Source organism: Dipodomys merriami, unplaced genomic scaffold, assembly GCF_024711535.1.
Source record: "Dipodomys merriami isolate MVZ:Mamm:240054 unplaced genomic scaffold, mDipMer1.0.p SCAF_4, whole genome shotgun sequence".
Taxonomy (NCBI): Eukaryota; Metazoa; Chordata; class Mammalia; order Rodentia; family Heteromyidae; genus Dipodomys; species Dipodomys merriami.
Genome location: NW_027205603.1, coordinates 34,493,425 through 34,781,782, shown reverse-complemented (window position 1 = coordinate 34,781,782; position 288,358 = coordinate 34,493,425). Strand labels below are relative to the sequence as shown.

Below are 288,358 nucleotides of genomic sequence, written 5' to 3'. Positions count from 1 at the left end.
TCTATGACAAGGCAGTGGTCCTACCTACTTTATCAGTTTTAGAGTGAATATGTTCCTTACATGTTAACATCTCAGAAATGGAGATGTGGGTTAATATCCAGTATACACAGGGAACTCAAGAAACTAATCCCTCCCAAACCCAATAAACCAATTACTAAAGAGAGATTTCTCAGAAGAGATCAAAATGGCAAAGAAACATGTGAGGAAATGTTCGCCATCCTTGGTTGTAAAGGAAATGCAAATAAAGACAACCCTGAGATACCACCTTACCCCAGTCAGAATGGCCCACATCCTCAAGTCAGATAATGACAAATACTGGAGGGGATTCAGAGAAAGAGGAACTGGTGGGAATGTGCACTTATACAACCACTTTGGAAAACAGTCTAGAGGGTCCTCAGAAAGCTAAATATTGACTTCCCTTATGACCCAATCATACCACTTCGAGGCATCGACCCTGAACAACAGGAACCAGGATATCACATATATGGCATATATGTGCACATCAGAAGGAAACTAGGAGGAGGACACAGAACTAGAGGGAATCAGGGGAAAACATACAACAGTGGGACCATCAGCTGCACTAGACATTGATCAAAATGAACTAAGCAATTCAATGGCAGCGATGGGAGGGAAGGAACAAGTGGGAAAGAGGGAACAGCTGACACTATGCAAAAGGAAAGGAATGTACATATCACCGATGTGGAAGAAATAACTGTATTGTCAAAGCTCATAGAACTCATAAACTTTATAGACCACAATAGACAATTTGCCCCATGAAAGTTAGAATGTGTTTGTGACTTTAACTAAGCATCACTATCCCACAATATTGTGAAATTTGTGAAACTACGTAATCACTTAATCACAATAAATAATTTGCAAAAAGAAAAAAAAGAAAAGAAAAAGAAATGGAGATGCACTTTAGAACATTGTATAACAGTTCAACTGGCCTGTCCATCTTACAATCAATGTCTTTGTTTTGATGATCTGCAGAAACTGTTGTTCAGTGACTATTTTGGTACAAGTACTTTACTTGTAAAGTGTTTTCTATTGTTTTGACCACAATCTTATATATTTGATATAACATCTCTTAGTAAAGCTGAACATAAAGTTTGAATTAATGAAATGAACTGTTGAAGGCCACATAGTTAGCAAGTAGTAGAATGAAATGATGCAAAGCCATGCTGAAATGTTCCCACTGAATCAAAATCACCAACAAAATATATCCATGGACAATACTGCTCTGGTTGGAAAATGTTCCCCCAAAAGTATGTATTGGACTAGGCCAGGCAGGAAAGTCCTGTGAGACTCTTATCTCCAATTAACCACCCAGAAGTAGAGCTATAGCTCAAGTGGTAGAGTTTTAACCTTGAGCAAAACAGTTCATGGACAATGCCTAGGCTCTGAGTTCAAGCCCCAGGATCAGCATCCCCTAAAATAAAAAGGTTATGTGTTGGAAATATGGTGCCCAATGTAGCAGGGGTTTTGAATGAACCTATGGAAAGTAACTGAATGTTCACCCATTCGTGGATTAACTGGTTGATAAATTATCACATGATTGCCTCTCGCTAGCTCTCTCTAGCATATCTCTGTCCAGCCATGTGGTGCCCTTGCCATGCTATGTTCATCAAGAAGGCCTTCAAAGGGTGCCAGTGCCATGTTCCGATACTTTCCAGCCTCCAGAATCATGAGCTTAATAAACCTTCATTTTTAATATATTTCTGAGTGTATATTACTCAGTTCTAGCAACAGAAAATAGAGGGGGGAATTAACAAAAGAGGAATGAACAGGTACACAGGAGAATCATCACTTGAACTCTCTTAATATGCTGTGTAGACATATAAAGACAGGTCTACGCAGAGGAATTTCAAAAACAATTCTATGGTTGCTATGAAGCCTTGGCCTGTAAATACATCCTCAATAGCAACAGTGGCTCTGCTGATTGAGGATTCACCCAGAACAGAAACTGTGCCAAACGTTCCACCACACTGTCTCATTTGTTGTCTCCATAACACAAAAAGAGTAGATATCATTTTCCTCCTTAGAAACTGTTGCTTAGAGTGCTTAGATTCTTAGAGTACTTAACACAGCACATCTAGCAAGCATGGGAACTGGGATCTATAGCTGTCCAATCTTTTCCTCATGTGGCTCAACTAACAAGGGAGATGATAGGTCTTCCAATGCCCTCTTTCTAGGAGGTCATGGTACTGTTTCCACAAATAACACAGCAGTGATCTGTATACTGTACTTTGTGGTCATGACCTATGATGAGGTGTTTCAAAGTGATCTGGATGTGTCAACTAAAATAAAAAATAAAAAATATCAAAAATAAGCAAATGAAGCCATGTCTGTCAAAAAAAAACTTTGAAATGATTGGCCATTTGACAGGAAAATTAATCTTTCCCAATAAATACATTGTTATTTTTATATCTGTTCTCTTATTTTATGACTATAGCTAACTTAACTGTTTGACGGGGAAATATACCTATTGTATTTTGGGTTTTATGATGAACATTTTTTAAAGAAAGCAATTTGGTTCTTTTTAAGATCCTCAAAAATTAAACATAGGGCAAGGCACCAGTGATTCATGCCTGTAATCCTCACTACTCCAGAGGCTGGGATCTGAGGATCAGGATTTGTAGCCAGCCCAGGTAGAAAAGTCTGTGAGACTCTTATTTCAAATTAACCACCAAAAAGCTATCAAGCTATAGCTCAAGTAGTAGAGTGCCAGCCCCAACCAAAACAAAGGGACAGCACCCAAGTCCTGAGTTCAAGCCCCAGTAAACATAGAAGTAAACATAGGATCTAGAGGTGTAGTTCATCAATAGAACGCCTGCCTTCTAAGCACTGGTCCTGAGTTCAAATCTTAGCACCTCAAAAAAAAAAACTAGAAAAGATGGAATGATCACATGAACCAGCATCTCCACACACTCAAAAGAACTAAAAGCGAAGAATCAGAGCCTCAGATGCTAACATTCACAACAACGTTACATACAACAGCCAAAAGACGGACACCATACAGATGTCCATCAAGGGATGAACAGATTAACAAAATGTGGCACATACATATACTAGAATGTTACTAAGCCCGTGAAAGGAATAAGAGTCTCCAACATGATACAACATAGCAAAACCTAAAGACATTATGTCAAGTGAAACAAGCCAGTCAAAAAAGGCAAACACTGATCATTCCATTTGTATAAGGCACCTAGTTGAGGTAAACTCACAAATATGCAAGAGTAGAGGTCTTTACAAGTTTGAGGAAGATAGACTGAAGAGTTCCTGCTTAATGGCTATAACGTTTCTATTTGAGCTGATGAAAAAGTTCTGGATATGGATGGAGAGCAATACTGTGAGTGTAGTTAATGCCATTGAGCTGTACACAACTTTGCATGTGTGTGTGTGTGTGTGTGTGTGTGTGTGTGTGTGTGTGTGTGTGTGTGTGTGTGTGTTGGCACTGGGGCTTGAACTCAGGACTTGGGAACTGTCCCTTAGCTTTTTTGCTCAAAGTTGTTGTTCTATCACTTGAGCTATAGTTCCACTTATGATTTGTTTTTGGTGATTAATTGGATATGAGTTTCACACATTGGGCTGAATTCAAACCATGATCCTCAGATCTCAGCTTTCTGAGTAGCTAGGATAATAGATGGCACCCAGAAGACTCATAGAAACTTTTATGGCATGGATATTTCACCAAAATTTTAAAAAAATTTTCAGAGAGAAACTGTACTACTAAAAAGGAACACTGTTGAGATCCACCTTAATGTAGAAGTGAGGAATTGGGTTCTAGAAGTACATGCTGGGGAAAACAGGAGAGCACAAGAGGGGAAAACTGTATATTCGAAGAAGAAAGCTGTGGAAAAAAGCAGAGGACAAGAGTTCTGTAGACAATCCTGGGCACACACCCAGTGCATCTCAAAGCAGATGGCAAGTTTGGTCTTGACAGCAAGATATGGCCAAGGGATTCCATGTCATTGAGAAATACGCCATCCATCTCAGGACTCTGGGGAATTACTTTAATAAAAAAAAGAAAGAAAGGAAAGAAAACCCCCACACTAACTCTATCAAATAATACCTCATCCTTCCTTAAACCTAAATAAACATCTGTGCATCCTCCTTTTAATTGCAGTAAGGAAATCGTTGACTAATGAAGTCATTCATTGGCCTTCAGGTGACATTGATGTGACCTAAAATGTTTATTCACATCAGAATCTAGTCCAGTGTTGTGCTGCTCATGATAAATGCATGCTGACGGGCAGTTCGTGAATGGCAGGTGGCATTCTCCAGGTGGGCTTTTTCTCCTCCCGGCAACCCCCACCCCCAAAGTGGGACAGCAAGCCACCAGAAGAGCCAGCTCACAAGTGTCATGCTTGCCTGGTGTTGAAGCCAGCAGCACTCTGATCAGAGGCTTTCCTACTGTTTTTTGAAGAAGAAAAAAAGGAATAAAATACTTCGTGTAGAAGAATCATCCTGTCTCTTGTGGTGTGGGTGTTGTGGGCAGATACCAAGGGAGATCAGATGTGCATGTGTCATCTTGGTATCGTCGTGGAGACTGCAGAAAAGTCTGCATGGTTTCAAGATGCATCAGAAAAGCAAACAAAGGAAAGTATTCTCTGAAAAAGTAGCAAAAGTCCCAACTCAGAATCAGAGGTAGATCTCATTTAATAACTCCAAGCTATTTCCGTCAGCCAGTCAACCAGTGCAATTCTAAGATCCAGCCAACCACCTCAGGCAATCAGGGACTTTTACATACTCTGTGCAGGCAGGTGGCGGCTAAGGGCTAGGCAGGCCATGGCTGTGGAAGTTCACTTGCCATCTGCATGTTCTGCATGTGTGTGTGCGCGCACACACATGTGCCAGTCCTGGGGCTTGAATTCAGGGTCTGGACACTGAATCTTAGTTTTTTCACTCAAGGCTAGCGCTGTACCCTTTGAGCCACAGCTCCACTTATGACTTTTCCTGGGTGGGGGTTGAGTTTAATTGGAGATAAATAAGTCTCATGGACTTTTCCACTTAGGCTGGCTTCCTACCTTGTATCTCAGATCTCAACCTCATGAGTCTCTAGGTTACAGGTATGTGCCACCAATACCTCCATGGTAGCTGCTTCTTAATCCAAAATTTAAAAATCAGAATAAGTGGTTCCTAAGAGTGTATCCATGCAACGTCTTCATTTTGTTCCTGTAACTTAATTGTAAGGATAATAGAGCGTGTAACAATAAAATTCATGAAATAGAAACTTCTGGGTTTTTTTCAGTGCTAGGGATCAAACCTACGGTCTTACTATGCTAAGCAACTGTTCTATCACTGAACTACAAACCCAGCCCCACAAATAAATTTAACAACCCTAATTTCACCACAACAGAAATGATTTAGCTTTCTATTTAAATGTTTCTAATCTTGCAGAATAAATGAGAGTTTACTAGGTCTAAAAGGTATAGCAATACTTTAGCTGATTTTTCTTTTCAGAGAATATATTAATGAATTTGGGTCTTTTCAAGTTTAGATTCTTTTTTTCTTTTTTGTAGGTCATGGAGCTTGAACTTGAGGCCTAGGCACTGTCCTTGAGCTTTTGTGCTCAAGACTAAAACTCTATCACTTTGAACCACAGCTCTACTTCTGGTTTTTTGGTGGTTGGAGATAAGAGTCTCACAGACTTTTCTGCCCTGTCTGGCTTAGAACTGCAGTCCTCAGATCTCAAGCACTTGAGTAGTTTAGGATTACAGACTTGAGTCACCAGCATCTAGATAAATTTAGGTGTTTTTGTTTGTTTGTTTGTTTGTTTGTCGGTTGTGGAGCTTGAACTCTGGGCTGGGTGCTGTCCCTCAGCTCTTCAGCTCAAGGTGAGCACTCTACCACTTGAGCCACAGCACCACTTCTGGTTTTCTAGTGATTTATTGGAGATAAGAGTCTCAGGGACTTTCCTGCCCAGGCTGGCTTTGAACCATGATCCTCAGATCTCAGCCTCCAGAGTAGCTAGGATTACAGACGCGAGCCACCGGTGACCAGCTTAAATTTAGGTTATTATACTTCAATAATTGATCATCTTTGAGGACCTCTTTATGTAATGATGACTCTTGGCCTGTATTAAAGGTATATTTGTGCTGTGGATCTGTTAAACTCCAACACCAGTACCTCAGATTCTGAATCTGGAGCTAGGATCTTTAAAAAGGAGAAGAAGAAGAAGGAGGAGGAGGAGGAGGACGAGGAGGACGAGGAGGACGAGGAGGAGGAGGGGGGAGGGGGCAGGGGAGGGGGAGGAGGAGGAAGAGGTGGAAGAAGAAGAAGAAGAAGGAGGAGGAGGAGGAGGAGGAGGAGGAGGAGGAGGAGGAGGAAGAGGAAGAGGAAGAGGAAGAAGAAGAAGAAGAAGAAGAAGAAGAAGAAGAAGAAGAAGAAGAAGAAGAAGAAGAAGAAGAAGAAAGAAGAAGAAGAAGAAGAAGAAGAAGAAGAAGAAGAAGAAGAAGAAGAAGAAGAAGAAGAAGAAGAAGAAGAAGAAGAAGAAGAAGAAGTGATTAAGCCAAGCGCTGATTACAGGTTCAAGCCTGTAACCCTAGAAACTCAGGGGACTGAGATCTGAGGACAGTTTGAGGACAGCATCAGCAGGAAAGTCTGTGAGATTTTTATCTCCTATTAACCACCAAAAACTGGAAGCAGAGTTGTGGCTCAAGTGGTAGAGTGCTATCCTTAAGCACAAAAGCTCAGGGACAGTGCCCAGGCCCTGAGTTCAAGCTCCGGTCTGGAACAAAAAATAAAAAATATATAGTTAATGATTATATTAAGGTAGGTATAAATGAAATCCTTATGGTGGCTTCAATCCAGTATGGCTGATAGACTCCCAAGAAGAGAAACCTGAGACATAGACCCAGAAACTAAACCATGTGAAAACACAGAAGATGATGGTCTTCTGCACGACAAAGGGAGGCCTTAGAAAATTCAACCCTACTGACACCTTGATCTTGAATTTCCAGCCTTCAGAACTAGAAAAGTAATTTCTGTCATTTAAGCCATCCAGTATGTGGGACTTCTTTATGGTAGGTAAGTCTAGCAAACTAATGCAGTAAGATAGGATCATCTTTCTTGGTAAACTGCACTAACCACACTAGTAAATCATTGACCACCACAGCATGTTGTGACCAAGGCTTTCCATACCATAATACCCAGTAAAACCCACACACTCAACTCACAAGCTGTTTCAATGGGTACAGACCTATTAAATTGAATGTGTTTTGCAGCCATTTTTGCCTTTTGATCCTGTACCAGAACTAGGGTCTCGTAAAGTAACCACATCCTCTACCTTCAGCTACTGCTCCCTTCCTGTCCCCAGCCACACTCACCTAGCTGCTGTGAGAAAGAGCATGGAACACTGGCTGCCTCTGGCCTGACCTGCCCCTTGAGAGCTTCTGAAAAGATCTAGCTAACCATCTATTTGCTCTTCTAAAACAGAGATAAGAACCACCCCTCCCACTCAGCTCCACACACCACAGTTTCTCATAGATTTTGTGAGGAATCGATTGCCAGGGATCAGACCCAGCTCATTTCTACACCTCTACCCATTACTGCCTAGTAGTGCTATTGTTCTACTGTTTGCTTTTATTTTGTTTTGTTTCTGTGCCAGTCTTAGGTCTTGAATTCAGGGCCTGGACACTGTCCCTATGCTTTTTGTGTTCTATCACTGAGTCACAGCTTCATTTCTGGCTTTTTAGTAGTTAATTGGAGGTAAGAGTCTTATAGCCATTTCTTCCCAGGCTTGTCTTCAAACAGTGATCCTCAGATCTCAGCCTCCTGAGTAGCTGGGATTACAGGCATGAGCCACTGGCACCCTGCTACTGTTTGCTTTTGGATAGAGAGCACCAACTTCCCTGTAAGCCAGAGATGCAAAGTGGCAGGTCCTCAGAAGCTCCAGTATGTCGTGGCCAGTGTGACAAAGAATCAATCCGGTTACAAGACACTCAGTTGTGAGTTGGCATAACCAAGAACCATTAAGAGTTGAAAAGGTAAATAATGTACCTTCATCTGTAGCTTTTTTTTAGTTTTTGCTCAATGTCTGTGAAGCTAGCCCTGATTATACTGTTTAGAAATATCAACATGAACATGTTGGATTGAAACCCCTTTGTACAACTACTTAAAATAATAAAATACATAAATAAAATAAACATATCAATACTAGGCATTTTGAAGAATGCAGATGAAGGAACATTAATCAATCACAAGAGCAAGCTGCACTAAGGAGCTCGTGCAAACTGTGCAGCCCAGTACCAGGGATAACCTCTAAGGAGTGGAAAGTAACAGTAAACATTAGGCCAAGGATGCACTGACAAGCATCTGCACATGCACAACACAAGGACTTCTGGTCTACCCACAGCATCAGGCACCTAGCACACTGCCAAAAGGCCCAGCACTTCTAATGGGCATCAGCAACTGACTGCAGTGTTTACAACTTACTTTCTTCTTTTGCCTCAGCCACATTGTTCTTCCCTGTTCTCCTGGGAACCCCTCCATGACCATGGTCACCTCTTTTCACTCTCTATGTTAGCACTTACTTTGCATTGTCTCCACAAGGGAGAGTTCTACCCAGCTGGTTTTGCCCAATGGCACTACTTCTACCTTCCTAGAGAGTGCAATACAGACTTCCCACAGCACTCACTTCCAGGCCAGGACTGATCCAAGGAAGTGAGAACAGGAATAATTGCCAGTCTAAGTCGCCAGACTTAGGACTTAGAAGAATGTTCATTATATTAATTTAGAGATATGATTCTGAGTGTGTGTGTGTGCATACACACACATGCACACTAGTACTAAGTCTTACAGCTGGTGCTCTACCCATTGAGCCACACCATTGCTTCCTTACTCAGAGACTTCATTAACAAGACCAAGGGCCTTTTCAGCTTATTCCTGATGATACTGTAAAGTCCTAATGACCTCATTGGACAGATGATTTCTTTGCCTTAAGATTCTTGCTCATTATCATCTCTTCTGGGAAGCCTCCCCTGATTGCACTGTCTAAAAATATCAACACTAACATGTTGAATTGAAACCCCTTTTTATAACTACTTAAAAATAATAAAAATAAATAAATAAAATATCAATATCAACACTAACTGCTGCTTGGATATATCCCACCCACCATTCTGTTTTGATTTGTTTTAATCTCAGTATTGAACTACTTACCATTTTACTCACTCATCTTACCGTCTGTCTCCCAGAATAAAATATAAATAAGCATAATTATACAGTCATCTCTCAGTATCCTAAGTGGTTGGCTCCAGGACCCCCTAGGGATAACAAAATTTGAGGATACTTAAGTCTGTTATTTAAGGTGGTAGAGTATTTCCATATAATCTACACATGGCACAACCTCTTAAATACTTTAAATTGTCTCTATACTACATGTACATTTCTAGTGTAATGTAAATACTTTGTAGATAGTCATTATACAATAGTGCTCTGTTTGAACTCAGGGCTTCACACTTGCTAGGAAGGCACTCTACCCCTTGAATCGTAACTCCAACCCTATTTGCTGTAGATGATTTTTAGATAAGGTCTGACATTTTGCCCTGGCTGATCTGGCCCTTGACCTTCCTATGTTTCTCAGGTAACTGGAATTATAGGCATAGAAGCTCTCATAGCCGCTTGCCTGTGGCTCACACCTGTAATCCTAGCTACTCAGGAGGCTGAGATCTGAGGATCGAGGTTCAAAGCCAGCCCAGGCAGGAAAGTCTGTGAAACTCTTATCTCCAATAAAACCCCAGAAAACCAAAAGTGGCGCTGTAGCTCAAGTGGTAGAGCGCTAGCCTTGAACTGAAGAGCTGAGGGACAGCGCCCAGGCCCAGAGTTCAGGCCCCAAGAATGACAAAAAATAAAATAAAAGAAGCTCTCATAACATATTGCATTGTTTAGGGAATAATGACAAAAAATCTGTGTGTATTCAATATAAATACAGCATTTTTTCCATCCACAATTAGTTGAATCCACATAAAATAAATAAACCAAGGGCCAGGATCACATCTGCTTTGCTTAAGGCTGCATGCCTTAGAACAGTGCCTAGCAGGTAGTAGAGGCTTACACAGATTTGTTAAATGAATGCATGAATACAAAGCTGAATCTCAAGGATGAACTTAGTAGAACAAGCTAATAAAAGCAGAACCAAGCTAAGTACAGGTTCACACCTGTAATTGCAGGCTCACACCTGTAATTCTAGCAATTCAGGAGGCTGAAATTTGAGATTCAAAGCCAGGCCAGTCAAGAAAGTCTATGAGACTCTTATCTCCAATTAGCCAGCCAAAAAAAAAAAAAAAAAAAAGCCAGAAGCAGAGCTGTAGATCAAGTGGTAGAGTGCTAGCCTTGAGCAAAAGGTCACAGAGAAAGCACCCAGACTCTAAGTTCAAGGCCCAGGACCGCCACAGAAAACAGACAGAACAACTACTGAACTCACATTTTACAATACACAGTCTTCCCCCAGCACCACCAGCCTTCCCCTCTTGGCAGGAAAGAAAAAACTGCTATATCAGCTGGCATCCTAGACAGACCACCAAATACAATTAGGTGCACAAGGACCCAAAGGAGAACAAACACAAGCTGTTTGCGTCTTCTTTGAGAAAGGCTAGGAAAGCAAAGGCAAGTGCAAGGACCCAGGAGAAAACAGAAATGACAGCTGATTCCAGGCTGGTGAATGAAGAAAAACATAAGAGCATGAGGCTATATGAAAATAGGAACAGAGCACTGGGGCACAGGCGTCTACTCCATCCCCAGGGGCTTTCTTTAGCAGCAGATGGAGGAAGGGGAAGATTTGTATCGCTTCCTGCCAAGTCAGGAAGGGAGAGAGAACCTCCACCATCTAAGAGAGTAAACTTCCTAACAGCCTGGGAGACCTTCAACAGTTGTGTAGGGTAGGGTTAGAAAGGGTTTCAATGAGGAGCGAAGGGAGGTGAGGGAGAAGGGATCCTACGCCAGGATCGAGAAGTGAGAGCAAGAGCCCCGATTGGTCAGGTAGAATGTCAGAAGTAACTCAGCACCTCTCTGGAACAAAAGCCACCACATGTGGCGCCAGGACCCCCCAACAAGGAGAGGTTACACTTTGTTTCAGTGATACTCATTCCCAGAAACTGTTGTTGATATCTCCTTTTCCAATACTAGTAAGTATAGGAGGGGAGGGAATATTGTCCCAAATAGCTTCTCTCAGGGTATAAACCCAAGAGCCTTAGAGAAGATGTGACTGGTTCACTACAACACTGTGTGTACAGCACATGGGCAGCAAAGATGGCGCTGGGAGAGAGTAGAGTGGGCAGAACCCAATTTGCCTTCCGATCAGTGCCTAACCAGCCAGTGAAGGCTCAGGTGCTTGATAGGGTGTGACCTTGACAGTGATTGGTTCCTCTTCCTCCCTTGCCATGCCACCAGCCCTTTTTGGCTTTAAAAAGGGTTGCTCTCTGTTAATAAACGAGTTTTCTACCTGCTGGATTTGGCTCCCCGCTGTGGCTGATTGACTCCCGGGCTGAGGGAGGCTGGGGAAGGGAGGCTGGGGAACGGAAGAGCACCGCACTTACCTTTCCTCGGACCCCGTCTGTCTTTCGTGGGACAGACGAAGACCCAACAACTGCGCACTGCACTCATAAACTAGCATGTTGAATTGGAACCCCTTTGTACAACTACTTAAATAAAAGATAAAGTGATAAAATAAACACCACCGTGAGTTTGCACTGTTGTGGGCATGGCCCCCTCCTACACCCAAAACCCTGCCACTGCCGGGTGCCTATAATCCTACCTACTCAGGAGGCTGAGATCTGAGGATCCATTGTTCAAACCCAACCCCAGCAGGAAAGTCCATGAGACTCTTCTCCCCAATTAACCACCAAAAGCCAGAAGTGGAGCTGTGTTGTAAATGGTAGAGTATCTACTACCTTAAAAGCTAAGGACCATTATCCAGGCCCAGAGTTCAAGCCCTAGTAGCAGTGTGCTACACACACACACACACACACACACACACACACACACACACACACACACACACACACACACACACACAACCTGACACTGAGGCTCACAGCTCCTTTCTTGTCAGAAAGTGCCTTGTTAGGAAAATACTCCTGTGGAGTTACTGGAGTACCTGACAATAAACTGAAAATAATAACCTGAAGTTCAGAGATGGGGACCAGGTGATACCCCAAACCACCTAGATCCAGAAGCTGCCAGGCACCTGACTGGGTTCCCTCTGAGAGAGGTAAGCACTCTACCACTGAGCTACAGCCCCAGCTCCAGGCATAGCTTTTACTGAGAGAGACACTGGACTCTTCTCTAGCTGACATGATCAGAAGGGAGGCTGGACTTCCTGGAAGCAGTCCTCTTGGCCTAACCACTGAATTAAAGGTCATCAATATAAGTGAAATGACAGGATGACTGCTTTAGACTCTCCAGCAAACCAGTCGAGTTGGGGGGTGGAGGGGAGGATGGAGAAAACATAAGGAAGGAAATGTTATACAAATGAAGGCTGGGATAGGGTTGCACAGGGATTTATAAGACCAGCGGGCCTCAAAGTGTCCCTGCCAGACTAGCAGCAGCACGTGGGAATTCTAACACGTTGCAAGTTCTCAAGTTAGGGCCTACCCCAGATCTAAAATAAATACAACTAAAAAAAATCAAAATAAACCATAGGCTGGGACAATTCCAGAGTCCCAGGCACCCCGAAGTTTGAGGCCTGCTTAAAAAAAAAAATCACTTTCAATTCTTCTGTGTATCTGCTGGTGGAGTTCCATAATAAAAGGTTAAAAAAATCCATCCTGGTAGGCATTCCTGTTGTTGAGTTGTTTATTTCTTACATCATTTGTCTTCAATTGCTATTTAACTATTGTTTTGATCTTTTCCTGGAACTAGAACAAAAAGCCAGGAAGCAGAAGCCACCAACACTCTCCATGCAGTTTATAAATGTAAACTTCCTGTCAGAGTCACCCTGACCCCGGCTCCTTACCCCTCATACCTGAAAACTGTGCCCGCCAGCCCCCCTCCCTCCCCCCTCCCCACCCCTCGGGAGCCGCTCCGGGTGTCCCCCGGCTAGGCGCGTCACAACGCTGCCCTCTCTCCTGGCCTCCTCTGGATACGCTCAGCGCTTGCCGCTCCCCAGGTCTCCCCCAAAGCCAGTGAGAAACATCCTTCCACTCCCACCGACTTTCCAAAACTGCAGCCAACGAAATGTGGGTCCCCTGATCGTCTCCTCCTGTCCAGAAGTTCTTGAGAAAGAATATGAGAAAGGCAAGGAGGAGAGTCGGTGGTCAAGTCACCGGCCGTCCCCTCCAGACGCCATCATCTCTCTAGGGTAAAAGTGTTGGTGCAAATACGAGACTTGGGGAGAAGTAGGCGGCCGTGGGAGGGGAAGGGTTAAGAGGCTGAGAGGCTGGGACACCTCCCCAGTATCCAGTGCCTCGTCGTCGTCCCCCCCCCCCCCCCGCACCTCCCGTGCGTCAGTCCCACTTGTGTGCTGTAAAACAATCCCTTTGTTTCCTCTTTAAGACATTAGCCTCGGGGGCCATTATAGGAAAGAAAGGTAGCCAGGCTCTTTTATCTGCAAGAATCCATTAAGCGTGGCCTCAGTGCAGCAGGCCGCTCGTTTATGGGCAGCATCTCCAGGGGGCCCCAGGGAGGGAGGGGCTCCTCCCAAGAGAGGACCCTGACGCACCTGTATCCCGTCTCCCCACTTCCCCCTCGGCAACTGGAATGGGGGATGGGGTGTAGAGAATCAGAGCCCCCCACACAGCCAAACAAGAGCTTAAAATAGCTCTGCTGCTGTGGTGTGGAGGGTCTCCCCAAAGCCACCCCTCTCCCCCGTTTCACGTCTTCCTGCCCTTGCAGCCACCTCTTCCTGCGCACCCAAGAAGGAGGGGCAGACTTAGGGTAGAGAAAGGGGAAATGACCCTCCTCCCCTTCGGTTTCCTCCGTTTTACACTCCACTCTGCACGCCCCCCCCCACACACACACACACACCCCGCGGGCTCCGAGTGGTATCCGGGCAGAAGAGGGATGCGCGATTGCGCCGGGTCGACACTAGACGATGCGCACACGTGTGGCGCTGGGTCCGAGGGCGCACGATCACAACGTTCCTTCCCACCACTGTGGTGCTGCGGGACAGCCGGGAGTCTTGCCCCCGCCCCAGGGGACCCGAAGAGAGCTTTTTACCTTTCTTGGAAAGCTGTGATGCAAAATGCTGTCAGAAAAAAGCACTAAGGCACTGGAGGTTTCGTGTGTCTCATCAGAGAGTAATCTAACACCTATTAATTATTCATATCTTCCCCAAGAACCAGACGCCCCAAATGCCCACTCGGCCTTTGCGCTCCGCCTTCTCCAGTCGCCCATTCCAAACAACAAACGCCACCGACAGGCCCAAGGCACAGGCACCAGAAACAGCGGCTTTGAGTTCTGTTCTTTGAGGGCAGAGGCTGGGGGAGGGGAAAGCGAATGGCGCCTGGACGGGGCCTGGGAAGGGCCAGTGTCAGACACGCACGAAGCTTAGGAAGACAGAGTCCCTTTTCCCAACTGCCAACGCTTCGAATTGTTAAGAGGTGTCAGCGAGAACAAGGAAACAAAACAAAACTCGTTAAATTGTGTTGAATCCTGGCCAAACATCGAATATTGGATCTGTGTCTCCCGCTTGAAATCTCTGTGGAATGACCTTCTTTGGATCTTCTCTCGCTCTTTCACCATGAATATAAATATTTTCTCCACTTACCATATGTTACCCAAGCACTGCCACAGACCCCACCGCCACTGCCCTGCTGAGCTCCTTGCAAAAGGAGAGCCGCCCCCCTCTCAGCCGGGAGGGCAGGGGGAGGAGGGAGCAATGTTGTTTAAGGGACAATGTCACTTTCCTCTTCATCAAGATTCTTTGTCAATTGCTGGGGAAATAATTGACCTCAAGCTACTTCAGTCACAACCAATAGAAAAATGGAACGATGATGTGTCCAGCTGTTAAGGGGAGGCAGGCTAGCAGACTGGGGAACAAAGGTGGAAGGGATCGGAGCTGACATGAAAAATATGTAAAGCTTCATGTGAGAATTCTTGGGGAAAGGAAGAATCCCCCCCCCAAAATAAAATAAAATAAAACCCACACTCGAATTGTATTCATTTGTCCTATCTCCAAGCTTTGGCTCCTGAATGTATTCCTTTGGATAGTTTAAAAGAGAAATCCCCAACCAGGAACTACATAGCTGCCATGTTTTGGGGTTTCTGACCCTTTCCTTAACTTAAACAATGGTACTTTCTGCCAACATTTTCTGTTCAAATCACAGCCAGAATCCTTCAGTCCTTGCCTGATTCAGGGTCCCTGGGAATGATTGGAGTTTAATGATTATTGGGGGAGGGGGAGCAATGGGAGTAAAAAGAAGAGAGAAATGGGGGGGCACTAGGTGCAAAAGGGGTCACCAGAACAAAGCCAGGATGACATCCAGCCATCCCCTTTCCTGGTTCCCTCGGAGAGATGATGGTTAAGAGTGATTTGTTAAAACAAATCTCATATTTCAGACCGCAAGATGTCTCATTTATGAGGCTGATCCTGTTCAAGGTTGGACCAATCAGGCAAAAATCAATAAGGACATTTGATGCCACCAATGTGGTAACAAGCAAGAACACTATCAAACAGCAGCTCCACCAGGCCTGAGAAGCAAGCTCTTAGCCTTAACTATGTAGTCTGGCGAACAGAAAAGAAGATTGGGGCATGGGAAGGGGGTGGAATCTAGGATCTAGGGGCTTCAATGTCACACATATTCTCCTTCAGTGTGTGTACAACAAGGCAGGCACGGTGGATGTAAGAGCTGATGAACAGCAAGGTCCCTGACTTCTTTGGGCTTCTCACTGAAAGACAATAGGCAAAGAGTAGTATCAACATGGCATTAACTCCTGTCTCCTGGGAGAATAGCTCTTGGGATTCACAAATGTTATTTTTCAACAGCCTCTATCTTCTCTATAGAATCTGATCCTGGAAAGAAAGCTCATTGGTACACAGAAAAGCAATGATACAGATAACAGTAGAAATTTCTCCAACTGCATAATATATTTTTCTTTGAATATTTTAGAATTTGTGGGCACTCTTACAAGGACCTCAGATAAATGAGATTGTATCCTTTAGAAATGCATATGTTGAAATCTTATCCCTCAGGGTGATGGCATTAGGAGGTTTGGACTTGGGAAGTATTTATGCCAGGAAGAGAGATCACTCATTAGGATTAGGATATCGGTCATGAAGCCTGGAAGCAATCTCCCATCCCTTCTATATGTGATGATGCCACTAGAAGGCTCCATCTATGAATTCTTATGCAGGGCCTCCACAAACACCAACACTACATTATTCTGTTCTGGTTGTTTGAATGCATGAAAGACATTGAGAATATTTCCAAATTTCTCAAACTCCCAGCTCTCTCCTGTCCAAGGTTCAGTAAAGTCAGGTCACAATCAGGTAGCCACTTGGCTTCATTCAGAATGACTTAACTCTAGCTGGTGGAGTGGTTTTTATTTAAAGAAAGAAATTCTCTTTTTTTTTTTTATAAGAAAGAAATTCTTGCTGAAGGAATTCTCTAATTTCAATCATGATTTGGAGCCGTTCATCCCTGTTTAATTTGAAGCTAGAGACATTTTTACTCCTTGAAAAAGGAGCTCTGGACTAGTTTCCTTCTAGCTGGACCTAGAACTTTTCTTCTAAATTTCAAAGATCACTGTGCTTATTAAATTTTCTCTACTACCTCATCACCCCAAGTTAGTCCAATGGATCTAGTAAATGGATTTGCACTGAATATTCCATTTCTCCATGTTCTCTGTCTCTATGTCTTTGTCAGTCTATCTGCCTCTCTATCTCTCTCTGTGCCAGTACTGGGGTATGAATTCCATCTCTTGCTTGGCTCTCTACCACTTGAGCCATAGCTCTACTTCTGGCTTTTTGTTAAGTTCATTGGAGACGACTGTCTCATAGACTTTCTTTCCCAGGCTGGCTTTGAATCAAGACCTTCAGATCTCAGCTTTCTGATTAGTTAGGATTACAGGTATGAGCCAACAATGCCTAGCTCCATGTTGTCTTTCTTTCTTGCTTGCTTGCTTCTTTCTTTCTTTTTATTATTCTTTTTTTTTTCTCCCCCCAGTCATGGAGCTTGAATTCATGGTCTGGCCACTGTCCCTGAGCTTTTTCACTCAAGGCTAGTGCTCTACCACTTTAAGCCACAGCACCATTTCCAATTTTCTGGCGGTTAATTGGAAATAAGAGTCTCACAGACTTTTCTCCCTGGGCTGGCTTCACACCATGTGATGGTCAAATCTCAGCCTCCTCAGCAGCTAAGATTACAGGCATGAGCCACTGGCGCCCTCCATGTTCTCTTTTAGTCTTCTTTGTGAACCCCCTGACACTTGCAAGGTGAGTACACTTACCTCCAAAGTATGGTGAAATCTGGGGCTGTGGTAATTAGTAAGGCAACTTGGGCTCACGAGGATGGACTCCATGGTTTAACTTCATGAGCTGATATTAAGCCTATCTGAGCACTGCATGCCATTGTTCTTGCCTGTAACACATCTATAATTTGGTAGATATCAATTTTTTTAATACATGAACACTGTCATGGCCTCCAAGAAGTTCTAGACACGAGGCAGGAAATTAGAGTAACACATCAATCTATATGAAAACCAAATATTTTGGGGGGTTTTTTGTTTTTGTTTTTGTTTTGTCGTCATAGGTAGGTCTTGAACTCTGGGCCTGAAAGTTGCCCCTAAGCTCTTCAGCTCAAGGCTAGCACTCTACCATTTCAGGCACAATGCCACTTCTGGTTTTCTGGTGGTTAATTGCTGATGAGAGTCTCATGGAGTTTGCTGCCCTGGGTGGCTTTGAACCACAATCCTCAAATCTCAGTCTCCTGAGAAGCTAAGATTACAGGCATGAGTCACCAGTGCCCAGCTGAAAAACCAAATGTTTTTAACGCACGTATCATTCATTCTGAAAATAATTTAGATTTGAATATCTCCTAATGCTACATGTTTGCTGTGCATAAGTGATTATTCTGTTTTTGTGTAATAATACAAATGCCTAGGTAAACAAGCTAAAAAGTAAAAACTAAAATGGATTATGTGTCTATCTGTAGACGGAAGTATTATTAGTGTATGGTTTTTCCTTTATCTCAACTTTCCAAAATGCTATTGAGTGGTTACAACTGCTTTTTAATGGAATAACACATGATCATCCCATACACATGTGTTAATGTTCATCTGTATGAATCACTACCGAAAGAAGTGACTTATGTATATTTCCTGCTCCTTGAGAAAACGGTGACTTGAGCAAGCAGAAAGGAGAAGTAACAAGAGAAAAGGAGCAGTCGCTGCGTGCTTCCCACCATCTGTCAGGCATTTCACAGAGTTATCTCATCTAATTCTCTCTCCTGCTAAAGCAGATATTGCCACTGATTTTTACAGAGCAAGAAACTGAAGCTCTGAGAGCACAGTTATATTTAAATAACCCAAGATTTCACTGCTGAAGGGGCATTCACACTCAGTTTAGAGTGCCCAGTCACTTTCCTCCAGCTCTACAAAAGCCAGGGTAAGAGTAGCACCAAGGGCTTAATAGACTAGACAAGTAAATATCAGCATGCTGTCCTAGCAACTGTGTTGTACTGTACAACTTCCCTATCACATTTGCTCCACATGCTCATGCACACACACACACACACACACACACGCACACACACACACACACACACACACACACACACACACACACACACACACACACACACCTGTCACGGATCCATGGATTAGCAGAGAATGCACTACAAAGTGGGGAGAACAAGTTTTTCCGTGTAGTCCAGAAGAGTTGCTCCACTCCCTGGAGCTTCCTTGGGAGCAACACTCATAAAATCCTCTGTATTCAAACAGAGTTCACTTGGGTGAATTTCTTTTTTTACCAACAAAGATTGCAGACTGCAAGAAAAATAGGTAAAACTCATGGGAATCATCTTTCTTAAATCTGTACCTTGCTTTGCCATGATGACCAAGGTTTCAAACTCATGTCCACATGGATTTTCTCAGGAAACTCAAACTCAACATGTGGAAAAGAAACTCTTAGATGCAGCCATGGTACCCACTATGTTAAAAATGAACTACACAACTTGTGGGCGGAGATAGGAAGGAAAAACTAGGAGACAGTAGGGGAAGGGGTGACATTGTCCAAAAAGAAATGTACTCTTATTAAGTGAAGTATACCAGGCCCAAAGGAACATAGATCCCATGGTTTCCCTTATTTGCAATACCTAGTATATGTCTGAGTCAAGCAGAAACGGTCAGATAAGTTGATGTTAGGCAAAATGAACCCCAAGATAAAGAACTCAAATATTTTTTCTTTCTTGCTATTGTTTCTAACATATTTATAAGATGATTTGTTTGTGGCTTTGTATGTCCCTCCCCCATGGTATAACCCCTGTTTTCACTGTATTTGATGTTGGTATAATTTTTGGAGGGGAAGGGAAAAAACAAATTGTTTAAATAGGGATACAGATGGACCCATTGCAACAATGAGATGTACAAGACGTTATGTGGAAAACGAACTTTACAACTTTGGCATGGCCGGGCAGGGGAGCGTGGAGATGGGAAGGGATGGGAAGGAGAAACAAAGGAGCAAAGGAGGAGGCAATAATGCTTGATAAGAAATGTACTCATTACCTTGCTCATATAATTGTAACGCCTCTGTACGGTATTTTCACAATTAAAAAAAAAAAAGAAGTGTACTCTTTACTTGACTTAGGTACCTGTAACTCTTCTACACACTACCCTTATAATAATAACAATTTAATTTTTTTTAAATATAACCAACATGAAAAAGGATAGGGGTCTGGCACTAGTGGGAGAGTACCTGCCTAGCAAGAAAATGGCCCTAAATTCAAACCCAAGCAGTACCCTCAAAAAAGTAATTTGATTTGAAATATTTTTCCTTGAAAATGTTTTGAATAAAGTATTCTTATTCTTTGTGGCAAAAAAAGGAGGAAAAAATATCCATAAATTATTTTCTCAGAAGTGGCGCTATGGCTCAGTGGTAGAGTGCTCACCTTGAGCTGAAGAGCTGAGGGACAGCGCCCAGGCCCAGAGTTCAAGGCCCACGACTAACAAAAAACAAACAAACAAAAAAAACTCAGAGCTATACATAAATTATTTTCTCAAATGCACAACAATTAGTTTCAGAGATGGGAGTGACAGCATGGTGTTTATTCACGAGAAAGACAGACAAAAAAAGCCAATAAATAAACAGATTCATTATCTCTTTGAAACTCCTGAGCATAAATGGTGTTTAATGAATTGTTTGTTGAAGTAATTTCCTGCTGTGTCTTACAATAAAAATATTTTACTCATTTTCAAAAGAAAGAAAGAAAGAAAGAAAGAAAGAAAGAAAGAAAGAAAGAAAGAAACCCTTCCCTTCCATACTTTACCACCGCATGCTTTCAGACTCACCAAGTATCACTAATTCCCTCCCAGTTGCTTAGATCAGAAATACAGAGAGTATCTTCTTTCCTCTCTTCATCACCTCTATATCCAACTTACCACAAGTCCTGTCAAATACTCCACCAACCCACCTACTTCTCTCCTCTCCCTTGCCCTACTGTAGCTGGCTGGGGCCCATCACCTCCCCTCTTGTCTCACCTCCTCACTGACTTTCCTGCCTCAATTTTGCTCCTCTTCAATAGCCAAATGGAGCCTCTAATACTCAAATCTGATTGGTACACAGGTACAAGTGTGCACATACACACAAATATGTACACATACACACACACACACACACACACACACACACACACGCACGCACAAGCACAAGCAACAGCAGCATTTAAAATCCTCTCATGGCTTTCCTTTGCCTTTTAGGGTAAAATCAAAACCCATGTACCTGGTCCACAGGCTGCACTCACTGTACCCTCTCCAGCTCTGTCTCTCTCAGCATCCTGCTAGTACTCTAACAAAGCTGAACTCTTTCAGTTCTGCAAAAATGTCATGCTTCTGCGCCAAACGACTTCTGTGCCCTCAGCAGGTCCTCTTCCTCCACCTGGCTGACTCTTCCTCTTTTCCCTTGTCTTAGCTTAGATTTTTGACTCTCCTTAAAGCCTTGTCTGATCTCCCAAACTTCAGGTTAAGTGTCCCTAATATGCAGCGCTGAACTTCTGTTCAGACCTGCCATAGCACCTGCACATTTTCACTGTAATTAGTTGTTCTATTAACTATCTCCCTTAGTTGACAACAAACTCCAGGTGGGCAGGGCATTGCTCAATTACATCCCTAGAGATGAGCTCACCATGCATGCTTAGGACACACTGAAGGAATGAGTCGATTCCGAAACCACACTGGTGCTCTTGTGCTCATCACAGCACAGACATGTTAGTGACGCAGTTCTTCTACTCATTTCCATTATAGCTTACACACCTCAAGGATCTGGAACAACTCTGAAAGAAAATGAAAGATACAGCTAAACAACAACAATAATTTACATTCTTACTATTATTATCTGTTCAGTTGAAGTTTCCCCTTCCTTAACACATCCCATTCAGTAGTTTCTACTCTTACTACCATTGACTCATTTCATATTTAGGATCAGGCCTTGCCAAGATCCTCCTAAGTAGGCCTTTGTCAAACTCCCTTGTCTTAACATTAAGCATATGGTGGAGCAGGCTCACACCTATAATCCTAGCTACTCAGAAGGCTGAGATCTGAGGATTGTGGTTCAAAGCCAGCCTGGGCAGTAAAGTCTGTGAGACTTTTTTTTTTTTTTTGGTCAGTCATGGGGTTTGAACTCTGGGCCTGGACACTGTCCCTCAGCTCTTCAGCTCAAGACTGGCGCTTTACCACTTGAGCCACAGCACCACTTCTGGCTTTTTCTGCTTATGTGGTACTGAGGAATTGAACCCAGGGTCTCATGCATGTGAGGCAAGTACTCTACCACTGAGCCACCTTCCCAGTCCCAAGTAGAATTTTTATGTCAGTTATAGTGCTTAAACTCTGGGCCTGGGCTCTGTCCCTGAGCTCTTCAGCTCAAGGCAAGCGCTCTACCACTTGAGCCACAGCGCTTCTTCCATCCATGAGATTCTTATCTTCAATTAACCACCAAAAAATCCAAAGTGGAGCTGTGGCTCAAGTGGTAGCTCAATAGCCTGGAGAAAAATAAAACTCGGGGACAGTACCCCTGAGTTCAAGCCCTCCAAGACAGCGCAATAAAAATAAATAAATAAAAGGAGAAAGAGACTACAGTGTGAGTCAACAATTGGGCGGACAGGAACTCTCCTGGGGAGATCAAGAAGAGCAAAAGAAGATGGAAGTAAAACTTCAAGAAGAAATTGGAGAAGACAGAGAGGCCACCCAGAATACGAATGCAGATGGAGAGGAGAAGTCAGGAAGGTTAGGAAAGCCAAGGAAGGAGTTCAGAAAGAAGCTGGTGTGTGAGAGCCAGTGCTGATTCCCATGCTGGACAACGTATGTTTGAGCCCTTACCTAGCACAATGAACATCTCCAGGAACTCCTCAGTGATCTCACTTAATTCTCATAGTGGCTCTAGGGCACAGGTGCCATTGTATCCTCATTGTACAGACAAGCTGCGGAGGCCCAGAGAAATCAGGTAAGTTGTCAGGATTCTATAGCCAGTCCACAGCAGAACGAGGCTCCATTCCACTGTCTCAGAACCCAGACTTGGATTTGGAGGAACCAAGGACAGGTAGGATGGGTAGAGTTGTGCAGGAAATTAGTTTTCCGTGACTCTAGACAACTTGATTTTTTTTTAAAGAATCATTAGTTTCTACTGTGGAAGAAAGAAAGGTAAAGTTTTAAAAGATGGGAGACGCTGATGCTCTTCTGGGAAGGTAAGGTGAGAAAAGGGAGTTAGAGGTTGTGGGAAAGGCCCTGGCCTTAAGACCTAGGCCTCTTCCCCTGCTCAGCTGCTATCTTGGCCTGGGCAGAATGAGTAGTGGAGGCTTCTCTGAAGTCATTTTCTCCTCTCCCTATCAGGAAATGCAGCCCTAAGATTTGTATTCTAGGTGCTTTTCAACAGGACAAGGAGCCATGAAAGCCATCAGTGTCAGATGGAGATCAGCTCATAACCAACTGCCCAGGGCCACTGTGGAAAAACTCTCTGGCAACCAGAAAGAAGGCAGAGACCCCAAAAGGAGTAGGATGAGGGCAATCCAGATTCCCCATTGTATTACTCTCTGAGGCAAACAGCTCAGAAGTGTCCACTACATCCTGTAAAAAGGAAACTATAAGCTGGGCACCAGTGGCTCATACCTGTAATCATAGCTGCTCAGGAGGATGAGGTCTGAGGATCCTAGTTCAAAGCCAGACTAGGCAGTAAAGTCCATGAGACTCCTGTCTTCAATGAACCACCCAAAAGCCAGAAGTGGAGCTGTGACTCAAGTGGTAGAAGGCTAGCCTTGAATATGAAAGCTCAGAGACAGTGCCAGGCCCTAAGTTCAAGCTCTAGCACTGGTACAGAAAGTGAGTAAAAGAGGAAGGGAGGGAGAGAAGGAGAAACAGAGAGAGAGAGAGAGAGAGAGAGAGAGAGAGAGATTAAGCAAATCTCATTCCCAAACTTGGAAACCTGGGAATAAAGACAGAGGTGTCCTCTCAAAACCCCTCCCAGTCCCTAATTCCTTTTCTTCCTTCTGTCTCAGTATCATTCATCCCTCCACCTCATATTCTACTCAAAGACTAGAAAACCCTTACCCATGAAAAGCCTAGGTTTAAACCCAGGGGTAGTAGCACATATCTATAAATCCCAGTGCTTGGGAGGTAGAGGCAAAAGGATCCAGAGCTTGAGGCCAGTCTGGGCTACATTGTTAGAGCTTGTTTTAAAATAAAATGAAGCAAAGCATAAAAACTAGAGGAGAAAACTAGAAAAGGGAAAAGAGAATGGCTTTCCTCAGGGACTCACTCAGGCAACATACTGCTTCATGAGAGAGAACAGCACATCTGCCAACTCACTTCCAAGGTTCTGGGATGGAGGGCAACAGGGATGATGCGGGAGGGATGTCCAGGCCTCTTGGAAGAAGTATGGAGCAGAACTGGAGGGCTGGGAGTCAGGCCTCTAACTGTATATGTGAGGAGCAGCGAGAAAGGAGGGCACATCAATGAGGAGAAGATTGCTTTTTAAGGTCACAAACCTCAACTGAGGAGCATTTCTAATAGTAGACAGCCTGTCCGCATCATTCTGCCGGCTCCTAGGACAGGCACCTCTACACTTCCCCTCCCCCATCTCCAGTTTTTTTTTTTTTTTCTGGTCCTGGGGCTTGACTCTGAGCCTGAGTATACTGTCCCTGAGCTTTACCACTTGAACTATCGCTCCACTTCCAGCTTTTTATGGTTAGAGATAAGGGCCTCGTAGACTTTTCTGTCCAGGCTAGCTTTGAACCAGAATCCTGTCTCAGCCTCTTAAGTAGCTAGGATCACAGGTGCGAGCCATCGGTGCTCAGCTCCAACATTATATTTTGGCCCCTCTAGCCCATAAATACAGCTGGGTTTAAAGTACAAACAAAGGAGATTTGCAAGTGTTGGCATGGGTTCTGGACTATCAGTAATTTTGTTAACTTCAAGTAGAAGATCCAAGGTGGATACTGGCTGCAGGAAGGGCACAAGAATGTAAATTACAACCCAGGAAAGCACTGAAGAATGAGAAAGTAAAGGAACACTGAGCTTCCCTTGGGTGCCCTCTTCCTCTCAACCCTGACAAAGGACTCATTTCTCTACAAATTGAGCAGCTTCTCCCAGGCTTTGGCCTCCTTAAGTCTCTGCCTGGACTATTCCTTCCACGTGAAAAAACTTCACTGTCTCCTTTGTGTTTGTAAGTCTCAGCCTAAATATCAACTCCTTGGAGAGGCCTTTTCACTGTCTTGTTTTCTTTTCAAAGCAAATATCCCTAATCAACAGTTGTTTATTATATGATTTATTGGATTTGGCACTTCGCTTAATAGTAGAAAGTTTGCCTAGCTTGTATGATAAGATCTATCCCCATCAATTGTAAATAGACAGACAGACAGACAGACAGACAAACAGACAGACAGATAGATAGATAAATGACTTCTTGCTGGGCACTGGTGGCTATAATTGTAGCTATTCAGGAATTTGACATGGAGGATCATTGTTCAAAACCAGCCTGGGCAGGAAAGTCTTTGCAACTCTTATCTTCAATTAACCACCAAAAAAGCCAGAAGTGGAGTTATGGCTTAAGTGGTAGAGTGCTAGCTTTGAGCAGAAAAACTCAGGGACATTGCCCAGGCCCTTAGTTCAAGGCACAGGAGTGGCACATGCATGCATGCGCACACACACACACACACACATTTTTTTTAGCTCAGTCCCACTAAAGTCTGAACCCAACAAGAGCGTAGCCATGAGGTATCTCCCTCTCTCCCCTAACCTGGCCATGGAGGAAACCACCTAGCTCTTACTGAGGCTGCACAAAGTGTGTCAAATTGAATCCACTGAAATGGGAGTGTAAAGGTAGCCAAATGTTTAAAATGCATTGTTGATCAGCCATTAAAATTTAATTACAAATCATTATTTTTGCCCAGTTCTCAAAACAGTCCTTATTGCCCTTCTAATTGGTGCCTTTTTCTTTTCATTTCACAGGATACTACTTTTGGAGTGGTGAGAGTATCTGTAGAGCCTGGTGGTTAAAGGAAACGGATGCTTGAAAAAGACAGAATACCACTAAAAACTGTATTAAACACACAGAACAAGGAAAAACTGCAAAGGAGATAAAGGGCATCTGGAGTGGGTGCCTCTTTTTCTGTGAACCTCTCAGAGGTAGAACCCATTCAGCTGCCCCACCCAGTAGGGAAACCTGCCCTAGCCTCCTTTAACCCCTTCCTGGTCCTCACCTCAGGAAATGCTTCCAAAGATCAGAGGAATTCAAGCACTACTTGCTGACTAGAAGAAAACAGCAAAAGGAAGGCGGAAAGAAAAGATTGATTCCATTGCTGCTCCCCCGCCCCCATCCTTTCTTCTCCCAAAGAGCCCTCTGTTCCGAGAATTAAAGGACTCTGATAGCAGATCACAAATTCAGGACAGAAAAGCTCCAGTATGCAGCAGAGGCCGCATTGTGGGTACCCAGACGTTTGGCACTTTTTTACGTATGAACTTTTGGAGACCATTCATATGAAAGACTATTTGTTCCTGGGCAAACACCAGTAAAGAAGCCTTTAGGGTGGGGGGGGGAAGGGAAAGGGGGGGGGAGTTTTTGTTTTGCATTTTTGCTTTGTAAAAAGGGGGGTGGGTGGGCACAGAGAGACAGAGAGACACTTGCTCAGCTTTTCAGATACAGTTGACTAATTTGTTTACTGTCACTGGCAATTCGTGTTTATAAGTTCCTGTGTCGCTGTGGTAAAAGCAGTGCTATTTTTAAAAAGCTAAAAAACCCACACAAGCTTCCATATTGAGGGTTCTTGTTCCCCTTCCTGCCTTCCTTGCTCCCCACTTTCATTTTACCAGTGCCTACAAATACATAGTGTAAGTAACCAGGAGGCTCTTTTCTTTTGTCTCCCAGAATCTCTTTCAGATTCCCCTCGGAAAGGGCCATCCCTGAACTTGGAAAGCAAACTGGTCAAAGTTCAGTTGAAACTCCGAGGTGTCACGCCCTGATTTACTGCCTTTTAGCAAACCCAAACTCCTGGTTTACTCTAATCCACACCCCAGATTTTTGCTTTTCCTTGTTATGCTGGGGCCATTTCTGAAACCAAGCTAGCAAGATGTTGAATAATGTTCTTTTAAAAGAGGGTGTGTCATAACTAGGTCACTAACTGTGTGACTAATCAGGGTTGCCTGTAACCACAGCGACTGTAGCTTCAACTTGACTTGGTCATTTGTAAACCACAAAATGACCTGGCCATCTGCAGAGGCGGTGGGCTCTGGAGCTGGCAGCTCTTCCCAGGCCTGTCCCCTGTTCCCTGGCAGGAGGAAGGGGAACAGCTTTGCTTGGGGGCCTCAAGGCATCTGCAGCTACCTGAATGGAGCTGATCACATCGAAGCTCTTGGTATTCAAGTATTCAAGTCTTCTCTGACTTCTGCTGCAGAGACTTATAGCAAACACTTGCAACAGTTGCTAGCAGTGTTAGCAACACTGAGTCCAAAAGAAAGAGTAAGTCTAGATTGAATCTCTTTCTAAGAAAAAATAAATAAAAAGAAAAGTAATAAGAAAGAAAACTTCCTTCAACTGGGTTTGGGCCCTTTGTCCTAACATCAAAACATAATAAAATTCATAAACATTTCCCTGATCACAACTAAAGCAACAGAAGAAACTTTCAGGACCTTTGTCCAAGAGTCTCTGAAATGGTGAGGTGCTGATAGCTCACTTGTAATCCTATCTACTAAGGAGGCAGGGACCTGAGGATCACAGTTCCAAGCCACTGCTGCCCCCACCCCCCAACCCCAAAACCCTTTGCCCCAGGAAAGTCCAGGAGCCTCTAATCCCCAATTAACCAAGTTGGTAGAGCATTAGCCTTGAGCACAACACCTCAGGCTGTGAGTTCAAACCCCAGGACTCCCAGGCCCTCCACCCCCACAAAACAAACAAGAAAGTCCTTGTAATGTCCTAAATTAGCACCTAATATAGCCCCCCCCCCCTCCACCACCAGGGGCCATCTGGTGCAAACAGCTGCCTTTAACCTCTTCCCTTCTAGGCCTAGACAATCAGGCTAAACAATCACTTGGGGACTAAGAGTGTTATTTATAAATAAGGGAAATGAATGGTGACAGTGGGTGGCGGGAAGATCTGCTCTTTTCACCCCTTCAACTGCTCTAAGTTAGCCGGGGTACCGCTATGGCATAAGCGACCCCTCTCAGTCCTGCCCAGTTTACTTGTCTCCCCTCATCAATGCCTCCGGGAACGTCGGCTCCCCGCCCCCCTCCTTACATTGACTCAGCACGGTTAACTGCTGGTGTCTTGGGGACAGAAGGTGTTTTCCCTAAAAGGACAGACTGAAGCAATACATGGCAGCAGCAGTGTTTGTGAAATACCAAACCGTATTGGTAAAAACAACATCGTCAATTATGGATCCCTCGAGCCGCCTCCGGCCTGTCACTGTTAAGTCTGTCTCCATGGACATCCATGCCCCAAATGGGCAACACAGTTGTCCAGGTCGGGGGGGGGGGGGGGACTTTGATGTCCCCACCCAGCCAGGCCCCAGATCCCCCGCGGGCAGCAGCCCAGCCAGAGCCGTGCTCGGGCTCAGCCCAGAGGGACGTCGTGCCTCAGCCGGCAGAGCAAGCTAGCCATTGTCTCCTGGGACTTCCATGGGAAACACTCCAAGCTGACCGGGGAGCTCAGGTCCCAGCAAGGCCAGACCCGGACAGGGGGACGCGGAAGAGCACTCAGGGAAGGTGCGCTATCCCCGGGCGCGCACCCCGCGGCCTTCTCGGGGCGGGCAGCGTGGCGGCCCCGGAGGCAGCAGGCGACATCTGTGCAGAAGCGCGGGGGGGGGGGGGGGGCGGGGCTGTCACACGCAGGACTCCCATCTGGACCCGCTTTCCTCCCGTGCCAGAAGCCAGGAGGGAGAAGTCAAGGTTAAACGCTGCGGCGGGCTGCGGGCCCCTCCGCCCGCGGCCCTCTAGGAGCACCACGCCACGCGCGCCCCACCTTGGCTCTTTGTCTTTCCTCCTGAGCAGATGTGCGGTGACCCCGGGAAGAAGCCCCACCCGGCTTAGAAACTGCAACTCTGGTTGGGGCTGCCTCCTCTACCATCAACCCCACCTCTTGCTTTTTGTTTTGTGTTTGTTGGCACCAAGTCAGCCACCCATAAGGTGGGCAAACCCCTCGGTTCATATTTAAATTTGTTTGTGTGCCAGACTGACTGCTGTTACACCCTTTTAGCTGCTGTAACCAGCACCGTAGAAACAATGAATTGCTAAACCAAAGTTACCAAAAAAAAAAAAAAAAGACTCATCTTGCAGATGTTGTCTGCTGAAGGCGACTCCATTGACAACCAAGTAAAGGATCTTTGTGTGTGTGTCTGTGCGCGCGCGCACGGCGCACGGCGCACGCGCGCGTGTGTGCGTGCGTGTGTGTGTGTGTGTGTGTGTGTGTGTGTGTGTGTGTGTGTAGCCAACAGCTTCTCATTTGTTCTTTGCTCATTTGTCTTCAACATGCCTTTTTTTTTTTTAAATGACAGAAGTTCAAAGACCATATTAAAAAAAAAATCAGCAAGCTCATCTTGCAAACCCCAGTCCCAGAAATAAATGGAAGAGATGGGGCTTCTCCTCGGGAGTAAGAGAAAGGGAACTCCAGATCTAGCTCAATTGTATGTGACTCAGGCCCGGGAGAAAATTGTGGGTAAAGGAAATGTGGTGGTTGGGGCGGGGAGGGGGGGTGAGTGGGAGGGGGCGCTTCCTGGATTTCTGCAGCAGGAAGAAACCACCGGTGGAGGCAGGGCAGTTAGGGGAAGGGCGAGGGAGGGCGGGGGTGGGGGGGAGGGGCCCTGGAAGGGAGGGAGCAGGGCCTCCTTGAGGCGAGGGGAGGGGCGGGCTGTGGACGGTGGGAAGCGGGGCTTTCTTTGTTTTGTTGGTGTGGGCTGGGCTGGGCCTGAGCGTGCGGTCAGCTGCCCGTGAGGTAACAGCTGGCACTTGTGTGCGGAAGGCAGCGAGCATTAGCAGCATCATTATTTAGCATTAGAGCATTGCAAAGATAATTAGAAAAGCAGAGGACAGAGGGAATTGAAACCCCAGACCCCTTGGCTTATCAAACTCCCAGGTTACAAGTGTCATTTCAGACAGGATTTGGAGGGCCACTCTCACAGGGCTGCCAGTCTGTGACTTTAAAGAGAACTCCAGGGAGACCTGACAGCTGGAGCCTGGGTTGGAAGGGGGAAGGGGGGGTCTCTATTCCAGGTCTCATCCTGGCCCAGGGGTCAAATTAAGGTCATAGATAAGAGGTCAAAGGTCACAGCTCTCACATTTTCTAATATCTAAAGCAGTTTTTTTTTTTAACCTGGAATACCAACACCATATTTTTAAAATCTGGAATTAAATGAGTGAAATAACAGGGAGCAGGTAGTTTGACCTTCAACTAGCAGCAACAACCCCAGCAGATGATAATTGCTGAGTTCTTTGTGTGTGCCTAACCCTCTAGAGGGATTCTCTCCCTCAATCTTCCTAGTGGTTTTAGGAGGGCAGGGTTATTAGGACCAACTGATGGGAAAAGTGAGGCTTAGGGAGATCTGGGAAAGCAGACACACTCTCCCACTCACACACTCCTCTTTTTCTTTTTCTTTCTTTTTTTTTTTCAGTGCTGGGGCTAAAACTTGCCCCCTACCCTCTGCCTGTGCTATTTGCTGTCTTGCTATCTGTGGACCACATCCTCAAGCTTTTTATTGATCTAAAGAAGACTGGGACCTACTGTGCCTCCAATTTCTCACTGGTGACACAGGAATGTGATTCTGCCCTTTGGCCTGACAGTTGAGGAGACTTCCATAAAAGTGTTAAAACCCAAAGCAGTTATCGGCACCTATACTGAGAATGTGTGGGTTTGGCTTTTCTCTACCCTGAAAGACCTTTTCCTAATGTCTGAGAATTAGAGTAAACACACCAGGCTTCCAAACATACATGTCCTCTATATATCCTTCAATTATTCTCTCTCCTCATTTGGGCCAGAAGTAAATCTTACCAAAGTAAATATAGTGGTTTCTGGAAAACCAGTTGTTATCAAGAAGTACCTTCTTTTATAGATGGGTATACTAGTTTAATTCGTGAAAAATCCTAAACAAATTTGAGCCATTAAAAAGTTTTCATGTAGCCCGTGCAACTAATTATGTGGACAATAATTTAAAAGAGCTCATATTAGCTTTATGTTTGAGTCCTTCCAAACCCAATAAATTCAATCCCAATCTGGTTTTTTTTTTCTATCATTACTCTGGCTGAAATGAAAGAGGTATTGCATTTCAGAAGTACCTGTTGAATTGACACTATCAGACCATAATGTTGAACTTAAGTATTATTGTTATTGTAATTACTTTTTTATGTGCCAGTACTGGGGTTTGACCTTGGGGCCTGGGTGCTGTCCCTTAGTTTTTTCACTCAAGGCTTGTGCTCTACCACTTGAGCCAGAGCTCCTCTTTCAGCTTTTAGCTGGTTAATCAGAAATAAGTCTCACAGATTTTCCTGGCCTGGATGGCTATGAACCTGGGCAGTCTCCTGAGTAATTAGGATTACAGGTTTGAGCTACCAGAGCCTGACAATATTACTTTTTTATGCCTAAAAAAAGCACTGATGTAACTTAGCATGTATTAGGCGTTAGGGTTATTTTACACAAGGCTAACACAATATCCAGGAAGGTCTTTTTTCTTTTTTCTTTTTTTTGGTCATAGGATTTGAACTTTGGGCCTGGGCGCTGTCCCTCAGCTCTTCAGCTTAAGGCTAGCACTCTACCACTTGAGCCACAGCACCACTTCTGGTTTTCTGGTGATTAATTGGAGATAAGAGTTTCAGGGACTTTTCTGCCCAGGCTGGCTTTGAACTGAGATCCTCAGATCTCAGCCTCCAGATCCAAAGTAGCTAGGATTACAGGTGTGAGCCACTGGTGCCTGGCTAGGGAACTTTTTTAAAAGACTAAATGAGGTCAGGTGTTAGCCATGGACAAAGTCTTCTAATGGCTTTCCATGGTACTCAGGAAAATTTCATCTGCTTCCCTTGGGCTACAAGCCAGCACCTCTGTCTACAGCACCTATCTGTACCTGTATCTTATCCATTAACTCCACTAGCTCACATCACTTTTACTCTTAATATTTTGGATGGTGTGTATCATCACCTGCTTGAGCTGGTTCACCTTTAAATATTTATTTATTTATTTTTGTTAGTTGTGGGGCTTGAGCTCAGTGCCTGAGTGCTGTCTCTGAGCTCTTGCTCAAGGCTAGTGCTCTACCACCCGGAGCCACTGCTCCACTTTCAGCTTTTCAGTGGTTAATTGGAGATAAGAGTCTCACAGGGACCTTTCTGCCTGGGCTGGCTTTGAACTGTGATCCTCAGATCTCAGCCTCCTGAGTAGCTAGGAGTATAGGTGTGAGCCACCAGAGCCTGGTTTGGTTCACTTTTAAACATATTTGTACCTCAGAGCCTTCACACGTGTTTTCCCCACCCTCCAACAGCTTTCCTTCCATCCTTCAATTCAATATCTTTTTCTCAAGAGGACCTCCCTATTCACCCTAGTCTTTTCCTTAGCACTGAAAATCATGTAAAATTGCCTGATTTTTTTTAAAAAATTGCTTAGTTGTTCATTTTCCTCCCTGTGCTATACCAGGGATGAGGCTGCGGCATGCCTTCACTGTGTCTTCCTGCTGTAACTTCAATACCTGACACTTCAGGGCCATGCCGTAATATTTGTTAAATTATGAAGTTAGATGATATTTTATCCTACTCTCATATCTGAGGAAACTGAGGCATAGGTTATACAACTAGACCTGAAATGGGCTTGTGACTATCTCCGGCCACTACCATTGATTGGGACTAAAAACTAAAAAAACGAAAACTAAAAACTAAAAGCAAACACATAAGATCACTAAGAAATAATCAAATCAAATTGAATGCTAAAGATGGCTGAAGAAGTGGCTCGGTGGTTTAGTACTTGCCTAGCATGTATGAAGTGGCTTTAATCCCTAGCAATACCACACACACACACACACACACACACACACACACATACACACACACACACACATACACACACACACACACACACACACACACACACTGCAGACAATGAGCTTATATTGTAAATGATTTCAAATTATATCAAGTATTATGTCAAAGCCAGGCGCTGATAGCTTGTGCCTATAATCCTAGCTAGTTAGGAGGCTGAGATCTGAGGATCACAGTTCAAAGTCAGTCCAGGCAATTAATCATCAGAAAACTGGAAGTGGGGTAGTGGCTCAAGTGGTAGAGTACTTGCCTTGAGCTGAAGAGTTCATGGACAGTGCCTAGGCCCAGAGGTCAAGCCCCAGGACTAGCAAAACAAAATTATTATGTCAAATACATCATCAGAGATTGACATATCAGCTTACACACCTAGTCCAGTTACACCTGTTAATATCTGCTATCACTTCAGATTGAGATTCAGTGCTGTGACTTCAGTTCTGATTTATTTATTTATATATTTATTTATTTTAGTTTCAAAGAATTTGAGCATTGAAACTATTATTTTCAACTAGCCTAGTCAGGAGCATTCTATCCATCCAATCATGTCTGCTGTCATCTACGAAATGGACAGAACATGTTTTCATGGTACAAGAGTAGGAGCCAGGCCTAGTTATGACCCCAGTGACTTGCTAGCTACTTTCTAAATCTTTGTATAACTTATAAGCAGCCCTTGCCCAAGGGGAAGGCAAAATTTAAATGTAAAAGGAGGGGTTGTTTATATGCTTAAGCTGCTATAGTGCCTTAAAAAAAATCTGTTTCTCCAGACAGTGAGCCAATGACTTTTTCATCATGGGATACACGTCATGGGTCTTATCTTTGTGCAGCTTGTATGGCTTATAAGGACCTGTAAGTCCTTATAGGGGAAACAGACAGAGTTTTTAGTAAGCCTCAGGACTAGCTTCCTCCAGAGAATTAAATTCATTTCCTTCCGGCAGGAGCCAGAGATGCTCTGTAGAAAAATACAGGAATTGATTCACAAGCACAAAAACCAACAACCCCAGAGTATGGGGGTGGGGGAAGGATTTTCCTGAAATATATGAGTGGCCCTGGTTTCACATGACACTATGTATGGTTTATACCTCACATACCACAGGATGCTGAAAATTGTCATTTCCTGGCCCTCCAATGGTGGTTTTCCAATGAGGAGAGCATTCTGACTAGCCAACATACAAATGTTGCTTTTATTTTTTCTTTGAGTCTTCTTGCTACTGAAAGAAAGCAGACTTTCATTGGTGGAGGGAAGATGAGAAGGTGCACTGCAGAGAACAACTTTAAACTAGCTGGTCTTGGTATCTCTGTGTATTATGAGAATTTTGATGAACAAAACCTTTCCACACAGCTTGGCCTTGACATGAGTTTACAGCGCATGGCTTAGAAGGGAAGCGAGGCAGCCCCTCCCTCTCTATAGGTCTTTTAAGTATAAATACTCAGAGAACATTGATTTCTTTTGGAACTTTGCAATGTACAAACTTGATTGTGACAATCCATAAGAATTATACATATGTTTCTGTCCCTTTTTTATTCTTATTTTTGGTACACAATTATATTTTCAGTAGTTTGCTTAGTTTTTTTGTAATTTGAAGCATACGCACATGCGCACATGTGGTTGTTGGGGGGAGACCTCAATGTGATGTTTATTTGCCACTATACAAGGTGGATGTTCAGTCAGCACAGAAGGCAAAGCTGTCCTTCACTTTGCTTTGGTATCATGGCTATAACCATCATTTATTTTCTTTCATATGGTTGTTAAAATTGTCCATTCTTGGATACCAGCAAGGGCCACTCAGACCTATAAGAAACTATGAGACATGAAGACCCACAGTGCCTGAGATGGAATCAACCGCCTGCAGGAATGATAGACTCTAAAATCTCATCAGTGAATATATGACTTAAAAGAACTTGAGAACCCCAGACCCACAGGGTAATGAGCATACTTTACCTGGAAAACAAGATACCTGTCACCCCTTGACACCTGGCTGATCACAGTGAGTGAATAAAGTAAAACAATATTAAGAAAGGGTAGATCCTTCCAGAACTGAAATAGTATGGGGACTTTAGGAAACTTAGACTCAGGGATTATCAGACACACACATTCTCTCTCTCTCTCTCCCTCCCTCCCTCTCTTCCTCCCCCCCACCTCTTTCTCTTTCTCTCTCTCTCCCCTCCCCCCGTTTCCTCCCCCCTCTCTACTATGGTTAGGGCAAGTAGACAAAGGGATAAAATTATTCTGTACTTTGGCTGTGCCTTCTGAGACTGGAGATGGAATTTGGCTGCTGTTATTCTGTGCTATATGAATGGGCTGGGCTCATGATTCTTAAGTCCATGTCTTGTGGTTTTGGTTAAGCAAGAGGCAGTCAGTCCTAAGCCAGACACCTCCAGGCACCTTAACAACTCATTTCTTGCCTGAAAAGCCCAGAAGCAGACTCAGGTCTCACTTCCTTTGGGAGACCAGCTTGACCAGCCAAGCAACCCCTGGGACATGTCCAGCTTCTCTCTAACTGAAATCAGCTGACCAACAAGCAAACTGAAACAAAACCCCAGCACATAGAAGCCCATAATTCCATTATTTCTGCACAACACCCCATTCCCGAGTCTAACATTAGCACTGGATTTTTAAAATATGACTCATAACTTCCAAAAAGTCAGTCATTTTTCAATACTACCTGAAAACAGACACATCTAAGTCAAACTTTCAAAGAAATTCTCCTCACAGAATAAATGTTTGGGGAAGAGTCTTCCTGAATGGACACAAGTATTTCTAGTAGAGCAAGAATCTGGAATATATTCTAACACAATGAAAGGCAACATCATGCTTATAGTTAAGAAGGATATCTAACTGGGAATAAGATAGCCCCTTGGAGTGAGGATGAAGCAATGCATGATTGAATAGGTGCTGCTCAGAAAGTCCCCCCTGTTTTCTAGTGGTGATACTTGTTTTTCAGTGCTAGGTGGAAAGCCACACATGATATGGCCAAATGACCCGGGGACTCAGATTTGCAGGGAACATCTGGTATGCCTAGCCTGGCCCTTGCCTCAATGTCTTCTTCATCAGCATTGAGTTACTCAGGTGATCCTTCAATTTACCTGAAGCCATTAGACGAATAATGTATAAACCTAGAAGAATTGAGCTCATAACGTGATAAGTAACCAAACTCTGCGAGCCTATTAGAGTAGAAAATTGAAAAGGTTGCAGCCAATTATTAATAACACACATGAACATGAGATGTATAGAGATCGCTTGGACTAGAGGGGACAAATCACTCCTGGAGAAATACTCAGAGCAGAGGATGATAGCCTGGCAGCACAGAGGACAAATCGTGTCAGGAAAGATGTTTGCTGTGGTACAAGTATCTCAAAAGAGTGAGTTAACACAAAACCAAGTTTGTTTTGTTTTGACATTTAGAAAAACAATGATTTTTCACCTTTCTGTCTCATATACAAAGGAAACTTTTTATTTTGAGTTTCAGTTCATCAGTTCAGAATGGAAAGAAAAAAATAAAATGGTTATCTCATCTAAACTACCTACAAGTTTTGATTTTATGAAAAAGAAATCTTTGTACTTCCATTGACAAGGGTCTAGGCTGACAGAGGCAGTGTCACACACCTGTAGTCAAAGCAGCAGAGAAGCTGAGGCAAGAGGATCTCAACCTGGGTTGCATAACAAGACCCTGTCTCCAAAGAAGAGTGCCAAAACTTAGGCAAGACAGCCCAGGACACAAGGTGGAGAATTTAAGGAGGTCTTCATTCTCAATCCCCTGCTGGGGGACAATTGACACCCTGGCTGTAATGACTTCATTAATCCCATGCTAGACTTAGTAATGAAGATGGGGAGGGAAGAAGGCAGAATATAGATAAAATGGAGAATCATATTAATTAAAATCAGTTAAAGGACAATCGGGCAGAAGTTTATGTTATGTCTTAGAATTTAAATGGCAAAGCTCCTAAATCTTATTCCAATGACACTAAGGTAGTCAGGCGCTATTGCATGGCCCTTGCAAGGATGGGCTCTTAGAAACCTTTAGAAGCCTCTCTCCACACTTCCATCTGTGGTTGATGAGGCTGTTTCTTGCTACTATTGAAATCCTTCTGCCACACTCTGCACTCCCTGGACGTGTGGAAGAGTTTAGAAATGTCTTTTTCTTCTTTTTGCCTTGAACATGCTAGGCAAATACTTAAGCTATTCCTTCAGCCTGAACAATACCTTCTTTAACTTTTATTTTCCAAAAATATCTGTGGTCATCTTTTAATCTTGTGTGTGTGTGTGTGTGTGTGTGTGTGTGTGTGTGTGTGTGTGTGTGTGTGTGTGTGTGTGTGTGTGTGTGAACTTTTATGCTCAAGGCTAACACTCTACCACTTACACCACTGCTCCACTTTTAGCTTTTTTGGCAGTTAACTGAAGAGTCTCATGAACTTTCCTGCCGGAGCTGGCTTTGAACTTTGATCTTCAGATCTCAGCCCCATGAGTACCCAGTGCCCACTAATCGTTAACAATACTTACTAAAAGAAATAAGCTTGAGCCGGGCACTGGTGGCTCATGCCTGTAATACTAGCTACTCAGGAGGCTGAGATCTGAGGATCACAGTTCAAAGCCAGCCCAGGCAGGAAAGTCCGTGAGACTCTTAACTCCAATAAACCACTAGAAAACCGGAAGTGGTACTGTGGCTCAAGCAGTAAAGCACTCGCCTTGAGCTCAAGAGCGCAGGGATAGTGCCCAAGCCCAGAGTTCAAGCCCCACGACTGACCAAAAAAAAAAAAAGAAAAGAAAGAAGAAAGAAGCTTGCAATTTGGTCATCTCTTTGCAAGTAATAGCTATCATTGTAAGTATATGGTACACTGCATTATCATCATGTAGTCACAGCTCAGACTCTCAAGCAATGTCACAAGTTTTCAAAATCACCTTTAAACTTGCCTTAGGAAGCTGCTGCCATGGCAAGACGTTCTCCAAAGCCCATCACCTCCAAGTTCTCCACACTGCTAGGCAGATCATGGCTTCAGCGGCAAAACACCAGCCAGGGTGGCTTGTTACACAGGGATCGTGTAAAACCACCTCTTTAGATGCGAAGGGCACTTGTGTGTCAGAGATCTGAGACTTCCTGAGGGAGTGCTAGACTTCTGCTTTCCATCTTTACCTTCTTAGGGTATGATATTTTTCTGAGTAGCATCCAAATACCAACTAAGTATAATCAGCCAAAAAGCAGGTAAATCCATCTGGAAAGTGATGTCTGTGCGGAAAACTAAAGCAAGCATTTGCCAACAGCAATTGTTACAGCAATCCCCCCCCCAAATGGTTCTTTACTACTTCCAGTGTGAGAGTTAAGTAATTGAAAGGTTTGGTTTTTCAAGAAAAACTGTGTGCTAGTCAATGATAAAGCCACTTCCGGTCTGACCACAACAAACCTTATAAAGCAAGCATTTGTGGGAGCTCTGCCCTGGGAAAAGATGCAGCTAAAATCCCCACCATCACAACACAAAGGAAGTGAGGTATTGAGTCTTCAATGTGCTGCAGAAGCACCTTAAGAAAGCAATTCAGTTAGAACCTACTCTGCGTTGACTTCAAATGAGATGAAAACTTGCTATGACGGAGACTATAAGAATGACCTAGAAAACTAAACACCACAGATGGGTGGGCAGTGTGAGGGGTGAAGAGGAATGTGGAAGAAAGAGTGGAAGTTGCTGAAGGCAACTGAATCCACATCTGACATCTGGGAGACTGAAAGAGGAGGGGCAGGGATTGGAGCCAGAACACATTCAGGACAGATCCAAAATACTCTACCAAAGGCATACGACCCTATTATCTACTAGTTCTAGATCTCCTGCTGCCTCAAAATGACAGCAGTCTATTATAATGCTTCAAGATCTGTGTGAGGCTGGGCACTGATGGCTCATGCCTTGTAATCCTAGCTACTTAGAAAACTGAGAGTTGAGGATGGTGGTTTAAAGCCAGCTAGCACAGAAGAGTCCATGAGACTCTTATCTCTAACCACCAGAAAGCTGGAAGTGGCACTGTGGATCAAAGTGGTAGAGCACTAGTCTTGAGCAAAAAATCTCACAGACAGTGACTAGGTCCTGAGTTCAAGCCCCACGTCTTTTCTTTTTCTCTTTCACACACACACACACACACACACACACACACACACACACACACACACACACACACACAAGATCTGTGTTAGATAAATGTGGATTCAAATCCCGACCCTGTCAGCTAGTAGTTATATGTTCCAGAGGGAATTGTTTTGTTCTCTTTGACTCAACTTTTCAAGTGAAGGTGATACTAATGCTACCTATCTCAGAGACTAGACATGGGGCTTCTGAGAATGGTTGGTTGTGCCTGGCCAATGGAAGGCATTCAGGAATATGACCTACAACTGGAATACTCCTCCCATCTTTCCTAACCATACAGTGCCCAGGAGAACTTCTGTGTGCATAGAGTATTGATAGGGCCATCCCCCTTGGGCATCCATCCCAAAACTGCATAAAATGCACAGGTGTCACGTTGATCTTGTAGATGTTTACAGTCAGCAGAAATTAATTCACTACTAGATTTGCTGGTTAACGTAGGCCTCAGGAAGACCTTGAGCAAAAGACGAAAGACTCATTCAGTGTCAGTAAGTGAATTTGAATTTTCACCAAAGTAGAATCTGATTCAAATGAAGTAGCCTGAGATGTCACATTTCTTGCAATGGCCTGCCTTAGTTATCAGGCAGAGGTTGGGAGTCTACTTTCTCCGGGAAAGGTAGTAAGAAATAAGCTTTTCTAAGCACCCTAAATTTATACTAGAAAGAAAGCATTGGGGTTATCTCTGTATCAGCCTTCATTATACACAAACATATAATGTAGTTGCTTGTCTTTGTGATTTCACATTTCTATTAAAGGATGGGTTTTCCCCATGGTGGCCCCATTTATTCTTGTTCTAAAAGAATAAAGAGATATGCTTTGATGATAAGAATATCACAAGTTATTTTGTTCCTGAATACTTGATTAACTGTGGTTTGCCATACTGTGGCTTTGCACCAGCAATTTAGATTCATGAAGTCATCTACTCATCTTTTGGAAAGTAAACTGGTTAAGGGAGTAGGTGCTGGTAATATTCATTGCCTTTTTAAAACAACTCATATTTTTTCATTCTATTACAGTCATAATTAATTTTGTGGCTCAGGTACACAGAGAGATTTAAAGCAGTGTTTATAAAGTGAATTAGCCTCTCCTTCATCTTATTTAGACTTCTCATTGTGAATATACTGGGACTGTAATGGAGAGGCAATTTATGAGAAAGCTCTCCTGTGTCCTTGATTCTAGATCCTCTAGAGGATTTATTATTTCAGTTCTGCTCTTCCTTTGGGGACAAAAGACAGACTGAGTGGCTCTAAGACAACAAATTTGACACTTTTTATTATCTATACTTGCATATTTATTATATAATATAATATACATGCATATATGTTAATCACATATGTATTACATATATATATATATGTATATATTTGAAGCTAGGGATGTAGCTGGAGGGTCAAGCACCTGCACAAATTCTGGGTTTAATCCCCAGCAAGCAAATAAGAATTGTTCTTGTTCTTGCAGGCTCATGTTTTGTATATTGTAGTGAATCTCCATGGTGGGGTGTGGCCAGAGGTATACAGGTTCAGTGTGAATGGGGTTAAAAACAACATCATCCTGGTTCAACATGTGTGAGGTCACTGGTGATAGTATAGTCTGGAGTGGGGCCAGGGAAAACTGTGTCCAGTTCTGTTTCTGCCCCTATCTTTTCCTCAGTCCTGGAAAGGAAATCACATGCTTTCAGACTTTCTCAGCAGTTAAGTTTGAAGGGGTTTGGGAGAGACAAGCTCTAAGGCCTAAGGTCTTCCAGCTATAAAATCCCATGCTTCTAGATACTAATTATAAAATATTCACTTGGCCCTTTCTTATATCAACTTGGCTTTGAGGTTTAAATAGTAAGAATCATATTTATTCATGTTTAAAATTATGGCCTTTTACTTAAGAAACAAAGAACTCCCACTCATCTGGTTGAACCACTACCAAATATCCCCATGCTGCTGATCACATATATGGTATATAACATGTGAGCACCGTTATATATTACAGACTGTGATAGACAATTTGCTCCAGGAAAGTTAGAATGAACTTGTGACTTTAAACGAGCATCATTATTCCACAATACTGTGAATTTCCGGAAATTAAGTAATCACTTAATCACAATCAAAAAAAAAAAAAAAAAGAAGCTTGGGGAAGGGAGGGAGGGAGGGGATGGTAGGGGGAAAACAATGGAGGGGGTAACAATGCTCAAGAGGAAGTGTACTCATTACCTCACTCATGTAACTGTAACCCACTGTATAGTATCTTTACAATAAAAAAATTTAAAAAAATTATGGCCTTTTGTCTACAGGGAGCTGCTACAGCTCAAGTCTTGAATGCTCTCCTAGAGTCTGGTATTTCAAGGGTTGGTCACTATGATAGAGTTATTGGAAGACAGTTGAACTTTGGAAAGTGGGGCCTACTGGGATGTCTTTAAGTCATTGGGGTCATGCCCTTCAAAGACATTATGGATTCCAGCCTCTTCTCTGTCCTTTCCTTCCTGGTCGTGTGGTGAGCAGTTTTGCTCTACTATATGCTCCCACCATCATGTGCTGCCTGCCTCACCTCAGATTTAAAACAATGGAATCAACCAATTGTGGACTGTAGCCTCTGAAGTTATGAGCCAAAATATACCTTTTCTCTTGCTAAGTTTATTGTCTCAGGTATTTTGTTATAATAACAAAAAGCTGACTAACAAAGAAGTCATACCACAATCAACAGATAGTTACTTGAGCTGTACTGTCCAGTATGGTAGCCAACAGTCCCATATGGCTTTATATACTTAAACTTGTTCTGCCATTATCCTAGCCACATTCCAAGTGACACAGGCCAAGTGGAGCTAGTAGCAACTATACAGGACAGCATGGATATAAAATATTTCTATCATTCCAGAAGTATTAAGACATACCAAGGAGAACATTTCTGACTGATTAAAATACAGCCAGTAAAGCATTAGAGCATTCAGTTTTTTTATAACTTATGCCTAAATTATTGCCAGTATTAATTGGTGGTCCTTCCCAAGAGTATTTGGGACTCTCAAATCAATCCTGTCCATCATTAGAGCCATGTTTTACTTTTCATTCTCAAAAGTTCTTACGACTGACATAAACTGCATTAACAGGTCTCTGTCTGGAGACTTTCCACATATAAACCCGTATCTTTCTGAAGTTTCATATCTTTTCTTTCTTGCGTATATGCCTCTATTGGTTTTCCTTGAGGATGAACAGCTAACCTAGCTTTCAGACCTCACAATCTGTTTCCACCCTCCCTTTTTCAGTATGATTTACCCTACTAACTTTGCAAGGTTTTTTTTGTTTTGTTTTTTGGGCTTTTTTTTTTTTTTGGCCGGTCATGGGGCCTAAACTCTGGGCTTGGGTGCTGTCCCTCACCTCTTCACCTCAAGGCTAGTGCACTACCACTCAAGCCATAGCACCACTTCTGGCTGAGGAATCGACCCCAGGGCCTCATGCATGGAAGGCAAGCACTCTAACCACTGAGCCACCTTCCCAACCCTTACCTACTAACTTTGAGCTACTTGAAATTTTCCAATATGCCATCCCTCCCTTCCCACCCTCAGTCAAATGCCTCACTTTTCCTAAATGAGTGCCTACTTAGCCTTCAAGATCCAATACAAGTCTCATTTTTTCTATAATTCTTCTACAACAATCCCAGTTAGAATAAATGATTCCCTCCTCTGTGCTGTCATAGCCTTTGTAAATACTGTTAAGCATATTTTTCATTAGCCCCTAGTTATTTAGATGATGCTTTGCGAAACTTTGTTGTACTGTGTATTTATAAAACGTTTGGACTACCTGTGCTATGGTTTGAATATGGGTTTCTCTTTTAAGAGTCCTTGTGTTGAAAGCTTGGTTTCAGCGTATTGCTTTTAAGAGGTAGTGGGACCTTTAAGAGGAAGGGCTCAATGGAAAGTGATTAGGTCACTGAAGACTCCGCTCTGGAGAAAATTAATGGACTTCTCAGGGGACCGTTGGTATTTCTCGAGAGAAAGTTGTTATAAAAACCAAGCCTGGTCACTCACTAGGATTTGGGTTCCCATCTCACTAGGGGGGGAACCACAGGAAACTCTCTCTGGGATAATGACAGTAGGATTGACTCACCAGTGCCTGTTCCTGTGCCTCCTGACTTAGGCTATGACGTATCATGTGGATCTTCACTGGACAAATTCTGTGGTGTAATTTGGGGGTGTTATTCCTTGGGTTTTCTTTTTTCACCAGCCTAGAAATTCTCTGAAATTTGTGGTATCTTTTTCAAAGCATTTCTCTTCTGCCCAAAATCAAACACGGTAAGTTTCTGATGCTAGTAAGTAAGAATGCTTACAGATGGAGAAATTGGAACCAGCAGTAGTTATAAGAAACAGACTTCATGGTAATGAGGGAAATATGGGATTGGTTATCAGGCCTAGATGGGAGAAATAAAATGCAGGTCTTACAGCAAAGTGGCAAAATTGTTCATCATGAGCCATTGTCCTGAGTGCTCCTTTACGCTTTCCGAGCACCAGAGAGCCCCTGCCAAAACCAGGAGGAAGACCTAAATGTGAGGCGGAGGTTTTTTAGAAGTAGATCACTTAAAGAAAACGCTAATACATGAATTCTTGTCTTAAAGCTTGTCATTAAACTTGGGACCCATAAGAACCCTTATTGATTGCTGCCATAGGCCCAAGGCAATCAAAATCCAAACTCCAAATTAGATCCTACAAGCCAATGAATTCACAGTCTTATTGGATCTCTTATGTAAATGCAGGGCATTGATTAGGAAATAAGAAAAGCCTACAAGTTGGAATAGGGATTTAGAAGAATCTCATGGAATCTGAGTAGTAGGATCTTCTGACTCCCTGAAGTCTTCTCTCCAGGCCATGGAAGTCTACCTTCCATTCTCTACAGCCACTGCTGTCTTGAGAATTCTTTCTCTCATTTGCTTCATCTAAGGAAAGCTCTCTGCACACCCCACACTCACAACATTCTTAGGCCTCTAATTAGCTATAACTAGAGTTAGGTTCCAGAATGTAGAAAAGGCTTGCACACCAAATAAATACTTTGTTTTAGCACAAGTCTGTCCAATACATATGGAGAGATAAGTGGCTTTCTGAAGAGACACCACCAGTTCAGGAACTAAACTCCACTGTAAATTGAGGTAAATTTATCTGATACAGACAGAACTTCTAGAAATTTTGAATTTGGCCATCTGGGAACAGTATTAGTTGTTTATTTATTTTGTTGACTAAAATCTGTCTTCATTGATAGTTCCTGCTGAATGAGTTTGAAATGCCAGACATTAGTTGATAAATTATAATTGAACAAAGACTTGGGAGTTGGAGGGAGAGGAATGCTGGGAGCAGATTTGTCATGGGTGAGTAAATGACACACAGTCTTTTCTTTTTTTTGGTCCAGTTGTGGGGCCTGAACACTGGGCCTGAGTGCTGTCCCTCAGCTCTTCAGCTCAAAGCTAGCGCTCTACCACTTGAGCCACAGCGCCACTTCCAGCTTTTTTCTTTTTTGCTTATGTGGTGCTGAGGAATCTAACCCAGGGCCTCATGCATGCAAGGCCCCATCCCAGCCCCATGACGCACATTCTTTAAAACCTTATCTTGTCTTTAGGTGAGCCCCAGGAAAACATTCCCTTTACCTAAGCATTGGGAAATGCATAGATTAGCTGAGGGCCGATTTTCCTTAATAAATATTATTTAATTATTTTTAAAAACTGAATAACAGTTGCCCTTTTCTGAAAGGTAGATTGCTTGGTACTTTCAGCAATCTCTAAATCTTGGCTACAAGAATACCAGCACAGTCCTCTTGTCAGAGGGGGACTTTGGAGAGTGAGGAAAGAAGTCAACTTTTTTTAGTCTTGTCCCAATAGATTCAGTGGAATCCCAGCCCCTCCTTGAGTGTCAACTCAACAGAGTTGAATCCCCACTCTGTCTCCCCCTTAAAACTGTAGTAAAAACTGCTATGCTAGAAGAGTTCAGTGGAAATCCCTGAAGCACACTCTTTCTGGAAAAATAGTTCATTAAAAAAAAAACAACAACACCTATTTTATATGTTCTCTGGGGGAATTGTAGAGATAAGTTCTTTTTCTGAAGGGTTCAAAGATGTGTTAGCCAACAAGACTTAGCCAAAACTGACTAAGGATGCTCATTGATCAAGGAATTGGGACCAGAAATGGCCATAGGCATGTATTCAGTTATCAATTTTCCCAGCACTGGCTGTCATGATATTTCCCCTAAGTATTTCAGTCAGATAGATCAGACCTTTCAAATGAATTATAACATGGCAAATACTTAGAGTCACTTTGGGACATCTGTATGATAAACTCAATAACACACACTTCTTAGATGAGTACAGCTCCAAAATGTCCCTAGTTACATTTTCTCTTGTTCAAAAAGGATGTGAAAGTGGCTTGGGAAAAAATTATCTAAATTATATAGAAGAGCCTAGATTTGAGGGCTGGGAAGGTGGCTCAGTGGTAGAGCGCTTGCCTTGCATGCTTGAGGCCCTGGGTTCAATTCCTCAGCACCACATAAGCAAAAAAGAAAAAAAGCCGAAAGTGGTGCTGTCAAGCTAGCTTGAGCTGAAGAGCTGAGGGACAGCGCCCAGGCCCAGAGTTCAGGCCCCATGACTGGACCCCCCCCCAAAAAAAAGAGCCTAGATTTGAGTAATTCCACTGACAATATTAAGCAAATAATGTGCAGAGAAGGGAGAGCGCTTTAGTAATACTCAGAATGTTCAAAGAGAAAGAACTGCTTTGTATATACTGCTGTGACTTTAGATATTTTATCATTGATTCAGATTAAAGCTTTCCAATTTTTATTCCTTTAAGTTTTAAAGTGTTGAGCTAAACAAAGCATTCTAAAGAGAAAGGCCCAGCAAGAGGATACATTTAATCATGTTTAATAATTACATCCTTGGGCTGGGAAGGTGGCTCAGTGGTAGAGCGCTTGCCTTGCATGCATGAGGCCCTGGGTTCGATTCCTCAGCACCACATAGCAAAAAGAAAAAAGCCTGAAGTGGCGCTGTCGCTCAAGTGGTAGAGCACTAGCCTTGAGCTGAAGAGCTGAGAGACAGCGCTCAGGCACAGAGTTCAGGCCCCATGACTGGAACCCCCCCCCCAAAAAAAAGAAAAGAAAAAAAAAGAAATTACATCCTTGTAAATTACAATCTTCTCTTTTTGCCTTTATTATAGGTGAACTGAAGTGACATATTTGTAAGTAACCATTACAAACATTTCAAGTGTTATTATACTTAACAAGAAAAGTAGGAATATTTTGAATGAAGGACTCTCCAACTAGGTAATAAAGTTTTTGTATGATTCTGGGAAATATATTTACTATATTACTACGTATTTACTATAAAGCTGGCCTAGGATAAAAATATTAAATATTATTTAAAAACTAAATGAAATATTAAATAATAAGTAATAATAAACATTAACAATATAACAATAAAAGTACTAAAATATTACTATTGAATATAAAAATAGTTCTAGGCTGGGAAGTTGACTCAGTGGTAGAGTGCTTGCCTCGAATACATGAGGCCCTGGGTTTGATTCCTCAGCACCACATAAACAGAAAAAGCCGGATGTGGGTGCTGTGGCTCAAGTGGTAGAGCGCTAGCCTAGCGCTGAAGAGCTGAGGGACATTGCCTAAGCCCAGAGTTCAAGCCCCACGACTGACAAAAAATAACAAAAACAAAACATAGTTCCAATAAAATTGGCATGACCTGTAGGAAATTTGATTATCTACCTAGAAATAAAATAGAATCAACAACAATTAGAAGTAATCAAATTTATCAAGTGGTGGCACTTGCAGGCATGAGGTCCCAAGTACTAATTGCCAGCTACAAAAGAGTTTAGCAACTTTGTCAGTGTGATCAGATCAGCCTACTAAAATAGCAGTCATGTCAGAGAATACCAACAAGAAATTAAAAAGAAGAACCTTAATTCACAGTGGCAACAAAATCAATGAGCTGACCTAGAATCCTACAGTCTTCTGTGGAGAAACCAAAAGGAGATCAATATAGATGTTCGGAAAAATGGGAGATATTTCATGCTCTTAGATGGACATGTACTTAATAGTTTAAGTATGTCGTGTTATTTAAATGAATCTATAGTTCTATTGCAATCATAATCATGAAAAGAAATCAAATTTTTTAGTAATACAAACATATTGCCAAGCATCTAGAAGAATACAACACCTAAATCCATCTTGTAGTTAATAAACAGGATTTCCCACTTATAAACTGTAGTACCACAAGCTATAGTAACAGTGGCTATGATGATGATGGAATATTGGTTCAAGAATGGAAAGCTAGTAGAGTATTACCACACCCAGAGGAACTTAACAGACCCTACAAACCCACATGGAAAGGACAGACATTTTAGTAGCTAGTTATGGGAAAACCCAATTATTCTACTGGAGAAAATAACATTGTATCTTTATGTACAGTAATAGAACTGACATGGTTGGCATCAAACAGATAAAAACCCATATGTGAAAGATAGAACTATCAAGTAAAATCAAAACAAAACACCTAAGATCAAACCTTTCTTTCTGTGATGCTCAGGTTTGAACTTGGGCCTCACACATGCTAGATAAACTCTCCACTAATTGTGCTATATCTAGCCAAGATCTTTCTTTTCTTTCTCCCTTTCTTCCTTCCTTTGTTCCTTCCTTCTTGCCTTCCTCTCTTCCTTCCTTCCTTTCCTTCCTTTTCTTTTCTTTCTTCTTTTTGTTAATTTTTATTTTTGTTAGTACTAGAGCTTGAAGTCAGGGCCTAGATAGCTTTTCTGTTAAAGGTTGGCACTCTACCACTACAGCCACAGCTTTAGTTTTGACTTTTTGGTGGTTAATTGATGCTAAGAGTCTCATGGATGTCCCTGTTTAGGCTGGATTCAAACTGAGATCCTGGGTAATATTGTTGATACAGAAATGTACTCTTTACCTGACTTACATAACTGTAACAGCTCTTGTACATCACCTTTATAATAACAATTTAATTTTTTTAAAAACCTGATCTTCAGATCATAGCCTTCTGAGTAATTTAGGATTACAGGTATGAGAGAGCCACTGGTACCTGGCAATAATTTCTTCACTATAAAATTTTTTTCCAACTAGGAAAATAAACCTATTGAAATAGTTTTAGGAAAGAGAGAGAGAGGTAAGCAAGAGTGAAGGAGGGGATGAGGTTGACTGTGGATGCAGTGAATGCTTGCATGCAAATGTCACAGTGAAATCCCCTTGTACAACTAATGCATACCAAAAACAATTTTTCCCCAGGGTCGGAGGCATGACTCAAGTGATAGAGTGTTTGCTTAGCAAGTGAAAGGCTCTGAGTTCAGTTCACAGCACTGCCAGAAAATAATAAATAAATACAATATACCAAAATAAATGCTAGATCAACAAGATATATTTTGGCATCAACTTAGAGGGAAAACATTTCAGAGATTTTGATGACACTGATGGTGATAATTTTGTCCTCAAGGGTGACAAGTTACATCTTATCACTTTTGGAAGTTGACTTGGGGCTTACATCTGTGCCACACCTCTGAAAATCTTGTTAAGACATTTGGCTAGCAGCAAAAATTCTGCACTTCAGTATGAACATGGTTAACTCAGTGCTCAGAAAGACTCCATCACCTCGTCCTTGTAGGCCCATTGCACAGATGACTGAGTTCTTTAAGCTTCATTTTCATATATACAGCTTATAATTATTCGCTGTTATTTCCCTTTAAATAAAGCCAACAGTAACCAGAAAAGTATGCTTAGCAGAGAGGATTCCCAGCATAAGGCATCATTTATTTTTACTTTATTGTAGATGTGGGCTTGGGGAGGGGGAGAAAATAATTAAATGTGTGCACTTCCTTATAACATGCTATCTCCACTAACTGAACTTATAACCTGACATAAATACATTGCATACTGTAACCTGTTTCTCCTGATTATTAACCTTGAGTGTGGCAACCTATAAATCATCCCCGAAACAGCTGGCGCTCAGCATTGGCCCAAAGGTACATGATTACGATCGTTTTATGTATATCTTGGTATGCAGACATGAAAAATTCATTGAAGAGGTTGGTATTGTAAGACTTATTGTAATGAATTTTCTCAAAAACATAGATCATGCTTAAAATAGGTGTCTGCTTATTATAATGCAGCCATTTATATCTTCCGAAATTACCTTGCCTATAGCTCAGCCATTTTCTTAAAGTCAAACATGATGGTACCTGAACAGATTTACTGCATCATATTGAACTGCTTGGGAGTAGAAATTTGAAGGAATTTTTTTTGGTAGTTTATTGGAGAACAAGAGTCTCTTGGACTCTCCTATCCAAGTTGGTTTTGAACTACAATCCTCAGATCTCAGCCTCCTGAGTAGCTAGGATTAATAGGGATAAGCCACCAGTGCCTGGTATTTTTGTTTTTGTTTTTGTTTTTGTTTTTGCTCTGCAAGGGAATCATGTGGAAAGACACTGCTACACTCCTTAGAGACATATTTTCCAATTATGAACACATAGGGAGATACCCCTAAGTATATGCTTCTTAGAACTCATCAAGTTGGGTCACCACTCCCTACAAAATATAGTTTGTCCTATTTATTAAAAAAATTTATAGAGGAGAAGGATCCATAAATGTCACTACAATCTCCACTGGACAAATGAAACAGCTAGGGGAAGTTGGTGGCTTTCTTTCTCAAAGTCACACAGCTGAAAAGGAGATAGTCCCAGATTTGGACCCATGTCTCAGGTTGGTAACCAGAAAATGACTTTGGTGTGCTTCTTAGGTACAGGTCAGTGTGAACTCCCTGATGGGTGTGGCCTGGTAAAATCCACAATGGCTCATAAAATAGTCTTACAGACATGACAGTCATGATTCATGAAATCATTATCCCCCACCCATCAGCATCTGACTGCGTGTGTGTGTGTATGTGTAAGGACACATACTGAAAGGAAAGCATGGCCTGCAATTGGATGAATAGGATTCAACCCAACTCCATGGAGTCCTTCTTGCTCCCCACAGCATCATGTTGCTTTTTAGTTCACTTGTGGTTTCTTACTTTTTCCCCTTCCGATGTGATTGGCCAGACTTGTAAACTGTAATAGAGATATGAATTCATCAAAGACACTGTTTATTAGTCTGCCATAACAAAGCATGGGGCTTAAACAATAAGAATGTCTTCCCTCACAGTTCTCAGACTGAGATGATATGGAGCTCTTCTGAAGTTACTGCAGTCAGCTTTTGTCCTCTCTCTGCTTCCTTACACTGTCTTCCCTCACCTCAGAGTCCTAATCCCTTCTTGTAAGTTGGACGAGATTGGATTAAGGTCCACCCTCGTGACCTTATTTTACCTAATCACCTTTTTGTGTGTAGGGGTGCTAGCGCTTGAAGTCAGGGCCTGAGTGCTGTCCCTTAGCTAGCTCAAGGCTGGCATTCTACCACTTGACCCACTGGTCTATTTCTATCATTTATTTTTTTTGAGTTTCATCAAAATTTATTAAATCATTGCATAGAATTATCAAAATAAAATCCTTTTGTACAATTAATATTCATTATAAAATCCATAACTATTTACCATGGGAAAGCTTTCCTTTTTCTATTCTTTTCTTTTCTCTTCTTTCTCCCTTCCTTCCTTCCTCCCTCCCTCCCTCCCTCCCTTCCTTCCTTCTACATTCCTCTAAAACCAAGGGTCTTAAATGTAGATATTGAAACAAAGGAGTATACTTGGGTAAAATTATCAAAAGCCTTATTATTTAATAGCTGTTCATAATGGAAATAAGATAGTAAATGGAATTGCTAGAAATAATGACCAAATCCTTCTGATTACAGACCTTTTCTAAAAGTATTATCAAATATCATAAAAAAGACTATCCTCATATGTAAATAAGAGATCCTAACTTCCACCTTTTTGGTGATTAATTGGACATAAGGGTCTCATAGACTTTCCTTCCCAGGCTGGCTTGGAACCTCCATCCTCAGTTCTCAGCTTCCTAAGTAGCTAGGCTTGCAAGCTTGAGCCACTGGTGCCCAACCCTAATTGTCTTTTTAGAGACCTTCATTTCAAATATAGTCACTTTCTGATCACTAGGAGTTAGGACTTAGCACATGAACCAGGTTAGGCCAGGCAGCTTTTTGCTCACAAAGCACAGTGTGCCTTTTTCTGGTGGAAAACCCAAACACCTGACCAGCAACAACTAGGCTTTATCTCTATAGGTGTTTACACTTTCCTTCTTTACCAGGTGGGAGCTGTTAAAACTAGCAAGCTTTTTCACTGAGCTCCTTCAACTAAGCTTTGGGAAGGAGAGGCGGTGACCAACAGGAAACCTCTGGGCCCAGCCTGTCTTCTGTGGTCCAGAGCCCCACCCATAGCCCACCAATGCTCAGCACAACCTCAGCCTGTGCTGTGTTCCTAGAGTTGCTGCTGCAACCTGGTGTCCTGGCATTTAGGAACCAACAGCCTGGCAACAAATAAGAGGTTGGGATTTTGATGTAAAAAGGCAGGAATTCCGATTTCCCAACTGGTAGGCAGTTTCACAGAAAGCACAGCCCCTTGTTTTCCTCCTACAGAGAGAACATAGAGGATGACACTCTTGGCCCATTTTTAGTTTGCTTTGGTTGTCATATTGAAGGGCGAGTCAGAACAAGTGCACAGCCCTGAGCATGCCAGGGGTGGGACCTGGGCGCTGGCTGCCACCTGGCAGGGACAGGCACACCCTAGGCTATCAGGAACTGGTATTAGCTTAGGTTGCAGGGAGACTGTGGGTTTCGTGGCGGGTTTCCAGAAGCCGGCTTGGGTGGAAAGAACTCCTGTTTTCCAGCTTTGTGTGAGAAGGGAGGGTATTAGCCCAAATGAGAGAAATAATTCATTCCACCAAAAACAAATGCACACTCACACAAGCCCTGTGCAGATACAATGGGCCAGCCTTCCCAGTGGTACCGACGCCGCCACCAAGCAGGATGGCGAGCACAATAGTGCACATTGTGTGGATGCTGCATCAGTCTGCTAAGGAACTCCAAGCATGACCTCACTCAGTCTTCAGACAAGGGCTGCAAGCTGCTGCAGCTGGCCCCACATTGGGCAGGGGGTGTGGTAACCGACCATTATCACACAAGGGAGGGAAAGACCCCTGCACAGGATGTGCTGGGTGCCACAGAGCCAGGCATGTCTTCCTCTTCAGAGACTGGCCTACCACCATTTTCCATTCCTGCAGCTAGGTGTTGAAGGCAGTTCTTAATCACTTCCATACCTGACTTCCTTACGACCCTCTCAGAGAGGTCTTGCAGACCCTTTGAGGATCAGATAAAATATAAACAATCCCCCTCCCTCCCCAGCTAGAAAAATACAGACATAATGTGTGTCCAAGTCCAAGGGATTTGGGTGACTCTCACCCCCCTCCTACGAGGCCCTCTGTGAACGTGGGGTAAGGAGCCAGCTTTGAAAGAGGGATTCTCAATGTGCAGACAACTGAGTTCTATAGGGTGATTATGCATCAGCTTATTTATTTTAGTCAAGGCTGATGCTCTACCACTTGAGCTATGTCTCCAAGTCTAATACTGATTTTGATGTAGTAGAAAAGAAGAGAAAATATCAGAGTATTTTAGAGGGAATGAGAATATAATCTGTCAAGGGTTTATCATATTCAAAGGTCCGATGTAAATTGTATCACCCACTAGGGTTTGAGGACCTACCTTGTAGAAACCTCAGGCCCAGCTCTGCTTCTCTGCTTCAGGCTCAAGTCGGTGCTGCTTTTTCAGCTGAGAGCTGCCTGTTTCAGGCCCAGCCTCAGCCCCATTCTTTGGGGGCATTTCTTACTGGCCAGAATATTTCTGTCCTGCTTTCTGAATGGTTTTCGTTTTTGCATTGAAACGACTTTGGAACTCATCAAATGATGATGGTTTTGAAATTGTCATTTATTGAATGCTAAAGGTGAAGAATTTTGTATTCTCATTATTTCTAAGCCTAATACAATACTGCATAGGCAGCATGATTTTTTTAATGTATACATGAAAAAGATGGGGCTCAGAAATGAACCAAAGCACCTGCTCCCTCTGTGTGTGGTAGGAGTTACAGGATTGGTGTCACAATTTGGTAGGAAGACCATATGTTGTTTAGAGTTCAAAGACTTGCCTGCAAGATTCCACTAAGTCAATGGTTCACCTTGATTACTGGACCTAAATTCCTTCAATCTCTAAAGTTACAACTAACTCACTAATTTCAAAGTTGCAAGAATCACTGCAGACAATTCATGCCCAGTGCTGTGAAATTCATAGTGTAGGCAAGTATGTTTGATTTGACTTAATCACCTCAGCCATGTGCTAAATTCCTGCAGAGTAAGGACCTGACTACATTCTTCTTCCAGTTACACATTAAATGTTTGCCAACTGATTGCCAAAAAAGGACAAAAATGATGTCTGTGATTTCATTTTTGTCTAGCTTTGAAGAAAAGTTTTCTTAGTACACAAAAATGCCCAAGCTAGTCATTCCTCAGAGGCTTATTGTAGGAAGGGCCAAAGCAAAAAACTAAAAGTAACAAGTTAATCCATCATACCAGGAAACTAGAACATGTGTCACAGTGGGATGAGGTGGTGAAGACAAAGGGTGGGGGCCAGACTAATGGAGAGAGAAAGGCTGGGCAAATGCAGTCATACCATTACATATAGATAGATAGACAGATCGATGGATTGATAGATAGATTTAGCTCAGTGGAAGAGTACTTGAGTACTTGGCAAGTGCAAGGTCCAGAGTTCAGTCCTCAGCTCTGCCCCCCCCCCAAAAAAAATTAAGAAAATGGGTGGGGTTGGGAGAAATAGAGGAAAACAATGGAAAGGGTAACATTGATCAAGATACAATATACTCATAAACTCCTTGTACAACTAAAGATAACTTAAAAAAACAAAAGAATAAAAGAAGTTAATCCATCAAGCCATCAAGCAAGAGAGTCCAAGTCTAGAAAGAAACCATCATTTGGCAGAGTACTTGCTCTCAGGCCATTACTGTCATCAGGTTTTGGTTTTTTATTTCTGGTCCTGGGTCTTGAATTCAAGGCCCTGGAGCTTTTTTGTTCGAGGCTAGTGCTCTACCACTTGAGGCACACTTCCACTCCTGGCTACTTTTGGTGGTTAATTGGAGATAAAAGTCTCACAGACTTTCCTGCCTGGGCTGGCTTTTGAAGCGTGATCCTCAGATCGCAGCTTCTGAGTTGCTAGGATTATAGGCATGAGCCACCAGTGCTCGGCATGGTCATCAGTTTTTGATCTCTTTCAGAGATGTGCTTAACACATGAGATGTTGATATGTGGGTCATTTCTAAATTTTGTGGGTCACCCCAGTAATGCAGAAGCCTAGATTACCTTTCCTTAAAGCAATTTGAATGAGATCAGGTGCACAGAGCTAAAATGACAAACAGCCAAGGACAACTGATCAAACTACAGGCCCTCTCTTCAGGTCGCTGGGCACACAGTACCTTCTAAATTATTCAACACATTTAGCCACAACTGACAATCAACTGGCTAAGATCAACAGCTATTAAAACAGTACATTTGCCTACATCTTCAAGTTCTGGTGGATTTCAATGCCTTCTTGAGGGCAGGGCCAGGCATCATGTGCTGTATCATCTATGAAGATAAATGTGCCCCTCCCCCCACACTAATTTTCAATCTGTAGGGATGTGTCTACCTTCACCAGGCATTGCAACTAACCCTGCTCCATAAGTACTTTCCATCTTCACATCTTAACACAGTTTCATGCCTTTTCAGTAAAATTGTAAACCGCTTTGGATAGGCCTTATAAGTATTTTGGTCCTTCAATCATCTGAGCTCCAAGTGACCCTTAAGGCTTCTTTTCTTTTTTTTTCTTTTTTTTTTTGGGTCCGGTCGTGGGGCCTGAACTCTGGGCCTGGGCACTGTCCCTCAGCTCTTCAGCTCAAGGCTAGTGCTCTACCACTTGAGCCACAGCGCCACTTCCGGCTTTTTTCTTTTTGCTTATGTGGTGCTGAGGAATTGAACCCAGGGCCTCGAGCATGCAAGGCAAGCGCTCTACCACTGAGCCACCTTCCCAGCCCCTTCTTTTCTTACACCATCATAACAAGTACTTAGGTTCTGTAGAAATGATCCCCAGCAATAGACATACGTACAATTGATAACTGGGTGCTCCTTATGGATAGACACTTTTTGTTTGGAATGGAAAGGGATATCCTTGAGCTTTAGCTCTAGTCCCCCTGTCAATACCCTGTATTCTCATGACCCATGGAATTCTTCTCCCAAAGTGTTCTGAGGATAGAGGGGTGAGCCAAGAGCCTTGCATGATCCTATTACTATTGGATGTTACAAACACACAGGTTCTGTATGAGACAGTTGTTTTCATCTTTACATTTTCACATGGAGAGTGAGAAGGGAGGATATTTTAATGATTTTATGTAACCCTTCAGGCTGAGTCAGTCCAGCGGCTCCTCAAAAGCCAGCCATGGCTGACAGAGCAGAAACGGGGAACCAAGAAACAGGCAGCTTCATCTGGGAGAAACAATGCGTCCACAGCCAGACACAATGGCTGCTCTCATTTTCCAGGAGCTCACAGTAATGTGCAAAGAACCGAGGATCGGCCTTGCAGGGTCCCCGAGCCAGCGGAGAATATTAGCACAGCAGCTACGGATATGCAAATCTATTGTGAGAGCAGCAATGGGCCAGTCCTGTGATTGGGGAGCAAGGAAGGCACACTGTGTACCATCCAGGGGGGCTAGTTTCCATCCTTGCTGGAGCCAGAGGTTCATGCCCTCCAGTATTTTGTCATCTCAGCTTCTTTCAGGTTTTGTCACCTCAACTTCAAGTGGGGGCTGCCTTTAAGGGCATTCAGGTAAGAGATAGCCATGGGTTCTTCACTACCCCAAAATCCACGGGAATATGTTTCAATAACGTGAAATATTGAAAAGACTGCAGATGTTTATTATTAAACAGAATGGATGGTAAGCATACCTGTGGTAATGGATAAAACCATGTGTGTAATCTTGAATATCTTTCAGTCATCATTAGTCACTTCTGTCTTGTAGCATAAAATTCTGAAACTTCTGGTGTATTCTTTAGATCTTACCATCAGTGGTAACTAAAAGGACATTGTAGCTTGATCTGTGTAGTGGTTTTGGTATTTTAAGAGTTAACGCCAGTGGTAACCAATAGCCCATAGCTACCCACTGTTCCCATTAGGAAAATCTAAATTTTCAGTTCTGGCCACCATGTGTGTGTTACTGCTTGGCTTTGGGCAATGAGCCCTGACCCTAGGTAAAGGGGCAGTGGCAACACATGTCTAATTCATTGGGGTGTGGTTGGATTAGCTCACAGGTGCCTATTAACCATCAAAAATGATGAATTCTACAATGATGTTTCCAGAGAAACATGGTGAAACATATTGCACAGGTGAAGTTTTCCATTCTCAAATGCCATGCGCATTCACCTAACTATTAAATGTACAGCACGCTTAGGTTTCAGTCACCCAGCCCACATGGAAGTAGAAGTTTCTAGAACCGAGGCTGACAGTTATAGATGGTTTCAGGTCGCAAAGTGCAGGAACAGGCACTGCAGTATCTGGCTCCTATCACCGTATAGAAATTCTCTTTCGTAGTTTTGCAATTAAACTTTGAGATCAAAAGGTAGAGGCAGGGAAGATGATGGAGGAAGCAAAGGAAGCCACTGAGAGTGATTTCTAATCCTGTCTTGGCACTTCTAGGTGTTGTACATTAGAAATCTATTTTGTTGTCCTTTAGCCATAAGTCAAAGTTTGTCAGGACAAAAGAAGATCTGGTGAGAGAGGAAGGGATGCTATTACAGAAACACTCTGTACACATGGATACCGAATTCTGCTATCTTTTGCTCAAGTGATGAAAATCTCAATTTTTTTTGTAGCAAGGCTCACTGCAAGAATAAATCATATTAAAGGCAAATATGTTAGGTATAAAGATACTTAACTTGTTCTTCCATTTCATTTAAATTATATAGTAAACATTTGATTACAGATATCAAAACTTAAATCCAACTCTACATTGGAAGATCCCAAATGATCCAATTGATCTAGAAGAGCTGGGTCTTCATGGTGCTAGATAAAAAAGACTTAGTCTAAAACATCTGAAAAATAACAATCTTCACTTTTAGCAGAAAGTTCTCAGTCTGGGTGACCTCTACCAAAAAAAGAAAAAAAAAAAAGAAAAAAAAAGAAATTACAGTGACAAAACACTTTACACCAAAGGAGTTTTACATAAGATGAAATTCTAGTAGGTAATATATATATATATATATATATATGTATATATATGCCAGATAGTTTAAGATGTATATAAAACTGTAAATTTTACCTGTGCTAATACATAAAAAGGCTTATTAGAGTCATGTTAAGATCTATTCTTTTACATGCTTGTCAGTAGAAATCACTGTTTAGCCTCTTAAATTTTTTAGATGGCTCTAAAGAAAGACATTTGTTATAAGCATTTTTGTACAATAGACTTCTATTTTAACCACATCTATCAGAAATAATTTCTAAAATCTCATTCTAAAGGCAATACCAAAGTAACTTTCATTTAATTGAAAAATCTTATTTCTACTATCTTTGTAACATTAATCAAAGCATCAAAGTAAATAAAAGCGTGCTAGACATTTTTATCTGTTGGTTTTACTGCTGAGTATACTTTAGTAGTAGTCATCTTAAAGAACTAATTTGAATTATTCACTGAATAAAGTGAAGACCCTCCCTCTAAAATATTCCCCAATCCATCTGTTGGCTCTGCATTTTCAATACCACCTACTACCTACTACCTAAATCCAAGGAGGCAATCTCCCAGCTGGAATTCTTCTCTTTTATAGGCACTGATTTTGTACTGTTGCCATATTGGTCTTAAAAACATAAGCATGATATCCAGCATACAACCTTCCAATGACTTTCTCTAGTGTCGAGGATAAAAGCAAACCTCCCCCCAGGGTATCCAGGCCCTACATGTCCTGGTGTCTGCTTCCCAACTTCGATGTACTTCTATTCACATTGCCTAGAAAAACATTCTCCAGCAGATCTCCATCTGTCCACTGCTCATCACTCCAGTGTAAATGCAATTGTCCCTCCTCAGAGACTATCTTTCTTCATCTCCATATCACATTTGTCTTCTTCATTTTGTCAAAATGTATTTGCAATCTATCAAACATCTTTTCCTAATATTCATTAACACAGTAGTTAAGAGCCTGGGCTTTGGGTTTGCTAGTTATGTGACTTATGTGGATTAAGCTTATCTTTATAAAGACTTCATGTTCACACAAGAGAAATACATGTGAAGCAAAATAAATGCAAACTGGAATGAACTGAGAGTTAAGTTTACCTTAACAAGAGTCCACATCATTCCCACCTCTAATGCAATAGGCTTTCTCTTAATTCCCAGCCTCAAACTTAGATCTAGTTAGAAAAGGGTATTGGGGAAAATGTAAAAATACAGAAACATTAACCATTTCAGATCATGCCTACACAATGATTTTCTTCCAGAGATCCAAGAATGCCCTATTTCAGGAGGACATGGGCAGGCTCTGAAGTCAGGCTGCTTGGGTTCAGACCTTGTTCCTACAGTGATGTTGACTAGTTCCTTGTAATCCCCACACCTCAGAACAGCACTTAGATCACCACACTGGTAGCAATGGCAGCCCTGGCACCTTGGTGCTTCATTTACACTGCACACACATTCAACACAGGTTAAGACCAGATTGAACTGAAAATATGTCATACTTGGGTAAACATCATCTAGTCTCAGTAAGTCATTCATTGAAAGAAGAGAATATCACCTTTTTCAATGTGGAAATCTGAATGGCTTGAAAGCCATGTCAACACATGAATAGCACAGAATGCAGTGGGTGTGAAATCAGTTCCTACTGGCTAGCAATGGGTGCCTTTGCTGTGCAGTTCACCATGGCTCTTCATATTTGACACTAACCGGGGCAGAGTCATTTTGTATTCTCTACTCACAGAGCTTACAGGAAAATTTCCAATAAATAAAGAATTTTAGGAAAAGACCCTTTAATAATGCATTTTATTAAACAGATTCCTCCTACGAAAGTCTTTCAGTTACTTAAATATTTAAATTTCCCAAGTTTTGTGCAGTTCTAGTTTCATTTTCCATGTTCAAAGAATTGCATTTCAGGACATTCTAAGGCACTTCCTTCCAATGCACACTTCAGCAAACTTTCAAAAGATAACAAGATCTACATGAGGGTGGAGGCTCAAAGTGGTTCCTTTCACAATCATAATGGGCATATTTCATCCTGGGATATAAATTAGTCGAACCTCATTGTCTGAAAGTTTTACATTATAACATGTCCGATAGCATGTTGGGTGAGGGGATGGCCTGTGTGTGCTGGGGGAGAATGGAGAGGGAAGCCAAGGCCACAAAACTTTATCTACATCTCCTTTTTTAAAAATTTTTTTAAAGCTGGACTGAAATGTGGCTTTGTGTTTTGTTCAGGTGACACAGAAAGGTGAAAACAGTAGATGGCTTGGCACTCTCACTTGGTTTTTTTTTGCAGACTGGCACTCTAAAACTTGAGCCATGTCTGCACTTCTGGCTTTTTGCTACAAATCAGTCTGTCCTGACTGGCTTTGAACTGCAATCCTCAGATCTCAGCCTCTTGAATATCTAGGATTATAGGCATGGGCCACCAGCACTTACCTAGATCCTAATTCATGTTTTATTCCAAATGCCAAAGATGATTAAGAGATCTACAGTCAGGAGCTTTAGACTGTATGCATTGGGGGAGGGAATGTATATGTGTGCATGTGCGTGTGCATATGTGTGTGGTGTGTGCTTAAGTGGGTCCATTTGAGTTCCACATAGGTTTTTTCCACACACTGGTTTTGGGCATCAAACTCTGGTCTTCATGACATCAGAGCACCTTTCTGTCCCTTTTTGACATTATAGCATTGTGTTTTCTACCCATTATTCAAGGATAAATGACCTAGATATCGTGCCTATAAGAGTCTCATTTTTCTTTTGCCCTTTTGTTCTTCAGTGTACCACATTATCACATGCCGCACACATTTTAAGTATTCCTAGTCTCAGATGCCCTTTTGGAGAGTAATAGATTTTTGTGTGCTTTTCTGTTGCGACATCCAGCATAGAAATATGCCAAGGTAGTTCAAGGTTTCTTTTCCTGACTAGTCTTGAAGACAGTTTAGTGTATTACTAAGAGCTAATCTAGTATGAGTATATATCAAGAAACTGTTCAAAAGCCAAAATGCTGTATCTGCATCTATTGTGAATACAAAAAAATAGAGTGAACACCAGTTCCCCTACATACTACATTCTATAATTACATGTCTGCATATCATGGGTCACTTTTATTAAAAGCATCATTACTACAGTTGGCAGCAATTTACATTTTATCTTACATGATAGCAGTTTTCAAAGAAAAAAAATAAAAGGACATCACAACAAAGAGAAACAATACATTTACAAAGTCATGTCTGTAAACTTCAAGGCTAGTTTAGAGCTGAGGTAATGCTGTTTTAGCTTTGTGGCTAAAGTAACAAAGTCCTTTAATTTAAAAAAGGTACCTGATTCTTACTTCTTTCTCTTTATTTCTTCTTCTATTTATTTTGTTTATACCAGTGCATTACAAGACCACGAGACAATGGAACTGCAGTTCTGTCTGGCAAGAACCCTCCCAGTAGGTTAATTTTTCCAAAGGGACCCTTCACATTCAACAGCTGCCTTCTTATTGCTGCGTCTCTGGACAGAGACGTTCACACTAACGTGGAGATTGTCAGAGTGTATGGATGTGTGTATATGCACAAGTGTGGGAACCCCTATACAGTGAAAAAGGGGAACGAATGAGCAAGTATGATATGTATGGTAAAATTCATCTTGACCTTCACAGCAAAAAAATTAAACGTTAAAATTAAAAAATTAAATATATAACTTCATACTTCCTTTGAGTAGCGCTTCCTTCCATTAGTGCCACTCAGTTACAAATTGCTCTTTATTATAATACCAATGGTACCAAAAGAAAATAAAAAAAAGCAGAGCATTATGTAAGTTCCTTAAAAAGACATGATCACCTCTCAAATTTCATCTCTCCTAGGGATAATAAATAATGCACTGCACAATACTTAATGACCAAGATACCTTTTGACACACCTGTATAACATGACTTGGACTTTTTTTTTCCTTTTTCTTTTTGCTACACTATGTTACAGAACAGCTTATAAAACTAGGTATGAACATTAACTGTGAGTGTAAACAGTAGGACTACCACTTGTCAAAAGTCTTGAACACTTTAACTGGAACTGGTTATTCATCATGTTCATTGTTTTCTATGTCATCCCCCCCATCCAGTGAGTCTAGCTCTTCGCCCTGCACGGTCTCATCTTCTAAGATGGAGGACTCTGCAGTCTTGTCCAGGCTCTCCTCGGCATCACTGCTGTCGAGGTTCCCTCCATCTTTACAGGGGCCTCCCTCGGCCTTGTCAGCAGCCTTTTCTTCAGTGGAGCCCACGGCATTCTGGAGTCCGGCCAATGCTGGGAACCCAGGCAGCGTCAATCCCCCAAGTCCTGGAGGTAGAAACATGGATGGGTAGAAGAGGCCTGGGGCCATGGTGGACAGGAGGAAAGGGTTGAAGGCTAGTGGGTTGGAGGGCAATCCAGCCGGGGCAGTAGCAGCACCAACAGATCCATTCACAGAGTCAGTAGCTGAAACAGCATCTGTGCTTTTCTCAGAGTCTTTGTTCTCGTCCTCATTCTCGTTTCCTTTCTCTTCCACTTTTGAAGTGCCGTCTTCTGGTTCTCCTTGACTAGAAGCAGTAGTGGTGTTTCCAGTAGCAGCTGAGAGGGGGTTGTTCAGCAGCCCGCCCAGTCCAAACACGTTGGGCAGGCCTGCCATTCCTGGCAGCATCAGGGGCAGCACGGCAGCAGGGTTCTTAGCGTCGCCTCCGGCAGTGGCAGCTGTTGCCAGTCCTGGAGGGAAGCCCATGAGGCCTGCCAGCTGGAGAGATTGGAGGTTCTGGAGATTCTGAAGGCTTGTCAGGTCCATTCCAGCAAATAGGCTGTTCACCAACAGAGGGTTGATCCCTGAAGTGGAGGCCACAGCCGCAGCCGCTGCGGCTGCTCGAGCAATTTCACTCTTGGGCCTTCTTCCTCTCCTGCTTGCTCCTTCTCCCCGCACCACAGGTCCAGTGAGAAGACGGTCAAACATTGACTCAGGAACAAATCCCTAGAGTACAGGGAGAGGCAGATAATGGATATACAGGCTGTAGAAGAAAACATTTCAACATAGCCTTTGTGATAACCTGGAAATTAACATTCTTAATAGAAATACACAACTAATTACTGCCATTCTAAAAGCTTAATGTTGAAACTTAGGAAACCAAAAGTTCTGTTTTTTTTAAATCATTATATTACCTTGCTGAATGGCAGAAAAAAAAGTTCAAGGTTACTCCTAGATTGAGGTAAATGTCAAAACAGCTGCATCCATGACTAACTTAAGAAGTAATATATCAAAAAGCAGCTATGACTGGTAATCAGCACATAATATATACATATACTAAACCACCACACTACACATATTAAGTGCATCTAATTTTCATTTATCAATTAAATAGCTTTCAATTTAAAAAAGATTTATATGGCAGAAAAATGATAAAACAGTATAATGAAAGAGCTATATAATAAACATAGAATAGTTTACATAGTTTGTATTTTTTGGATAGTTCAAATGTAAGCAAAATAGAAAAAGGTAACTGGAAAATATAAAAAATGCAATTAAAATTACATTTCAGTATGTACTATAACGAAATATAAAGTTATGCTTACGCCAACACCTGTACACAAATGTTGAGAGCTGCTCTGCTCATCATCTCAAACATATGTAAACAACGCAAGAGGGCCTTCACAGGTAAAGACCCATAGGTGATGGCATATGGAAGCACTGAGCCCTGGGCAGCCAGGGAAAGGAACTAGCTGTGGAGCTGCATTTCCTGTGGAAGAATTCTGACATGATGAGCAAAAGGAGTTGTCTTAGAAGGTTACATATTTCATAACCTTCTTGACAAAAATCTAGGATGTCTCTCATTGGGATAGGGATGGTAAGAAAGGCCAACAAAGAAAATGGAGGAGGGGGAGAAGGGAGTCTGAGCTGGAGAAGGGTTATGGAACTCTATTCTGATGACAGTGTCAGTTCATAAAACTATGTGTTGGCCGGGCATTGGTGGCTCATGCCTGTAGTCCTAGCTACACAGGGGGCTGAGATCTGAGGATCACAGTTCAAAGCCAGCCCGGGCAGGAAAGTCCCTGAGACTCTTATATCCAATAAACCACCAGAAAACGGAAAGTGGCGCTGTGGCTCAAGTGGTAGAGCACTTGCCTTGAGCTGAAGAGCTGAGGGACAGCACCCAGGCCCAGAGTGTCCAAGTCCCCGCAACCACCACCACCACCACCACCACCACCACCACCAACAACAACAAACCCTATGTGTTATGACTGATAGAACTATACACTGAAAGGCCTCAATTTTATTGTACAACTGCAAGAAAAACAATCAGCATTTCAATAAAAACAATAAGCATTAATAAATTTGTCAATTTAAAAAGAAATTAACATTGGGAAAAAATGTGGGTAGAATTGCTATTATTTTCATTTTAAAATAACAGTTAATAACATTAATGATCTCAAGCAGAAGAGATTTCATCCCACAGATGAGCTGTGAAACAGGCTTACCTGGAGTAAGTCCACTTCAAGACTGTATTTTTGTACAATCCTTTTAAATTAGAGCTGACAAATTAATTCACTTCAAATTAATGATGTATTGATGTAAGAAATGATGTATTAATGATGTATGAAATGATGTATTATGTCAATTCTTTTAAGCTAAGAATAATTCACAACTGAATAATTCATGGCCAACAGAAAATAAAAACTCAGGCAAACAGTTGTGCATGGATACCTCTCTTGACAAAAACTGTACTTACAGACTGCTTAACTATATCAGTCCAGTCTGGGGCAACTGCAAATTCAGGATTTTCTTCCAGCCACCTGGGTAGATCCTTCATAGGAGGTGCCATAGCTCCACCCATCTGGGAAGAAGCATTAGATGAATGAGTAAAAATAAAACAAAAACAAAGAAATGCCTCGTCTTGGACAGGTACCAGTGGTTCACATAATAATTACAGAATGAGTCAAAATAAAGCAAACACCCCCAGCCCCCCAGTCTTGGACAGGTACCAGTGGTTCAATCTGTAATTACAGCTACTTAGAGAAAGAAAGCAGGAGAATTGAGGTTTAAGGACCACCAAGGCAAAAAGGAAGAGGGAAAAAAAAAGCAAGACCCCCATCTCAATCATGTTTGTTAGCCTAGTTACATAGAAGGTATAAATATGAGAATCACTGTCTAGGCTGATCCAGGCAAAAACTTTAGTCCCTACTAAAACAGTTTGAGGCATGGTTCAAGTGCACCTGTCTAGCAAGTCTATAGGCTCTGATATAAAACTCTCAGTACCATCAAAAACAACAAAAACCTCAATGCAAAATAAAAACCAGTCTTCCAGTTTTTGCTTTCCTTTCCCATCTTTATATACACACATACATATATTCTCTTAAGAAACAGGATTCTTTTTTCTTTTGGCAATGGTAGAATAAAACACGTTTTCCTGGTTACGGTAAGAAATCCCACAGTATCAAGTCCCTTTTCCAACAACTACTTACCTTCTTCCCATTTCGCTTATTAACAACAGGCACTCTTTCTTCTCCTGTCAAAGTGTTTATATCCAATTTATTAGGATTTCGACATCTATGTCGTTTCTGTTTCGGTTTCTGAAACGAGGAAAACAGCACATCTGCATTCTTCTGCAGAAGAAAAAACAAAATGGTCAAGTTACTTTCAATTATTAAAAGGCTTCAAGAATCATTTCGAAATAATGGAAACCCCATTCTTCTTTGAAAGATTCCCAACTCTAGTCCACCAAAGGAAACAACAAATATAGTAGCCAATAATTTGCACATATTCAAGAACCACATTTTGCCAGGTGCCAGCAGCTCACACCTAGCCACACTAGAGGATGAGGATAACAGCTCAAAGCCAGCCCAGGGCAGAAAAGTCTGAGAAAGTCCATTTCACAAATAATGAACAAAAAGCCAGGCTTTTTTGATCAAGTGGTAGAGCACCAGCTGAACTACCAAGTGTAAAGAAAGCCTAGAGTTCAAACCCTAGTACTGGCACAAAACAAAATAAGGACAACTACAACAACCCCAAAACAACATAAAAACAAACAAACAAACAAAAAAACCTCTACTCAGTAGGCAGAGGCAGGAAAAAAGTGAGGTTTGAGGCCAGCCTGGAACACATAGTTTGGAAAACAAAATTTTATTTACATATATTTACACACACACACACACACACACACACACACACACACACAATTTCTTCAAATGTTTAGCCTAGCCATGGTATTTTTTTTTGGGGGGGGATCACTGGTTATGGGGCTTGAACTCTGTCCCTCAGCTCTTCAGCTCAAGGCTAGCACTCTACCACTTGAGCCACAGTGCCACTTCCGGCTTTTTCTGCTTATATGGTGTTGAGGAATCGAACCCAGTGCCTCATGCATGCAAGGCAAGCGTTCTACCACTGAGCCACCTTCCCAGTCCCATGGTATGTTTTTAAAAGAACATTTTCTTTTCTTTTCTTTTTTATCATGAGGCTTGAACTCAGGGCCTGGGTACTGTACCTTAAGCTTTTTGCTCAAGGCTAGCACTCTACCACTTTTGAGCCACAGCACTATTTCTGGTTTTCTGGTGGTTAATTGAAGATAAGATATCACCCCATTTGTTAGGAAATGGAAAGACTTGGAAAGAATTATATTAAGTGAAGTAAGCCAGGCCTAAAGAAATATAGGTCCTATGGTTTCTGTTATTTGCAATAATTAATATATGTCTAGAACAAGCAGAAAAGCTCAAAAGCTATGTACATATGACCATATAAGATGATGTGAAGCGAAATGAACCCCAGATAGGGGTTACTATTGTTTTTAATGTATTTATAATGTATGATGTGATTTTTTTCCCCTTGGTATGTTCTTCCCCCAAGGTAACCCCTGTTTTTACTGTATTTGATTCTGGTGCCCTGTATCTTGTATATACATATTTCTAATTTGGGGAGGGGAAGGGAAATAACAAAATGCTTAAATAGGGATACAGGATGACCCATTGTAACAATGAGATGTACAAGACACTATGTTGAAAACGAACTTTACAACTTCAGGTGTGGGAGGGGGTTAGGGAGGGAAGGGATGGTAGGGGATAAACAAAGGAGGGGGTAACTATGCTCAATAGGAAATGTACTCATTACCTTACTCATGTAACTGTAACTCCTCTGTATAGTACCTTTACAATTAAAAAATATATATATACATATGTAAAAGTGTTTCATGGACTTTCCTGCCTTGGATGGTTTCAAATCACAACCCTCAGATCTCAGCTTCTTGAGTAGCTAGGATTACAGGTGTGAGCCAGTGGAACCCAGCTTAAAAGAACATTTTCTAATAGTAATTTTACTCCTAGATATTACTTCTATGTTCACTAAAGTTACTATCTATGAAATAAAATTGTGCCCATGAGGAGAGGTAACCTAATAATGTTCATTAAAGTTTAAAAATATCAGTCACATAAATACAGAAAACTGATTTGTTTTGCTAGTTAGCAAGTGATATGTGAACAATTATCTGGAGACACTGTCTAATATTTAATATAAGGATTAAGGGTTAGTAGCGTCAAAAAAAAGTAGCTAATCAGAACTCTGCACAGCAGTTCACACCTGTTATAAGAGGTGTAAATAATAGGACAGCAGTCTGACGCTGGCCTGGACACAGAATTATGGCTGTATTGAAGTATTATTAAAGGAAATTGGTTGAGTTCAAAGCCCAGAAATGCAAAAACAAAAAAAGAAAACCAAAAAACAAAAAATCCCACTAAAAAACAAAACAAAAACAAAAAAACATTCAGCCAAATTAACTGATTAAATCTCTAGCGGAAATAGCTTTATAGGATTCTGGTAGGGCTTTGTCTGGCTAGTCCAGTAATACTGAGATCACCTAGAAAACCAAATTCTTTTAAAGTAGAAATCTTCAAGTAACTGTAAGGCTGACCTTCAGGAGTAGACTGACAGCTAGCTACTTTTATGTAGAAGATACAACAGAAACCAGGAAAATGTTAGGGATCAGGAAACATTGAAAGAACAGCTGTCAGGGAGTTTCCTGGTCAGACAGGAATAAAATACATGAGCCCAGAGAGGGTTCTGCCAATTCTAAACTCAGTAATACTTACTGGTACATAACTTGGCATATCAACAGTGTAAGTAGGATGCAGCTTCAGCCATTCAACCAAGTCCTTGTTTTTAGGTGCATCTTCTCCCACCAGCCTTGTTCCATCTTCAAGATTTACAACAGGAATCCGAGTGTCTGGGTCCAGTTGTCCAGGAGAAGGAATGTTTCTTATTGGTGGGGTTTCTATTTCTTCTTCAAATGCTTTGGTCACCTCAGCATCCTCCTGCAGGAAGTTGACAATGGTTTGAATTCTCAGTCCAAGAATATCTGGACAATCAATGTCCTATCTCAAGAAAATTCTGTCACATCCTAATAAATCTTTTATACAAAAGAGGGGGAAAAACCCTCAAAAATAGCTGGTTTTGTAGTGGCTATTAAATTAGATTGTTCTTTTACACCGTTTTTTTTTTTTTTTTACAACACAGAATTAGTAATTAGATAAAAAATTCAAAATCAAGGTTACTAGGCCTACACCAAGGGGGTTATGTGGTCTAAGCTTGATGTACATACAAGGCAACTCAATCCCTCTTGGGGGATCATTTATAATGTTCCAAAAGCTAGTTTATAAGTAACTTATTGGTACAATTTTGAGGGCATAACAATGCCTATATTAAAGTCTATGTGGCAATAGCAGAAAAGTCTCTGAGACTCTTTATTTCCAGTGAGAAGGTGTGGTTCAAGGTCTCAAGGAGAGGGGGCAGTGTTGAGGAAAAAGCTAAGCAGAGTACAAGGCCCTGAGTTCAAGCCCTGATACCAGTGCACGCACAGACACACACACGCGCGCGCGCGCACAGACACACACACGCGCGCGCGCGCGCACACACACACGCGCGCGCGCGCACACACACACACACACACACAGACATCCTAACTAAAGCCAATATTCCACCATGATTCAGTCATTAAACTCTTTAAACTCCAGTCTTTAATGCAGTTCTTTTTGCCTAGTTCAACATGTCAGTCCTCTACTTAATTCATAACTAGATTTCTATTGTAAGCAGAATGAGTTATGCAGCATCTCTACAATTTGCATCGTGCCTTATTTCTGAATACTTATCAGATGAGGCTGCCTCCCTACTACATTCTGCAGAAAACTATCACCAGACGTGATAGCTTCTCTTTTGTCTCTCTGTTCCAACATCATCTTCAAAAACAACCAAAGGTGTGACTATTTCCAGGTAAGTTTCTTCAATTCTCTTACCCCTGTCTCCCACTGCCCCCATATTCTCCATTTTTCCCTTCCTTTGGGCTCACATTGTACTGTAGCCAGGCTTTATTCATAGTACACATATACAATAATGACATGTCATTAAAATTTATCCTTCCTTACACAAAAATACTTGGAACCAGAAGTCTCTCAGATTTTACATTTTTTCTGAATTTTGAATTATTTGAGTATCTTACATAGTAAGATAGGATGGGAATTGGATTCAATTCTAAACGTGAAATTCATTTGGTTTTATACCTCTACAATTTTTTGATGCATATATTTGGTCAGATATGGTTTTTCTAACTGCAGTGTCATGTTGGCACTTAAAAATTTCAGTGGCTCACATCTATAATTCTAGCTACCCAGAAGACTGAGATTTGAGAATTGAGGTTTGAAGCCAGCCCAGGCAGGAAAGTCAGTGAGACTCTTATCATCAACTAGCCACCAAAAAACTAGAAGTGGAGCTGTTGCTCAAGTTGTAGAGTACTAGCTTTGAATGTAAAAGCTCAGGGACAGTACCCAGGCCCTGAGTTCAAGCCCCAGAATTGGCACTGAAAAGAAGAAAGAAGGAAAGAAGGACAGAGGGAAAGAAAGAAAGAAGGAAAGAAGAAGGAAGGAAAGAAAAAGAAAAATGAAAGAAAAGGAAAAAGAAGGAGAGAAGAGGAAAGAAAATGAATAAAAGAAAGTTTCAGATTCTAGACTACTTTGGACTTTTGAGTTAAGGACATTCAACCTGTGCTTTTTGGTCATCTCATCCTGAATACTGAGCTCTCTAGTGAGAGTGATGTTGTTCCAGGCCTTGTCTTTGAATTCCAGTGCCTGGCACTGAAAACAAGGCCAGCTTACATGATGGTGCTGGAGGCCACCTTAACTCTTTGTTAAGCACTCTTTCCATCAGTTAAGAGAGAGGACTTAAGACTTCAGGATGTGCCCTGCTCCACACCGATGGTATTTACACCATCTCACAACTCACTTTATCTGGATATCAGAATTTTCCTTTTTATTTACTTAGATACACATCAACTTCTACAACACAAATCGGAAATCCTTAAAATTCCAATGTTTTCAGAGTTATCTTTTATAAAGCCTGAAACACACACCTTATGGGTTGAGGAACTGGCTCAAGAGAGTGTTTGTATACTAAGCATGAAGCTCTGGGTTTTATTCCAGTACCGGCACCACCAAAAAAAAATCTTTAATGTGGGTTTCCTAAAGCTTGAGTCTTGGCCTGGGCTTGTTAAATGTAACTTTAGAAAGATACCAGGAAACTCTTGGTGATGGCATAGATAAGTGAAATGAAAGAATCAGCCTCAAATTGAATTGAGGGTGCGTTCTTGCAACAGGAAAATAGCACCTAGGTGGTGTTATTTATTGCTAACACCTGATCCACCTACAAATGTGTTTCATGACACAAATACTAAACAAGTTGCTGATGTTTACAGAGAAAAAAAATTAGCTAACAAAAATCTACGAGATTGATAATCTCAGTGCTGCAGACAGCAAAGCTCAACACTCATTATACAGCTCTGCTTGGTGGCCAGGCCTTTGGAAGTACATTCTAAGTTATGGAAAACATGTTTAGGTCACAGCTGACATGTTACAAAGGGTATCAGATTCTAAAAATAACCCTACAACCAACAACTATAACTATTTTTATGACTTGTGCATTACTAATCAGCTTTGAAAGGTTAACTTTTAATCACTTGGATGCTTATGTTTTACACTCTACTAAGGGGGGAAAATACTGCACTGAACGCTATGCTGTCATTTCTTATTCATGCCCTTTCCTGCCTTCTTTAAGTGCCACGCTTCCTCTGGGCTAAGAAATAAGGAACACACAACAATAGGGATAGAATAAGGAGAAATGTGTTGAACTATCTCCCCTTAATTCCAAATTGTAGTGTGTTCCTATCTGTCCCTCTGCCCACGGAAAGTTTCATGATGTTCCAGCTCATGCAGCTCCATCCACGCAGGTGTCAAAGGAGCGGTGTGAGCTCTAGAATAACCGTAAGGACACACTACGTGTCCTAGAATTCTTTGGGGGTAAAACACTGTCATCAGTGCCCGAGAAGCCACATTTTCTGGACAGCCAAGGTTGTGGCAAATTGGGAAAAAGAATTATCTAATAATATTGAACTCATTCCTTTGAACAATCATAGGGAAAAACCCATTGGCCTACATTTCATTCAAGCCTAAACTAGTAATGATGCAGGTTCAGTTTTTAAGACAACCAATTATTAAGGTTTTTCACATGTGAGCACAAACCTTCAGTCTGAAAATAAACATCTGTACTAATCTAATCAATGTCAAGCCCAAAACATCAATATTTTTAAGGGGAGAAGCTTTTCCACTTCAAGAATTCAGAGATAACAATTCCAGGCTCAGAAAGACGTGTTTTTTGTTTCAGGCTATCGTTCCCAAAACAATCAATACATCAGAACTTGGGAAGAATAAATCCTCAAGCTATACTTGGTTCAGGCTGAGTAATCTGTATTAGGATCAAGACAATTTTCCAGCTCAGAACCATGACACAGTGTTCATTTAATTCTGTTTCTCTGGTGAAAGAAGCTAGTTTTTGTATTACGTTGCCGAGAGGAACACAGCCCCATGTCCTCATCGGTGAGGGGACCTTGACTTCTGGCAAGGGCATATGCAGGAAAAGTGAGTTTTCTAACTTACTGCACTCAACGATGTCCGTTTGTGGCTCATGAAAAGCAGATCAAGGCCCTCCACGTTTTTCCTCCTGCCCCGCCGCCTCTTCATGGGAGGCTCTCCATCTACCAGGGAGCCATTAAGCAGATGCCTTGTGGGTGTGCGAGAAAGGCCTGCTTGGAGCAGTTCCATTTGAGTCTTAAAGGCATCTGATACTGGTGTCGAGACATTAGGCAAGATAAACTTTGAAGTAAGAGATGAAAAATTTGAGGTAGAACTTGTTGCCTCTCGTGAGGCCTTTGATAAATCTACAACTTTTTCTTGTCCATTTTCTGAGACCACCTGAGACTCTCGCAGCTGGGCAACCATCTCCATGAGATTTCGCCTCTTGGCAGCTCTTTCGGCCTCGATTTCAATTTTTCTCCTCCTTCGCCGCCGCTGGCGAGGGATGGAGAGGTTGAGGGCATCTTCCTATTAAAAAAGTCCAACAAAATAGTTGCAATGAGACAAAGTGTATCTGCTACAGGGGCTGGAATTAGAAACAAGGAATAAGAAGCTTAAGGAAATACACATTTACAAATGGTGACTGCAGCTGGGGAAATAGAGACCATCTTACTTATACATAGAACAGCACTGTGAGGAAGGAGGACAGCTTGAGTCTAAGAGTTTGAGATCTACTTGGCAACACAGGGAGACCTCATCTCAAAACAAACAAAGCAAGTTGGACTAGTGAAACACAAACTTCCAAACTGAGATAAGACATAGAAGGCTTTCCTTTAAGTTGGAAAACAAACCGCTCTGACTCACCTTTGACAGCTGAGGAGAAGTGGTAATGTCCTCACCCCCACTAATGCTGGGCTGGCCAACCACAGAGAGCTCAGCGAAGCTCCTCCTCTGCAGAGAACTGTCCACAGCAGTGGGTGTGTGGCCAGGGATGAGGCCCTGAAAATCAAACATCTGGCGCCTATTTACTGGCCATTTGCCTTTCAGCACTGCTTCACAGATGTTGTCTAATCGGTTTATCATTACTCTATCCTGAGGGGAGAAGAAAAGTCACATGAAATTGTAACAAAGACCTGGTTAAAATTATTACACAAATATACCCATCAAGATGCTAAAGAGCACAAAAAGGCTTAAAAAGTCAGTTGGTGGGTAGCGTGGAGAAAAAGAGTGGGCGGGAAAGGAAAACAAAGTAAACAATAAATAAATAAAACTCATGGAAATTACGTTCCAACTATGAACAATGAACATGTGAAAAGTAACTCTCATTCAGGCTCTACTGGTTCAGAAGCATTGGCGAATGTCAGCAGACAACAATGGAGAGAGAGCCTGCGCTTAGCATCTCAACGCTTGGGCCCTCAGATCCACAGGCTGCAGTGCAACATGTCCCAGGAAGGGGGACATCATTAGCGTCACTATTAATAAAGTTCAGCATTATGAAGTGGGCACCGGCCTAGGAACACCTAATGAATGTCAATTTGCATTCCCTACCTATTATCGCTCCAAATTTCATTGAAGCGTGCACATTAAAAATTTCTAATTACAGCTCTTAGACCAAGTTTCCATAGATTAAAAGTGTCTGCTACTATAAACCTTTGGCTGAGTTGAGAAACTCTCTTCTATTCTCAATAAAGATTAGCATAACAGGGAAATGGAAGGGTGATGGGGGGGGGGTCCTCTCTTTAGTAAAAAAATGTAACTTTCTTTCTTAAGCAACACTAACACGGTTAAGACTGGCCTAGAATGAGTAGACTGAAGCCTGATTTTGTGTTGCTTGTTTTAAACCAGTCAGCCTTGTTATGGTGATTGTGATGATGATTACTTCCCCATCCTGAAAAATAGATTCAAATGACACAGGGTCTTATTAAAAAGAGATTTTCATTTGCTTTGGTTCTAGATAACTACATTTGGAATGAGACCATGATGCACTGAAGTAAACAGGTCAAGAGCCCACCCTCTGTCATGTTTAAAAGCTAGCAGATTTTCAAATATGTGAACTTCTCTTAAATCCAAAAATCTTGCTTTAGATTTAAAAAAAGAATAAAATTTAAACACACACTGTAAAAATCCTCAAATTTTGTTTTGTAAAGGATGAGTCCACTGAAATAATCCACAGATTCTACTGGACAACTTGTAACTGACCTAAAAAGCCCAAGGAGTCCAATATAAATAGTATTATTTATTAGTTTTTCTGATTTCTTATCCTATTACAAAAATATTCCTGCTTTTTTTTTTCTTTTTTTCCTGGCTACTCTTTTAGAACATAAAAACAAATCTACAGCCTTCAAACATTCTGCCAATGTATACTTTAAGACTATTTGAAATATCAGTCATACATGGTGGCTCAAGCACATAATCCTTGCTACTTGATATGTAGAAATTGGGGAACCAAGGCTGGAGGCCAGCCCAGGCTTAAGAGCTCACCAGACTCAACCCATGTCTGGGCTCAATGGTTATCTAGTTATTCCCAGCAACTAAGAGAAGTACAAATAGGAGATGGGAGCTCAGGTTGGCCCAAGCATAAAGGGAAACTACCTTGAAAATCACTGAGGAAAAAGGGGAAGAAGGCATGGTTCAGGTGTGCTGACACTTTACCAGCGAGTGCAGAACCCTAAGTTCTGCTCTCAGTACCACAAAACACTATCTCCCTCAACGTGAAAAAAATCAAGCTAGAAAAATTCTCTCCTACACACATACTTGTTCAAAACAAAAAGTACAAACCCCACTAACCTTAGGCCAAAATGAGAAGGCAAATGTTCTTTCGTGAAGGAGCTGTGCTACTGAGGGGTCTCCATCCTCCATGTAGAATCCATCTCGAGTTTCATCCCTAGCAGTGCTCATAGAAGCATTGCTTTCTTCATCGAAATTCTTTCCTCTAGAGACAGCTCCTGCTGAGAAGTAAGTTAATGTGCATTATTCACAACCCGAATATCACTGAAATTGAAGTTCAGAAAGGACACCACTAACAAGATGAATACCAATCAGCTCCATTGTATCAAGCACCTACTATGTAGCTAGAATGGTGCTTTTTTTTCTTTTTTTAAACAAATGTTTGTTGTCTAAAACATGGAGTGGCCCTTTAGTGTAGAGGGCATGGTTTCTACCTTACACATGAAGAAATAGAGGCTGACAGAGGTTCCATCTGGCATCGTGCAAGTAAATCTTCGAGGAGGCTGAGGACCAATCATGTCTCTGACACAAGAGCCTCTGTTCTCTGACACAGGACAAAGGCTAAGGTTTCAGCTGATATAGAAGCTTCTACTATAGCAGGGCAGTACAATGTAGCGCCTTATTTCTACTATGTGCCAATTACAGCCATCTGTGACTTGGAAAGAGAATGGGTTATTTTCAGATTCTACTCTTACCCTTTACTTCTAAAATAAAGTAAATTAAGCACCACTTGCTTTAAAATAATTAATAGTATCTACTCAGGGAACGACTTCTCTCATATCCATTTTTATAAATTTCTGTCACATGATTCCTCCCTCCCCCAGTTTTATTTAGGGTTTGAACTTGGGCCCTTGAGCTTGCCAGGCTGACATCCTAATGCTTGACTCCTAACACAGGACTCCAGTCCTGCTTGTCTCACTTTATGCCCAGGCTGGCTAGCCCTTAACTGAGAGCCTCCAAATTTCACTCTTGAGTAGCTAGAATTACAGGCAGGTGCCAATAGCACATAGAATTTTTAATATACCTGACTAGGAAGCTAACCTCTATACTTAAACCAGAAGTTATTAATGTGTATGTATAGTACTTCTTAAGAGTTTTCATTGTTAGAAATACCATGTTTGGGGGCTGGGAAGGTGGCTCAGTGGTAGAGTGCTTGTCTTGCATGCATGAGGCCCTGGGTTCAATTCCTCAACACCACATAAGCAGATAGAGCCGGAAGTGGTGCTGTGGCTCAAGTGGTAGAGTGCTCGCCTTGAGCTGAAGAGTTGAGGGACAGTGCCTAGGCCCAGAGTTCAGATCCCATGACCCAAAAAAAAGAAATACCATGTTTGCATGCGATAAAGGACAAAAGCACATGTAATCATAACTAGAATGTCCCTTTACAGAATAAAATGGACACTAATTAAAAAAAAAAAAAAGATCTAGAGTTCAAGGTCAGCCCAAGGAAAGATAAACTATTTCACAAACAAGGGCTGGGAGGTGTATGAAGCTCAGGTGGGAGACCGGTTGCCTAGTAAGTATGAAGTCCTGGGTTCAATCCCAAGAACTGCAAAGAAAAGGACAGAAGAGTAGCAGGAGCTTATGGCTCAGCAAACAGTACATCCCTCAGTGAGTCACTGGGAATCAGGAGAGTCCGAGTCCAGGTGGCCAGGTCTTACCTTCAGGCTGGGATGATTCCTCGGACTTATCATCATCCTCTAACTTCTCTTCTTCATCTTCTTCTGAGCCTTTCTCTGAGACGGATTTAGACCCTGGCTCTGCACTGCCATCTGTCCCTTTCAGCTCACTCTTCACAGAGCTGGCCTCAGCCTCACATTCCTGCTTGCTGTCCTTGCCCCCAGTATCGGCTTCTTCTTCCTCTTCTTTCCCCTCGGACCTCTCTTTGGCCATTGAGTTTTCAGACTCCTCTGCTTTGCCTTCACCTTGTTCTGGTACCTTCTCATCGTGACTGTGAGCGGATGAGATGACTGGAGGAATCTGCCCAAAGCCCACAGCCAATGGGTTCAAGGAGGAGAGACTACTTGCCCCTCGGTTTTGAGCAAAGTTCTTATGTGCATCCAAGAAGGACAGCTCGGGGTCATTGAGGATGTGGTAGTCTGTCCGGCTGACCCCATGCTTCGCAGCACCCACCAGCAGGTCCCGGTCATGCCGTCCACACTCCCACCACTCGGGAAGATCCAGGCTGGGCTGGCAGAGCTTCAGCCTCTCTCCTAGCTGTGGGTGATGCAGAACCTGCTCGCGGATCTTCCGCAGCAGCTCAATTCGGTACAGAGTTCTAGAGGCCCGTTCCTCTGTGATAGGCTCAATCAGGGAGGCGAGGTCAGGTGGATCTGTAACATGGAAGCACTTGCATTAACTTGAGAAACTTTCCTATGCTTTCTCACTTCTCACCAACTTGGCCAACTAATACAAAATGTTGTTAATGTACCTACCATCATCTGGCTTGGCAGGCATTCGACAGACTCGCCTGCACATGGCCACAAAGCAGCTGAAGTACTTCTCCAAACTCTCATCAGACTTTTTGTCAAGCCTGGCAAAGGCTCGGAACTGGTTCCAGTCAAATTGCTGTTTCACAGGGTCAAAAATAACCCCAAAGGTGGATACCACTCGGTAAAAATCAGCCTCTTCTCTTCTCGTCCACCTATGAGAAAGAAGAGCTGGGCTTACATCACACTCAAGGATAAAGGCATATATGGCTCATTCTTTCTTTTCCTCTTCCCCTCAGAAAAACAGTTATTTGAGTTGGGCAGACAAGGCCACTGTGATCCAGCGAGCCTTTCTCTGCTGGCCACTATCTTTGTCATGACTGCTGTCTCTGTGGGCAGACAAACGCAGACAGGAGTGAACTGCAAGGGGTGCTGAGTGACTCTTGAGGAAACTCACTTTTGCCGCTTCTCAGATATAATAGCTTCCCTTTCCGCCTCCAGCGCTCTCACTTCCTCCCGGGGCCGCCGTCTCCGCCGGTCAGTCTTCATTAGGGCCTCTTGCCTCATTTGTTGCCTTTTATAGCTGCGCTGATAGGCAGTAATGAGCCGGCGCAGACGCGTAGTCAGGGTTGAAGTGGTAGGCCAGTAAAGTTGGCCTAACTCAGCACTACTCTCACTGTGCTTGCCTGGGGAAGTGGGAGAAATATTTTTGAAATGTGTCGCTGCAATTTTGCAATACACAGGATTTTCCAACAAAACAAGATGACTCATTAGCATCCAAATGACAGTGTGGGAAAGGGCATAGCAGTGCCCTAGTTTTAAAAAAATACATAAGGAATAAAAATATTTGTATGAAACTCAAAGACTCTTTAAAAAATTCTTTAGGGGAAAGAAAATTCATTTATCAGTTGTACATAAACATATTTTATGCATGAACTCTAAGGGTCTCTCCTATAAGGTACTTATAATAAGAATAATCTTGAACATAACAAGTAATCACATAATCTAATGATGTTACATTAGGTAGAGAGTCAATATGCTAAACAAATTGGCAATATTTCAAACAACAAATGCCTGTAAGGGAGGTGGGTATAACAGAACATCTTAAAGATGTTTAAAATTTTCATTAGTGTGAGTATAAAAAGACCTTGAAAGAGTTCTATCAAAGAAATTCAATGTAATAAAAACTCAACGCTAAGAATTAAGGTTATTCACAAGAGATGGATGAGTGAGACAGGAACTTTTAAGACAACACCATCACATATGGAGGTACAAGGCCCCACCACAGGGTCCAGGTCTGTGGGCACACAATCTGCTCTGCTCTAAGAGCTTCTCTGGCACCTCACCTGGGGCATGAATTTCCATGGGCTCTTCCTTATCCTCTGGAGGAGAATTGGCAAATTCCTTGAGCAAAACCATAAACATATATTAATTTGATTTTCAATTTTCTGTATCTTTTTTCTTTTAAAGAAAAAAGCCATTATCTATAAAGTTTAACAAATCTTATAAAGATGCACTATATTTTAGTGTTGCTATAAAAGCCAATATACACAAGTTCTTACATCTATTTCATCCTTGAACGGTGTTCTGGTTGGTTTATATTCTGGGTCTTCATCTTCTCTATCAAATTCTCCACTGTGTTAAAAACAAAACAAAACAGAGTTTATATCACACTGGTAAGTGGAGTGGGTGGGAAAGAGTAAAAATTTGCCTAATACTACTTTTAATTCAGGGTTTGACATCAAAAGCAATGCTTATCAGTATTTACTACAGACAGCCCTGGTGGATTGGGGATGGGATGACACTTGGAAAAGACAAACAAGTTTCAGACTTTTTTAGATAGTGTACTTTGTTCAAACAATCATTATGCTATACAAATAGAACATCCTGGTAAACACTGATTAAGTTCAAATGAGGCACAATATAAAGAGTAGTGCACTGTAAGAACTGCACCCTGCCAATAGATGTGATACTGACATGAAGTTTATTAAAATTTTAAAATGTCCTTCTTACCCATCGCCGCCATCTGCTAGCATGTCTGTTCCTCTTTGCTCGGCAGCTATGGCCTTGGCATCGGGCATACCAACTCGTTCCAGAAAGCACAGTGCAGGGTCAGCTCTCATGGAATTGTACTTCTCATAGCCTGTGCCATGCCCAGCCGCCCACGGAGCACACACAAAGAAACAAAGAAAGGTCCATCACTGTAAAAGTCACAGCACTGCCACAAACACACAAGTTTGTTTTTCAGAAAAGATGATTGCCTTTGTAGAGCTAAACACACCTTATTTTAGTAGGATGTTGTCTAGAATTCTAGGAAAGTTTTTTGGGGGCCAAGGTACACTTCAGGGACAATACCAGAGTTACCAAAAATACAAATAGAACAACTGTAGGATGCCTGGGAGAATTTTCTGACCCTATTTTTCCCAAGATCTAATTTTGCTTGACATTTAAAAGGCTTCATAATGTTCCTTTATGACCTCTGCAGTGGCACTCCAAGTCCACCCTCATCCTTCCCGAACAGCTTCAGTCCTACTGGAACTCGCATGGCTGGCTGAAAAATCCCCGTATACGTAAGGCCAGCGAACCTGTCTTATTAGGTTTAGGATGATGCATGTCAGTAAGATGACACTGTTCCCTCTATGGTTTTCAAACTGCAATTTGCTTTTTGACTGCCCAAGTTGACTAGATGGAAAATGGCAGATCCCAACAGTGCACTGCGGGAAAATGATTCTGAGGCAGCTCACAAAACACGGCTGCAAGTACATAGGCAGAACAGCACAATTCAATTAGGATGTGTACTACAACACACTGCTCCTAACTGCTGTAGAGCCGCAAGCCAAACTGTAATCATGAAAGGTTTTATAAGCCATCATTCTCCCCCTTAGTCAGGCTGGGCTGCTGAGAATACCTCCACGACCTCCAGAGGATTGGGATTATAATCAGGAGTCGCTCACTGTATATATCATGCCAGTTCTGCATCCCCAGCCTTTCAAAGTTAACAAGGCTGCATCCCACTCGGGGGAGCGGCAAGTCCTCAGCACTGACATTTGTGAAATATTGCTTGGAACAAAGCCCAGGAGGCACTTGTACAGATTAATAGCAGAGGTTAAGCCCACCGTCCACTCTGACACCGGCTGGCAGAGTTAGTGAGGAAAGCCGGCTGGAAGCAAAGTTTAGGGAGAGCTATAGCACAACTTGACTATTACCGAAACAAATATGTTTTGGGTTCTATTTACAGCCAAGAAAGAAATGTTTTCTTCTCAAATACTCAACAAACATTCAAAAACAGCATCTGATATTTACAGTTCATATTAGATTTTTAGTACAGAAAAACGGTAGATGCCAAGAGTCCTTTGGAACTATTCTCATTAATATTATGACTTTGGAAAAGAGTATGCAAGGAGTTCTAAATAAAGACAAAGCCATACAGTTGAGATGCATTCAAACAGAAACATCACTTACCATGTTTGAACACTCCAATTAAGAGGGATTTATCTGCTTCCTTATCCCACCAATCTGTAGGAACTTCAGCATGGAAAGGTTCAGGGATCCAAACATCTGCTTCACTAGAAAGGCAGTTGTTTAAACAATATGTAAAAGAAATACTAGTATTAAAAAGGTATTCTAATTCCCAGTAGTGAACACTGTAAATGAATTCCCATTCCCCCTTCCCCATAATAAATATCTAGGCATGGTGGGTGGGGAGGAGCCAGAAAGGTGAGAGAGAGGGCCCAGTTGGGCCACCTTCCACCATGGCTAGAAATGAACTCTATCATGTAGTATCCCATTTAAAGGTCATCTCAAAACACCAACAATCTAGGTAACGCTTTTTTATATCCGTGAACACAAACAGCCTTTTACTGATTCTCATCACATCCCCAAGCTTAGAGGACAAACATATGCATTCAAGATGCAAAGGAGGAGGTGGGCTACTAATAGGTTATGAGGTTTCTGAAACATAGCCATGATGTCTTCTGACTACCTAGATTACCTCAGGGAGGTACAGAACAAATGTGCATTCGCACCAACCTTGAGTCAGCACCCTCTAGGATCTTATCTGCTTGGTCTCCTATCACTTCTTGTCTTAGGTAGTACAGCATGCGGACACGCAGCAGGACCCTGGAGAGGAAGACAGAGGGGGGAAAAGTTCTTAACTTCAGGACTGTTTGCCAACAGTGGCTTTTGGCAGCTGCTGCTGTTCATCCATCATCCTGCCAAGGCTGATTAGCCATGCTGTATGGTAGGCTTGAAGCGTGACAGATGGTGGCACATAATCACCTCTGTGTGGTGCTTTCTGCTGGCTTCCAACAGGCCTGCCTGGCAACGGCTCACGCTGCAGAGAGAGGGCCTGAGCTCAGCCCAGCCCAGGCGCACTTCATTTAGTTCTACCTAGTGCAGCTTGTGAAGTTTAGACACGTACCCTACCACTGCCTCTGAAGTATTGAAGCAAGTTTGTAAACAACTGAGCAGATGGCTTTCAGTAACTGTTCTGCTTCATTATCTCATAAAATTTCCTCAGCTGCTGCCTTAATACCATTTTTGGAAGCACATCAGAAGTTGTAGGAATAAACGAGATATAAAATCTGGTTTTACTACCTTACAATAAACCCTCAATATGGAATGTCAGGTTTTTCAGATTATACAACTTTGCTTCCGATAAAGGAAGATGGTGGTGGGGTGGGTGAAGTGGGAGGTGGGCCCCTCACTCATCTCAGGGAATATTAAGCATTTCTACCCCCTTTCGTTTCTATTACCTAGGAATCTATGTTGTCACTTGGAAAATAGTAATAAAACATTACAAGGTTAAAATGTGTCCACCTCATTAACAGTTATTTCCAAGAAATCCAGCTTTTAAACCTATCTAGGAACCAGATTATCTAGGAATCAGATTTTCAATCCTGCTTGGATTTCCTCAATGACTAAACTATCATTCTTTCAATGGAATCCACCCAATCTATCCCCCAGGTCTCTATCTACTTTGAATCCAGCAGCCCCTGCTAAACAGCCACTGATGTGCACTCAGGGTTATAGCTGATGACTACCATTTTGGTGTGGGTCAATTATTCCAGCACTATTTTCCTAGCCAAATAATCCCATCACTTTCTTGACACTTCACAACCAACGTTATTATGTTTACATACACGCACTCATCCCATCTTCACACAACTGTATTATAAAGTAGGACAAGTTATGATTCCCCTTTTACAAAAGTGGACACTATCCATAATGGAAGTTATATATCTGAGGTCACAGGGTCTCACCTTGGAGTGTTAACCTGGTCTTTTAATTCCATCTCATAATGTCTTTAGGACACAACTATAACAGAATGTCCTTAGAGGCTGTCCTGACCAGACATAAATAGAACAGATATTCTTCCACATGCTTTTTTCCTCCCTATCCAAGTCTACTCATGGCCAACACAATCTTTAGATGAGTTCGATGTGAAAATGAAAATATTCAAATATATACCAAAGTAAACAATCATTTCAGAGAATACCTTTTTATTTTAATTTTTTTTTTTCCTTTTGTTAACTCATGGGATTTAAATGTGACTGTGCCAAACTGAACCAACAAAGGAAAAGCAACACTTTGTTTTTCCTCTGGCTAGAGAAGAATTTGTAAGCCAACTCTAACGTCTAGAAGAAGCCCAGTGAGGGTAGTTCAACTACCCTCCACCTACGATGGATTCCTTCCTATTCTCAGAGAACTAGATACACAGGCAGGCAGCCAAATAATTCCTCTTCCTTTTGGCAGAAGACAACAGATTTCGGCTTTGGGAGCAGTTTCAGTTATATGGAGACTTTCATGAACTAACTGTGAATGTTGCATTTCTTCTCTAGGGAAAAATTCAAATCAATGCCACTGGCAAATAGAGTGTCCCTTGGGGAATATACTATGTCAGCTAGCCACAGAGAGGAGAAAGGATGGCTAGGAGGCAGCCGCTGATCACAAGGTGCTCTCACTCTGTGAGGCAGGCAGATGTGACTGCTAAGGAACCCTCAGGCCTTATCCATATTCCTTCCACTATCCCATTAGTGACTGTTTTCTGGATCACCTCCCAGCCCAGTACCATGCATGGCACTCAATTGCTTTGTTTCTCACCACCTTAAGAGTTTCAGAGAAGTGGCTGTTCATTTTCTAGGATGTTCCTCAATTGTCTCATGTTCTACCTTAACATCAATACCTTCTAGCTTTAGATCTGATGTAATCTCAAGGCATGGTCATCTAAGAAAGGACAATGGGACCAACCATTCCATCTAAGAAATAAGCTGGAAGGCAAAACTGTCTCCTAAAACTGAATGGAAAGGTAGCAGAACTCTAGTGGCTTCTCATACACTACCTAACTAGGAAAGACAGCGAATGGAAGTCTGTAACTCATAGTGCAACTTGAATGGAAAACTACCACCACCACCACACTGATATCCAAGAAAAGGACCTGTTGTTCCCACACTAAACCAGTTGACTTTTGTTTGAATCTGGAATTTAGAAAGCTACAGACCAAAGTTGACATAAACCACAATGACACAGAAGTTTCTTAACAGCTACAAGTGGGGTAGCATTTTAGGAGGAAGAATTATGCCACAACGATAATGAGTTTCTAAAACAACAAAGCATTTTAAGGCATAGGTATAAAAACCCTTGAGAGCTTTACAGGAGCTCCTAGGAGGAGGTGTGATGAACAGAAAACCATGGTGACCAACAAGAGAGCTGCTGGATGAAAGACCTTAGGTAAGTTACTCAGCTTGAGACTTGAGCTTTCCTTGTCCGTTATGAGAGGATAAAAAGAGTACTTCTGTGGACACAGTCACACACCTGTAACCTCAACTACTTGGGAGGCTGAGGTAGGATGATCATTTGAACCCAAGAATTTAAGGCCATCCTGGGCAATAGAGCAAAACATTGTTGGAAAGAAGAAGGGAAGGAAGGGAGAGAAGAAGGAAGGGTCTAGCTCACTGGTAGAATACTTACCTACCAACATATAACCCTGAGTTTCATCTCTAGCATTGACAAAGAGATAAAATTTAAAATGAAATAAATAGCGCTTTTTATCTCAAACAGCTCAAATTGATAATCTATATAAAGCACTCGGCATGCTGCCCATATTGTGTGCTTAGGTTGTTGTCATAATGTTTTAAAAGCTAAACACATATTTATTTTTATCCTGCTTCATCCAACTGAGATCTTACTGCCAACCTCTATTTCACTCACAAGGAGAGTAAATCTGGGAGAAGTGGAGTAACTTTTGCAAGGTCACATCAAGTGGAGGCACGGTTGAGCTGTTCAGTAACATGGCTGTTTGTACTACTAATAATGAAAATCCATTTTGAAACTAAGAAACAAATCAATGCATGTAGATGTTAGCTTAATATGTACATAGTTAATAAATTTAGCTTCAATCCTCAACTCCTTATGATTTCTGGAAATTAAGGTAAAAATAGGATCCAGGCTCATGGGACCCAGAAATGTGCTATGATTAGAGTAAAAATACTATTTCCCCAACCCTACCCTCTTCCACTGGAAGCAGGTGGTTAAAGGCAGAATCTTATAAAACTAACTATAATTCCCTGTCACATACTGGCTAAACATCAGTCATGTGCAATTTCCACAGCAGCATTATTCAGGATAGATGAAGAGGGATTAAAAAGTTTGACACAATGGAATAGTACTTAACTGTCAAAAGGAATCAAATTTGACAATATGTATGTACTTTAAAAACACTACGCTTAATGAAATAAGCTGGACAGAGGAAGCTAAATACCGGTGGTCCCACTTACAAGTTCCTTACAGTGGACAAGATAAGTAGGCTGGTGGTTGCCAGGGTCAGGGCCAGGGCACAGACAGGGAAGGACAAATTAATGATAACAGAGTCCTATGGGGAATGAATGATAAAGGTTTGGGAATAGATATTGGTGATGAATATACAGTATATGTGATTAATATCAAATGTGACTAATGCCATCAAACTGCTCACTTACAAATGGTTAAAACAGTGTGCATATTACACAGTCTCACCACTTAAAAGATAATCACAGAGGTATGCACTCCTGTGACTTGGCAGTATCTATCTAGTTACATTCAGGGCTTCCAACTTGCTAGGTAGGCATTTTAACCACTTGAACCATGACTCCAGCCCTTTGTTGTTTAGTGATTTTTCAGGTAAGTCTTAGGTTTTTCCCAGGGCCAGCCTTGGACCTGGGCCTCTTGAGTGGCTGGGATGACAGGCACATACCACCACTCCTGGCATGGAACCACAATCATCTTAAGCAGCTTGGATTACAGGTGTGAGCCATCATGTACAGCCTAATACTAGTCCTGGCCAAGATTACACTTACATTGACCCCTATAGACATACTTGTTGCAATGGTGCTTCAGGTGCTTCTTGTAGCTGTCCTCTTGGAACAGGGTATCTGGGTTGCAGCTGGTCAGCCAGTCAGCATCTTGCACCACTGGCTGTGTACTCTGGGCTTTCACCTTTTTCCCCTTCCTTCCCCTTGGCACTGGGGCTGACAGACCTAGAAGAACCACTGTCATTATCACTGGAGCCTTTTATACTTCACATCACAGAGTCCAAGGGTAGATAACAAGAGGGATGGTAAGGGACAGGATAGGGACTTACAGGGTTCATTGTAGCGTCTCTTCATCAGAGCATACTGTCAGACTTTCCAGCAACTGTCTGAGACTCAAGTAACAAAGAGCCAGAAGTAAACCTACCAGAATGATTGACCAAGGCTCGAGTTTGTCCATCAGCCGTGGGTGTGATCAGATCCCAGATGAAGCTTTTGATGTTCTCATCTCCTTTGTAATGATTCAGACAGTACACAAGAATGGTTCTGCAGATAGTCTCCACATCTTGCTCAGTGAGTTGACGTTTGTAGCGTCCATGTGATAGGATGTCTGTCCACCGACCCCAGCTGGAAAGTAAATAGCCAGTATGGAGCCTCTAATTGTAGATATAGAGTTTACCTTAACAATCAGGTATCAATGATGAAACATTTGACTCAAAACTAGCAAGGTTTTATATCAGGTGACAAAAAAGCAATCCAGAGTGCAAGAGTTACATATATCTCACAGAGTGGGCCATAAGTTTCCTTCTAAGTGTAAGAGTTGGATGGATATTGCCCACATGACTAGGATGGCTTTCCTGGGCAGATGAAGTCTGGAAACTATATTCTGCTTCCTTCTGCTGAGGTTTACATGTTTTAGTGCTGACCAGCCACCTGACATAGAAGATGATGCAAAATATTTGTGATTACTCCAAATCAAAGATGCAATACCAAGAGTTCTGGCTCTGTCATCCTCCTTGAAGGGATTGCCCAAACTTGGTGGAGAACTGAAAAGCTTTGAAGAGTTTTCTTTTGCACTGGGAGTGACAGACATGAACAAGAAGTCACAGGAAAGATGTTCAGTCAGTTCTTGGGTCCTCACATAGAAAGGCTGGGAGAAAGGACTATGAATAAAGGCAAAGACATAAATGCAGCTGACCCTGACCAGCCATTTCATGTCACAAGCTCAGGCTGTAGTGCTGTGCCATTTCAGCTTGGGCATGTGGAGTACAACCACACAATGAAGATAAGGGGAGGGGGACAGAGGAGCAGGAATGGAGCCACAAGGCCTCAAAAGGGCAGTGCTCATGGTGCACATAGTCCCTCACTGGTGACAATTGAGAGCTTAGCTTGGCAGGTCTTGGCCTCTCCTGAAGCAAGAAGCCAACCCTGCCTTTAACACCTTAGCCTGGTCTCTTCCTAATCCCAGGTGCTCTTATCTCCTGAGAGTTTCTTTCAGTTCCTCAACCAAGGCTGGCCCTTACCTCTGAGTCTATGGACATCCTCCTCTCTCCTCTCCACAAAAGCTCCCTTATACATTGGCAGATTCTTTGCCTATCCAGCCATACACTACACATATTACTTCCTGTGGAATTTATTCTTTTACTTCTCCTAGACCCAGAAGTCAGAGGCTGACATAAAAGCTGTGTCTTGTAGGTGGCATGAAAGATTCTATGATGTCCCACTAGCTGAGTACTTCTCTGTCCTTACCATCCTCACATCTGGCTATTTCTGCTTGCACACCTGCCTGCCTTTCTGGTGTTAAGGGTATCTTAGCCCAGTGCTCAGCACATAGTACTTGTTCAATTCACAATGATAATTGTGGGAAAAAGGGAGGACTTGCCTGCAAGATGGTATGTTTTGAGCATCCTTCTTAGATTACAAATTACAATGCGTTCCCATCTTAAGATTTTCAACCTAAGGTTACCAGTCACTGGCTGAAGCAATGAAACAGGTGCAAAGAGCAAAAGGGATTCTGCCCACACAGAGCAGGCAGGAGAGAATGTCCAGCTTGCACAAACAATAAGCAGTGTTGTCAGAGGTTCTGAGCCATAGGATGGACTTCGGCTGATTTTCGTGTATTCCACAAGTGTTACTCAGCACTCACTGTGTCCACTGGCACAGCTCCATGCACAGATGATACAAGAAAGAGCCCCATCCTCAAGAAACTGCTAAGTGGGAGTTCAGCAAGAGAAGCAGATGATTTAAAAATCATGAAACAACACTGTGTGTGCCACAGGAAGCACAGGCCAGTGGGTGAAGGTGAAGCCTGTGTAGGGTGTGCCCAGAGAGCAGATGTGAAGTCGATTGGTTCTGCGTGTTGGGAACGGTGTGTGTGTTAGGGAGGAGATGACATAGGCTTGGAAGTCAATAGAGACAAAGCATTCTCTCCAAACAGGCCTTAGACTGCCCATGAGAAAGAACAAAAAAGACAGACAAGGAAGGGCCAGCTGGAGAAGTCTGCGTGTCACACAAACACATTTGTCTCTGTTCGGCATTGATAGGGATCCTCTGGAAGAAAGTGTCACAGGCAGGACACCATCACATCAGCAGAAAGACTGCTTTGGTGGCAGTTGCTATTATTTTAATGGAATTTGCCTATGGTCCCACAATCTGTGAGAGAACTCTCATCTACTGATTCAGATATTTTCTGAACACTCTGCCATTCAAAGTACTGTGTGGAAAGCCACAGCAGTTTAGAGATGAATTAGACACAGAGTCATCCTCTTGGAAGCCTGTAGACCAGCAGAAGAAATAATATCACAAAGTTCAAAGGACACTCGTGTTTCAGATGAGTTGAAAGAGTTTACTAAGAGATTATCTTTGGTAATATTTTTATTGCAGAAAAAGATCAGCTATATAAAAATAGCTGCAAAGTTTATGTCAAGGTAAAGTGGGGAAAATTTTTTGTTTGGAATTTGTTCCCAGTTAGTGATAATCTACAAGTAAACTTAGATCCACCACAGCTCCTTAGCATACCCAGTATGTCCACATGGTGACTTCTCCACATCCGGGAGAATTTGAATTTGCCTTCCTCTAACCAAAGGACCCCCCATGGTGCAAAGCTACCAGAAAATTATTTGCGTGGTAGTCACACAGATCCAAACAAACACACGATAAAATTCCACTTCACACGGTTAATTCCACCTTACCCATAGACCAGCAGATTCTTCTCTACTCGGAAACACTCGCTCCGGGCATAGCCCTGTGACTTATCCTGGGGACGCCGTGGCTTGACGCAAGGCTTTTCCTCAGAATCACTTTCCAAGTCTGAAAACTCCATTAGCTCGTCCTCTTTCACTGCACTGTATAGCCTGGTCTGCTTTCTTACTCGTGGAGTGTCAATAACCAGATTGTTCTAACAAAAGAACACATGCAGTGAAACTTCGGGAGGATGACCTGAGTGTGTGAGACAGGTAACTGTCTAACAGAATTTGTCACTTACCCTCCCATTTAAGGCATCAATGTCCAATTCAGCCTTCTTTGCCCACTTTTGCCAGAAATTTGGATCATCCAAAGAAATATCTGTCCTATTTCCAGATGCAACAAAACTGGCCTAGAGGAGAAAAATTATGCATTATTTTAACATGTTTTTCTCAGAGTAAGAATGCAAAGTGACCTTTGTTTATATATCCACTCAGATCTGGGTACTTCTCCACTGGGCCATATGGAAGGGTGGACAAGAGTGAGATAAAAGATTGTTTCTCAGAAAGGTGACTGTTCAGAGATTAAAACAGACCAAGACACAGGTGAACACGGCAATATGATGATAGGTAACAGGTACATATAGATGCAAACAATATACAGAGAAGGGGCCCCTAACTAAGTCAGGTAAGCCGCTGCTGGAAGCTGAGAAGGCTCCTCCTGAATATAATGCTTGCAGCATATTGTATAACACTCATAAAATAGAAAAGCACATGGAAACACTCACTGCAGAGTATGTGCAAAGGCACAAGAGAAGAAAGGGGATTGCATATTCAGGAAGAGCAGCCAAAGGGCAAGCTGGTAAAGGCAAAAGACAGGGCAAGCCGGGCCTTGCATGTGTGGTTAGTAGAGTCTGAACTCATCCTGAGGGAGTCATGAGCTATTTCAAAATAGAAGTCATCTCAAGGTGGACATGATCAGGTCCACAGTCACCTTAAGAGAGGTCATATAAAATGTCTTGGAGCAAAGAGACAGGCCACTGAAGTACTTTAGATTGAAAATAAGAGAATGTAAACATGAAGAAAAGGAAACAGCCTAGAATGACATTATTTAAAAGAAAAAATTCATGGAGATGAAACTTGGATAAGGTGTGAAAGGGGAGGAAGCCAGAAAAGCCTCAGGATCCAACTCTGGCACTTAATGTTGATAGTCAGGTCAACTGACAGGTCCAACTGAGGGTGTGTGTGTGTGTGTGTGTGTGTGTGTGTGTGTGTGTGTGTGTGTGTGTGTGTGTGTGTGTGTGTGTGTGTGTGTGTGTGTGTGTGTGTGTGTGTGTGTGTGTGTGTGTGTGTGTGTGTGTGTGTGTGTGTGTGTGTGTGTGTGTGTGTGTGTGTGTGTGTGTGTGTGTGTGTGTGTGTGTGTGTGTGTGTGTGTGTGTCTGTGTGTGTGTGTGTGTGTGTGTGTGTGTGTGTGTGTGTGTGTGTGTGTGTGTGTACAGTGGAGAATGTGATGAGGAGCTTAGCCTTGTGAATAATGAATTTATAGTACTTGTAGAGCAAGCAAAAAACCTGAAGAGAGGCTGAAAGATAGGAGGAAGGCAGCTTTGGGTCCCAGAACCCAGGAAAGAGCTCTTGCAGACTGGAGCAGCCAGGACAACAAGATATTCACAGCACATACCATGCACAAAAGTTACAAGCGCATAAACATCGGAAAAAAAAGCAAAAACTACAAAACTCATAAAAGAATATAAAGGAGTAAGTCCTTGTGTTCTTGGGCTAGAGAAAAAAAAACACTGAAAGCCCAAGGGATAAAAGAAAAATGGTAGGGCAAATATCATTAAAGGTATATACTTTTTCTGTCTGATGGCACTGAGGCTTAACTATGACCTCGTGCTTGCCAGGCAAGTATTCTGCTACTTGAGCCATTCCCCAGTTCTTTTGTGATCACACACTGAAATCCTGGTACCTCCACTTCTACTTTCCTCATGGCTAGAATTAAAGATGTGCAGCACCATGCCCAGCTTATCTGCTGAAATGGAGATCTTGGAAACTTTGGCCTGGGTTGGCCTCAAACTGTGATCCTTCCCATCTCTACCTCCACAGCATATTATCTAATAGAGGAAAAAAATCCCCAGGTTTCATAAAGAACCCTTAAACTCAATTAAAAGAAGACTAATAACTAAACAGGGATTTGAATAGGTATTTCTCCAGAGATGATATACATCTGGCCAACAAGTACATGAAAAGATGCTCAAATGCTATCAGTGAAATGCAAATAAAGCCAAGAGGTACTACTATACACTCACTGGATGGCTTGACTCAAAAGTCAGATAATAAAAAGTATGGTGAAGATATGGACAAAACCAAGCTCTAAATTACATGGCCAGCGGAAAGGGAATATAGTAGAACCACTTTAGAAAAGTCTGATAGCTTCTTAAAAAATTAAACATGAAAAAAGTTGCAAACTTAGCCTTCACCTAAGAAAAGAAAAAACATGTCCACACAAAACCCAGTACATATGAGTTCATAATAATCTTAGTCATAATAACCCAACAGGAGCCCAGATTTCATTACCAAGCAATGAATAAATAAATAATGCTCATTATCAACTGGTAAGGGTCTTATAGGGTCTTACAATGGAACACTGTTCAGCAATGAAAGGAAACAAATTAATGATACAATCTGTAAAGAACAAATGACTTATAAATCTATATTTCTCTATAGAAAGTACATCACTGGTTTCCAGGGACTGAAGTGAGGGAAGTACTGGAAGAAATATAAAGACTAATGGCTAATGAAACATGAAGGTCTGTCTGAGTAAGTTGTTGGTCCTGGGGCCTGAACATGGGCCTGGGCCCTGTCCCTCAGCTCTTAAGCTCAAGGGAAGCGCTCTACCACTTCCAACTTTTTCCCCCTTATGTGGTGCTGAGGAATCGAACCCAGGGCCTTATGCATGTAAGACAAGCACTCTACCACTGAGCTACCTTTCTAGCCCCTGGTAAGTAAATTTTAATAAAGCGTTTAACATAAACATGTAGAATGGGCCTCAGTGTAGACAGCTGGAACAAAATGTAGAGCCTCTGAGAAGAGGCTCTCAGATGGAAGGTCAGGGATTCAGAGAGTGGTTCAGATTGGGGTGGGGGAAGTGGGAGCTGAAACAGGCAGTGGATACATCTGGAGTAGAATATGCTAGTGTGGATTAGTCATGAAAAAAGGAGTTATGGGGTTGTAGCAGAGGGGAAGACTTGAAAGATCAAAGACTTGAAGACAGGATAGGAATGACTTAATGATTCTTATAGGCTGTTTTAGGAATCAGGATCTGAGGACAGAAGAGGATGATGACAGAAAACTATTTCAGAAGTAGAATAGATGGGGTGATCACAGGTGAAGGGTGGATGGATCACAGGTGAACCAGAGGTGCCTGACACACCTAAGAGAACCCAGTGTATAAACTATATATGGCCAGGGGCTCTCCTAGGAGTTAATAATTCAAAGCAAATGCTAGGCATGCATTTTGTGAGTAGCTTTCCAAGGTGATCTTCATGAACTCTACAATGGCCCTTCAAGAACTCTACCACACTGTGTAGAAAACCCTAGTTCAGGTGGGAGACGGGAGGGAGAAGCTGGAGATGAAAGGGATGGTAGGGGAAAAATAAAGGAGGGTGTAACAATGCTCGATAGGAAATAGACTCATTACTTTGCTCAAGTAACTGTAACCCCTCTGTACAGTATCTTTACAATAATAAAAAATATATATTAAAAAAAAAGAAAACCCTAGTGTCTTCAGATGGACTCTCACCTTAGCAAATGTGGATCCCTTTCCTTCAGACTCAATGGTAATAGTATGAGTCCTCCGTAGGAGAATCTGGTCAATATCTTCTTCACAGAACTTAGATCCTTCATCCTCCTCATCCATGAGTGCGCCATAAGCCCCCTTTCGTAGAAGGTCCTCTATTTCTTTCTTGGAAAGTTGTTGTACCTGTTTTAGAGAAACCTTTTAAACTTTCAACATAATTTAGAATTGAGAGACTACATTTTTCATTTTTTTTAGAGGACTGACATAAAACAAAGGAAAATAGGACAAATATTGACAAATAGCTACAATATCAGATGCTGCTTCATTTCCTATTAGCTATATAAAGGAAGAGCCATAATAAATGAATGGTTTGGACAAGCATCATTTTACCCCATTAGTAGCATTTTCTCTTCCACTCATAGATTGTAGCACAGCTTTATCCAGACCAAGCTTCAAACTAGCCTTGTCAAACATTTCCCTTTCATAGGAATTTCTTGTAATCAGCCTGTAGATTTTCACAGATTTACTTTGTCCTATCCTATGACATCTAGCCTGAGCCTAAAAAAGAAAGAAAGAGAGAAAATTAATGGCTACTGCACGGAATTAATGATTGTGTCCCTTTTAAATTCCTATGTTCAAAGGCTGATCCCAGTGTGGTGGGTGTAGAATTGGGGACTCTGGCAGTCTGTTACAGAGCTCAATCTGACAATTGCTCCCAAAGAAAGACAAGGCTTACCTGTCATTTATAAAACCTTAGGCTCCAATAATTACAAGCATTGTTTATAAAGGAACAAACAAACTAAGAGATTTCATCTTGTATTATTTATCCATGTTATTAATAAACTGATTGCTAGGTTATTTCCTCCAATTTACTGGTTTGACTGGGATTCTCTGTCATAGAATAAAAAAGGCACCAGGAAGATTTCCTTGTATGTTTTACCTGGAGATCATTTTGGGGGTTCCAGTCTGAATCAAAGATGATGCAGGTATCAGCAGCAGTAAGATTAATGCCTAAACCTCCTGCCCTTGTACATAGGAGGAAGACAAACCTATCAGAATCAGGTTTGGAGAATCTGTCAATAGCTGCCTGGCGGAGGTTGCCTCTTACTCGGCCATCAATCCTTTCATATGGGTACCTAAAAAAAGAGACACTAAGCAAGGAGGCCTGACAAACAGCTATAAGATGTTTGTTCCCTTTTTATTTTAAAGTTAGCACTTCCCTAGGAAGGTATTAATAGAACAATATGATTAACAGAAATAATTTCAGATCAGTTTTTTCTAAGTACTTCACACATTTGGCTGAATGCTCAAAGATTAAATTTTATTTTACTTCCTCTTCAGTAAAATAGCGAAACTGTAAAAAAATAGCTGACTCTTAAACAATAAAATAACAAACAATTTAATTTAAAGTAAGAAGACTTTTCCTCCATGAAATGACTGCAATGTGGAAAACTGCCCACAAAGGCATGTGCTGGCCTCACATATGTGGTCCTCACATAAAATAACTACATACAACTAAAAAAGGAGATGTGACTTTTTTTTCTATTCCATGCCTGTTATTATAAATGTAACTTGTAGGTGAACCACTCAGAGCCTGAGCAGGGCCTTTTGCCCGCCTCCCCCCCCCCCCCCCCCCCATTTCCCTGCTTCTTGTTTTGCTACTGTGCTATGGTGGCCTTACCGTCTCTGAATGAGGTAGTCTTCCAGAATGTCCAAGCAGCGCACCATCTGGGAAAAGATAAGCACCCTGTGGCCACCAGCCTTCAGTTTTGGCAACAGCTTGTCAATCAGCACTAGCTTGCCAGCAGCCTGGATCATTGCCTGGAGCTGAAAATCTGGAGACTCTGCATTGTGTGTTTCTTTAAACTCTTCCAAAATTTTCTCTTCAGCACCTGCAGAGATTGGACAGCATAATGTGAATACTGTAAAAGGTTTTTTATTACTAAAAACAATGAATCTGCTTTCAAAACCCACTGCAAATTGTAGGAACCAAATGCTGCACTATTGTTTATGGACAAGAATCTATCCACTAACTCAAAGTTGGGTCTACACAAAATCATGGCTGTATAAAATGGATCAAAGTTTTAAGCACCACACATTGAGCCAGTTAGGGAGAAAACTACATTTTTCAACAAACAAATGTTTGTCGCCTCTAAAACTAAATTTCAACAACAGACTGTCAAGCCAGAAGTAGCAGAAACAAGCCAAGGGCCAGATACCTACGGAAAAACTGGAACCCAGCTTGCTAAAGAAATGAACTGTTTACTTGCTGAATATAAATACAAACAACAAAATCTGTCCTCAAACTCAGAAACAAAAGGAGTCAAGTCCTAACAATTAAAGTGCAAGGGAGGTAGTTTGTGTATCAATAACATCAGAAGGACTATAGAAGGGAGGTTCATTTTCTTTACAGTTTCTTTTTTTTGGGGGGGAGGGTGGAACTCAAATATTATCTTTTCTTACAATCTTTAAATCTTCCATATGTACCCTCACCTAATAATTTTCTAAACTTCCATCTTGAATTATCTAACCGGTAAAAGCTAAAAATGAAAACAGTCTATCCATCCCTCCTTTCCTCACAGTTCCATGCGGATTTGTACTTGTTCAAGATTTGAGAGAGAAGCCTCTTACACTAGAGGGAAGACTCTAAAATGGAGCATTCTTAAGAAACAAGGCCCCTACACTTCCTCCCTACTGCCCAGGCGAGTTAACCAGAATGCTCGGACACTGGTCTCAGCACCTCTGTCTCCTGGGCTCAGGGCAGAGTAGTGCTCAGCCCTCCACCTTCCACTCTGTGGAGGACGTACTTACCTGTCCTTTAGAAAACACAACAAACTCCTATACCTAATGGATCATTTCTCAGCCTAGAATTCTATCAAAAACTATTGGCTTTAAATAGGTGAACTAATAATATACAAGATGGGGATACATAAACTTCACAGGATATTTAACCACATAGCCATTCAGATGGTACTTCTGCAAGGAACACAAGATGTAAGAAAGGTCAAGGTAAGTTCCATTGTAAGAGAGCTTATAAGATGTGCCTTATGACACAGACATATATAGAAATGAGATTTGTTAGTTCTGAATCAAAGAATTCACTGAGGACAGAGTTTTAAAGTCACTTAAGGTTGTTACCGAGTACCAGACAATAAAGCACACTACACCACCTTTCGAAGAATACTGGAAGAACTGTTTAATCGTCCTCCTCTACATGAATCAAAACCTAATATTCAGAATACTTCCAAGTATTGGAAAACAGCAAGGATTTTAAAAAGAAAAGGTAAAGTATACGAGTATTTGTTTAGAGCACTAGCAAGAATATTGTTGAATAAAGCAGAATGTTTATCAAAACATGAAATTTAGAAACTCAGGTTCAAGATGCAGGAGATGGCCCTCAAGAGAGTATATTTAAGGTCCTATACAACATTTGATTGTACTGAGAGTAGGTACTTTTGTATAGCAGATCCTTTCAACTTAGTAACAGATTTTACCCATATGATATTAAGGCAATCATTTTTTGACCACGTGAGGATTATAATTCATAATCAAAATAAAGTGTATTTTAGTAGCTTAAAACAAAGAATATTTCATTTCTCAAAAATGAGATATTCATTTTTGACAAACATGAGATGTTTATATTTGATATAAAACATGGTTGGATCACTTCAGCAAAAATTCTTGCAAAAATATAAATAGTTCAGTCAAATTAGTAGAAAAATCTATTTTCAATGCTATCAATAGTTTCTCATAAATAATAAAAAAGAAAAATATATTCTTTCTTACCTGATGACATAGCTGAATTGATCAATTCATATATATATATATATATATAAATATATAAAATGTATTATGGATAAGCTATATAATATGTAAAAATGTTATTATAAATAATATGTAATATATAACTGATATATATGTAATGTTCTATATATGTAATATATAGAACATGTAGTATATAACTGGGCACCAGTGACTCGTGCCTGTAATTCTAGCTACTCAGGAGGCTGAGATCTGAGGATAATAGTTTAAAGCCAACCTGGGCAGGAAAGTCTATATTATATTTATATATATATGTATGTTTTCATATATATATACACACACAAATATATCTTCATATACATACATGCATATACGTTCATATATATACACTCACACACACAGAACTTGACAATAACAGTGGGCAGTGGAATGTTTTGAGGGATGGGGAGGGGAGAGAGAAAAACAATGATAGAAAAACAATGATGGAGTACAGTAATATTAAATACAGTGTGTCTATATCAAGACGGCTTAAGAAAATTCACTGAAAGCCATTGAATGGAAGGGCAGGGCAACAAGAAAAAAGAGCAATAGGGGGCGTGAATCTGATTAAAGGACAATATATGTATATGTGAAATACACTTGTGAAACCCTTTTGTATAATTAATATATAACACAAAATATAACACAAAAAATGAATTACAGGAACATAAAACAGGCTTTTTGGTTTTTTTTGGAGAGTGAGTACCAATAAGAATGGGAGGATGAATATTGAGGATGAATATGATCTAAACACTCTACATGCATGTATAAAAACAGAAAAATAAAGCAGAAAAAAAAGAATAGTAAGAAAGAAAAAAGGCATTCTTTCTGACCTCTTGAAATATGCTAAACTAATCAACTCAGCTCTTTGTTAAAATTCACTAATAGCCAGCTTATACTAATGCTTATTTAAAATATCAGCAAATGTATGTCCTTTATGATCCTCTTAACATTGTATTTGTTATGATGACAAAGGAAAAACAGTAGGGGAACTGTTGAGGAGGAAGGCAATTTCTAATTTCTGGAGTTAAAAGCTAATTTTTCAAACTTTCTAACTAATGATTTACACTGATGTAAGACTTGTAGACGTAAGAAAATTAATTGGAAGTGGTTATGATAACCCAAATGCTTAGCTAAAGTACAGTTAACACATTTGACAGTGTGTGTCAACTTGAAATAGGGTGTGCTCACTTCCAGTCTCAAGTCTGTGCACATCAACAAACATCAGAGCAGTGACTGCAATATCATCTAACTGTATTAGCCATGAACAAATGATAAAATGTTTTGTTTTTAAAGATTCCTTGAAAAATAAAGCTACTATTTTTTCTTGAAAACACATTCCATCAGGCAAGCCTTATTTCTACTCTTTTGCTCACCATTTTTCTACATTTTATCTATCCCCAATAACAACCAGAGACTTTAGCAAGAAAACAAAGCAAAAACAAAAACAATCAATACTCACTGAGATCATGGGAGGCTAAACATTGTTCTAAACATTTAAATAAAAATACTAAGTTGTACTGGGTGCTGGTGGCTCATGCCTGTAATCCTAGCTACTCAGGAGGCTGAGATCTGAGGATCACAGTTCAAAGCCATCCCGGGCAGGAAGGTCCATGAGACTTTTATCTCCAATAAATCACTAGAAAACTGGAAGTGGCACTGTGGCTCAAGCAGTAGCCCGCTCGCCTTGAGCTGAAGAGCTGAGGGATAGCACCCAAACCCAGAGTTCAAGCCCCACGACAAAAAAAAAAACAAAAAACAAAACAAAACAAAAAAAAAAACCCCAACCTGCATTAAAGTCTTTCTTTGCTTTATACACTTTGCATTCTATCATAACACCTAAATATTTTTATACTGTTGTGATTAAATTATGGATTTCAACTATTGCATGGAGTTGCTTTTGTTTATTTATTTTTTTACGATTGCAGATAGGTTGTGCTCTATAAGAATTGAAGTTACAACCAGCACATTTCAATTTAATTTCTAAAATTAAATACTTCCTTATAAATGTTTGATAATCATCATGTGCAGAGAAAGCTCTGGGACAGGAAACAACATCCAAATTATGGATGAGACTGAACAGCACTAGCCCTTGTAGCAATCTTTGTGAAGCACAAGGCCTACCCTAAGTTATCTGGGCAGATGTGTGTATATTGATTTTTTTTTAAAGAAGTACTAGGGGTTTGTAATCAGATACTTTCTGGCAGAGCTTCCATCCCTTTTATCATGCGTTATTTTGACATAGAGTCATGCATTATATGTGGGCATGAACCTGGACCACAATCTGTCTATTTTATACTTTAAACCTTTATAGAGGCATATACCTCTGTTTGCAGCTTTTTCCCTTATAGAAATATACAGCTCTATACACCGCTTTTTCCATTAAGATGAAGTTTTATACACGTTTCTGTCCAGGCTGGTTTGGAATTAAAATTTTCCCAATTTCCATCTCCCATGTGACTGGGATGATTAGGGCACACCACCATGCCCAGTCACTGGAGTCTCAACTATTGGTTGAGAAGGGATCAAGCTGACCTTGAACCTCCTGATTTCAGCTTTCCCAATAGTTAGGATTATAGACATGAGCCACTGTGCCCAACTCAAGAATTTTTTTTTTTGGGGGGGGGTCAGTCATGGGCTTGAACTCTGGGCCTGGGCGCTGTCCCTCAGCTCTTCAGCTCAAGGCTAGCATTCTCCCACTTGAGCCACAGCGCTACTTCCAGTTTTCTGGTGGTTTATTGGAGATAAAGAGTCTCACGTGCTCGCTTTGAACCATGATCCTCAGATCTCAGCCTCCTGAGTAGCTAGGATTATAGACATGAGCCACCAGCACCGGCCAACTCAACTATTTTTAAACTACAATTTCCCACAAAACAAAAACACAGGGGCATCTACTTATACCTCCTATCTGTAAGGACAGGAGAGCTGACCTCATGGTATGACCAATTACAACAAATGCCATAGATGGCAAGCCTCAGGATCCAGCGAAACAAAAAAGCTATACAGAATGACTCTGGAGAGCAATCAGGCACCAAATAGACTTATCAGCTGTGTTTTGGGGAAAACAATAGACAACCCTGGGTTGGCTCTCACCATGGCTGAGCCTCTGCTTAAATGCACTTCCTGCTTCCAGGTCCCAAGCCCTTTGGGGCTATCTCCTTTTCTCTTCTTTCTCATTGGAGGCTATTATTATTTTCTCTTTATCAGCTATTAAATGCAAAAATGGGTGTGGGTACTCAGTGTGTCTTCTATTTATTGCAGTATCTGTCCTAGCCCAAACTTATCATCAGGCTGGTTGACAGCAGACTGGTCTTACAGCTCTTCTTATACAGGTTGGTATATTAAACATATAATTATCATACATGATACTGTCTCTAGAAGACAAAGCTGAACATACTCTTTAATAAAAACAAAATTCATTGATGTTACAGAATGACTCAGCTCTGATATTATTTTCCAGACACATAGCATTTTTGTCTTATAGACTTGTAGAACCACAGTGGTTGATAGGCATACACTGTGAGGGGAAAAAAGGTAAGGAGTTCTTATAATTGTACGCAAGCACACAATTAGCCTGCCACTACTTTTCTTTAATCCATATTATCTGCTGCCCAGACCACAGCCATAGGTCCTAAGCTCGACTTTCTGTTTACTAGTCTGTCCCTGCTCTGCTTGCTATTACATAGGCTACACCTCCAGCTTGGCTTTTTGCTCATTATCTTAGAGATGGGAGTCGCATGAACTTTCCTGTCCAGGCTGGCTTCCACCTCCTGAGTAGCTAGCATTACAACATGAGCCACTGGCTTCCAGTCCTCCCGTCCTTTTTAATAGGATGTTGCCTAATCATCTAGAGCCCCTCTTCTGATAGCTGCTTAACTTAAGCATTGGCCATGTCTTTCTACCTCCAGACCAGAGCCAAAGTGCCCCAGGCTAGCATCTGAGGCCTAGAGGGAGAGTCTAGAGTACATGGTCCCACAAGTACCCACGCATGGTGATACTTTGGGTGAGTTCTCCCTTTGTTTTCAGATTTCCCTCTGCTTATATTATATATTATATTATATATAATATATTCTTCCTCAAATTCTGCTTGGCAAAATCCTTCCTATCCCTGAAGGCTTGCCTCACAAACCATCTCCTCTAAAAGACCTTTTTCATCTCACACCCTTGACATCCTGTAACCTCTGAGGGGTCCATCCCACAGGTGTGCACTATTCCTCATAACAAGTGAGATACAGGACACTATGGATTCAATTAAAAACAAAACAAAACAGGAAGGCCCATGAAGTCTCAATCAGAAACAAACAACAAACTATGCCCAAAGCTTTCAGATCATCTCTCATTCTCCTGAGAATGTGCTGAAGGCCTCTAGACAGTAAGGAATCTCATAGGAATTAGAGGCTCAAGGCAACCAGCAGCTGCTGCCCCAAGCCAGCTATCCTCTGCAGTGCCTCCCATTTACATATTCGTACACACACTCCAAGAAAGCCTTAGCTGGAGCTAATCTGTCCTTTGTTGATTGCCTTACTGATGGTGTCTAGCTACTGAGTACAAACGCTATTACTTGAAAGGAAACAGGCAAGGAGAGACTGCGCTTTCAGGATTGCAAGGGCACTAGTTAGTCACCACGGCAACCACAGAAGGAGGTGTCCACGTGAGTGGACAGGGAAGTCATGACTACACACCATAAAATCTCTCAGTCTCAGGACAGAAAGGAATTTTTGGAGCTTGTTTCATCATTTAATAAATCCACAAGTGGGCAGGCTTACCATTGATTAGGTATGGATGATTGCAGCATTTTCGTAGTTCCATCATAGTGTTTAAAAGGTTAGGTACGTTAGCTTGTCCACCACCTTTGGAAAGAAATGTAAAATTCTTCTCAAGGATGGCTCGGTAATATTTCTTCTGAATGTTTGTTAGCTCAACTTCAATAATAGTTTCTTCTTTGGGGGCCAAGTTCTTTTCTACATCCTCTTTGAGACGTCTCAACATCATCGGCTTTAGAATAGCCTGAAGTTTTTGCACCTAAAAAAGGACCTTAGGTAAATACTGGTATCATCGTTTGTTTGCATTAAAATGTAACCGAACGTGAAAATTAGGATTATCTTATTTTTAAACATTTTTTTTCCATTTTTCAAAACCCAGTAAGGGTATAAAGGAGCTAATCTTTCAACTGTCATAAGGAAAGAAAATACAGGAAGTCTGGCTGATTCTATGACAAATGGACAATATCACTTACCTAGGAGTCTTGAATAAGCAGAAGGGTTGAAGAGTACATAGCAAGAAAAAAACAGCTCATTTATTAGTTTTCCCTTCTATTTGTCTTAGGCCACAGGGATGATGAGGAAGAGGGGGAAAAAGAACAATGTGACAGAGTGCTAGGTTATATTCTCTTCCTTTACAAAAAGCTAAAAAGATGAGTGGGAGTCATCTAGAAGTTAGTTGATATACACATAATACCTATGTATATTATACATACTATATACATTCTATATATAGAATCTATATAGGATATATATATTGATATATTTCACTAATAAATTCCACTAATAACTACAACATATACTTTTATTTTAGAAAAGCAAAACAAAACACTTTACTCTGAACTAAACCCAGAGGTTTTAGATAGTAAATTGGATAGAAGGCACACAAAAACCAAAATTACAAGCTTTATCTCCATATTTATTTCAAATATGGCACATGAAACATAGGAATATCCTCTTAACTCTGATAGTGTATAAACAAGTTGTTTTCACACGGAGAATCTCATTTATGTCTCAGAGAAACCCTTCTTCTAAAATGAAGTAAGAAGGCTTGTAAAAGTAAGCAACTAGGCATGGTGATGCATACTTATAATCCTAGCTACCCAGGAGATGGAGGCAGAAGGACTGTGGTCTGAGGCCAGCTCTGGCAAAAGTGAGTATAAGATCCCCCTATCCCTTGCCAGGCGCTGGTGGCTCACACCTGTAATCCTCGCTCTCAAGAAGTTGAGACCTGAGGATCGAGGTTCAAAGCCAGCCCGGGCAGGAAAGTCCATGAGATTCTTATCTCCAATTAGGCACCAGGAAACCAGAAGTGGCTCTGTGACTCAAGTGGCAGAGCATTCTTCTGGAGCTGAAGAGCTGAGGGACAGCACCCAGGCTCAGAGTTCAAGCCCTACAACCAACAACAACAAAAAGATCTCCCATCCCCATCTAAAAAACAAACTAAAAGAACAAGGGGATTTGGGAATGCAGCTCAAACTGGTGGAACACTTGCCAAAGACTTACAAAGAAAGTAAACAATGTGTTCAGGGACACATGGTTCAGCTCAGAACTCCTGTAGGCAAACAGCTCTAAAACTTGAGTGACTTCTTATATTGTTCATGGAAGTTTTCACAGCAGAGCCATCAACTCCGATAGCATAGAAATCTCTGAAAATTAGCCTAATGCTCATACCTATAATCCTAGCATCTCAGGAGGCTAAGATCTGAGTACAATGGTTTAAAAGCCAGCTTGGGCAGGAAACTCTGTGTGACTCTTATCTCCAATTAACCACCAGAACACCTGAAGTGATACTGTGGCTTAAAGTGGTAGCTAGTCTTGAGCAAAAGAGCTCAGGGGCAGCACCCAGGCCCCGAGTTCAAGCGCAATGACCGACATACACACATACACACACACACCAGCTCTGAAAATTATGTCACTAGCTATGTAATGCGTCAACAAAACTCAATAGCCCTTTGTGAGGGCAAACAGCTAAGAAAATCACTGAAATGATGAATTAGTTCAACAGAAGAATACATGGAGCTCTGTTAGCTAGGTAGGAAAAAAATTTGAGATACAATCTACATTTTAAAATAATTCAATTATTAATGCTTTGCAACTTCATGAGTTAATTGTTCATTTTGTGACTGAAAAACAAAGTAGACGTGAGAAGTACCTGCTCTTCTGTTTTTAGATCACCAAATTCTTGCATAAAGGTGGTTTCTGAAGGGAAGCGACTTGGTTCCAAGAAATGAAGCAAACTAAAGAGCTCCTCCACAGTGTTCTGTAGCGGGGTTCCCGTCAGCAGCACTTTGTGTTCCTACAGTAATAAGGAAAGTGTGTGACCACACTGTAGAGCAAAACCAGTTTAAGACTATTTTCTCTGTATGACCATTTACTTTTTTCTACTTGTGTTCATGGTGGCAGCTCAGCATTCACATCTTACATGATATAGAAATTAAACATTTAGACAGATATAAGAAAAATAAGGTCCACACTTCAGACAGACACGTGGAGGGTCCTCTCTTAAACTCTGTAGACAACTTAAATGCATCCTGCATCTTGTTTCTTCCAGAGGTTATTAAACCATTATTTTAGTATGATGGTTCTCTAAGTCACTTAAGTTTCAATGCTTCTTTTCCACTAAAGCTTTTTCAATTATTTATTTATTCTTTGGGGGCTGTCTTCCTCACGCCCCCCCCCAATTCCTGGACATAAAAAGCTCACCACTGTCTTTCTGCTCTCTACATCAACGTGTCTCTCATCTTGCTGTTTCCTGCATGACTCATTTCAGACAAAAGAAGGGCTTTTAAATGTAATAGCATATGAAACACCATTTTGTTCTGCACAAATTTCCAAAGGCAAAGTGATCAGAATTTGATTTTAAATGTCACAAATCTATTTTTTAAAAAATCAGATATTATGCTGGGCTTGCCGGTGTCAAACTTATAATCCCAGTACTTGGGAAGTCTGACTCAGGAAGATTTCAAACTCAAGGCCAGCCTGCTTGAGAACTTGTCTCACAATAACAACAACAAAGGAAATAGAGGTCTAGTTCAAGTGGTAAACCACCAGCCTTGAGCACAAAAGCCAGGCAAGAGTGAAAGGCCTTGTGTTCAAGCCCCAGCACAGGCACCAAAAATAAATAAATAAAACCAAACAGAAACAAAAACAAAGTACAAAAAACAAAATCACATGGTTCTATCTTTTTCTCTTTGAACTATGTTCCAATATTTCTTCAATTAAGTCTCCCTATTTATGAGCGTTTTCTCCAGTTGTACCTCGTCCTTTTATTTATATATACGCAACAAAGAGGAACTGTTTTAAAATGACCAGACTTTTATACTTCAGTCAATTCATTTGTAATCATTTGCATATCATCCAACATGTTTAGTTATAGATATAGACTCTATGGAGAGCTCAACTACTGTAATTCTTTAGAAATACTAGGTAAAAGCCCAACAAAATCAGTATGAGGAAATAGGTACATGCAAAAGGAAGTATGGGGGGAACCAAGGAATGAAGGATAAATAGAGGGGGGAAAAGAGGGAAAAAGCAGTCAAGAATTCATTGGATATACCACAAAATTAAGAAAAAGGAAGTGGTGTGTCAAGGGGTGTGGTGAGAATGGTGAAGAGAGTGACACTGAACTAGATGCACTAGATTCATAAACTGCTTGTTATATAGCAACTCCTTTATACAAATACTTAAAGATAATAAAAAATAAAAAAATGACCAGGAGCTTTATTATGATCATTATTATTACTTTATTTGGCTATTATGTATATAACACAATGAATACAACTATTTTAGAAAGTGACTATGGTTTACAGTATTTGAAGAGAAATATTTTGACTTAACTTGAAAGCTGACAAAATTTAGTTGCCAAACAGGCTATATGCTCAGCAAATACTAGTGAAATGATGTAAGTAAGAATACATAATTGGCTAGGCAGAGTGACTCATGCCTATAATCTCAGCACTGAGGAGGATGAGGCAGAATGATTGTGTATGCAAGGTTAGACTAAACTACAAAGTGAGTTCAAGGTTAGCTTGAACTTAACAATGAGGTACTGACCCAGCCCAATAAAAAACAAAGACTCACTAATTTTCTAAATGACTACCATGTCTTATCTGTGGATGAAACTCTCAGGACAGTGAGATAAAACAGTTCAGTGTTTTTCTTTCCTTTTTTCTCTTGATAGAAGTTGGAAGGATGATCTAGTCTTCACTGATTAAATTAATGAATGTTAAGAAGTTTGCAAATCAACTAAGTTCTTCTACTATATAAACACTAATGAATTTACATGGACTGTAGTAGTTTGCACATGATCATTGGAAGGCCCAAGTCTCAATGGCGATCCAAGGATTTTTTTCCTTTTTTTTTTTTGCCAGTCTTGGGGCTTGAATTCAGAGCCTGGACACTGCTCCCAAGCTTCTTTTACTCAAGGTTAGTACTCTTACCACTTAAGGCTTTTTCTGCTTATGTGGTACTGAGGAATTGAGCCGTTCGTGCATGCTAAGGAAGCACTCTACCACTAAGCTACCTTCCCAGCCCCCACAATTTTTTTTTTTTTGTCGGTCATGGGCCTTGAACTCTGGGCCTGAGCGCTGTCCCTCAGCTCTTCAGCTCAAGGCTAGCACTCTACTACTTGTGCTACAGTGCCACTTCCGATTTTCTGATGGTTTACTGGAGGTAAGTTTCACGGACTTTCCTGCCCAGGCTGGCTTTGAACCGAGATCCTCAGATCTCAGCCTCCGGAGTAGCTAGGATTACAGGTGTGAGCCACTGGTGCCTAGTCCCCCACAAATTTTTAAAAAGCACCATCAGATTCAGAAAAAGGGCAGTAGAAAAGCAGTACTGATAATGCTTCCCAATTTTTTCATACCCTGACTTCAGCCTTTAACACTTAATACTTCAAAAGTTGAAACTATTTTTGGTGTCAGTCATGGAGCTTGAACTCATGGCCTGGGCACTGTCTCTGAGCTTCTTTGGTTCAAGGCTAGCGCTTTACCACTTGAGCTACAGCTTTACCTCTCGCGTTTTTGGTGTTTAATTGGAGATGAGAGTCTCATGGACTTTCTTGCCAAGGTTGGCTTCAAACATCAATCCTCAGATCTTAGCTTCCTGAGTCACCGGCCTCTGGTTATGTTTAAGATTTTTTAACTGATTATTTTTCAAGATAAAGTTATTTTTTGAAAAAGGAAAGGAACTCCCGACACAGGCTTCTGAACATTATTATATCCAAGCCTTAATTCCAGCAACTATACATTTTCCCTCCAATGTCTTCACCGCCTTTAGCTTTGATGAAGCGGTAAGCATTCAGGTTTATTTCAGCAGATTCTTTAGTTTATGAGGGACTATCTTACATTGACAGCAGGGACAACATAATTAACAAAGAATTACTACAACCTGTATGACACCCACTCTTCATCAATAAGAGACAAAGGGGTGAGGTAGCTTTGCTTTCACACACTTCTATGGAGATGTCACCTGTCCTGCCTCTGTATTATCTTCACAAACATTTCCTGTCTCAGGAGATGGAAAAAAACTTAGCTGTCTTCCTATTTTGAGAATCAACTTGGCGATCATATTCATCAAATACATTTTCATCCTAACTCAGTCTAACACAAGTAACAGAAGATCCTTAGAAGCTGTACTCTAGTTGAATATAGCTACTTAGTATTTTAACTGTGACTTACTTTAGGATCTAAGCATAGAATAGACAAGTACTTATGTTCTAATGATGCTTACATATGAATTTAACCACTAGGTAAAATGTTACTCAGAACTGCATGAATATAAATATATTCTGGCTCTGAACAATAATGTCTTCTACTTCATAAATAAAGCTTTTTGCTGAGATAAAGATTTTTTTGGGTGATACTGGGATATGATCTCAGGGCCTCACATGTGCTAAGCAAGTGCTCTACCATTTGAGTCGCAGGGTAGATCTTATCTATGTGCCACCCTGCCCATCTTTTTGTTGAGATAAGGTCTTGCTAACCTGTTACCAAGGATGGCCTCAGTCATCCCAATCTCTGCTTCTTGAGTAGTTGGAATTACAAGCAAGAAACAAGAGACAAAGATTGTTATTATTTTTTCCCTTGTTGGCATGATAGTCTGAATTCAGGCCTCATGCTTTTTTGATTTGCTGGTTTGGCTGCCATTCTACCACTTGAGCTATGCCTCAGCCAGGTTTTGCATTTTTGGATGGACTGTTGTGGACTTCTCTGCCCAGACTGAATTTGAACTACCAAATCTCCACCTTCCAAGTAGCTAATATTTGAAGTATGAGTCACTGACACCTGGCTAAAGACATATTGTGCCAGTACTGGGCTTGAACTTAGGGTTTGAACACTGCCCTGAACTGCTTTTTTGCTCAAGGTTAGGGCTCTGTCACTTGGGCCACAGCTCCACTTCTGGCTTTCTGTGATTAATTAGAGAAAAGAGTCTCATGGACTTTTCCTGCCCTGCCTGGCTTCAAACTGCGGTCCTCGGATCTCAGACTCTTGAGTAGCTAGGATTACAGGTGGGTGCCTGGCTAAAGACACTCAATCATTAGAAAAAACAAAGTATTTATTCATTTGTTAACGGAAGCTTCCCAGTTCGTTAAAAATGAGTTACAAGGGGGTTGGGCGTAGCTCAATGGTAGAGCCAATGAGCAAGCTTCAGGTGCTGAGTTTGAGTCCTACTCTTAACAACAACAACAAAAAAGTTATAGGAATTCTGGGTACTTGGACTAGCCAATAGGGCAACCTGAGAGGCAGCCTTCTGTGTTTACTCCGCTGAGGACACAAATAGTTTCCATATATGTTATCTGCAAGTTAGTTTAAGGAATGTTGACATGCAACAGAAAAATTATTCATAAAATGAATTCTAACTCATTGATAAAATGTTAAAGTAATTCCATAAATATCGAAATGACAGGTGGGTTATGATAGTTAAACCAATTTGTTCTAAATTGTTTTATAGTAATGATCCACATGTTACTGATAAAAGAAATGATAAATTAGTCATGTTGCTGTTTACATTTTAGGAAAACAGTCATAGTATTGTCCCTTAGTAGATCACCAGAAAGGTGGATTCCAACTTCAAAACAGTAACTAGATATTTTATGGCTTTGAGTCTTTACCTGCAAATACAGGTTTACTTCAATGTAATGCTAACACATCACCCGGAGAGATCAAAGAAGCTCACATTGTTTTGTGGATTGGTCACCTAAAATAGTAAACTTTTATAAAAGATGTGGGACAATATGAATTATAAGTCATTATAGAGATGGGAAATTCTATCCTAAACAGGGTAACTAAGACTTCTTCCTTTAAGCAAAAAATAGACTGTGCCTATTTGTTAATTCAGAAATGAGTTTGTTAGTCTAGTCCTCTTAGGAATAGAAGCAACTACTCAAAGAAGCTGGGGAAGAAAGCTTTAGGTGTTCTTTTCAATAGTGCCTATTGCCTGTCCTTAAACATACAAAATATGTCTTCCTATTTCCAACTCTAACAAATGATCCTACTAATCTACAGATGTTGAACATTAGAGATTTAAAAAACCTTTTCTAAAAACTATTTGACATGAATTAAATCACCCAAGATATCCTACATGAAAATAACTTTTCTTTCAAATGGTACGTCAAAAATGAAAAACAAGTTGTATAGTTCTTTTTCAGCATGTCTAGTGAGTGCCACTGCTGCATTTGTTCACCCTTGTCCCACCACTTCTGTTCCCTCCCCGCAAAGACAGATAAACGAACATATAAGACAAAAGGAAAGAAAAAACAAAAACAGCAACAAAAAAACTTTTGTGGGTGGGGACGGAAGGGAAAAACTGGGAAAGAGTGAGGGAAGGATTGATGTTGTTAAAAATGAAATGTACTCTTTATCTGACTTATGTAACTGTAACCTCTCTGTATATCAACTTTATAATAACAAAGAAAAATACAGAAAGGGGAAAAAAAGGATACTTTGAACCTATAAGTATATATATATATATATATATATATATATATATGTATATATACATGTATATATACATATATATATATATAAAACATCATTTTAGTGGCTAAGGAAAAATAAAGGTATTTTCAGATGGAAAGAAAAGGAAAAACAAATAGTTACAACACTTATTGAGTGAAAAGAAGCTTAAGAATGACAGACCACATAGCAGTTTCCAGTACAGTATCATGCATGCTGCAGTAGAACACAACAAAGCAACCAAATTCTACCATTTCTACAATATATTATCCTATGATACTATTTGAAAAACATGTACAAATGAAATCAAGGAAATCAAACTGACTCTGTGTAAGGTGAAAACAAAGTTGGGGATGTTTGTGTTAGGTACGGTGTAAAACTCCAGATAATTTGAGGTCTTGTAATATCTTGTACTTTTGAGAACTTGCACCTACAGGTCTGAGTCACACCTGTGGGATGAAAACTACATGCCTTGGTCCATAACTGGACAGTCATCACTGAGGTAAAGCTCAGCCCCACAATTAAATCTATAAACAAAAGAGTGAAGCAAATACCTGAAATTCCCCTCAGGGAAAAATATGGTGACTATACTTTGCTGCAAAATGACTGTTTAAAAGTAAGAGCATACAGCATAAATTAAGAAGCCATCAGCAACTTTTGAGTAACTGAAAGTTCAGAAAACTGAATCACAATTTTGGGCAGGCTTTGTATATGCCCTTCATGGACACCAATCACCTTCAGAGCAGTACAACTACCAAGTCAGTAAGGATCCTTATGCAGATTCAGTGGAATCACTAGTATGATCACTGACCAAGTCCATCATCTTGAGACCTTCCAACAGCTTGCAGTTTCTATTCTTCAGTCTGTGGGCTTCATCAATAACCACACAGCGCCAGGGAATATTCCGCAGCTCAGGACAATCAGTCAAAATCATCTCAAATGTCGTGATGATGGCATGAAACTTATAGGACCCCTTTATCACTCGACCCTAGAAGAACAACTCAGAATTATTAAGCACTAGAGATTATATTAATAATGTTGATGATGAAGATATGGTATAAAATATATCAATTTATCCTTCTTAGGGAATCCCTTTCTTTTTTTCAATAACATATTCTGTATTGCAGTTAATTTGGAGGCTTTAGGCCATTATGGCAAAACAGCTGTACAATAAATATTTCGTTTTTAAAAGAAATTACAAAATTGCTAGTAAAATCTTGGTTTCAAATTCCTTATAAATTACATACGGTATTTAGAAATTATTTTTCTTATTTTATTCTTTAAAAACTTCCTATAAAACATTAAAACACTTGAAATAAAAAAATTAACTTAGGATATAACTTAGAATTTTATCAAATCTAAAGATAAACTAAAAATATCGGTTTCAATAGATTTCCCTTTATATAACCATAGGTCAGAATTTAAGCTTATAAAAACCAAACATACACATAAAACAAACATTTCCAATTAACTGTTACCCATTTATTAGTTATAGCTTAAAATCTTTAACATATTACCCTTTTTATTGTGTCATTTACCATGTTTCACTGTCAATATCATAATTGAATACAAGTAACTAAAAATCAAGAAAAAAAAGTAACAATTGGCAGTCCAAGCCAAAATATAAAGCCTTTACCTTGGAGATCTGTTTTTCCCAAAGCCTAGTATTTTTCACCTCTAGTAAAAATACAAAAACAAAAAACAAAAAAACAAATTCTCTCTACTCATACTTAGTACCACCTGTTTATTTGGTTATTACTGTAAATGTATACAAAAACTGCATTACATTAAATTATATTGCGATTATCCAAGGTAAAAACAGATTTTATTCTTTCAATGAAACAGAATAACAAATGGTATTTTTTAAAAAGAGCAGTATCCGGGCTGGGAAGGTGGCTCAGTGGTAGAGCGCTTGCCTTGCATGCCTGAGGCCCTGGGTTCGATTCCTCAGCACCACATAAGCAAAAAGAAAAAACCCGGAAGTGGTGCTGTGGCTCAAGTGGTAGAGTGCTAGCCTTGAGCTGAAGAGCTGAAGGACAGCACCCAGGCCCAGAGTTCAGGCACCACGACCGGACCAAAAAAAAAAAGAGCAGTATCCAAAGATGCAGTATCCATAATTAGCCAAGAAATTTCAAGCAATTTTCCCAATATGCAAAGTCTGGACCTGAAACATTTACATTTTTAACACCTTAAAATACATTTACTGAATACAAGGGGTAGGACGCAGGAAGTTTTACCTGGGGATCTTTGAAGTACATTTCATACAACTGAATGGTCCGACGACTAGCTTGACTCCCATGATACACAACCACATTCAACTCTGTCCAGGTACGGAATTCCCTTTCCCAGTTGGGGATTGTGGACAATGGGGCAATCACTAAAAAAGGGCCATGGATTCCTTTCAAATATATCTCATAGAGAAATGTAATGGACTGGATAGTTTTTCCCAAACCCATTTCATCTGCTAAAATGCAGTTTCGCCTGTGAGGAAAAATAAAGAGGAAAGTTTAATAATTATAGACATTAGATATCACTGTCTTCTCACAAAATTATACTCTCTTAATCCTCAGTCCCATATGCTTTCTTATATTAAAAAAATATATACCTTTTTTTTTTTTGGTGACCATCCTGGGGCTTGGACTCAGGGCCTAGGTGCTGTTCCTGAGATTCTGTGCTCAAATCTAACACTATATCACTTAAACCTGCAGACTTTTCTGCATAGGCTGGCTTTGAACTGCAATCACCAGACTTGTCTCTTGAGTAATTAGGACCACAGGCACGGGCTGTGGGTACCCAGCTAACAAAAATACATTTTTTTTGGGGGGGGGGGGTCCAGTCGTGGGGCCTGCACTCTGGGTCTAGGCACTGTCCCTCAGCTCTTCAGCTCAAGGCTAGCACTCTACCACTTGAACCACAGCGCCACTTCCGGCTTTTTTCTTTTTGCTTATGTGGTGCTGAGGAATTGAACCCAGGGCCTCATGCATGCAAGGCACGCACTCTACCATTGAGCCACCTTCCCAGCCCAAAGTTTTGTTTTTTTTGGTTGGTCGTGGGGCTTGAACTCTGGGTTTTGGCGCTGTCCCTGCACTCTTCAGCTCAAGGCAAGCACTCTACCATTTGAGCTACAGCACCACTTCCCAAAAATACATTTTCAAAGAGAACTTTCTAAGAAAGAAAAACTATTTCTACATACTTTAGACCATCTCTATTAATCTGTTGAATAAGTAAACATTAAGCATATTTCAAACACTTTTATTATGCTTCAGATTAATATTTTAATTAAAAATAAAGGAAAAGAGCTACAGTTCTTCTTTAAAAGTAAAGAAAAATATTTTACATACATGTTGTACCAATTGAAAAGTAGCCAGTTTACTCCCTCCAACTGGTATTCCCTGAGTTTGTTATTGTTTTTATACTCCCTGGAACTCTCCGATTTCTTCCAATCATCAGCAGGAGGTCGCTCCTGTTTCGAGTATGGTAAATCCCATTAGTGGTTTTTCAAAGATCATACTACTATGTTATTTTCAAATTAAATTGTCTACAGTGAGCCAATTCTTACCACACGCTCTGTTTCTGGTTCCCTGGACATGAGTTTCTCAAACTCTTCGATTTTCGCTTGATCTATGTCCTGACTCAGCTCCCATGTGCTGTCTTCATAAGGAAGTGAGCACCACTTCACCAGATAGTGAGTCACAGGCTGGCCAGGTGAAAATAAACCAGGATTCAATTTATTTAATAAACACTACATATTAAGGAAAACCATATGCTATATTTACCAGTAGATAAATGAAAGCATCAATAAGACTGTGTTGGTAAACATTTTAAAACAGTATTATTTGTCATTAGTAGAACAAATTAAAAATTTTATCTATATCATTCATTGGTAATTTTCAAGCCAGGAAGCATAAGGAATAGCTGATGAATAACAAGCTAAATGTGGGCCTCATTTTTATCTGTGCAAATCATTCATCAAGTATATGACTTAGATTTATAAAGCAAATCATCTTAGCATATTTACATGTTTACATAATTTGCTAATGTAATCATCTTAGCATATTTATGTTTGCATAATTGTCTAATTTCTTAAAGAATTAAAACTACACAAATTTATTAGAATATCTGCCCTTTCCTTAAAGAGATACTTGCATCCAATCATTAAAATAATGCACTTGAGCTCTAGAAGATTGGAGGGGAAAGTATTTGAGAAAAGGATTAGGCTTTTTGGCCTTCATTTTAAGACCAAAGTACAACGACTTGGTTATTGTATTAAAACTACCTATAAATATTCCACGAAACAATTTTTAAAAGTAAAACTAAGAACTAGCAAAGTACAGATGTTTCAGATACCATGGAATTAAAATTCCATGTTTGAAATATCATAGAATTTCACCACAAAAATTTTAGAATAAAATGAGAGTTCTTTGCAGAGTCTCCCTAGTTAATCAAACCCTAAACACTTCAATATAAAATTCAATTTGCATGAATCAATAATGAGAGATAGCGCTAATAGTATGTAGACATATTGTTACCAAGACACGTGTTTGGGGGGGGGTCATAGACTTTATTTTTATTTCTTACAATCTCATAAGTTCTTATCATAAAGAGATAAATTTTCTTTTATTCATTGGTACTGCATTAAATAAAGTTTATCAGCTTAATTAAGAGGACCCCAAACAAATTACATTAAACTCTATTCTGCTACAAAAGTACTCTCGATTACACATGGGAACAGTTTGCTACAGAATAGATACAAACTGAAATGTACTGAGGTCTTTATTAATCATATTCTAGAACTGTGAAAATGTCAATGTAAATTGATTGTTATTTTAGAACTCAGACTAATCATAAAAATATTTAACACTCTTATTAAATAAAGCAATCAATCACTAGGTTTCAGTTAAACTTAGACAAGTATTATCACGATCCAGGATTTTGACCAGGACCAGGTATAGGCTTCTCTCATCTCTGCAAACACATATGAGCTGCCTGAACCATGGCTTTGGAATATAAATGATCTCCTGTTACCTCTCCCCGGTCATCTGTGCTACGTGCGAAGTCCATTATCCGGTCAATCTCCACATAATCTGGATTAAAAAGCTCATCTTCAATCTGTACCAAAGGGGGCAGGGAAAGAAAAGGTTAAAACATTTATTTATTTCCTGAATGAAAATGCCAAGCAATAATTCATTTTTCATCACACAGTAATATCTTGGGTCACAGCAATACAAAATTTTTATTTGGTAAATTCTATTATATTAACTGAAATGCTACAATTTAGCAAAACCATTCCCCATGAGGAAAGCAGACTTCTCAGACTTTGTTAACTGGGTCTTTTAATTACTGTGTGAAACCTTTTACTGTGAGAGAATGTTTAAGAATATTTTAAATGAAGTGTGAAATTACAATTCACTAATGAGCAATCCGAAAGGCTTATGGCATGCAATGCATTTAGCATTCTTGAAAGTACAGTTTCCAATAAAGGATCAGAGCAATGCATCATAAGTACTACTGAAGTCTCATAACTATTTGGGTTGTTATGCTATATAGATCATTTGCAGAATGCTACTCAAGAGCTACAAACACTGAAACCATTTCATATCTTCACCAATCAATATTAGTATCTCATTCAGAATAAGTCTTGTCACTAATCTTAAATGTTAGGATGACTTACTTGCACTGAATACTAAGTGTTTGGGTAAAAGCTTAGAATTTAAAAAATGAGACCTAAATAACTGAGTTACTTAACTAAGATTTGTAAATATTTACAAAAATAAAGTAAAACTACTTGTTTACAATATTGTTTCATATAAAAGAATAGAATATGTCTCTAGGAGAAGTTGCAGACTAAGCCATATTTTGAAAAGTTTCAGTCAGTCTGAGCCAGAAATTAAAAAAGCAAACAGCCAAAAAAACATCAATGTATGTTGTTATAGATTAACTTAATCATACCACTGTGTTAAAAATGTTTTAAAAGGCATATTAGAAATCACTTAAGACACCATTTTTATCCCACGAACCTCAGGTTAAAAAGACAAGCTATCAGTTACAGGATGTTGAAGAACCCATTCTGTGTGTTACTGTGACCACTTAAATGCCCAGTTTGGGTAATGTGAATTATGAATCAGCAAACAAAAGGCAGAAATACAAAAATGATTCAGCCAGATGCCGGTGGTTCACACATGTAATCCTAGCTATTCTGGAGGCTGTGATCTGATGAGTGCAGTCTGAAGCAGACCAGTGCAGGAAAATCTGTGACTCCCACCTTCAATTAACCACCGGAAAAGCCAGAAGTGGAGCTATGAATCAGGAATTGATAGCCTTGAGCAAAGACGGACAGCTCCCAAGCCCTGAGTTCAAGCCCCCAGATAGTATTAAAAACCAACAAACAAAAAAACTCAAATACAACTCAACTACCTCTGGCTTTTCTACAGATGTGGAAAACACCAAATGTTTCGTTAATTTAAAATGTCAATATAGGAATGCACTGGCTTTGCAAAAGCTTCTATATATATAGTATGCATTTATTATTCACATACAACATTAACACTAAAATTTTCCACAAATCAGATTTGGATGGCAAGACTTTTTTTAAAAGATAACTTATTCTTAGAACTGTCATGTTTATTGTTAAAAAGAATTAAATTTACTTTATTCCCCCTACATTTTTCCCACTGAGTAATCTATGCTATCATGCTTGTGATAAAATTTCCAGACTAAGTGATCTTTTCGAATAACACTTTAGGGGCAGGAGACATATAAGGTGTAACAGAGAAATGAAAGGAACCCTGAGTGAAATCTCTACAATAGCAAAGCCATGAATATTGAAGCCACAATAAATAAACAGTACATGCATAAAGGTTGCAGGGGGTGGGGGGGATGGTATATGTTTATCTTCTCATAATTCATTCAGAATAGAACCTAAGATTTCTAAATGCCAATTTTCTTGGAAGATAATGTTTTTCAACCTTGGTTAAAAAACAGTTGGCACAGATAACAGGTTCAGACCGACAGGCTGTATAGTAAGGGCCAGATAAAATTCTCTAAAGAGCATTAGACTACAGGAAACAGAGCCCAAATTAATAAGCAGCACCAGGATTTAAGGATGGGGGAAAGCTACACTGTGCTTTTGGTCCTCCCCCGATCCCCATCTGAGACCACAGAAAAGGTCAACAGAACATAGGGTATCCCTTTCTAAAAGGAATCTAATGATTTCAACTTACCTGATATGGAAAAACTTAACTTTATTTTCATTATAAAGTTATGAGAAATAGAATCTCTTAGTTTATTATTTTCCAAAAGATCATCCTTTCAAAGAAAAAAATCATCTTCCTATTCTCCTAGATCTAAGATCTGAATCATAAGTAAGTTAACTCATTCCACTCAGTTCCACTGAGAAGGCTGGGTGTTCAGGGTAGCAGAGCTGATGTTCCTATGACTCCCGCAAACCTAGGCAAACACACTGTATACCAGCTTCCATCCCTGTTCAGTTTCTGTGGCACAAGATCAGTGGACTCTTTCAGAGTCACTTGACTAAAACAAAAAAATTTGCCACCTAGTTCCCCCCCCCACGCCCCGCATCCCGCCAAAAAAAGTTAAACTTCTATATCCTAGAACTTGTATCTTATACTTACTGTAAAATTTTTCAACCTTTTAGGCTGCTAAATCTCCATGGAGCATTTGTCTACTTACTTTTTTCATTTATTATCTGCACTTTCAGTCCAAGTGTTTAATTATACCATCACTATTTCCACATAGTATCCTAAAGACCAGTATTTTTGAGACAAAGAAACAGGAAGAATGAGAAATTTCCTGTTTACAAAATTTTTTAGCAATACTTAGTTACCAATATGCAAGTAACAGCATCAAATAAATTGTTGTAATTTTTGTAGCAACTTACCAAACTAAAATTCAAACTCCAGAGTAAAATTTAATAAACATTTTCAAAAATTAATCAGGTATTTCATACCTCTGAAAGGAACTTGTTTTGGCCCTGTTTTGACTTAAATCGTTTAATCTTTTGCTGAATTCTTTTATCTTTTTCCAGATCTTCTACAGATGCCCATTGACAATGAAGATAAGAGCTGAAAGAATAAAATCACATCCTTGAAATATGTAGAAAATAATTATTTTAGCAAGTCTTACTATTTTTTAAAAAAGAAACAACAAAAAATATCATTGTCACTACTGAGCAGCATTCAATATAAGAACTATTGTTTGAAAGTAGGTGAAAAATCAATAGTGAGGCTTAGAGGTATCAATAGTGGGCCTCAGATGGTAGGGCACCTGCCAATGAGTGTAAAGAGTTAGCAAGTTCCAAGTCCCAGTCTTGAATGAAAAAAAAAAAAAAAAAACTTCAGTAGTGCCTAAAGTTTTCTTCAGTCTTTTGCTCTCACCTACCACACATTAAGAAAAAAAAATAAAAAACAGAAAATAGCCTAACATGTACCTGTATTGAAAGAATTAACATAGTGAAAATGACAATACTGCCCAAAGCAATTTACAAATTCAATGCAATACCCATCAAAATCCCAACAACATTCTCTAATAAGCCAAGATATGAAATCAGCCCAGATGCTCCTCAATGGAAGAATGGATCAAGAAAATGTGGTATATGTACACATGGAATTTTACTTATCTATTAGAAAGAATGATATTGTTCTATTTGTAAGGAAATGGAAAGACTTGGAAAAAATATATTAAGTGAAGTAAGTCAGACCCAGAGAAATGAAAGTTGCATGGTTTCTTTCATTTGTGGTAGAATATAGATAAATCTAGAAGTAAACTTATTGGGATGGTCCATACACAAATGGTTACAAATGAGTTAAGAAATATAACAGATTCTAAGAAGAGCCCAAGTAGTATAATCTTTTTGGAAAGCCCCAAAAAATCAACACCAGAAAATGGGCACATCCAAGAAGGGGAGGGGAGTCAAGGGGAGAGTGGTAAGACAAATGAATTATCGAAGGGGTTGAAGGATGCAGTCAAGAATTCATTGCAGGGGCTGGGAAGGTAGCTGCTCAGTGATAGAGCGCTTGCCTTGTATGCATGAGGCCCTGGGTTCAATTCCTCAGCACCACATAAGCAGAAAAAGCCAGAAGTGGCACTGTGGCTCGAGTGCTAGAGTGTTAGTCTTGAGCTGAAGAGTTCAGGCTCCCATGACTGACCAAAAAAAAAAAAAAAAAGAATTCATTGCATTTACTAGGAAATTAAGAGAAGGGAAGGGGCGAGTTGGAAGGGTGTAAGATGTTAAAGGAGGTGACACTAATCAAGACAAGACTCACTGTATTCATAAAATGCTTTGTAATATGGCACCTCTCTTGTACAACTACTTAAAAGATTTGGGGGAAAAAGCAAACAGAAAATGACCTAATAAGGCCTAACAAGCAGTTTTCATAAGTGAATGAGTACTTCTGTATACAATAATTGGCACTACAGGATGGTCTTAATTATAAATTTATCTTCTTAGCCTTTAATTACTGAGAAATAAAATGTTTTTGTCAAGTTAAAAGAATTTATTTTTTTAAAGCAGTTTCTTTGGAAATGAGAGGTGGATTAAGTCCTTGATTCATATAAGGCCTAGCACACCATCACCCAAAAGTAATGTTAGCCTAATCCTTCCCTACCAACAGTAAAGGACTACAATGCAATCTGAGCTGGCCCATAAATCCAGTTTCTGTATTTCTGGCTTGTGTTCTTCCAGGAGCTTGCAACAATGTTCCCTGTGAATTTTTACTAGAATTCCCTTCCGAACATCCATCTTTCACTGAGACATACTTAGCTCCTTCATGTTCATCATCCTCTGCTCTGAATATATCTTTGCCTACACTTGAACAGGATTCAACCCTGTCTTTTCCTGACACTAAACATGATGCTTTATAGCATCCCTGGCATTGTTCTCTTTGATATTTTCATACTCTTTTGTGGAGGGTGGGGCAGGCAAACTAATAAAACAAGTATTTATTAAGTGTGCCTGCTACATGCTACGTATTGTTTCAGGTACTTGGGATACATAAGAGAAAAAAAGAAGCCCTGCCCTCATGGAGCTTAAAGTCTGTCCTTTATTACATTTCCACTTGGGTAAGTCACCATACTTCTCTGAACCTATCATCCACTCATGGGGGAATGAACAGGCAGGGCCTGGACATGAACACTAACTGGTGCACTTCATATGTCCCCAACCCATCATGCAGACAACAGAGAAAACAAAGTGGATTTTTAATAATGAATTGCTTGGGGAGAGGGAATGGGGAGCTCTGTCACACTGGTTGGGGTGCAGCGAAGCCTGCTATACAAACAACTGTTGCACTGCTGCTGCTTGGTGACGTAGCCTTTTTGGTAGCTGCCAGTGCCTTCTTCCTTGGATATCTCAACAAGTGTTTTGGAAGAAGTCTCATCTTGCAGCTTGGCTAAGATGTATTTAAAACCCTAAATACTCTCAATCACATTGTTTTTGAACCATGAAAGATGAAATTCCTGGACAGTTCTGGAAACACCAAATAAGCTCAAGAAGATGCAGGTTTTTTGGAGAATTTTGGTCCAGCTGTTGCAAGAGTTCACAAAGTAAACATATCATTCCTCTACCACCACCAGCGGGGTATGGTTGATGTTCCAGATGATGGTGGTCACCATTTGATTCTGTGGGTCCACAATAAAGTCCTCCAGGATGTACATCGAGTGAGCAACGTTGACAAGAAACTGTCGCTCTGCCCATTGAGGAATCTATGGGGAGTCTCTGGGACAGAAGCTTCTAGTCAGGTGTGACCTCCCAGTGTATTACATCTTTTGCCCAGACATGTTTATGACAGGAATTCAGGTGCCCTTGCAAGAAGTCAGTGAACACTTGGTCCCAGGAACTTCAGGGCATGCCCTGGCCCAGGAAATACTTCATCATTATCCCTCCTGGGGTAGTGCCCAGCATCTGGGCAGTGTCAGGGTAGCAGATCCTTTCTTCCCCAGTAGTATGAGGGGGATGGGGAATGACTCAAAGTCTCCACATGACTGCCAGGCTCCCCAGCTCATTTACCATCTTATCACATTCAAGTGACCACTGCTACCATTACACTGGATTGTACCACCTGATATTTTAATATCTGTTTATGCTATAACTCTTTCCCTGCCCCCTAAACCTCAAGTGTTTGCTTTCTCTTTCTGATGATGATATTAAAAAGAGATGAGACGATGCCATGCATGGTGCACATGCCAGCAAGTCCCAGCACATGAGAGGATGGCAAGCTCAAGGCCAGGCTTGGCTACACAGCAAGATTCTGTCTCAGAAAACTATGAACTAGATATGTAGTTCAGCGATACAACTCTGCCAAATATGTACAAAACTCTGTATTCAACCTCTAGAAGTAGCTCCTCAACCAAGGTAAGAAAAATAAAGGTGAGGGGAAGAGAAATAGAGAGGGGAAGAGAAAGGGAGGGAGGAGGAGGGGAGGGGAAGAGAGACTGGATAAACACTTAAATATATACTTCTTTCACAATCAAGGTACTACTACTTAGAAAATATACATCTACCACAAAATCTTTTTAAAATGATTAATATGGTTATAATGCTAAGTACCATGTAATTGATTTTATGATATGCCTCATACACAGTTTCAAAGGCAGGGTTGATTTAATCCCTCTATAATTAAGAAGAAAAAGATTTTAAGTATAAGTACTTATATAAATATGCATTGACATAATCCTATACACATGCACATATATTTACAAAGCAGACTAGATGAATATGCATCAAAATGTTAATGATCATTTCTAAGTAGTAAGATTTTAAGTACTTTATTTTCTATTTTCTACTTGTCTCAGTTTCCATTAAATAAGCAAATTAGAAACAAAATTAACAGAGTTAACATGGTCAAGTCTCCTGATTATTTGAGCACTGAAAGCATGTGTTTAGTTAATATTCTTGCCTTGGAAAAGACAAATGCAAAACACCATCACCTGCCCTGAGCACAAGCACTTGTCCAAGTGAGTCGGCCTCTGCTCTATCTACCTTCTGCAAACTGGGTTGAAATTTTCAGTTAGAAAAGTAGTTTTTTTTTTTTCCTGCTTTTCTTCTTCCTCATTTGTGGTATTGGGGTTTGAACCAAAGACCTCATGCATGCTAGACAAGCATTCTTCCACTTCAGAAAATTCTAGCTTTATACTTTCTCTACTTTCTACATCCCAATGATATCCCATTCTGAATGCTTAATAAAAAGAAGAAGGAAAAGGAAGAGATTCGAAGACTGGTTGCTATGTCTTAGTAAACAATTAAGGACCCAAAAGAAGAATTCTTCCTGACAGACTAGGCAGCACTAAAACTACAAGGAAGTTATGAAGAAGTAAACTATATGAACTATTAAATAATCTAAAGTAGGCCCTATAAATTATATAGCTTATGGTCACTTTGGAAAATGAAAGTTCATTTTTAAATACAGTTTTTCCTTAGAAACAAGTATATAATAAAATTTATTGAGCTGGGCGCCGGTGGCTCACGCCTGTAATCCTAGCTACTCAGGAGGCTGAGATTGAGGATCGCGGTTCAAAGCCAGCCTGGGCAGGAAAGTCTGTGAAACTCTTATCTCCAATAAACCACCAGAAAACCAGAAGTGGTGCTGTAGCTCAAGTGATAGAGCGCTACCCTTGAGCTGAAGAGCTGAGGGACAGTGCCCAGGCACTGAGTTCAAACCCTACAACCGACAAAAACAAAACAAAACAAAAAACCATTTATTATATAAATGTAATGTTGCTATATATAGTACAAACCAAGAAAAGAAAAAAACAAAATCATACTCCAGCATATTAGTAAAAATTCTAAATATTTTAAAATATTAAGAGATTAATACATGGGGCCAGAGGCCTGTGACTCAAGTGTTAGAACATTTGCGTGGTATGTGTAAGGCCCAGAATTCAATCTCTATTACCATTTGAAAGAAGAGGAGAGGAAAAGAGAGGAAAGGAGGGAAGGGGAAGGGAGTGAAAAGGGGAGAGGGGAGGGAGAGAGGAACTCTAGGAATTCAAAGTTGGTTCAACATTAGGAAATCTGCAATATATAATGAATTGATTGTTATTTCATTAATACAATTAAATTTATAGATGCTTTAGTCTTAATGCTAAGTCTTCACTATCTCCATTAATTGTTCAACAATGTATCTGAGGTATGATTAACCAATACATTAGATAAGTCAGAATAGTAAGAGATGCTTAACAAAAAATTCATAATGTATAAAATTTATATATAAAAGATTTTAAGCTCTCTCAAAAGATTATACAGAAGTTGAGCTAACTGGAAATACAGCTTTATTTTTGTAGAGCGTAACTCGATATCCTAAATAAATTTGGAAATTCAATACAATGTTAATAAAAAATACAAAGAATGTGGAATCACATAAAACATATCATATAAACACAAATGTGTGAAATACTACATGTGAAAACATGAAGGAGGGCTGGGAAGGTGGCTCAGTGGTAGCGTGCTTGCCTTGCATGCATGAGGCCCTGTGTTGGATAGATTCCTCAGCACCATATAAACAGAAAAAGCCAGAAGTGGTGTTGTGGCTCAAGTGGTAAAATACTAGCCTTGAGCTGAAGAGCTGAGGGACAGTGCCCAGGCCCAGAACCAACACAGACACACACAGACACACACAGACACACAGACACACACACAGACACACAGACACACACACAGACACACACACACACACACACAGACACACACACACACAGACACACAGACACACAGACACACACACACACACACACCCTGGGAGGGAGGGAGGGAGGGAGGGAGGGAGGGAGGGAGGGAGGGAGGGAGGGAAAGAAAACATGAAGGAGAAAATTACTAAAGGAAAATGATCTGTTAAACATTAAAATACAGTATACAGACTAAATATGGTCCTAGCTTATAAAAGGGTCAAATGAACAAAAAGTACAGATATTCATCTAAATATATACTATTTTAGTACATGACAACTAGATCTCAAATCACTGTGGAAAAGATACTTTTAAATTATGGTGTTAGAACAATGTCTTCATAACTACATTTTTAGTCAATGAAACATCATATATAAAGACTGCAGTACTACAATATTACAATGGAGCTGAATAATCTCTGACTAGTGAGATAGCTGTTGTAAGCCAACTGCAATACATTACTTATGTGTTTGTTGTAACATTGCTGGAAACATACTTATTGCACTGGCAATGACACAAAAGTATACCACATACATTTTGTAGAGTACATACTTCTTGGTAATGAAAATAACAACCATGTTACTTGGTTACACATTTAGGATGCTATCCCTCTTGTCATTATTTAAAGTATGTGTCTACTTATGAAAAGTTTGTATTAAGCTTGTTATGTAAGTTTATATTATGAACTTGTTATATGTTTATATTAAGCCATGGAGACAGGCTCAGATATCTCATCTTCATTGTTCTCTTGATTACACCAATGGAACCATGTTCAGTGATTGGCCTTGACCATCTCAGTTTATATAAGCACATGCTAGATAATCACACAATGAGGAAATTAAGTAATAATGTGTTTCTCAGAATGTAATCCTCGTTAAGTGATGCATGACTACATTTGGAGAAGAACAAAATCAGAGCCATGCTTTATACCATACACAAGAAAAAACACTAAACAGATCACGTACCTAAACAGAGAAAATGAAATCATGCAAGCACTACAAAAAAACAAAAAACAAAAACCTACAGGCCAACTGTTTCCTTAACTTTGATATAGGAAAGGACTTTCTAGTTATGGCTCAAAAGCCAGACCCAGGGTCAGGTATATAGTAGTGCATGCCTGAAATTATAGCTCCTTGGGAAGTGGACATAGGAGGATCAAGATGCCAAGACAGCTCAGACAAAATGTTAGCAAGCTCTTATCTCAAAAACAAGTGGGCTGTGGAGGCATACTCATGTGGTTCTAGCAACCTGGGAGGTAAAAGAAGATTGCGGCTCAAGCCTGGCCTAGGAAAAGCTCAGATTCTACCAGATAAAAACAAAAGGACAGGGGTGTGGTTCAAGTAGTACACCGCTTGCTTAGGAAGCAAAGTTCCTAGGATCAATCTCCACTGCTTGGGAAAGGGAGATACAGAAGGAAGAGGAACAAGATCCAATAAAACACTAATAAATCTAAACACATAAGAATTTTTTTTTTGTCGGTTCCACAACTCTGGGCCTGAGCACTGTCCCTCAGCTCTTCAGCTCAAGGCTAGTGCTCTACCAGTTGAGCTACAGCACCACGTCTGGTTTTCTGGTGGTTTATTGGAGATAAGAGTTTCACGGACTTTCCTGCCCGGACTGGCTTTGAACCACGATCCTCAGATCTCAGCCTCCTGAGTAGCTAGGATTACAGGCGTGAGCCACTGGCACCCAGCTTAAACCACTATGAAATTAAAAGACAGTTAACCAATGAAAAATAATTCCAGGATATAACTGGCATAAGGAGTTACATCCCCTATATGTAAAGAATTAGCAAAGACCAAAGGAAGCAAGACAGAAAAATAGGCAAGACATACTCAGACAAGTGATAAACTAAACAGGTTCACTGAGTGTTCTACATTGCTGATAGGAATACAAGCTAACACAATCCTCATAGAAACAGGTCTGGTAGCATCTTTCAAAATTACATGTATGTTTGCCTTTTGAGCTAACAATCACTCTGCTAGAAATCCTTCAAGTTATTTCTCCAGCAATTTGAAATTGTATAGTCTTACATGGGAATTCTTATCACAGCATTATTTATCTTTATAGAATACCAGACACCATTTACATACATATCAATTTGTTGTGCAGCCATGCAATAATAAGAGTACTATGCAATGAGAGGGCCACGGTGTAACAAAGGAGAACCCCTATGAACTGATGGGGTCATTTCCAGAAGAATTGTCAATTTTTTTTAAAGTTTGAAAAGTCTAAATGTATTGATAGCTTATAATCACACACACATACAACACATGTACATACACATGTACACATAGACATAGAAAAGGTAAACCTAGTATTAATGAGATAAATAGGAATAGGATAAACACTTCTCTGAGTAAGTTTTTGCATACCGTTCTGACTTCTGAATTATGTTAAATGTTCCAACAAACTTTAAAAAAAAAGAAAGATCAACAAGTAGACAGCTAACATAATATGCCAATAGAAAAAAGAAACTAATAACCAAACTTTATGTCTAAAATATAATGGAATTGGGCAGAGGTACAACCTAAGAACCAAAACAAATTCTGAAGAGAGTATTTAATCTATTATGTCCTCAAACTGCACACTGCTAAAACTCCAAATACAGCCTACTCTTTTTTTTTTTTTTTTTGGGGGGGGGGGGTTCAATCGTGAGCCTGAACTCTGGGCCTGGGCGCTGTCCCTCAGCATTTCAGCTCAAGGCTAGCGCTCTACCACTTGAGCCACAGCGCCACTTCTGGCTTTTTTCTTTATGCTTATGTGGTGCTGAGGAATCAAACCCAGGGCCTTAAGCATGCAAGGCAAGCGCTCTACCACTGAGCCACCTTCCCAACCTATACAGGCTACTTTTTAACAGAAGTATGAACTATTAAATAATTCTGAAATCATATGCTGCATTTTTTAAGGACTGGAAAGAAAACAAATATAAATAGTAAGAGCTAAGTTTCTCATGGTAAAAGAAGAAAATTATTAAACACAGTTTAAGAGAAAAGACAGAATGTATGTACCCTGTGGTGGTTCTGGATAGTGCTGGACTTTATCAATTTAAGGCACCATTTTTGTTATAGGTAGGTAGATATATCTATACATACACATGTAAACATATGGTGAGCAGCTAAGCACAAGTGTTCAGGTTATCTGTGAATGTATATACAGGTTGCATACTGTCCTAATAATGCGTAGAGAAACAATAACTCCGTAGTAGCAACGACCACACTCAAAGCCTAAATCTTGGTTTCTAAAATGTCCTCTCCAATAAAACACCAGCACTCCTTAGAAAACTAAATCATTCTATAGCTGCAATGGGGAAGTTACAGGATGAATCAGGAACATACTCTGTTGCCAGTACTCAAAGGAAGAGGGGGTCAAGACAGAAAAGCCAGCTTGAAAGAGTTCCCTCTGGCCAAAACTGGAAAGATGTGAGAAAGTAAACAATACTCCAACAGAAAATAATTACAATCTGTTCAATAAAATAAGAATCTTCAGGAAAAAATTATATTAAGTGAAGTAAGCCAGGCCCAAAGAAACATAGGTCCCATGGTTTCCCTTATTTGTAATATCTAGTATATGTATGAGTCAAGCGGAAAAGGTCAGATAATGTGATGTCAGGAAAATAAACCCTTAGATATGTATTTTAATGTTTTTTTCTTTCATGCATGTGTTTCTAACGCATTTATAAGATTATCTCTTTGTTGCTTTGTATGTCCCTCCCCCACAGTATAACCCCTGCTTTCACTATATTTGATGTCAGTATAACTTGTGGAGGAGATGGGGAAAAACCAGTTGTTTAAGGATACAGGTGGACCTGTTGCAACAATGAGAAGTACAAGTTGTCATGTCCAAAACGAGCTTTACGACGTCGGTGGGGGGGGGGGGGGGAAGAGGGGGGAAGGAGAAGGATTGGGATTGGGGGGAGGGGGGAGGCTGGGAAGGGATGTGAAGGGTAAACAAAGGAGGAGGCTTCAATGCTTGGTAAGAAATGTACTGATTATCTTGCCCATGTAATTGTAACCCCTCTGTACAGTATTTTCACAATAAAAATTAAAAAAAAAAAAAAAAAAAAAAAAGAATCTTCAAGCAGGGCAGCAGTAAGTCACACCTGTAATCCTAGCTACTCAGGAGGCAGAGACATGGGAATCATGATTGAAACCTTCCATGGCAAGAAAGTCCATTGAGACTCTTTTTTGGGGGGGGGGGTCGGGGGGGTCTGGTCGTGGGGCCTGAACTCTGGGCCTGGGCGCTGTCCCTCAGCTCTTCAACTCAAGGCTAGCACTCTACCACTTGAGCCACAGCTCCACTTCTGGCTTTTTTCTTTTTGCTTATGTGGTGCTGAGGAATTGAACCCAGGGGTCAGGCATGCAAGGCAAGCACTCTACCACTGAGCCACCTTCCCAGCCCTCCATTGAGACTCTTATTTCCAATTAACTACTAAAAAGTCAGAAGTGGAGTTATGGCTCAAGTAGTTGAGTGCTAGCTAACCTTCAGCAAGAAAGAGCTCAGGGACAACATGCAGGCCCTGAGTTCAAGGCCCACGACCTACACACACACACACACACACACACACACACACGCACGCACGCACACACACACGCGCACATGCGTGCACACATGCATAGACCAAAAAAGACCTGAAGTAGTAGACTTGAAGTAGAAGCAGGGAAAAAAGGTCTTTCTTAGAGTAGAAACTCAATTTATCGATCCAGGAGGAATGATGAAATTATTTAGAAATCATGATCATATTTAATAGTGTCAAAGTGTCATTCCAGAAGACACATACTAATTTTTAAAAACAAGATTTTTTCTACTGTTTTTGCAGATTTCCTATAAACTGTATTAAAATAAGCTAACAAAACTGTTTCACAGAAATTTTAATTTCTCTTGGCTCTCCATAATATTGGACAGGAAAGCCAGTTTTTAAAACTCCATTTGCTGCATCTCACGTGACTGACAGGAGAATGGGTACTTCCCAACCTAGCAGTGGTGCATGGTCAGGAAACTAGCCCATTTCTTCAGTTGTTAACAGGCTCCCATGAACTGAGACACTTCAAGACCCAGTGCCACACATTGATTTGGGAGACTTGCACTTGACCATTGATAGTTGAGCTTCCTCATTCATACTTTGATTTGGTACATCTACAAGTGAACTATCCCTATCTGGTTTACCTAGAATACCTTCTTATGTACCCTCACCTCTCTTTATGGATTCAGCCACAGAAAGTTATGACATATAATTTCCATATGTGTAAACTCATCAAGCTCAGAGGACAAAATGATGACATGGCTAATATTTACTGAGTGATTTTTATTGCCAGACTCTAGGTTTCACAGAATTCTCATGATAAAACTGACAAAGACATCTTTATCTTTTGACTTGGTGAAGAGTTTTGCTTTTAACTTCTACAGAAGTTCATCTGTTGACTAACAGAGAATGACAGAAAATCATGGCATCTCATGCCCACATTTCCTAGGACAAAGTAAATTTTCTTAAGCTACTTTTAAGGTAGTCCACAAAATGATCTCTTGAAAAACTAGAGTACTGCTGGGTGCTGATGGTGCACACCTGTAATCCTAGTTACCCAGGAGGCTGAGATCTGAGGATTGTGGTTTGAAGCCAGCCCAGGGAAGAAAAGTCCCTGTGAGACTCTTATCTCCAGTAATCCATTCAAAAACCAAAAGTGGCACTGTGGCTCAAGTAGTAGAGTGCTAGCCTTGAGCACAGAGGCTTGGGGATAGTACCCAGGCCCTGAGTTCAAGCCCACAACCAGAAAATAAATAAATAAAGCATTTGTTGATATGGTGCTCTGATTCTTTTGTTTAAAAACAGTAAAGCAAATGAAATGTTTATGATCTCAGTGCGTATCTTGTCCTTGTTCAGTCTTCTTCAGCAGGGTAACTACTAATTCTAATCTGCTGGTTCATCAGAATGTGTTTAGATCAGATGCACTGCCTACACCTGCAGCTCATATCGATGACAATAACCCACAGTGCTTTATCATTCAGATGTTTTTTTGGGGGGTGGTGGTAAGGAAAGATGAAGGATGGTACAAGTGGGGCATTACTTGAATTTGAACTCAGGGCACTATAATTGCTAGGCAGGCACTCTACCATTTGAGCCACACTCACAGGCCTGATGATGACGATTGCATTATTTTTCCCATAGAGTCTCTTGTTTTGCCTGGGGCTAGTCTTTAGGACTCCTATGTAGCTGGGGCTACAGATGTGAACCACCAGATACCTGGCTTGTTGAAGGAAGGATCTTGTAAATTTTTGCCCAGCCTGACCAGGAACTGTGACTTTTCAATCTCTGGTTCCCACATAGCTGGGATTACAGGTACAACCAATACACCAGACCCTCCAGTAAGATTTTTAAAGTTACACAATATAAATCTACTAAACAAATATCAGAAAAAAATCCACATAAAACCACAGCTCACTGCATCTTAAAGCCTGAGTGATGTCATGATTCTCTAGAGCCTTCGTCTGATGGAAGAGTTCTCATCTCAAGTGCCTGGCATTCCGCAAACAGATGAAGGGAGAAGAAACAGCCCTGGAGAGTAAAATTCATTCTCGGAGGATAGGAAATTTTTTATTTACTTCTGTATTATTACAGAAATTCTTATTCTGCCTAAGGAGAACTTCTTGATAACATAAGTCAATATTTATACCAATTACACATTCCCTCTCCCCGCAAAGTGCATAAAAGTTAACAAAAGTTAATAGGAAACAGCTTAAAATACTAAACTCTACCAAAGTTTTCTCATTTACATTTTAAAAAGTTCTTAGTACTATAAAAATACAGCTCCCCACCCCTGTAAAAAATTTTACTTACAAGTTTTTGTATTTCACATAAAATTCCTCAACTTCTACCTCCTCTCCAGATTCCTTCTGCAACAAAAGAAAAATTCAGGTACACACTTAAAACCATGTACTTCAATATTTCCAAAACAATTGTCTGCTCCCATAGGAAAAAGAAACATCCCAAGAAGAGCAGCACAGGGCCTCTGTGGAAAAAAGATGGTTAGGCTGTGAGCTGCAGGAGGCCTGTGGATAAAGACTGACGTGCTCAGGCCATGCATGTGTGTACTCGATGTGCTCCAGCTTCTGAGACATGAATCACTTTAACTCCTCCCTAACCACATGCAGCTTCATTCACAACAACCTGACCCCAAATCTGGCTTTCTGCCAAACCCACAGTGTTAAGTAGACGCCAAGTGTACCATTTTCTCAGGCAGCAGCCAATTAGCAACTGCTCTCCTGAATGCCATATGTATTATTTTTGGCTGCCTCATGGCAACTTTACATTGTGAGCTTTGTAATGTTTTAAAATATTTAAAAGACATTTATTTCTCCATATAGTTAATAACTCTAAACAAGAAATCATATAAAACTAAATCATGTTCTTATGCTGTAATTTCAGTGGATCACTATTCATAGTTTTAGTTTTACTCAATGGCACAATTAAAATCTCTCAGACAAGATGTCTCACATACATAGCAGCCAAATAAAATTAACACTTCAAATGCTACATTTAGGTAAGGTTAAAGTTACAATGCATATCAGCCAAATGAATCGTTCAGTGGTAAGACTATCCTTAACATCTCCTTTGTACCTTCTCTACTACATGTGGAAGATAACATTTATGTGATATTTTAGACATCTCTTTCTCTTTTGGTTATAGGCTATTAAGCAAGTCATACTATATAATTTTTTTTCTGAAAAACATGAAATCAATATAAACGCCCCTTACAGATGTTTCAAGACTGCTTTTACACTCATACAAGAGCCCCCAAGTCTGTCATGGGGCCATACATGAGTGCTACATTGCTTCATACATAGATGCTTCAAAGAAAATTAAGGCAAGCAGGAGCATGGCAAAGAGCAAATAAAAAAACCAAAGACTTCAAACTGGCACAGATGTTTCAAAAGTACTCTGATTTCCCTCAATCTATAATCTTCAAGCTATTACAAAAGAAGGCCAACAGACACTTATCCTCTATTGTCACTGCTTTTAATTTTGGTACCCTAAGTCTTGTATATACATCTATCTGATTTGGAGACGGGATGAGGAATCACAAAATGGTGAGACAAAGGACAAAGGGTGAGCCAATGCAACAGCATACCCACAAGACATTGTGTTGCAATGAACTTTGCAACTTGGGGAAGGAGGGAAAGTGGGATAAAATGAGGAAGGAGTAACAGTTTGTCAAGAAATGTATTCATTACCTTACTTATGTAACTGTAACCCCTCTGTACATCACCTTTATAATAACATAAAATTTTAAAAAATAGGAACAGTACAAAAAAAGTATTTCTATCATTAAACCTAAATTTTAAACACATTTTTTACACCTATTTGCAGATCACCAATAAGAAGTTTGGACAGTCAGGAACAGATCAATACATGGTCTGACCTGCTTGTGTCCTAATGGACATAAAGAAAGGTCCAAAGTACATAGAAGCTTTGTGGGGGAGGGGGGGAAGGGGTCATGGGGCTTGCACTCTGGGCCTGAGCACTGTCATCTGAGCTCTTCAGTTCAAAGTGAGCTCTACCACTTGAGCCACAGTGCCACTTCTGGTTTTCTGGTGGTTAATTGGAGCCCAGGCTAGCTTTGAACAGCAATCCTCAGATCTCAGCCTCCTGAGTAGCTAGGATTACAGGAGTGAGCCACCGGTGACTGGTTCATAGAAGCTTTTTAACGGTACCAGTTCAGGAGCTTGAACTCAAGGGCTGGGCACTGTCCCTGAGCCTTTCTTTGCTCAAGTCTACCTCTTGAGCCATGACTTCACTTTCACCATTTTGCTGGTTAATTGGAGGAAGCAGGCTCATAGAATTTCTTGTCTGGGTTAGCCCTGAACTGCAATCCTCAAGTTTCACCCTCCTAAATAGCGAGAATTACAGGCATGAACCACGTATGCCTGGCTACAGAAGCTTTTAAAGTTACTGTATGCAGAACACAACCCATGTTAAAAGACTTAATTATCCAAAATGAAACAAACAAACAACAGCTTCATTCCTCCAATAGCCAACTATATAACCTGGAATTCATTTATAAAAGTTACAATCAATTCAAATGACAATCCATACGAGGGTCACCCTACATTTCCCCATTCTATTCCCATTTTAAAATGTTTTCTTTATACAAAGGCAAAGACAAGGTAATAGACAACCACACAAAACTGCAAGATTAGATCTTTAGTGCTTCTCATAGCTAACAGAACATTCAAACTGAAAATGAATCTGAAGTATCTGAACTTTTACTCTTCTAATAGAAGCTATGTTTTTCCATTCTGAGTTTTTCAAAATGACGCACCTTTTAGATGGTGTTAAGACAACAATTATTTCTATGCTCTACTACTTCTTCTGATTTCCTTCTTTGTTATCCTTTCTTCCATATTGTCCTTTTTCATTTAGTTCTAAATATCCTCACTGTTCCAGAATTCTTTTATTTATTTTTTAATCATTATTGTAAAAGTGATGAACAGGGGGGTTATATTTACATAAGTAATGAATACATTTCTTTTTAAACATTGATATCCCATTCCTCATTTTCTCCGTTTACCCATCCCTACTCCTCTCTTCCCCAGTTGTATAGTTCATTTCCAACATAGTATTAAATGAGTATCACTGTTACATTAGATCATCTTTTATCCTGTTGTTTCTGTGATTTCCTTTCCCTTCCAAAGACCAGGTAATCATATACAAGACAAATGCTAAAGAAAACTAAAACAGAAAAAAAATAGAAATAGCTGCATACAGGATGTAGTAAGAACCTCTAGTTTCTAATTTTTGGAGTTCATGTTGATACACTTCATTATATATGGTCCTATGCACTTAGCTATTGGGCTATTGTGATCTCCTGTTAGGAATATCATAGACATATTCTAGTTATTACAAATAAGGGAAACTATGAAACCTACTTTTGGGGGGCCTGGCTTACTTTGCTTAATATAAATATTTCCAGGTCTTTCCATTTCCTTACAAATAGAGCAATGCCATTCTTCTGACAGAAGTATAGAACTCCATAGTGTATATATTCTACATTTTCTTCATCCATGCATCTACTGAGAGACATCTGGGTTGGTTCCATATCTTAGCTATGGTAAATAATGCTGCAATGAACATGGTTGTGTTGGTAACTTTAGTGTGGCCTTGTCTGTGATCATTTGGGTAAATGCCCAGGAGTGGGATTGCTGGGTCATAGGGGAGCTTTATGTTTAGTCTTTTGAGGAACCTCCATACTGTTTTCCAGAGTGGTGGAACAAGTTTACACTCCCATCAACAGTGTAGTAGTGTTCCCTTTTGGTTACATCCCTGCCAGCATCTGTTGTTATTAGAGTTCTTGATAATGGCCATTTTAACTGAGATAAGGTGGAATCTCAATGTTGTTTTGATTTGCATTTCTTTTATAGCCAGAGATGTTGAGCATTTCTTCATGTATCTATTAGCTATCTTATTTTCTCTTCAGACAAGTCTCCCTTTAAATCTTTAGCCCACTTATTAATGGTATGGTTTTTTTCTTTGGGGATTTGTTTGGGGAGATTTCATATTTTGAGCTCTAAGTATATTTTAAATATAAGGCCTTTGTCTGTTGTATGGCTAGTTAAGATCTTCTCCTGTGGGCTTTCTATTTATCTTGCTAGCTATGTCCTTTGCCATGCAAAAGCTCTGTAGTTTCATGCAATCCCATTTATCCGACCATTCTTTGATTTGTTGTGTTTCTGGGTCTTTATTAAGAAAGTTTTGACCATGGAGTCCAGTGGCACAATCGGTTAGCGCGCAGTACTTATAAGAAAGTTTTGACCTGTGCCAAGGAGGCCTAGCGTTTCCCCTATTTCTTCCTGTAATATTTTCAGGGTTTCTGCTTTTACCTTGAAGTCTTTCATCCGTCTGGAATTGATTTTGGTACAGGGTGATATATAAGGATTTAATTTTTGTTTTCTACATGTGTTTAGCCAATTCTTCAACATGTGTTGAAGAGTTCGTCTTTCATCCTGTTTTTTTTTTGTCGGTCGTGGGGCTTGAACTCTGGGCCTGGGCGCTGTCCCTCAGCTCTTCAGCTCAAGGCGAGTGCTCTACCACTTAAGCTACAGCGCCACTTCCGGTTTTCTGGTGGTTTATTGGAGATAGGAGTCTCACGGTCTCTCCTGCCCGGGCTGGCTTTGAAACGCGATCCTCAGATCTCAGCCTCCTGAGTAGCTAGGATTACAGGCGTGAGCCTCCAGCACCCGGCTTTCATCCTGTTTTATTTTAGCTCCTTTACCACAGATTAGGTGGCCATAAGTCTGTGGGTTCAACTTCCAGGTCTTCAGTTCTAGTCCAATGATCCTCAGACCTTTTCTTGTGCCAGTACCATGCTGTTTTTATTACTAGGGCTTTGTAGTAGAGTTTGAAGTCTGGTATTGATACTCTTCCAGCACTGTTCTTCCTGCTAAGGACTGTCCCAGAATTCTCCCAACAGCTGAGATAGCTTTCATCCTATCTCAACTCTGTTCCCAGAAAACTCTGATTCATAACTCTCTGTCCCTAACTCTTATTATACCCATGTTTGTCATGATCAGCTCTCCTCAGGGAACCTGCTGTGGAAATGCCTAAAGAAAGGGTCTAGAACTGTCTAGAAGAACAGACTATGTTTTAAAACCTCACTCAGAAGTGGTGCAAAATTGTCTCCTGTATTTTTTGAATATAATACTATATTTGGTTAACTAACTATGATATAAGATAATCATCTTTTTTTGCTGTAGAACTACAGAGCTGTTTTTAACCTTTTTCTCTCATTGTGCTGTCTGCTTTTGCTTTATTGATAGTAAAATAATGAAAATAATTGTTGAGACTTTATGAACCCTCTGAAGAATCAAGTATTCACTAAATGGCATAGACATTCAGATAAATTTTCAACACCCCACAGTGCCTAATTTTCAGAAAGCATTTTACAATATATATACCCAATGATAATAGTTAAAACACTAAGTTACATACATCCACAAATTCATATCTTGGACAGTTGCCATTAAATCTGAGAGTTCTCTGAGTAGTTTCATTTGTTTTTTCACTAGACTCCAAAACTAGGAGAAGATTTCTTTTCACTAGACTCCAAAACTAGACTAGGGATATCTTTATAATTCATATGAAATGTAAACTTCCAAACATTTGAAGTCAGATTTGTCCCACTACTCATGTGCACCAGAACTCTTGATCAGGCAATAAATTGACTGGCCCATTCACATGACTAATGACAATCCTATACTTTGAAATGGTTCCTTTCCTAAGTATTCCATTACTAACTTCAATAGTCTCATGGACATACAAAGCTAAATCACATTGGAAAAAAAGAAAAGAAAATGATTGTTAAGTAATACACAAAAGAATGAAAAACACCTCAATCACAATTTATTTGGGGAGAAAATAAGTGTGATGTGATAATAAATAGAATAAGAAGTTTTGCCTAAGCTTGTACTTTTTTTAAATTGCTGTATTCAATTGAGGAGAATTGAGACACATAATCTTTGGGTTTAAAATAAATTCTTAAAAGAGAAAATGAAGAATCTTAAAAAATACACTTAGAAGTTGTCGGTAAACAATTTCTAACCTGATCCAAAAAGGATTTGAATTGCTCTCTAAAGATAGATGGCTCAGCTAGGCTCTGTGGCTCATACCTGTAATCCTAGCTATTCAAGAGAGTGAGATGTGAAGATCAAGGTTCAAAGGCAGGAAAGTTTGTGAGACTCTTAGCTCCAATTAGTTACTGAAAAAGCAGGAAGTGGAGCTAAGGCTCCAATGATAGAGTGCAGCCTTGAACAAAAGGAAACCAGGGGAGTGCCCAGGCCCAGAATTCAAGCACCAGGCCTGGCAAAAAAAAAAAAGATGGCTCATAGCAGCAAGGGCTAAGACTAAACTAAATCTAGAAAAGAAAAGAAGTAACTTTTATGTGATCCAAATATCAATTCTCACATATATATTTGTGCCTTAAAATTCAAATATATATTCCAACTATGGTCCTTCTACTGGGTCCCATGAACACTAACTTGGATTTAGAACAATACATCAATATCTGAACCATCCCCACTAAACTAGAAGTGGTGAATTAGTAGGGCTCTGCTAGGAGGTTTTGTTGTTGCTGCTGTTGTGCAGGGCTTAAACTCTGGGCCTGGATGTGATCCTTGAGCTTTTGTGCTCAAAACTAGCACTCTACCTACCATTTGAGCCACACCTCCACTTCTGATTGTTTTGATACTTAATTGGAGATAATAGTCTCACAGACTTTCTTTTCCAAAATGGCTTCAAACTTTCAAAGTGTTACCCTCAGATCTCAGCCTCCTGAGTAGCTAGGATTGCAGGCATGAGCCACAAGTCATCAGGCTCAGAGGAGTTTGAAACAATGTCACCACTTAGGTACAGCACAAATGTCCATTGATTTGAAAACCACTGAAGTCCAACTGTGTGTTAGTACCTACTGGATAGGCTCAGAGAACTTATAGCCTGTTTCTGCTGTCCTGCCAGGGAGTGGGGAGAAACACCTTCTCCACAGCTAGTTCTTAAATTATTCATGGTAAAATGAAACAGACCAGCAGGCATAGCTAGAATCCACAGGAAAAAGAAATCTCAAATTTCCCTTTGTTTCTGTTTTCAATACTTTCCACTAGTGTTTTTAAAGCTGATTTAAAAAAAATGTTTCGGGAATATTAGCAGTTGACTAAGTACCAATTCATGTTTAGTATCTTCTAATGGACTTTTATTGCCCTTTAAGAAATACTAGTAATACACAACAATTCTATGAGCAATACTCCTCTTCTTCTAAGCCATACCACAAGGCACATAACCCTTTCCAGAGAAAAGGTTCCACTATGTCTCAGTATTCTCAAATTCATAAAATCAATCAATATTCCACCTTCATATATAGAGTGATTTTTAATGTCTTAAGATAAATCAGATCATCAGTAAATGGTAATAATACTCATTCCTGAAACACTGGCACCTGTCTAGGAAGGAGGTAAAAAGGGGTAGAAAGCCTTAGAGTAGGCAAAACAGAAAGAAAAACCAATGTCCTACATAATGTGTAGTCTGAGTAGCTCTGAATAACAGAATTAATTATAATATGCAACCCCCAAACCTGCTGAGTATTCTGGCTGAAGTACTATCAATTGAACGAAAATTAGTATATCCCATCCAAACGACATGCTATTTACTCAAACAAGTCACTTCAATTCAGTGAAGAGGATTATTCTTTAAAGCATGTCAAGTATTTAAATTTTACCTTATATCTACAATTCACAAATTAATGGTTCTAGAGCTATTAGAATGACAAAAAATAAAACCTATCTAATGAATTAAATAGTACTCATTTCTGCTTAGACAGGTGGGAGATTTGGCTGAGATTTTTATTATGTAATCATCAGGGCAAATATCTTCACATTCAAAATCAACAGATAACCATCTATACACCTACCTACACATTGAATTTCAGACTACATTGACCTGTTGCTCCCAATTATTTTCACAGAAACTTGGATGTATAAACTGGTGAAAATCCATACCTTGTATCATACAATTATATGGGACAAAGTCACACCATTTACTGTTGATTCAACGACATTTTCAAGGACCTCTTGGTAGAATTATTTGAATAACGAAAGTTTCCTATTTGATAACCCTGAAATCTCACTTTCAGTCCCCTAATTCCTCAGTTCCTCATTTCTCACACAGAGAAATTATGTTTTATATAATTTGACACTGATTTTATGTTAAAACAAATAGTCATGCACTGTTGGCTCATGCCTATAATCCCAGCTACTCTCAGGTTGCTGAGATCTGAGAATCACAGTTAGAATCCAGCGTAGAATGGAAAGTCCGTGAGACTCTTATGTCCAATTAACCACCCAAAATTTAGAAAAAGAGCTGTGGCTCAAGTAGTAGAGCACTAACCTTAAGCACAAAAGTCACAGAATCCAGTGTGTGTGTACATGTACACATTTACATACACATATACACATACAAATACACAAACAACAAGCTGTACTTCCATGTACTTCCCCTCACTTTGAAAGCCAATTTAAAACAAACAAAAAAACAAAAAAACTGAGAGCTTGATTGATTCAAGGGGAGAAAAAAACATACATATGCAAAGAGACTACTTTCTAGATATATTTTTATTCAAAAAGGCAATGTCATTTACCCAAACTGGACAAGAAGGCAGTTAATTGGGATGAAAAGAATTTTCACAGCAAAAAGAAAACACAGAAATCAGTCACTCTAATTCTCCACTCAATGATGTGGCTATATGGCTACCAACAGGTATACATGGCTAACGTGTGCAGAACATGAACTTTGGAAAGTAAATCATAGTCTCTTCAAAATTACACTGATAACTGCCCTATATATTCCACCTTTGTGTGGGAAATACAGATATTTTAACTGTATATAAAAATGTTAGAAAATATGTGAGAAAACATTTACTTGCCCAAATAATAAACCTTTTCCTTTCAAAGACAGATAAGAGGTAAATGCATGATTTTGATCTTTGTGCAAATTATTTGTGAAAAAGATAGCCTGTAACTCTGAAACTTCTATATATTTCTTTGGTGACTCCTCAGTTCCTTGTCACCTCCAAATGAAATAATAAAGAACAATACATTTTAATTTCATTGCTTAATATATTTTAACTTCATTTGGGATCAAATATCCCCCAAATATATATTAGATTAGCAAATGGAACCAGAAATGTCACAGAGATTTTGTTTTGCAAAAATGGAATCTTAAAAAGGAAATTACAATACAACAATCCTAAAAGAGTCACATACACACAACAAGTTTTATCATGCCAAGTGGTGCTCACCTGCTTTTTCACTGACCGACTGCTCATAATCTTTTCTACCACTGGGCCTTCTGCATCAACAGATTCCTGAAGAAAAAAATAAAGTGATGTATATCTATTCAATAGAAAACATCTGACCTTATTCGACATAAGCAAACAATCATTCCCCTTTGACACTACCTCCATACCCTCTAAATCACTAGGTACAAAGTCAATGACTAAAACACTAAAAGTTCATTCTACAGAAAAGCAAGAGGAAGAGCAGTGCTTCTGACTTCATAATTATGTGGTTAATTACGTACACTAGTATGGGTCCATCAAGCCAGAGAGCATTCAAAAATTACAGCTGCTAAGAGAAAATATTCTCTGCATGATAGCAGTAAAAAAAAAATATAACTTTCCTTCAGCTATACCCATGGGGTAAATATACTCATCACTTTGTTATTGTAGGCAGCGTTTATCCATGGAGGTCACATCAAACATTACACAACAATTTAACATAGCACAAATTACCAAATAAAACACAAAGCTGCATTTAATGTACTTTTTCAATGGGTTACCAGTTTGTTAACCAAAGTACAGTAATAGTTAGAAAAGAACATTATTAAAAATCTTCATGATAATCAATCCTACATTACTACCCTTATTTTATACAAACTATTTTATCCATCATTTACATTGCACGGAGAATAAAGTGTGCCCTGCTGTGTACTACAAGGCAGTAATTTCATAAAGGGGTTCTTATGGTGCCAAACAGCAGGAGATGAGCTTGAGTGGTTTATTAAAGTCCCAGAAGCTACAGTACTGAATTCTCAGAGGTAAATTCAGCTGCCTCATATTCTAGCACTGACTCTTCCTCAGCACAGACCATTAATTCTCCAAAATTGTGTCAAATTACATATCACAGGCTTATATAAAAATAAATTTCAGTGAACAGGGCTTTTTAAAAGATACTTCTAAACAACTAATTTCCCTTAGCACATTAGCCAACATTAGATGAACGTCCCCTGTTGAAAGTCCAATGCTGCCATTGAATGATCCAGGGCTAGCTATAAAATTTCCAGACTATCTTTTAAAAATGTCTGTGAGAACTGGGCACAGGGTAGCTCACACCTGTAATCCTAGCTACTCAAGAGACTGAAATCTAAGTATCACAGTTTGAAGCCAGCCCAGGCCAGAAAGCCTGTGAGACTCTTAACTACCAAAAAAGGCAGAAGTAGAGCTGTGGCTACTTATACTCTACTTCTGTGGTACAGTGTTAGCTTTGAGCAAAAAAGCTCAGCGACAGCACCCAGGCCCTGAGTTCAAGCCCAGGAATGGCACAAAAATTATTTTAAAAAAAAAAGTCCCTGTGAATTACTCTGGATCAAGCTGCTGACCTGCTGCTCAGACTGAGAGGTATTAGAGGGTGAGTCTCGGCCAGCAGCATCTGCATCATCTGCCTCCTCATCAGAAATCTTGAACTCCAAGTCTTCAGTGTACCGCTTTCTCTTCACCTGCCTGCTGGATCTTCTCTTCTAAAACAAAACAAAGTGGGTTTTAAAAAGCAATTTTTGAGGCTCTGAAACATGATGCAGAATGGTAAGATATATTTTCATCTCAAAGAATACATGAAAATTCTGGAAATCGAGTGCAAAGATCATTGTGGCAAGTACATAATGAACTCAGTTGTGGATCCTGGGACGACCATCACTCTGTCACTCCCAGTTATGTGCCCTTCCACAGGAAAATGTATGCAGCCACAAGCCACGGAGCCAGAGTATCCATCAGAAATGACAGAATACTGGAACTAGCCAATGAATCTATAGAGGTTCATTATACTCTTCAACTTCTATGTGGCAGCATATTTTTCATATAAAAAGTAAAAAAGGTGGGTGGATTAGAAAATAATTTGCAAATTATAAGGTTCTACACAAATATTGGTACATTATTTTCTAAGGCACTGAAAGATATTCACAAAAAGACATTTCATTTAAAAGTTATTGCAATTTAATTTGGTCCTAAAACAAATGGGCTAATTTTTTTTGAAAGGCTGACAAAATTCATAATGAATAAAAAAAATTTTAATTTTTTAACATCGTAACTTTTACTTTGCTGCTTAAAATTTAAAAGATTGATAATATTGGGTATCAGTAGGGCTATTGGCAAAATGTGCATTTTTATAATCCTGTGGTGGTCAAAATATAACCCAGTAATGCCTTCTGTGGGACAATGTGGTCATTTATATCAATATTTAAAACATACCAGCTCCTTAACCCAGCAGTTGTACTTCATAAGCTACCCATAATATTTGGGGAATATTTGTAAAAATGTAAGATAAAAAAAGACGGAGACGATAAAAAGAAGAGAAAGAAGGGAAAGGAAGGTAATAAAGAAGAAGGGAGGGAGAAAAATAGTAGGGAGAGGAAAAGAGACAAGTTAAATTGTTTGGTTCTATTTAAGACAAAAAGTTTAGGCATTTAGATGTATAGACTGTTAATACACACAAAGATAAAAAGAAGCATGCCTTGTCTACTATTCTATGCTTCACCAAGCATTTGCTTAAAAAAAAAAAAGACATGAGCACGCTTTTAGCAACAGAAAAAAATAATTGAAAAGATACACAAATTACTGACAGGTATTAATTCTGGAGAAAAGAGTGAACAGAGCAGAGCAGGGCTTGCATTTTATTTTGGTCTTAAACATTTTGAAAATTTCTGAAGGTATTAAGTGTTGCAAGATAAAATTCACAAGGAAATAAGAAAGAACAGAGAAAAGTATCATTTTATACAAATCTTTTTAAGAATTATGAGGGAGGGGATAAAATGTCTGACAAGAAATGTACTCACTACCTACTGTATGTATGCAACCCCGTTGTATATCACCTTGACAATAAAAAATAATTATGAAATAAATTTTATAGCTGGTCAGTGAGGCAGAGAGAGGATATCTCAGGATAGTACCAACACAATCCCACCAGTTTCTCCTAATGGGTGATACTTGATGGGTACATATTTATGCATTTATGTATTTATTCATTTATCGGCACGAGTCCTGGAGCTAGACCTCAGGGCCTGGTACTGTTCCTGAGCTTTTATACCCAAGGATAGGACTCTACCACTTAAGCCACAGCTCAACTTCCAGCTTTTAGTGCTTAACTGGAAATAAGAGACTCACAGACTTTGCTGCCTGGACTGTCTTTGAACCTCAATTCTCAGATCTCAGCCTCCTGACTCACAGGAGTGAATCACTGATACTTGGATAATATTTGATGGATTTTTAACCTTTGTACACTCCAGTCTGAGGAACAGATACAAATTCCATATAAATGTCAAATAAGATTGTTCAAGATTGGAAGCACCCAGTCCTACAAATTCATGGCAGCGGAGGGATAGGGAACCTTTCTGACACAAAACTATCTGGGACTAATGTTTTATTAGCAGATTTGCTAGTGGTCTCAACCAGAGGGAGTAGTGATACAGGCCAGAGGTTTCTCCACATTCCTACTCTCCAAGACAGGTGGTACAGAAACCCATGGGAGGTTGTACCATCTGGACCCTTTCCTACATCAAAGGAGTCAGTTTTACCTTGTGAGCCCTAGGACTGAATGTTCCTGTTTGAATTTTCCCTGATTCTTGTATGGGTTTAAATGAGTTCCTTAAATGTGGACCTCAGTTTCCTGTTCTATAGAATGGGGTTAATGATAGTACTACCCTCATACAAATAATGTGATGATCACTTAAGGGAATTCATTCAAAGCATTGTGCATTGCAATTAATAGGATTAGAGTCATCATTAATCAGCTCCAGTTTTCCAAAGAAAAATGGCCCAGTTATCTTGCACAGCTTCCCTTCTCTTTCCAAAGCTGACCTACTTACTCCTGCTTCCAGGCCTACTTTACCATCCCTCACATCTGGACGGCCAATTTCTTTAAAACCTAAAGGGCTATTATGAAGAACAATGTTTTAATTTTGTGAAATTTAGCCCAATATTTGTATTCCATCTAATATATCAATTTAAATTAAAATGGATTAATTTATATTTCCATCTTTATGCCATTACCGTAGGAGGGACGTGCTACTAATGATCCATCTGTGATGTTTTATCAGACTTCCATGCTTGAGGCCACAATGTCAAAGTATTCTTCCAGCATAAGTAACGAGACAGGGTCTGGACACAGTCTAAGACAAATTCACTTTACATTAAACCCCATTCCATTATTAAAGAAATGTTCCAGTACAATAAAATGGGGTCTTACTTAAAAAAAAAAAACAAAAACCTATGTATTAGTGAATGACTTTTGTCATCTATGTTTCTTGTCTTAAATCAACTTTGTGATATAAATTTGTGCAATCCTGATGGGGTTGATAGTAGGTACAAGGTCATATCACAAATGTTAAAAATATAAAGATTGCCCAAAATTGTTTTAATATTTTATGGTTTCTTTCCTTTGTATATAATTATTAAAAATCATTTGAGCATCAAAATTCCTTTTAAAAATTTTCCAATATAAAGTTATTCATTATATACTGTTTAAATCATGAGGTAGAATATTATTCAAAAGAATTCTGTAGATCTAAATTCAATGTTAGAATTGCATTTAAACCACAAGTCAGAAATTGTGAGGTGACACTGAAATAATAAATCAGCTTTTTAAAACTTGGTTTGTTTTGTAAAAGATACTTTGAGTTAAACTAGGTGTACAGAACAGAAGATTGAAATGTGTCTCCATGATCTAGCTCCTTGTTGTAGTACCTTGTGAACAGTTTCGTGTTACTTAAAATTATACAGCTTTTGTGTTTGGAAACTAATTACAAAATTGAAAGATTTTTGCTCTAAGCCCTTCATGAATGTATTACAGGAAGAAACATAACAAACAAGCAGTCAGTATCACTTCCTGCACCAAAGATGACGGGAAATCACAAACTTCAAAATCATATCTCTTTGTATGGCTGTTCATGTTAGCTACTAAGCCCAGAACACTTACACAGTAGTCAATCAGAAAGCAAGCAAAGTTTAACAAATTATTACTTTTCTGTAACTGACATGCAGAAGATAAAGGGGGAAAACCCTAATATTTCATAAATTCCATTTGAATCTGACTTAACAAATAGACTTTTTAAAACCAGTTAGTCTTGTAAAAGACTAACAGCATTTCCTAGACTGGCATGAATTCTTAACAGTGTGTAAATATTATTGCCATAATTCTTACTTTACGCAAATACAAATTAGGAGAAACATTCTTGAGCATAAAATAAAACCCAAAATCATTAAAAGACTTCAATTTCAGATTCCTTAAATAATTACAAAAGATACCTACTTGCTTTCCTAGAATTTTTTTCACTGACATATGATTAAAAGAAATTATTTAATTAACACATACTGTAGAAAAGTGTAACCAAAAGATTGGCTATACAACCAAAGCAAAACAAGCAATCATTCACATTCTCTCTCCATTTTTCCCCATCTCAGGTCCTGAGCTTAGGTCATTGTGTGAAGTTACAGATGTCAAGGAGCTGTACTCAAAACAAAACCCCAAAACAAATCTGCAGCTCTTTAGACTAAAGATACATAGTGCTGGCTGCCTAGTCTAGCGGGATGCCTCAGAAAACACTCCCTCAGACGTCATCCTCACAAGTTACACTCCCAGCCACCCCCAGTGTACCAGATTGGCCTCTTTCCAGAGAATCTAACAAGGAAATCATGTTTAACTGTCACATGTAAGAATCTTTCTCAGTCTAATCAGTGAAGACAGCATGCCTTTCAAACCAGGAACCTGTATTTATAAAGCTCATTTCAGGGCTAATTCTTCAACTTATTCCTGTAAAATTCTCTAAAATGCAGAAGAATCTAATGCTAGAAAACTTTGCACAGTTGGTAGAAATTTTACTTTGCATGACTACATCTCCTTATCTATCAGAAGTCAAAAAACACTAAGATAAGTTATGTATTGTTCTGTTTTTGGCTTTTTGTTTGCTTGTTTATTTTTGTTGGTCCTGGGGCTTGATCTCAGGACCTGGGCACTTACCCTGAGGTTTTTTCGCTCAAGGTTAGTGCTCTACGACTTTGACAGCCAGCTCTACTTTTGGATTTTTAGGTGGCTTTGAACTTCAAATTCTCAGCTCTCAGCCTCCTGAGTAGTTAGGATTTCAGGTATGAACTACCAACTCCTATATTTTGGTGTTTTGTTTTGTTTTGTCGGTTGTGGGGCCTGAGCGCTGTCCCTCAGCTCTTCAGCTCAAGGCTAGTCTTCTACCACTTCAGTCACAGGGCCACTTCTGGCTTTTTCTGCTTATGTGGGGTTGAGGAATCAAACCAAGGGTTTCATGCATGCAAAGCAAAAACTCTACCACTGAGCCACCTTCCCAGCCCCATATTTTGTTTTTTTAATCTGAAAAATCAAAGTTGCCAAGCAACCAAATTTCGGAAGAATTGAAAAATGTGAATGAAGCTTTAAATGAACCAATACAGTCTATTAACAGTGTTAAACCATAACATGTAAAACATGGAGATACAAATTTATAAAAACAAAAATGGTTCTTTTCCTTTCTTAATTATGAAATAAAAGATGGCAAAATCATCTCTAGTTAGAAACTTAATTCCAGGTTGGTTTCCCCCAGCTCTCATCATGAAGGATATAATGTTCCAGGTGAAAGTAAGGACAGTCTCACAAGTATCTCTATAACAAAGCTGGAGGAGGTCTAGTGTGCTTTACATATGTGGCTAATGTTACCATGCTACACATCCAAAGCTCAGGAATAGAATAATGGCATTACCTGAACACCTGGGTCTTCATCTTCTTCAGGAGCAGGAGATGGTGGGGGTGTTTTGTCCAAGTCTGAATTTTCAGAACCTTCTGTTTTTCCCTTGTTGACCTTTTTCTTCAAAGCGCTTGCATCTGAATCAGGTTTCTTATTACTAGAATTCAAGGTATACCACTTAGTGTTTAGTTCTTAATGTGGTTTTCTACATTTCCCAAAATTTCTATTTCCCATATTAATAGTCCTAGATTGTCTATGACAATGGATAAGTCCAGGTGTGCTGGCCACTTATAATTCAATGGTCAAAAAAATTTAAGTTTCTAGCTCAAATTCATATGGATGACCTTTAGTAAATTTCTGGCCTAAATTATAATAAAAGGGTATGCAAAACCTCTAATGCCACACATAGTACATTTGTTTAAAACCGCTACCAACCCACAAAACCATGCAAAATCAAACTAAGAAGTAATATTACTCTTAAGTTTTAAAAGTATTGTACAAAGCCCTTTTAAAAAGATGTCCAAGAAAAAAAATATAATGATCCATAACATTGTATCTCTTGGGATAGTTTCACATACTTCCAGTGAAGTCTTTTAAAAAACACACACACAAAAACCTGTAGTGCTAAGTGCCCCATTCTGTACGTATCCAATTGCATTTTTATCATACTTAGAATCATTTAATTTAAAAAAACAATTCCAGAAATATATAATTTTACTTAATGTTTGTTTTTAGTTAAAAATAAGTGGATATGTTTTCTTTTGGGGTATTGTCACAATCTCTTATCCCCAAACAGTCCTGGAGAATGAACCTAGCACTCTGTACTTTCTAGGTAAGCACTCTACCACTAGGCTACATCTCAAGCTCCACAATTAGCTTTTTCTCCCATCCACTGCCCCCCAAAAAGCTAGGTCTCTGAAATACAAATAGCAAATCAACCCCACTAATTAAAGCATATTTTTTCCAAGTATTTTGATGACAAACATTAACAGGATTTGAATGATCCATTAAGACAAAAGGCATAAATGCACTGTAACAACAACAACAAAAAATTTTTAAACTTTATCAGCACCTCTAGAACCTTGGCTTGACATTCTGTTAGAATATGCACTTGTGTTACCCAAGATTTTTTAACATCAATTACCATTTGCTATATGATTCTGAAAATATTTCAAGTATAGAAACCATTATTTTTCTAGTTCTAGGGAGCCTCAACTCTAATTTTCACAGTAAAATACATATTAAAATATTAAATTTACTTATTGAAGTTTGTAAAATCCCAGAAAAATACCATAGCCAATGGAATGAACTAAACATCATGTTTTCTAGCCTTGGCTACTACAAAGAGGGCACATTACCTATATGCTTTTATTTAAGTAAAACATGTATCACATTAAGTATATCAAAAGTATTGCTAATATAAAAATGTTCCAACACACAGTAATCTTTGATCATCTTAAATTATTTTAAATGTTCAGTTCATTTTCATTTTGTTTCATTAACATTTTAACTTATTAGTCACATCAGGAAGTAACTTAAAACAATTCATTATTACAGCAAACAGCATTTAGGTTTCAAGAGTTCATTTTATTTTTATATAGAAAGAAAGCAATGTCTTTAAAACATTAAGTCACCAAGAGACCTACAGAAAGCGTAATATTTTTTAAATTAAAAAAAATCCATACAACAGTTCCTTATCCAACTGTCCTAGTGTTTACGCTACACATGGACAGAAGTCTCCCCTACTATGAGGCTCCATTTCCAGCATTTATTTCCGCTCTAACTGCCACAAATTATACAATACTACAGCTGAACACTGGGCCTCTTTCCTTTCATCTGCACGCCAAGAGCAATCAGATTACCCTGGTAACCAGCGGTCACATGACCAGCACCTGCTCTTTTGGCTGGATGCCACTGACTAAAGCCATCTGCTTCCCTCAATCAGCTTTCAAACATTCTCAACACCTGCGCTGCAGTGTTTTGTGGTTTCTTTTATCAAATCAGTGCAAAACTGCTTCCAAAACTTTACATATTTCTCAAATTTGTTTAAATCAGAGGTAGGCCTGTCAAAGAGTTGAACCACTGCCAGGTAAAGTGAGCTGGCAGCTAGTGCTTTCCACGGTGACCTCTCTCTACCAGAGCGAAGTACATGGTTCAATTTAGTGGGGTTGTAGGCCTGCATGCAACTGTCCTTCAGGAGCAAAGACTCACTGTCTGGAATCAGACCAGAGCCCAGGTCTAAGGAAACATCTATTTGCTGGAAGAGAGAAGTGCTAATGATTTTCCATCTGCTCTTCCCAAGAATGAACTGTACGGAATCTCCAAGATGGCTGAAAGTCAGACAGGACCTCTCCAAATGCTTAGACAAAAATCTGTAGCCAAGGAAGCACCCCAGATCTGATTACTGAAAGATTGCAAACTCATTAGACCTTGTTCTATAAATGATCAAAGACAGCTAACAGTTCCACATATCACACATATCAATATACAAATCAAATACTCTAAGAGTCAAAAAAGGCTACAAAATCTTCAGTGTCCACTCAGATTGTACAGTCCAGGAAAAAAACCTGAATTATTGACATTAAATTGCCTGTTACTATTTTGCAATAAGCTAATTTGTACTGTCAACTAAGTATTTGTATTTAAACTATTCTGCCCACAAGAAGCTAAAGTCAAGTGTTGAGTTTGTTTTTTCTTTTAATAGAAGAAGGTATTATAGAATAGTGGATGAGCACATATGTCAATCAGACTTGGGATCAAATTCCAACTGTCACTTAAGGTCTGTGACCCTGGATAAATAATTTACATCTCCTGTGCCTGTTTCTTCAGATACAAAATAAGGTAAATCATATCTTCCACCAAGATTCGTTATAAAGTTTAAACAAGATAATGGGGGAAAGAAGTCATGGAAGAAAGTAAAGGTAGCACTGGGCATAGATGGTTAAATTCCACACACCTGGAAGACAAGCGACCCCTATTCTCTGGCCTTGGCTCAGACCCACTAGACCAAATCAACTACAGGGTGTTACAGAGAAGACTCCACTTGCATTGAGGGTTATGCTTACTTCATCTAAGCAATATAAAAAGAAGGGGGAAAAAATCAATGAATGATACTGTTAATTACAAGCTTAAAAAAAAACAAAACAAGGAAAACAGACCCATACCATATTCCTCCCTATTCCCAGAACTGCTGCTGTCATTGCCACCCAACTAGGGCAACAGTCACTGCCGCATCTCCCCATCATCCAAGCTGTGGGACAGAAGGACAGAACTTACATTTAGAGTCATTATTAAAGTCTGTAGGATTCAAAACTAGTCTTTTCAAAAAAACACAGCAATACATAAAGTCCTCTTCCATATTATGTCAAAAGGTTGAAGATATAAAGAGCAAGTTCTTTCCAGTTGTTAGTAAGAAATATCCCTTAAATCAACACTATAATATTGAGGAGGAGGAGGCCACTGACAGGCTTAGCACGGATACTGCACCTCAGATCTCCAACAGCACAAAGATGTCTACTATGGGCTAAGCCACAGATGGCTATTACATGACAACCCTAAAGTGCAATCACAAGAAAAGCAGGCAAGTATAGCCCATAAGAAACCATGTCTAGGGGCTGGGAAGGAAGGTGGCTCAGTGGTAGAGTGCTTGCCTTGCATGCCTGAGGCCCTGGGTTCGATTCCTCAGCACCACATAAGCAAAAAGAAAAAAGCCGGAAGTGGCACTGTGGCTCAAGGGGTAGAGCACTAGCCTTGACCTGAAGAGCTGAGGACAGTGCCCAGGCCCAGAGTTCAGGCCCCACGACCGGACCCCCCCCAAAAAAAGAAAGAAACCATGTCTATCCTCCCCCCGCACTCCCCTCTCTCTCCCTCTTGGTCAGTTGTGGGCTTGATCTCTGGGCCTGGGCACTATCCCTCAGCTCTTCAGCTCAAGTCTAGTGCTCTAACACTTTAAGCCACAGCGCCACTTCTGGTTTTCTGGTGGTTAATTGGAGATAAAAGTCTCAGACTTTCCCGCCTTGACTGGCTTTGAACTGCAATCCTTAAATTTCAGCCTCCTGAGTAGCTAGGATTACAGTCATGAGCCACCAGTGCCCAGCTTCTCTTCTGAACTTGCTCTGCCTCCTATATTACCTAGTTCAGAATAATGATGCCAGAACATCACTTCGAAATCCATCTCCACAAGGATCCATAGTGACCAGCTGAGATGTGGATCCAGTACTTATATATAAGTACTTATACATATCCAATATCCTATACATAATGTCTGAGAGTCTAAGTACTGCTAATACAGGGCTTCAGTAGTATTTACAACTGTCAATATACCAGGCCCTTTACTTCCTTATTTTCCAGGCATATAAAACTTATTCCCACTTTTGTTCCAAGCTGCTCATCTGGGCATTAGCTTGCCCATCACTCATTCTAAGCAGTACTTTCTGACCACCACAGTCTGGACTAGGTATGATTTCACTGTTCTTCCTACATGCCATGCCACATGATGTCTCTATACAAAGAACATGTAAAATACACAAAATTCATCATGTTTAAAATGTATTAAAATTGAAGTAGTGTGAATATGTGTCTTTTGTCAGCTGCCTGATAGGCTCAAAAGAGTACCTGGAGCCTAAGTCTTTGTATTCTTTGTATTCCTGGTGCCTGCTCAGATGAGCTAAGGCTTAGATGAATTAATTATAAAGGTTAGCTTATCTAGTTACTTAAAAGAAACAACAGTAAGTCCTTACTACATAGTGGACACTATTCTAAGTGCTTTTTCTCACTAACTTGTTAAAAAACAAAAAGGTAGCTATGATGGTTCAGTCTGAGGCAGGAAAGTCATGAGTTCAAGGCAACATAGAACCTAAGCTACCTAATGAGTTCTAGGACAGCCTGAGTCTAGAAGTGAAGGCCTAGCTCAAAAATCAAACAACAACAATAACAACAACAAACACACACACAGCATCTATCTTTATGGTGAACCATCTGTGAAACAATAAAACGGGGCCAAAATATTCACAGACTAGAGGGAAACAAAAACGTAAGCAGGTTTTCAAAACCAATAGAAAGGATTACCATGTACATATTTCATCTCCTAATTTTATAAATGTCCCTCTTTTCCTAATTCTTATCTCCCATCAATAGTGATATGATCAAAATACAGAACCCCCTACTCATGCAGCTAGAGGCTGAGATGCAGAGCCACCTACTTCTCATGGTAGAAAGGAATATTCCTAGGGATGCTGCTACAAAGTTTGGAGAGTCATTGTTCTCCAGTCTTAGTTTCACATTTCATTGGGAGGGTGAAGTGACACTGGTGGGTAATGTGAAGAGCTCAGAGTCCATAGCTCAGGGACCAAGCACCACATTCTCTGAGTGCCCCAATGTCATCACAACATACATCACCATCATGAAGAGCATTCTTAACAGCAACCCATTAGGAGAACACAAATTCTGGGTTCAAAGAGTTATACTTACCACAAGGAGGGGCATTATAAGGACTCTACCATTATAGAAGAATTCCTATTCAGCCTAAGATGGTGAGAGGCCATACAGATGGGCTGGGTGCTCTTCACTGAAGACAGGAATGGATAGTTTCATCCACACTAAAACACAATATAGATGACTAGTTCTTTCTGTCACATACAGGCTTTCTAAATAAAGCTTTATCCAAAGGGCCAGAACTTATTATAAAACCACAGAGCTGACTTTATTTGCTACAAAACAGAATGTAGTTAAACACTGATCAGTGTTAGCCTCTAAGGACCTTCGTCCTCAGTAAGATAGAAAATTTGAAAGGAATCATATTATGAAACGAAATTTAATGAAAAGACTATGGTCAGTCAATAATGGCTGGACAATGAGAGGGAGTTTCCAATCTAGTCAACACTTTAGATGGAATATGTTAATGAAGATTCTTTTTTTTTTTTTTTATCACATTGGAGAAAGTCAACCCAAAGGCTTAGGTAAGGAAGATTAATCTGGTTCATTTTCAGAAATGCAAGCTTCTCTACAATTTTATGCTCTCATCTTTTAAGAGAAGGGCAAAAATTATTGAGGCATATTTTTTTACTTCAAATATTAAGGCTTTGGAATAAAGAAGTGAACCTAATAGATACAAAGAAAGAGAGACATTTGTGGCATAGGATGCCATGTAGGATGTTACACAGAATACCTGTAATTACTGCAACTCTGAGTTATGATAACGAAATGCACAAACAGCTGTTAAGGTCATCGGTTCAATGCCATTGAACTGCTCTTAACTACAGTACAGATTCCCTCTAAGACCTACCTATTAGGCAAGACTAGTCCCACCCTTCTTTTCTCTAGACAGGATCTCACAGCCCAGCCTGAGGTAGAACACACTATTTAGCCTAGGCCAGTCTTAAACTCTCAATCTTCCTGCATGCTGAGATTCAGGCATGTACCATTACACCTGACCAGTGAGCTTTTTACTTTTTGGTCAGACCTGGGGTTTGAACTCAGGGCCTGGGTGCTGTCCGTGAGCTCTTCTGCTCAAAAGTGGTAGAGTACTAGCTCTACCTCAGATCTTAGGCCCCTGAGTAGCTAGGATTACACGTATGAGCCACCCATGTCCAGCTCAGTAAGCTTTTTATACAATGAAAAGTAAAAAATAAAAATAGCAAACCAAAATAGAATAAGCACAAGAAAGTTTAGAAGACAAGACACTATGTTGCATATGATCTTTACAACTTGGGGAGGGGTGAAAAGTGAGGAGAGGTAAGCAAGAGATAATGAGGGAGGGGGTAAAAAAGAAATGAACTCATTACCTTACTTACATTAACTGTAACTGCCCTGTTTATCACCCTTACAATAATTTTAAAAAAATAAAAAAGACTAATGCAGCATAAAATTTGTAAAAACACAAAGTAAAATTAACCAAACATAATATAATAAAAATTTTAAATAAAATCTTATGACTAAACTAGAATGTTATAATTACAGGCAATAGAACAAATTGAGGAAAGTAGCAAAATGAATACTGAGTGAAAGATAATAAGCCCAAAGATAAACATCTTCACACCAAGACAACTAGTACTCCTCCACCTAAAACCCAGGAATGCCCAGCTCACTGTCCAACACCTGCCCCTAAGCAAGTAAGCACAATGCTTATATCCATCTCTGTTATTAGTTGTCCAGCCTAATGCCCACAGACTTTGCTTCAAGCAGCTGTCATCACTCTAAATCCTAAACTCTAATCCTAGCTACTCAGGGTTGAGAACACAGGATCCTGATTCAAAGCCAGCCTGGGCAGGAAAGTCTGAGACTCTTATCTCCAATTAACCGCCAATGAGCCAGAAATGATAGAGTGCTTCTGTCTCATGTCTGTAATGCTAGCTCCTTAGGAGGCTGAGATCTGAGGACTGATGTTCAAAGCCAGACCAAGCAGAAATGTGTATGAGACTCTTATCTCCATCTAAACACCAAAAAAGACAGAAGTGGAGCTGTGGTTCTAGTGGTAGAGCACTAGCTTTGAGCAAAATAAGCTAAGGGTACTCAGGCCATGAGTTCAAGCCCTAGGGGACTCTCTCTCTTCTCTCTCTCTCTCTCTCTCTCTCTCTCTCTCTCTCTCTCTCTCTCTCTCTCTCTCTCTCTCTCTCTCTCTCTCTCTCAAGCAGTATGGTGGTTCCTCAAAAGATTAAACCTAGAGCTTCCCTATGACCTAGCAATTCCATTCCTGAGCATTTATCCAATAGACCACTAACAAGACCACACTAAAACTACCAGAACAACCATATTAACTGCAGCATTGTTTAATATACAAAGATATGGAATCAACCCAGATGCCCCTCAGTAGACAAATGGATCAAGAAAATGTAGTATATATACACAACGTAATTCTATGCTTCCATCAGGAAAAATAATATAGCACCCTTCATAAGGCAATGGAAGGACTTGGAAAATTTTATATTAACAAGGTAAGCCAAGCCCAAAGAAACACAGGTTCCATGTTTTCCCTCATTTGTGGTAACTAGAATGTGCCTATAAATCTACAAGTAAACACACTGGATGGTAAAAGACAAAAAAAAAATTACACTTAGACATGATAAATTATACAGAACTCTAAATATTCACACATTAAGACAAAAGGAGGATATTCTCAGAAGAGGATCACAAAGGCTCAATAAGTATGTGCATATGATCATATAAAATGGTGTTTATTGAAATGAATTCCAAGAAATGGAAACAAGAAGTTTTTTGTTATTTTGATTTTACATTTTTGTTTGTTTTCTCCTTTGCTGCTGTTTTTTATTTCTGTACCTTATGTCATGTATGTAATTTTATTTGTTTGGGGGAGGGTAAGGGAAAGCACAGAAATAATGAGACAGGGTGAACGGATTCAGCAGTAATACTCAGTAGCCAATATGTTGAAAATGAACTATACAACTTGTGGGAGAGTGGAGTCAGGAGGGAAAACTAGGAGAAAGCAAGGAATAGGTGACACTGTTCAAAAAGAAATGTACACATTACCTGACCTATGTAACCATAATCTCTTTATACATCACCTTTATAATAACAAAAAAACTTCACTCTACTTTTTTGTTTAAGAGATACCTTGTGAAAGAAAGTGAATTATATTTTATTAAGAACAAATATATGATTTCAATGACAACCTATTAACTCAAGTTCTATGAAAATCACTAATGAAACAAAATATTAAGACAACTTACTTAAACTCTCACTTTTAAAATTTAAAAATAAAGTTCTAAGTTAGTACACTAGCTGTATTAAACTTTTAGGAAAAGAATACAAAAGAAAAATCAAGAAAGAGCAAGAAGCCTAACTTGCTTTCATTCACAATGTTCATTTCAAATTCAATACTTTGTGCCATTGAAGGTTACAAACAAAGCTGCACCAAGTGGCACTCATGGGACTGGAGCTAGAGCGGGAACGTGTCTGCCTGAAAAAGGACTCTAGTTTTGGTTTGACCTTTTGCGGTATCTATCAGGTCTCTGAAACCTTTCCTGGTGAATATTTTTCCTAATCTGTACCAGCACTGGGTATTTTATATTTTCCAATAATATCAGAACCCTTCAGGGTTCCACATTTTTTTAAGGACTTTTTGTTTGTTTGTTTAGTGCAATACAGGCACATACACAGGCCTGAGAGCAAAGGAACAGAATTGAAGACTTAGAAATGATCCAACCTAATCTTTGATAAGGGAGCCAAAATCATCAGATGGAAGAAAGACAGCCTCTTTGATAAATGGTGCTGGCAGTATTGACTATACATATGTAGAAAACTGAAATTAGATCCTTATATATTACCCTGCACCAAAATCAACTCCAAATGGATCAAAGACCTTGAGGTAAGAGCAAACACATTGAAAATATTACAGGAAGGGATAGGGGATACACCAGGGCTGCTTGGTACAGGTTGAAACTTCCTAAATAAAAATTCAAAAACACAACAAATCAAGGAAAGGCTGAATAAATGGGATCACATTAAACTACAGAGCTTCTGCATGGCAAAGGACATAGCTAGCAAGATAAATAGAAAGCCCACAGATTGGGAGAAGATCTTCACTAGCTATACAACAGATAAGGGCCTCATATCTAAAATATACCCAGAGCCTAAAAAATTAAAGCCCCCAACAACAAATCCTCAAAGAAACAACCACCCCATTAACAAATAGGCTAAAGAATTAAAAAGAGAGTTCTCTAGAGAGGAAATAAGAATGGCTAATAGACACATGAAGAAACATCCAACATCTCTGGCCATAAAAGAAATGCAAATCAAAACTACATTGAGATTCCACCCCACCCGTGCAGTTAGAATGGCCATTATCAAGAAAACAAATAATAAGAGCTGCTGGCAGGGATGTAGTCAAAAGGTAACACTACTACACTGTTGGTGGGAATATAAACTGCTCAACCACTCTGGAAAGCAGTATAGAGGTTCCTCAGAAGACTTATCATAGTGCTCCCCATGACCCAGCAAGCACACTTCTAGGCATTTATCCAAATGAGCACAAACAAGGCCACACTAAAGCTACCAGCACAACCATGTTCGTTGCAGTATTATGTACCATATCTAAGATATGGAACCAATCCAGATGCATTTCAGTAGATGAATGGATCAAGAAAATGTTGTATATACACAATTCTATGCTGCCATCAGAAAGAATGACATCATTTCCTTCAGAAGGAGATGGAAAGACTTGGAAAAAAAATCATATTAAGTTAAGTAAGCCAGACCCAAAGAAACATAGGCTCTATCGTTTCTCTCATTTGTAATAGTATAAATCTAGAATAGTCTTAGCAGAGGATAAAAATAGCTCAATAGCTATGTACATACAGCCATATAAAATGATGCTAATAGAAATTAAATCCAAGAAATGGGAATCAGGGTTTTTTATTTTCTGTTTTTTGTTTTTATGGATTATGTGAAGTAATGTCCTTTTTCATTCTGTTTCGGTTTCTTTTGGTTTATCCCCTGTTGTCACTGTTTTTGATTTTGGTACCCTGTGTCTTGTATATCTGATTGGAGAAGGGAAGGGAAATAACAAAATGATGAGTCGAAGGACAAAGGGTGAACCAATGCAACAGTAATACTCACAAGACACTATGTTGGAAATGAAGTTTACAACTTGGGGGTAGGGTAATTGGGAGGAAAGTAGGAGAAAATGAGGGAGGGGTTAACATTTCAACAAGAAATGTACTCATTACCTTACTTATGCAACTGTAACCCCTCTGTATATCACCTTTACAATTAAATTAAATTAAAATTTTTAAAGTGGGCTGGCAATGTGGCTTAGTGGTACAGTGCTTGCCTAGCATGCATGAACCCCTGGATATAAACACATAAACACAAAAAGCCAGAAGTAGTGCTGTGGCTCAAGTGGTAGAGTGTTAGCCTTTAGCAAAAGAAGCTCAGGGACAGTGACCAGGCCCTGAGTTCAAGCCCCAGGACTGGCAAAAAGTAATAATAATTATAATAAAATTAAAATGTTAAAGTGCAGTACAAAGTTCTCCAGAAAGAAGCAACTTGATTTTTAACATCAATACAGTCTAAAGAAAAGATAAGCTTTATGGATTGAATTAAGACCTTCCAGAGGAACTCGGGAATTAAATCAGTCCAGTTAGCTAATGTTATCTGATCACTGAGGCTCAACATAGACATTTACCACTCTGCTTACTTGACCCTCTCTGGAACTATAATGTAACATCATAGGAAACAGTGGCCACATCCATAATCTAACTACTTAGGCTGAAATCTCGAGGACTATAGTTTCAAGCCAGAAAAGTATGTGAGATTCCATCTCCAACTGACCAGCAAAATGACAGACTAGAGGTATGGGTCAAGTGGTAGAGTGCCAGCCATGAGCAAGAATGTCAAAATATGTGTGTGTATGTATATATATGTTTGTCAAAAGCACAAACATGTTTGAACTGACACAAAATTGGTGCCTTTTAGGTATCTTACTCTGTAATCCTAGCTACTCAGGAGGCTGGGATCTGACCATGGCAGTTCAATGCCACCCCAGTAAAGTCCATGAGATTCATCTCCAATTAACTAGCCAAAAGCCAGACATGGAGGTATGGGTCAAATGGTAGTGAACAAAACAGCCAAGCAAGAGTATGAGGCCTTGAATTCAAGCCCAGTACCAAGATACACTTGCAGGCATGCATGTATGCACACGTGTGTGCACATACACACACAATGCCTTTTAATTGCTGCTTGCCTTTCAACTACTACTTACTACAGAATACTGTTCCAAGTATCAAACTGTAAGGCACTCACTAAGTTTTATTTATGGAAAGCATTCTTAAAACTTGAAGAAGAAAAGAGGCAACTTCAGCAGTCACAACCCCACTATGGTGGATTCAAAATTGTAATTATCTTCTTGCATCGATCTGCCATTGTAGTTAATATCACGGAGAAATGCTACCACCCACATGTCAATGGGGTGCTGCAGCTAGGAAGAGAAATAGGCAGGCCAAGTAGTCAAACTACAAAGAAGAGAGTACCATCAAAGCAAGAAAAGTCAAACTTCTGTGAATGATGCTGTTCCTATCAAATTCTGGACCACACACAAAATTAGCATTCTAATGAAAGTTTAAGGATGTTGTCCTTCTAGTAAAGAACAGTCTTATTTTCTTAATTCACACTATTTCTCTACTTAGTATTTTAAAGCTAAACCACAGACTTATAAAGGTGGCTGAAGTAAGAGATGACTCTTGCTTGGTTCAATGGCTTGGCACAAATATCAAATGATTTAAGGGACACTTTGTTTAAGCAGGCCACAACTAGCAAAAAGTTCTTTATGTTATCAGGAAATAAACTTTGCATGTGTACACAATTTTATATTTTTTCCAAAACATTCTCACATAATACTTTTAATCTTAAATCAGCTTATTATTTCTTCTGATCTTTATTTCTCTACATCACAATCACATGTAATCTGGCAAAATAGGCTACACCTTAAAATTCCACTGAGGAGAGGTTTGAAAAAGATGTGTCTTCAGGAAAATTTCCCTCTAACATCCCATGACTACTCATGGCCTCCACCTTTCCCAAGTTTCATTTTGTGGGTACAGTGCAAGCTGAAAGCGAGTTCTCAATCACACCCTGCCGACATAGACAAAGTGGCAGAAGACCACTGCTTTGAAGCCCGCTGTAGTTTAAGGATGGACAGAAGTATATTCCTAGCAAGCCCAGTGTGGTCCCTTCCAGAGTTAAGCAGACTACACGAGTGAGCAGAACTTGCTTCCAAAGGTCAGTGGTGCTAGGCATTCTCTTCCTCAGGGATATGAACTAAACTACATGCTGCCAAAGATAACAGAGCCTGTACTTAAAGTAGCTGTTGACTCTCCCACCTTGCTTGCTCTCTTGATTTAAAATGAGTTGGAAAAGAAGGGCATAAAGGGGCCCCTCAAGGACAACAAAGGGCCCTAAATGAGTTGTTCTAAAGAAAAGGACTGGGAATTTAAATCATCCTTTCCCTTCTTGGTTATAGGAAAATCAAGCTTTGAGACAAGCAGGATGTGGGCACCTGGCCCATCCCTAACCTGAAGCTTCAATTTAATGAACCAGAGACCAGAGAGGCTAGGTTCACAGGCTCAGACACATGACACTCATGGGCACTTTCACTTCCTTTTTCTACCCAATACTGAAAGCACTTAAAAGTCCACTTTGTAACTACACATTTTAAAATATATCTCCTCTTCTACAGTCATCGTTGTCAAAACAGTCAATATTTATCCCTCCAATTGTCCGATAGCACAAATAACAAGAATAGAAGAATAAGAAGAGAGAGCGAAAAAAGGAAAACTATGGGTTAATGTACTAAGTATGTTGCTGGTAGGAAAATACCGGAATATCTAGGGTTGTTGTTTTGTTTCTGTCGGTACTAGGGCTTGAGCTTGGGGCCTGAGCACTCTTTGAGTTATTTTGTTCAAGGCTAACTCTCTACCACATTGAGCCACTGCTCCTCTTCTGGTTTTCTGATGGTTAACTGGAGATAAAGAATCTCACAGATTTTTCTTACCTGGTCTTCAAACCATGATCCTCAGATCTCACTGAGCCTCCTGAGTAGCTAGGATTACAATGAGCCACCAGCATCCAGCTTTTTTTGGGGGGGGGTGGGGTGGGGGGGGTGAGGGTGGGGGGGTGGAGGAGGTACTTATTACCAAGCCTGACTTAATGGTTTTTGTGTTTACCTCTAATTTCTATCAAGAAATTTTGCATGTACTAGAGCCCACTATAAAATATGTATTAATTTATCAAAATGTATCACTGTTAGGCTTTCACACTAAATATAAATTTTTCTTTTTTTTTGCCAGTCATGTTGCCTGAACTGTGGGCCTGGGCATTGTCCCTCAGCTCTTCAGCTCAAGGCTAGCACCCTACCACTTGAGCCACAGCACCACTTCCAGCTTCTTCTGCTTATGTGATGCTGAGGAATTGAACCCAGGGCCTCATGCATGCAAGGCAAGCGCTCTACCACTGAGCCACCTTCCCAGCCCATATTTCTTAAGTAAATAACCTTTCATTGTAAAAACAAAATGAGAAAATAGTATCTGAAAATAAGTTCCTTAGGAAAAAAAAAACTTCTACATAAACTATTACTGTTAATGGCAATCACAGTGAAGCACACCTTTCAAGTTTTTGCCACAAAATAAGAATAGTGAATCCATTCCCCAATTGACAATAAAAATGATATCTTCACACAACTGAAATTTTTTTTTTGCTTTGTACTAAATTAAACACTAGGGATAGAGAACAGAATAAGTAACAAAATGTACTCCTAGAAACTGCATCTGCAGCAAATCATATTGCTTCATTTAACTTCAGTAGTCAATTCATAGTCATTGGCCAAATACACCTCTCTCTGTTCATTCAAGGAATAGCTAAATGGACCACTAAATCCTTCAAGAGGCATTTGGTGGAAGCACTTCTTCCAAATTCTCTCATTCCACAGGGTGCATGCATGTACAACAGAAATGCCAAAAACAAGAATGCAAATCCTCATATTTCAGTTGCAAGAATCCTTGCATATGCAAAGAGACATCCTCTCTGCAGGCGCTGTTGGCTCAGGCCTGTAATCCTAGCTACTCAGGAGGCTGAGATCTGAGGATCACGGTTCAAAGCCAGCCCAGGCAGGAAAGTCTGTGTGACTCTTATCTCCAATAAACCACTAGAAAACCAGATGTGGCGCTGTGGCTCAAGCAGTAGAGCTCTTGCCTTAAGCTGAAGAGCATAAAGACAGCGTCCAAGCCCAGAGTTCAAGCCCCATGACCGACAAAAAGAAAAAGAAAAAAACAAAAAGAAAAAAGAGAGAGGAGAAAAGGATAATAACAGTTTTATTACAAAAGAGGAATGTAGCCTGTTTTCTTCATTTTACTGGATTTTAAATGCTCTTTTCTGAGATGCTAAATAATTTTTTATGTCCCACTACTGTTCTATATACCATATCCTGGGCAAAATCTTTTAAGTTCTCTTGCATAGGCAAGACAAATGAAACTATTTTCTGGTGGTTAGGGGAAAAAAAGTCCTGTTCTGAGAATGGTCAAATTTTTAAGGTTTTGCCACTTTACAGAACCAGGTGGGCTGCAGGGAGAAAAAGAAACCAGGGGTCAAAGCATGGGAAGAAAGCCAGCCCCCTGACAACAGCCATTCTCTCTCCCTTACTACCTAAGGTATGTGAATGGTGCAGACCAGCTGACCCAGCTCCCTCCCTGCCAGTGACACAATGCAGAGAGCCAGACCACCAGCAGGTCACTTCTTCACCGCCTACTCAAAGGACAGCAAAGGACAGTGTGCTGTTTGTAGAACCGCAACACTGATGTGGTATACAGGGCTGCAGAGGAAAGATGCAAGCATTACTAGGGCTAAATTTTTATTTCTCTTCTGTTTATTCCCTCTGTTTCAGCCCTGTGTAGGAAAATTATTTTCTGTATAAACAAATTCATCAAGTTAACTTATTCAAGGATGGAAATAACTGGTATCACATAACATTTTGCAAAACAAAATTGCCACTGTTGTATTCTAGTGCTTAAAAGCAAACTGCTACGGCAATTCAACCCCAGCACTAACATAACCCAAACCCCCTATTACCTTCATCACTGCATATTCAATTTACATAATTATTCTGCTATGCCGTTCAGAATTTACATGTAGTAGTATGCGTTCTGGTTATCCTTGATTCAGCAATGCTATTTCCTTGTAGATGTAGCAGAACAAGGAGACTACAACTGAACTCATCCAAACAATAGAAATAGAACAAAGTGTTTTGATAAAATAATGGTTTGGTTGTTAATTAACTTAAAATGTAAATTTAATTGTCATATGTTTGAACAGCCAACCTTAAAAGACCACTACCAACAGGGAAGACCTTTCACAACACAGTCACTGAGGTTAGCAGGGCCAACAGAGGTGGAACCCACAGCCTCAGTGCCTCCCACAAAACCCAACATGGCTTCCTAAGTTTCTAAGACATATAATATCAGCTCCCTTTCACTTGTTCATCTTCAAATTTATTGGAAGTATTTCAATCAAATATTTTCAGGCTCCATGTGATAAAGACTGTTGCCTACAAAACACTGACTGGGACTACTAGTCAAAGCAACAGAGGGAAGGGAAGAACTTAACTAGGCTCTCTTCCTGGAAGAAAATACATCCTCCCCTTCTTCCTATCAGAATGTGCTGCAATGTATACAGCATTCTAATAGTTAACTCACAGTTCTCAACAGGAGGTAAGGATGCTCATGTAAGTTTTAAAACAGGGCCAGTCTGATATACAGTCAGAGTTTGAAAGAGTAAATATACTTGGAAATTTATGACAGTATCTCACAAAGAGTGTTTTTCATCAATTTCTACCATTAGGTGAAAAATTCAAAAGATCACAATGAAAACTGAAGCCAGAAACATCGTAACCCTAAAATGAATATTAATGATATATGTTTTGAATTCCAGAATACTTTTAAGAGAAAAACAAACATTATTTTTCAAACCTCACTTTAATCTCTTTTTCCTTGGAAGAAATAAGCACACACTTCTTCCTGCCAAAAGCGTAATACTCAGATTTTGGTAATCACAATTTTTCAAACCACCTCATAATCATAAAATCAGACTGAAATTCTGTCTTCATTATTTAGCAATATATTCCTAACATTTAAAATAGTACCTGCAAATAATAAGCACCTAATAAAACATTTCCTCATAAAGAAGTTGGCTTTATATAATAAAATGCTCATAAGGAGAAAAAATGGACATCAGACAATAAAGCATAAAAGATGCAAAAAGTAAATATAAAGTTATCAGGAAGTTTAAATTACTGAAAATAATTCAGTTGTTTGAGCACCAGACAAGATATTCACAGGAAAGGTTAAAATGTGCTTGTGACTTTAAGTATCACAATCTCACAATACTGTGAAATTTGTGAAATTTATGTAACCACTTAACCTCAATAAAAAAATCATTAAAAAAATGATATTCACAGGAAAATGACTGTCCTGTTGACATAGCATAGAACAATGTATGGAGTTATTTAGATATTTCTAGCTAGGAAACTGCTAGAAAGCAACACATCCTTTCATTTTGTGGTAGTATCTTTCCCATCAGAGACATAATCTTCTCTACTGCATTTGTGTGCCTATGTGTGTGTGCACATTGCAGCCTACAAGTCAACGTTTTACAGGACAGCAGTCTCAAAGTGTTCAAGGTCACTATAGAATGGAGCCTATGTGTACATGAATGTGTGTGCTTGTGTTTACACATGCATGTGGTAGCAGAGGGTGGGGCATGTTTCCTAATAGAGTTTGTAAAGAGGCTTAGATTAACAAAGTCTGACCGTACTTCCATCTGGAAACTATATTTTCTAACATGAGCCATACTCTGAAAAATAGATTCAGATGTTTGGAACAGGTTCAGAACAGTTGTTAGAAATGTTCAGTACAAATGAAAAGAATTAGTCTTCAATGTCTTCTCCTCTCAGATTTTCTTACTGAATAAATATGCCTTCTGGGGGGTCAGAAAGTTGGTTGGGGACTATCCAGTAAAGTAGACTCTTTTCTAGAACCTAGAATTCATACTGTTTTGAGAGCATTTCTAATGGATGACTGTTATTTGATTTCTCTCGTGCTACCCAACAGGACTTCAACCTGCCCCTGGAAGGCTTAGCCTGCCAAGTAGAGAGAATTAATTCTCTTGTTTCAAAATCTGAGAAATAGGGTTCAAGTATCTTGCTTTCTTCTTCTACAATCTTTCCTCTCCACTTCTGCACAGCCACTGAAGATGAGGCTATGGGATGATGCTTCCAAATAACTGCTGCTAACCTGATTCCATTTGCTAAATAACAGACTTTCACAAAAATAGGAAAACCGATTTTTAAATAATTTTATCCAGTAATGTTTCTAAATCAACAGTTCATAGTGACAATACTAAATTTTAAAATGCATAATAAAAAACCCTAAACTTTCCAGCCTAAATATCAGAGAGAGAAATTCAACAATAATGAAGGACATAAACATGCCTTGGGCCCACCCTGCCCCGCAGCTTCATAGCCCATCATTGCTACAGGCACAGGTTCACTATCAGTTTTTTGTGATGGTTCCTGCCCACAGCCTACCTTGACTTTTTGCTGGATTTGGGTTTTGGCGTGGCAGTTTTTGCTTTCTTTTCCTTTGGCTCTTTGGGAATCTTAGGGGTTTTGGGGGTCTTGGGTTCCTTGGGCTCTTTTTTCTCCTTAGGTTCTTTCGGTTCCTTCGGATCTTTTTTTGCCTTCGGCCTTTTCTTTTTCTTTTTTTCTTCTTGAGACCCATCCAATGTGTTCCTATTTAGTTCTTGGTTATCAACCCCACCAGGGAAGTCATCTTTACCAAAACTTTTACTGGGATCCTCTGCAATAATGTGGTTGTTTTTCTTTTTCTTCTTCTTTTGCTGTGGCTGCTGTTCTACTGATGGCAGGTAATCATCGCTCTTCACTAGCTGAGCATTCGGTCCACTAACCTGAGTCATATCCGGCACTGGTTTCTCTAGAAAGGGCTCCGATGGAGAATGCTAAGAGACACAAATAGGAATTGAAATCAGTTTATCATTCTTTACAGTAAAGAAAGGAACTGAAAGTTGGTGGCTGATGTTTCTGAAAGTTAATTCTATACTCAAGGAATCAGATATTTTACCTCCTATACAGTTGTAAAACCTACCATTTTCTCTCATCCAAAAAATGTTCAGCTTCTAAATAAGAATGTTTAAAAATTTCAATGTAATAATACAGAAAAAAATCAGCAATGAAAGAAAAATCTATCACTAAGCTAGATATTGTTCTTTTTTTTTAAACAGGCTATATGGCAAATGGTGGATGACAAGAAAAAGCAAACACAAAGAATACATCAAGGTAGAGTTCTTTTCCCTGTGTGGTTATGTGAATGTAAATTAACAGTACAACACTTAGCCATTTTTAAAAAGAATAACTATATACAACATTGTAGGATTCTGGTAGGAAGATAAAATGTTAAGTGCAACACATACATTATATACACTAAAAGTTTATGTCTGGTTTAAATGACATTACAATGTCAAATTAAAAGCATGTATCAAACAATGATTTTGCATTGATTACTTTTCTTATACTGGTATAAAATGAGTAAGCTTTTTCTTAAGTTCTTAACCTTTACATTTTGAAATTTCACAAATTACTTCAATAGTTCATTTGTTATGCATTATACTTGATATTCACTAGGAACAGTTCAAGAGAGTGCTTTACAACAGAAGAAAACACTGACAAATGGGACAGCATCTTGTCAGCTGAAATAATAAGTGACCCGGATATGTAGCAACCTCACAGCCCATGACCCAAACCAGGGTGGAGTTAGATTATTGTCCATATGGCCAATTATAACATCTAACAAATCTGTATTTTTTTTCATATTCTTCTCCTGGCACATAATACCTGCAAGATGAACAATCTTACTGTGTGTGGCAGGCCTGGGCTTCACATACATAGTATGATTGAGTCCCAGTCCCAGCCCAACTAACTATATAAGATGGTCTTACTTATAGTTGAAGACATGACATTTTATACTAAGTCCAAGGATACACAAATGACGACAGTACTGAGTCTGATGTCAAAGTCAATATACTGCACAATGTACAAAAGGAGCTGGGAAGGCAACAGTGTTCAGGTCTACACCCAGAGAACGAAGGCTAATGGAACATAAACGAAGTCTTGGCATGGGAAAGAGAAAAATTAAATCAAGCATTCGAACAGACATCATATAACTCAGGATCCAATATAACTCAGATTCATGGAACATTTACCCAATGCCATGTATTGAGGTTTTGTGCCAATTTACCTCAATTTCACAACAAAAATATGAAAAACTGCATGGCACTGGTGGCTCACATCTGTAATCAGGAGGCTGAGACCTGAAGAAACTTGGTTCAAAGCCAGTCCAGGAAGAAAATTCCACAAGACTCTACCCCTAATTAGCCAGGAAAATGCAGAGGTATGGCTCATGTGTTACAGCACTAATTGTGAGCAAGAGCCAAACAAGAGCAGGAGACCTTAAGTTCAAACCCCAATGTTGTCCCTACCAAAAACAAACAAAACAAACCCAACAATAAACAAAAAACAAAAGCTATCCATATCTTTTAGAAAGGAGTAACAGGTCCCAGCAGGAGATCTGAATCTAAGTTACCTAAATCCAGTACTCTTTGACTCTCACCATCTTTTTTTGGGAGGGGGTGGGGGTTGGTTGTGGGCCTGGGCACTGTCCCTCAGCTCTTCAGCTCAAGGCTAGTGCTCTACCACTTAAGCCACAGCACCACTTCTGGTTTTCTGATGGCTTACTGGAGATAAGAGCCTCATGGTCTTTTGTGCCCTGGCTGGCTTTGAACTGCGATCCTCAGTTCTCTGCCTCCTGAGTAGCTAGGATTACAGGTGTTGAGCCACTGGTACCCCATCTTTTCTTAAAAGCTTATACACAAATATCTTTCTAGGAAAGCTCAACAAGCTTCATTCCATTTCTAAAAATGTGATCCCCAAACTACTGAAAATAGTTATACCACTCTTGACAAAACTTGCTATGGCTACTGTGGAAACCTATGTTCAATTCTCTAGCTTCAAAGACAGGGGGGGAAAAAAAAAACAGAACAAAAAAACACACAACTCCCCCAGAACTCCACTATTAGCTACTTATCTAGGGTAATCACTTCACTCACATGGCATTTGGTTCATCTACAAAGTGAGGAGTTTAGGTTAGTTTTTTTTTTTTTTTTTTTGGATCCGGTCGTGGGCCTGAACTCTGGGCCTGGGCGCTGTCCCTCAGCTCTTCAGTTCAAGGCTAGCACTCTACCACTTGAGCCACAGCACGACTTCTGGCTTTTTTCTTTGCTTATGTGGTGCTGAGGAATCGAACCCAGGGCCTCATGCATGCAAGGCAAGAGCTCTACCACTGAGCCACCTTCCCATCCCTGAGTTTAGGTTAATTTTCAAAGTCTATTCCAAACTCTTATGGAGGAATGTGGATATAGCTCAGAAGTAGCACTTGCCTAGCATGTGTGAAGTCCTGGGATTGATCCCCAATACCACAAAGACACAAACAAAAAACTTCATTTTGTATTAAAAATCTTAAAATACATATTTCCCTTTTAAGGTCACAGAAGAGAATGATGAATCTGAAAGTGTTGTAAGAGAAGCCAAGAAATAAGTTCGAGGAGAAACACTCAAACATAAATCTTACATAAATGGCTTACATACAGTGACAATACAGCTAATCACAAACGGAAGAGCTAACTCATGCCCTCTATTTCCCCTTATAAATGTTCCAAAACCAAAATGAAGGTACCATCCAAATTATCTTTACCTAAGCACTAATGAAATCTAACTTAAACTGTTTTCTTATATTTAGCTTAAAGTTTATTTAACACATTTCATTTACTAATGTAATTGAAAAGAGAAAACTTTTGGGGAAGAGCAAAGGACATAGAAATCAACCTGTTTGAAAGAAAAGGTTGTTCTTTGAAAGAAAAGTCTTTAACAATGATTAAAACTTAGAACTACAAGTTAATATCGGATCTGGTTCCTTTCTTTAATCTGCATAGAATCAACTCCAGTAACAAAATGCCATTATCAAATAAGAGATCTCCTGGTCTACAGTTATAAGGGGGATAGCATACAACATAAAAAGACTGAAAATTTGTATACCTACTTCAGCATACAAATCATTTTAGATGTTTGTTTTAGAAATAAATGATGACACAAATTAGTAACCTAGTACAAATTTTAATCTTCCATAGAAAAGAAAAAATAAGCATTAAATATAAAAAAGTATTAATCTTGTTTGATACTCGACAGAATTATGTTTTGGTACTATCTAAAAAAGGGTGAAAAAGGTGCTCAGAAACATTATAGTGTTTACTAGACCTACATCTCCTTAAATCTTTTAGAGAAAAGCTGTTTTTGTAAACATTTAACAAAGAACAGATGGCCTGCCTTAATCATGTGGGGAAAAAAACCTGGAGCTTCTAGTAATACCCTGACAAAGTCTCCCAGCCCAGCCATCCCCCGTCACCCCCACCAGATGCATGGTACAGTCTTCTCTAATGCTATTTAATTTTACAGCGGACATTTTCCCATCAATTCCCACTGCCTGACAGGTAATCAATGCCATTAACATCTGATATTACCATAGAGGGCATTCCTAAAACCTCTCATTTATTAAAGTAAATGTGGAGAATGTTAGATACCCGCGGTATATTCAAACATATCCTACAGGACTTTCTGCATGGTATATTTTCTATCCTAACTCCACATATTTTTTGGAATATGAAGGAATACATGGAAACTGTGCCATGAACTTTTGGAACTTCAGAAACATAACGAATATTTTAAGCAATAAATACAAATGAACCAGATGTGTGTATTTTGTCAAAATAAAATTACATATGCTACTTGTGTTTATCTGTAAGTCCACTCTTCATAGTATATCTATTAGAAAATGTTATCCTATATGAAACAGTATTCGAGTTTAACCAAAGGTGAGTTGAGGTAGTAGGAGAGCACTCTCTCAGCTACCGTGTGTGTGTGTGTGTGTGTGTGTGTGTGTGTGTGTGTGTGTGTGTGTGTGTGTGTGTGTGTGTGTGTGTGTGTGTGTGTGTGTGTGTGTGTGTGTGTGTGTGTGTGTGTGTGTGTGTGTGTGTGCGCGCGCGCGCGCGCGCACTCAATCCACATGCTGTTGCTGGGATCTGTGCTGGCCTTGAGCTTCTTTTGCTCAAGGCTAGAAGTCTATCACCTGAGCTCCCCATGCAGTTTTTTGGTAGTTTACTGGAGGTGAGAGTTTCAGTCTTTCCTGCCCAGGCTGGCTTTGCACCTTTATTCCAGATTTCAGCCTCCTGAGTAGCTATGATTACAAGTATGAGCCACTGGTGCCCAGGATTTTCTCAGCTACTTTTAAGCTAACCTCACCCCCGCCCCCGCCCCCGCCCCCAAATGTTGAGGAGTATCACAGGAGAGAAAGAAAAGATGTGGAAAAAGAGACTTCCATTTATCTCGTGTGCTTCTCTTCCATGATTCAGCATTTTCTGGTTTTTTAAAAAAAAAATCTTACCACATATTGCCTAACAGTACTCCTGAAGTCTAAGTTGATTAGCAATATTGAATAGCAGGAATAAGCTATCTAATATTAACTGTGTAAAATGTTGCCTACATATAATATCTAAAAACACAGCATTCTGTAATACAGGACACCTTTGCATGCACATTTTATTCCAAACATGTATTAACAGATTTATTTACATAAAAGAAGTAAAAAAAATTCAAATAATGCTTTATAAAAAGAAAGGGCTACTATTAAGTAAACCAAAGTGCTGTGGTACTTCCGGAAATATGTGCCTTCTTGAAAATTCAGCTAAAGAAGGGCGATAATGAGGAGTCATGTAAGTTCTCAGAGAAAATAAAATCTTGGCAAAAAAGTGGCCAGCCAGTGAATACTAAAGAAATACAAGCGTAAAACATACCCAATTATGGTATAATGTCTTTTCTTTTTCGGCACTGGGGATCGAACCGAGGATGCTGCACTTGCTAGGCACGCTTTGCCACTGAGCTACATCACAGTCCTAAATGGCTTTTAAAGATAGCTATGTGCATTAGATCATATAAATGATGCTTACTGAAATGATCTCCAAGAAACAGAAGCAAGAGGTTTTCATTATACTATTTGCAGCTCTTTATTCCCTTCTGTGGCTACTTTTTATATCTGCATCCTTTGTTTTGTACATACGTTTATCTGATTTGAGGGGAAAGGGAAGCACAGAAATCGTGGGACAGTGAAACCTACTAGACACAATGTTGAAAGTGAACTTTACAACTTTGTGAGGAGGAGAGGGGAAAACCTGGGAGGAAATGAGGGAGAAGATGACACTATTCAAAAGGAAGTGTACTCGTTACCTGACTCATGTAACTGTAACCCCACTGTACCTCATCTTTACAATAAAAGCCACAAATTCTTAGTTACATAAGAGTAAAGTGTGCTATTTGGTATGTTTAAAGTCACACTTGTAATCCTAACTACTCAGGAGGCTGAGATCAGAGGATTGAGGTTCAAAGGCAACCCGGGCAGCAAAGGCCGTGAGAATAAACCACTCAGAAAACCGGAAGTGGCACTGTGGCTCAAGTGGTAGAAGGCTTGCCTGAGCTGAAGAGCTGAGGGACAGTGTTCAGGCCCAGATTTCAAGCTCCATAACTGATCCCCCACCCACCCACCCCCCAAAAAAGTTTTAGAAACATACTAAGTGTTGAACCAAGGACCTCATACATGCTAGGCAAGTGCTCTATCACTTGGGCCATCCCCTCGGCCTTTTCATTTTACATTTTGCTTCTGAGATAGAGTCTCAGTAACTTTCCTTGGCCTCAAACTCATGATCCTCCTATCTCTGCCTCCTGAGTAGCTGGGGAGACAGGTATAAAGTACCACATCAAGATGAGCAAATATTTGTTTGAATGGTCAACTGAAACATCTTGTAAAGTTTGATTCTTTAATAAAAAATAACAAACACAAAAATATTCTAAAGTGGGCTAGGAAGGTGGCTCAGTGGTAGAGCACTTGCCTTGCATGCATGAGGCCCTGGGTTTGATACCTCAGTACCACATATGCAGAAAAAATGCCAGAAGTGGCTCTGTGGCTCAAGTGGTAGAGTGCTAGCCTTGAGCTGAAGAGCTGAGGGACAGCGCCCAGGCCCAGAGTTCAGGCCCCGTGACTGGAGCCCCCCCCCCCCCCGAAAGAAAGAAAGAAAGAAAGAAAGAAAGAAAGAAAGAAAGAAAGGAAGGAAGGAAGGAAGGAAGGAAGGAAGGAAGGAAGGAAGGAAGGAAGGAAGGAAGGAAGGAAGGAAGGAAAGAAAGAAAGAAAGAAAGAAAGAAAGAAAGAAAGAAAGAAAGAAAGAAAAGAAAGAAAGGAAGACAAACTCTAAAGTATATCAAGTATTAGATTTTCTGCTTGGCTAAATTTAATGTAAATGGAATCACAGCCCCAAGTTACAGCCTTGTTTAAAAACAACAACAACAGGGGCTGGGAAGGTGGCTCAGTGGTAGAGCGCTTGCCTTGCGTGCCAGAGGCCCTGGGTTCAATTCCTCAGCACCACATAAGCAAAAAGAAAAAAGCCAGAAGTGGTACTGTGGCTCAAGTGGTAGAGTGCTAGCCTTGAGCTGAAGAGCTGAGGGACAGCGCCCAGGCCCAGAGTTCAGGCCCCACGACTGGACCCAAAAGAAAAAAGAAAAACAACAACAACAATAACAACAACAACAGCGAAAAGAAAAACCAGTAAGGTTAATTGAGCTCTTTCTTATCAATTTCCAGGAAAAATTATTTGTTGAATGGATATGCCTGTGAACAGAAAGCACAAATGAACAATATCAGGCTGACAGTCCTCAAATTACTCAAATTAGTCCTGTGAACTAATTTGAGAAGGTAAAGTTCACGATATTCAAAGGTGTCATTTAAAGAGGACTCAGGTCATCTAAGCTCACACACACACAGAGCTGTGACGAGAGAGGAAATACTGCAGAGAGGACATATAAGATACAGACTGAGCATCCCGAATTCAAAAATCCAAAGTCAAAAACTGACCCTACCATGACACTGCCAGAAGAAAATCTGACACTATGAAACTATTTCATGCAAAAAGTTATTTAAAACATTATATAGGGCTGGGAAATTGGCTTAGTGGTAGAGTGCTTGCCTAGCATGCATGAAGCCCTGGGTTTGATTCCTCAGTACCACATAAACAGAAAAAGCCAGACGTGGCAGTATGGCTCAAGTGGTAGGGTGCTAGCCTTGAGCACAGAGAGGCTCAGGGACAGAGCCCAGGCCTTTAGAACAAGCTCCACCCTCCCCCCACCAAAAGAAAAAACAGAAATAAAATATAAAATTACTTTTATCCATATATACAGCATAAGTGGAACATGAATTTTGTGTTTAGTCTTGGGTCCCAACTCCAAGATATCTCACTGTGTATATGCAAATGTTTAAAACTGAGGAGGAAAATCTGAAATCTTAACACTTCTCCACCCAAGCATTTTGGTGTAGTTTTTTTTTATTATTATTGTAAAGGTGACGAATGGGGAGAGGGGATTACAGTTACAAAGGTAAAATTATGAGTACATTTCTTTCTAAACCTCTTCCCTCATTTTCCACGGCTTACTACTCCCCCACCCTTCTCCCCTCTCAAGTCGTAAAGTTCATTTGTAACATGGTGTCTAGTGAGTATCATGGCTGCATTAGTCAACACTTTGTCCTGCTGTTTCTGTGATTCCCTTTCCCTTCTATGGATCAGATAAGCTTATATACAAGACAAAGGCTAGAGAAAACTAAATTAGAAGAAATAAATAGAAATAACTGTATGCAGGACATAAAAAGAACCTCTTGTTTCCAATTCTTGGTTTTTTGTTTTTTGGTTGGCCGTGGGGCTTGAACTCTGAGCCTGGGTGTTGCCCTTAACTCTTCAGCTCAAGGAGAGGACTCTACCGCTTGAGCCACATCGCCACTTCCAGTTTTCTAGTGATTTACTGGAGATAAGAATTTCACATACTTTCCTGCCTGGGCTGGGTTTTGAACCACGATCCTCAGATCTCAGCCTCCTAAGTAGCTAGGATTACAGGGGTGAGCCACCGGCACCTGACTTGGGAGTTCATTTTTATATGCTTCATTATGCACTTAGTGATTGGGCTATTGTGATCCCCTGCTAAGAATATCATAAACATATACTATACTAGGTATTACAAATGAGGGAATCCATGCAACCTATACTTCTGGGCCTGGCTTGCTTCACTTACTATAATTTTTTCCGGATCTTTCCATTTCCTTACAAAATGGGGCAATGTCATTTTTTCTGATGGAGGCATAGAACTCCACTGTGTATATATTACACATTTTCTTGATCTATTCATCTACTGAGGGGCATGTGGGTTGTGGAACTAAGAATTTTGATAAGGGGTCCTCAACCTATAGTATATTGTATACCATGTCCTAAAGGTATAACAACGATAACCCCCTTTTATTCCAGTAATATTTTGAATGAAAATCTTCAAAATATACTTCAGAATATTCTTTTTTAAATTAATTTTACGTATTTCTTTTTGTTTTTGTGGTACCAAAGAATCCAACTTGGGGCCTCACACATATTAGGCAAGCACTCTACCATTAAGCCATAATCCCAGCCCTACTTCAGAATATTCTAATATGGCCCCAAACCAGGAAAAATCTGTTACCTTTTCAGGGACAGAGATGTACATAAGTGTATGTTATATACATACATACATACATGTGTTTTATATCTCCCGGTGATAGTTATCAAAGATTCAAAAAGAAGTATAAGACTGAACAAATATATTTTATGTAAAATGCAATGAAAGAACCACTGAATTAGTATTTCTCTTATGTTAAATTCAAGTCACAGGTACAAATAAAAGAGGATATTAGCATAATCAGGTAAAGATAACTTGTATAGTTACAGACATAGTCTAGAAAATTACTATAACATAACGCAATAGTATATGTTAGTGCTTACTTCAGGCTAATTTTTATTTCTAATTTTTTTTTATTATTATCATTAAGTTCTTGTACCAAGGAGTTGCCATTTAACAAAGCAGTTTATAAATATATTATATCTTAATCAACATTCCCACCCATCCTTCCTCTCTCCCCCCTTCCCCCCTCACTCTTCTTAATTTTGTAGACTTCTACCTCTCTTCTCCTCTTCATTTGTCTACCCCTTTTCCCCTGACCCTATCCCATCCCTTTCACCTGCTTCCTGGTGTCTTATTTTGCTGAACTTTGATTTTGTCTTTCTAAGGAATTACACTATTTGAGATCGTCCTTGAATCTACTGCTAATATATTTGTATACACTTACGTACCACCTAATATATTTATTGTTAGTTTATAAACTAAATCTATTTTCTACATATTTTACTCGTCCATTAGAGTGATATAGTGCCATTTGTAAAGAAATGGAAAGTCCTAGAAAAAATTATGTTAGGTCAGGCCCAGAGAGGCAAAGGATTCAATTAGACTTGAATTTTTAATTATTGCTAAAACATTTACTTTAAAAATCATCTGAAGGCATTTGTTAGCCTTGGACATTTTGCTCCTGTTTTTTAAGTTACTTTATGATAAAAGTGCCATTCAAACAAAAATCTTAAACAGCTACAAGTTAACACAAGCATCTTATATTTCATCTAAACCATGAACACATTCTGAATTAATAGAACCAAAATAGTGAAAACAGTAGTCAAGCAGCCATGTTAAATTTCATGTGAAATACAGATTACTGAACATCTTATACATATGCAGAGTACTATCAAATAGCATTCATTTTGTTTTGTGCCAGTCCTGGGGATTGAACTCAAGGCCTGAGCACTGGCACCTGAGTTTCTTTTGCTCAAGACTAGCACTCTATCACTTCAGCCACAGTTCCACTACCACATCCTTTTTTTTTTTTTTTTTTTTTTTTTGGTCGGTCGTGGGGCTTGAACTCTGGGCCTGGGCGCTGTCCCTCAGCTCTTCAGCTCAAGGCGAGCGCTCTACCACTTGAGCTACAGCCCCACTTCGGGTTTTCTGGTGGTTTATTGGAGATAGGAGTCTCACGGTCTTTCCTGGTCTTTCCTGCCCGGGTAGCTTTGAACCGCGATCCTCAGATCTCAGCCTCCTGAGTAGCTAGGATTACAGGCGTGAGCCACCAGCGCCCGGCACCACATCCTTTTTTAATAGTTTGCTGGACGTAAGTCTCATGAACTTTCCTGCCTAGGCTAGCTTCAAACCACGATCTTCAGATCTCAACCTCTTGAGTAGTCAAGATTACAGGCACATGGCTTTCAAACAACAATTTTAAGATGTAAAATATTAAATTGTGATATACCAGTCAGCTGGTATATCACAGCAGGAAAACACCACTGCCAAGTTCTCTTTACTTTGTTTGCTTGTATTTTCTAGTACAGAGTTTTGAACTCAGGGCCTTGGGCTTGATGGGCTTAGTTTCTCGGCTACTGGCTAACCCCTTGAACTAAACCTTCAGCCTTGCTGTTTGCTCGTTATTTTGGATACAGCGTCTCATGGACTTTTCTGCCCAGGCTGGGTTAAAACTGTTATCTACTAGATCTCAGCATCCTGAGTAGCAAGTATTATAGGCATGAACTACAAATGTCTGGCTTGCTACACAGCTCTGCTGAAGGTTTGAGAAACTCTTAACTAGAACAGAGAGGATCCCTATTCCTGCCAGCAGCAAGGTTAAGGTCTTTGTACTGCTGCTGTCCTCTTGTCTCCCTTCCTGCTCTCCTTCCCACAAACAAACATCACACATATATACATACATGCCTGAAGCTAGGTGCCAGGTCCTCCTGGGCCAATGGGAAGAGGAAGCTGAGGGCACATCCTGGTTTTAAGATAGAGACAGGCTAGGTCACGGTATCCAGAAGCCCTTGAGCCATTCAGCACATCACCCTGTTCTTTTAACTATTTGCTGTATGGGTTAACCATGATGCAAACTTAACTAAGCAATCTCTTCTATTTAGTATTTAGTATATAGCCCACTTAGGTGTTACTACTTTATAAAAGGAAAACCAAAGCTTTAAGATTACCTTAACCAAAGTTATATGGCCAGAAAAATGACAAAACTGGAATTCTAACATAGGAGACAGAACTATAACACCCAATCATTTTACCCAGCCTCCCCTACAAAGCTCTGAAATATGGGTGAGCACCCATGGTGATGACACTCAGCTAGAAAGATGGCTATGGAGCATTCCAATCCATAGCACAAACTCAGAGCATTGTTCTCCAAACCATACCTATCTTAGTTCTAAGATCCTAACTCTGAGCTACAGACTATGTTGGATTTTAATACAAATTAGGAATTTGTGTCTCAAAATAGAAAAAAAAAGGGGGGGGAAGAACTGGAGGTTAATCATAAACAAAAGGTCTTGCACATCACTAACTTTCTGCCAAAAGTTTAAAATGTAGGTCAGAATTGGTATTCTGATTGTGCTTCACAGTTTACACAATTCATCATGACTCTCAAAGTCCTATAGCTCAATTCAGTCACTACCATAACCAACTTAGTCCCAGGGACTGCTTCAAGTCTTTAAGGGCCAGAAAAAGATAGGCCTACTCCTGCCCTATCCTGAAACTACCCCAAACCCCCAAACTCTCAAAGACTGCACTAAATCTTTAAGCCTCCTAAGTCTTCAAGCAGTTCCAGGGACTACTACAAGTCTTTAAGGGCCAGAAAATGATAGGCCCACTCCTGCTATGTCTTGAAAATGCTCCCAGCCAGGCACTGGTGGCTCATACCTATAATCCTAACTATCTAGGAGGCTGAGATCTAAGGAGCCTGGGCACAAAGTCTATGAGACTCGCATCTCCAATTAACTACCCCAAAACTGAAAGTGAACCTGTAGCTCAAAGTGGTAGAGAGCTGGCCTTGAGCGCAAAGAGGCTAAAGATCAGCATCCAGGCCCAGATTTCAAGCACCAGGACCAGTGAAAAAGAAAAAACGAAAAGGCTCCCCAAACCAGTTTATATGCATCTTTACACAATCTAATGTATTTTGAGGGTGGCAATTCTTTTCTCTAGCTTCATAACAGATCAATTGTTCTTACTTATCAAAAGTACCCAATACAGCTGGGCACTGGTGGCTCATGCTTGTAACCCTAGCTACTCAGGAGGCTGAGATCTGAGAATTGTGGTTCAAAGCCAGCCCGGGCAGAAAAGTCCCTAAGACTCTTATCTCCAATAAACCACTCAGAAAAACGGAATTGGCGCACAGTGGCTCAAGTGGTAGAGAGCTAGCCTTGAGCTGAAGAGTTAAGGGACAGCGTTCAGGCCCAGAGTTCAAACCCCATCACCCACAAAGGAAAAAAAAAAAAGTACCCAATACAATCATACATAGGCTTGCACTAGACAGCCTGTTTGTCAGACACTCTATGGGATAGAGGTAAAACTAATGCTAATTGAACAGTTTTTGATTTGTCTTCATAGCTCCATAAATACTTAGAAAAATTAGCTTAGTTGTTTATATGAGATTTAAATGGTGTTTTCACATGTGTTGGTTTTCCAAAACTGGTATATATATATATATATATATATATATATATATATATATATATATATATATATATATAGGAAACCAAACTTTTTACTATTGAATCTCCTCTCCTACGTTAGATAGAAGGAAGAGAAATGCAGAGAGCCCAACAGAACTATCACTACATTGCCAAGTAAGGAAAAAACAAACAATTCTGGCATACTTCAACGCCTACAGAAGTAATGGCGAATATCCCGAGTCTCCTGGGTCACAAGAACGGGCCTCTGGTGACAGCAGGAACCTTCCCTACAAGAGCTGCAACATGAACACTAAGGTGCCTCAAGCTTATCAATAGCAAGCTAAAGTACGAGCCATTGTAAGAATCGAAATTATTCAAGTTTTTGCCCAGTTCTGAACTTCTAAGCTTCTTAGATAGTTCATCTTTTATTGGACACTGCTTGCTAGCTAACAGCAACAATGGAAAAGATAATATGTTCAGGGGGCTTCAAGAACTAAGTGATCATTCCCTTCTCTTTCTTTCTTTTCTTCACCAACTGGCATCTAGTGTACTTTCCTTTAGGGGTTTATTAACTATCCATGAATGAGAATCTACACAAAGCAGGTCCTGCTCACCACAAGGGTTAAACTCACATATTAAAAAGAACTTAAGTTTTTTACTGAGCATACTTAACATGGTATTTTGCTCAGTCAACTGCAAGCATGTTCTTTAAACTGAAAAGGTGAAATGCAGAGTTTTTGGCTTTGGGAACGCAATGTATACTGTGTTTGCATCTATTACTTTAAAAGGAAGGTCAATATTAAAAATAACTATTCTTGTGAATTTAAAAAGGCAATTTTCAAAACCTGATACAAGGTGTAACTGTTAAGAGTTATGGGTATTGTTAACTGAACAATCCCAGTGGGTTGTACAAAACTGGCAGTAGAACCATTTTTGAAGGGGGGAGGAGGGGGAATCAATGTATAAGGTGTTCAATGATAAAGTTAATTTATATACTTTAGGCAAGTTCTCTAGGATTCAGAGACTGACACTCTACCAAATTTAGTCTGCAATAAATGCTTAATGATAGACTACTTCAGTCCTATAAAAACTTACATCTTGTGAGAGGCAGAATTCTAAAATGGCTCCATTATCTCATATAAGTGTGAAGGACCTGTGACTTAAAGCCAAGAGAATTTGGCACAGGTGAGAGGATTTCACAGGTCTGATCAAGATGCCCAAATCATTAGTCTGGGGTTACTCAAAAAAACATTTATCCAGGCAGGTGTTGCTTCACTGGGGGATGCTTAAACGAGGGCAGAAGACTATTTCTATTAATGCCTTTGAATAAGTCAGTAATCACAGCAAGGAAGGTACCAGGAGTAAGAACTACAGGCAATCTCCTGGAGCTGCGTGTGAGCCTGGGTGATAGCCAGCAATAACGGGAACTGGCCCATCATACAGCCCAGGAAGCAAACTTTGCTGCCAACCTGCATGGAACTGGAAGTGAATCTCTTCCCAGTAAAGACTCCATGTGAAAATTCAGTTTGATGACACCTGATTGCAGCTCAAAAAGGCTCTGAGCAGTGGATCCAGCTGAACCATGCCCAAAACCCTGATCTACCAAAACTCTGATGGAAGAAACGGATATGGCTTTAAGCCTCCAAGTTTGTAGTAACATGATACATACACTAAATACTTGAATATCCTCTTAACTCTAATCTGATTTTTTTTTGTGCTTCCACAAACAAGACTGGCTTCCATCTATAAAAATACTGCTGCTGCTTATGCTGCTGGACCACTGAACAATCCTTGTGAACCTGACTCCATTTTACAAATGGGAAAAAATGAGACACTCAAAGGATTAAAATTTGATAAAATCACAAACAAGTGTGTGTGTGTGTGTGTGTGTGTGTGTGTGTGCATGCAAGCTTGTAATAAGAGGTGGCAGGATTCAAACCAGGCAAGCTTTCTGCAAGGCCAGGTTTTCAAACGCTGTGTCAAAAACCTAATCACTATTATTCAAACAATCCTGCTGGGTTCACCAAAGAGGAGGAAGAACATGGCTAGGAAAGCAGAGCATGGAGTACACAGTATCAACTGGACAAAGGCTCCTCACACAGGAAGAACCCAGTGACAACAAGCTAGACAGCAAGAACTAGAGCATACAATGTTTGTTATCTACCACTTAAATTGGCACAGCAAAAAAAAAACAAAAACTAATTTCAAGTACAAAAAAATTATATGAAACTGCACAATAAGCAGTAAGAAAGACTCCTAATACTTATTTTTAAAGGTTTATTGTGTATTAGGAAGTCAGTTTACCACTTAAAAAGAACTATGTCCCCAGGACTCCTTCCAGCTGGAGTTACACACAAAACAGAAGATACCAAAGCAATTAAGTATTTTATAAACACTGCTGAGGGGTCAAAAATAGGGTGGTTCATTCACTGACTAATAACGCAGTAATAAACAAACAGCAATGTTATACAACTGAGAAAATTATTATAATTGAATCTACACAGCTGGGCAAGAAAGCCTGGCTATGTATATTAGCTCACAAATGTTTTGTGGGGGTAGGCTTTATAGTTTAAAATTGTCTGCAGTTGAGTCTCTTTTTCAGATTTTCTCTTATCTGAATACAATTCCACAACTATAACACCAGAATAGAGGAATCTAGCAAAATGCTCCATTAAGTCTTAGATATTTTTACAACAGAAATGTGTGTACAAGGGGGCAGGCAGTTAATCTTTGCTGAGATATACTCATTTTTGCTCTGCAGACTTGTCCACGTGTATGTGTGTGTGTGTGTGTGTGTGTGTGTGTGTGTGTGTGCAGCAATATGAATGAGTGACGCACATGCTAGCACAATGAAGAACTTCTCAGATTTACTTGCTTTCCACATTTTAATATTAGTCCTTGTGTTCTTGGTTTTTCCTCCACACCTTAAATTTTCCCTCCTGCAAATCTTGTATTTTTGTCTATAAGCATCCAGCAGAAGACAGAGAAACATCTCCATTTACCATACTCAAATCTAAGTAAGTGGGTCCACAAAGGAGTAGAAATGCAATTTATGTATGTCCCCTGAATCACTGGTATCATTGGAGTAGAATCAGAGAAACACTATTTTATTGGGTTCAAGATACAACTTTGAAAGCCAAGCACCAGTGGCTCAAACCTATAATCCTAGCTACTCAGGAGGCTGAGATCTAAGAATTGAGATTTGAATCAGCCCAGGCAGCTAAGTCTGAAACTCTTGTCTCCAATTAAGCACCCAAAAGCTGGAGTGCACCTGTGGCACAAGTGATAGATCATCAGATATGAGTGAAAAAAATTAAGCAAGAGTGCAAGGCACTGCATGCAGTTTAAGCCCCAGTACTGATAAAAAGAAAAGAAAGAGAAAGAGAAAGAGAAAGAGAGAGAGGAAGGAAGGAAGGAAGGAAGGAAGGAAGGAAGGAAGGAAGGAAGGAAGGAAGGAAGGAAGGAAGGAAGGAAGGGAGGGAGGGAGGGAGGGAGGGAGGGAGGGAGGGAGGAAGGGAGGGAGGGAGGGGGGGAAGGGGAGGGGGGAAGGGGAGGGGGGAAGGGGAGGGGGGAAGGAGGGAAGGAGGGAGGGAGGGAGGGCAGGCAGGTGAGCAGGCTTGGCATGTTGATAAGAGCCAAATACTACATGTTTTCATGTGTTAGTCTGACTAAATTATAATACCATGTATGTACAAAATATGATGGTGACACTCCTTTGAACAATTTAATATAAACCAGAAAAAAAGAATGACGGGAAAGCAAAACAGGATCCATTAGGAGGCAGGTACCAGTGAAGGGGAATCAGGTTCACAAAGAAAGTGAATGAGGGTAAATATGGTCAACAGCACTTCATTTGTATATATGAAAATAGAAGAATGAATCCTGTTGAAATTGTTTTAGGAAGTAGGGAGGGATGATGAGGGAGAGGGACAGGGGGGATGAGATTGATTAGGCTGTACTATACACATGAATGGAAATGTTGCTATGAAATATCCCTTGAACAACTAAGATATGCTAACAAAGGGGAAGGGAGGGGAGAGGGAAGGAAAAGGGGTACAGGAAGGGAGGAGAGGAGAGGGAAGAGGGGAGGGGAGAGGAGGAGCTTGAGAAAATGTTTCTATAGTCCAACCAATTAAATGTAGATAAAATGCAAGACAAATCTAAAATAAGGTTCTTTGTGGGAGATGGTCTAACTAGTTGCCACCATATTACAACTGGAAGTTCTTCTTAATTAAATGAGTAACTGAACAATTCGTGATCTATGTCATGTTCCCATCTGCATAAAATCTAACTAACTTCAAACTTAAATGGCTGATTAGCTAACTATAAGGGCAGAGGTACACATGTATCTTCAACAGGCACACATTTTACATCAATGATATCTATTTTTATGAGATAAAAGTGCTAAAGCTTTAATGGTGGCAATTAAAACAGCCAAGAGTTTGAGTAGCTCGATGGCTGAGTCACAGACCTTTTACCTATAATGGGGTCCATTATATCTCTGAACTCAGTTTGAGAGAGTAGAAGAGAAACAGATTTTTAAATACCGTTATAAAACAGCAGTACTCTGTGAACTACGCTGCTGGAGTTTAAATGCTATGTGATTTAGCCTGGTCTTAGCGCTGGCATCCTTTCAGCATCCTTCTTTAGAATATATAGATACTTGGGATGATCTGAAAATATGTGAACACTGAGTATACTTGAAAAGATGTTATTACTTAGGGATATATATTTGTGTAATTTGTTCTATATTAACTTGCTTATAATTTAAAAAGAAAGCTTGTTTTGAAAAGATATTACCTAGGGTAACTAAAGGAACAATATATTAATTCCTGCAAATATCTTTATTCCCATTTAAAATACAATTTAGAAGAATGAATAGGAAGAATGTGGTTGTTCACGTTAAAAGAAAGTGTTTTAAAGTTTACCAATGAACTCTAAACAAAGGAACTGTAAACAAAGGAGGGGAGAGTGTTTACTTGACAGTTTAACAACACTCAGAATTGTTTTAAGTTTTCTAGCTCCCTCATTTAATATCTTCCTAACACTAATCAATTCTCTAATTCAAGGATCTAAACATTTTCTACTTAATTTTTGTTATGGCAAATCCAGAAATGTATAAACAGATAGTATAGGGGGAACTTCTCTGGCTTTCCTGTCTGTGACCCACACTCTCTCATCCCTCAGGACAGATGGCACACAGGATACTACATGCAGATGGATTCACCTCTAACTAGCAAGAGCCAGACTCACAGGGATGAGAGGTAGGTCTGAGCAGGCATGTCCCAGATGGCCAGAATGGCACCAAGGCCTCCTATGTTGCTGGAGGTTGGCATTAGACAGATAGTGTTAGACTCCTAGTTGGAGATATTCCTTTTAGACAAGTTGTTCTAAGAATAGGAGAATGAGCTCAGAAGATTTAATGTGAAGTTTGGCTTTTGAACATATCAAGTTAAGGTTAAAAAAAAAACACCTCAACACTCAAGGTGTGTAAAGCCCCTCCTCTAAGATGAAGGGGGAGGAGCTAAACTCTAAAGTCTTTCCTAATCTGAGACCCTCTAAGGGTCTCTGCTATCAATCCTACTCCAGTAACAATGATTCTCACATGTCTAGGAGATGAAGTATTTGTAAGGGGCAGGGGGAATGAAGATAATTTCGAAGGGGAACTTTTTTTTTGAGATAGAAACAAAAGATAAATTGATTTGAAAGCCTATAATAGAAATATTAAATAAGATAATGCAGAATTAAAATGTAAATGAGGGCTGGGAAGGTAGCTCAGTGGTAAAGCGCTTGCCTTGCATGCCTGAGGCCCTGGGTTCGATTCCTCAGCACCACATAAGCAAAAAGAAAAAAGCCGGAAGTGGCGCTGTGGCTCAAGTGGTAGAGCGCTAGCCTTGAGCTGAAGAGCTGAGGAAGAGCGCCTAGGCCCAGAGTTCAGGCCCCACAACTGGACCAAAAAGAAAAAAAAAAAAAAAAAAGTAAATGAAATCTCCAAATACAATTTATTTTTCCTGTTAACCACCAGAACACTCAGCAATGCACAATTTCATCCCACATGTGTCTCTATGAGTTTTGCTCACAGTAACATTATTAATATCTGCTCAATATAATGTTATATTTATTAAGCAGTTCATTTTGCACAAAATATTAATCTTTGTTTATTTTGTTAAATGGTGAAGTCTTACACCCATAACAAGTAAAGCAGAGGGAGGAGGAGAAAGAAAAAAGCCTCTGAGGCCTTGTGGGGAAAGAGGTGCCTAAGGACGGGGAAAAGCATACAGGCACCCTAACTCCTCACAGCACAAGAGCCAGGACGCCAGTGTTGAATATGTACCACCAGGCTGCCCTGAGCCTTAAAGACCAAACACAGCCAAAGCAAAGTCTGCTTCAGTCACCCCAACCCATAGCACCCTACAGTAATTTGTTAAAGCAGCTGCTTTTTAAAAGAAGTCTGCCTCAGGGAATAATTTAAATAGCTATCTCTCCCAAATTGATCGACCAGCCTACTTTTTAATTTGCCTCTTGCCTGACCAGTTTTCAGCTACCTAACCTTCTACCCCAACCTCTTAGACTGTGTCAAGTATTTGTGGAACCTCTCTTTAATAGATCTTCCTATACTCTCAGCCTGCTCCTCAGCCCCTTTTATACAGTACATGAAAACAAGGACACTGGATGATCCATTGCAACATTGTAACAATGATACCCCCAAGACAGTATACTGGAAATAAACTTTACAACTTTGAGGGGGGGGGAGTGAGGGAGGAGGGAGAGGGAGGGATAGTGGGAGAACAACAAGGGAAGGGGTAACAATGCTGGACAAGAAATGTACTCATTGCCTTACTCATGCAACTGTAACCCCTCTGTACAGCACCTTTCCAATAAAATAAAATTTTAAAGAAACAACAGTACACTTACTTCTTCACTTCGTCTCCTCTACTCCAGGCACATACTCTGGCCATGCTAATATTTCACAACAATGACTCTTATTAAGTTGTCCCCAAAAGTCTCCTAGCCCTTCATCTCACCTGACTTCATCTCCTATCTTCTTCAATAATACATTCAGAATCATCTCAAAGAGATCAATTTAAATATAAACTGGGTATCATTGTTTTGGGGTTGATGTTGTTGGGTTTTTTGGTGCTGGTCCTGGAGCTTGAACTCAGGGTTTGGGCATGGTCCCTGAGCTTTTGTGTTCAAGGCTAGCTAGCACTCTACCACTTCTAGTTTTTTGGTGACTCACTGGAGATAAGAATTTCATGGACTTTGCTGCCAAAGCTGGCTTTGAATTACAATCCTCAGATCTCAGCCTCCTGGGTAGCTAGGTGTGAGCCAGTGGTACCCCACACTGCCTATGATTTTAAATGTACAATCTACTGTGGAATCCTTGCCAACTGCACTTAACTGTTGGCTGGGTTCTGCCTATGCTGACTTGCCAGCCTGTGGCCTGCTTTTCCACCTATGCCCTCATCATGCCCAATCATAGGCACAAAAGACACTTTGCTTTTTCCTAATTTAGAGGTTGATATATCATTCCTCCTGTCTTGAATACCTTCTCCCACATTCTCCTCCTCAAACTTCAAAATTCTACTTCAACATAATTTCCTCCTGAGGCCTTCCTTGGTCTCTGCAGCTAGAGACTGATACCCTTACAAGGACAAGTAACACTTATCATGTTGCTTGACTAGTCATCTGGACTCTGAGCCCTAAAGGACAGCAGAGTGCAGCATGACAGATGGATACCTCCAGCACCCAAAGCAGGGACTGACACACATATATGCTTGAGTTGGTGGCTAGAATATCAAAATCTTACCATGCCTTCAAATGTGAGCATCAATTCACATCTCCACCCTCACTCTGTGCCTGGCAGCTGCTCACATATTCTCCACTCTTTTACAAAGGGCATTTGCGTGTGCCCACATTCATTTACACCGTACAGCAGCTGCACACCCAGTCAGCAAAGGATCCCAGGCTCTGAGGTCACTTCCTCATCTGCTGAAGGCATTTTCTGAAAGGCCCAGGTGTGTTACCTCCTATGGTGAGAGGTTCCCCAGGATGGAAGATCACTTCCTTAGCCACTATGGTCCCACCTTCCACCTTCGCCTTCCGCCTTTCCCCATGTAATCCAGCTGAACAGGAACCCCCTTCTCTTTTTATCTTCTTCCTTCCCTTGGTCTCCATGTACCTCCATCTTGTGTAGGGCCACAGTTTACTCTCCCCCCACAATAAACTCTTTTCTGCCTGAACCATGTGGTCTGGTGAACCTTACACAAGTGAAGATAACTTTTCTGATGGAAAGCACAGTGTTCTGTGCCACACTATGTATAAATTAATTCTTCACCACCCCTTTTACCTAGCTGAGACATGGCCTTCATTTTGACCTTGCAATAGTGAAGTTGCATATCTACTTCTATACAGGTCTTCGTTTGTTCTCTCTTTATTGCAGTTACAACACTACATTGAAGTTTGCAAAGAGAATAGCACATTGTAAATACACGATGATGCTGACAGATGAGTAAATGAACAAACAGAATGAACAATGGATGAATAGGGTCGATTTCATCTTAATGTCCTACTTTAAGAGAGTGAGTCCACAGGCAACACAGGCAGCTACTCTACCAGGCTCCCTACTCTAAATGAATTACAAAAACTGTGCACAATTTCATCTTCAAAAATAAAAACCTTTTCTCGTGATATTAAATTATAACAATCATACTTTCTTTAAATTAAAAACATGGCTTGCGACTGATTACAACATACATATTTATAGAATAAATTTGGGGTGTAGCCCAGTAGTGGAGCCCATCTGAGTTTAATCCCCAATACTATCAGAAAAAAGGGAGGAGGGCCAAATGACTTACCTAAAACATTTTAGTAATTTCAGATGGAAGGGTAAGGCATTTGATAATTATGACCCACATCTTCTTTTCCTGTACAGCCCATCTCCTGGTAAGGCTGGAGAATGACAGCCCAAAACAGAACCCTTTAGCAGAGCAAGGCAGGAACAGGGTAGGATGAACAGTCCTAAGGGGCTGTGATGGGTTTACAGAGCTTCAATTCAACCTTACAGGCCTTAAGACCATAAAGCCCCCTAAGTCCCATTGTCCCACCTAAACCTCAAACATAAGGCATCAGCTTACCTCCACTCTTCCTGAAAACTAAACTTGTGTTCTCCTGAATTCCTCTAAGGAACTGTGAGGGCACAACTTGCCCAGTAAGCACACCAGAAACACAATCCTCATCACGTCCAAGTTCAAGCTGCAACTCTCTCTCTACCCACATAGCCACTGTTCCCACCCAAGACTTATTACCTCACAACTGTCGTCTACTCCGTGATGTCCCTGGAACAGAGCTCTTGGAAAGTGACCAGTTCAAATGAGAAGTGCTACAAGTGTGAAATCACACCAGATCCCAAAGACATACAGAATCGAAAAAGATAAAAGATCTTGTCAGCAGAAAAGGGAAAACATCAATGTTAGTATTTATGTTAAAATACTTCCGGTATAGGGGCTGGGAAGTTGACTCAGTGGTAGAGTGCTTGCCTCACCTGCATGAGGCCCTGAGTTCGATTTCTCAGCCCACCTAAGCAGAAAAAAGCAGGAAGTGGCACTGTGGCTCAAGTGGTAGAGTGCTATCCTTGAGCTTTAGAGTTGAAGGACAGCTCTTTGGGTAAATTTTAATTACATAAAATAGAGTAAGAGTTAATTTTGCCAGTTTATCTTTGTGCTTTTAAAATGGTAAGTGAACTATTTTGCATGGCCTATTGGGCTCACATCTTATTCCACCTGGACAGCACAGGCCAAGACAACTCTCAGCTTCTTTGCCAACCTCAGCTCCAGTTGCATCCTTTCTAGCCACCCTCTTTCAAATCCACCATACACTGCTGCCTTATGACCTTGACTCTAGTTCACTCTCTAACAACAGTACAGCTCAGCCCATCTGTATGACCCCATTTTTTTCCTTTTTGAAACTACATTTCTCTTCCAATCTATTCCTCAGCGAAGAATAGTGGGAGCCTGATATACTCCAAACACACAGCCTCCCAGATGCCTTTCAAAGACACCACACAACCCACCTTCAGGATCTTTACCCAAGCTATTCTTTCCCAGAAGTTTGCATAGCTTGTTCCCTTACATTATTCAGGTTTTCTGCTCCCTGTCATCTTTCAAGGAAGCTTTTCTAATCAACTTACCCAAATTACCACCATCCAAACTTCTCTCTTTTTGCCTTTGTCTTCATAGTTCCTATTACTTACCGGCTATTACCCACATGCACACACTCATTTATTTTGTTGGTTGTCTCCCTCACTAAAATGTTAGTTCTATGATCACTGCTATACCCTGAACAGTTCTAGGCACAAAATAGGGAGTTAATATATACTTTGATTATTGTTGGGTTAATAAATATAAATAGATAAGTATCCAAACCAAAGCAATCTATTCTATCATGTTTGGTAGGCCAGTACTCTATCACTTGAGCCATGCCTCTGTCCCTTTTTGCTTTGATGAGATCATCTCACTTTCTGCCCAGGGCAGCTGTACTGTGATCCTCCTATTTATATTTCCTGCTGGGAGGAGAGATGCATACCACCACATCCAGTCTTTTCTGTTAAGATAGAATCTTATAAATATTTTGCCTGGGCTAACCTCAAACTGTGTTACTCCCAATCTAGAAGGGTTATCAACCATACTTGGCTTGCTTTTCTATCTGTCCTAGGCATGCCAGAAACTCACTACCCACACTGTCTTTGACCCTTGATCAAAAGGCTCCACCTCCACCTTTCTAATGCTGGGCTTACAGGCATGCATCACCATACCCAGCAAACTGCCAATTGTTAAAGGATTTTCCGAGATGCCAGTAGTGATAGAAACAGAGGCAATGCTTTTCTTAAAAATATTTTGCATATTAATATATATTACCACCTGGGAGTGGGTGCCAGGAGGAGGGAAGAAAGTGAACGGGGAGGGTTCTGAGGGTGAACGTGGTTGAAATACTTTCCATGCACGTATGAAAATAGAACAATAAAACCAGCTTAAACTGTTAAGAAGAGGTAAGGAGCCAAGCACCAGTGGCTCATGCCTGTAATCCTAGCTACTCAGGAGGCTGAGATCTGAGAGTCGCAGTTCAAAGCCAGAGATTCAAAGATTCTTATCTCTAATAAATCACCAGAAAACTGGAAGTGGCGCTGTGGCTCAAGTGGTAGAGCACTCATCTTGAGCTGAAGAGCTGAGGGACAGCACCCAGGTCAAGTCCCACAACCGACAAAAAAGAAGAAGAAGTGGTGAGGGGTAGAGAGATCAAGGCTGAAGAGTACATTGCATGCAGGTATAGAAATGTCACAATGAACATTCTACCTCACCCCCATAAAACTAATTTATGCTAATAAAACTTTTTTTTAAAAAAATTCCAACGGTGGGCTGGGAAGGTGGCTCAGTAGTACAGTGCTAGCCTTGCATGCCTGAGGTCCAGGGTTCAATTCCTCAGCACCACATAAACAGAAAAGGCTGGCAGTGGTACTGTGGCTCAAGTAGTAGAGCACTAGCCCACCCCCCAAAAAATAAAGAAAAAGAAAAAGAAATCTAACTTTAAGGTCTGCCCCAGGCGATGCAGGACTAGTGTAGATGCCTCCCTAGTTTCCACAGTATCTGTGTTACCTAGGTAACTGGCACACCTGGAAGCAGTCACTTCCTCCTCCTGCTAAGTCACATCCTGGGCCACCCCTGGTCACACCTATATGACCATAGGAGGGTCCCAGGCCCTGAGGTCACATCTGGATCCAGTGTGGCCATGCCTTTCCCTACACCTCGACACACTTCTTCCCTTCCCTCTAAGTCTTGGTAGGGGTGGGGATGGGGGTGGAAGATGTCACCCCTTCGGCCATGCACTTTTCTACCATGCATGGCTTCTCCACCATGCACAGCAGGGTGGTGCAGCAATTCGGTAAATAAACTTCTTTTCCTGCCTGAACACCCATGGTGTTCCCTTCATCCACTACCTAATGAAACTCCAATTGTGGACTTTTAGTATAGTTATCTAAGCCTATTAACAATTATTTGAATAGATACTAAAAACATTTCTCCTTTATACAATTATATATCTGTGCAAGGGCTAATTACCTTCACATGTTTCAGCCAATACAATACATTGAAACAATAGATACAGAATCCAGCTGGCTTCTAATATGCTGTACATCAGTTACTAGTAAAACTATAAAATAATAACCTCTCCTCTCTAGGTTTATGTGGGAACAATAGTCATTTTTATTTATAAAACTTAACACTTATGTTAGCAAATTAACTTCTAAACAATAAATTCCCTAGATTTTATTTTATTTTGTCTGTTGTGGGGCTTGAACTCTGGGCCTGGCCGCTGTCCCTCAGCTCTTCAGCTCAAGGCTAGTGCTCTACCACTTGAGCCACAGCACTACTTCCAGCTTCCTAGTGGTTTACTGGAGATAAGTCTCATGGACTTTTCTGCCAGAGCTGGTTTTGAACTTGATCCTCAGATCTCAGCCTCCTGAATAGCTACGATTATAGGCATAAGCCACTGGGGCGCCCAACTAGATTTAATTTTTGATGAGGTAAATAAAGCTATTATAAACCAAACCTCTTTAGAGTTCTCAACATTTAAGATCATAAGGATTCTGAAACCAAAAAACATCTGAGAGCTATTACGTTAAACAAAACACAATTGTAAACAGATGAGCAGTTATCTATCGCTAGTATTATTCATATATTCAGTGATGTGGAGGAACAGCACCTAGTCTCAGTAGCAGGAAAGTGTTGTTTGTACTTGAGTCTTATTTTATCTCCTAGGATCATCCCAGTAACTGCATAAGTCAAGATAATAGTTCAAAATACATGCCTATCACAGATAACTCTATCTTTGGTATCTAGTCTCTAAAGATGCACAATTAAGTAAACACAGTAACTTAACCTATTCAAATTTCTGTGTCTGGTTTCTACCGATTCATCTTTTTTTTTTTTTTTTTTTGGTGGGTGGTGGGGCTTGAACTCTGGGCTTGGGCGCTGTCCCTCTGCTCTTCAGCTCAAGGTGAGCGCTCTACTGCTTGAGCCACAGCACCACTTCCCGATTCATCTTATTGAATGTGCTAACCAACTATCCTCCTTAACAATCCATGGAAATATCAACATAGGCAGTAGGTAGTAAATGGTGTTCTGAGAATTTTTTCAGGCTCAAACTGTCTTGGCTATGCTCTACAGCACTCCTTCAGGCCTTTGACACACATAAAAAAATGTCTAAGGAGCTTCTTTCGAAACATTGGCCTCGGGGTTCATTCCAACTTACGCAACTTTGTTTAGAAAACATGGTTGAGTAAAACAGGAAAGCCAATATTAAAGTCTTAATGGGTCATCCTCTTTGGTCTTCACACCAGATAGGTGAAACCCTAGAGAACATCAAAGAATTTCTATAGGACACAGATACTTCAAGAGGCCACCTAAGTCTTCTCATTGGCTTTCTGGTGTTTCTCTGTGTCTTCTCCTTTGGCTGTTCTTTCCTTCCCATGTCTTTACATATCCCCTATCTTATTATGGTGCATTGACCAGAAGTGTAAAAACCTATTTTTCACCATCCTCTTAAGGAGGAGTCTCTTGGCAGCCAATAGAGTTGTAGTAAGAAATATCCAAACCAGCAGTGCCTGACTTCACCCAGACAATACTGTTTTCTGAGAGGCTGTCATTTAGACAAACTCATGTTAATGTAGTAACTCAAACAGGAAAAATAAAATCAGAATTTTTTTAAACTATTCTTTCAAAATCCTTTTAGGGGCAGTAAAGTTTAAAGACTGCTGCTCTTATGACTATAGGATTATGCTAACAGAGATGAGGGCAAATATTAGGCAAATGTGCCTATTTAAGTTGAAACTGGTTAACATTAAATAAAATTTTAATTTAATAATATTTTAAATAAATTTAAAAATCAATTTCTCCGTTTTTCTACTTGTGCTTCCTAGCCACAAGTAGCTACAGACTATGACACTGGACAGTTCAGAAAACATTTCCACCATCTCCGAAAATTTCACTGGACAAGGCAGCTGTGGAATTTTGATATAATAAAGCACCCAATCCCTTCCCAAGGGAAATTCTTGGTTTCTCTGCAATCATTTTTATGACCCCAATGCCAAAAAAAAAAAAAGTGGGACATTTCCATCCAGATGAAGCACACAGGAGCTCAACTTTTATAACATAATGATTATTGCTATCTGGTTTCCAAAAAGGCTCATTTCTACATCAATGAGCTACAAAATTAGTATTTTAGACTTTTTTTTAAAGTGGGGTTTCCATAATAAAATTAAGAATTTTTAACTGGGCATTTCAGTAGCATGTGATATAATCACAAAAAATTTGATTGATAACATTAAAAATTGAGATCTTATGCATGACTTAATTAACTGACCACAATATAATACCCAAGATGTACAATGCTTATCTTACCTCAAGTATTTTCAATGTTTTCTAAAATGCATGTGACCAGAACTTTTTTGCAAATAACTTCATACCAAAACCTATATACTTTGAAATGCTAGACTGTTTTTAACAACTGGCTCAAACACAGGAAAAAGTTGTGTGTGGATATCTGTATCCTATTACGATGCAGCAGGGCCCAAAGACAATGGGTACTTACAGTGTTATAAATAATACTAGAAGCACACAGCTTACAATGGATACATACATACATACTCCCTTTTTTAGATTTTATTATGTTTTACATTTTATTTTCTGAAAATTTAAATAACCAGTCATACTTGGGATAGCAGTCATTAGACACACGTGGATATTTAAATTAAATTCTAGTTTTAGTTCCTCAGTCCCCCTAGTCCCATATTTCAAGGACTCAATGGTCATGAGTGACTAGCAGCTTCCATCCTTGACAAAGTAAATAGAGAACATTTTTATCATTAATGGGAAGCTCATGGACAGGACTAGGTTACAGACTTTCAATGAAAGAAAGAAAGAAAGAAAGAAAGAAAGAAAGAAAGAAAGAAAGAAAGAAAGAAAGAAAGAAAGAAAGAAAGAAAGAAAGAAAGAAAGAAAGAAAGAAAGAAAGAAAGAAAGAAAGAGAGAGAGAGGGGGAGAGGGGGAGAGAGAGGGAGGGAGGGAGGGGGAGAAAGAGGGAGGGAGGGAGGGAGGGAGGGAGGGGGAGAAAGAGGGAGGGAGGGAGAGAAAGAGATAGAGAAGGAGGGAGAGAGGAAGGAAGGAGGGAGGGAGGAAGGGAGGGAAGAAGAGAGGGAAAGAGGGAGGGAGGGAGGGAGGGAGGAAAAGAGGGAAGGAGGAAGGGAGGGAGGGAGGGAGGGAGGAAGGAAGGAAGGAAGGAAGGAAGGAAGGAAGGAAGGAAGGAAGGAAGGAAGGAAGGAAGGAAGGAAGGAAGGAATCATTATTAGCATAATATTAAAATACAAGGCAAACTCCTAGAAAGCCAACTTTGGAAACAATACAGTATTTCTTTACAAATTTCAGTAGTTGATATATTTTAAAGATGGTTAGTATATGTTAAAGATAGTTGGAATATTTCAGATGTTTCCTAAAGTTTGAATTCAAGTAGTTGACAACCTGACTGCACTCTATAATATGTTCATGACATGAAAATACACACATAAATACGCATATCATGTACATCTACAGTTCAATATAGCAACACATAAAAATATAATACACAACATTTCAGATACATTATGTTTTGTAGATACCAGAAAATTGAAATATTTTAAAGCTATAGCAGAAGAAGTTTTAAAAAAAGATACACAAATGGGCTTTCTCCTTTTTATTTTGATTAGAGCAAAGACTTAACTGTACTCTCTCCTGATGAACTACTGGTTTACAGACAAGTCTAACACAAGTCTCTCCAAGCTCTACAACAACTAGCTTGAGGTAGTATATATATGGGTAATCTGGGCATGTTGGCTCATGCCTGTAATCCTAGCTACTCAGGAGGCTGAGAACTGAGGATCACAGTTCAAAGCCAGCCTGGACAGAAAAGTCCATGAGACTCTAATCTCCAATAAAGCACTCAGAAAACCAGAAGTGGCACTGTGGCTCAAGTGGTAGAGCACTAGCCTTGAGCTGAAGAGCTGAGAGATAGCATTCAGGCCCAGAGTTTAAGCCCCATGACAGACCAAAAATAAATAAATAAATAAATAAATAAATAAATAAATAAATAAATAAATAAATAAATAAATAAATAAATAAATAAATAAATGTGAATCAATTTATTGCCGTTAAAAAAATGCCGCTATACTCAGCTACAACTGCAATGATTATTTCCTTTTATGCCTATCTCAGCTAAAAACAGATGTAATAGCTGTTTAAGGGGAAATGGTTAGGGAAAGGATTAGGATAAAGAAACATTTTTAAAAAATGGTATGGTCCTCCAACAATCACTGAATTCAAAACAGTACAATCAATGCCACTCCCTGGGGACACACTCATTAACCAAATGTGAAACATCATCTTAGAGTTTGGAGACTGCACAGGACAGTGGTGATAACAACAACAGGGTGATGTGGATCAAGTGGATTTCAGGTCGGTATCTGTAAGTTTAAATTTTTCATTAACAAAGCAAAGACAGTAAGTACTATTGAACTATATTATATGTACACCTACCTATATACTGACTTACATATAGTTAGTTCAGTGGGCTAACTTCTTTGACACTGGAGGGAACACCAGCAAACCTCCTTAGTAGCACCAAACAGAATGTCAATTTAACTTGACATCTAAGGCTTCTAAAAACTAAGTGATGGGTTTTACCCTAAGTTAAATTAAGAAGAAATGAAATGAGAAAGCAGTTGGTGTTTTACATACAGTATCACATTTCCTAAAGACTCAATTGAAAAGAAATACATTAATGCAACAGTTCATTTCTTCCTCCCATAAAAACATAATGAATCATGTGCCTTATAGAAAAATCTGGGGGGGGGGGGGGAATGATTTTTGAAGCTTTGATAAAGTCTAGCTGAACATATGTGGCTCACACCTGTAATCTGACCTACTCACGGGGTGGGGGTGGGGGAGGGGGGGAATTATCTGAGGACCACAGTTCAAAGTCAGCCCAGGCAACAAAGTCCATGAGACTTTTATCTCAAATAAGCTACCCCCAAAAAGCCAGAAGTAGAGCTCTGGTTCAATTGGTAGAACACTGACCTTAAGCAAAAGCAGCTCAGGGCCAACACCCTGAGTTCAAGCCCCAGGACTGGCAAAAAAAAAAAAGCTTTGATAAAGTTCCATTACACAAAATACAATAATAGTCTTTCCACCTTATGGTATAGGGCACAAAAAAAGAAGCTTATTTCCACTACTACTGGAGCAGCAGTTATAATAAAAGTATTTAACATTTATTGGGCACTTACCACATGCCACACGCTGTGCTAAAAACTTTACAGCCATTATCTCATTTAATTCTCATAATAATCCTGTGCAATTGGTACAGTTATTGTCCTCAGGAAACGAAGGTTTAAAGAAATTAAGTGCCTACTCAAGAATGACTTCACAAAGCCCACTGTCTTGACAGTTCCTGTGCTTCTACCCTCAACAGCAACCTATTCCAAGAATACAGGGGTCAAAGTGTGAGATGCCACAGGAAACACTACATGAAAGAATAAACTGACACCCCTTCCCATTAATTTATTCTTGGAATTAAACATGTCATGCTTTTAACATGAAATACAACTATAGCATCTTATATGGTTCAAAACTTTAATATGAAAAGCCTACAACCAAACTTATGACTCATTTTCATTTTATGAATAATCTGCAACCAGTTTTTTTTTGTTTTCTGTTTCTCTTCACCAACATTTCTATTATTTATGAATGAATATTGGTTTCTTAAGGCGTTAAGCTTGACTCTAGGATAAATCTTTTCCAGACTTTGAAAGTTCCTTCACTGTACTAAGTCTTCTACTATCTACATAATTTCACAGAAAGAGGGATACTTTTAGCACAGTGGTTCAGATCTGTATTCCTAGCTACTCAGGAAGATTATAGTTTGAGGCCAATCTGGACAAAAATTCACAAGATCCTATTCTCAACCAAAAAAACATGCTGGGTATAGTGGTACACATCTGTCATCCCAGCTACATGGAAGCATAAATAGGAGGCCTCCTGTGAGTAAATGAGACCCTATTTAAAAAGATAACTAAAGCAAAAGGGTTAAAGGGAATAGCTAAAGTGGTAAACAATGCCTGCCTAGCTCCGAGTTCAAGGGCCAGTACTCTCAAAAAAGGAAGGGAGGGAAGGAAAAAGAGGGAGGGAGAAATGGACTTCTGAATCAAGCTAGGTAAGACACTACACAAGAACTGCCATGGATAGCATCTTCTCCAGTAGAAGGATGACTGTGCTTCTGTAACATGTACATGTAACATGGGTGAAATGAGTATGCACATACTGTGGTCTGAACTTGGGCCTTGAATTTGGTAGGCAAGTACTCTACCACATAAGCTACAACCTCAGCTCTTTAGTTGAGTACAAAAAATTTTATTGATTTTTGTAGAGATCTTCATTATGTAGGCCAAGCAGTCCTCAAAGTTATGATTCTTCACCCTCACCTTTGCAAATTCCCTGTCCTCAGCTCTAGAGTACCAGGATTATATAAGCATACAATCTGAGTCAGACCCCCCGTACTAGCAAAATAAATAAACCTCACCAAGAATCATAATCTGTGCTTGCTTCAGCAGCACAAAACTGAAATGATACAAAGAGGAGCATGGCCCCTGTACAAGAACAACACAAAAATCTATGCACTCCACAGTTAAAAACAAACAAACAAAATCTAAACATTGAATTTCCTAGAGAAGAGTTTTAAATGTCTTATTGTTAGGTACAACTTTTGAAAAGGGTATGGGAATGGTTTCAGTAAAAGAAGATCTAAACTCTATCATTCCTTGTCTAGTGATTACCAAGGATAAAGATTCAACATCTCAGCCCCCTATACTGGCAGGAGGCCAGGATATTTCCTAGTCCACCAAATGGGTTAAGTTAAGATCTAATGCTGATGCTGCAAGCCCCCGAAGCCAGCCTTGCAGGAGGCAGGAGAGATATAAATTCAGTTAAACACTTGTAGTCAGAAACTCTCAAGGTTTCCCAAGAATCCTGGTTGTCTTCTTCAACAGTCTTACTTGTCCTTCCCTAACATTTTCTAATTTTCCATGCCCTCTTCCCAAACAAATAAAATGGGAAAGCTCTTGGGATTAATATTACTTTCTTTTATCTTAAAGAGTTTTTGCTTTCACACAGTTGAGATTAAATGTCTTAAGATTCTCCTGAAACTCAAGAGTATCAAATTATTCACAATTAAACACAGAAAGCAGTGAGGAACAGGTCAAACACACATTAAAGCAGATCAGAAGTAGGCTTTTCATTAAGGAACATCAAAAATACATGTTTCCTCAAATAACTGCCTGGATGACTACTTAATATTCAAACATTAAAATAAGGGGTAAGGGAACACCTTGCACCATTATGGGCTATCACTCTCAGTATCCTGGAAACTGCCAAGAAAAGAGCAGCCAGATGACAAGTTCCTGAATCTATGTTGACTTTTTCTTGGCATTTGGCCAGCTTCCTTTAAATTCTCCACAACCCCCAGCTCTAATGCCATGCCCTATTCCTAGGAAGTTTTCTCATGCTCTGTACACTGTGTATTAGGTACAAAAGTAGGTGGCCCCTGACATCCCTCCCTCCACCACCATCTTACTCTCAGGCGCACTTTCACTTACTACAGTTTTACAAGGCAAAAACATAAGCTCAAGTTTGCTACAGATTCCCTTCAGGATAAATGTAAGGAAAAAAAGCAGTGTTCGGCAGAAAAGGAAAACTGAGGACCATTTCTGCTGATCTACAGATTCACAATTGTAACTATGAGCATGAAAAGTGACATTAAGGCATCACAGAAGGGTTCTAGCAACATTTTTCCCTAATTGTCCTCCCATTCACTTCCCAAGTCAACTGTGTCCTGTAGTTCCAGACTACTTTTCCAAATGACTGCAGAAAACAAAAAGGGAAAGGGAAAGGTCATATTAGCAAAAAGCAAGACTTCCCCTTCCCTTTGAAGAAACTAAAGAACCAATTCCTGGGGCTGGGAAGGTGGCTCAGTGATAGAGCGCTTGCCTTGCATGCTTGTGGCCCTGGGTTCGATTCCTCAGCACCACATAAGCAAAAAGAAAAAAAGCCAGAAGTGGCACTGTGGCTCAAGTGGTAGAGTGCTAGCCTTGAGAAAGAAAGAAAGAAAGAAAGAAAGAAAGAAAGAAAGAAAGAAAGAAAGAAAGAAAGAAAGAAAGAAAGAAAGAAAGAAAGAAAGAAAGAAAGAAAGAGCCAATTCCTTAAAGAAACAATCACTGCTATTACAGAAAATTGAGGAATAAATGTAAGTGCTAAAAAAACTCACATACTATTTGAAACTAAAATTTTGAAATTGGCCATGACTCACCATTCAGAGAAACATGCTACTTTTTCCTATAAGAGTATTATCATTTGATCAGCCTTCTAGGAATCCCAAACAAATGAAACTTTTACATGCCACCTTTCATGAACTGATACTAATGTCTCTTACCCACAAACACTCCTCGAAATCTATGGTTATTGATACTTTCAAATACTATTTTTCCACCTTAATGGGGATAGGTGACCCCTGTCTTGGAGGATGAATTCCATAGCAAGACTAAACAATTTTTAATTACATAAGTAAAGTTATCTATGTAAAAAATTAATTATTGGTCTATAATTATTTTTTAGGCAACTGAACTCAGGTACTCAACTACTTGAGCCACCCTTCCAGATCCCCCCTTTTTGGTGCCAGTACTAGGGCTTGAACTCAGAGCCTCATGTTCTTGCTTAGCTTTTTGCTCAGTCTGACACTCTACCACTGAGCCTTACCACCACTTCTGATTTTTTGGCGGTTAATTGAAGATAACAGTTTCTCAAAGTTGTCTGTCTGGTCTGGCTTTAAACTTCAAACTGTGATTCTCCAATCACAATCTCCTGAGTAGCTAGGATTACAGGTATGAATCAACAGTGCCCAGTCCCACCTCCTACTTTTTTTTGGGGGGTGGGGGGAGGGTTTGGTCATGGAGCTTGAACTCTGGGACTGGGCACTGTCCCACAGCTCTTCAGCCCAAGGCTAGCACCTTACCACTTGAGCTACAGTGCCACTTCTGGTTTCCTGGTGGTTTATTGGAGATAAAAGTCTCGGATTTTGGGGCTGGGAAGGTGGCTCAGTGGTAGAGCGCTTGCCTTGCATGCCTGAGGCCCTGGGTTCAATTCCCCAGCACCACATAAGCAAAAAGAAAAAAAGCCAGAAGTGGAGCTGTGGCTCAAGTGGTAGAGTGCTAGCTTTGAGCTGAAGAGCTGAGAGACAGCACCCAGGCCCCATGACTGGACCCAAAAAAAAAAAAAAAAAAAAAAAAAAAAAAGAAAAGAAAAGAAAAGAAAAGTCTCAGATTTTCCTGCCTGGGCTGGCCTTGAATCATGATCCTCAGATCTCAGCCTCCTAAATTGCTAGCATTACAGGCATGAGTCACCACCACCAGACCCACCTCCTACTTTTTAATGTTGATTATTTTTTGAGGACTCACTTCATACCTGGGACAACCTGGACTGCAAATCTCCTATTTATGTTACACCCATGTTGCTGGGGTAATAGTCAGACCACTGTGCCCGGCCAATTGTTGAAATGATGTCCAGCAAGCTTTTTTATGGCAGGCTGGCCTTGAACTGTGATTCCCCCAGTAGTGAGGATTTCAGGCTTGAGCTACCATGACTGACTGTGACCGGCTCTTTGTAAAAATTTGATCCAATTAATATGGAAAGGATCTGATAATACTGTTCTGTTTAATATGGCAAACACTAACTGCATATGTGACTACTGAGCACCTGAAATATTGCTCAGTCCAATTGTGTAAAATACACACCAGCTTTTGAAGATAGCTCAGTGGCAGAGTGCTTGCCTTGCATGCATGAGGCCCTGGGTTTGATTCCTCAGCACCACATAAATAGAAAAAGCTGTGGCTCAAGTGGTAGAGCACTAACCTTGAGCTGAAAAGCTGAGGTACAGCATCCAGGCCCAGAAGTTCAGCCCCCATGACTGACAAAAAAAAGGAGGGAAAAAAAAAGAAAATAGATTGGAGTCAGGCACGCCAGTGGCTCACGCCTGTAATCCTAGATACTCAGGAGGTTGAGATCTGAGGATCTCGGTTCAAAGCCAGCCCCAGCAGGAAAGTCTGTGAGACTCTTACCTCCAATAAACCACAAGAAAACCAGAAGTGGTGCTGTGGCTCAAGTGGTAGAGTGCTAGCCTTGAGCTGAAGAGCTAAGGGACAGTGCCCAGGCCCAGAGTTCAAGCCCAATGACAGAAAGAAAGAAAGAAAGAAAGAAAGGAAGAAAGAAAGAAAGAAAGAAAGAAAGAAAGAAAGAAAGAAAGAAAGAAAGAAAGAAAGAAAGAAAGAAAGAAAGAAAGAAAGAAAAGAAAGAAAGAAAAGAAAGAAGGAAGGAAGGAAGGAAGGAAGGAAGGAAGGAAGGAAGGAAGGAAGGAAGGAAGGAAAAGGCTAGCGCTCTACCACTTGAGCCACAGCAGCACCACTTCCAGCCTTTTCTGCTTGCGTGGTGCTGAGGAATCAAACCCAGGGCCTCATGCATGCGAGGCAGGCACTCAGAGCCACCTTCCCAGCCCCTAATTATAACACTTTTGAGAGTCACTGAGATAATACCTTTTTACAAAAGAACAATCACTGAAGAGCTCATCCATAGGGCAAAGGACAGATAAGGCAAAGTTTTCCTCTTTCAAACTCTATACTTGGCACTTTCTATTTTAACACACAAATTCCAAGAGAAAACATAGGGAGGTTGCTTATGATGCCATACACTACAGAAACTGAGGTAGTCAGAAGAAATATTTGAGAGCTTTCATGAAAGACTCAAAGCTGTGACAAGCAACCAAACAGTAGATGAGGCAATGGAAGGAAGGAAGGTACTGGCTTTACCAATATTAATGAAGAGACAACCCGGCCACCAGCCCATAGGAAAAACTGCCTTAGTTCTGCATGCAGCAGAGGTCCACCTGCTCTAATGAGGTCTATCTGAACACCTGTTCTCTGAAAGCTTGCAAGCATGCCTTCATGTCACTTACATAGAAAGCTAAGTTTTCTTTAGAGATGCTTTATTTTTCCATCTTCTACAGACCTTTTAAAGGGTATAAAAAGTAATGTCAAAGGTAGTACTAATAGAAACAGCTACTCTCCATGAACAAGTCTCCCCTCTCCATTTCTGATCACAACTTCCATACATGATGTTTGAGATAGTTAGTGCATGCCCAACTTTTTCCACAGATTTACTTAATAGTTGTCTATTATTCTGCACATTTGTATAACTCTGCATTTACAGAGTAAACAGAGCTTCAGTAGTTACCAGAAAAAGGTTTTCCTAAAAATGTTTACATAATATGTATATCTATATATAGATATAGAGATAGAGATAGGGATATAATTTAGATATTCATAAGATGTTACAGAGAGATAGGACTGAAAAAAAAACTACACCACTGAGGCTTTTAGATTTGTTTTTTTGATCTTACAGAGAAAAAATGGCACAGGAAAACTATTGTCCGTTACCTGAATCTTAACTTCTATTCTCCCTTTCATAATGACTATATTTCAAATTAAGGTACACAAATAAATACATCCCAAAAACATTTATCCTAAGAGTGCAATGTTGCAGACTATTAAAAATCCCACCAGACGTCTCCATGTTAGAGTAACCCACATACAACCTGGAACACCTTTGTGAAACTCAAATACTTGCCTATAACCTGAAGGACAATCTATATATCCATTCTTTGTTCTGGCAGACTCTTAAAATTAACAAAATGCTACTCTTGTTTCCCTTTTAAGCTGTTCTCATACATACCCCAGGGGAAGCCAGGGACATGAGCTAGGACTATGCAAACTTCCTCTCCAACATCTCAGCCCCACATTCCAATACAGGTGAGCTACTTGGGTCTCTCTCATCTCTATACTTACTGTTTCCTAAGCCTAGTTTAACTCTCCCTGCCCTTTCTCTGAACTTGGACTGATCCCCCACAGGATATCACTTTTCCCCCAAAAAAGCCCCATAGGCCCCAGTCACCACTCAATGGGTAACACCTTAAGACTTCAGCTACCCACAGATGGATGGCTGGGGTCGATGGTACACATCTCATAGTACATTCCCATTTGTACTTCTTTCCCCACAGAAAGACTGTTCTCTCTCCCTCAGTGCCTCAATATTTGATAAACGTTCCCTAATACCAAGAAAACATAGCCCAAAACAATGTTTGACATTGAAATAAGTGAGACTATTTTTCAAATCTGACAGCAAGCACTTCTGAATACATGCTACAAGATAATGTCTTGATTTGGAAAACCTAAAAGATGTTATTGCTAATCTCACTATGCCTCCAACCAGGAAGGTGTATATAAACCTTCTCTTTAGAGATAACACAAGTGAGCCTCAAAGGCCAAGGAACCTATCCAATGTTAAGGTGGGGGGGGGGGGATTGCTTGTACTTCCATCAGCATCTAAGCCCCCAAAGCCTGTACTCTCCTTCTTCAAATCATAGCTCTAAATTCATGTGCTGAGGACTCTGCAGGGTCCATGGTGTCACAGCTACTTTGCTATAACACCCTGAGAAGTCATTTGTCTTCTCACTCTCCATCATCACTTTGAATAAACAGTGAACTTCTCCAGAGGTTCCTAACTTGCACACAGACCATATTTTTGGGTGGGAGGCTGGTAATGGGAATTCAACCCAGGCCCTTACACATGCTAAGTACATGCTCTACCACTTGTCTAAACTTCCAGGCTCTAATATTATTTTTAAATGATTAACAAAACAGCATTTTTATTTCCTTCAATTCAAATTTCTCAGACATCTGACACTAATACATACAGCCCATATATATAAACAATAAATTTTGTGAATGTGCAGAGATCTAAAATCAAAAGGCTTGAGAACCGCTGTCTTAATTTGCTAATGAAAAAAAGGTATAATCTAGAGTTAGAAAAATAAGCTATAATGAAGCCATAGCTTTCCCTGTAATTCTTACCAAATAATCAGATTCTAGAGCTTCCACTAGAGAATATGTCCAAAAACAAAAATGCAGTTTTCCATGTACTAATTCAATGAATCTTTTCGTTATAATACTTTTCTGTATTAATTTCTCAATATAAACCGTTCTAGAGGTATCTAAATATGTTTAAATGTTATGTAATTTAGAAAGTACCCAACCAGAGCTCATGAAATATTTAAAGAGCATAACTATTTTCAAAAAAACTCAATAGGGCACTATGAATGTGTTAATTCTGTTAGTAAATTATTTCAATCTAATCTAATAGTCTCCCCATTACCCAGCATAATTTTTTTTTTTGGGGGGGGGGGTCCGGTCATGAAGCCTAAACTCTGGGCCTGGATGCTGTCCCTCAGCTCTTCAGCTCAAGGCTAGAGCTCTATCACTTGAGCCACAGCACCACTTCCGGCTTTTTTTTCTTTTTGCTTATGTGGTACTGAGGAATCGAACCCAGGGCCGCATGCATGCAAGGCAAGCACTCTACCACTGAGCCACCTTCCCAGCCCCACCCAGCATAATTTTGAACTACCATTCTACCATATATTAAATGCAAAATAAGCCTGGTATAGTGCCTCATACATTCAATACTAAATACCTAGGAGGCAAAGATCAGGAAGATCAAAAAAGCTGGAGGTCAGAATAGGCAAAAAAAAAAAAAAAAAAATAGATAAGATCCCATCTCAACCAATAAGATGGACAGCTTGGTGTACGTCTGTCACCCAAGCTACACAGGAATCCTAAGTAGAAGGATCACTGTGGAAGCCACTCAGGCATTAATCCAGATCCTATCTGAAAAATAAGCAAAAAAGGCTGAAGGCATGCTTCAAATGGTAGCACCTGCCAAATTCTGAGCTCACCAAATGGGGTGGGAGGGGAAGGAAACAAAGATTTAGTCATTTTAAAACAAAATATAATTAGATAGAAATATTTGCCAGGGTCCAGTAGGTAGAGAGAGATTTTAGGATTATATGATTATGTAATTATTTTGCATTATCCAAATCATTATCTTCCTCACCTGGCAATATAGGCTAAATTGGCGGAGAGAAAAGTATTAGTTGCACAAATCAAATTCCGTATTTTGTAATTAATATTTAACCTATTTATTAAAAAATAAAATTTTACATAGTATCTACATTGTACAATAACAATGATAAAACAAGGTTTTGAGCTGCAGGAGATTAGAAAATAAAAGCTACAGAATTAACATACAGAAGTAACATACCATCCCACTTAATCTCAACATGCATTGGGATGGCTATCATTGTTCCTGCTCAATCACTTGCCCAAGATCACTAAGCTACAGTGAGAGAACAGGTCTTCAAATAGTTTCTTGATGTTAAAGTCTATACTTTTCCCCAGAATTTATGTCTCCCCAGTATTCTTTTCTTTTTTTTTGGGGGGGGGTGTCCAGTCATGGGGCCTGAACTCTGGGCCTGGGCACTGTCCCTCAGCTCTTCAGCTCAAGGCTAGCGCTCTACCACTTGAGCCACAGCACCACTTCCAGCTTTTTTCGTTTTGCTTATGTGGTGCTGAGGAATCGAACCCAGGGCCTCATGCATGCAAGGCAAGCACTCTACCACTGAGCCACCTTCCCAGACCCCCAGTATTATTTTCAAAACTGAGTGCTTCAATGTCTGAAGAGGATACAAAGTTAAACACAAACAAGAAAGCAAACACTGCCTGGCACAGGTGTTTCACAGCTGTAATCCTAGCTATACACTAGGAGGCTGAGAGCAGCACGCTAACAGTTTGAGGCCATCCTGAGCTGAAAAGTTCTCTAGAACCTATTTTTAAAACCAGCAAAAAACAGGACTGGAGGCATGGCTTACGTAGTAGAGCACAAGCATGAAGCTCTGAGTTCAAACCCTACTAACAACAAAAATAATTAAGAAGGCAAATACCATAAACAAAAATGGCAAACAAGACTGCATTTATAACAGAAACACTGCAAACGTCTTTGTCTACATCTCTTCAGAGTTACAACGTTGTCTATAAAGGGACACTGGAGCAGAGGCTAGCACACTGAAGGGTCTCCCTTCCTCTAGCTCAAGATACCGGGCCTTCCAGTGCTCAGTGCTCAGTGCCAGAGTACAACACATCCTCAGAAATGTCCGGGGAGGTGTCTGTGCCCCTGTAACTCAGAGGGCAGCAATTCTCACCCAGGCATCTGACTACAACCATTTCCTGGATGTCTCCCGCAGACTGCTTGAAAGTCTAGAACACCACCACTGTAAAAAGATTCCTTCTTAGCAAAAACTTTTCCAGGGAGCAAGAGTACTGTACTCTCTGCAAGCAGCTCATTCTCTTTCCTGTGGTACTAGGCTGTCCTTGATTTCAGAGCTCTTCTGATAATCACCAAATATGCCTGAACACTGAGAGCAGCTTCAGGTCCATCCCTAAGCTTCACTCTCTCAGCCTAAATTCCAAGGGAGATGTTAAAGTGGCTTTGTTTCCTAGACAGTGGCTTTGTTTCCAGCTGCCCTTGTTCAGGAAACCACTCAAACAAACCACCAAAATGAAATTCTCACCAAGATCGCTTCCTCAGGGTGAGTCCCAGTCAAATTTCAAGCATTCTCACCCACTGGTATCTCCTTTCTCAGGATACTTGTCACATAATTATGCATGGTCTTTTATGCTATATCTTCACAAAAAGATCAGGTTTTCCCAAACTGATATAAGTTCATCAAAAACAAGCACTATGCTTTATAGTTCCAAAACCTACTGTGCTCTCCAAAATAGCTTTAATCAATTCTGCAATATATTTGGGAGGGGGAAACAGGGACTCAGAATATCTGCACATATGGATGTTAGTATCTTTTCTACAGGTCAAGGATATAATCACCAAAATTTATAGCAAACTGATGTTGTGAATGCTAGGGTTTAAAACACATTTATTATCTTATAAATTGTAAAAGATAATTTTTAAAACTCTGTTTACAAAACAGGAAGACGACTACTTCGGTGCTAAGTATCCATATCTCTTTGAGACTGAACCATCACTTACTGTGATGTCCTACAGTCACAATTTAAATTCATATTGACACTCAAGTTGGTAAAATAAATATTACACGAATAAAAATTTTATAGTTTCCTTCCTAAGGAAAAAAAATTCATAAAAGATGGAGGAGTCTACTACAAATATATAAAACTTTGCTGGAAATCAAGTTTCAGTGTATTCCTTAAAAGAGAAAAGGGAAGTAAAAATGAGCAAAGAAGAAAGAGAAGAAAACAAAAACATTCATTTGGTGAGTATCCACTGTCCAGTTTCCTGCTGGAAGGGATCTAGTCTCAGTTAACAACACATCTGCATCCTTGGCAGATAATGGAGCGGAAGGATGGAAGGAAGGAAGGGAAGAAGGGAAGGAAGGAACGGAAGGAAAGGTGAGTAAATAAAGGGAGCAACAAAAGGGAAAAAAGAGTTTCTGAGAAAGCTTACAAGATAAAAATTAAAGTGTTCGTAATGAAAAAGCTTTTCACAAGGTTTAAAGGAAAATTCTATTAGACAAGGTAACCAGGCTAAACTTGACTGTCATACAGGAAGGCTCTGTGGCCCCCTTACCTGATGCACAGGCACTTTCTGCGGGGTGTTCTGGGGTGATGGGTGGAGCTGTGCCCAAGGCTGGTGATGGGGGTGTGGAGGTGAAGACTGGTGATGCAAGCCCGGGTGGGCCTGCAGTGGAGCACAGGTTGGCAACTGCTGAAAAGACGGCTGCTGACCAGGATGTTGTTGGCCAGGCATCAGTCGTTCCTGGATTGCTTGTGGATCTGCAAGGCCAACACCAGGACAACCATTTGGTCTCATGTGCCCTGTCAACTCCCTTGGTGCTGAGGACATGCCCATAAATGGACGCGACTGCTGCATGTTTCTAGGGCCCATATTCCTCTGTCCAATTCCCATGGCACCAGGGGGCTGGTGAGATGGCTGAGGGTGGGGCATATTTGGATAACTGCCAACATCCATTGGTATCCCAGCACTTCCAGGCCTGACTTGTGGAGGAGGCGTGCCTGCTGGATTACTCATTGCTTTCATGGGTGACATGGGAGGTGGAGAGGCGTAAGTTCCCTGAGGCTGTGAAGGATGCATAGTTTGTGTGTTCATTTGGTTAAGTGAGCCACTGGGGTGGATGGGCTGCTGGTGCATTAGTCCTTGACCACTGCTTGATGGGAATCCTACAGCACTGGGGTATCTTGGTACGGACTGATTCATTGGGGTATTATTTGTAAGGCCTAAATTTTGATTCATCCCTGTATTGTTAACTAATCCCTGATTTAGGTTACTGTAAGGATATCGAGAATACTGCCCTGAGTTGTTTATAGTAGGAGAGGGGACTGTCTGGCTCCGAGAGCTAAAGGTAAGTGTTTGTGGCCTAACAGCCCCTTGTTGAGGAGGATTCGGGGAGAATCTGGGACTGTGGGCAACAGATTCTCCATGGAGAGCAGTAGGGGGGTGGTGATGGAACTGTTGCACCGAGTGACGCAAGGAGGGGGCCATGCTGGGACTCTGTTGGGGCACGTGGGACAAGTGGCCAGGTCCTGAGGTGGCAATGAAAGGATTTCCTTGATTGAGGCCCTCTTGACCTTGGGAAAACTGGCTCATCCTCTGCTGTGGCTGACCATGCTGCTGCATGGAAAAATCCCCACGTGCCATATAGCTGCCCATCTGCTGCATGTGCTGAGGGTGGCCCTGTGCTGGTGGCCCCGATGGAGCTGGCTGTGGTGGCTGTGGCTGTGGCTGCTGTTGCTGGTAGGGAGCTCGTATCTGGTCTGGTACCTGAACAGCCCGGGGCCCCCACATGGAGCCACTGTCCACAAAAGATTGACCGTGCCTTTCATTCTGCATGCCGGGGTAGACTCCCATCTGACCACCACTGCCACCATGGGGCACCTGGGGAACAGGGGGGGTGTGATACTGTGAGTGTGGAGATGCCAGTCCATTCCCAGGGGCACTGCCCATCATTCTGTTAGGCTGATCCATCAGATGCATCTTCTGTTCATACTGATTATAGTGATCAAAATGGGTCAACTTGGTTTGATTTTGATTCGTGGAAGGATGATGAAGGGATGGCTGCAAAGAGGCAAAGCCCTGGTCTATTGGCATCTGCTGACCCATGGGATTTACTGGGTTTTCGGGGTATCCACATTCTCCAAGACCTTCAAGGCCTTCGCTGAAGATATTCCCATCCTCGCCAAAAAGACTCATCATTCCTGGATCTGCCATCTTCCAATACGCTGCTCTTCCAAACCACAGCTTGGGAGCTTGTCTGTGCTTCACTTCACTGAGGTGTGTGTCCTCGAAGCCTATAATCCTTAACTAATCTTCTTCATGTCATTCCATATTTCCTTAATTCTCTTGGATCCTGCAGTGTCAGGCAAAGTCTGGATGTAGGTCCTAGAAGGGGAGAATGTTAGGGAGAGAAAAAAGGAAGAAAATAAAGTATTAGGAACAAATGATAAATCTGGCAGTATTTTATGCATTTGATTTGGTTTCCATCAACAATACTAATCTAGCCCCCTTGCTGAGCTGTATTTTATAAATCTAGTTCACTTTAAGAGAAACTCATTAGCTTCTACTAGAAGCAGTATTATGATCGGTTACTTAGAAAGCAAGCAAAACACTAACCTTAACCTTAAATTAATCCATTCACTACACTTCCTAGCATTCCATTCTTGGATGGAACAGAACAAAAGAACACAACATGAAGCAGCAGCAGCTGCCACAGCAGGCAAACAGATGTATGAATATAGCCAAGCAGCCCATCTGCTGAACTAAAGCCCTGGAAATGCTCTGGTTACCAACAGCCGCCCTTAACCTTATTCCCCTGAGCAGTGTAATCAGATGAGCAGCAGCAGCACTGGGGACTGTGAAAAGCTCAACTTAAATTGACTAGAGGATTATACAAATACCAAAATCAGTCATTTCGTACAAATTAGATATTTACAGCCCACATATAACTGTGTAATAGCAACAGAGGCATCTAACAAGAAAGCGCTCATAATGATGCTGAAAAGCAAGCTCAAGGACAGTATAATAAATTCATAATTTCATTATGCTTAATGGCAGGAATATACAAGATTCAGAAAGAGACTACAAGAAAAGCATTCATTCTCCAAGAGGACCAATTTCATTCATGGCTCTGGGCCACAACATTCCTGGTCTGTGTTGATGGCAGAAGGGCCCAACTACCAGCCTCATTATTCACCAACAGGCATGCATGCTGGGCTCTGGTGATTGACCAGGTCCTGACCTGACCTGGAAGGACACTTGGTAGAGGACTTATTCTTGTTAGAAGAACAAGAATGGTCCCTAGAACTAGTGAAAATGTGAAGTTATTTTAACAAAATAAAGTTCAAACTATCCGTGCAGGTCTTACCACCACCTAAAGCCTGTGTCGGACAAGGCAGGCAGAGCAGGAGGGAAGAGAGGTGGGCAGGCCCAGTCAGCATCCTAAATGCTTGTGATTGTAGCACACCATACACACTACAGCTAAACATTTTAAACAAACTCTTCCTAACAGAGTAGGTGTCAGCTTAGAATGACCAATTTAAAGAATGTTTCCACAATCAAAACAGGAAGTGTTTTTGCTGAGTGCTAATTGAATCAACAACCAAATAAAGAAGTAGTTCACATAAGAAAAATGCCTGAAATCTTAAACATCTGTGGAATTTAATTCATTTTTTCTCTTTCATTAGTATTGTGTGATACTGTCCTAGTTGAAAAAAAAAATACTGTACCTTATTGATGAGTTTTCAAAGTGACGCTATGAACAATCTCCAGCATAAATTCTACTGACACACTTCTGTACGGATATGGAAAAGGAAAAGTGGATTGACCAATTCTGCTGAGGGCTTCCAGCGAAGGCAGATTAAATATTCCATTTCTACTTACTCTATTCTAACATATTCCTAACAAGGGGAGAATCTGCTTACAGAAAATGTAAACAGCATTCTTGCTCACTGTCAGGACTACAGACATAACACCTGAGAGGGTCTCCAGGTCTGTAGTCTTCAGGTGACAGCTGTCAGGTAAAGCCAAAGGTCACCTCATTCCTCCACTAACTGCCAAGAATTTTCTGATCTACTTTCTCCATATACAGAGGTCATCAGACAGGCAAGAATCACGAAAGCTGTTTTGCTAAAAACATACTGCTTTCCTGTACAACAATCCAAAATAAAGAGAAGCAGAAATCTCCACTGCCAAATATAACAAATATTTATAAATTGAATTTATGCTTAAAAAGCTTAAGCAGTCAGTCTTCATTTACTCAAGGTTCACTCTAACTTTCAAGAAAATAAATACTAGAATGCACTTGATAATAGCTTCAATCAGCCATGCAGACTACCCGCACTAACCACTTACCAAATAACCTTTCACATTAGGTTAAGGAAAGAAATGTCTACTTATATGTCCTGAAAGACTTTACTTTATAGGAAACGGCTTAATTCTCTTGGGTCCACCAAATGCCATGGGAGGAACTGCCACTGTCTCAAAGTGGCTCCAAACCTGCTCCAGGAGAAAGGAGCACAGAGGAAGCAGATGCCTTTGGCCTCCTGGTACCCCACTCCTGTAGGCCCACTGGGTCCAGGGCAGAAAAGAAAAAAAAAAAAAAAAACTAGAAGCAGCAGCAGGAACATCATCAGCTTAAGGCTCTACAGAAGTTGAGAAAGGCGTTGTTGTCACAGGACTAGGAAGACACAGACAGTCCTCACTCCAAATATCTGACACTTGCCTTTGCTCCTCCTCCTTTCAGTTTTTAACTCACTCCCTGTGAAAGTCCATTCTCAGAGGCATGGAAAAATGCCCATGTGGCATGTACCAAGTAAGTATGTCCTTCCGTGTGACCACACTCGGACCCTAGAAGAGAAGTTCAAAGACTTGGCTTTTGCAGCCTGTTCTCAGCCATGGCTCACACCAGGCCACCACTGCCTTCCTGACCTCTAGATCTGACTGGCAACTATGCCAGTAGTCCTAGTTAGCTGCAGTTCATATTTCTGATTTGAGCTGATCAAATTAAGTAATTTTGGGCATTTTTTATTTAATCAAAGCCATCTAAATACCTAGTTTCCCATGTTACAAATGCAACATATGAGTTTTCTTTCCATAACATATTTATTTAAAGCCCGGTACTGGTGGCTCATGCCTGTAACCCTAGCTACTCAGGAGACTGAGATCTGACTATTAAGGTTCAAAGCCAGCCAAGGTAGGAAAGTCTGTAAGACTCTTACATCTCCAGTTAACCACCAGAAAACCAGAAGAAGAGCTACAGCTCAAAGTGGTAGATTGCTGGTCTTGAGCAGAGCTCAGGAACAGCACCCAGGCCCTGAGTTCAAGCCCCATGACCAACAACAGGATATTTATTGAAAACTGTATTTTGAAACTTCTCCCCCCACATTCAGTGTCTACATTTTTGATTCCTAGATGAAGCACCATTCAATGTACAGTTTTACATTTACTTGTAGGTACATTTAAAAGTAGCCAAAAAGTACACATTATAATTTCCATTTCACCCAATGTATGAAGAATGACATGTGAACTAAAGAACAATAACAAGGCATATGTGTCTGGGGCACGGTAAATGCGTAGACCCATTAACACTGCAGAGACACCATGAAACTAACTAACTGCACATATTGCCAAGTTGGTAAATATTATGAAGACATGTTAATTTTTGCTCAACAAAGACTGAAGTTGTCTTCAAATCTTATGCAAAATATACTAATGACAATTATCCCAAGTAAAAGCAACAAATGGATTTAAAAAAAAGGGTAAGGCAGTAAAAGGCCAATGTTGGTTTCTGTCACCCTACAGAGTTTATTTTTAAAAATATAATCTCCTATACAAGTAAATGATGACAGTAAAAGTAAATATAACCATCTGTAATTTTTTCAGTTATACAATACAAAACTTTTAGGAGTCAAACACATATGAGAACCAAATTGGAAAGATGAGTAAATTTTATTGGGATTAAAAATAGACAAATGCAGCTGGGTACTGGTAGTTCACTACTCAGGAGGCTGAGATTAAGAAACTTGATTCAAAGCCCAGACAGGAAAATTCTATGAGTACAGTTTAATTCTGACCTTCTAATACTTAAAACCATTCCTAACCACTCTGCTAGTCTCAAAGCACTTGTACAGCTGAGCTTTAATTTAATTTCATGTCACAAGTGTAGACTGGAAAGCTACTAAGGAGATAAATTCAAAACACCTTTCAAATATAAACTATTTCCTATCGCTCAACCACTTTTCTCCAATTCCATAAGCAAATGCCATCTCAAGCAAACTTTCATATTTAGCCAATATATGGCAAGTATGGAGTCATAGGATATTTGCTATTGCATGCTGAAGACCATTGTGCTCCTATATAGCTTGACTTTAGGTTTTCTTTAAAATCCTTCTCACTCACTTCCAAAAACCCTGAGACATAGAAGATAATTGTAGAAAGGATTCTGCACTGAAAACTTGAGCATGTATCAGAATTTCCATGGGACTATCTAGCAAGTAGGAAAACAGTACATCACTACCACCTTCAGCACAATCCATCAAGAGACCTCTCAATCACCAAGGTAACAAGTCATATCAAGACATGGAAGGGATCCACTGCTGATAGTGGACACACTAAAGACAAAGGGCTCACACTGCTAAGTTCCATTCATACTGAAAGTTCTTTCACAGCCAGGTTATAAATCTTGCAGACAGCAAGCAATCTCTCAGTTCCAAACAAGCATCCAACATCCAATTGAGAAAGGGCAAGGAGAAAGAACTGACAAGTACTCCGATCAGGAAACACCTCCAAGTTACCAAAATCAGAACATCAGTTCATCACAAGTAAGTTCCAGATCTGCCTCCTAGAACTAATGATAACCTTCCAGAACCCTTTGGCCCAAGCCACACTTTCTCCCTCATTAGTGCTGTGTGCTTCTGTAGTGCAGACACTGTGGTGGTGAGCCTAATCCAGCAGCCTCTAGCCACATGTTGCCATTTAATTTTATTGAAACAAAATGGAATCTAAATTCCAGGTTCTTGGTCTCACAAGCCACATTTCAGGCCTCAATAGCTGTGTGTTGTTGGTAACTACTTATTAGCACATACAAGGAATGTCTCCATCATTACAAACAAATCTATGGGGCTGGGAAGGTGGCTCAGAGCACTTGCCTTGCATGCATGAGGCCCTGGGTTCGATTCCTCAGCACCACATAAGCAAAAAGAAAAAAACCGGAAGTGGAGCTGTGGCTCAAGTGGTAGAGCGCTAGCCTTGAGTTGAAGAGCTGAGGGACAGTGCCCAGGCCCAGAGTTCAGGCCCCATAACCGGACCCCCCCAAAAAAAAAAAACAAATCTGTGGACAGCTATTAAAATTATATGATATACACATTTACAGAATGCATAGTGTTATATATTTCTTCTTAGGTCATTTTTGTAGAAATAGTCCATATTGGGGGGCGGGCGGTGGGAGAGATGGGAGGGCAGGGATGGTAAGGGGAAACAAAGAAGGAGGCAACAATGCTTGATAAGAAATGTACTCATGGGCTGGGAAGTTGGCTCAGTGGTAGAGTGCTTGCCTTGCATGCATGAGGCCCTGGGTTCAATTCCTCAGCACCACATAAGAAAAAAGAAAAAAGCCGGAAGTGGCGCTGTGGCTCAAGTGGTAGAGCACTAGTCTTGAGCTGAAGAGCTGAGGAACAGTGCCCAGGCCCAGAGTTCAGGCCCCACGACCGGACCAAAAAAAAAAAAAAAAAAAGAAATGTACTCATTACCTTGCTCATGTAATTGTAACACTTCTGTACGGTATTTTCACAATAAAAAAACTTATTAATAAAAAAATTCAATTGTACTGTTATACGCAAAAACAGCTGGATCAATATGTAAGTTGTGATTGTGTTCTTTAAATAAAACTTTATTTTTAAAAAAAGAAATAGTCCATATTAAATAGTAGGAATCCACTTCCATTAAAACTATTTCTTCCATTAAGAGATTAGTATTCTTTTTAATTTCCCTATTATCCCTTGTGATGAAAATATAATATTCTTTCCAAATAGCATACTTTATGCTTCCAACCTGTAAGTCTTCTCCTCTTTCAATATAGATTTCTATTTAATAATATATACCAATAGATGGGCACAGCGGCATCAGCCTCACATCCCAGTTACAAGGAAAGCTAAGAACCAGGAACTACAGGATTCTGTAGTTCCCACCAGCTATGGTGAAAAAATTCACAAGATCCCATCTCAACAAGAAAAGTAAGGCACGGTGGTATGTACTTGTTGATCTACTATAGTGGGAAGCACAAAATAGAAGGATTCTAGTCTAGGCAAATGTAAAAAAAAAAAAAAAAAAAAAAAAAAAATGAGACTCTATTTGAAAACAGAGCAATAAGGGAAGGAGCTCAAGCGGTAGAGGACCTGTCTAGCAAGAACAAAGCCCTAAGTTTAAACCCCAGTTACACCAAAACATTTAAAAACTAATCAATTAATAAAAATAAATAAAACTGATTTGGGGATGTACCTTAGCTTATTAGCAAGTGAAACTTGTTCTTGCCCCTTCCATACCAATAATAATAATAATAACTAAACTATAAAAAGAAATGGATTTTACAATGTAGATTTTCATTCTTAACACTACATCACCTCTGGTTTTGTGCTACTGATTAAAGAGGACACACTGGGGCTGGGAAGATGGCTCAGTGGTAGAGTGATTGCCTTGCATGCATGAGGCCCTGGGTTCGATTCCTCAGCACCACATAAGCAGAAAAAGCTGGAAGTGGTGCTTGGCTCCAGTGGTAGAGCGCTAGCCTTGAGCTGAAGAGCTGAGGGACAGCACCCAGGCCCAGAGTTCAGCCCCCATGACTGGCAAAAAACAAAAACAAAAACAATAAAGAGGACACACTTTTAGCAGGGAAAACTACAATCTAGATTGATATTGTGCACTGCCACTTTATGTCAGCATTCAAATAGTAGTAGTATGTCCATCCTCCCTTCAACCTAGCCAAATGGGAAGTAACCCACAATTCTTCCTGCCATTGTTCCTTTGAGAAGTACTGAATGAGTGTCTGTTCTGAGGAAGTAAGGCATTTAACAGACACTTGATATAAAACATTGAGCAAAACAGATGCTATCTCATCCTCCTGCGGTTATTTACTAGCAAATAAATGATCCTCACTCATTAAGTATATTTACCCTGTTACCCAATCTGCTTGTTCTGACTCCTAAAAATCTCACAGGTCTGCCTCCTCTTCCCCACTCATTTTATCCCAGATGGGAGTCAGGTCTTCAGTGCTGATGAAACAAGACTGCACCATGCCTCACCCCTAGTAAGTCCTTACAGGACTTCCTTCCACACTTTTCAGGATACAGGCCAAATGCACCAATGAGGCTGAGGCACTTTGTAGTCACATCTCCATGAACCCCTCCATTCTCAATTTCCACAGACTCCTTTCCTCTGCCTACCACCACCCTGGTGTTCACTTCATACCTGTGCTTGTTCTGCCTCCTTCCCCTCACTCTGCAACCTGGCCCTTTTTTTTGGTCTCAGTTCTGCTGACACTGCCTATCTGGAGATGATTCCTATCCCAAGGCCTCCCAACACAACAGGCAAGAGCTACAAAATCACCAGGCGCACTTACACGCTTCTTCCCCTGCCTTTCTCCCTGAGACTAGAGCCTTGCCATTAGAACGGGGGTGGGATCCTGGGACAATACCACAGGTGGCTAAGAATAGCAGAATGTCAGATCTCCAGCTCTTTTTCTACATGGCCCCTTGCATGTGGAAGTTGGGAAGTTCTGCTCTCAGGCCAGAACATCTCACACTTGTCTCAAAGAACTAAAATGAACTCTCGGCTTTTGTGACTGAAAAATAAACAATACTGTTTTCATCCAAATGATGAGTATCTCTTAATGACAATGATTTGTCTGTAATCATTTTTTAAAAAGCAGACAGTTAAAGATCCTTTATTTTCTAATAATACGTCCATTTTTGCAAAGCAAAAAAATTTCAGTTACCATCAATATCTATGTTACACAACATACTATTTCACAGCTTTCTTGCAGAAATCTTTCAGTTATTTCTACATAACTTTGAGGAGTTTTGATATTTTGAATTGCATTTCAGATGAAGATTTTCCCTACATTTGTGCTGGGGCTGGTGTTTCAAGGAAATTACTGAAACAGCTAGCAATATTATCTGCAGGACAAACTTTTTTTTTGACATAGTAAAAGAGGCATTGCCCCACATACAAGCTTTGCCACTGAAGCACAAGAACAGTGGAAATTATGTCCTTCAGAGAAACGCCTTTATTCTTTGCAATTCAGCCTTCAAATTCCACTCCCTTAAGCTAGCTGCTCAAAGACTAAGCCCACTGAGAAAGCAGCCAATCCAGACAGGGCTGAACTACTGTCCACAGATTCTCCAGCACAGTATTCATCCCATGTGCAACTTAACATGACCTCATGATAGATGGGCACACATTGTAGTAACACCAGGAGCACTTATGTATCATGGCAGAAGAGAAATGAGGACCAACAGGCATTGATCTCTATGTTTATATATGCCATGCCCAATACATACTTATTTATGCCAATTCTGTATACAGATGAAGTGTGTGGATACAAAACTTGTCCATTCTACAACTTCTTTATGTTATCTTAAATCTGAATTTAATACATGAGATTTGAAAAAGCAAATAGAGACAGGTTCATTCTGTAAATGGAAAAAATTTAAGAAATTAAGAGATGTACTTCAACCCACGTGGCAGACCTTTATAGTACAAACTAATGGAAGACTAACAGAAGCTTTATAAACTTTTCTAATCACAGCATTCATGTTAATATGGAAAGTATCCTGGAATATTTTAAATAAAACTTAGTTGGTACCTAAAGGCCAATAACTTGATGCTTTTTAGCTTCATTTTTAAAAAGAAAGAAAAGAAAAACTCACGTTAGACTTCTTTACAGACACAGATACAGATATACAGATAGGTATGCACGCAAACACACACACACACACACACACACACACACACACACACACACACACACACACACACACACACACACACACACACACACACACACACACACACACACAAGTGAGAGGAAAATGCAAGGAAGGAGCTACCCCAAGGCAACCCTCTACCAGGGGACCCAAGGGGAACAAGGACACAAGGCTAAGGGGCTGAAAAACAGCTTTTTTAGGAGCCATGTTCCTGGTGTACGTTGTGCAGTTGGCACAAGCTATCTGATCTGGCTATTTCTTCTGTCTATAATTTCTATTAAAATTAATCACTAAGGAGATTCTAAAGATCTCCTCAACCTGCCTGGATATGCATTGTTATGTTGACTGCTAATGTGGTGGCAATCTTCAATCTACTATTCTTGTGTATTTCTCTTTTGCAGGAACTATGGCATAGAACAGACATCTGGCATCCATAAGTCCTAGATAGCCCTCCAGCCTGCTTTGTGACCCCTGTCCTTGGTGTCCTGTGACACTTGCTTATCTTTGTGTGCAAGTTTATTCATGACAGATAAGGCTCCCTTTGCATCACATATATGTACTCTAGCAAAAAGAACAGACTAATTATTTTCAACTTACTAAAGGAATATTAAATCACTATTACAAATAAATTATGTTTGGCAAATAAGAATGAAGGTTGGGAGATATTTATTATATATGTGGGATTATATATGTATTATATAAGAATTTCATACCTATGCTTCATAATCATTTGAACATTTAACATAGTTAGAAAATTTTTATCTATACCCATATTTGCCACAAATACAAATACATTCTACAATGTCACCATAACCCAAACTGCCAATTTCATGCAGCTAAACACACCGGATGTTCTCTCTTGGCCAAATAAATGTTTTCATTCACATTAGCATATGATAAAAGACAGACTTTCATCCACAAACTCCCTAAATTTAACTTTTGTTTTCTTATGCCTACAGTGAAGTCTCAGCCCTAAACTGGCCTCTCTCCTAATTCCACATCAATCATCCAGGTTTCCTTCTGCAAAGCATGTGTGCTCCAGGGAAAGCTAACTTCATGAAACAGCTTTCATAATATTCTAAATGAATTAAGTCATAAGCTAAATCTGATTTTACAAACTACAATATATCCTCTGTGTGTGTGTGTGTGTGTGTGTGTGTGTGTGTGTGTGAGAGAGAGAGAGAGAGAGAGAGAGAGAGAGAGAGAGAGAGAGAGAGAGAGAGAGAGAAACACTCATACTTCTACCAATCCTGGGGCTTGAACACAGGGCTCAGCACTGTCCCTGAACAGTTGCTCAAGTCTAATATTACCCCTTGATCACAGCTTCACTTCTGGCTTTGTGGTAGGTAACTGGAGACAAGAGTCACCAACTTTCCTGCCCACACTGGCTTTTACCTACAGTCCTCAGATCTCAGCCTCCTGAGTAGCTAGAATTACAGGAGTAAGCTACCAGTGTCAGGCTTACCACAGTCTTCTAAACAAATCCTCTTAATTTAGTTGTACCACCATGCTACTTACTCTGTACCATTACAAGTGGCTATAATGTCAGGACTCATCTCATGTATTCTCCTAAAAACCAGCTGACAAATTCTAACTTTAAATACTTTATATGAGTGTGTAACATTAATGATCTCAGGATGTTATTCTACTACACGGGTAGATTTATAATATTTCAGTTTGACAAGATCATAATGCCTACTGTGGCATTTATATTATTAATTAATATTTAAATATATCTCAAGTTGGCAAATAAGAGACTACAAGAAGTAGCAAAGATAAGAGGACCTCAGTTTGATGCCAGCCCTGCCAAAAAGTGAGCAAAACCTCTTTTCAACAAACAAGTCAGTGTGATGGTATACTCCTAAGATTCCAGCTATGTACAAGGCATAGTAAGTATAAAGATTACAGTCCAATGCCAGCTCAAGACCCCATCTAAAAATTCAAAATAAAAAGGGCAGGGAGCTCGGGAGCTCACGCCTGTAATCCTAGCTACTAAGGAGGCTGAGATCTCAGGATCGAAGTTCAAAGCCAGCCCAGGCAGGAAAGTCCATGAGATTCTTATCTCCAATAAACTACTCAGAAAAAGCCAGAAGTGGCACTGTAGCTCACTAGCCTTGAGAAAAAGATGCTCACAGACGGTACCCAGGCCATTAGTTCAAGCCCCAGGACGGCTGGACACAGACACAGACACAGACACAGACAAGCACACACGCACACACGCACGCACGCATGCGGCTGAGGAATAGGTCTCAAGTGGAGAATGCCTACCTAGCAAGTGCAAGGTCTTGAATTCAAACCTTGGTGACACCACTACTACCATGCCCCTTCCCCCAAAAAAATACATTAAAAAAAAATCAGTCAGTTCATTCCTGTAATCCTAGCTACTTGGGAGGCTCAGGTTAAAAGGATCATGGTTTCAGGCCAGACTAGAGATACGTGTGAAAGAGCTTATCAACCAACTGCTGCGAACAGTGGTATGTGTCTATCACGCCACCTACATAGGAGATCCAGAGGATGAAGACTGTGCTTCTAAGCAAGCTCCGGTAGAAAAGTACAGGAGATTCCATCTCAACAAAGAAGCTAGGTATGGTTGTGTATGCCTGCCATCCTAACTACAGTGGGATAATCAGCTAGGCACCAATGCTCTTGCCTATAATCCTAACTAATCAAGAGGCTGAGATCCAAAAATTTCAGTTCCATGCTAGCTCAGGCAAAAAAGCCCATGAGACTCTGATCACCAGGAGGAGGAAAAGGAGGAGAAAGAAAAGGAAGTAGAAGAGGAGGAGGAGAAAGAGGAAGAGGAGGAGGAGAAAGAGGAAGAGGAGGAGGAGAAAGAGGAAGAGGAGGAGGAGAAAGGGAAGGAAGGAAGGAAGGAAAGAAAGAAGGGAGGAAGGAAAGAAGGGAGGGAGGGAGGGAGGAAGGAAGGAAGGAAGGAAGGAAGGAAGGAAGGAAGGAAGGAAGGAAGGAAGGAAGGAAGGAAGGAATGAGAACAAGAAGCATAAGCATAAGCAGCAGCAGCCACCACCATCTCAAGTGGAAGCTTTGGTTCAAGTGGTAGAGTGCTAGCCTTGAGCGGAAAAAAAAAGCTCAGAGACAATGGCCATGCCCTGAGTTCAAGCCCCCAAACCAGCACACACACTCACACTCACAGAGAGCGAGCCAGTGAGAGAGAAAGAAAGAGAAGAAAAAAGAAAAAAAAGGAGAATCACAGTGTCCAGCCACAGTCCAGGTACAGGCAAGAAGTAAGCCTCGATCTCAAAAACTATCAGTGCACATCCAGCTACTAATCCTAGCTATTCAGGAGGCTGAGATCTGAGGTTTGAAGTTTGAAACTAGCTTGGGCAAGAAAGCCCATGGGACTCAATTAACCACCACAAAGCCAGAAGTAGAGCTGTGGCTCAAATGGTAGAATGCTAGCCCTGAGTGAAAAATGCTAAGGAACAGTGCCTAGACTCTGAGTTCAAGCCTCAGAAGGCACTGTGGACACAGACACAGACAGACACACACACACACACACACACACACACACACACACACACACACACACACACACACACACACACGGTCAATTGGGGGGGGGGGGGAAGGTTCAAGATTCAGCTCCATGATGAATGCCAGCCAAGCAAAATGAGGCCTGGTTTGAGAGAGAGGGAAGGAGGGAGAGGGAGGAGGGGGAGGAGGAAGGAGAGGGAGAGGGAGAGGGAGAGGGAGGGAGAATTGAACATTGACTCGGTCTTAAAACACAGAGTTTACTAAGGCTTCAGACTGCTACTCTCACTCGTTTTTGTGATATCAACAAGTTTAAATACAAAAATTTTCTGTTTTGAAGATTCTATGTATAAATTACAGTATCCTAGAAAAGAGAGTACTTCTGCTTTGAATCTTCAAGAAAAGAGCAGTCACTGTTCTGATAGACTATACATATGAATCTTCTATTTTTGTTGTGTACTCAGGTGTGAGTGCCTGAGCTACTTAGGCTCCTGTCTGGAGCACATTCAGCTCCCAATGTTCCAGCGCTAAACTCTGCCACCTAATGCAGCAAGACAGCTCCTGGTAAGAATGCTTAAATACCACTCTGGACTCAAAATTATCTATAGCATCACTATCCACATAACTGTTACTGGATGCATACAAACTGAATAGTATATGTTGACCTATCAAAAATGTGGGCTTTTGCAAAATGAATGTAAAATTCATTAATTTTACTTTTAACAGAATCCTTTTCATTGGTCTTCTGATGTCACCATTAAAGGTTAGGCTGAGAATGTAGGCTATATTTTCATATCTCCTTCAATACAAACCATCTCAATGTCCCATTATAGCTCCATAAATGTGCTCAGAGTCCCCACCAAGGAAAGCCCTGCATGTTGAGTCTATCAATCATTCTGTATTCTCACTGCCAGACCCAGTGCCTAGGAAGCACTGGAATGCTTCCATGGATGGAATTCCAGCCCCAAAACAAGGAAGAGGCAATAGCTGCTCTGGCACCATAAGACTTTATTCACAAAGGAGAAGAGAGAAGCTTGGACTGGGGAGATGAATGAAAACTTCTTCCATCTCCCCACTAATGTCAAGGCACTAATAGCCCAGTACATCACATTCAAGTCACCTTTCTGACCTGCTCCATCCTTCAGGGCAATGTGGCCTGGAGCATTTCCCATCAATAGTGCCAAAGAATCCAGCCATCTCCTTCCTGCTTTACCTTCTACCTACATTCTGACATACTCAAGAAAGACAAGAACTGATCTACTTATCCCCTGTAACATTTCAATAGTTTTCCTCCAGAAAGTCCAAAGCTTTCTACAACTGTTTCCTCAATAATCTCAATCTCTACTCATCTTTACTGTTAATAATCTAGTATCAACTATCACTGGAAAAGCTATAATGTTATTTGATCACAGAGTATACCACATTCCTTCATTTCATAGCTTGTGTTTCTGATATAATCCAATATAAAACAAAGTAAATATGCAAATAGCTAGTTCTTGGTAAATCAAAATATTTCTTTAGTAAAATGATTTTTTTTGCACTGTTAGTATCCTTAGGTCTTCCTAAGGTCTGTGTTCCTGTTAGTTTTCTTGTGAATTATCTGAGCATCAAATACTATCAATTTTTTTTTCATTCTTGGACTTCAAGTAGTGGTTTGATAAAGCTAAGAGCAGAATTACCCAAGTCCCTCTGGGTGGCCCAGTACAATAGACTTTAGAATTATGTGGCTGGTTACATTTAAATCAATTAAAACTAAATAAATGTTTAAAACTTCAGTTAACCTGTCACATTAGCTGTATGCAAGGGTTTAGCTGGTGGCTCATGACTGTAATCCTACCTACTTGAGACAGAGATCAGAGGATCCTGACTCAAGGCAGCTTGGGAAAAAAAAGAAGTTCTCAAAACAATGTCTGGGAGCAGTGGCACACACCTACTATCCCAGCTATGGAAGAAGCATAATGGCTGAATGCAGTGTCTGTCCACCTTCTCAGCCCCAACCTGGGAAAGCATAAGTAGGAAGATCAAAGCCCAGCCCCACGCTTAGAGAAAATGAATCAGCTAATGCAAAAGTTGATGGGAGGTATGTTCAAGTGGCAGACTGCCTGCCTAGCAAGCATGATGCCCTGAGTTCAATCCTCCCCCAAAAAGTGGCTACTGTTACCAAACTGGGAGAAGCAAATATAGAACTTTTGCATCCTGATAGAAAACTCACAGACAGGAGCTGTTAGTACAGCTCAGTGGTAGATACTCAGCATATGCCAAAGCCCCTGGGTTAAATCTATGGTAACAAAAAGAAAATGTGCAAATTGCTAGCATAGAAGCTGCCCAAGCTGCACTAAGCGCCAAGAGCAAGAATGAGCAAAGGACTCTCTGAGGCCAACAAGAGCCAAACATACCCAGGGATCTGCAAACATTTCAGGGTGGCTTCAGTGGAAGCTCGTGAAGGTCCTATACTCTACTCTGAAGCCATGATCAAAACTCTAAGCTATGCTTTTTTAACTTATAGTTACTAAAATGGGGAACACATATTGGGAGAGGGAAGAACTGTCCAAATCCTGGGCTTTCCCAAGGGGCTGGGGAATGGCAGGTGTGTACAAAGGGGAGATGGACATGTGATCATGTGACCTGGCCTCTGAAGGAAGAATGCATAAGGTTCTGGTTTGGGTGAGTGAGCAGATGTTAATGCCACTCACTGAAATATGAGGAAAGGAGACAAGTTTTTTTCTGGAAAGGGTCAGACAGGACTCCTTTAGAGGAATTATAATACAAAAGTGAGGAATTCAAGAGACAAGGCTAGGAGGGAGGGACAAGAAAGGAAGGCAGTCTTGGCATAGAGTTCTGCCACAGAACATGTATTGAATAACCAGAGAAAAGAAAAAGGACACAATCCTGAAGAACACCAGCAACACTTGACAGATAAGAAAAGGGTCAGCCTACAAGATGGAAGCAAGGCTCAAGGGAAAGCCTTGGGAAGGAAATGCTCAGATAATTCAAATAATAAAGAGAAGCAGAGATGTGTACATCAGACTCCCCAAGGAGGGTATTAGTGACAGTGACGAAGAGTTACTATGAAGTTGTAGTGGCAGAAGTTAGTACTAAGGTAAAGAGTGGAGAGACAATGGAGATCACTCCCAAAGTTTGGCTGAAATTAGCAGAAAGCCGAAGGAAGACTAGTATTCAACTACTCAGCATGGGAAACATGATGGGGCCTTGAGAAACTCAAGAAACAGAGTGCCTGCCTAGCCAGCACCAGGCCAGTTCAAACCCTAGTACTGCCAAATGGGAAGGATGGAAGAGGGGTGGAGCAAGACTCTGCTCCAATCCAAGCTACGTAACTCTTGCCAAGGTCCCTGTCCTCTCTGTGCCTCAGCATAAAAGTACACTAGTGATAGTATTTATTCAGATAGGTATTAGAAGAATGAAGTGCATTCGTATTTGTAAAGTACTTAGAATAATGCCAGCCAATAATTAGTAGGCACTGGAAGACCTATTGCATACAAGCATACAAATATACAAAGTATACAAATAAGTATACAAAGTATATACCTAAGCATAGGCAATTATAGCCAGCTAGAGGAGTAAGAAAAGATACAGAAAGATGGAGACCAAACAAGGAAATGAGAGGAAAGACCCAGGGCAAGAAGATGAGCAGAAAAATGAGCACCAACTATTGGCCTGGTGAACTGAAGAGGTAGTTGTCATGAGGTCTGTTATACAGAGGGAATAAACAGAACAAAGCCATTGAACATTCAAAACCCAGTGAAGGTTTGGAACTCACTCTTAAGTGATTCAACCTGAACTAGGCACTAACTTTGCTCATCTGTAAAGTACGGGTAATCCTGGCTACCTCTAATTCTGGAGGACTAAATCAGATTATGTATATAAAGCACTTAACACAGTGCTTAATTAGCACTCAGTTCAGATGATTAAATACTTCCTGCTTTGTTCTGAAAATGTTAAATATGCAAAATATGTTAACCAAGCTATGGCTGATCCAGTTAGTCTCTCTGCTTCTTGGTTTCCTACTGCAGAGTGGAGAGATGGAAAGTCTACCACTCTCTAAGATTTGCCTCTCTAGTTTTGAAATTTAGAATGCATGGTTCTCCTAATCTTATTATTTTTTTAAATAAGGTTATATATTTTGCTTTATTGTAAAAATACTGTACAGAGGGGTTACAGTTACATGAGTAAGGTAAGGAATACATTTCCTATCGAGCATTGTTACCCCCTCCTTTGTTCCTTCCCCACCTCCCCAACTGCCCCCTCCCCTCCCCCACCCAAGTTGTAAAGTTCGTTTTCAATATAGTGTCTTGTACGGTTCTCCTATCTGAAATTCACACCTGGGGAAGGTGTACATAATAGAGGTTGAACTCATAGCCTCATGCTCCCTAGACAGGTACTCTACTGCTTGAGCCATACTCCCAGCCCTTTATAGTTCTAGTTATATTTCAGATCTTGTCCCAGGGCCAGCCTTTAACTGAAACATTCCTACTTACACTTTCTATGTAGCTGGGATTATAAACACACACCACATGCCATTTACTTGTTGAGATAATGTATCTCACTAACTTGTTGCCCAGAGTGGCCTCAAATTGCAATCAATCCCAGTCGCTATCTACCAGTGAAACCACAAGTATACATGGACAAAAATTAATAAATAAAAATTTCAAGAAGCACAGCAAATTGATTAAAAAGTGACTACAAAAGTATTCTGAATACATAAGTTGTGTTAAAGCTTCAATTTTAAATGTAAGATTACTTTCAAAACTATTAATAATGGTAAAGTAGCTACTCCTTACAGGTAAATTAGCCCCAAGTTTTACTAGCAAAGTGGTGTACTTCTAATATCAAGTTGCAATTCCTTTGAACAGTCATCAGAGGAAATCTCTACACCATCACTCCTAGAGAACGGTAAATTAAGTACTGGAGTACCTGTTGGCACCAACCCTGGGAAAAGAATTCACAAACCTCATAAGACAGAAGAGTGAGCTGATGTATTCCCTCAGAAGAGTAAAAGCTAAATAGCTCTGACAGCACATAACTCCCTCCACAGTCACTGACAATAGACTCGCAAACCATGCAATGGCAATCTTCCCATTAAAACAACATGCAAAGGGTTCCTAAACTCTAATGTAAGAACCAGAGCCTAAGTAAATGCTAGCCATTTCCCATTTATTTGTGAAGTAATGTCATGGGCAATAACCTCCATATCTTTCTTTTCCAGTAACAAAATAGGTTAACATCAACTGTATCCACCAGGGATGCTTATGTATAAGTTCACAACAAAAATCATAAATAGTAAAACTCATACAAAAGTTCTATTCTCCACTAAGATTAATTAGTCTTGATAGTCTACTTTGGGATGCTACTTTCTCAGAATTCATTGTGATATTAGAGATATCTCTCATCAGGAAAACGTGAGAAATTCCATCCTGAAGCTATCCTTAGCATTGGCTTTCACAATTATACAAACCTTCCAGAGAAGTCTCAAAATATTCCTTTAGAATGTTTCTACAAGAGGAAATGTTACAATGAAACACCCCTTGAACAACAAATATATGATCATAAAAATACTAATTAAATTTTAAAGCAAAAAAAATACTTCCATCCCAAAAAACCCCATTATCAATGTTTCCATCTCAGCATATCTGGAATAAAGAGTGCTACTTCTGCAGTTTTCATCTGCAGGGATTGAGAATTGATGCTCACAACCTATGTACTCCTTAAGAGCAGTTCCTGCCCATTTTTATCCTCAGTAGTATCACTCTAACTAAGATAAAGCAGTCTATGAACATGTTTATTGAAGGAATAAAAGAAAATACATCATTTATTTCAACAAATAATCCAGGAAAACTGTTGTGTCTAACTCCTGATATTAAAAGGCAAATTGGAAACATTTCATTTCCAAATTTGCATGTCTTATCCTTTGTTTCTGGACTAGTCCCAAGAATCATCTGCCCTCAATTCTGTATAGCTAATAAAACTGGGCCCACCCTATTCCACAAGTCTATGATTTAGCAATAATATTTTTTCAACTTTAGCTTTTATTACAGTTGCCAAAAGTTTGTAAACATTCAAAATTATTTATAAAATCACCACCTCAAGGACTAATATTGTCCAATCTGTGACCTCTTCAACACTTCAGGAGTTTAAAAGAGTCATTGACAAACATGAAAAAGAAGTTACCATGGCTGAGAGAAAATGCGAAATGGACAGAACCTAAAAACTGAGGAAAAGCTAGTGGTAAAATTGTGAACATTTTACCTCAGGCAAATTAAAAAAGCTCGCTAAATGTCAAGCTTCCCTATCTCCAAAAATCAGTATTCCATCACTTCTACCAAACGGCTACTTGAAAGTCTTTCATGTCATGGTCACAGTGGCCATTAACAGAACTCTTGGCACAGTCAGTAAATGGGAACTATTCTTCCCTTGTCTTTTACCAACCTTACTCTTCTTCCCCATTAACATACTGTGTATCATACTAGATAGAATCTGACCATTTGTGAGACTCAAATGTACTCTTAGGGTGCATTAAGAATTAAATACATGCCAGGCACTGGTGACTCAAACCTGTATTCCTAGCTACTCAGGAGGCTGAGATCTGAAGATAATGGTTCGAAGCCAGCCCAGACAAGAAAGCCAGTAAGATCCTTATTTCCAATTAACTGCCCAAAAACCGGAAGTGGAGCTGTGGCTCAAAATGAGCAAAAAATGGCTCAGAGACAGTGATCAGGTCCTGATTTCAAGCCCCACAATCAAAAGGGAAAAAAAAAAAAAGAATCAAATGCACACCTGTATTCCTAGCTACTCAGGAGGTGGAGATCTGAGGGTCACAATTTGAAGCCAGCTGGGGCAAGAAAGTTTGTGAGACTTATCTCCAATTAACCACCAAAAAGCTGAAAGTAGAGCTCTGTCTCAGGTGGTAGAGTGACACAGTCTTTGCAAAAAGCTAAAGGACAACTCCAAGGTCTAGAGCTGAACATCCAAGTACCAAAAGAAAAAAGAAAGAAAAGAAAGGAAGAGAAGGGAAGGGAAAGAAGGGGAGGGGAGGGGAGGGAAGGGGAGGAGAGGTGAGGGAAAGGGAAAGGGAAGGGGAAGGGGAAGGGGAGGGAAGGGAAGGGGAAGGGAAGGGAAGGGGAAGGGAAGGGGAAGAGGAGGGGGAAGGGAAGGGAAGGGAAGGGAAGGGAAGGGAAGGGAAGGGAAGGGAAGGGAAAAAGAATCAAATACAACAAAAAGTTGGTTGGGGATGGGGGGGGAGAAGGATGATAAACCCCAACTAATTTGACTAAAAGGAAAAAGAGACTATTATTATTAAAATTAGAAATGATAAAGGCAATATCACAACAAGTAACTAAGAAATCCAAAGGATCAACAGGCAATATTTAAATCTCTCCTCAAACTGAAAACTAGAGAAAAAAATGAATAAATTTCAACATATAGTCACCATATCAAAATTGAATCAAGAGGATATAAAGCACTTAAATATATTTATAGCAGCAATGAAATTGAAACTGTAATATTCACCCTATGAACACCACCCCAGGACCAGCAGGGTTCAATGACAAATCGCATCGGACTTTAAAGAATTAACACTAATACTCTTAAAAGTTTTTTTATAACATATAAAGGGAAACTATACTAAACTCATTCTACAAAAATAAATATTATACTCATTCCAAAAACAGCAGCACACTAAAAAACTGACAATGGACTAATTTCTTTTGATAAATGCTGAGGCAAAAATTCTCAATACAATTCTTACAAACTCAACAACACATTAAGAAGATCATATACATTATAAAGTTGGTTTCTTTCTAGGGATGCAAGGATGGTTCAACATACATAAATCAACAAACATAAGATATCACATGAACAGGACCAAGAACAAATCATAAGATCCACTAATTGACACAGAAATGCTCTGGACAAAACCAAAATCCTTTTATGATAGAAGCTCAGAAGAAACTACAAATAAAAAAAGCGAGGTAGGGGTGTTAGTGGCTTACACCCATAATCCTAGCCACTCAGGAGGCTAAGATCTGAGGATCATGGCTTGCATCCAGTCTAGGCAGGAAAATCCATGAGACTCTTATCTCCAATTAACCAGAAAAAAAAGAACCTGAACTTAATAAAAGCTATATATGATAAACCTACAGCCAGCATTATATTAAATGAAGAAAAACTTAAATAATTTCTCCTAAAGTCAGGAACAAGACAAGGGTGTTTACATTCTCCATTCTTACTCAATATTGTACTAGAATTATTTTGACCGAGAACAACAAGGCAGAAGAAAGAAATAAAAAGGATCCAAATAGACAAAGAAGAAGTCAAATTATTCTTATTTGTGTATGATAAAATCCTGTATTTAACAGACCCTATAGACTCTGATAAATGCTTTTGGAAATGTAACAGAATATAAAATCAACACATAAAAATCAGTAGCTTTTTTTTATATGCCAATAGTGAATAATCTGAGAACAAAATAGGAAAACAATAACCTCAGAAACAATAAATTTCCAAAGTACTAACTCAGGAACTTTACAATGAAAACTAAAAAACACTGAAGACAGACAGTGAAGACATCAGAAAATGGGAAGGCCTCCCATTCTTATCAACTGGCAGAATCAATATTGTGAAAATGGCCATACCGACAAAAACATTCAATAGAACCAATGCTTTTCTCAAATTCCTAATGTCATTCTTCCCAGCAACATGAAAATTAATCTGAAAAATTCATATGGAATCATAAAAGACCCCAACAGCAAAAAGAATTTTGAGTAAAAAGAGCAACATTGACATTATCATTCAGGTCTGTCTTTTACTACACATGTACCAGAAATTTGTTGTAATAAAGAATGTAAACTAGACCTCAAATTATACTACAGAGCAATGGTAACACAAATAGTGTTGGTACTGGCACAAAATAGATTCCAAAAAAAAAAAAAAAATTGAACCGAATAGAAAATCTAATAATAAAACCACACAGCTACAATGATCTAATTTTTTACAAAGGAGCCAAAAACATACATTGGAGAAAAGGCAGCCTCTTCAACAGATGGTGCTGTGAAAACTGGGTATTCACTTGCAGGAAATTGAAACTCTACCCCTCTCTTACCCTGCACAAAAATCAACTCTAAATGGATCAAAGAATACAAAGACCTGAAACTTCCAGAATATACAAAGAGCTTAAAAAACTGAAAAGAAAAAGAACAAGTAATCCAATTAATAAAAGGGCAAATGAACTGGACAGACAGTTCTTTAAAGAAATATAAATGGGCCGGGCGCTGGTGGCTCTCGCCTGAAATCCTAGCTACTCAGGAGGCTGAGATCTGAGGATCGTGGTTCAAAGCCAGCCCAGGCAGGAGAGACCATGAGACTCCTATCTCCAATAAACCACCAGAAAACCGGAAGTGGCGCTGTAGCTCAAGTAGTAGAGCGCTCGCCTTGAGCTGAAGAGCTGAGGGACAGCGCCCAGGCCCAGAGTTCAAGTCCCACAACCGACAAAAAAAAAAAAAAAAAAGAAATATAAATGGCTAATAGTACATGAAGAAATGTCCAAATTTGGGGGGAGGGAAGGGAAAGTAGGAAAAAATAAATAAAAGAAAGGGGTAACAATGTTCAACAAGAAATGTACTTATTACCTTACTCATGTAACTGTAACCCCTCTCTCTGCACAGCATCTTTACAATAAAATAAAATTTAAAAAAAGAGAAAGAAATGTTCAAATTCCAAGTCATAAAGTCAAAGCTACACTAATACTACATTTCACTGAAGTCAGAATAGCAATCTTCAAGAAAATAACATACACTGGCAAGTATGTGGTGGGGGGAGGAACATATCATTATTAATAATTGTCTGAAACCTCATACATTGTTGGTTGGAATGTAAACTAGTACAAATACTAAGGAAATCAGCATGGAGGGTCTTTAAAAAAAAGAAAGAAACTGGGTGCTAGTGGCTCACACCTATAATCCTAACTGCTCAGAAACCTGAGATCTGAGGATCTCAATGTGAAGACAGCCAGGAAAGATAAGTCTGTGACTCATTTATTCCGATTAATCAGCAAAAAGCTGGAAATGGAGCTGTGGCTCAAGTGGTAGAGCACCAGTCTTGAGTGAATAAGCTAAGAGTCAGTGTGCAGGCCATGAGTTCAACCTACAGTATTAACATGTGTGCACAGCACACACACACACACACACACACACACACACACACACACACACACACACACACACACACACACACACACACACACACACACACCCCTACCTTATGACTAAGCCATACAAATATTGGGTATATATACAAAAGAGTCTTAAGTTAATACACAATAAAGATACCTAGAGCACTATTCACAACAGCCAACCAGTGGAATCAGTTGAGCTGCCAACCAACATATGAATGGATAAAGAAGGTACACATACATACACATACACACACACACACACACACACACACACACATACACACCATGGAATAATACACAGTCGTACAGAAAAGTAAAATCATGTCATTTGTAGGAAAATGGATGGAGCTGGTGCTAGAAATTACAATGTTGAGTGAGATAAGACAAGTTCAAAAAGCTAAATATCACTCAGGTACTAGTACCTTATTATGCCTATACTCCTCCCTACTCGGGGAGCTAAGATCTAAAGATTGTGATTTGAAGCAGACAAATCTAAAAGATACTCTATCTCCAATTAATGACCTAAAAGCCAAAACTAGAGATGTGGTTCAAGTGGCAGAGTGCCAACCCTGACTGAGAATAAGTCTATCAAAAGCACAGGGCCCCTGATTTCAAGCCCCAGTACCTGCACAAAAACAACACCAAATAGCATGTTATCGATTATGTGGAAGCCAGACAAGTCCTATGTATAACTTTAAACACACATACATATACATAGGACATGATTCTAACTGATATGTAGGAAGGAGGAAACAAAAAAGATGGAAAGTGTCTAACTTTGAAATCCAATATAACTAAGTATGAAGATAGCATGTCAAATGGAACCTCAATGAATGCTGCTGATCAATAGGAGATTGAGAACGTGGGAGAAGAAAAAGTAATAAAGTTATTCCTTGCAAAATATGATATACACATATAATGTAAAGAAAGGAAGAGAGGGAGAGAATGAAAGCAAAAGGAAAGAAAAAAGGAGGGGTGAGGGAGGGAAGCGGGGAAGGGAAAGAGAGAGGGAAGGGAACAGGGTAAGATGGTGGGTGTGCACCAGTAGGGGAGGGTTAACAAAGAGGGTGAATGAAGACTAATATGGTCCAGGTAGCCTCTCAGCATGTATTACATAGAACAATGAAACCTGCTGACATTGTTTCAAGAAGGGGGAGTGGAATAGAGAGGGTGAGAAGAGGCAATTAAGTTGATCAGGATACACTGACAAACTATGTCCCAATAAAACTCCTATTATAAAACTAATGTATCCTAACTTCAAATAAAGAAAAGAATCCTTTTTAAAAGAATGAAACACTAGGGCTAATGTGTAGGTCAAAGGTAAAGCATATGCCTTGCTTCAATCTCATCACCAAAAAACAGAAGAGTAAACTTTCCCTTCCAAAAACTCAGTCAGAGGAAGGAAGCCTGCTGTCTTGGAAGGCTAAGCCAGGGCTGGCCAGAAATGATATAAAGGGAAGGCTGCAGAGCAAACCCCCACTGCACCACTGTCCTGGACTGTAAAGGGAATCCTGTTTATGCTTCTTGAGTCTGTGAATCATAGTAAAAAATTGCTAAGAGCTAAGTCAACACTTCACGTCATGAGTATAGTAGAAGGTAAATGCTGTGCTCAAGGTCACCCAGGCAGTCCCAGATAGAAGGATAAGAGCCTTGCCCTGATGCCTGAGAATGGTGCTTGCTCCAAACAGTGCTGAATCCTGCAGTAATAAACACCTAAATGGCTGAAGAGTAGGCCTACATGGTTCATAGTTTGGCAACAGGGTGCTCTTAGTCTAGAGAACTCTATTTATATACAATTGGAAAAAGGTTAACAGATATTTTAGGCTATCTAATTTTAAAAGTGTCTCCAAACACAGAATCTGTAGCAAGTTTAGAATCCAAATTAGGTGACATTTTAACAACATTCTAACTGTTGGCATTGTTGCTGAATGTAGTCACCTCCAAGGTGACTATGCTGAAAGAAGTAACATTCATTTACATAACTTCCGGTTTCTAAGTCAACCACGCTATGAATATGTTTCCTTTTAACATGCAGTGTCCACTTCCCCTGAGTAGCCCTTCCATACAGGAGATGTGCCCTCCAATATACTTGCAGTCTTCTGCAAGTTAACTCAGAAACCAATCAGTTCAAAGCAGATTGAGAAGTTTAAATTGTGTGACTGGAAGTGCAACCTTTCTTCAAAAAACACCATTTTCTCTGGGAAGAAAAGTGACTGACAAACCACAGTTATGCAGACTTGAATATTTGGCAGGAGTTTCAAAATGAACAAAATAATCTGTCACTTCAAGGAAAACAATTGACAGTTTTGTTTGCCAATGATAAAATTTGAGCATTCAAGTGAAAAATCAGAATTTCAGTAAATGTGTATATACTGCCTTGAGCTTAACAGTTTCTAATCGGTTTTTAATAAAGTATAATGAAATCAGTATTTTAAAAGTTTATGCAATTCACTGAATCAGAATTTTCTAAACAATTAGTGAAGGATGCCACAAAACTATGACTGGATTTCACTGTATTTGATGTCGGTATAATTTGTGGAGGGGAAGGGGAAAAACAAATCATTTAAATAGGGATACAGGTGGACCCATTGCAACAATGAGATGTACAAGTCGTTATGTCGAATACCAACTTTACAACTTTGGTGCGGGGCTGGTGGGGGGGAGGGAATGAGTGGGGGGCAGGGAGGATGGGAAGGGATGGGAAAGGGAAACAAAGGAGGAGGCTGCAATGCTTGATAAGAAATGTACTCATTATCTTGCCCATGTAATTGTAACCCCTCTGTACAGTATTTTCACAATTAAAAAAAAATCTATTCATCGTGCAAAGAAGACTAGTGAATTTTAGTGGGAGCAAAACAAAAACCCTGGTACTGGTAGAACTGGTTACCTAAGTTGAAATGAATGCCATGCTGGTGACAGCCACCAGTGGCTAGGGGGAATTCCTGCTGTATTTCTGCTATGAATCTCACCCAATAGAGCCCCTTCAGTTGAGCTCTTCCAACTAGTTATTACCCATCCTGTACAGCTTCTGGGCTTTGATACCTATTCCAGGAGTGGGAAACTCAAGATATAGCCGTACTCACACTGCCCCAGTCATGACCTCTTCCTATGAACCCCAGTGCACAGCACAGCACAGCACCTGCCTCCCACAGGCTTCCCTGGACCCATCCCACATTTGACAGTTAAATTTGGCCCCAAGCTTTAGCCCAGAGCACCCTGAAAGCCAGATACAGAGATTTTGGAATGAAAGTGTTACCCTTCACTGTTGTTGTTGCTGTTGTTTTTATTTGGGGGGGGGTGGGGAGGAAGCCACATATTTCTCAGGAGAGAAACAACAAGACCTGTCTTCTAGGGAATGATGACTGTGATTACAGAGTGATGTTTCTCAAGTCTTTCTAGAATCCTGTCTGTGCCACACAGAGCAGAGCAAAGCTCCTCCACAAACCACCTCCTCTGAAGCATCTGGGCTCTCAGTGATGTGGAAACCAATAACTCAGACAGAAAAGTGCTTTTGTAAATGAAATAATTGTTTGTCTGATCAATGGTTTAACTGTCCAACAACTACCTAACACCCACCATACTCTAGCTAAAAAAAGAAAAAAGAAAAAAGAAACTTCCTTAAAATGTCCACACAAGCTTCTATAGCAACTTAACTTCATAAGTTTTCTTTTTTTCAGTGATACACATTAAAGCATTTTTTAAAGAAAATAACAGGCACAGAATGCAAGGAAGGAGATGAGTGTAAGTCCATGGTTCAGTGAAAGGTACATGGAATCTATTTGCTTTTCTGTCCACTTTTCCAAGGTGCCACTAGTTGGTTATCTGAAGCATCTCAGAGTCCTCAAACGTTACATAATTTCTTTGGCTCAACTACTTTTCCCTATAAACAATGTATTGCTAAGAATGAAACTAAATATCAATCACCATCAGAGATTAAGCTGTAGTAATTCAATTAACAATTTAAAAAAGAAAACTGTACTCTTAAATCAAGTTTCAGAATGAAGCATTCATAATTATTCCTTTAAAAGTCCTATCTTCTTTCTACCAAAATGATTATGGTTAAACAATCACATGGCATTTGCAGCTTTCTAAAGCTACTGTTGATATGTGTTAAATACTTAAACATTTCCAAAGAACTTCTTTGTACCACTATGTCACATACTTTATAGCTCCAACATCTACACATAAAAAATGTTCATCAAATGTGGTGTACCAACTTACAGAAGCACTGGCTTTCAAGGTTGAAAAAGAGCTCAAGGTTTTCTAGTTTTCATTCTTAGGTTAATTAGTACAGGTAATCTGTGAAGATAATTAGTACAGATAATCTATGAAGATTTAACGGGTAACTTAATGCTGTATGCTACATACCCCAGAAAAATCAGCAAATGTTGAGACTAGCAAAAGTTTCCTATGATCCCAATGAGAGGATTACTAGCACTTCCTAATCTCACTCTAGAAAATTATCACTTTAGGAAATAACACTCATATTTCTACATCATGCCACAGCTTCTATAGGCTACAAAGAAATTCTGCATTCAACATCTTTCAAATGGAATGCTTTACCATACTGTGTTCAGGTGTAAGAGTTTCCTCACAATTAGCATAAAAAATAAACCATTTCTACTGCTCACTCAACATTCAAAGTCAAAGTCATCAAATAACGAAAGATTTCATTATCACCGTGAACTGACAGAGACCAATATTAATTATTATTTGAATTAACCTCTGAGCCACAGTTTTCATCAGTACTCAGAAAAGACACGGACAATTTCTAATTACATGCCACCCTCATTATAAGTCGCTAAGCTGCCAAGCTACATCTGATGAGACTGCCATACTCTGTCTTGAAAGGGATCTGGACTCCATCGTAAGCTTCTCATCTCATATGGGAGAAGGTAGAACACAGTAGACCTCAGACTCTCCCACAGGGTTACCTTTTGTTTCTTCTTGTAAAGTTCTAGCAAGGGACTGAACTTAACTCTATTAATAAAAAATCCCTAAACAAACAGTTATTTGATGGGTAAACTCTAAAGCTGCACAGTCTCAGACTTTCTTTTAATATAGCTCTGCTTGTCCATAAGACTCTGAAGTGCCAGTCAGTAAAAAACTATAGGGATCTCTGGGTCATATACCATGTTCGTCAAATGTCTGTTTTACCCAGTATTAAAGTAGCCTATGATGTGACAAGGAAAAGAATACAACAGTAGAGGGCTACAAATTGAAAAATGTCTTCCTTCTTCCACTGACAACCCTAGTCTTACATTCTAAAGACAACCATCACAGTAGTTTCCTGAGCATCCCTTCTTGCTACCAGAGCTCACAAATATGCCTGTCCACACACATCATGTGTTTCATGGAGGAGTCTAAACGATAGACGTCGCAGCCCTGTCAACTTCTCAGCTGAAGTATTCCTCAGTCAAGTTCACTTGACCTCTTATGACCACACCACCTTCTTAAAACACACAGTTCTATTCTGCTTAAAATGCAGGTTTTATAAATCGGAGAGGTTTCAGCCTAACCATCCATGACATAAACACTCACACTGAAAATACAGCAAGATTAATGACTTAGATATGGCATTAAATGCTCTCTAGAATGATGCCAAAAGGCAGTGAAAAGGAGATAAAAATTCTGTGTTCTCAACAGCAGAAGAAACACTGGGTTTCTGAATATTGGTATGAATTGATTCTTTTTTTTTTTTTTGGGGGGGGGGGCTGGTCATAGGGCCTGAACTCTGGGCCTGGGCGCTGTCCCTCAGCTCTTCAGCTCAAGGCTAGCGCTCTACCACTTGAGCCACAGTGCCACTTCTGGCTTTTTTTTTTCTTTTTGCTTATGTGGTGCTGAGGAATCGAACCCAGGGCTTCATGCATGCAAGGCAAATGCTCTACCACTGAGCCACCACCATCCCAGCCCTTTTTTCCCTTTTTTTTAACCCTCTTTTTTTCTTTCTATTTTTGGCCAGTCCTGAGAGTCTTGAACTCTGGGCCTGGGTGCTGCCCCTGAGCTCCTTTCGCTCTACCACTTTAGGCTTTTTCTGTGATTTAACTAAAGATAACAGTTTCACAGACTTTCCTGCCCCAGCTGGCTTTGAACTGCAAGCCTCAGATCTCAGCCTCCTGAGTAGCTAGGATTATAGATGTGAGCCACTGTCACCCAGCTCGAAATTAATTTTTAATCCAACAAAACCAGTATTAATATAACTGATACAATCTAGAAAGGAAGGCTGTTCATACTGTCCACAAGGCAAAGGGACAGAGCTGAGGGCACAACCGGCATGAATCATGCCTTATAGACAGCAGCCATGGTTGCTGTCCTCTGCTGCTTATTTCCAGTATGAAAGCCACTTGGAATCACCAGAAGGAAGAATACAGCCTTTGGAACTAATACCACTAGCAAGGCAAAGAAAAATGGCCACAGTGCAAAAGGCTACATAAGAACGACGATGGAACTAAGAACATTGCTTTGTATGTCCCTCCCCCACAGTATAACCCTGTTTTCACTGTATTTGATGTCGGTATAATCTGGGGAGGGGAAGGGGAAAAACAAATCATTTAACTAAGGATACAGGTGGACACATTGCAACAATGAGCTGTACAAGTCATTATGTCGAAAAACAAACTTTAACAAATTTGGTGGGGGGGGGGAGTTTAAGGGGTGGGAAATGAGAAGAGATGGGAAGGGGAAACAAAAAGGAGGCAACAATGCTTGATAAGAAATGTACTCATTACATTGACCATGTAATTGTAACCCCTCCTTTCATCACAAAATACATTTTTAATTTTTATTTTAAAAAGACTTAAATGTACACAGAATGTATCAGACACTGGGTTCGGTACTGGGCATAAAAAGTAAACAAGAAATACTTGATGAACTCAAAGCAGACAGAAAAATAAGAAAAGTAACAATGGTACAATGTGATTTAGTATTGGAGTAATTTAGTTGCAAGATAACAACTTCTACCTCGGAATTTTTTATTTCATTCTCAATAAAATCAAGCCAGGTAATCCTAGCTACTCAGGAGGCTGACATCTGAGGATCACTGTTCAAAGCCAGCCCAAGCAGAAAAGTCTATGAGAAGTGGAGCTCTGGCGCAAGTGGCAGAGCACTAACCTTGAATGAAAGAAGCCTAGGACTACATCCAGGCTGAGTTCAAGCAGTAGGAGCAGTATGTGCGCACATATGTGTGCGCGCACGCGCGTGCGCACACACACACACACACACACACACACACACACACAGTGTTTACTGCATGTTGTGGGAACACAAAAATAAAATGAGTAAGTTTTGGTGATTCTTACACTGTATTGACCTTCCTCTAACTTAGCTGGATTCCAATTGTGCACGTGTGTGTGCACATGCACACACAAAATTTCCCTCTTATTTAAAAGAATCTACCATTTTATCAAGTTAATTGAAATATTAAATGCTCTACAAAACACCATGGTTACTTAATAAAGTTCCAACTATTTTAGAAATTAGACTTTAACCATGAATAGGAAAATACTAAACAAAATACCAAAACATGGGCTGGGAAGGTGGCTCAGTGGTAGAGCACTTGCCTTGGATGCCTGAGGCCCTGGGTTTGATTCCTCAGCACCACATAAGCAAAAAGAAAAAAGCTGGAAGTGGCACTGTGCCTCAAGTGGTAGAGCGCTATCCTTGAGCTGAAGTGCTGAGGGATAGTGCCCAGGCCCAGAGTTCAGGTCCCAGTACCGGACCCCCCCCAAAAAAAATACCAAAACATACCTAGATGCCTTCATAAGTTTATAGTCAGCTGCAGTGGAGTATGCTTATAACCCCAAGTAGTTTGGAGGCAACAGGAGGTCACACAGGTAAAGTTAATGAGACCTTATCTCAAACACAAAATATAAATAAAAGGACTGGGAGCATGCTCAAGTGATAAGAGCCCTTGCCTAGTATGCCAAGAGGCCCTGGATGGTAAACCCCCATACCATGAAAGAAAAAGAAAGCAAGAGAGTAAGAAAACACTAATGCAAAAGAAGAAGAAGCCAGTGTTAGTAAGGACACAGTGATGAGATCATCAGAAAAATGGGGAGAGAAGGGGATCAGTCAAGACCACAAGGGAACACCAAGCCTGGAGAGAAGACCCTGCCTTTGATTTACTTTCACACCTCTCATTAAATGGAAAGTCGGGGGGTGGGGTGGAATGTGCCCCCCCACAGCTAGAAAGACAGCATAAGGAAAGGAAGTTGCCTTCGGTTAAAGAATCATAAATAGCTTAACAAAAGAAGTAGCATTTGAAACTGAACCAAAGAAAAGCAGAATTTTGACCAGCAAAGTTGGGTTTGGGTAGACGAAACGGCAAACAGAAGCACGAAGGAGGAAAACAACTGTGTTAGGGACCATGATAATCAAGTTAGGCCTGACTGTGGGATTTTTTATTATTATTATTATTATTATCCTGAAGTAGTCTCACAATGGGCTTTCAATCCAACATGTCAATTTATGAGTACAATATATCTTGATCAGTGTCACCCCTTTCATCATTCTCCCCTATCTTTCCCAACCTTGCCCAAGTCCCATTTTCACATATGTACAGTGAATAGTATAACCTATTTCCCCACCCTTCCTCTCTCCATTTGTCTGCATTCCCTCCCTCCTTGACCTCCCCCAATCCCAACAACATGCATAGCAACTTCCTAATAATACTCATATTGTTAAACTGTAAGTTAGTTGTCTGAAGGAGTTACAACATTGCAATCCTCCTCTGTGTATACCTGAATATAAGATATATTTAAAGAAAAATAGATACTATGGATAGAAATTTAGCTCAGCAAGAAGAATGGAAGGACTAGGTGCCAGGTAAATGCAGTCAATTCGGTTTTCCAGGGGAAAACACAAAGTTTGTGTACAGAATAAGTGTGAAGTGGTAAGATATGAGCATATACAGACTAATCAGAATTCTACAATGTCTTTACATGGTCCAACATAGATTGGTAGACACTGAAGGGTGGGTAGCCTGAAAAGAGAAAATTAACAAAACAAGGTTCCAGAAATGGAAGACTGCAAGAAAAGAGAGTCAAAGATGAGTGACTGGGAGAATAGCTGCAGAGAGCTAGGTGTGATGATAACACCTCATATTTTTCAAACAAAGCTCTGCATTGTCCTTTTCAATGTAAGAATAAACACAGGTTCATTCAATAAGTCCTCCTTGGGAACTTTCACATCTCCTCTATTTCACACTTTTCTTAACAAACTGTGTTGCTTTCCTCATATGTTCTCCCTCCACGCTATCTCCAGCCACCATGCATGCTTTATATACCAAACAAAAGGTGATTCCTCCAGGAACACTTCCAACACTGACTCACTCTCACATAAGGTGAACAATGCTTGAATGCACTACACACAGTACTTGATTAAAAATTGTACTTATCTAAATGATGGGTGGATCACCTATTAATAACTACCCAACCCAATCAGTTCATGATCATGATTGTAATTCCTCAAAGTAGATTCTTCTAGAACAGTAACATAAACTTTTTACATTAATCAATAGGAGAAGTATTTATCATATCGAGAGACCTATTTAAGTTGTCTGCTTGGGGAACAAATGAATGGTGTAAGACTACAACAGCAAATGACAATATTCAAATCTAGCAGAAATGAGAGTCACTCAAGAAAAAGAGCTATCAATGGAAGCAGATGGCTGGGTATAGAGACACGTTTTAATTGAAATCACTATAAATTCATTTTATCAGTATTTGCCTATTTCAGCTTCTGTGGATGTAGAAATAAACAAATTCCAAGACCACAGAAGACAGTATCAAGATTTTCCTTGTTAACTTTTATGAGATTTTTTTTTTTAATCTCAAACTGAAAACTCCTATACCAAATCTTAGGGTCAATATATAAATTTAAAGATCTTTGTAAACTAGTAATTTTAAAGTAAATTTAAGGTAATGTTGAAGGAACTTTGTATGTATGTGTGTATGTGTGTTTTATAAGCTGGGGAAAGTTACTATTTTTAAAGTAGTTGTATGAAAGAGTTACAACTTCATAAGTCAGGTTATGAGTATAATGCTTCTTGGTCAGTGTCATCCTCTTTTTTTAAATAAGTTTTTATTATGAAAATACTGTACAGAGGGGTCACAATCACATAAGCAAGGTAATGAGTACATTTCTTATCAAGCATTGTAGCCTCCTTCTTTGTTTTTTCTCTATCATCCCTTCCCTCCCATCTCTACAACTACTTCTCCTCAACCCGCACCCCCACCCCGTCTAAATTGTAAAGTACGTTTTTCTTTTTTTTTTTGGGGTCCGGTCGTGGGGCCTGAACTCTGGGCCTGGGCGCTGTCCCTCAGCTCTTCAGCTCAAGGCTAGCGCTCTACCACTTGAGCCACAGTGCCACTTCCGGCTTTTTTTCTTTTTGCTTATGTGGTGCTGAGGAATCGAACCCAGGGCCTCGAGCATGCAAGGCAAGCGCTCTACCACTGAGCCACCTTCCCAGCCCCTAAAGTACGTTTTTCAACATAGCATAAACATAGTGTCTTGTACATCTCATTGTTGCAATGGGTCAACTTGTAATCCCTATTTAAAAAATTTGTTGTTTTTTTATTTTTAATTTTTTATTGTGAAAATATCATACACAGGGGTTACAATTACATGAGCAAGGTAATGAGTACATTTCTTATCAAGCATTGTTGCCTCCTATTTCCCCTTACCATCCCTTCCCAACTCCACCCGGCCCCCCGCCACCCCGCACCAAAGTTGTAAAGTTCGTTTTCAACATAACGTCTTGTACATCTCATTGTTGCAATAGGTCCACCCGTATCCCTATTTAAACAATTTGTTTTTTCCCTTCCCTCCCACAAATTATACCAACATCAAATACACTGAAAACAGGGGATATACCGTGGGGGAGGGACATACAAAGCAACAACGAAATCATCTTATAAATATGTTAGAAACAATTACGTGAAAGAAAAAAAAAACATTTGAACACATCTTGGGGTTCATTTTGCTTAACATCATCTTATATGACTTTTTCTGCTAGACTCAGACATATACTACTTATTGCAAATAAGGAAAACCATGGGAGCTATGTTTCTTTGGGCCTGGCTTACTTCACTTAATATAATTTTTTCCAAGCCTTTCCATTTCCTAACAAATGGGCAATGTCATTCTTTCTGATGGAGACATAGAATTCCATTGTGTATCTATACCACATTTTCTTGATCCATTCATCTACTGAGGGGCAGCTGGGTGGGTTCCATATCTATGGTAAATAATGCTGCAATAAATATAGTTGTGCTGGTAGCTTTAGTATGGTCTTGTTTGTGATCATTTGGGTAAATGCCCAAAAGTGGGATTGCTGGGTCATAGGGGAGCTCTATGTGGAACTTTCCAAGTGGTTGAACAAGTTTACACTCCCACCAACAATGTAGTAGGGTTCCCTTCTGGCCACATCCCCTTCACCATCTGTTGTTACTAGAATTCTTCATTATAGCCATTCTAACTGGGATGAGGTAGAATCTCAATGTTGCTTTGATTTGCATTTCTTTTATGGCTAGAGAGGTTGAGCATTTCTTCATGTGTCTATTGGCCAATCTTCTTTCCTCTTCAGAGAAGTTTCTCTTTAAGTCTTTAGCCCACTTGTTTATTGGACAGTTGTTTCTTTGAGGATTTGTTGTTGGGGGATTTAATTTTTTGAGTTCCAGGCATATTTTAGATATGAGAACCTTGTCCACTGTATGGCTAGTGAAGGTCTTCTCCCAGTCATGGGCTTTCTATTGATCTTGCTAGCTATGTCCTTTGCCATGCAGAAGCTCTGCAACTTCATGCAATCCCATTTGTCCAACCTTTCTTTGATTTGTTGTGTTTCTGGGCCTCTAATAAGAAAATTTTGGCCTGTGCCAAGGAGACCTAGGGTTTCTCCTATTCCATCCTGTAATGTTTTCAGAGTGTCTGCCTTGACTCTGAGGTCTTTGATCCATTTGGAGTTGATTCTGGTGCAGGGTGATGTATAAGGAGCTAGCTTTAATTTTCTACAAGTGATTAACCAATTTTTCCAGCACCATTTACTGAAGAGGCTGTCTTTATTCTATTCTATTTTTTTAGCTCCCTTAACAAAGATTAGGTAGCTATAGGTCTGTGGGTTCATTTCTAGGTTTTCAATTCTATTCCATTGGTCCTGAGGTCTGTTCTCGTGCCAGTAGTGGCTTTGTAGTTTGAAATTTGGTATTGATATCCCTCCAGCACTGTTCTTTCTGTTAAGGATCATTTTTTGCTATTCAGGGTCTTTTATTGTTCCTTATGAATTTTTGGATTGCCTCTTCTATTTCCTTGAAGAATGGGTTGGAATATTGATAGGTTCTGCATTGAATTTGTAGATAGCCTTGGGAAATATTGCCATTTTCATGTTGATCTTGCCAATCTAGGAGCATGGGAGGTTTTGTCACTTTCTAAGTTCTGTTTTGATTTCCTTTTTCAGGTTTTTAAAGTTTTCATCATTGAGGTCCTTTACTTCTTTTGTTAATTCCTAGGTATTTTATTTTTTGTGGGGCTATTACAAAAGGAATTGATTTCCTGATTTCAGCTGCGCTATTTTTATTGTTGGCATACAGAAAAATCATTGATTTTTTAGGGTAAATTTTATACCCTGCTACTTTGCCAAAGTTTTGAATCAGCTTGAGTGATTTGGGAGTGGAGTCCATGGGATTTTTTTTTTTTGAGGGGGGGGTCCAGTTGTGGGACCTAAAACTCTGGGCCTGGGCGCTGTCGCTCAGCTCTTCAGCTCAACGCTAGCGCTCTACCACTTGAGTCACAGCACCACCTCCAGCTTTTTTTTCTGTGCTTATGTGGTGCTGAGGAATCGAACCCAGGGCCTCATGCATGCAAGGCAAGCGCTCTACCTTCCCAGCCCCCATGGGATTCTTTAAATACAAGATCATGTCATCTGCAAAGACAGAGAGTTTTACTTCATCTTTCCCTATTTGGATCCCCTTATGTTTCCATCTTGTCTTATTGCTGTAGCTAGGCATTCTAATACTAGATTGAAGAGCAGTGGAGAGAGTGGACATCCTTGCCTCGTTCCTGACTTTAGTGGAAATGGCTTTAGTTTTTCACCATTGAGTATAATGCTGGCTGTAGGTTTGTCATATACAGCCTTTATTGTATTGAGGAATGTTCCCATGGATTCCTAGTTTTTCCAGAGCCTTCATCATAAAGGGGTGTTGGATCTTGTCAAATGCTTTTTCTGCATCTATTGAGATAACCATGTGTTTCTTATCCTTGCTCTTGTTGATGTGATTAATTATATTAATTGGTTTGCCTATATTGAACCAGCTTTGCATCCCTGAAATGAATCCTGTTTGATTATGGTCTATGACTTTTTGGATGAATTGTTTTGGTCGAAAAGTCGACTGGCCAAAATTTTGTTGAGAAGTTTTGCATTGATGTTCATCAAAGAAATGGGTCTATAGTTCTCTTTCTTTGAGTCCCTGCCTGGTTTTGGAATGAAAGTTATGATGGCTTCATAGAAAGAGTTCGGTAGTGAACTTTCTCTTTCAATTTCACTGAAGAGTTGAAGGAGTATTGGTATGAGTTCTGCTTTGAAGGCCTTGTAGAATTCTGCTGTAAATCCATCCAGTCCTGGGCTTTTCTTAGATGGGAGGTTTTTCATTTCAATGATTAATATGGGCCTGTTAAGTTGGTTGAACTCATCTTGGTTTAGTTTTGGCATGTCGATATTTGCTAGGAAATCGTCCATTTCTTCCAGGTTCTCAAACTTATTAGTGTAAAGATTTGAGAAGTATTCCTTTATAATGTTCTGAATCTTGGTTGTTTCTATGGTGATGTTTCCATTCTCATCTCTGAGTTTGTTCATTTGGGTGTGTTCTCTTCTTTTTCTGATAAGATTTGCTAAGGGTCTGTCAATTTTGTTAATTTTTTCGAAGAATCAACTCTGTTTTGTTGAGTCTTTCTATGGTATTTTTGGATTCTAATTCATTTAATTCTGATTTAATTTTAATGATTTCTTTCCGTCTACTGGTTTGGGGTTTAGCTTGCTGCTCTTTTTCAAGGAAGTTCAGATGTCTCATTAAATTGTTGGTTTCAGATCTCTCCAATTTGTTGATGTAGGAACTCAGAGCTATAAACTTGCCTCTGAGTACTGCCTTTGCTGTGTCCCAGAGGAGATGGTAATTTGTGTGTTCATTTTTGTTGAATATCATGAATATTTGAATTTCCTTTCTAATCTCTTCTATGACCCACTGGTGATTGTTCAGTCTCCATGTGTTACAGGGCTTTCTTAGGTGGCTTTTGGTTTTGAGTTCTAATTTTCCTCCCTTGTCTGAGAGAATGCAGGGCATAACTTCAGTGTTTCTGAATTTGGACGTTTGCTTTGTGACCTAAAATGTGGTCTATTTTGGAAAATGTTCCATGGGCTGCTGAGAAAAACGTGTATTCTGATGATGCTGGGTAAAATATTCAGTAGATATCAGTTAAATCTAGTTGATGTGTGCAATTGTTTAGATCTGTGGTTTCTCTGTTGAGTTTTTGCCGAGTTGATCTATCTAGTGGGGATAGTGGTGTGTTAAAGTCCCCAACAATTAATGTCTTTGGATCTATGTGAGATTTGAGGGAAAGTGGTGTTTCTTGGATGAATTTGGGTGCTCCGTTGTTTCATTTCTTTTCCCCAAGAAATTATTTTTATTAACTATATGTAAAACAGTAGTAAAGCACAAACAGTAGTAAAGCACAAAAATATTCTCTAATATTATTGTTACTTTATCAAGAATGTCAAACTATTAAATACTAGAAGAATGTGACACAAAATCTTTCCTAACTTGCTATTTTCCCCACCTCATGTCCTCAGCCACACCCAGTATATTTTCCAGAGAGCAGCTTGGAGCCCCCCAGCTCCACCCACACCTGAGCTCCTCCCTTCCGTAGAGTTCCCACCAGGATAGCTGACTACTCCCACTCTCCATGCAGACCTTCCTAACCACGCAGAGTACTTCACATCTCCAGCCCTAGACTTATAAGCTATCACATGGATAGGGGCAGACACCATACTTCTCCCTCTCCTGTAGGCAAGATGGCCCCAACTAATAAACCTGCTTATAATAACCCTTCTTCTCCTGTACCTGCCTGCCCTCGCATGGTCCCTTGGGATGGCTGGGATGGATTCTTACACTAACTTCTTCCAAAAAGTTAACAACTTGTGCAATTGTAATGAATGGTTCAACCAACTCCAAATTCAAAGTTTAACCAATTTTAAAATATGTTGCATGGGCCTAATGAAAATCTCAATAGTAATCAGAAAATTAGCTGTTATTGCTCAAAAACTGGATAAATTACATAATCACCATAGTGTAAAAGGTGTATATGTCCAGTCTCTCCACATTGCTCAGAATTGCCTTGCAAAGGCTTCCTTTTAAAGAGGGGGGGGGAGACAGACAGACAGACAGACAGACAGACAGACAGACAGACAGACAGGTAGGGCTGGGAATGTGGCTTAGTGCTAGAGTGTTTATCTAGCATGCATAAAGCCCTAGGTTCAATTTCTCAGTACCACATAAACAGAAAAAGCCAGCAGTGGTGTTGTGGCTCAAATGGTAGAGTGCTAACCTTGAGCAAACGAGTGCTAGACTTGAGCAAAAGAAGCTCAGGGACAGTGCCCAGGCTCTGAGTTCAAGCCCCAGAACAGAAAAGAAAGAAGAATGAGAAGAAGAGAGGAAGAGAGAGGGAGGAGGGAAGGGAAAGGGAAGGGGAAACACAGAAAGGGAAAGGTTCAAGCCCCAGAACAGAAAAGAAAGAAGAATGAGAAGAAGAGAGGAAGAGAGAGGGAGGAGGGAAGGGAAAGGGAAGGGGAAACACAGAAAGGGAAAGGGAAAGGGAAAGAGAAAAGGGAAAGGGAAAGGGGAAAGGGAAGGAGAAGGGGGTAAAGAGAAAGGGAAAGGGAAAGGAGACAGTATGTTGGTTGGTTGATTATCCAGGTGCTAGTGGTTGGCATGGGAAAGTTTGTGAGACTCTTATTTCTAATTAACCTCAAATAAATAAATGCACAAGTACAGAAATGGAACTGTGAGCAAAAAAAGATCAGGAACAGCATCCACGCCTGAAGTTTCGGAATTATCCTTTCAGGACTCTGGGAGGGGAATGGTACTTCACTGTTGGGAGTAGTGAGTCCTAGAATCAGTATGCTTTTCTACCTACTAAATGTATGGCCTTGGGGAATCCTAAGTTTCTTCTATAAAACAGCATTTTTTCCATATGTGCCAATATGTGCTGAAGTGCTTGGCAAGAAATAAAGTACACACAAATGTGATTCACTTTATAATACTGATTAATTAGGGGTTAAAGAGCCTTTATCACAAGAAGCTTCTCTGTCTGTACCTGTCTCTGTCTGTCTGTCTCTCCCTCTTTCTCTCTCTCTTCCTACAGGTGTTACCCTTACCTTTGTACTTTATTTCTCAAACTTAAAGAGTACATGGCACGGATTTGTCCAAAGCCCAAGCACCAAACTATTAACACAATTCTGTCATTTTTATTCTATGAGGTGTATTTATAGATATCTTATAAATAAAATCAGTCACATTGAAGAATTAGGGAGGAATATTTTACATAAAACACGTTCACAACACTTTATAGTCTACACATGATAAAAGAAAAATAGACCATGATAACGACAATTTGCCTCATGAAGGTTAGAATGTGTTTGTGACTTTAACTATCACAATCTCACAATACTGTGAAATTTGTGAAATTCATGTAATCAATCACAATAAAAAAATTATAAAACAAAAAAGTAGTGTTTGGGGGTTTTTTTTGGTTTTTTTTGGGGGGTGGGTCCAGTCGTGGGGCCTGAACTCTGGGCCTGAGCGCTGTCCCTCAGCTCCTCAGCTCAAGGCTAGCGCTCTACCACTTGAGCCACAGCACCACTTCCAGCTTTTTTTTCTGCTTATGTGGTGCTGAGGAATGGAACCCAGGGCCTCAGGCATGCAAGGCAAGCACTCTACCACTGAGTCACCTTCCCAGCCCAGTAGTGTTATCTTTTTTTTTGGGGGGGGGGGGCGGTCGTGGGGCCTGAACTCTGGGCCTGAGCGCTGTCCCTCAGCTCTTCAGCTCAAGGCTAGTGCTCTACCACTTGAGCTATAACGCCACTTCCGGCTTTTTTCTTTTTGCTTATGTAGTGCTGAGGAATCGAACCCAGGGCCTCAGGCATGCAAGGCAAGTGCTCTACCACTGAGCCACCTTCCCAGCCCCAAGTAGTGTTATCTTTTAAACTGAAATTTCATATTTCCCTATAGGGATGTAACTCAATGGTAGAGTTCTTGGCCCAGTATGCAAAAGGCTTTGGATTTAATACTCAGCACAAAAGAGGAGGAGGAGGAGAAGCAGGAGGAGGAGGAGCAGGAGGATCAAGAAGAGTAAGAAGAACAAGAAGAAAAGGAGGAGGAAGAAGCAGTGGAAACATGGAAGGAAGACAGGAAAGCCAGGAGAAAAGGAGGGAGGGAAGGAAGGAATTGTATTTAGTCCCAAGTAAGAAGTCTAACTTTTCAGTGAGTCCAATTTTTTAGTGAAACCCAACAACTAAGTAACTATCAAACTAGTGCTGTGAAAGAATACATATACTTGTTTGCACATACATGTCTCTTTATCTTTAATTTATAATCTAGTTGAAGGGGTAAGACATGTCACTCTGGTCACAGGGCAATAGGAGTTCGCTCATAGGCAAGTATGGGAGTTCCTAATATCACACTTACTTTCAAGTCTGTTCACCCATTCCTTCCATCAATATTCTTCCAGGCTAAGGCCCATTCCCCCAACTTTTGAATCCTACATTTCTCTCACTTTCAAGACTGCCCTTGCCATATAGTCCTTTATAACCCACCTCTCAAATGAATCCTTCTCATTTGATTTTATGCATTCACAACTGACATTTGATTTAAAGAAGGAAGAGGAGGAGGAGGAGGAGGAGGAGGAGGAGGAGGAGGAGGAGGAGGAGGAGGAGGAGGAGGAGGAGGAGGAGGAGGAGGAGGAGGAGGAGGAGGAGGAGGAGGAGGAGAAGGAGAAGAAGGAGAAGAAGAAGAAGAAAAAGAAAAGAAGAAGAAGAAGAAGAAGAAGAAGAAGAAGAAGAAGAAGAAGAAGAAGAAGAAGAACAACAACAACAACAACAAGAAGAAGAACAAGAAGAAGAAGAGGAGGAGGAGGAGGAGGAGGAGGAGGAGGAGGAGGAGGAGGAGGAGGAGGGAGGAGGAGGAGGAGGTGGAGGAGGAGGAGGGGGGAGGAGGAGGAGGAGGAGGAGGAGGAGGAGGAGGAGGAGGAGGGGGAGGAGGAGGAATCTCACAAGGTTTAGAAAGGAAGAAAGTTGGTGAGCCTGTATCTTGGTAGCAGTTAGCACTTCAATGAAGAGTACGCTTAGCAGTTTCTTCACTGTTCAAGAAACAGGGGAAGAAAATGGATGGCAAAAGGCAGCTATTATGCCACTCTAGCCAAACCATGAAGCCTGGAAAAGGGAATCATTTCTTGTTAATTCAGAGACACGACAAGGCCAGATAGAGGTGGTCCCCTGAACATCAGCCATCAGCTAGCTATTTGGGCAAACCAGCAATCCAGCAGTCACCAGTCATACATTCTTTCCCCTACAAATTCCATTTCTAATTTGCCAGCAAATCCTTCCCAGATCCACTCACCTCTGTCTGTATTTATGACCACCTCATTGCACCAATCCATCTCACCTATTACCAGGACTTGCCCAGCATGAGCAAAGCCCTGGATTTGGTCCCAATCACACCCCACCTCTTGTAGCCCCTCCAATCTATATATGTGGTTGTTCAGCCACAGGAGCTTGGGGCAAGAGAACACCTCAGCTCAAGCTTACTATTCTCAGGGCAATCTTTCTAGATCTCAAGTTAAGTTAAATGCCTTCCATTATCTGTAGCACCATATACTGCTTTCCCACCCCTTCTCTATGTAGAGCAAATCTAGAGCCTCTGCATTTGTTCTACCAGTTGGGCCAGGATTCTAGTCCTTTTGCTTTTAGTTTATTTTTCAGAGAAACTGTAGAGCATGATTATCCATCCTCCTACCTCTACCTTCCAAGTTGCTGGGATGCTATGGAAGAACCACCACACCTGTCTTACCCAGCATATACTATTATTACAAACATATTTTTATTCATTAAAACTTTACTACAATCACACAGGGTACATTATTTGATTAATATCCATCTGGCCCACTTGTCTTCAACACCTGATATACATTTGTTCACGTCTGTATCCTCACTACTCAGCATGGTACCCAGCCCACAGATTTTCCTAACTATTCTTTGGATCAATAAACATGACATAGTGTTTTATTCTCAATGCCTTAGTAAAGGTAAAATAAAAAAACATCTGGTAGAGTAAGACAGCCCTGAGGACATTTTTAAAGGGGAAAGATTTTATTAATGAGTTTGTCTTTGGGGACAGCATAGAAGAAGGGAGAGGGGAAGTCTAAGAATGGGCACATGGTTAAAGCAAAGCTGAACCATGCTTCAAGGGTGAGAACAGGCACATAAGTGGTGGGTCTTGAAAGATGAAGGAAAAGTTTTGTGTTGTAATGAAGGAGCTGAAACACAGGCAAATTGAGATTCATTTGGAAGAATAAAGTCAGATACAAGAAGAGATAAGAATTATGAGCTGCTTCTGAGAAGATTAACAAAACAGCAGCCTGAGCTTGATAACTGGGTAAAGTGAGGAGGCTGAGATCAGAAACAGCTGCCTAATGACAATGGCCTGACAGCTATACCAAAATGAGGACGATGAAGACCCTTGTTCTGATTATACTCATAGACAGTAATATAACTAAACACAGGAGAGTTCTGAGGTCCCAGTTATTTAAGTACTCTGTGGACTTGTGTTTGTTCTTAGAACCACCATCACTGGTGAAGAATGGGGCACAGATCATTATCACAATTTACAGAGCTGTAGCCAAATAGAACTTCAAGAACTTACTCCAAAAATGTTTCAAAGTTTGAATACTAAAATGAAGAAAATCAAATATCCATCTGTCTTTTTCTTTTCTTCTTTTGTTTGCTACCCCTAACACTACCTTAATCAGGGGCTAGGAAGGTGGCTCAGTGTAGAGTGCTTGCCTTGCATGCATGAGGCCCTGGGTTGGATTCCTCAGCACCACATAAGCAGAAAAAAGCTGGAAGTGGCACTGTGGCTCAAGTGGTAGAGCACTAGTCTTGAGCTGAAGAGCTGAAGGAGAGCACCCAGGCCCAGAGGTCAAGCCCCACGACCAACAAAAAACAAACAAACAAACAAAAAACACTACCTTAATTGATGAGGATGAAAAGGTAACAAATTTGACCATGCTCTCCCTAAGGAATAGGACCAACCATTGACCAAAGGCACTTTATGGAAGCAAGAAGAGGCACATACATGTAGATAATGTATTATGTAATGGACAACATCCATTTTACAATGTAAAGTTAGAGAAAAAGATGTGGTGATGGATAAACCTTGTGCTACCAAGCTACATATTTAAAAATTGTGACCATAGTAAATTTTGTCAGGTGTTAAAAAAAAAAAAGCAAGACATAGAGACAGAAAGAAACAGAGATGCCAGGTGCCAATGGCTCATGCCTGTAATCCTAGCTACTCAGGAGGCTGAGGTCTAAGGATCATGGTTCAAAGCCAGCCCGGGCAGAAAAGTCCATGAGACTCTTATCTCCAATAAACCACTCGAAAACCGGAAGTGGTGCTGTGGCTCAAGCGGTAGAGCGCTCGCCTTGAGCTGAAGAGCACAGGGACAGCGTCCAAGCCCAGAGTTCAAGCCCCACAACCGACAAAAAAAAAGAAAGAGACAGAGATGCACATCACTGGTAAAGATGTAAGATGGCTGCCGTGATGGTTCCATACCTTGCTGGAAGTGATTCCATGCTGCCTGGCCATGTGACTTGCTTAAGTAAGAGAGACCATAGCACTGGGGCTGCCCTCCCATCTGCCACAACATCCATAAACTGGGACATTCTGCTCAAACAGAAGACCCACAAACCAGAAGCATACACACACATGCACATACACAACCCCACTAACCACAGACAGTAGAGTGAGGTCATCAACTGCCAGGTGACCCCAATGCTGGAGGGAGCCCAGTTGAGACAAGTCCAAAATGCCAACACATGAAACTGAGCTAAATAGATGGCTTCTGTTTAAAGCTACTAAAGTTCAGGATTTTTTGTTACACAGCAACAGATAACGGACAAGACCCACTAGGAAACTGGAGGCCAGTAGGAATACAAGCAGCAGTTCCCTTGTCACTTTCACATTATGTACACCAACAACTGAAGAAGTCTAGTAGAGAAAGCACTAGTGTAAAGTTTTGTTTTCAAGGGCACAATCAATCACAATTTCCACCTTCTCATGAGCTCATTGCTAGAGGGGCTTACTAAAACTCACAACACTAAATGGATTCCTGTTGTTTTATGAAGTTGTAATAGGTTAAAAGGAAATCAAAACAAGGACAAGACAGAATAGGTAACAAAATATAACCACTTACACGTTGGAAATCTAGTCAAAGAAGAAGCATAAACTATCAAAAGAAAATCCTGAATTTCCTAGATCATATACCCACTATGTATTAAAAAAAAAAAACTGGCATTAAAGTAGAAGGAAAAAAGAAATCTAGCTGGGCGCTGGTGGCTCACACCTATAATCCTAGCTACTCAGGAGGCTGAGATCTGAGGACTGCAGTTTGAAACCAGCCAGGGCAGGAAAGTCTGTGAAACTCTTATCTCCAATAAATCACCAGAAAACCAGAAGTGGAGCTGTGGCTCAAGTGGTAGAGCACTCACCTTGAGCTGAAGAGCTGAGGGACAGCACCTAGCCCCAGAGTTCAAGCCCCACGACCGACAAAAAAAAAAAAAAAAAAGAAAAGAAAAGAAAGAAAGAAAGAAAGAAAGAAAGAAAGAAAGAAAGAAAGAAAGAAAGAAAGAAAGAAAGAAAGAAAGAGAGAGAAAGAAAGAGAGAAAGAAAAAGAAATCTAGACTGCTCACCAAGGTCAGGGCACCGTGCTAAGTGCAAAACACACAGGCATGTACATATGCATGCATACATATCCACCATCTCAAACAATCCTTAAAACTACCCCTGTTCAGGTGCTGGTGATTCACACCTGTAATCCTAGCTACTCAGGAGGCTGAAATCAAGGTTCAAAGCCAGCCAGGAAGGGATGGGTAGGGAGAGGGGGAGAAGAAGAAAGAAGGGGAGAGGGAATACAAGAGAGGAAAAGGGAAGGGGAGAGAAAGGGGAAGAGGAAAGGGGAAAAGGAGAATGAGAGGGAGAGGGAGAGGAAAAGGGAGAGGCATATAATCAATCTTTGGACATCTCACACGTGTTCTCTCACAAATGTAGTGACTAACCTGGTCGCTGCTCCTTATTATCAAGATGTATTCATTATGACTTCTTTAAAACCTTGCCTAGCATCTGCCAACCTGGATGAGCTCCTGCTGCACATCTGATACCATCTTAGGATATTCTAAATCACCTCAAATTTTTTTAAATTTAATTTTATTTTATTTGTGAACATACTGTACAGAGGGGTTACAATTACATGGGCAGGATAATGCGTACATTTCTTACCAAGCATTGCAGCCTCCTCCTTTGGTTTACCCTTCACATCCCTTCCCAGCCTCCCCCCTCCCCCCCAATCCCAATCCTTCTCCTTCCCCCCCACCCCCCCACACCGACGTTGTTAAGCTCGTTTTGGACATGACAACTTGTACTTCTCATTGTTGCAACAGGATCACCTCAAATTTTTGTCCAGGGATTCAATTCACTTTCCACTGGATTACTGTACAGCCCACTCATATTTCTAGCAAACCTCACTGGGCTCAAGCACTGACATAATGCACACAAACATGCTGCCCTGGACTATAAATCCAGCCTACCACTTCTGAAAAGTATTGTGCTCTCAGCCAATGACAAGCTGTGCCCTCACCCTCATGTTATCATTTCATTTTACTTGGAACATCTGCATAAGGCACTGGTCTTGTCCTCAGAATTTAAGTACTGTTTCCAAGGTCACATGGGAGGTGAGCTGTCTAAATTAAAAGCAGGTTCCAGCTCCAGGGCCCATACTCTGAACTGCTAGGTTATACTGCCTCCATGTCACCTCACCAGCAGACAGAGCTGGGACCATATGATTGGCTAAACAGGTACCTGGCCAGCACCCAACTATTCCACCAACTATTCAGTCACTTGATGTGGCATTATCTCATCATGTTAAGGTAAACAAAGTAATCTCCTAATTCTATGGTGATGATTCCTCTAGATATGATGCTGGATAGAGACATAAAAGGAACCTTGGGAGGCTGGGAAGGTGGCTGAGTGGTAGAGTGCTTGCCTTGCATGCATGAGGCCCTCAGTTGGATTCCTCAGCACCACATAAACAAAAAAAGCCAGAAGTGGCGCTGTGGCTCAAGTGATAGAGCACTAGCCTTGAGCTGAAGAGATGAGGGACAATACCCAAGCCCAGAGTTCAGGCTCCACAACTGACCAAAAAAAAGGGAACCTTGGTTTTCATGAGGTCAGCTAAGGTCAATAATTAACTAACATGTTCCATGGCCTACTCTCCTAAAGATGTAGACAGATTTCTGAAATAGTGAAAATCTACAAATGTCCCAGGCACAACTTGTACAAGTGAAAAGCTGCCAATATGTTTATAAAAAGCCTAGGATAAGCAAACATCCATATTAATTCAATACTGTCTCATTCCCTCTGAGCTTTTTTTTTTTAATGTTTTTTTAATTGTGAAAATAGCATACAGAGGGGTTACAATTACATGAGCAAGATAATGAGTATATTTCTTATCTAGCATTGTTGCCTCCTCCTTTGTTTCCCCCTCTGAGATTTTAAAATGTGGTTTGGAATTTAAAATATTTCCATAGAAAAAATCTGAAACTATCAAACAACAACAGGACTTCATCTAACTCTATGTAACTGGAAAGTACAGTGTGAAGGATAGTCTTTCAAGTCAATGAACACAGAATAGGGAAAATGAACTATAAGTTGTGTGTGTGTGTGTGTGTGTGTGTGTGTGTGTGTGTGTGTGTGTGTGTGTGTGATCTTACCTTATATCTTACTCTAATCTCTAGTGTTGGCCCCCTCAACACTAGAGAGAAGCTGTGAGGGCCTGGGGTGAGGGAAGATAGAAAACTTACAGTATATTCCATAGCAGGGGAGAGTAGGGCCAGAGAATAGACAATCTAAGGTATACAAATTTAAAAAAAAAATCTTTATTCCCATTTCCTGTGTGATCAGAAAAAAAAAAAGTTTCACTCTCCTTTTTTTCTAATTCTCCCTACTTTTACCACGTTCTAATAAATAAATAAACCGTTGCTTAAAAAAAAAAAAAACTGAGGGCTGGGAATGTGGCTGAGCAGTAGAGTGCTTGCCTAGCATGCATGAAGCCATGGGATCAATTCCTCAGTACCACATAAACAGAAAAGGCTGGAGTGGCACTGTGGTTCAAGTGGTAGAGTGCTAGCCTTGAGCAAAAGAAGCACAGGGACAGTGCCCATGACTGGCCAAGGACTGGCCAAAATAAAATAAAATAAACCTGAAATGTATTAAAACAGATGCCTTTATGTTAAACTTGAAACATTAATTTTTAAGAAATCAAGATTGACAATTCCAAACCTTCTCAGTTTATTTATGGCTTGTGACTTGGGAAGGACAGCCAGACACTAGTGGCTCACAAATAAAATAAACCTGAAATGTATTAAAACAGAATGCCTTTAGGTTAAACTTGAAACATTAATTTTTAAGAAGTCAAGATTGACAATTTCAAATTTTCTGTTTATTTATAGTTTGTCATATACTCGCTTGTGACATTAAAAGTATAGCTAGACATTAGTGGCTCCTGCCTGTAATCTTAAAGTACTCAGGAGGCTGTGATCTGAGGATCATGGTTCAAAACCAGCCCAGTCTGGAAAGTTCATGAGATGCTTATCTCTAATACGCTACCAAAAAGCTGGAAGTGAAGCTGTAGGAGATGGTAGGGCACTAGTCTTGAGCCAAAAAAGCTCAAAGACAATGCCCAGGCCCTGAGCTCAAGCTCTTAAGACCCACACCAAAAATAAATAAGTAAATAATTGGTTATATCATTTAAAATATGAATAGAAGTCTTAGAGGAAAACAGAGAAGCTTTTGTCATGTTTTATAAAGCATTGCTCCTACACATTCTAATTTACATATACCCTATGTTGAAAATACCCCATAGCTAATCACATGTCAAGGGGAAATCCGGACACTTTTGACCAGGGCTTCCTGCCTCATGTCCTACTAGTGGTTGTTACAAATATATTCAATTTTGTTACTTCAAAAACATTAATGTCTTATTGCCTTTAAGTTGTACTCAGCTTAATATCTACCATCTTGATGTAAAAGCTCCAGTCATATATAGACACCAAAACACTACAAATTCTTTCAAATCTCACTTTCAAGCCCTCTTCATTGGAAAGATAACACAGCTATAACAATATCAATAACAAGTATGTTTAATTGTTACTTGGCATATGCCAAGTGCTAGGGAAGATATTGGTAAGCCTGTTTATAAACATGAAAATAAGTACATAATTCCTTACCCAAGATCCAAAGGTATACAGCAATGTAACTAAGCTTTGAACACAGGCAGTCTGACTTCAGATCCATTGCTTCTAACCTTCATGCAGTACTTCCCCTCCCAACTTTTCATAATACACTTGAGAAATCTTTAAATTTTAAACTGATATTTTATCAGAGATTTTCCTCTGAGGCTGGTGAAAAATCTCTTACATGCTTATAATAGTCATACCTCTGAGATGCAAGATTATCTTATAGTCTTCTGTTCAACTCAACACTGAACTGGGCCAAAGTCACTCAAATAACATAGGATGCAAAAAAAAAAAAAAAAAAAAAAATGAGGGGGCCTTGCTTTGTATCCCTAAATAATTAGATTTTAAACTTCTTATAAACAGTAACCATTCATTCTCCTAATTTTGCCTATGTACAATGCAGGCACTAGCCTTATGCTAAAGCTAAGGATCTAAACTCAAATACTTGATTATCACCAAGTCCTGATTGGTTAGTGTACTTCACAGTTCAGTGTGAGTTTTAATGTTTTGGCATCACCTCTTATGGAACAGTCTTGGTGACACTGTTTTATGGTACCCAATACATTGACAGCCATCTGGCAGGTTAATACTATAAAAAGTTGTCCACTGTTTGCATTAGGTCCACTAGTGCAGCATGTTGGAATACATGCTTTACCAATCCATATATGCTGTACTCCATGTGTTCTATGCAGAACATGGTAAGAGGTGGTAGCAGGTGTGGTTAAAGTGAGACCCACTTTTGCTAAAGAATACAGGCTTAAGTTCCATTCTAATTTCAAATACATCCCATTGAGTTTTCTTTTCTGTCCAATGAGCAGAACTGCAAAATTAAGTGATTGTGAAGTGAGGGAATTCTTTTATTCATTACTATAGTTATCTATTTAAAACATGTTTTTTTTCATGTTTTAATATCAGATAGCAAATACAACTAATATTCTCTTATATTTAATAAAACACAAAAATAAAATGTAGTTGCTTATACTCTAGATTCCATGGTTTTCAAATTTTATGTTGTCCTTAGCCCATTTATTGACAATTAACTTATTGACAATATTAAAAACTTGTCTTCCCTCCCTTTTTTAAATTTTTTTTTACTTTTCAATTTTTTTATTTTATTTTGTGAACATACTGTACAGAGGGGTTACAATTACATGGGCAGGATAATGCGTACATTTCTTATCAAACATTGTAGCCTCCTCCTTTGTTTACCCTTCACATCCCTTCCCAGCCTCCCCCCCACCCAATCCTTCCCCCCCTCCCCTCCCTCCCCCCCCACCCCCGCACCAACGTTGTAAAGCTCGTTTTGGACATGACAACTTGTACTTCTCATTGTTGCAACAGGTCCACCTGTATCCTTAAACGACTTGTTTTTCCCCATCTCCTCCACAAGTTATACTGACATCAAATATAGTGAAGGCAGGGGTTATACTGTGGGTTCCCCCCCCCTTTTTTTAACCTTCCTATTTGCCAAATAAGATAAAATAAAGTTTGTGATTTTAAGTAAGAATCACTATTCCACAATGCTGTGAAATGTGAAATTTATGTAACCACCTAATATCAATTTTTTAAAAAGAAAAAAGAGTAAATTAAGATAACTAAGAACTTTGGAGCTATTTTAAGTGCAAAGCTGTTGGCCTCCTTTGAAAAAAAATAATAATAGTAAAATAATAATAGTATTGCCTGAAAGCTTCTCTGGGCCATGTGCTACCCAAATGTGTCTCTTCTATGAGAAAGACACAATTCTAAGGTGAAAGAGTTCCAGATGCCAAAGCCTTCCTACTAACCTACATCAACTCAAGCCAAGACACAATAAGCCTTTTAACTGAAGCCCAGAAGTCTCAAGGGGTTTTTCTCCACCTCCCAAATATCAAAATCATGCTCACATATTTAAACAATTAGGCAAGATGTACAAATGCTAGCACTAAATCGTCTGAAGTCTAAGGGCTAAATGTACAGTTTTGTATTGACCAAATTAATCTATCATCTATATAATTTCTTAAAACATTGTTTTCTTTGAAAACTAAATGGGGAGGAAGCATCTTCTTTTAAATTCAGCTTACTATAAAACAAAATTTCTTTGGACAAAAAAGATAATCTAACTATTACCAAATGATCTAGGAAAAGTCCTACAAAGCAAAAGTTAGAAGTATCTGTCCCAGCGGGGCACGGGTGGCTCATGCCTGTAATCCTAACTACTCAGGAGGCTGAGATCTGAGGATTATGATTCAAAGCCAGCCTGGGCAAGGAAAGTCAGTGAGACTCTTATCTCCAATAAACCACCAGAAAACCAGAAGTGGAATGGTGGTTCAAGGGGTAGAGCAGTCACTTTGAGCTGAAGAGCTCAGGGACAGTGCCCCGGCCCAGAGTTCAAGCCCTATCACCAACACACACACACACACACAAAAAAAAAAGAAAAAAAAAGAAGCATCTGTCTCAGATGTATAGTTGGTTAAAATTATCTGTTTTAAAATTCCTGTGTAGACTGGTGCCAGTGGTTCACACTTATAATCCTGACTACTAGAATGCTGAGATCTAAGGAACGCAGTTCAAAGCCAGTCTGGCCAAAAAAACAAAAACAAACAAACAAACAACAACAAAAAAAAACCATAAAACTCTTATCACCAATTAACCACCAAAAGCTGGGATCAGGGCTATGGCTCAAATGGTAGAGTGCTAAAATTAAGCAAAAAAGTTCCAAGGGCAGCACTCAGGCCCTGAATTCAATCCACAGGACCAACATATATACACACACACACACACACACACACACACACACACACACACACACACACACACACACACACACCTCTCTAGTGAATATATGTATTATATACAGTTTATTGTACTATTAAAAGTTCATTGTATTATTTAAAAGTGTTTAAAGTTTTGTCTATGCCAAAAAAATTAGTAAAAAAAATAAGTACTTCCATACTGACTATTAGATAACTTTCTTATATTTTACAATGTCTCCATATTTGGAAAACATAAAAAAGAATCACAGCTGCCCAACAATAGATTAATAAGACATATACATGTATACATATGTATACATGTATACACTAGAATATTACACAGCCACAATAAAAATGAAATCATGTAATCTGCAGGAAAATGAATGCAATTGGAAGATATCATATTGAGTGAGACAAGCTAAGTTCAAAAAACAAAATACTTCCAAGCTACAGTAGATCATAATCTGCAATCCAAGCTATTCAATGAAAATTTCACAAGACTCTTATCTACAAGTAACCAGCAAAAACCCAAAAGTGGAGCTGTGGCTCAAGTGGTAGAGTGCCAACTTTGAGTGAAAAAGTTAAAGGACAGCATCCAGTACTGGCACAAAACAAACAACAACAAAAATAATGTTTTCACTCATATGTGGCAGAGCTATATACTTAAAAGACATGCATATATATACACATTCATGTACATATGGACATATCCATAATTACTCTAACAGAATACAAATCAAACTAAAGAATTATTAAGGAGCATGGGAAAAGGAAAAGAAGTTGTGTGTGTATACACATACATATATATATATGTATATATGTATGTATATGTGTACACAGTACACACATATGTGTGTATATTTATGTACACATGTGTACATGTATTGCATATGAATATAAGGATGATGTATATGTATACACATATATAAAGAGGGTATGTATGTATGTATGTATGTATAAAAACTCAATGAAAGCTCTCAATAGCGAAAGAAATAGCATCTGTCAGTGAGTGGGTGTTACCGAGAGGGTGTTGGGCTAACAAGGAGGATGAAGGAGGTTGAATACAATGGAAATTGATTATTTGCAATTATGAAAATAAAACAATGAAACCTGTTGACTTTGTTTCAGGAAGGGTGAAAGAGGAACAGGCAGAATGAAAAGTAACGGGGGGAGGGAAGTGAGATTGATGGAATGCAATGTAAATACCTGTGGAAATGTGACAATGAAAAACCCCCATATAACTAATGTAAGCTAATAAAAATAAAATGCAAACCACCTGTAAGCTGGGCACTGTGTAAGTAGATACTCAGGAGGCTGAGATTTGAGAATCACAGTTCAAAGCCAACCCGGGGAGGAAAGTCCATGAGACTCATCTCCAGTTAACCTCCAGAAAACCAGGAGTGGAGCTATGGCTCAAAATAGTAGAACTTGAGCACTGAGCAAAAGGAGCTCAGAGACAGCTCCCAACCCCATGACTGAAAAACTAAAAATAAATTAAAAACCACCTGCAATCTAACATTGAGTGCCAATAATGCAACAATGATTATTTCAGTTTTGTTATTGCATGAATCCACATTGCCATTACAATGAGAAATTGAGACCACCAGGCTCTAGTGGCTCTTGTGGGTAATCCTACCTATTTGGGAGGCTGAGTTCAAGAGGTTCAGACTTCCAGATCAGCCTAGAAAAGTTCACAAGACTCATCACAGTAGAAGAAGCTGAGCGTGGTAGAGCACACTGTCATCTCAGCTATGGTGGGAGGCAGAAAATAGGATCTTGCCACACATATATCTGAGCAGAAAGACCCTATTTCTATATAACCAGGACCAAAAATAAAAATAAAGATAAAAAGTGGTAGTGGTTTGGCTCAGGGATACAATGCACACCTCCAAGTTAAGTTCAAACCCCAGCAGGGAAGGGGGGAAAGGATAAAGGGAGAAAAGGAGAGAGGAAGAGAGGGGGAAAGAGGGAAAGAGGGAAAGAGAGAGGTGGGGGGAAGAGAACGTGAGGGGAGAGGGAGGGAGGGAGGGAGGGAGGGAGGGAGGGAGGGAGGGAGGGAGATGAAGAAAGGAAAGAAAAAGAAAAGAAACTGAAGTCTAGCTGAATTACTATGACTTATCTTTGATCATCAGAGCTAATACTTGTCTAAGTCATAGCTAGTAAGTGGTTGGGTAGGGATTCAAATCAGATCTCATTAACTTTGGAATCAGCTTTTAACTAAGTGAAACTGCCAATCCCTAAAATTAACATTTTTAGGGGGAAGGATAATACCAGGGATTGAATCTAGGGTCTGTGCATACTAGGCAAGTGCTCCCCCTTGTCCCTGAGCTTTAAGCCATTTTGTGAAGTGATTCATCTTTTCCTATTCTCTTAAGTACTGGGTTTTTTTTTAACAGCTATTCTCCATCTTTCATTGTCAGAACAAAACACTCCAACTTCTTACTTGTAACAGCTGATAGCCTATTGACTGTTTTGACTGTTCTCTGTGATAGAGGACTAACACATGCTAATTAATCACCATTTATAAAGATCCTTATAAATACTGTCTTTCCAAAATGTTTGTTCTTTTTAAACCTCAGGCAACAATGAGGGTAAAGGTCTTGTAGTCCAGCTGTATGAAGAATATTTTTTAACCTTCACAATTTGGTAAGAGGGAGGAGGGAAATTGCTGCATTTTAATATATGTTCTTGTATTACTCCCATAATTTGCCAGCACCTCTATTAATAATTAAATTTTCCTTCTATACATTGCTTACCGATGCCCCTTCTGCTTTCCCATTGAGCTGCAACTCGTCTGGGCTGCGTTCTCTCACAAAATATGTTGACAAGTCATTCTTCATTCCAAACCAGGCCAGGTCCCCAGAGTGACGAGCCTACCTCGTGGCCAGGTGCTGGTGGCTCAGGCCAGTAATCCTGGCTACTCAGGAGGCTGAGTTCTGCCTCACCAAAACTCCACTACCTCCTGGCTGTGCTATTTCAACAGCCTCTGACTTTTTGCCTCTAGTCTCTCTTCTACTGCAATCCATCACATGTTGCCAAACTTAACCTTTCATCTCCATTTCCATCACGTAACCTTATAAGTCAGGATCTCACCCAGCCTGAACTTCCAATTCCACCATAGCCTAACCTCTCCCTACCTATACCCCATGTTGTCCATATCCCCTGCCAACCCCGTTCTTCCCATTCCTCCCTCAGCCCTGGGAAGCTGATTACCTGAACTGAAAGCTGAAAGGAGGAAGACGCAGGTTCATCTCCAGAGGGCCACAGCTATTGTCAAGCTATCTTCTGGGAGAGAGTACTGGGTACCAAAGGCCCCTCCTTACCAAAGGATAGATGGCTTTTCCATGATTCTGTTCACACTGTTGTTCAAGTCAAACCATCCTAATCATTTCCCCCTGCTACTACCACACACTCCCATACTTTAATACTTGGTTTACACTCTGTGCAGTAGTGTTCCACATGGTCCTGTATTCATCTGTACATCTGAGCTAGCAGTGACATTTTAGTATCACCCAGACATCAGCATACCTTTAATAGTGAAGTTACATCAAAAAGATAGAACATCCTAAAAGGCTGCACAGTGTAATTCTTACATTTATAAAAATAATAAAGTAACTTCTCACAAGGGGGACCCATGCTTCTAAAAATTATTGTGTGTGTGCACACACATGCGTGTACACACACAAAACACACACACACACACACACACACACACACACACACACACACACACACACACACACACACACACACACGTTCGCTCTTGTTGGAACATGAACTCAGGGCCTGGGCACTGTCCCTGATCTTGTTGCTCAAGGCTAGCACTCAATCTCTTGAGCCACAGTAGCTCTTCTGGCTTTTTGGTGGTTAATTGGAGGTAAGTGTCTCAAGGACTTCTCTGCCCAGGCTGGTTTTGACTACCATCCTCAGATCTCAGCCTCCACAGTAGTGACCAACTCCAAAGAGATTCTGTTATAAGCCTCACACAGAAACTTTCCTTTGTTCCTTAGAGATGGAAGGTCTGAAATCACAAAATTCTCTTCTTTGCATTTCATTAAAGTCTTTCTTATGCAACAACAAAATCAAGACACTATAAAAGTGTAAACTTAGATGAATTTGGATAGGCCCAATCCTGAAATTCCGCTCAAAAGGCAGGCATCTGTCCTGATGTAGGTTATCAGTGATCAAATGGCCCACCTCTGCAACACAGTTCCTTAGCAAGCCTACTTTAGCACATAGCTCCTTCCCAGAACTTCAGGTGTGAACCAATAGTTTTCCCTGTGACACAGTGTCACAATATGAACACTATTGTGGTAACCTGCCATAGCACTGGATTAACCCACAGTCTCCCACAAATATTTAATGATAACAATGTTCTAATATGATGCCAGGAATGTGGTAATAGGGCCACAATAACTCGTCTTCTCTTCCCCACCCACATGCTGAACCAGCCAGGAGAGGATAAAGCAACAGCTGGCACCTGTCACTAAGGAGGCCATTTCCATTTCTCATAACCTAAGATGGGAGACCTCACCCAAGGAGGCTGCCCCACAAGCCCTGCCCTGAGGAGCAGAGCTGGAAACAGCCCCCTGTCTGTGGGCCTGCAGGAGGCTGAGCAGCAGAAGCTTGGGCCCTGCAGAGGAACTCCACAGTGGTACGGTATGTTTGACAAGTTCCAGGCAAGGAAACTCCTTCCTTGGATGAGAAGAATGGAAGCAAAGGTGGTTCCCTCAAATACAGGTCAACACCGGTTCCTGTCTGTTCAGGTACCAGTAGTGGTGTCAGCCTATGCTGGATCAGCTGCTCAGTGTCAGGGAGACAGCAGGATGGCAGCACTCAGTATGTGGCAATCTTCTCAGCCCAACAGCTGCCTGCTAGACAGCCAGGATGGGGAGCACAGTTTCCAGGAGAGGTCTGGGTGTATTACATACTCTTGGAAATAACACACAACAGTTACTGCTATTCAAGTCTATTCTCATTGGATACCATATAATACAATCACAGTGACCCATGAAACATGATTTTAATTACTCTGTGGCAGAAATGAAATAAAACTGAACAAATAAGATGCAAAGCAATCTCATTTCCATTTCCATTCTTGAAGACTCTGGTTTCAGCCAGGTGCCAGTGGCTCAAGCCTATAATCCTAACTACTCAGGAGGCTGAGATCCAGATGATCAAGGTTTGGAGCCAGTCTGGAAAGAAAAGTATATTAAATTCCATTTCCAACATAACCAATAAATGCAGGGTTAGGGGCATAGCTCAAATGATAGAGCACCAGCCTACCAAGCAAGCCTACCAAGTGTGAGGCTCTGAGTTCTAGAAGCTCTGAGTTCTCTAGGTTCTAGAGGGAAAAAAAAATCACTATGGTTTTTTTGTTTTTGTTTTGTTTGTTTTTTGTCGGTCGTGGGGCTTGAACTCTGGGCTTGGGCACAATCCCTTAAGGCAAGCACTCTACCACTTGAGCTACAGCGCCACTTCTGGTTTTCTAGTGGAATTGGAGATAAGAGTCTCACGGACTTCCCTGCCCAGGCTGGCTTTGAACCTCGATCCTCATATCTCAGCCTCCTGAGTAGCTAGGATTACAGGCATGAGCCACCGGCACCCGGCATGACTATGGTTGTGAACCTTGTTTTTTGGGTTTTTTGTGTTTTTTTTGGGTCCGGTCATGGGGCCTGAACTCTGAGCCTGGGAGCTGTCCCTCAGCTCTTCAGCTCAAGGCTAGCACTCTACCACTTGAGCCACAGCGCCACTTCCGGCTTTTTTCTTTTTGCTTATGTGGTGCTGAGGAATTGAATCCAGGGCCTTGAGCATGCAAGGCAAGCGCTCTGCCACTGAGCCACTTTCCCAGCCCTCTGGGTTTTTTTTGTGGGGTTTTTGTTTTTGTTTTGTCTAAAACCAGGACTCAAATTCTCTATGTGATACTTGCTCATTGGCTGGAACTTTACCACTTCAGTCATACCTCCAACTCCAGGTTTTGAACCCTTAACCCCATTGTCTACCTTTCCATTGTATATTAATTGATGTGCCAAAGAATAGCTACAATTGACCCACATACATAGAGTAACATTACCTGTAACTTTTCAAAGTGTGTTGTAAGAATTATCATTTTCTAGCCGGGTGCCGGTAGCTCACACCTGTAATCCTAGCTACTCAGGAGACTGAGATCTGAGAATCATGGTTCAGAGCCAGCCCGGGCAAGAAAGTCTGTGAGACTCTTATCTCCAATTAACCACCAGAAAACCGGAAGTGGTGCTGTGGCTCAAGTGGCAGAGCACTAGCCTTACACTGAAGAGCTGAGAGACAGCACCCAGGCCCAGAGTTCAAGCCCCATTACTGACCAAAAAAAAAAAAAAAAAAAGAATTATCATTTTCTAAATCTTTTATATTTCTAAAACATTTTCATTTTATACCATTGTTCTGAACTTATGGCATCTTAAAATCCTTAGTATATGGAAATGCATAGATAAAATTCCACACTATTGGCTACCCATGGAAATTTTAATTCAATAAACTGACTGTGGCTGAGGACTCTTCATTTTTATTAAGACATGCACTAGCAAATTTAATATAAGGATATGACTTCCTGCTTTGGTACCCTGAATAAGAAGACCAATTTTAGCTGGGCACCAGTGGCTCACATCTATAATACTAGCTACTCAGGAGGCTGAGATCTAAGGATTGAGGTTCAAAGACATCCCAGGCAGACAAATCTAAGAAACTCTTATCTCCAACTAACCAGCACCAAAAAAGAAAAAAGAAAACAGCTACATGTGGAGGTATGGCTCAAGTTGTAGAGAGCCAGCCATGAGCAAAAGAACCAAGAGCTAGAAGCCCAGAATTCAAGTCCCAACAGATTAGTTTCAACAGATAGCCTAAACACAATCAATCAATCTCTCTCTCCTTTTTGGACAGTACTGGGTTTGAACTCTAGGTCTCACACCTGCTAGGTTGGCACTCTACCATTTGAGGCATACCTCCAAGCCCTTCTTTATGTTGTTCTTTGGGGTTTTTTTGTCGGTCTTGGGGCTTGAACTCTGGACCTGGATGCTGTCCCTCAGCTCTTCAGCTCAAGACGAGCACTCTACCACTTGAGCCACAGTGCCACTTCTGGTTTTCTGAGTGGTTTATTGGAGATAAAGAGTCTCATGGCCTTTCCTGCCTGGGCTGGCTTTGAACCGTGATCCTCAGAGCTCAGCCTCCTGAGTAGCTAAGATTAAAGGCGTGAGCCACTAGAGATGGCTCTTTGTTGGATATTCTGAAGATGGAGAGTAGCAAGCTTTTCTGCCCAGGCTGGCCTCAAACTGTGATGCCCCAGATCTCAGCCTTCTGATTAACAAGGCTTACTGGCTGAAGTCACCCTGCTCAGCTACAAGCACTCTTTTGAAGAATGTCATTTTATACAGGTTTGCCTACTCACGCTATTAGTATTAGTGTAAGTATTGTGTAATGATCCATAAAAGATAATGAATGCCAATGGGTGAGCATTTCCAGGTTGGAAAATCCTGAGATGTGTAGAATGACCAGCAGCTTTCAACCATCAATCACTCTGCCAGTAACAAGTCTGAGTCTCTTGAGTTGCTCCATGGACTGTCTATTCACCTTTCTTTCACCACACTGACAGAGACAACAGACCATAGCTAACATGCAAATATCCCTGTTGTAAAACTGTAGTATGTCCTGCCAGACAGCAATTCAACTATTTGTCATCACCTGTGTGCTCAACAATTTCAGGAAATTACTTATTTTGTACAACTGTCCAATCTGACAGCGTGTAAGACAGATTTTCCTTTTCTTGCTGGACCCTAGCACCTAAATGGTATGGATCTTGGCATCCCAGAATGACCAGTGTTCCTTATAAATGAGGCTTGTTTCATACACCAGTTAGTTTTTCGGTAAATGGGAAAATGGATGGCTTTAACGATTTTGGGGGTGAAAAATGTAACTCTGAAAAACACGCAAATGAGGCAAAGTTAAATGTTTAAGTGTATGGAAAATAAAACTAATGTTTTAAGTAGAAGCTCAATGTACTGAAGTCATCAATGATTATTCAATTGTGAAAGAAAAACAAGTATGTGTACAAAACCCAGAAACATCATGATGGAACTTGATATTTTATCACTTTGGGGTAAAAAAAGGAAAACCACTGGCAAAGAAACTGACACCCACACCCATAACATGTATGTCTACTGACTCACACACTGGAATTCTATCTATACCTACTAGTACAGTCATATGTCACTTAATGACAGAGATGTTTACTAAGGACTGCTTCATCATTTGATGTTATCATTGTGCAAGCAGCCTAGAGTATCCCTACTGAAGGAAGGCTATGACATCACTAGGAAATAAACTCTTGAGACCACCATACATGCAGCCATTCACTGACAGAATATTGTCAGATGACAATATGGCAATGACAATACGGCACATGGCTGTCTGATTTATTATTCGAAATTATGGCTTGTTGTCTTCTGTGTTAGCAGAAGCAGTTTGCAAGTATTTCAAGGAGCCTGTATATTGACAAAGTTAAAGGGAAGAAAAGAAAGCTGTAACTGGGAGACTAAGTAGCATCCAGGGCAACTCTAATCTTATGCAGGAAGAAAAGATGCTACAAGCAAATCATGTCTTAGAAAAATCCCGAGGAAATACTTTGAGAAAACTGATTTTGCAGTAGGCTAAATACTTTTTAATGTGAGGCTGTGTCTTGGAATGATCAATGGAAAAAGAGTTGGCATACTAGTAAGTTTTGCAATGAGCATGTGTCTTTTTAGGTTAAAAGTGTTTGTGACTGATAAGATACAGCATCTGAGGAAAGGGGGCCTCGTGGACTATAATCCATTAATAGACAACCTTCAGCCTCTCAATTTCTCTCCAGGAGCTGTCCTAGAAAACACAGGTTTGTAAGATCTCAATCTAGGTTCTTGCTACCTTTCTAAGAACTACATTATTTTAATGGAACCACTCAAAGCAATTTCTACAGAGCAGTTAATGCTACAAGATTTTTAATATATCTGTCCTAATTTAAGTCAACTGCACCATTAAAAATTTTGATGCTAGGCAAATTCATTAAACAATGTCCAAAACTTTATCAATGGTAGAATAGCAATTATCATTCCTACCTCAGCATTTTGACTAATCCTGCTTCAAGATTCAGTGAAAACAGTCTGTGTAAACAGATTAGCAAAATGCTAACTCGAACAAAGTCCAATTTCCATAAACGCCAACTATTCAAATCAATCCCTTCATGTCTTTATTCTCTTTTAAAATATTTTTATTTTGGCCGGGCGCTGGTGGCTCACGCCTGTAATCCTAGCTACTCAGGAGGCTGAGATCTGAGGATCGCGGTTCAAAGCCAGCCCGGGCAGGAGAGACCATGAGACTCCTATCTCCAATAAACCACCAGAAAACCGGAAGTGGCGCTGTAGCTCAAGTGGTAGAGCGCTCGCCTTGAGCTGAAGAGCTGAGGGACAGCGCCCAGGCCTGGAGTTCAAGCCCCATGACCGACAAAAAAATATATATATATATATTTTTATTTTGATACAGTAAAGGTGGAAGAATAGCACAAATATATATGTATATTGTAACTCCCTTAAGTCACTTTTAAATGAAAAATAAGATGGAAAATTGTGCTCCACCTCTTCAGCTTCTGATGTATCTTTGGAGCACAGAGGGATTCTCAGGAAGTTACCCCACTATCTTCTCCTTCTTTCCTGAGGATGGAAACCTTCTCTCTCTCTAGCTGCTACTCCGATGCTAAACTTCCTTTAGGATTAGCCCCAGCTTGTCTCTTCCTTCCAGTTAACAGAAGCTGAGAAATGAGGCTGACTCAAGTGTCCTGAGACTTGAGGACCTGAAGTTCTCACAGATCTTGAGACTATACTGTGGTCTCTGCTGGATTCAAAAACTGACTGACTATGCCTGTGCCACTGATCTATTTCCTCCTACTGGCAGAATTGAAGTTTGGGGTAAAAGAAGAATGATGAATTCTCTAGAAATCAGCCATAACTCAAGTCCAGAGAATAATTTTACTGATAGATCAGAAGAACTTCTCTATCATTGTCATTTTAAGGACCAATGACATCTAAGTCACCTCTGTTATCAAAAACAGAATAAAGAGCATCTGTCCATCCTACTGGACAAATGCATATGTAAATATTATGTTTCAAATGTCTAGCACTGAGGAAAACAGAACTGTAGAAAATCAGCATGTATTCTTGTTCAGTCATAATTCAGAATGACAGTTTGGGAAACTTTTAAATTAATATCAAAATCAAGACACATGGTTTGATAAGTTCGATGATTAAAAGTCAGCTAATAAAAATAGTAACTCCTCAATAAATATGCCATATGCTCTACCAAATCCTTCCGGTACACTGTAACAGTTAATCTTCACCATATCCTTGGGTAGATGGGTTGTATTATCACCATTTTTGTGATACATCTCCTGGTCTTGCTGATCTAAGAGCTGAAATTCTCACCCCCACAAGACCAACTGTTCTCCTCAGCCCCATAGAAGAGGAAGGTCTTAGGGATGAAAGACACAGACACTGTCATTTTAAATGCCAAGATATCCCAAGAAACCCACAAACACAGGAAGCATAAATAGTGGCAATGTGGACAGAAGTAAAAACTTGGGTTGATAGGATGCAGCAGAAAGTATGCTATATGATTACTATGTGTTGCTGTATTTTTAAACTATCTTTGCTTACTTGATAAGCTTCAAGCTGGTTTGGGTGGCAACATCGGCAAAGGGGTTACACATGAAGACTCTACAGTCTAGCCATCTGGATTCAAATTCCTCAACTACCTATTCGTAGTGTTCAGTAATTTAACTTCTAATTCTTCTGACTCTTCATCAATAAAACGGAAATAACAATACCCAGTAAGATAGCATATTAAAAATGGCTAGGGTGCCGGGCGCTGGTGGCTCACGCCTGTAATCCTAGCTACTCAGGAGGCTGAGATCTGAGGATCGCGGTTCAAAGCCAGCCAGGGCAGGAGAGACCGTGAGACTCCTATCTCCAATAAACCACCAGAAAACCGGAAGTGGCGCTGTAGCTCAAGTGGTAGAACGCTCGCCTTGAGCTGAAGAGCTGAGGGACAGCGCCCAGGCCCAGAGTTCAAGCCCCACGGCTGACCAAAAAAAAAAAAAATGGCTAGGGTGAGCATTAATGGCAGAGCCCATGTTTAGCATGTATGCGGCCCTAGTTTCAACCCCCATCACTAAAACAAAGCAAAACAAAAAGCACTCAACATAATACCTAGCTCAACATTGTAATTATAAAAATCAGGGTTTAGTTTGGTTTGGTTTTGTTGTTTTTTGGTGCCAAAATAGAGGCTTGAATTGTGAACTTGGGTGTTGTCCCTTAGCTTTTTCAATCAAGTATGGTGCTCTACCACTTGAGCCACACGTCCACTTCTGAACTTTTGGTGGCTAATTAGAGAGTAAAGAGTAACACAGGCTTTTCTTCCTGAGCTGACTTTAAACCTTGATCCTGAGATCTAACTCTCCTACTAAGTAACTAAAATTACAGGCCTGAGCTACCCACACCCAGATATTACCAATATATTTAAAGTTGCTTTGTTTATTCTTCATTACCCAAACACACTTTTTTTGAGGGAGGGTGCTGTCCCTTAATTTAATCAAGATTTTGAAATTCTCAGGATGAGTATAGGAGATGTTTCTGACAAAAATTATCAAACTAAAACATAAAATACACTTCCTACTCCATGAAAAAAAGTTATCAAACTTGAATTTGGTCAAAGCAAAATTTCAAGCGCAACTACAAACAAGGTCAAGTACCCAAGAATATAAAGACTTCCAAGAAAGTATACTCTAAGCATCTAGAGTTAACAGTTTTGGTACCATGCCAGGCCTGCCTGTAAATAAAGTAATTGCTAAGTCACAAACTTTAAAATACATCACAATCTAAAGCACAGTTTTCACTACGTTCAAGCTGACTATTATTCACTTAGTGCACTGGCAGACACTGTCTTGGAAACGTAAGCATACTTGTAATTCTTCAAAGGTCTTCTTACTATTTACATGCCCAGTATTATGTTAAAGATGTCTAATGGTTTTTAGGTATGTTGAAATATTATGTACACCCATAATTATGTTTTCTATATCAACAGAACAGATTTCTAAAATGTTTATGCTTTTTTCAAAAAGATGAACAGAGAATAAAGTATACTCTCTAAAGCAGGGGTGGGAAAATGCTTTTCTGCCAAAAGCCATTTGGATACTTATAACATAATTTCAAAGCCATACAAAATTACCAATAAAGGAAGATGGCCATGAGCAGCCAAGAGATTCACTGGAGAAGCATACCTATCTATCCCATCATGATTTTTATGGACTTTATGTGGCCTGCAGAATTTCCCACCCATATTCTGCAAGGTCAAAGTAGTCCCCCAAATCTGTAGAACCATGAGGAAAGTCCATTACCAGGGTTTTACACACTGCTTATTAGCAGCATCCTGTGTGGAAATCTGTGACTATTTCCACCTGAGGAACCTGGGAGAGCAGTTACCCTATCAATTCTAATACTTGTCTATTTCCCACCTTTCACTACACAGAAGCTGGGAATGGAAGCATGGGTTACTTGCAGTATTAATGAAATAAATACCTGGTGAAAAATTCAAATCTACCACATGACTTCCTCTGCTGAAGTCAGAAGAGGACACGGGTCCTCTTTTTTAAACAACTCTTTTATGCCTCCGCTAAAAAACAACACAGAGCCAAGGGCCATTGGCCCATACCTGTAATCCTAGCTACTCAGGAGAGGCTGAGATCTGAGGATTTTGGTTCAAAGCCAGCCTGGGCAGGAAAATCCGTTGAGATTCTTATCTCCAATAAACCACCAGAAAACCAGAAGTGGCGCTGTGGCTCAAGTGGTAGAGCGCTAGCCTTGGGCTGAAGAGCTGAGGAACAGCACCAAGGCAGAGTTCAGGCCCCACAACAGACAAAAAACAAAAAAACAAAAAACTCATTTCTGCCAAGCACTTAAAAAAACCAACATCAATAAAAATCTGTTTCAAGGATAATGCTCAGAAAATTTATAATGTTTCCTAAAATATTAAAATCTACAGCTCAGAAGCTTTGCTGGATGTGTCAATCTCATTTGCCACCAGTAGTCATGCCATATAATCTACTTTTTATAATAAACAAAGTAGTTTTTGAAAACAATGTACATATTAAATGGGCTAATATATCTCTAAAAATGAAGGCAGTATCTTGACCAAGGCTGTTATTTCCTCCACAACTGTTTAAATATGGTATTCATTTCTACCACACCTATGGAGAACTGCAACTATCTAACACAATTAACCCCCTCTCTGTGAGAAGACCAGTCCTACCAGCATGGCATCCACCAGTAATTTCCTCCCCCCCACCCACCCCCCCCCACAGCCCAAGGACCTGGTTGGGGATGAATATGTAACTAGTACAGAAAGCAGCCTGCAGAGAAGACAACACAAAAGAATAAATGTGCACTTCTGATTACCACAGGCTTCCCTGCTATGTCTATGGTGAGAGAACTACTACAAAGTGCCACACTGTAGCCAAGTAACTATGGTTCCCTCCCCTTTCCCATTTCCCTAAGCAAACCAAACACTCCCTGGTGGGCTCACCATACAGTAACATTTGGGGGATAAAACCAGAAAATTATTTTTGGAACACTGGAAATGCCACTAGCAATATAATAGGACCTTTAACAATGTTATCATGATCCATTATCAGTATCAATGACTCTCAGTCATGTTCTAAGAACTCATGATCTTCTTCCTCAAAAGTGATCCTTGTCAGGGGCCCTATGTTTCCATGAATAGCATCACTAGCCAGCCAAGCAGCAATGTACTAGAAATCCATATCCTAGAGACTTTTCCACCCATCCTCAAATTCCATTCATGAAACTCCTAAGTAGTTCTTAAATTGGCCATTTCTTGTGCCATCCCCTCCATCTCTACAAACATCAATCTAGTCAAAATATTTTATATTCCTTCATTACATTAATCACAACAAAAGTAGGCAAAATATTGTCCACAGCCACCAACTCATCTTCAAAACACTTATCACGCCAAAATTGCTCAATTATAAGCTCTTCCATGGCTCCGACTGCTTTCTTCAAAACTCCAAATTGCATAGAATCCTACCCAAGCTGATACTGCCTGCTGCTTGAGTTTCATCTTGAAGCTCTGTGAAGACCACAAACATGAAGCCTTCCCCAGGTCAGTTGGCAGTGCCTGAAATGCCCGCTTTATTCTGCTGTGGTGCTAAAACCACTTCCTAGGGGGTTATAACTTCTACACAACTAGTTGAAGCTCAAAATCATAAGTTCTCACTCTTCCCAGTATTTACTGTACAGCACTCATAGTCTTGTAGCCGTTTGTTGTTGTTCTGTTTGTAGGCCTAGCAAGTCTTCTCAGGTCACCATTGCATTCCCAATTTGTATCACTGCATCTTTCAGGTGCAGGTACCCAACAAATAACTGAAACAGGAAAATTAATGAGAGTCCAGATTCATTAGCCAGGAGATCCAAGCCTGCCTGCCACCTACACAGATAGTGTGGGGCTCAAAGGGCCACTTAAAGAAGTGTCTGCTTCCACATCAGCATAAGTAGACAAGTCTGAGAACCAATCAGCCTTTTCCACCAAGTCATATTTCTTCATTAGTGATCTACGTTCTTATTTTTAAACAGATATTCTTGGCTGAGGATATGGCTCAAGTGGTAAGTACACGCCTATCAAATCTGAGGCTCTGATATCAAACCCCAGTACCATCAAAATATAAAAGAATACCTTTAATTTTCCAAGTAAAAACAAACAGATCCCCTACAAAACACTTCTGTGAGAAAACTGTCATGTTTACAGAGGCCTAACATTACTTACAATGTACAGGAATCTAATCATGGTAATGAATACATAGTTCTAAACTGAAAACAGTAAAGAGAAATGAACTATTAGAAAAATTATTTCTGTATTTTTCTAGACAATGGTGGGGGGGACATCGAACACAATAGAGGTAAATAAATTATAATTGGCTTAAAAACTGGATTTTCCTATGCTGAGACTGTAAAGCCAAAATGTACTTTTTAACCCTACTCTCTCCCAAAGCTAGTGCAGCAATTCAACAAAGATAAATCAAACCCAGTATTTCTTCTGCATGGCATCATGTTAGGCACCAGGAAGACTACTGTGACTAAAGTGAACTCTGCAATAACCTAGCTGCTTTAACTTAACCTCCACTTTCTTAATCTGTAAAGTAAGAAAGTTCAACTGGCTCTAAGGTACTCAGGTTCTAAATATCTAAAGACTCTAATGATTATAAAAATAAATTTTTATTTTACAATATGATGACGATTTCTGAATTGCCTACTTATTATCTTTATCACACCAGTGTGACCTCATGTAAAATTTTAATATACTGGTTAAAATAAAATGGAAGGATAATCATAGTGTTTTTAATTACCATCCAACGGTACAATTTAGATATCCTTCATAACCTGAAGGATACCCAAACTGAAACAAATCATTCCATATTTTGTAAAAATATGTGATCGTTTACTTGCAATTACTTTTATTAACATCATTTGTCATCTTTGAATGTCAAAATATTTTAGACGACTAGCAAAATTTACTCAAGAAAGAATAGGTTATCTCCCAAACTAAGAAAATACAATGACTTTAAAAACCTGTTAGGATAGAATGGTTAGCTCTGATTTGAATTACACACACACACACACACACACACACACACACACACACACACACACACACACACAGGGTAGTTCTGTGAAAATACAGAAATATGTCTTGTGAATAAGACAATTTAAAGTTGCTGAATCGTTATGTCCCTGACATCATTCCTATATCACCCAAAATGTTTCTTCCCTATCTGTTCAGTGAATTTAGCTTGTTTTACATGCAGGAATCATTTGAATTCTGATAGTGAATCACATTCTTAAGAATGTGTATCTTCTTAAGAAGATACAGTTTAAGAGCCATTTTTTGTAGTCACACACACTGCTCAGCCTTAACATTTTATTCCTACAGTGCCTTTATTTATAGATGTTTTTGAGATGGCCATAGTGTCTGCCACTAAACCGAAAAGGCAGTATTTCAGATAATGAAGGATGAAAGATAACTGCCTCCAAAGTTCATCTAGCATAGCAGTCAGAGGCAAGTACCTGACTGACAGAAGAATGTTCTTTCCTACTAGATAGATGATAAACCCCCTGAGGGAAAGGACTACCCCTTACTGCTTACAAGTGGAATGCTTTCCAAGGTTTGCCAGTGAAAATGAACTAAATGATGGTGAATAGATGGCTAGTAAATTTCCCAGTGTTTGTAAAAGGTCAATCTATGCTTTGAAAGCACAACCAACACTAAACTTGTCACTCATATTGCCCTATGGATTACAAGGCAGATACACAAATGAAAGTATTCTTATTCTTATGACCTAACTGCTTAAAAACAACAGCATTTAATTATTTATTTTGCTTGTGTGTGAAGCAATTCTTTGATATTTAGCATCAGAAAGGTACTTCTCATATTATTCACTTTACCTCAATAACAAAAGACTCATTATGGAAAAAGTTCTGGAAATGTTCTTGTAAGTGAAAGTGATTAAAACCAACACCAAGTCCAGGTGAATCCACAAAACTACCATTTTAAAACCTAAGTTCTTGGTTGTATAATTTTAAATTTTACTTCTATATTTTCAACTTGAGCAAAAAGTATGTCCTTTTTCTTCTCTTATAGAGTAAATTGATGCTTGAGTTTTAAATTATCACCTACATAACTATTCTACATTTCTCTTCCACATAGAAGCAATTTTTAAGTAATTCCATTAAGGCAGTATACATAGGGTTTAGAATTCACATGCCAGCTTTTTTACTATTAAATAATACATTTATCTAGAACCATTTGAATCTTGAAGGCATAAAGGATAGAATTCTTCAAACTTCAGTTTGGTGACTTGCACTGAAGGAGAAATAGAAAATATCAAAAGACTATAATAAAAACCCCAGTTCCAGAAAATAATTTTAATTTCTAGCGTTGTGCTCAGGAAATTCACCTGTTACAAACCTCACCAAAAAAAAAATCCCTTAATCAGATTACCAAGAAATAAAAAATAAAAAGAGAATGCTGTATTTCCACCATTGGACAGGATTTTTTAAAATCAGCTCCTGAATTATCCTGTAAGCCCCTTTCGTTTCCAAACTCTCACTTTACTTTGCAACTTTTTTCCTTACAATACAGTTTTTCAAGGAAAATAAACTTTTCCTGAGCACAGTAGAAGACTTAAAATGTCTCCTACTTATCACCTAGAAAGGCAAACCGAGTCCTACTCCATGCCCCAAGCATCTAGCTTTCAGCCTCTTTATTATCATCGTCAATGAATGGGCCCCAGTCAAATGAAAGCTGCCATTTTAGGGTAAAGACTAGAGGGTTTCTGTTGTGCAACAGCAAGACAAAAACACTGCGGACAGATGTACGCTGGGGGCTGGGGAAAGGATTCAACTTCATAAAATCACCCAAGTTATTTATGAAATAGGAATCACCAATACTTGAACATTACTGCAATCTAAATGTAATTATAACCGGGATAAATCAGACACCCATGCTGCTAAGATCACAGTCACTAAGATTTTCTTTCCTCATGGTTAGAATGGATCTGTGAGGAAATAAAAAGAGGTATTTTGCTCTACTGATTACTGATGAGTACTCTCACCCCCCCACCCCACTTCTGAAAGAGAATCGGGGGTGGGGGGAATAGCACTCAACCTTAGAAAGGCAGTACCCACTGTAAAGAAAGCTTAAATTAATTTTTTTTGAAAATAAAAATCCGGGCCTTTACATGATCTTTTAAAAATAAATTAAGGTATTTAATGTATTCCAGAAATCGAGCGCTGAGAATAGACACAGTTTAAGTAAGTTATTTAAATCGATTGCTAGATAATATACAATGGGAAACTAAAAAGTGTACTTAGCAAGTGGAGAGCTGGATAGTGTAATTCTAGCAATTCAAAAGGAAACTCTCCATGTGGGTTGCTACTTTTCTTTTGTCCATTGTCTGTTCAGAAGAGGGAGGAAAAAAAAAAACTAGTTTAAAACCAAGGCGTGAACAGTCTCTAAAAGTGACCTCCGGGAAAACCTTCCTACCCTAGCCCGAGCACTCCCCGCGCCGCCCGCTCCACGGGGGCGCTCACAAAGCGGGCGACCGGCCGGGAGTTTGGGGTGCGCTCCCACGGCGCGGGGCTACTCGAGGCAGAGCCATCCGGAGAAAGGCGGCTCGGTAATGATGGCTGCTCGGGGCCGACGGCTCCTTCCCCGGAGCCTCCTGACCAGCTCCCCGCCCCCCCCCCCCCACTACTCTCGCCTGAGTCGGTCGCCCCCGCCACCTCCGCGCTCGCCCGGCGCTGCGGCGCCCGCCCCGCACAGCAGCCCACCCGGTGCCGGCGCCCCCGCCCGAGCACCCGCGTCCCCGGCGAGCCCAGTCCCTGGTGCGAACCAAACAAACAACGCGTCCCCCGCCGCCCTCCTTCCTCTCCCCGCTGACCGCTTGGCCTCCAGCCACCTCCGCCGTTCACGCTCCGAGCCGCGGCTCTCTGCGGGGACAGAGCGCACCCAGGCCAACTCGGGGGCCACCTAGTGAACCCCCTCCCCGCCCCGCGCGGCGCACTGACCCCCGGCAGGCGTGGGGGTGGGGGATGCGGAGCCCCCGAGTTGCGTTCGGGGGTTAAAGTCGCTATTATGCTGCCGTCGCCGCCGCCGCCACCGGCCCGGCCAGCTCGGCAAGGTGGGGTCCCCTCCACGCCGCGCCTCCTCGCGCTCGTCCCGGCCCGGCTCCCTTTCTTCTCCTCCTCGCGCACTTGGGAAGCACCAGGGAGCCCCCGAGAGCCCCCCGGCTACAGCCTCCCAACTCCGCTCCCGCGGTTGGCACCGGCTGGGCTCGGGACACCCCCCCCCGCGCCCCGCGCCGCGTGTTCGCGCCGCCCCCGCCCCACGCGGCACCCCGCGCACTTTCCCCACCACCGACCCACCTCGCCCGGTGGCCGTCCCCGCGCGGGCTGGCGCCACCGCGCCCGGGAGGGACGCACTTTGTTCGCGCCGGTGCGGCCGCCGCTCCCGGCGAGCGCGGCGTGGTCGGTCCGGAGCGGGGGGCGGGGGCGGGAGACAGGGGTCGCCGCCGTCCCCGAGCCGCAGCCGCCGCCGCTCAGCCGCCCCGCGCCCGCGCGCCCATCGCCCGCTCGCACTTGAGTTGGAGCCCAACTTTTCCTCCTTCCCTTTTCTCTCGAATGGAGCCGGCAACTCGTGCTCGGCGGCGGCGGGAGGAAACGCGCTCGCGCTCCCCCGCGCGCAGACACGCTCCCTCCTGTCCCCCGTCCCCCCCCAACGCCGGCAGCACAACAAAAAGCCATTTACATGCGAGGAAGTGACCCTCGGCCGCCCCGCGCGCCCCCGTCGCCGCCGGTCCCGCGGACGCAGGCAAAAGTTGGGGCGCCGGGCGGCGCTCGGGGCGCGGGTTCGGGCCCCGCGGGCGGCGGCACCGGCGACACCGCGCGGGCGGCCCGGCGCTCCGGCGGCGGCCCCGACCCCCGCCCGCCTTCGGCCCTCGCCCCGCACACGCCCAACTCCTCGCTCCCAACTCCTCGCGCGGCCCCGGCCCCGGCCCGGAGCGATTTCCTGCCGCCGCCGCCCCTCCCGGGGGCGCCGGGTGAACTCTCGCCAGACGCTCACCGGCTCGGTCGCTCGGGCTCCTTCGCTGTCTGGAAGCCGAGGGGAAAACAAAACGCAGAGCGGGCTCCGGAGTTGGCTCGGCGGCCGCGGCCAGGGGGCAGAATCCACGGGTGCGGAGTTAGCCGAGGGTTGAACGGGGCTCTGGCGAGTTTCAGGGTCTCCGGGTCCCCGGGCCGCCTCCTCCGCGGCGCTCCTTTGTGTAATTTCACTCGATTCAAGTTTAATCCGATAGTTCCCGAGCACGAGCGCGTCCGCACCACCACGGCTCAACCCCCGCGCCGCCGCCGCCGCCGCCGCCGCCGCTGCCGCCGTCGCCGCCGCCGTCGCCGCCGCCGCCGCCGCCGCGGCCCCAGCACGCCAGCGCCTGCGCGCGCCCGGCTCACCGCGCGCGCCCGGGGCTTCGGTGCCGCGCGCACCCGAGGCCGGCTCCCTCCGCGCCGCGCCCGCGCCCGCGCTCGCGCGCCGCCACCTGACGTCAGGCGCGCCTGGCATAATTTATGCAAGAATTCGGCCGGGGTGGCGGAGGCCGAGAGAGAGGCCGAGAGAAAGGGGGCGGCGCGGGGCTGCGGGGCCGCGGGCCGCAGAGGGCGGGCTGGGCGCCACTTCCCGTCCCCGGGCGGGCGCGGGTGCTGCGGGCCGTTCCCCGGGACAGTGAGTGCGCTACCGCTGCGCAGCCTTTTTGCTGGGCTCCTCGGAGCGCTCGGCCCTGGTGCGGCGGCGCCCGGGGCGCGGACCGGAGTGGGTGCCACGTTTCCCCCAGCAGCACCTTCCCGGAGTCACGGTGCGCCGCCCCGGGGCAGGAAGCAGGGGCTCCCGGGAGGCAGCGATACCCCGGCCGCAGCCAGGGGCTTCCAACACGGAGGGGTCGGCGGGGGCTGGAGGAGGTGTCTAGATGTCTCGTCTGTAATTATCCTGCAACCCGAAATTGTTTTCCCACAAGAAATTATTTAGAATGGACACATTTCATGTCAGATACATTCGCGCCTGCTTCTCCACGCTGCTTTCGGGCCGCCTCAGTAAAGGACAGCCGGATCCAACACTAAATCAAAAAGTTTATCTAGATGGCGTTGATTTTGTTGAATTTGTTACCATGCCAAAAGCGGGGGGAGGGGAGAGCAATGGTTATGAAACAAACAAAAAAAATAGGATGTGTGCCCATTATTAAACGTGTCTGAACTAGATTGCTTTATTCGTTCGTTGGCCAATATGGCATTTGTAGATGATCCTCTCGCTTTAGATATAAGATCTTATTCTATGTCTCATCCCGGTACAAAATAAATGTTCACCCCGGATTTTTTGGTTTTTAAAGAAATAGATCTCCAAATACTTACTAAGCACCTTTTATTTGCAAAATTCCGAGTAGGTATAATTTTTAAGATTGTTTTATTAGGTTCTAGATTACACTTATGTTTTAAGTCAAGAAGAAACAGTACCGTCCTTTCATTGTCCTGTGGCAAAGCAGAGCGACTTGCTATTACTGGGCTACAAAATAACTGAGAAAATGCAAACTGTGCAGAATATGAAAAAGTTCATTCACTATTTAAGACGGTTACATTACCTGTAGTACTAAGCCTGAAATTGAAACATTTGTGTTTGTACAAAAAAAATGAATCAAAAACTATGTCATTAGGTAAATACTACAACTATTCAATAACTAAATTTGATCATCCTAGATTTACCCAAATGTTTATACACACACACACACACACACACACACACACACACACACACACACACACACACACCATCTAGAAGGAAGTTTGGAAAAACTAAAATAAACCTCCTCTTTATAGACTAATTTCACAATCGAGAATCACAATTCTGAGTTTAGTCAGAATTTCCATGAAGTTTGTATCCTTCAATGTAAGCACATGGTAAATGGTTTGGGGAGTAGAGAGAAAAGTGTGGAAGACAGGACCAGTGTTTAGAAAAAAGTGAGTAGTACCTGACTATATTTGAGTACGTTAAAAACTGATATGATATAGACAGACTTATTACTTACCTTTTACAATATGTCCCACCTCAATATCTATTTCAAGCCAATTTGCAACCTTAAAAAAATGACCTAGTGAAAGTATAATATTGCTGTTAACTTGTATCAACAAAAAACATGAAGTGATTATGAGAAGGTCCCTAGTCTATTGTATATTTCACTAAGAAGTTAAGAATCTACTAAAACTTTACCAGAATATAGAATTATGGTAATATAACAGAAATTGTAAAATAATACAACCAGTATACAATGTAAAAACAGCCCTGCACAGTGCCTCTTTGACTTAATACTCTCTCTCTCTCTCTCTCTCTCTCTCTCTCTCTCTCTCTCTCTCTCTCTCTCTCTCTCTCTCTCTCTCTCTCTCTCTCTCTCTCTCTCATCCTGGTCCTTATCCTAAGACATCTTGAAGAAGTAGTCTAAACTTTGCAAAGTTGTCTAGGTGCAGAAGTTGAAGAGCCAGTAGAATTGGAAATGTGCAAGGACAAACTCCTAGGCAGAATTGTCCTTAAGACATAGCTTCCTTCTGCCCCACTACCCTAAGCCCGGAACCTTTTTCTCTCCATTTGGTTCTCTATTGAACCTTTCTCTCAGAGAATAGTTTAAATTCACAAGCTTTTTTATGCAAATATCTTTGGGCAAGATAAGGGTCATTCACGGATGAATGTAAACTGGTGTAATGAGTTACTTTGTTTCCAACACTTAACTGAAACTAAAGAAGTTAAAAGACTTAGTCATTTGTTGGGCATTGAGTTCCGAAGAAGCTTGGTTCAGCCAGGTTCTAGGTTGTGGAGGAACAGTAATAAACTAAACACAAAATTTGTTGCCCTTGTGTTACCCACAGTCTAGTGGATCAATAGTTTTGATTTAGTGATAAGAAAGATGGTAATTTGGGAGTCTTAGTCTCTGGGAAGTGGGAAAGGCCTGAGTAACTTGTAGCCAGAAGGCAGTAGAAAGGTATTAGAGACCTGGGAAATGGAGCACTAATCAAATAAAGCCAAGCAGAGAGCACTTGAGAAAAAGACCCAAGGCCTTATGACCTATTAAAAAAAAAAAAAAAAAAAAAAAAAAAAAAAAAGGGTAGGGGGGAGGGTTTCCTAAGCCAGAAGCTAGGAGCTCACATTTGCAATCCTAGCTACTTAGGAGGCTGAGATCTGAGGAACCTAGCTTGAACTCAGTCCAGGCAGGAAAATCCCTGACACTATCTCCAATTAACAGAAAAGTCCAGAAGTGGCTCAAGTGTTAAGAGTGCTAACCTTGAAAACAAGGAGGCTCAGGGACAGAACCCAGGCACTGGGTTCAACCTCCAGGACCACCCTCCTGCCACAAAAAAAAAAAAAAAAAAAAACAACTTGACATAATCTTTTCCTATAATTTTTTTCATACGCGATGTTTATGGCTTACACTTGTAATCTTATCAATCCAGGAGGCTGAGATGTGGAGGATTATTATTTGAACCCAGCCCAGTCAGAAAAGTCTTCAAGATTCCATCTCCAATTAACCAGCAAAGGACTAGAGGTATGGCTCATGTGGTAGAGCATCATCCAATCAAGAGGCCCTTAGTTCAAATCCCAAAAACACAATTAAAAAAAAAAAAAAGAGGGCTGGGAAGGTGGCTCAGTGGTAGAGTGCTTGCCTTGCATGCATGAGGCCCTGAGTTCGATTCCTCAGCACCACATAAGCAAAATAAAAGAAAAAAGCTGGAAGTGGCGCTGTGGCTCAAGTGGTAGAGCTCTAGCCTTGAGCTGAAGAGCTGAGGGACAGCGCCCAGGCCCAGAGTTCAGGCCCCATGACTGGACCCCCAAAAAAAAGAAAAGAAAGAAAGAAAAGGGGGTAATAAAAACAAGATAGTCACTAGTGGCTCATACCTATAATCATAGCTACTCAGGAGACTGAGTTCTGCAAATCATGTTTTGCAGCCAGCCTGGACAGACAACCTTGAGACTCTTAACCTCCAATTAATTAGCAAAAAGCCAGGACTGGAGGTATGGCTACAAGTGGAAGAGAACCAGCCATGAGCAGAAAAATCCAAGAGTAAGAACACATCCCAGCACTAGCACAGAGAGAGAGAGAGAGAGAGAGAGAGAGAGAGAGAGAGAGAGAGAGGAACGAAAGAAAGAAAGAAAGAAAGAAAGAAAGAAAGAAAGAAAGAAAGAAAGAAAGAAAGAAAGAAAAAGGAAGAAAGGAAGGAAGGAAGGAAGGCAAAAGGAAAGAAAGAGAGAGGGGGGATGGGGAAGGTAGGAAAAGAAAAAGAAAGGGAGGAAAAGAAAGAAAAGATACTCATGTATTCCTTAGCAAATTTGCCATATCCCTTTACATTGAGATGTCCTAATATACATATTATGTAATCTAAAATTACAGCATACCATGCAATATTGCCTTGTTCCTTGTTACTTATACTGCTTTAAACTTAATGTTTAGTCTATCTTATGCCAATTAAAGTGTACCTGGCTTTGGTTTCTCTGTGTGATTACATTTCTTTGTTGAATTTGTTTCTCTGAGTTAAGATAGTATAAGAATATGAATTGCTTCAATCATTTTCCTCAAGATTATGTACTGTTTTGTCAGGTATCTGTGATGTGCAGTGTTTAGCAATAAGCCCACCATATCTCTTAAGTAAGCAGATAGCATAGTGGTTAAAAAATCATTAGAGAAAATTCCCATTTTATCTCCATTAGCCCAGAATACTAATAAGTACTTTTCTAGGCACCTGTTTGGAATCATACCATCAGCAAAAACAAAACCACAGTTTCTAGAATTCTAGAATTGCTGGCTCCAAAGAAAGCTAACTTGGAGCCCTACTTTGGTGAGTTCTTACACTTTTCTGAGCCTTGGGGACATGGTATGGTCCTTGTCCTTTTAGAGCTCCTGGTGAGTGACAGCATAAAGGACTGATTCCGGGAAGGGACTGTAGCTCAGTGGTAGAGCACTTACAGAAGAGGCCTTGGGTTCCATCTTCAGGAGAGAGAGAGAGACAGAGACAGAGACAGAAAGGAGACAGACGGAAAGACAATAGAAGAAGAAAAATAAATAAGTAGTGGTTCTTCCTAGAATATGTGAGCTTTGCACTAACACAACAGAGAATGTCAGACCCAAGGTAGGGGAGGAACAAAAGCTACTTCCAACAGAGAACAAAGAAGTTTGATAGTCCCAAACCTGAGTTGAGATTGCCACAAGTGGTTCCATTAAGAGCAGAACACAGAGGTTAAGCCATGTTCTTCCACAGTGTTCTCTGACATTCTTACCCCAGGATGCATTGCCTGGCCTTCCTTTGTTCTCCTGCAATGCTTGCTTATGTTGAATCATGATGAATTGTTGTCCTTTCTTCCTATTGGATTATGAGCTACTTGGTAAGGGCCAATATCTTATGTTTTGGAGCCCCCAGTGGAGGTATGGAAGTAGACTGGAAGGAGATCAGACTGGAGTTGTGGCAAAGGCTAAGGAAAGCTCTACATTTCATCCCAAAGGTTATGGACTGTCACTGAAGTGTTTCCAGCAAGTCAGACTTGTATTGAGAACTCCTTAAGGAGAATGAATGTGGAAAAGCAGATCCAATTTAGAGAGAAATATGTGGAGGATCCAGTATGTCCAAAAGAGAATACGGTGGGAAAGAGGGTAGGAGAAACAAAGCCAATGGGTGTATGCTATCCAGAGTCAAGACATCACCAAATGCTTGTTGGAGGCACACTCAGGGGGATGGGAAAGAGGCACAAATGAAGGATTTCTCCACTCCATGGTGGAGGAAGGCAGTATCCTATCTGGATAGGGCCAGTGAGGAGTGTAGGGGGTAATGGTCCAGTGGTTCACAATACATCTTCACCTCTTTGGGCCTCAATTATCAGCTCCAACACTTGTGGCTTGGTGCCTCCAAACATATGTAAGTAATATTAGGCAGCCCCCTCAGCATATCACTCCGCTTCTAGTCTAGCACATGGAAATATATAGTGCTTAGTTAATAATAAGATAGTTCTGCAAAGCTTTTAAACTGGAAAATAGAGTGTCTTGTCCTCCACTAGTTATTGGGAGCTTGCTGCTCATCACTCACTGTGCTGAGCCCTGAAGTCACAAATCTAAAGCAAACCTTGCTCTGGAGGGAACGTCATGAGCTCCATGGGGCAAGTCAGCCAGGCATTTAAGCATCATAGCAATGAAAAGGTTCACAAGGTTCACATTGGATGCAATGATAACCCAGAAGAAGAAATCACTATTCTACTTCCGCCTAGATATGCCAGGAAGGCTTCACAAAGAAAGCAAGCCTTGCCGGACTTTGCAGTTGGCAGGAGATGGGAGGTCCACCAGGCATGAAAACCAGCTGAGACACACATGGGACAGATGGCTAGCGTCAGCACTGCAATCATTTGGATCCATTAGAGCAGAGCACACAGTGGGAAGGAAGTGAGGATGGAAATAAAAGGTAGGCCAGGTCAGAGAGGATTTGTAACACATTAAGAAATTTTATGAGCTGGGTGTGGTGGCACACCCCTATAATCTCAACATTCAGAAAGCTGAAACAGGAAGATGGCGAGCTTGAAGGCAGCCTGGGCTTCACAGTGAGACCTTGTCTCAAAAATAAATAAATAATAAAGAAAATAAATAAATGGTTGGGGCAATGGGTATCAGTGGAAGGGGGAGAAGGAGAATAAAGGTGAATATACATGTATTCACATGCATGTATGAAAATAGAACAGTGAAATCTGTTCAGATTGTTTTAAGGAGGGAAGAAGAATGGAAGGATAAGTTTGATTAGAGTATATTGGGTATACATATGGAAATGTTATCATAAAATCCCCCCTCAAACAACTAATATATGCTTACAAAACTTGTTTTAAGATATAAATTGTGCCCCCTCAGCAAAAAAAAAAGGAATTTTTAAAAAGGGCTGGGAAGGTGGCTCAGTGGTAGAGTGCTTGCCTTGCATGCATGAGGCCCTGGGTTCAATTCTTCAGTACCACATAAACAGAAAAAAACTGGAAGTGGTGCTGTGGCTCAAGTGGTAGAGGGCTAACCTTGAGCTGAAGAGCTGAGGGACAGCGCCCAGGCCCAGAGTTCAGGCCCACAACCGACAAAAAAAAAAAAAAAAGATATAAAATGTGGCCTGGGCACCAGTAGCTTCATGCTTGTAATCCTAGCTACTCAAGAGGCTGAGATCTGAGAACTATGATTCAAAGCTAGCTCAGACAGGAAAGTGGAAATGTGGCTCAAGTGGTAGAAGGCTAGCCTTGATCAAAAAAAATTTTTTTTAAATTCAAGGGCAGTGCCTAGGTCTTGAGTTTAAGCCTCAGGACAAGCAGAAAGGAGAGGAGAGGAGAGGAGAGGAGAGGAGAGAAGAGGAGAGGAGAGGAGAGGAGAGGAGAGGAGAGGAGAGGAGAGGAGAGGAGAGGAGAGGAGAGGAGAGGAAAGGAAAGGAAAGGAAAGGAAAGGAAAGGAAAGGAAAGGAAAGGAAAGGAAAGGAAAGGAAGAGAAAGGGAAGGAAAGAAGGAAGGAAGGAAGGAAGGAAGGAAGGAAGGAAGGATGGAATGAAGGGAATTGTGCAAGTTGTATGATTCTGAGATCTCATAGTCTATACAGAATGGTAGTTCTCCACTATGTGTGATAGCGCTTATCTTTAATTCGAGACCCTGGGAATCTGGAAACAGGAAGACCACTGGATTCAGGGCTGCCTGGACTACAACAAAAAACAAAGGACAGTGAGAGATGAAGACTCATCCCTGAGTTGCTGCCTTGAGTGATTGGATACCTACCTGCCACACTAACCAAGATAAGGAACAACAGATGCAATGAAGTGGAAAGAGAACAAACGGCTTTGGTGTGCAAATCCAGAGTGATTTGTGATATGTGTAAAATTAGAAGATTGACCTGATTTAGAGGTGGAGGTTGAAAATTATAAGGTGTAAATGGCATTGAATCCATGGGACTAGGTGAGATTATTTGGGGGATGAGAAAGCCTTTTTCAGTTAACTATATATCAAACAGCTCCAAAAGTTAGTGGCCTAAAACAACAAATTGTAATTCATGAGCTGAGTAGTTTGGGATTCATTTGGGAGCTGGAGCAGAGTCAATCCCCCCTCCACTTGGTTCTACATCTTGGTAGCCCTGGTGACATCACAGCCACCTGGAGGGATGTCCCAGGGCACATACATTTATCAGGTCCCAGCTTGTTTCAGGTGGGCTGGCATTCCACTGGCCAAAGTAAGTCCATGGTCAGGCCTGAAATCAACGTGTCAAAGAAAAACACATACCCAGAGATATGATCCATTGATGATCAGAGAGTGTGTGTGTGTGTGTATGAGTGTGTGTGTGTGAGTATGTGTGTGTGCATGTGTGTGTATGAGTGTGTGTATGTGAATGTGTGTGAATGTGTGTGTGTGTGTGCTGTTACTGGGGCTTGAACTTGGCGTCTCATACTCTCACTTTTTTCCACTCACTGCTGGCATTGAGAAATGCCTTGATGAGTATTTCTTTTTTTTTCTTTTTCTTTTGGGGGGTCCAGTCATGGGGCCTGAACTCTGGGCCTGGGCGCTGTCCCTCAGCTCTTCAGCCCAAGGCTAGCGCCCTACCACTTGAGCCCCAGCGCCACTTCCGGCTTTTTTCTTATGTGGTGCTGAGGAATCTAACCCAGGGCCTCGAGCATGCAAGGCAAGTGCTCTACCACTGAGCCACCTTCCCAGCCCCTTGATGAGTATTTCTTATCCATGTAAATGCATGCTAAGAGAAAGAGAAGAGAGTGGGGGAGGGAGGAGGGAAGGGAAGGAGGGAGAAAGAAAAGAAAAGAAAAGAAAAGAAGGGGCTGGAAAGGTGGCTCAGTGGTAGAGTGCTTGCCTTGCATGCATGAGGCCCTGGGTTTGATTCCTCAGCACCATATAAGCAGAAAAAGCCAGAAGTGGCACTGTGGCTCAAGTGGTAGAGTGCTAGCCTTGAGCTAAAGAGCTCAGGGACAACACCCATGCCAGAGTTCAGGCCCCATGACCTACCAACAAAAGAAAGAAAGAATGAAAGAACGAAAGAAAGAGTTAAAGGGGGGCACAAAATAATAAACAGCTAGAGATATGGTTCGACAACAGAGCACTTTTCTAGCAAGTATGAGGCCCTAGTTCAAATCTTAGTACTGCCAAAAGAATAACAGTAATAATAATAGAGAAAAACACAAAGATCTATATGGGAGGGGAAAAAAAGACATCAAATCAAGTCTGTAGAAGGATAAGAATGACAGTGCCCAAGCTCAAATAGAGAATGGATGAAGGTCTTCATTGGATTTTATCATTCATTGGAAATTTTCAGTTTCTAGTGTTAAGAGCAGAGGTTAGGTTGCCAAGGGAGCGAAGTTCATGCAACCAGTTCATGTGCAACCAGTGTAGACTCCAGACTCTTACTAAAATCTTAGTTATGAAAAGAAAAATAGGATATTATCCAGAAAAAAATCATATTAAAGAATGCATTTTGGCTTTTGCTTTTGTTTTGTTTTCTGGTTGTCATTTTACTATCAAAGTGATAGTTCTTTTAGAGTAAGAGGCAGGAGCCAGGGACAAGAAAGCAACAACTCCATAGGAGATTATTAGTTTTTGTATATGACTCAATCTAAGGAATGATGGTAATACTACTTGTTTCTCTGAAATAAAAGAAAAGCAATTGCTGAAAATGGCAATAAGCTGGTAGGTGCAGGTGGAGAAAGACGGCGGAAAGTTAAGCACCATGATTGATTCAATAGGTTACCACTTGGTGAGATTAAAATGGTCCTGGGTGATCAAGAGACAGGAGAATGTTGAGGTTTGGGAAGAGTTGTGACAGGGAGAAAATGAAACTGCAGCCAGAAAGTAAAGAAAAACCACTCCTTAACTCCTGAGCTAGATTGAAATAGAACCAAGTTGATGTGTAATGTTCTTAGGTGGGGATGGCCCCTGGCAAGGAGGAGCACACACAGTGAATGCAGACTCACTCAGGACAGTCATTCTCTTCTTCAGAGACCCAGAGGGACTGTTGGTCACATAGTCAGTGTCACATCCCCAGGGGCCAGGCGGGATCAGCTTGAGTTGTTTCCTGGAGCTAGGGAGCAGCCATAGTCATGAGTCCTTTGCTTAAATATACAATGAGTGGTATCGGGTATACATATGATAGATAGGGATTTCTGCCCATCCTGGTCATTCATTCCCCCATCTTTTTTTTTGGGGGGGGGAAGCAGAGAAACAATGATGGTAGTAGCTACAACAAGTAAATAACTAGCCACATCTCCTCTTCCTTCCCAAATGGTTGGATGGCTCCTTTGGTTCAATTATGGATGATGTTAAGCCAAGGACTATTTTGCTATTTTGCTTTGATAATCTCAGAAGTCATGATGTCATTGGGGCTGGGAAGGTGGCACAGTGGTAGAGCGCTTGCCTTGCATGCTTGAGGCCTGGGTTCGATTCCTCAGCATCACATAAGCAAAAAAAAAAAAAAAGCCAGAAGTGGCACTGTGGCTCAAGTGGTAGAGCACTAGCCTTGAGCTGAAGAGCTGAGGGACAGCACCCAGGCTCAGAGTTCAGGCCCACAACTGGACCCCCCACACACAAAAAAAAAGAAGTCATGATGTCATAATGAACATAATGTTAGCATAATGCATAATGTTGTATAATGCCAGGTAAAAGTTGGTCAAACTTGAAGCTGTGCTTTGGTACATAAAATGAGAATAAGTCATCATTTAAGGGTGCTTAATTTCTTTTTTTTTCTTCTTCTTCTTCTTTTTTTTTTTTGGGGTCCGGTCATGGGGCCTGAACTCAGCCTGGGCACTGTCCCTCAGCTCTTCAGCTCAAGGCTAGCACTCTACCACTTGAGCCACGGCTCCACTTCCTGCTTTTTTCTTATGTCGTGCTGAGGAATCGAACCCAGAGCCTTGAGCATGCAAGGCAAGCACTCTACCACTGAGCCACCTTCCCAGTCCCATAAGGGTGCTTAATTTCTTGAGTCAGACTTCAGGATCCTCCTACGTTTATATATTTGCCAATATTTTTTAAGTTTTAGTGAAGATTTATTTTAGGATAATAGGGTTAAAGTCAGAGAAATGGAAAATATTTTTAATGTCCTGCTTCTCATGCAGAAATGGGAGTTAATGATTCAAAATGGTGGTTCTTACATATTTGCCAATACTTCTGGCACATGGTATTCCAGTCTTCTTCCTCCTAGTCAAATAACCATCATAAATAGAATACTGAGTTTGAGTCTTACAGATCATGTACATATATCCCTCACTTTACAAGAGAGGAAGGTGAGGTGTTGAGAGGTGTCTAGGGTCACCTTGTGATGAATGACAAGGATGGGATCCAATCCCAGGTCTTTTGACCCCCTTGATCAATGAATATAACAACTGCCAGAAGACTGCTTGCATTTGGCACAGTCCACTGCAAACTTGAACTCCTTTGTATCCAAGCATTTGTACTTCCCTCCGCTTTTCCTCTGCATTTGATGGACAAGTTTGTACTGTAATTCCCACAGGATCTTGCCCAGGGCTGCAGCTATGGTAAGTCTGACTGGAGAATTAGGCAAGTAATTATGATTAATCCCTTTTCTTTGTGGAAACATTGCCGGCTCCCTACCTAGCTGCTCTATGTTGAAATATGGCAGTCATAGCACTACTCTGATTTGCAAGAGGTCAGGTTGATGCCAGCAACTTGCATGGTGCTTGGCATACAAGAGGCACTCAACAAATGCTCATGAACTAAACGTGACATTGAAGGTGCTGGGATGGCTGGATACAGAAAAGCAATGATCACTTTCAAAAAATATTCTTGAGTCTGAAAGAGGATATGTTCCTAATTTTATCTTAATTTGTATTTTGACATAGCTAACTTCCTCCAAAGTAATTACTTTTTAATATGTTTATAATGTGTTTATAATATAATTGAGCTGCTATACTGGGGTTTTTCATTTAGAAAACTAGCAAGACATCAAAATGTACTATTTTCTCAGCTCCTCTCTGGAGATCTTCCGGATGTGCAATGCTGCTGTGAAACTCAGCTCACGGGGTAGAGCATCATGGACTCAAAGACAGAAGCTGACCTGATGCCAGGTTGCCAACCATTCATCCTCCAGCCCCTGCCTGCCTTCACAGTTGCTGTTGTGGGCTTCTCCTGAACCATTGCTAAGTCTCCTGGGTCAGAAGTTGATGTAATATAGCTTTGTATGTTTCAGTGGGTGGCCTATTCATTTATTATCTCTCTCAGAGAAAAAAATGTCATATTGCCAGACCATATCCACCTATCTGAGTCTGTGTGCTCAAATGTGGCAAAACTCAAGGCAATAGAACAGGAATGACTGAACTTGGTGGAACAAGACCATAATCTATGGTATATGTTCCCTTGATGGATGTCTTTTTTTTTCTTATTGTGATATGTGATAATCAATTTTAAGCATGGAATTCAGTGACATTAAATGCATCTGTACATCATCACTACCATGACTATTCACAAAGTG

General features: G+C 40.5%; 1 protein-coding gene and 1 pseudogene across 4 annotated transcripts; both read right to left on the bottom strand.

Moving 5' to 3' along the window:
- Positions 1 to 59,314: 59,314 nt before the first annotated feature.
- Chd7 (chromodomain helicase DNA binding protein 7) lies at positions 59,315 to 276,195 on the bottom strand. Of its 4 annotated transcripts, none has more exons than XM_069990780.1 (38): positions 275,926 to 276,195; positions 203,740 to 205,569; positions 162,108 to 162,538; positions 144,038 to 144,179; positions 138,662 to 138,799; positions 137,304 to 137,369; positions 128,303 to 128,358; positions 115,760 to 115,874; positions 112,819 to 112,902; positions 111,353 to 111,490; positions 111,135 to 111,256; positions 110,031 to 110,274; positions 108,605 to 108,781; positions 101,991 to 102,134; positions 99,842 to 100,097; positions 92,956 to 93,166; positions 92,215 to 92,410; positions 91,665 to 91,832; positions 91,278 to 91,457; positions 87,781 to 87,891; positions 87,488 to 87,693; positions 84,724 to 84,923; positions 84,365 to 84,524; positions 80,041 to 80,130; positions 79,474 to 79,577; positions 78,025 to 78,154; positions 77,574 to 77,646; positions 77,358 to 77,415; positions 76,469 to 76,697; positions 76,018 to 76,226; positions 75,244 to 75,915; positions 73,646 to 73,806; positions 71,723 to 71,950; positions 70,943 to 71,386; positions 67,055 to 67,276; positions 64,442 to 64,582; positions 63,709 to 63,813; positions 59,315 to 61,955 (listed from the first exon to the last, which is right to left on the bottom strand). In XM_069990780.1, exons 2-38 carry the CDS (start codon positions 205,396 to 205,398, stop codon positions 61,038 to 61,040), a joined length of 8,988 nt encoding a protein of 2,995 aa, XP_069846881.1. In that variant the 5' UTR covers positions 205,399 to 205,569; positions 275,926 to 276,195; the 3' UTR covers positions 59,315 to 61,037. The 4 variants fall into 4 exon arrangements, with proteins under 4 accessions (XP_069846881.1, XP_069846884.1, XP_069846882.1 ...); XM_069990783.1 differs by having other exon boundaries at positions 73,646 to 73,803; XM_069990781.1 differs by lacking the exon at positions 275,926 to 276,195 and adding an exon at positions 275,229 to 275,477.
- LOC138805523 (PRELI domain-containing protein 1, mitochondrial pseudogene) lies at positions 118,050 to 118,684 on the bottom strand (annotated as a pseudogene).
- Positions 276,196 to 288,358: the final 12,163 nt, after the last annotated feature.

Coding starts and splice junctions, on each gene's coding strand:
- Chd7 (XM_069990780.1), bottom strand. CDS start 205,398: ATGGCAGATCCAGGAATGATGAGTCTTTTTGGCGAGGATGGGAATATC. Junction 100,098..101,990: donor ATCTAAAAACAGAAGAGCAG/GTACTTCTCACG, acceptor GTCCTTTTTTAG/GTGCAAAAACTTCAGGCTAT. Junction 91,833..92,214: donor ACCCCCAAAATGATCTCCAG/GTAAAACATACA, acceptor TTTCTTTTTTAG/GCTCAGGCTAGATGTCATAG.